General features: G+C 46.9%; 3 protein-coding genes and 2 long non-coding RNA genes across 10 annotated transcripts; 4 read left to right on the top strand and 1 right to left on the bottom strand.

Moving 5' to 3' along the window:
- The first annotated feature begins 9,394 nt into the window (after positions 1-9,394).
- On the top strand, positions 9,395-15,595 carry LOC122459760. The gene is made up of 3 exons (XR_006280644.1): positions 9,395-9,720; positions 11,354-11,521; positions 14,837-15,595. It is a non-coding gene; the product is annotated as an uncharacterized LOC122459760 (long non-coding RNA).
- Positions 15,596-106,994: 91,399 nt separating this feature from the next.
- On the top strand, positions 106,995-237,209 carry LZTS3 (leucine zipper tumor suppressor family member 3). 5 transcript variants are annotated; one of them, XM_038400614.2, is made up of 5 exons: positions 106,996-107,244; positions 217,839-217,943; positions 221,287-221,775; positions 224,844-225,674; positions 227,299-237,209. In XM_038400614.2, exons 3-5 carry the CDS (start codon positions 221,326-221,328, stop codon positions 228,007-228,009), a joined length of 1,992 nt encoding a protein of 663 aa, XP_038256542.1. In that variant the 5' UTR covers positions 106,996-107,244; positions 217,839-217,943; positions 221,287-221,325; the 3' UTR covers positions 228,010-237,209. The 5 variants fall into 5 exon arrangements, with proteins under 5 accessions (XP_038256546.1, XP_038256542.1, XP_038256543.1 ...); XM_038400615.2 differs by lacking the exon at positions 106,996-107,244 and adding an exon at positions 187,429-187,825; XM_038400617.2 differs by lacking the exon at positions 106,996-107,244 and adding an exon at positions 203,309-203,441.
- On the bottom strand, positions 189,734-200,433 carry LOC122459759. The gene is made up of 3 exons (XR_006280643.1): positions 200,422-200,433; positions 197,870-197,873; positions 189,734-189,839 (listed from the first exon to the last, which is right to left on the bottom strand). It is a non-coding gene; the product is annotated as an uncharacterized LOC122459759 (long non-coding RNA).
- Positions 237,210-243,704: 6,495 nt separating the features above from the next.
- On the top strand, positions 243,705-270,431 carry UBOX5 (U-box domain containing 5). 2 transcript variants are annotated; one of them, XM_038400292.2, is made up of 5 exons: positions 243,705-243,821; positions 262,323-262,419; positions 264,049-265,243; positions 268,252-268,413; positions 269,512-270,431. In XM_038400292.2, exons 2-5 carry the CDS (start codon positions 262,366-262,368, stop codon positions 269,715-269,717), a joined length of 1,617 nt encoding a protein of 538 aa, XP_038256220.1. In that variant the 5' UTR covers positions 243,705-243,821; positions 262,323-262,365; the 3' UTR covers positions 269,718-270,431. The 2 variants fall into 2 exon arrangements, with proteins under 2 accessions (XP_038256220.1, XP_043368705.1); XM_043512770.1 differs by lacking the exon at positions 243,705-243,821 and adding an exon at positions 252,584-252,697.
- FASTKD5 (FAST kinase domains 5) lies at positions 249,571-252,051 on the top strand. Its single transcript, XM_043512769.1, has one exon. It carries the CDS (start codon positions 249,571-249,573, stop codon positions 252,049-252,051), a length of 2,481 nt encoding a protein of 826 aa, XP_043368704.1.
- Positions 270,432-272,094: the final 1,663 nt, after the last annotated feature.

Here is a 272,094-nt window from a genome sequence, read left to right as displayed (position 1 = left end):
ACTCCTACGAAAAACCTCACCTATGTCTGAGCTATTGAAGTCCTTAAATCATGGTTTAAAGACTTCAAGGAGCAGAGAAGCCTCCCTCAAGTCAACCATGCCCCATGCTACAGAGGAAGGCGAAAAACCTCCAGGGCCTCTCCAATCTGCCCTGGAGGAAAATTCCTTCCCGACCCCAAATATGGCGATCAGCTAAACCCTGAGCATATGGGCAAGATTCACCAGCCAGATACTACAGAAAATTCTTTCCTGGGTAACTCAGATCCCATCCATCTAATATCCCATCTCGGGGGATTAGTCCTATTTACCCTGAATATTTAAAGATCAATTACTTACCAAAATCCCATTATCCCATCATACCATCTCCTCCATAAACTTATCGAGTAGAATCTTAAAACCAGATAGATCTTTTGCCCCCACTGCTTCCCTTGGAAGGCTATTCCAAAACTTCACTCCTCTGATGGTTAGAAACCTTCGTCTAATTTCAAGTCTAAACTTCCTGGTGGCCAGTTTATACCCATTTGTTCTTGTGTCCACATTGGTGCTGAGCTGAAATAATTCCTCTCCCTCTCCTGTATTTATCCCTCTGATATATTTATAGAGGGCAATCATATCTTTCCCTCAACCTTCTTTTAGTTAGGCTAAACAAGCCAAGCTCCTTAAGTCTCCTTTCATAAGACAAGTTTTCCATTCCTCTGATCATCCTAGTAGCCCTTCTCTGTACCTGCTCCAGTTTGAATTCATCCTTTTTAAACATGGGAGACCAGAACTGCACACAGTATTCTAGGTGAGGTCTCACCAGTGCCTTGTACAATGGTGCTAAAACCTCCTTATCCCTACTGGAAATGCCTCTCCTGATGCATCCCAAAACTGCATTAGCTTTTTTCACAGCCATATCACATTGGCAGCTCATAGTCATCCTATGATCAACCAATACTCCAAGGTCCTTCTCCTCTTCTGTTACTTCTAATGGATGCGTCCCCAAATTATAACTAAAATTCTTGTTATTAATCCCTAAATGCATAACCTTATACTTCTCACTATTAAATTTCATCCTATTACTATTACTCCAGTTTACAAGGTCATCCAGATCCTCCTGTATAATATCCCGATCCTTCTCTGAATTGGCAATACCTCCCAGCTTTGTATCATCTGCAAACTTTATTAGCACACTCCCACTTTTTGTGCCAAGGTCAGTAATAAAAAGATTAAATAAGGTTGGTCCCAAAACCGATCCGAGTCAGTTGACCCAGGCTCTGAGACGTGCTGCCAGGGGTGGTATTTGAAACAATGTAGACATACTCCAGGAGGCCTGGCCGCCTGGCTGTGCACGGAGCTAGCCCATGCTCCTAGCCCTCTTACCCTCCTCCGCCCTCTTGGTTTGTGACGCCCACATGTGGCATCTCAACTCAAACAAGACGGTAAGATCTTGGGGGCCAGGACTGTCTTTTGTCATGTGTCTGTACAGCCCCTAGCACACGGTGGTCTCCAGCCTGGCGGGGGCACTGCTGTGGGATAATTAACAAGGAGCCGGCAGGGGCCAGGCCCGTGGGACTGGCTGGTAACAGTCGCTATAAGGACTGGGACAAGGGGGTAGCCTCTGATTGGTGTTAGCAAGACCAGAGGGCGGGGTTGCGAGGGGCGGTGCTAAAGCCACAGCAGCTTCCGCCATTGGTGGGCAGAAGGGGCGGGACCTGCTGGGGAAGGGAGTGACACAGACGGTTGGGGGCAGAATGTAGCCAGCCTTGCTTTGTAAACTGGCCGGGGACCGGCTCCCCTTGGCAGCAGGTGGCAATGGAGGGGGGTTCGTCGGCGGTCGATGACAACTTGGGACTGTTGGCCATGGGCCACCTGCCAGCCCGCTCCATCCACAAGCAGCTGTGGCAGCTGTCGATGGCCACGCAGCAGAGCCTGGCCGCAGCCACGTGCCAGTGCCTGGGCATGGCAGCCCTGTGCATCGCCATCTCCAACCTGGCCTGGATCACGCTGGAGACCAACATGTCCTTTCATTTGCTGAAAAGATCAGAGTACTGGGCCGTCATCTACGTCTTTGGGGTGCCAGTCCGCCTGCAGTCCCAGCAGTGGCTGAACGAAACTCAGCACACAGGTGAGACGGCCCTACGGAGACGGGATTGGGGTGCACAGGACCCACCCTCGGGTGGGAAGAGGGATAAGGGGTCAGGGGTTTAAAGGGTAAGAGGTAGGCAACCCTGGGGAGAAGGAAAAAAGAAAGGCCTGGTGACTGGGAGGGGGAGGGGTCTGGCACGGAGGATCATACGCCGGGGGGGGGACAGACATCCTCTTTGGTATCCCAGGAGTAGGCTGGATTTCCCAGTTGGGAGGGGGAGGGGCAGTGGGGGAGCTTGGCTGCCTCCAGTGAGTTGTTCGGGGGTGCAGAGGGGTGAACCGTTGTCTTTGAGAGGGGGAAGGGTGGTCTGGGCAGGGCTCTCTTGGGTGAGTTTGTTCAGAGATGGTCTCTGTTCTTTCAGCTGGTCCTTTCCAGAAGGTGCAGGGTACTTTAAACTCTTGTGAGATGGCTGCCCTATTATAGTGGTAGAGTGTTTGCCAGACTGGATCTATCTCATGGGGTGCCCAATGCATCAGGAGAATAAGTAACAGCCAATATGGATTTGCCAAGAACAGACCATGCCACACCAATCTCATTTCCTTCCTTGACAGGGTACCTGGCCTACAGGGGAGAGGGAAAACAATAGAGATGATACGGCTGGACTGTAGTAAGGCTTTTGATACAACCCAATGTTTTCATAAGCAAAGTAGGGAAATATGCTCTAGATGAAATTACTATAAGTTGGGTGCACAACTGGTTAAAAGACCGGGTATTCAGAATATGAATAGTTTACTGTGAAACTGAGAGGGCACATCACGTAGGCGTCTGTGGCGGGGCGACAACTTACCAGTTGCTGGTTTGTCCAGGGAATTAGCTCTTTCCAGCCCTGGAGCGCCCTTTGCCGGCTGATATCTCGCCTGCCGCTGGCCCCCATGTCCCTCCCAGTGCCCTTTACCCAGGGGTTCTGCCCACTGCAGCAACCCCCAATCTGGGTCTCCCCACTCAGGAACCCTCATCCCCACCTCCCCTTGGTGGCTACTGCCAGTCACCATCTAGCCCCTGCTCACTGGGGCAGACTGCAGTCTGTCAAGACCGCTCATCAGCAGCAAGGGGAGTTTGGACCTGCTGCCTCTGCCTATCTTGGGCTGTCCCTCTGTGGCCCCAATATCCTTTGTGAACCCTTAACTCAGCCTGGGGCTTTGTTAGGCTGGAGCTCCCCAGCTCCCTCTGACTTTCCCCAGCACTGCTCCACCCTAGGTACCCTTCTTAGCTTCCCAGGCAGCCAGGTCCTACTCTCTAGAGCCAGAGAGAGACTGTCTTGAGTCCTTCTGGCTCACTGCCCTCTTACAAGGGCCAGCTGGGCCCTGATTGCCCTGGTTACAGCTGTGGTGGCTTTCCCCATCAGCCCAGCTTTTCTCCGCCACAGCCCTTTCCAGGGCTGCTTTAACCACTTCCGGGCAGGAGCGGGGTGACCACCCCGCTACAGGGTCCTATGGGGGTCTGTCCAGTACTCGTCAATATTTTCACAAACAACTTGGATGGCGGAGTGGAGAATATGGTTATAAAAACTGCAGATAACCCCACACTGGCAAGCAGTTTGGAGGACAGGATTAGAATTCAGAATGATCTTGATAAATTTGAGAATTGGTCTGAAATCAGTAAGATGAAATTCCATAAAAACAAATGCAAAATACTACACTTAGGAAGGAAAAAGCAAATGCACAAATACAAAGTGGGGTATAAGTATCTTGGAAACAGCATTGCAGAAAAGTATCTGAGTGCTTACAGTGGATCACAAATTGAATATGAGCCAACAGTGTATTGCTGTTGTGAAGAAGGCAAATGTCATTCTGGGATATATTTAACAGGACCATGTATGTAAGATAAGGGAGGTAATTGTTCTGCTCTATCCTGCACTGGTGAGACCTCATCTGGAGGACTGTGAACAAATTGATGAGATTTCAGAGGAGAGTAACAAAAATAAGAGATTTCAAAGCCTATGAGGAACGACTGAAAGAACGGGGCATGTTTAGTTTAGTGTACAGAAGAGAAGGTGTCGTGGAAGATGAAATCAGTCTTCAAATATGTGAAAGATAGTTTAAAAAAAGGACTGTGATCAACTGTTCTCCATGTCCACTGAGGGTAGGACCATAAGCAATCGACTTAGTTTGCAGAAAGGGATATTTAGGTTAGATATTAGGAAAAACTTTCAACTATTAGGATCAGTAAGCACTGGAACAGGCTGCTGCTGACTGTGGATCTGAAATCCTGCTGATAGGAGGTTTTTAAGAACAGGTTAGACAAACGCTTGCCAGGGATGGTCTAGATATATTTAATCTTCCCTCAGCAGGATTAAATACTCTATTCCGTGCTGAAAAGGCCTCAAATGCCCATTATCTTTGAAAACTCTTGGTGATTGGGGGAGGTCCTAGGCAAGTGGAAAAAGGCAAATATAGAGCCTATCTTTTTAAAAAAGGAAAGAAGGAGAATCCGGGGAACTACAGACCAGTCAGCCTTACCTCTGTCCCTGAAAAAAATCATGGAGCAGGTCCTCAAGGAATCCATTTTGAAGCACTTGGAGGAGAGGAAAGTGATCAGGAACAGTCAACCTGGATTCACCAAGGGCAAGTCATGCCTGACCAACCTGATTGCCTTCTGTGATGAGATAACTGGCTCTGTGGATATGGGGAAAGCAGTGGACGTGATATACCTTGACTTTGGCAAAACTTTTTGTAACACTGACAGACCCCAGTCGTCATTGGGAGGGATCAAACCTGGGACTTCTGGAGCTTAGTGCATGAGCCTCAAGCCATATAGCTATTAGCTAAGACTGTAGAGCAGACTCATTAATCATTCTCTCTCTCTATGTGGTCTTGGTACCACTAGATGGGACAGAGCACCACACCCAGGAGGTGTATGGATTACTTCTTGATACGGTCTCCTAGAGTATTCTTGCCAGCAAGTTAAAGAAATATGGATTGGATGAACAGATTGTAAGGTGGATAGAAAGCTAGCTAGATCATTGGGCTCAACGGATAGTGATCAATGGCTTGATGTCTAGCTGGCAGCCGGTATCAAGCAGAGTGCCCCAGGGGTCAGTCCTGGGGCCGGTTTTGTTCAACATCTTCATTAATGATCTGGGTGATGGGATGGATTGCACCTTCAGCAAGTTTGCAGATAACACTAAGATGGGGGGAGAGGTAGATAAGCTGGAGGTTAGGGATAGGGTCCAGAGTGACCTAGATAAATTGGAGGATTGGGCCAAAAGAAATCTGATGAGGTTCAACAAGGACAAGTGCAGAGTCCTGCACTTAGGACAGAAGAATCCCATGCACCGCTACAGGCTGGGGACCAACTGGCTAAGCAGCAGTTCTGCAGAAAAGGACCTGAGGATTACAGTGGACGAGAAGCTGGATATGAGTCAACAGTGTGCCCTTGTTGCCAAGAAGGCTAACAGCATATTGGGCTGCATTAGTAGGAATGTTGCCAGCAGACTGAGGAAAGTGATTATTCCCATCTATTTGGCACTGGTGAGGCTATATCTGGAGTACTGCATCCAGTTTTGGGCCCCAGAAAGGATGTGGACAAATTGGAGAGAGTCCAGCGGAGGGCAATGAAAATGATTAGGGGGCTGGGATACATGATTTTATGAGGAGAAGGAACTGGGTTTATTTAGTCTGCAGAAAAGAAGCATGAGGAGGGATTTAATATCAGCCTTCAACTACCTGAAAGGGGGTTCCAAAGAGGATGGAGCTCAGCTGTTCTCAGTGGTGGCAGATGACAGAACAAGGAGCAATGGTCTCAAGTTACAGTGGAGGAGGTCTAGGTTGGATATTAGGAAAAACTATTTCACTAGGAGTGTGGTGAAGCACTGGAATGGGTTACCTAGGGAGGTGGTAGAATCTGCATCTTAGAGGTTTTTAAGGCCTTGCTTGACATAGCCCTGGCTGGGATGATTTAGTTGGAGTTGATCCTGCTTTGAGCAGGGGGTTGGACTAGATGACCTCCTGAGGTCTCTTCCAACCCTAATCTTCTGTGATTCTATGAATGGAGTACTGTGACCAGTTCTGCACACCACATTTCAGGAAAGATGTGGAGAAATTGGAGAAAGTCTCGAGGGAAAGCAACAAAAAGGATGAACGGTCTAGAAAACATGACCTATGAGGAAAGATTGAAAAAATTGGGATTATTTAGTCTGGAGAAGAGAAGGCTGAGGAGGGACATACCAGTTTTCCAGAGAGTTTCCTAGTAAGGTCAGGAAGCTGAATGTGCAATTTATTAAAGTTAAAAAAAAAATCTTCTTGGTGCCAAACTAAACAAAATACTCACCCATGTTGTTAATGACTGCACCAGTCGGCTATGAGGCCTCTGCTGAGACACTGAAGGCCTCTGTCCCATTGGCATGCTTTTCTAGACTGATCCTAGACAAGATATACAGATTACAGACAACCAAAGCATAGACTGGTTAAAAATCATTTCTATAGAAAGTCTCCACAGCAACATTATTTGTAGCTGATGTACCTTCTGAAATCCAAAAGTTCCTTCCAACATCTATTGTGTCTAATCCCATGTAGAGAAACATACCTGGAAAGTAGCCGTGAATATTAAACATCTGCTGGCTGCACTAAATGGCTAGCCAATATTCAGGGTTCTGAGGGTTGTTTCTGTAGGAGGAGAAATTGATAATAGATAAGTTATTTGATGCCGACTTGTTCATTTACAAAGAATGTGCAGCAAAGTTGTGTTTCAATGAACGCAGTAGGAATCAAACACAGGAGCCTGTTTCTTTCTTCACAATTCCAAGCTCCTCTCAAGCCAGCACTTAGCCCAAAAGCTATCTCAGCTTTTTGTCAGGGTCATGCTGAAGAAACTGGAGAAATGGTCTGAAGTAATTACGATGAAATTCAATAAGGACAAATGCAAAGTACTCCACATAGGAAGGAACAATCAGTTCCACCATACAAAGTGGAAAATGACTGCCTAGGAAGGGGTACTCTGGAAAGGGATCTGGGGGTCATAGTGGATCACAAGCTAAATATGAGTCAACATTGTAACACTGTTGCAAAAAAAGCAAACATCATTTTTGGATGTATTGGCAGGAGTGTTGTAAGCAAGACACGAGAAGTAATTCTGCTTTACTCCGTGCTGATTAGGTTTCAGCTGGAGTATTGTGCTACATTTCAGGAAAGATGTGGGCAAAGTGGAGAAAGTCCAGCGAAGAGCAACAAAAATGATTAAAGGTCTAGAAAACATGACCTGTGAGGGAAGATTTAAAAAATTGGGTTTGTTTAGTCTGGAGAAGAAAAGATGGAGGAGGGATACGTCAAGGATGAGTGCAGAAGGTGGGGACCTGCAAGGATTTTAAAAATTAATACTGGCCACTCCAGGCTTATATTAAACTCCCAAGGTTACAGCTTTTCTCTGACCTTGAATGGGTAGATGCTGCCACCGCACAAGTGCAAAAAAACCTCTTTTAGAAACCAAGAAGGCGCACTTGGGAATTCCTTCCTGTGGGGTACCCTCAAGCCCTTTCCTCCCCCCTCCAGGGAAGAGCTGAGAGAGAAAAACAAAGGAAATCAGCTGTTGCCACCAGCTAATTAAACAACATTTACACAAACCTCTTAAGACACACAAATCCAATCCTGTTCTTAAAAAACGTTAATTTTATTAAAAACAAAAATAAAGGAAATGCATCTAAAAACTCAGACTATTGCTAGATTTGAAAAAGAACCCCTTACAAGGATTAAGCGTCAAAAAAAACTTTCTTGAGCTCCAGCTTAAAGGTTACAAGCAAAACAAAAGCAGCCGGGGTTAGCACAGAGGAGTCCACAAGCCATAAAGAAATAAAAGAGAGAAACCTAATTGCATCTTTCTAGACATTTTCTGATCTACTTACATAGCTGGGCTTTCAAATGAGTAGTTTCTAGGTATGTGTGGTGGGGCAAGTGCCCCACCCCCCTGTGAGAGTGGGCAAAGACAGGCCAGAGAGGCTGCGCAAAGCAGCAGCCAATCAGGGAGGGCCTGTTAGAGAGCCAATCAGGCCTGAGCTCAGCCCTATATAAAGGCTGCCCTTGAGAGGAGAAGGCAGTCTCTCCCAGAACTCCTGCAGGGAAAGTCAGTCTCCTGAGCAAGGAGACCAGCACCCAGGACAGTGCAGTGTTGAGCAGACTCAGGGGAGTATAGGAAAGCTCCAGCCTGTTACCTGCCAGGCTGTGGGCCCTGACCAGAAGGGCCTAGAGGGTGCAAAGGGATCAGAGGGGAAGTGACCCAGGGAGAGCTGACAGAAGAGGGGAGAGAAGGAAGGCAGGGAAGCTGTCGCTAGAGGTCCCTGGGTCGGGACCCAGAGTAGTGGGCGGGCCTGAGTCCCCTTCCCACTTATCTTGCATGTGGCTGTGGGAAGTGGCCATAATGGACTGCACCAGACCCCTGAGGGAAGGTGTTAGACTTTGGGGTGCGATTGGCCACTGCAGCAGGGGTGAACCAGGAGACTTCTGTTAATCTCCCTCTCGCCCCCGAAGGGGGTGAGCATGGACTAAGGGGCACTGTCGGAGGGCAGTGTCCTGAAGAGGACACTGCCGAGCGGAGAAATGCGGGTCCAGACACCAATGGCGGGCGAGAGACTGATGGGACGCCACCGGTGAAAGGCACTCCACATGGACTGAGCTAATTCCCGGAGTCACCAGCGGGAGGCGCCACGGTGGTGAATCCCATCACAGTTTGATCTGATGATTTTTCAAACCTGGCTCAAAGCTTCTTACAGCATTGCTGCTCTGTCTCTCCGGAGAACAACAACAACAAAAGGGGAGTCTTGTTTCAATTTTTAAAAGTTCTAGCCTTCCCATTGGCTCTCTTGGCCAGGTGCCCACTCACTTCCTTTTACCTATGCATGCAGTCAGACTTTTTAACCTTTTACAGGTAAAGCAAGTAGAGAACAGCTACTAAAAGGGATTTTGTAGCTAATTGGCTGGATGGGTGTCCATAAAAGGTAGATACCCCTAGTCCTTTCATTTATCATAAAACATAACAGTTTTCAAGTACATAAAAGGTTGTTACCAGGAGGAGGGAGAAAAATTTTTGTTCTTAACCTCTGAGGATAGGACAAGAAGCAATGGGCTTAAATCGCAGCAAGGGAGGTTTAGGTTGGACATTAAGAAAAACTTCCTAACTGTCAGAGTGGTTAAGCACTGGCATAAATTGCCTAGGGAAGTTGTGGAATCTCCATCATTGGAGATTTTTAAGAGCAGGTTAGACAAACACCTGTCAGGGATGGTCTAGATAATACTTAGTCCTGCCTTGAGTGCAGGGGACTGGATTAGATGACCTCTCGAGGTCCCTTCCAGTCCTATGGTTCTATGCTACCAGTGCTTGTGTGTGGTGTGTTCCTTGTTGTCTTTTCTGTGCCTCTGTCTCTGTGGTGAATATCTCTCACTCACACAGCTCCACCAATCAATGCCCAAGCCCCTGTGTGTGTTATATCAGCCCCTGTGTGTCTAAAATTACCAAGTACATTTTTCACTTGTGTCTTCATAAAACAGGATCTGAATGCAAGTTTTCAGAGATGAAATCAGGACCCACTGTTTTGTAACAGTGGCTCTGACATTTTACCCCCTCTATGTGGAGCACAGGCCAAGCTCATGTTAATATCTAGCAAGGTGTGTTGGATCACTTAAGAATGAAAACTAGGGCAGTTGTTTCAAATGTGCTAGCAAACCTATAGGTGTGTCCTCTTTGATACGATACTCATCCACTTGTTCTTCTAACAGAACAACTCTTATATCTTTTCTTGAATCCATATTGACTCTCTGAGTGCTGCTCTCAAATTTACAAAATCTGGTGGCCTTTTGGTTGGTCTCTATGGATACAAGTTCCAATGGATCATCTCCTGTTCTCCCCAGAGAGTCCAGGGTTTTGTAACTTTATATTTCTATCCTCTTAAAAAAAAAAAAGGTCTGTTAAGCCCCCTTTGAAGTCTTTCCATTAGCTTTAGATCAATGGAAATCTGTAGTGCGTATCCCAGGCTCTAGGGTCCCCAGCCATAAATCATAAACACAAACACAATTGAACTATTCACAGAGCACCAAATTTGCCTTGCCACCACAAATCTGATTTCCCATTGACTTCTTGGCATTGCCCACCAGCCGACTGGGTGACCTTAGGCAAACAACATTGTTGCTCCCTGCCTCAGTTTCCTCATTTGTAAAATGGGATGATGGTTACCCCCTTTGTAAAGTACTTTAAGGTCTGCTGCTGACAAGCACTATAAAAGAGCTAGGTTTCAGAGTAGCAGCCGTGTTAGTCTGTATTCGCAAAAAAGAAAAGGAGTACTTGTGGCACCTTAGAGACTAACAAATCTATTTGAGCATAAGCTTTCGTGAGCTACAGCTCACTTCATCGGATTTATTTGAAAGCTTATGCTCAAATAAATTTGTTAGTCTCTAAGGTGACACAAGTACTCCTTTTTTTTTTTAATAAAAGAGCTAGGCATTATTTATTATTATTCAATGGGACTTAAGCATGTACTTAAGTGTTTTGCTAAAGAGGGATGGGCTTGAGAACATGCTTTAAGTTCTTTGCTGAATCAGGGCCTTGGTGAGTTGTTAACCATGTAGCCTTAGTGGGCTAGAGAGCTGAAAATGCCGGAGCCAGTTTGAATAACTTGGGTTACCAAGCGTTCCATTCTGGTTTTCTTATTCCCTCTGCTCACCAGGCTGAAAAGGGGTAGCACCCATGCGTATGACATCTGCTTAGATGGGATGCAACAGGAGGACTTTCACCCCCAATCCAGAGAAGGAAGAATGGGAAGGATATTCTTTCTAGCCTGGAGGGATTCTGAAGATAGAAGTGTCAGGACTCAACTCTCTCTTATTCATATTATTATTTGTATCATGATAGTGCAGAGAGGCCAGAACCCCATTGTATTGTACATATATAAAAAGAGAGAGAGCCCCTGCCCTGAAGGGCTTACAATCTAAATACAAGGCAAGAGACGGATACGATGCACCACTACTCAAAGAGATAATGAGTTCATCACTGAATGTTCTAGGTGCATCCTGCCGAAGATCTACAGGCTCAATATATGGTGCCATCAGCCTGAATCTACAGGCTATAGAAGTCCATTAGTTTCAACAATGTTGATGGCCAATGGCAGCACAGCAAGTGGAAAGAGCCCAGGATACAGGGAAAGAGTTAAGAGAACTCTTCAGGCACTGTTGTCTTGTACTTTATTCATTCAATTTAATTTCATGTTGTCCTGTATTCATTCTGCTTTTTTTGTTTTGATTGAAGAAATTGTTCTCCTGTCTACGGATCAATGGGTCTTCATAGGTTTGATGATGGGAACTTGTTTCCTGAGTGTGTTGGCTGGCTTCATGGCTTTCCTCCTTGACTTCATAGAGATAAAGAAGCTAGGAGTGGCACGTCTAATCATTGCAACCGTCCTACATATTTTGTCAGGTAACTTTGTTAGTTGAACAGATTTTTGTAACCTACATTAAAAAGGTACTTTCAACTTAATTTAAACCACCAAATGTTCTGTCTTAAGAAAGTATATTGGGTTTTTGTAAAACTTAATATGAATACAAGAGTTTTCCTGTTTGATTTTTTTAAAAAATGTTCATTCATTTTTGAATACATGTAAGTTTTCCTCAGCAGGCTTGAAATCCTAAACAGCAACAGCATTGGGCTAGTGCAGGAGAACCAGAAGGTGAATGCAACTAGATTCAAAAGTGAAATTTACCAGCCTGGTAACACACACAGGTTGCTCACTTCTGGGCCACTTGAGTTGTGCTGGTTCTGCTATTGGTTTGGGATGCTGCTTCTAATGGATTTCTATAAAAACATTCTTATTAAAAAGTTGTTGTCCCAGGGGAATCAAATGCAATAAGTAAACAGCCAGCATGAAGAGCAACTAGCTGATCACAATGGTCCCTGATGGCCTTAAAATCTATGCATCTATAAATCAGCCATTGTTCATTTTCAGTTTTAATAGCTTATGATGATGTTTTTGTTTTGATCATGCCCTTTTAAGAAAACTGCTCTTAAGCAGAAACTGATCGCAGAATGTAGTCCTGCAACAGAAAGAAAAGAATCTTCTTGTTGCCCATGTAATTGGCACAGTATCATGGCAGGAGCTAACACAGTTGTAGAGAGACGCCTGGTTCTGCGAAAGCTGGAGTGTAAATAGAGGTGTGTTTTTTATAGAAGGCTGAGTGTCATTTCTTAAAACACCCCTAGGCAAGATGGGTTCCAGGTGGTTGCAAACGTATGAGAGAGTTCTATTAAATTAAAGCTTCCATCGATATCATGTTCATTTTTTAGTCGGGGGAATAAGGGATGGTTTTGTGATGAAGGTACTTGTTTGAGACTCAGGTGGTTGAGGTTCAGTTCCCAGGATTATTGTACAAATTTAGGCAAGTCACATAATTGCCCTTTGCTCTTCCCTATCTCACAGTGGTATTATGAGGATAAACTCAAAGTTTGTGACCAGAGCTGATTTAAAGAAAAAATAGAATTTCTGACCTGCAGTATGAAATGTTTTTTGTTTCAGGTCAGGCTGACGTAACTCTCTGTGGCTGCCCCATTGGAGTTCCAGGTTCCTCACGCCCCCATTTTCCATTATTGGCCCTGCTCTCTGGCCTGAGGACATTTCTTATGATGCATCATGATCTCTACCTGTGGATGAGCCATTACCGTTTATCATGGTACTCTTACAATACACTGGGGGTCTCAACGACAGCCAGAAATCTCAGTGCATCATGGGAAATGTAGTCCAGGCTGGGAGCCGGGCCCACAGGGGAGAATGGAGGCATTAGGGACTCAAAACTCCTCCACTCATGAGTCACCATGGTGACTCAGGCAGACCCAGCAATTGGGACCAACACAGCTACAACACCTCATGCAGAAATTAACATTGACTCAACCAGAAGTGAAACATTTCATTTTGACTTTCCCTGACAAACATTTTTGGTGAAATCGATCATTTCCAGTAGAAAATTTCAATTTGGATGAAACCCTATTGTCCAAATTTTTTCCATCAAACCTATATGTGAGGCACTCTGACGCTATATCAATGGGAATCATATAAGTACCTAGACAGGCGGTAACGGACACAGTTTGATTGATGAAATAGCCGCATTTGTGTTTGTTATTATTAATAACAATAATAATAATAATCATAATCATAATAACAATAATAATAATCATAGCAATGTTCTTGGGATGGTTACCTACAGAATATTTTTAAATGGGCCATCTGGAAAGCACATCCTTACAGATGGCCATCAACAACTTGCTATCCTGTGGGCCTCATGTTGATACGTGTGCCATCCACAGCACCCAGAACAAAGAGGAAGTGGGCGGTTTTGTAGACTCCCCTGAAGATGCATTTCTGGGTCACACTCTTGGTGAAGAAATTGATCTAGGATACAGTCTTTTCATAGGAGAGCTACTAGGGAGTGCTCCATGGCAGGGGAAGTGGCAGCCTGACTGACCCCCCGCCCCATTGTCTGGTCAATGACTCACTGAAAGGACCCAGTAACCAGGAGTTGTGGTCACCTTCAGCACAACACACAGGGTCCTAGTTCTGCCTGTTAATAGCTATGAGGGTACAGGTCAGGATTTGTTCTCTTTGTCTGTCTCTCTCCCACCTGTCTGTCAGGGGACTGGGTGGTGCATAACATTCTTTGCATAAAAAAGTATATGTGCCTAACTGATCAAGGTGCCTAACTGCAGTTTTAGGCTCATAAATACCTTTTGAAAATCCCCTCTGCCACCAGGCCTCAAAGACTAGATCTCTTTGTGCTGGTATTGCTTTTACCTTATAGCCCCTTTATGTGAGCCAGGAGCTGCGTTCATCTTGTCCTCTAGCATGTTTGTGCCTAATGGCTTCAGAGTGAAAATCTTGCCAGGCATTATAAAATGTGCTAGCAAAGTGACAAGGCTCATCATGCTCTTATCCTAACCTGAAACTGGGGTAATGGGGAGGCTCATGTCTGCAAACAGAAACAAACTGATCATATGCTTCCAGCTCCCAAATCCTCTCAGTCCTGCAGGTCCCTCACCCTCTCCAGGGTCCAGCCAAATTAAGCCTCTTCCAAAAAAGAGGAAAGCTCTGTCCTCTTCAAATGGAGGATTATCACAATCCTAGCCCAACCCCGCTCTCCGTTGAGTTGGGGATGGAAAGGCTACATAACCAAACAATCCTTAACCACCTGTACACTCCCTGATCTGCACTGTAGCTTGGGCTACTCCATGTGCTGCTTTGGAGGATAGAACTGAATGGGAAGCAGGCAATGTGATGTTGCTTTGGGAGTTGGCACTCGGGGCCTTCAACTACCTGAAGGGAGGGGTTTCAAAGAGGATGGAGCTCGGCTGTTCTCAATGGTGGCAGATGGCAGACCAAGAAATAATGGTCTCAAGTTGTAGTGCGGGAGGTGTAGGTTGGATAGTAGGAAATGCTATTTCACTAGAAGGATGGTGAAGTACTGGAATGGGTTACCTAGGGACATGGTGGAATCTCCATCCTTATGTTTCTAAGGCCCAGCTTGACAGAGCCTTGGCTGGGATGATTTAGTTTGGTGTTGGCCCTGCTTTGAGCAGGGTATTGGACTAGATGACCTCCTGAGGTCTCTTCCAACCCTAATCTTCTATGATTCTAACTCATTAGGAAGGGAGGGAGGCTGGTGAACTATAGCACCGCTATAGGTATTATCGGTTGTGAATCACTGCCATAAAGTCACTGTTTTTCTTTTCTTTACTCTCTTTTCACAGCCATTCTTTGTGCATTAGTTCTGGGGTTTTGTACTTGGATCTTTACAATCATCCAGAAACCTAGTATCAAAAATTTGTTAAATAAGCACCACTATGCAACGTCACTGGGAGAAAGTTTCTACTTAACCATCGCAGCCTTTATTTTAGAAAGCCTCACGTCCATATTTAGCATCTGGTCAACGACGGTCTATGGAAAAGATTTACATCCTTCTGAGATTGTTGGGGAGATCAAAATCAAAGAAAGCAACAGTTTTTGTCCAGGTGCTGTGCAGCCAGTGTAGCTCTCTTGAAGTCATTGAACAACACCAATTTATAGCACCTGAGGAACTTGCCCAGTGTTTCTAGAATTCTGTTGCAATGCTGTTAGCAACATACGTAACTTTGTCATTGGATAAGCTGCATACTTAAATATATATGGTCATTTCCATAAACTCTTTTCAAAATATAGAGAAGAAGCCAGTGACATGGACAAAGTTTTCAATGTGTTACTGTTTAGAAACACCTTGGACATTTTGTACCTTCAGGGATTTGTTGTTTGGAAAGAAAAATTTCCATAGATCTGACCTCTATGGTGCTACTTTTTAATAATGCTGACTCTGTTGTCTCCCTCTAGGTTTATTTGGTACAGTGTTATGGGGCTTAAAAGTGTGTTTGTACAGTAAAATGGTATGTATTCTTTGAGTCAGGGTGATGAATATATGAGATGAATCTTATTATTCAATGTACAAACATGAGATTCCCTTGCATAAACCTATTAAAAGTTAGTCATTTTGTCTATTACTGTTGGTGGTTCTGCATTTCGTAGTCGTTCATTATTCATGTAACTAAAACTCAGCCCACGCAGTTGTACAAGGGGGGCTATACCTGCTCTCATTTTTAATAGAGGTACAATTCTGAGCAGGAGGTGCTCCAGCTTGATTTAAGCAGCCAGGCAACGCTGCATCTGGACCTGTGACCTCTGTAGGCTGCATGTTTACATGACAGGATGCGATCTGTACAGAAGATGTAGTTTTTGGTTGCAGTGCTGAGGAATAATAATCGCTCTCCATTCTCTATAAAACTTCCAACATTTATCTTGGCTTTTACCCCTCACCTGCCCCGATGAACTTGTTTGTGTTGCCCCCGTCCACTATGATCTGCCAATGATACCAGCCTAAATCCTGTTTGATTCGACTCCATTGCATACAGAATCTTGTACTGCCCTCATAACTAGGGTGACCAGACAGCAAATGTGAAAAATCAGGATGGGAGTGGGGGGTAATAGGAGCCTATATAAGAAAAAGAGCCAAAAATCGGGACTGCCCTATAAAATCGGGACATTTGGTCACCCAACTCATAACCCTTACCTCATTCTCTGCCATTAGTTTAGTGCATTAAGTGAGCGATGTGACTAATATCTGTCACATGGTTCATTCATCCTCTTCTTCCACAAACAATTTCCTCCATGTCACTTCCTACAGGACTTTCCTGTGCTGATCTCCAAGGCCCTCACCCACCTTCAAATTCCCTGGTAAGACTCAGTCTGGCACAGAAACTATCCAAAAGGAGCCATTAAACCATTAATTTACTAAAGAGTGAATATCTCCTTCTTTACCACACAGGGCTGGCTGTAGGGAAAATGGCATCTTGGGCGGATGGGGAGCAGCTCCCTGTACAGTGACCCCTCCCCCTGCGGCTGGGGAGTGATGGGGACAGGACATGGAGGGAGAGGTTCCCAGAGGGGGGTCTGACCCAGCCCCAGGTGTGACCCATGCAGAGGAAGAGGAAGTCCCAGCTCTCCCCTACCCAGTCGGGACTAGCAGCTGGAGCCCAGCACACGGTAAGAGCCCCCAGCTGGGGTGCTCCTAGCCCTGCCTCTTCCCAGTGCTGGGCCCAGAGCTTGGAGGCTAATAGGGCCTTGGGCTTGTTGCATGTATGGCGTGGGGGATTGGCACCCTGGCTGGCCCACCTATAAGGCTGGCCCTGTTACTACATTATCCCTTGTACTAACCCTCTCTGACCTGGGCAGCTGCAGAATCTTAGGATGCATCATCATCATCATCTCCCTTCCCTTCCCTTCTCTTCCAGCTGCTTACATCATGTCTAATTAATGGCCCACTCCTGCAGATGCTTACATATTGAGTAACTATTCTCCTCTGAGTAGTTCCACTGAAGTCAACAACGGGTAAAGAATATTTTTCACATACCTAAGTACTTGCAGGATCAGGCTCTTAGATTGTAAGTTCCTCAGGGCAGGGGCTGTCTCTCTTTACTTACTTTAGGAGGTGCCATTAGACATAATCATACATGATAATAGCACTGGAATGTCTCTTAGCTTGGAACACAACATTATTGTTATAGAACATTTATACTGTGGTAGCTAGAGGCCAACAGGATTGGGACCCTATTGTGTTAGGTGCTGTACAAACATATAGTCCCTGCCCCCAAAGAGTTTATAATCTAAATAGATGAGACGTAGCAGGGGGAGGAGACAAAGAAGCAGGCCGGAGTGGGGGAGGCACTTAACAAATGAAGGTGGTTTTTAAGGGTGCGTGTGGGATAATGTCCATTTGAATTAATAATATTCAGGAGTACACGTTGTTCAGTTTGGAATCGGGCTATGGGTGGAGTAAGTGGATAAAATTCTATAGACTTTTTTATTCAGGAGGTCAAAGTAGATGATCTAATGGTCCCTTCAGGCATATCTGAACTGGGCCTGTGATATGTGTTAAACAGCTCCAGGGAGCAGACATTTGGACTTTTCCAAAGTACCAGGCAATCCCCCACTTGCCCAGAAGATGGCAGCGACGTAGCTCCTATTCTTGCCTAGCATCTCTATGGCAACAGAGGACAAGCACCCGGGAGAAATCTTCTAGAGGGTAAATGCAAGGTTACAGAAAGATCCATTGCTTTCCAGCAAACCGCTGATTTCTCAGCACGCTTTTGCTGATGGTAAAACAAACAAACTTCCCTTTCTTTTTTTTTTCTTTTTTTCTTTCTACTTTAAAAAAAAAAAAAAACCCCAAGGCAGTGGACCTATCTCTGTGTATTTTGATGACTCTTTAATCATCCAAAGTTACTGATTCACTATTTTGGGGGGAGCAGGTTGAGGAAAGGATCCTCATGAGGCAGTGACACCGATACACAATCCTAGGTGGATGAAGCAATGAAAATGGGGAGAGTGCATACAACAATTCCAGCCAGTCTAATAACCAGCTGCAGGCAGTGTCTGGGGCTGCTCAGCATCCACTAGCTTAGGCCATTCACACTGCTCACAAAGAGCTGGTCGGAGGCATTTAGGAACTTGGCTTTTTTCTTTCTGCTTTCCAACATGCTACAACCCCAAATAAGCTACTTAAAACATGTTGAATAAGCCTTCCTCAAGCTTATGGAAGGCGCAGTAGAGGAAGCTAATTAGCAGGCACTAATATGCATATTAACTAAATCTAGTTTCTATATGCGAAAAATCATTATGGCTGTTTCCATATATTTGCATGCAGAATTTTTGCAATTAGAAGCCAATGAAACACTGAGTTGTCATTGGGGGTCTACTCCTTTGATACACTTTCATCCAAACTATTAACATCAATGGGGAATTAGGCACACGTGCTTCAGAGGGTAGCCCTCTGGGGACCACATTCCAATCTGGTGTAAGTAGTTGTAACTCCATTGAAGTTAACCTGATGTGAACATGCCATTGTTTCCAACTGTCAGCTCGAGCATAACTCAAACGGTTGTCCAACGAGGGTAGTAGTAATGTTCAGAAATAGAATTTTAGTATTAATATGTTTTCTAACCACTCTGCTATATCCACATTTTACTTTTAGCACCTTTTCATCTGAAGTTGGCACTTTACAAAGCTTGATTCCTCACAACAGTCTGATGAGGTGAGCAAGCGGTGTTAACTCCCTATATAAAACATCATTGGTATTATTAACAGGTGCCAAAAGGTGACCCAGATAGCCATTAAGTGACTTGCCCAAGGTCAGAGAGTGGGAATTAAACCCTGCAGTTCTGCCTTCCTGGCCTGTTCACTAATCACTAGATCACATGTTCTCTTTTGTGATTGTGATTGCTGCAAGACATACACATCATGACAGCAATTGACACACAAACATAGGCGCCCCTCACATTGTTCTAGTTCCAGTGCCAGCTGATGAATTGTTGGGGTTTGAAGTCCCGCCTTGTGAACAGCTCCAGCAAACACGTGTCCACAGAAAATGGACATTACCTCAATGCTTTAGATGAGATATCATTTTGTTGCTGGCACAAAATGCCCGAGGCAAGCAACAGCCGGATTCGTTGCCCAGTGTGCGTAGCCCAATAATCACAACGGGGTGGACAAGTAGAAAAGTTTATTTAAAGCTTCAAGCGGTACAGGGAGACAACAATCTCAAATCCTGCACACCAGTGCAAGCAGTTACACATATTTTATACATTCATTCTTTAGCATACTTTTCCAGTAGCAACCTGCCCTAAGTATTCATATAGCCAATCCGGTATACCAGCCAGTTCCCCTTTTTCCTCTTATCATCTATTCCCCCACATATGGAGTTGTTTGTTCAGCACTATCTAATATTCCTGTCCTGCTTGACCTAATCTTGCTCCAGCCAGTCTGTGCCTGCAATACACTGTTGCAAACTTCTCAGTGTGACCGCTGTGAGTATCTCCAGGCAGAAAAGGGAAGGGGGGGGCATCTGGGCCTAGAGCGAAGGGGCTTCATCAACACTTGTGATCTTCCATCCCCTTGAGTTACCTAGTGCCCATGCCCGGTGTCCCCAACAACTCCCTCCTTTGAGAATACTCAACATCCTTGTCTCTGAGTTTTCTCACTTGGGCTCTTATCTTTTTATAAGAGGACTTTGCATAAGCACTTTGTGGTAGCCCTGAAGGAATGTATTACTATGTTTTTTACAAGGGCTCTGACACATATTGCACAACATAACACCATCAGTACGATTAAGACAGGAAGAAAACTTTTCAACAACAGACTAAATAAACCACCAAGCCAAGATGACTAACCCCAGCCTGAAAACAAGGTTTGCAACCAATCACCCTCGGGGGCAGTGTAAGCAGCCTGTGCTCCGGCTCGGGCATGGGCCTCAGCCTGTAACACCTTATCATAAATCTCATAACTGCTGTCATTTACATATACACAACATCGGGACCCAACAAGGGCACAAACACCCCCTTGGGATGCCAAAAGGTAGCCCAAGGCCAGCCTGTTTTGGAGGGACTATGTTCTGAGCTGCTGTACCCCCTTATTTAATGTTACTACTGCTGACCCTAGATCACGAATCGAGTCCTCTAATTCTAAGGTTACTTTTTCAAGCACCATTTGAAGCCTTACAATATAGCGGCCTATGCATGCTCTGGCTGGCCCGGTAACCAGTGGCACAATTCCCAATATGGAGCACCCTGTAAGCTTTTCAGTTGTGAGGGGATTCTTAGCATTGCCCTCCAAGGCCGCATTGAGTCGCCGCAGGGTCTCTTCTCGTGACTCAACAGAGGGTATCTCAGGTATTCCTAATCTTTCCTTTGGGCAGTATGGTGGTTATTGAAAGATGAGGAACTCCATAAGTTATATAACAGCTACCTGTCGAATTGGCTGGCAATACCTTGTAAGCCTTTTGGCCACATACAAAATAGTGGCCCAGTAGGGCCCAGTAAGGACTGTTTCTTAGAGGGATTCCTGGGATATTTAAGGCTGCTTTTCCAAACAATTCATATGCTTCCAGGGGGGCTTCCCATCCTCCCGAGTGGGTACAAGGAGAGGTATTCCTAATTGTGCCGTTCAAATTGCACTCACCATAAGGACCGCTGCAAACACACCATTGGCCTGCTATAGTGGAAATATTAACTGAACAGCAATTTATATTTCCTGACCCTCTTTTTGTGGAAGGATCATTCGTAAGAGTTTCCCCAAAAGAGGAAGAACCATTACATCCGCACTGTTGACCTCCCCTCTCGGTTTTGATCCAATATCCATCGGCCCACTGTGTAATAACACAGGAGCTCCTTCCCACAGGACGCCTATAGTGATCAGATTGGTTTCGTGTAAAACAAAACACTCCCTCAGTGAGCACCGCAACTGTATACTCCTGATTTTGGTAGGTAGCTTGCTGCAAAGAGATCTTATCCCAGAACGGTGAGTCCGTTCGATTTCTACTTTCCTGTTCTTTGGTGGCGGCTAATTCTGCTAGGGTTAAGGGCAGCATGACAAGGGACAATCCTGTTCTGGGGGAAAGTGGAGTCGGAGCACACACCCAGCAATCAGTTTGGTTTGTTAAAGTAGCAACATGGTGCGCAAGTAAAACAAAGGAATTATGTTCCCAATATGCACAGTTTAGAAATAACAGCATAGAAAATAACAGTGTTACACGATTAATTATTACCGGAGTCCTCCCGGTCCAGGGTTTCCAGTTTTTGAGTGGGCCCATTTTGGCGCTAAGGTGCCCGCTGTTTGTGTCTCTTAAACAGTAACTTTGGCCCGAGATCGTCACTAGCTGAGGAGTCCACGGGGTGGACGGTCCACTGCTCTGCTGATGAAGGGGTGGGTACTGCCTTCGGACGCGAGTGATGGATCCAGTTCTTGTGTCCCTCGACCTTTGCCGCCGTATGGGAGATCAGCAGGACGATGCAGGGTCCTTTCCACTGTTCCTGGAGAGGCTCGTCTTTCCAGGTGCGAACAAGCACAGAGTCGCCAGGCTGTAAGGAGTGGATGGGAGAGTCCAAGGGAAGAGCCTGGGAGTCTTTAGTATACCTGTGAAGAGATAAGAGAACAGCAGACAGGGAACATATATACTGAGACAAAAAACCATTACCCAGCTCCCACTCCCCTGACAGAACCGGTGTGCCATTCATAGGCCATACCCTCCCAAACATAATTTCAAAGGGACTAAGTCCTAATCTACCCTTTGGGAGAGCGCGGATGCGGAGCAGGACGAGGGGTAAGGCATCAGGCCATCGCAGGGAGGCCTCTTGGCACACTTTTGAGAGATGTCGATTAAGGGTCTGATTGGTACGCTCTACTATGCCGCTGGTTTGTGGTCTCCAGGGCGTATGGAGTTTCCAGGGGATCTGCAAGGCATTCGAGATGCTTTGGACGATCTTTGGTGTGAAGTGTGTCCCGTTGTCAGATTCCATCCACTGGGGAAGTCCAAAGCGAGGAATGACCTCCTTAACAAACTTAAGGGCCACTGTCCTGGCAGTGCAATTGTGGCATGGGAAGGCTTCTGGCCATCCGCTAAATCGATCCACTAAGAAAAGAAGATATTTGTACCCTTGGGTCCGAGGAAACTCAGTAAAATCTATTTGCCACACCCGCCTGGGGCCTGGAGTGGGTTCCAGAGCAGCTGGTGGCCCTGGATGTCCTGGTCGGGGGTTATTCTTTTGACAGACTAAGCAGTCCGCCTGTTCCTGGGTAGCCAGGGGTCGGAGTCCAGAAGTTATAAAGTATTTTCCCATCAGTTGGATAAGTGCTTCCCTGCCAGCATGAGTGGATGGATGTAATTTCTGTAACACTGGCTGGATCAGGCCCTTCGGTAGAAGGACCTTCCCTTCCGGGGAATGGAGCCATCCCTCCTTTTCCTGGAAACCGAGTTTGTTGATTAGCTGTCTCTCCTCTCCAGAGTACTGGGGGGTTGGAAGCTCCCCCACAGATGGGATAAGGGCGTGCAAATGGGCATTCTCAGTCTGAGGGGATATCAGGGTGGCAGCATGCTTAACCTCTCTATCTGCCCGGGCATTACCCCTGGCCAATCTTGATCTTCCCTTTGATGGGCTTTACAGTGTACCACCGCCACTTCTGAGGGGAGTTGTACGGCTTCTAGGAGCTGGAGGATTTGCGGCCCGTACTTGACTGGGGAGCCTTGAGCTGTCAGCATTCCCCTTTGCTTTCATAAGCCAGCATGAGCATGTAGCACTCCAAAGGCATATTTTGAATCAGTAAAAACATTGACCTGCTTTTCTTTTGACAGTTCAAGTGCACGGGTGAGAGCGACTAGTTCAGCCAGCTGGTCAGAGGTCCCAGTGGGCAAACCCTTGGCTTCCACAGTGTCATGGAGGGTTACGATAGCATAGCCCGCCCTCCTTTGCCCATCTATCACAGTGCTGCTACCATCAGTATACCACTCACGATCTGCATTTAGGAGGGGTATATCTTTTAAGTCCGGGCGGCTAGAGTATTGGGCATCTATGATCTCTAAACAATCATGTTCCTGTTCCTCAGTCTCCGGTAAGAGGGTGGCGGGGTTAAGGGAGGGGCAAGACTGTGACTTCAGAGTTCTCTAGAAGTTTAGGCTGGTACTTAGCCATCCGAGCCTGGGTGAGCCAAAGGCCTCCCTTTGCATCCAATAAGGCTCGGACCATATGAGGGGTATATATCTGTATTGTCCCTCCCAAAGTTAGTTTCTCAGCTTCAGCCAGCGTCAGGGCTGTGGCTGCAACTGCCTGCAGGCATGCTGGTCATCCCTTTGCCACTTGGTCCAGCTGCTTAGAGAAATAGGCCACGGGACGTTTCCATGCCCCCAACAACTGTGTGAGCACTCCTAGGGCCACCCCCTTTCATTCATGTACATACAGCTGAAATGGCTTACTGAGATCCGGGAGGCCCAGAGCCGGAGCTTCCATCAGCTTCCTTTTCAAGATTTTAAATGCCCTTTCGGCCTCTGGGGTCCAATAGAAAGGGTCATGATCTGCTCCTTTTACACAATCATACAGGGGTCTAGCCCACAGTCCAAATTCCGGGATCCATATCTGACAGAACCCCGCCATGCCCAGGAAGTCTCTGAGGCGTTTACGATTAATGGGAACGGGAACCTGGCAGACAGCCTCCTTCCTTTCATTGGAAAGCTGACGCTTCCCCTGCCTTATGTGGAACCCCAGGAATTGTACCATCGGGAGGGCAATTTGAGCCTTGCTTCTCGATACCCGATATCCTCGGAGGCCAATAAAATTCAGGAGACACACAGTGGCTTTGAGGCACGGGGTTAGGCCCACTGTAGCAATTAACAAATCATCTACATATTGAAGAAGAAGAGCCCCCTCCTCGTTGTTCCAGTCTTCCAGATCCCTGGCCAAAGCCTGGCCAAAAAGGGTGGGGGAATTTTTAAATCCCTGGGCCAATACTGTCAAGCATAGTTGCTTTTTAACCCTTTTTGTGTCCTCCCACTCAAAAGAAAAGATTTCTTGGGACGAGGTATCTACAGGAATAGCGAAGAATGCATCTTTCAAATCGAGGACTGAAAAATGGGTATACTGGCCTCCTACAGAAGCCAGTAAGGTATACGGATTCGGAACCAGGGGGTGCAGAGTTTTAATCAGTTCATTAACCGCCCTCAGATCCTGTACCAAGCGATACGGGGCTTGCATAGCTGAGGGCTCAACTGTAAGGGTCATGATCCCTGCATTCTCGGGGGGTAGGGTAAGAGTTATTACGTCTTGAGTAAACTGCAAGGTGGCGCCTAGGCGACAAAGCAGATCCCGTCGCAGCAGAGGCGTTGGGCACTCAGGGAGATAGACCAGCTTGTGAGATATAGTCCTATTTCCCAAAGTGCATCCGCTGGGGCATACACTGGGCACTTGGTGCCTTTGCCAGTGGCACCCACCAAGGTAAGGGAGTCTGCTTCCGGCAACTGAAGGGGTCGATTCACGGCAGTTCGTGCCGCTCCAGAGTCCACTAAAAAGTCTATTTCCGAACTTCCCACCCGCATCTTTACCCGGGGTTCCGGGGGCAGGGTGGTCCGTTCCCCCTGACACCCCTATTCCTGTTCCTCCATTGCCATCATAGGGGCGCCCCCCTTTCCATTCCTCTCTGGGCACTCATTCTTCCAGTGTCCCTCTTGTCTACACAAGGCACACTGGTTGCGACCCAGTTGTCTCTCCTGTGGGCCCGGACGTCCGCGTCCATGGCCCCTTCCTCCCCGGCCACTTCCCATAGTGCCGGCCTGTACCGCCGCTACCATCATTCTAACTTGCTTTTTCTCCTTTTCTGCCTCCCTTAGACTATAAGCTCGGTTTGCAGTCTCTAAGATTTGTGCCATGGTCATGCCCATTAAATCCTCTTTTTTCTCTAACTTTCTCTTAATAGCAGGGGCTGCTCTGCTCGTGAAAATTCCCTTAATGATTGCCTCAATTTCCTGATCATCGGGGTCTGCATTGGTGTTCTGTCGGTGTTCTGTCGAATAGCGTCCCGAATACGCTGTAGGAAGGCCCCTGGGCTTTCCTTTAGATCCTGTATCACCTCACATGGTTTTGCCCAATTATTATGTCGGACAGCCAAGTGACAGAGTCCATGCAAAAGCAACTGCTTATAGGTGGAAAGCCGGGTCATACCCGCAGGATCATTTGGGTTCCACCTGGGGCCTACTCATCCGGGTCAGGGACATTATTACGAGCCTGGTCGTATTGTCTCTGTGCCTCCTCCCTTCCCTTGGACACGACCTGTTGTTGTTCGACCTCAGACAATAAGGCCCGCAGGAGGACGTTGCAATCATCCCAATCTGGCTTATAGCTGCTAAGGCAGCCCTCAAAAACTGAAATAAACCTAAAAAGAAAAGGAGTACTTGTGGCACCTTAGAGCTGTAGCTCACGAAAGCTTATGCTCAAATAAATTTGTTAGTCTCTAAGGTGCCACAAGTACTCCTTTTCTTTTTGCGAATACAGACTAACACGGCTGCTACTCTGAAACCTGAAATAAACCTACTCGGGTTGGTGGAAAACTCCCCTGCTTGTACTTTGAAAGCAGCCAAATCCATAGGGTTAAAGGGCACATGGGTATAGACCTGCATAGTCGTGGCCGGATGCTCACCCGTGCCACTACGGGAGATCTTAGTTTCAGTAAGTAAAGGATATAAGCCCACTGTAGGGCCCCTATCAGGTGGGGGCATGGGGGCTGAAGGGGACACCGGACCTGCTATCACAGTTGGGGTGGGGGTCTGGGGACTAACATTAGCCACTACCGAACCAGTTGGAGTCAAATTACATCGCTGTAAGACATCTGATCGATTACACAAAGCCAAAAACAAATGTGCATACAGATGTTCATTCCATTTCCCCGTTCGCTGACAGAACAAAAGTAACTGGAGGATCGTATTTTAATTAATTGACCCTCCTGGTGGCCACCGCTCCTGGTCCTCTAGTTGATATTGAGGCCAGTCAACTGTACAATATCATTTTAATTTATTCTTAGTCATCGGATCCGATCCAAATACCTTCCAATTTGCTAGGATACACTCTAGTGGCGTACACTGTGCCCTCCCTCCCGAGCTCTGTCCCTGTTCCAGGCCTACCGGGTAACTCTGGGCGTCCCCAGGTTCAAAACAGAGCAGACAATCCGGATTTCAAAAGGTTCCTACCTTATCCGAAGGACCGGTTCCCCACCGTCACCCTCAGCACTTCTCCACTTATCAGGCACGTTGCACCGTTGTGTCCTACAGGGCCGGTTGGGCTATGCCCCTCCGAGGCCCCCGGGAATCACACCGGTGTGCACTGGGCGTCGGTCGGAGTCCTCACCCGCCGGTCCCCGCATGACTGGAGTACAGTCATGGATGGTTATAAACTGTTCAGGAAGGACAGGCAGGGCAGAAAAGGTGGGGGAGTAGCACTGTATGTAAGGGAGCAGTATGACTGCTCAGAGCTCCGGTACGAAACTGTGGAAAAACCTGAGTGTCTCTGGATTAAGTTTAGAAGTGTGTGCAACAAGAGTGATGTCATGGTGGGAGTCTGCTATAGACCACCGGACCAGGGGGATGAGGTGGATGAGGCTTTCTTCCGGCAACTCACGGAAGCTACTAGATCGCATGCCCTGATTCTCATGGGTGACTTTAATTTTCCTGATATCTGCTGGGAGAGCAATACAGCGGTGCATAGACAATCCAGGAAGTTTTTGGAAAGCGTAGGGGACAATTTCCTGGTGCAAGTGCTAGGGGAGCCAACTAGGGGGAGCGCTTTTCTTGACCTGCTGCTCACAAACCGGGTAGAATTAGTGGGGGAAGCAAAAGTGGATGGGAATCTGGGAGGCAGTGACCATGAGTTGGTTGAGTTCAGGATCCTGACGCAGGGAAGAAAGGTAAGCAGCAGGATACGGACCCTGGACTTCAGGAAAGCAGACTTTGACTCCCTCAGGGAACAGATGGCCAGGATCCCCTGGGGGACTAACATGAAAGGGAAGGGAGTCCAGGAGAGCTGGCTGTATTTCAAGGAATCCCTGTTGAGGTTACAGGGACAAACCATCCCGATGAGTCGAAAGAATAGTAAATATGGCAGGCGACCAGCTTGGCTTAATGGTGAAATCCTAGCGGATCTTAAACATAAAAAAGAAGCTTACAAGAAGTGGAAGGTTGGACATATGACCAGGGAAGAGTATAAAAATATTGCTCGGGCATGTAGGAAAGATATCAGGAGGGCCAAATCGCACCTGGAGCTGCAGCTAGCAAGAGATGTCAAGAGTAACAAGAAGGGTTTCTTCAGGTATGTTGGCAACAAGAAGAAAGCCAAGGAAAGTGTGGGCCCCTTACTGAATGAGGGAGGCAAGCTAGTGGCAGAGGATGTGGAAAAAGCTAATGTACTCAATGCTTTTTTTGCCTCTGTTTTCACTAACAAGGTCAGCTCCCAGACTGCTGTGCTGGGCATCACAAAATGGGGAAGAGATGGCCAGCCCTCTGTAGAGATAGAGGTGGTTAGGGACTATTTAGAAAAGCTGGACGTGCACAAGTCCATGGGGCCGGACGAATTGCATCCGAGAGTGCTGAGGGAATTGGCGGCTGTGATTGCAGAGCCCTTGGCCATTATCTTTGAAAACTCGTGGCGAACGGGGGAAGTCCCGGATGACTGGAAAAAGGCTAATGTAGTGCCCATCTTTAAAAAAGGGAAGAAGGAGGATCCTGGGAACTACAGGCCGGTCAGCCTCACCTCAGTCCCTGGAAAAATCATGGAGCAGGTCCTCAAAGAATCAATCCTGAAGCACTTAGAGGAGAGGAAAGTGATCAGGAACAGTCAGCATGGATTCACCAAGGGAAGGTCATGCCTGACTAATCTAATCGCCTTTTATGATGAGATTACTGGTTCTGTGGATGAAGGGAAAGCAGTGGATGTATTGTTTCTTGACTTTAGCAAAGCTTTTGACACAGTCTCCCACAGCATTCTTGTCAGCAAGTTAAGGAAGTATGGGCTGGATGAATGCACTATAAGGTGGGTAGAAAGCTGGCTAGATTGTCGGGCTCAACGGGTAGTGATCAATGGCTCCATGTCTAGTTGGCAGCCGGTGTCAAGTGGAGTGCCCCAGGGGTCGGTCCTGGGGCCCGTTTTGTTCAATATCTTCATAAATGATCTGGAGGATGGTGTGGATTGCACTCTCAGCAAATTTGCGGATGATACTAAACTGGGAGGAGTGGTAGATACGCTGGAGGGGAGGGATAGGATACAGAAGGACCTAGACAAATTGGAAGATTGGGCCAAAAGAAATCTAATGAGGTTCAATAAGGATAAGTGCAGGGTCCTGCACTTAGGATGGAAGAATCCAATGCACCGCTACAGACTAGGGACCGAATGGCTCAGCAGCAGTTCTGCGGAAAAGGACCTAGGGGTGACAGTGGACGAGAAGCTGGATATGAGTCAGCAGTGTGCCCTTGTTGCCAAGAAGGCCAATGGCATTTTGGGATGTATAAGTAGGGGCATAGCGAGCAGATCGAGGGACGTGATCGTTCCCCTCTATTCGACACTGGTGAGGCCTCATCTGGAGTACTGTGTCCAGTTTTGGGCCCCACACTACAAGAAGGATGTGGATAAATTGGAAAGAGTACAGCGAAGGGCAACAAAAATGATTAGGGGTCTAGAGCACATGACTTATGAGGAGAGGCTGAGGGAGCTGGGATTGTTTAGTCTGCAGAAGAGAAGAATGAGGGGGGATTTGATAGCTGCTTTCAACTACCTGAAAGGGGGTTTCAAAGAGGATGGCTCTAGACTGTTCTCAATGGTAGCAGATGACAGAACGAGGAGTAATGGTCTCAAGTTGCAATGGGGGAGGTTTAGATTGGATATTAGGAAAAACTTTTTCACTAAGAGGGTGGTGAAACACTGGAATGCGTTACCTAGGGAGGTGGTAGAATCTCCTTCCTTAGAGGTTTTTAAGGTCAGGCTTGACAAAGCCCTGGCTAGGATGATTTAACTGGGACTTGGTCCTGCTTTGAGCAGGGGGTTGGACTAGATGACCTTCTGGGGTCCCTTCCAACCCTGATATTCTATGATTCTATGATTCTAAGGGATCCGGGCAAGGCTTGTGTTGTAGCCTCTGGCCCGCCCAGGGACGCCAAAAACTGTTCCTGGCACAAAATGCCCGAGGCAGGCAACAGCTGGATTCGTTGCCCAGTGTGCGTAGCCCAATAATCACAACGGGGTGGACAAGTAGAAGAGTTTATTTAAAGCTTCAAGCGCTCCAGGGAGACAACAATCTCAAATCCTGCAAACCTGTGCAAGCAGTTACACGTATTTTATACATTCATTCTTTAACATACTTATCCAGTAGCAACCTGCCCTAAGTATCCATATAGCCAATCCGGTATACCAGCCAGTTCCCTTATCATCTATTCCCCCATATATGGAGTTGTTTGTTCAGCACTATCTAACATTCCTGTCCTGCTTGACCTAATCTTGCTCCAGCCAGTCTGTGCCTGCAATACACTGTTGCAAACTTCTCAGTGTGACCGCTGTGAGTATCTCCAGGCAGAAAAGGGAAGGGGGGGCATCTGGGCCTAGAGCGAAGGGGCTTCATCGACACTCGTGGTCTTCCATCCCCTTGAGTTACCTAGTGCCCATGCCCGGTGTCCCCAACAATTTCTGTTCTTTTACTGTCTCCGATTACAATCTCCTCATTGACTGGCAGCAAGCTGGATTTTCTTTAGAAGTCTCCCGCTAAACTATAGAGGGGGGTTTCCCCCCATTTAGCTTGACTTTAACAGCTCTGATCTTGATCCTCAGATTTCACAAGCTAAGCAGGGTGTGACTGGTGACTTTAGATGGCATCCTCCTTTTGCATGGCCCTTGGGCATTGTGCTACTGGAGATGCTGTCTTTTGGATCCAATGTAAAGGCAAGGTCCTGACCGGATGTGCTCATTAAAGGATCCTATAGCAAGGCAATGTCCTGGCCAGCTTGGGTAGTGGCAGAGCAGGGAACAGAACCAAGTCTCCTGCTTCCCAGCCCCATGCGCTGATCTCCTAAGAGCATTTCCTCCTTGCGTAGGCCTCATTTTGCTGAGGGCCCTTGTCTGTAGAACTACAACCTTCAAGCAGGTCTGCCGGAGCTCATCTGATAACTTTGCAGAGATGCCTCAAGGCATTTTTAGTTTTCACAGGCCCTTAATTAATATTTACTTGATTGGTCGCCACCAGGCCACAGAGTTTCCAGGCACATCAGGGACAAGGAGTTAGCAGAGGCTCATTTATAATTCAGTTGTCTTATAAAACCCTTAGCCTGCATATCAAGGTCTTGAGGCCTAACATAAACCTACAGTAAAAAATAAATAGCTCACATGGGCAGGGTGAGGATTAAGTAATATCTGCACATTGAGATCGTTGGAGGGGAAGGTGCTGTAGGAGTGAAAAGTAGTGGGCCTTTTCTACATGGGGTGAGCGGTTGGAGGCAGGGTTCTGCACTGATGTAGCTGCCTCAGTGCAAACCCCGAGGGTGAAATCCTGGTCCCATTGAAGTCAATGGCAAAACTTCTATTGTCTTCAATTGGGCCAAGATTTCATCCCTAGGGTAGACATGCTGCACTGGTGTAACAAAGGACTTGCACTGGTACAGCTACCCCAGTTTCTAACATTGTGGTGGGGTTATGTGAGTGACCCCCACCCCCCGGGCACACTGTTCCCAGAGCATCAGGGTTCCATCCTTGGGCACCCGTTCACACCATGAGAGATCCAGAAGCAGGCCCTGCCGCAGGATGGGAGCCAATAAACCCAGCCTCTGCAGGAGCAGAGAGACTCCTAGTCACCAGCAATGCTTTTAGAGCAATCCCTGAGCCTGATTTCGCACTTCCTGCTGGAGCAGGAGCAAAGGGCCAAACACTCAAAGGGGGAGACATACCTAAAAGACCTCAGACTGCAGCATGAGGAGCGTGGTCAACAGCTCCACTCCTCAGGCACAGTGGGACGGTCTGTGGCGAGGGTGACGCTCCTCTGTGCAGGAGACCGAGCTTTCTCAGGGGTCTGTCAGAGACTTTGGAACACCACTTCCCAGAAACTAATGCCCAGCGCAAACCTCCCTGCCTTCCACTCCAAGTGCAAGACCCGCTTCTTTGACCTGCCTTCAGCACCATAGCCATGACATCGGGCAAGTCTCTGCCAACCCAACTCTAGTACCAGGCAAGTTTGCTGGGAGCAGGGCACTGCATAACTGGTGGACCAAGAACAAGGGGCCTTTTGCAGTCGACTTTATTCACACAAAGTCCTCCTGGCTTCAGGCCCGACATCTGCAGCTATACAAAGTAAAAATGAAAGTCATCAAATCGCAGGCTCCAAGGCATCAATACTGAGGTCTGGAGGGAATTTCCCCCATAATGCTCAAAGGGCATTGTGGGAGTACAAAGGGTGTGTCTTCCTCTGCGGCATCTAGTCTTGTCCAGTGCCGGAGGCAGGATACTGGATTTGCGGTTGTGACATTATGCCCCCTATTCTTCCTAGAAATATGCCAATATGAATATGGCATAACTAAGATGTATTTTATGCAAGAGGGGTCAGGTGAAGTATCATTGGAAAGGTTATGATTATGATTATCCAATTTGTATGCCTGTATCATTTCTGTATCTGAAGTTAGAAATATTGACTATGTAACCATTACAACTGTGTATTCACCTGGGGAACGCCCACCAGACAGTATGTAAACAGCCTGGATGGGCCATTAGGAAGGATAATAGGACTTTCAAGATACTAATCTTCCTCCTTCCTGAGAAGTTTCCTGGGATGCTGCTTTAATATTGCAGGGTCAGGTGATCCTGTCTCCCGGTACTGGACAGCATTTTTGTGGTATTTTTCCACTGGAAGGGAGTGGGGGTCAAACTGGGAAACAAAGGATTCCTGCCATATGCAAATCCTATTTAAAGCTGGGGGGTGAGTTAATCTAGGCTCTTCTCCACTGCCTCCTCGCCCAAGAAGGAAGACTGCTGAAAACACCTGAAGAAACAAAGGAACTAAGTTGGGGAGAGGGGCAGGGGCTGAGCCCAGGCGAGAAAGGTCAGCCTGTGAAGGGTATACCTGGAGATTTAAGCTGCAAGCAGTGCAGTTTACCTTCAAGAAACTCTGCAACCTACATAAAACAACATTTAGGGTGAGAAATTACTATCTGTAGCCAATTTCTTTAATGTAATAAGCTTAGTTTGCGTGTTTTGTTTTATTTGCTCAGTGATCTGCTGTGTTTTGTTTGCTATCTCTTATCATCACTGAAAGCTCATGTTTTGTAGTTAATAAACTTGTTTTTTGTTTATTCTAAAACCCAATTTGTGCAATTCATAACTGGGTGGGGGACAAAAAGCTGTTGCATATCTTCCTCCACATTGAGGGAGGGGAGCGAATTTCATGAGTTTATGCTGTATAGATCTCTATACCGCTCAAGACAATATAATTTTGGGTTTACACTCCACAGGGCATGTGCACCAGAGCTCTGGGCAATTCCCCAAGCTGAGTCTCCCCACACAGAGCTGATTGCAGACTCTGTGTGATTCTACAGCTGAGTGTGTCCCTACCTGTGTGTGTGCGTTCAGCAGGACAGGGTGAGGGAGCCCAGGCTGGTGGAGCAGGTACGCTTAGTGGGACCCTAATACATCAGGTGGCATCCTGGAAGGGGGGGGTCCAACCCTTCACAGCAGTATCTATGGTTTGCTCTGGTGTGGTAAATCCAGCACTCCGTGTTCCACTTTGAGAGGCATGTACACACTAAATGGGGAAACAAAAGGCATGTTACATAGGATGGCCCCACCTGGGCTCCTGGGCCTTTTCTCCCAGGCAATAGTTCTCCTCTTTAAATAGAACCCCTATGCCTTTGGTGAGTAAACAAGGGTTAGGATGCATGGCTTAGCAGTTACCACTCAGGACTAGGAGCCTGGAGACCTGCATTCTCCTCCTGGTAATGTCCCTGAGTCACTGGTTTGTGATTAAATCGCTTGGGCCAAAATTTTCTAAAAGTGGCCTCACGTTTTGGTGGCTGGTTGCCCATCTTTCAAAGCCCAGGGCTTAATTTTCAGAGGTACTGGGTGTCACAGATCAGGCAGTTGCACCTGCATTCACCCTCTGTGTTCCTTAAAATGCATCCACCCTAGGCTTCCAGCCATCACCTCTCGTGGGAGGAGACCTGCATCTGTCTCCATCCTGAAGAGGGGTTTTCCAGGCTGCACAGCTCCCTGCCTATGCCATGATATTCCCAACAAACCAGCCTGCCTAAACAGGCCAGTGTCTGTGCACCAAAGGCTCTGAACAGCTGTAATTGCCAGCGTTTACCAGTTACCACAGACCTCCTTCTAAGCAAGCACATTTATTCTTAAGGTGAAAGTATTACACAGAAAATAAAAATCAATAAAAGAACCTACATGCATGCTAGTAAGCTTAGCAGAGCTCACCCCCTCACCCCCAAACTGCACCCCCCCCCAATGCCAATAACGGCTCCAGTGGGTCTCAGTCCTTCAAACCCTTCCCTAAGGATTGGGGTCCCCCTTTGGGGCAGAAGGTCCTGTTTTCTGGCTCAGAAATAAGGCCCTGAGTCAGTTTAAACTCAGCCTATTTATACCAAAGTTCCATCTTTGTCTGTTGGTCTCTGGAGAGCCCAGTTTGAACTAATATATGTAAGCCTTCCAGGAGGTGGTAGCTCCCAAAGGGGGTAAGAGGGGGAGCAGGGTTTACAACCTGAATGATTTGCCGTAATCACCACCCTCTGGTTTTAGTTCCTGGAGGAGCTGCGGTAGGTTCCCCCACTCCCATGGAGTAGAACACAATCATACATAGACTGTTAATTTTAAAAAAATGGACCCCAAAGATGCTACAAGGGATTGCAATATCTGTCATAGCTCCCCCATAAAAAGTTATATACAGTCTTGGCCCACAATAAAACATGAATTTACTAGCCTAAGGTCTTTCAAGGCTAGTGCAGGAAATGGCCATCTCTGTCACACTGAGCACAAGTCAGTGGGAGCTGAGGGTGTGCAGTCCCTATGAAAATCAAGGCCTACATAGCTAAAGCTGGGCTGTGAAAAATGGAAGCATCCAAAATCAGGCCACATTGGAAAAATGTGCCCTTAGAGGCCTTTTTCTCACTTGCCCCCTCTGTGAAATGGGTCTAGCTCCTCCCGCTCTGGAGCATGAGGCTGCAGGGTTAACGCTGGATAAAGCCTTTGAGCTGGTGGGCTGGACTGGAAGCTGCTATAGAGAGGCAACATGTTACCGTATGATCACAGGGAGCAGTGGGATTTTCCCAGTAAGGCTCAGCCCAGATACTGTTTGTTCTTCTCTCCAGTAACCGAACAGGGACTGTGTTGGGTGGAGGAAGAGGAGGGTGCTTGCATTGCACCGTCTGCCCAGCTGCACTGGCTCCTGTCACATCAGCTCTTTAGGCTTCCAGGTGACGTGAGCTCACTTGCTTAGATTAGCCAAACAAAACAAGCTGTTTAAGACTATTCCTGGCTTAGCTTTGAAATTTGCCAGAGGAGATTTCAGGCTCTCTGGCTGCCTTCTTCCCAGCGTGGCGGGAGAAGCAAATAAGCCGAAGCCATGGCAGCCCTGTTCCTTCCCATCTCCTGCCCAAGCAATTTTGGTTTTGGGAAGAAGTCGCACTCTGTTCTCCCCCACCACTCGCCCCTGTGTGACACCTGAACCGCCTGTTGGTTGTCATAGTAACATTTTTGCCTGCCTGTCTGCCAGGCTCATGGACTCGGGAATGCCATTACTGCTGATGCTCCTGCAGCTCCTGGCAACTTTGCTACCTGCAGTTCTAAGCATTGGATGCTGCCGTGTTTTTCCAGCGAATCCTGATCATAAGCATAGGCACAGCCTGTGGTTTGGTCCCAGCTGGCGATGATTATGATTAACAGAGGGGCAAGTCAGAACAGAGTGAGTAAAAAAACCATCTCAACTATGGGCGCTATACCCGGGCTATTCCAGTCAAGAGTAAGCCCTGGCGTTTCTGAACCCAAACCAACTGCAGAGCTGGAAGGGGCGGAATAAATACAGTCAAACTGCCCTGATTCACGTTAAGCCCAGGGGGACCCTGTGCACATCTGGGTGTGTGAAGAGGCAGTAGGAAAGTACCTAAACCAGAGCAGTTCCAAACAGTTTCAACACAAAGCTTTTACATTGGCACAAACAAAAAGTTTCAATTGAAAACGTGGGTTTTCATAAAACAGAAAACGTGAACATTTTATAGCTTTTAATTTTATTTTATTTTATTTTGAGAAACCCCCCCAATTTTCCGTGAAAAACTTTTGATAAAAATCCATTTTTTTTTGGTCTAAGTGTTTCACCAGGTGGGAGAAACATTTCCTGACCAAACCTAGAATAGATATAATTTCAAAAGCCAGGATAAACAAGAATACCAATAAAAATGCTGCAATCACGCACCACTCTACCACTCACCCTTCCTCCCCATCATTGGCTGTTATACTCACATCTCAATCTCTGTTGTAAATTCTTCAGGGCAAGGCACTCAAGCCAGACCCTGGCCGGTTGCTGAGGAATATTTGACACAGCGCGGGGTTGAGTGCGCAAAGGTGGTTTTATGTCATTTTGTCCTCTCCTGATGCTGCAGCTGACCAGATTTGCATTCGAGCCACCAGCCTGAAGGCTGCTCTAAGTTACATCCAAGGCTAGATTTTTAAAGGGAGTCAGGCACCTAAATCCACCACATAGGCCCTGCTGATATCTTCCAAGACGCAGCTCAGGCACTGCATAAGCTTGTAGGTGCCTGATTAACCTGGGCACCTAAGTTTCCGCCAGTTGGCATTTTCAAAGCAGGCTGAGTTCTGCAGCCACCCCACAGCTAATGAACTGCTCTGAGCCCTGGCTCAAGCTGAAGCCCCCCCAGGGAAACGTCTATCTCATCAGTGGAGAAACCTGATATCTGTCAGAGCCTGCAGCAGGAGGGCCAATACAGGCCACTGATAGGGTGGAAAGAAAAAATGGCTCCTGTTAAAAGACAACCGGGGGGTCCAGGGAAATATAGAGTGAGTGTGACAGAAGTACTGCATGGGAGAGCAGCAGATAGAGAGTTTCAGCCAGACCTGGCTTAGGGGCCTATCTCCAGGAGTGGGTTTGTGGCTGAGGATCCTGAGCAGGGGGAGATGCTAGATGCTAAACACCTAGTCAGTTCCTTCTCCCCACCCCTCTCCTTGCATTGCAACCCATCTCCCTGCTCAGCTGTCTGGCTTCTGAAAATCCCTTTCATAGGTGCTTAACTGGCCCCACACTCAATAGGGAATCAAGGCATCACGGAGTTCCCTGACTCAGGTCTGAACAGGACACTTGCGCCAGGCCACCTAGCACATAGGTGTTGCTCCACTCAGCTCAGCAATGCCTAAATCCATGGAAAAATCTGGGCCCCATTGCCTGGGATTTTCTGCAGGGCATAGAAGAATTAGGTGACCAAAGACAATTGCATTTCCATGGGATTTGGGAGCCTTTGAAAAACCCAGCCACTGACAGTGGCTCCAAGGGGCTGTTCTGGTAGCTGGGCATGAGGGAGCCCTGGTCATGCTCCCTACCCCCATCCACAGAGCTGCTGCAGCAGCTCTATGCTACCCATGGATTCCCCCGACACAGAGGGAACCATTCAAGGGCTGCCTAAGAAGGTTTAGGACAGCTTGATTTCAAGGCCAGAAGGGACCATCGTGATCATCTAAACAAGCCTCCTTTAGACCACCTTAGTGGAGCAAAGATACCTCAAGGCCTGTGATGGGGCTTAACCCTACTTCCTGTAAGGCCAGAGAAGGAACCTAATTAGTAATACTCTGCATCTGGGAGGTGATTAATTGCCTCCTGACCAGAGGAGGCAGAGCTAGGCTGTATAAGGAGCCGAGGGAGCTCAGGTGGGAGGAGAGACCCAGAATGGAAGAGTTAGGGGGAGTTCTCTCTTCCTGGGATGGGTCTGGAGGGAGGGCTGGTGGTGGTTTTGAATTGGCTGTGGCCAGGCAGCAAAGCTAACTTCTGTGGCAGGGCCTCAGGGCAGAGAGGACCCCTGAACCAGGGCCTGTGAGGACCTGGGAATGAGACAGACACTCATGAGGGAGTGGAAAAGTAGTGCTTGGGCTCCCATCAAAGAAAAGCCTCTAGGGTTAGTACCCTGAGGATGGGGAGCAATTGAAGTCAAGCCCAGGAGGGGTGAAGGCCCTTTTGTGTGTGAAGTCAAGCCCAGGATGGGGTGATAGACCTTTGGTTTAGAGTTGAAAGTATGTGACTTTGCGAGAGGGCTCAACTACAGAAATCCCAGTGAGAGTGTCCAGGGAAGAAACCAGCAGGGACTGGCCAGCATGGCTGAGAAAGTGGCCACTGGGGGGTTGTAAGAGGCTGCAGTACTGTGCCCAGGCAGAAGGGGATGCCCTAGAGTTAAAGATGTATCTTCAGGGGGCCCTTTGTCTTTTCACTTGTACTATAAAGGCCCAGATTCTCAAAAGTATTAAGCTTCCACTGGCTTCAGTGAAAGTTAGGAGGCTAACTATCTGTGAGCCTCTGGGCATAGAGCCTCGCAGATGGCTGGGTGCCGTGAAAAAATAATCACAATGGAAACAAATATTTGAGAACCAAGGACACAACCAATCCCTGTGCAGTGCAACTATTTATTACTAAGGCGACCAATCCGGGCCCCATTGTGCTAGGGGCTCCACATGTATCTAGTGGAAAAACAGTCTCTGACTAAGTGTGAAAGGAGGGACAACCTGTGGGCACAACAAACCAGGTGTACAAAGGAAGACTGAGTTCTGTCTAGTGTAACAGCGCTCACCGTATTTATGCTGACACTCGAGAGCACAGTAGTAAATATGCTAGCGGTGGTGGGTTAATGATTTCATTAATCCCTGGCTGGCCCATCTGAAGGGAGAAGTGCCCGGTCTCCGGTCTCGTGTGGAGGGGTTTTAAAGCCTCCAGCGAGTGGGTGGAACCACACAGAGTTCAGGGCAACTCCGCATTGTGCATTTGTGGCGTATCAAACATTCTAGTGTTTTTAGCCCAATAAACAGACTAATCATCAGCATATTGGGTCTTATTATGACTTGTGACAAAATGAATCAGCTTCCTTCCCCCTTCCCCCACCAACCCTCTTGGAATGATGATTTCATCCCAGGCCAGGTGCTAGTGGATAGATGCCAAGAACGCACGGGCAAAAACAATCCACTGCAATTAGCATTCGTTAATCCCCTTGTTGATGGGCTCAGCTGAGAGGCAAAGAAGTGAGTGGGTCCTGGAAACTGAACGCCAGGTCAGTTCTGGCACCAGTTGGCAGGGTGATGTGTCAAAGCTGGCATGATTGGTGCCCTGGCTATACCCACCCTGTGGGTAAACAGATGGCTGCTGTCTCCTGGCTTTGTGCCCTGGCACTTTTCAGGAACCCTACACTGGAAACACAAGCAATCACCAGGTCCCTTTCCTCCATCCCTCCTGCTAATGCGTGTGAGGTGGCCCCATTGGAGAAATGGGGTAAGATCATGTAACAGCACGGTCCATGAGGCCAGCTAGTAATAGGTCATCCCAAGACAGAAGAATCTGTGAGGGGAGTGGGCCAGTCTTCTTGAGCCCACAGGCCTGGTCATCCCATCAAGAGCTCTTGTGAGCTTTTAGGGCAAGAGATCCTAAAGCAGCTAGCAATCTGGGTGCTCACTCTGACACACCTTAAAAGGGCCTGGTTTTCAGAAGGTGTGTTTTCACTGCTCAATGAAAATCAGGCCTGTCCACGGGTCTCAAGTTGGGCACACCAGAATCACTAGTGACATTTCACAATCTTGCACGTGTTGCTTCTAGCAGATCACGAGTGATTGGGAGGGAGGTTTTGTTGCTCTGTGTGGGGGAAGGGGGAGGCTGAGAAGGTTTTGTTTGTGTGAGTTTTATACACTTTTACAAAAAAAATGATTCTTAAAGACCAACACCCGCCCCCAGCCCAAAACAGGTAGAGGTGCAATTATGAAAACTGACTTAAAAATAGAAATTCGTCAAGGGAAGAAGGGAGGTGATGTCAAAATACAAAGCCAACACAACAGGCAAGTGGTGGGGAGGAAGGGGGCAGCTATCAGCTGAAAAGGAACCAATCACCAAGGGAGAATTACCTTTGGCCCAGGTCCTCCAAGGAGCCAGGCACCTAACTCACATTGATTTCAAAGGGAGCTGGCTGTATTGCTTTGAGGAGCTGGCCGTCATAAGCTCACATGCCTACCATCTCCATATCTGCAGTGGGGTTGTAGGCATGTTGGTTCCAGGATATTGGAGAGACAAGGTGGGTGAGGTAACATCTTCTACTAGACCAGCTTCTCTGGGTGAGAGACACAAGCTTCCCCACACTTGAGCAAGAGCTCTGTGTGGCTCAAAAACTTGTCCCTCTAGTCTCACCCACAGAATTTGGTCCAGTAAAAGATGTTACCTCACCCACTCTGTCTCTCTACCGTCTCTATGGTCACCCACCCCATATGCTGTATCCGTTCCCCCTACCCTGTGTCTGCCTCTGCATTTTGATCCCTGTGTGTGGACTGCTGCACCGCTGCCCCCCTTCCCACCCCCTCGAGGCCTGTTGTATCCTATCATCATGCAGGATCAATGTCTTAAATTGTAAGCCCTTGGGGGCATAGACAGTGCCATGGGACCCTGATTTGGCTTAGACTAATACAAATAACACCAGCACTGTTCCCATCCAATTCTAGCATTTTCTCACAGCTTCCCTCTTCCTCCTTTTTATAGCTGACAATTGGGGCCTGTACCTTAAAGGATCCCCAGCTGCAGCAGCTCCCTGGCTGTTGAATTCCTAATGGTTTAGTTGCCTGCCCTAGCAGAACTGGTGAGAAAATGGCATTGTGTACTGCTCCGTTTCCTATGAGTCAGAAAAGTAGAACGTTCTGTCGCAGCTGGTGCACCTCAGGGGGCTGGATCTGCCGGTTTTCCTGTATCAACTCTCGTGATGGTAGCTGAGCTCAGCGTTTCTGGATGTCCTGTCTACCTCTCCTAGAAACAGTGAGTAATAACCCTTAATATTTAAAGGTCCCCTTTCTTTGAGACGCTCAGAGCTTCCCACGCACTAACAGGTGACATGTCACAACGCACCCAGGAGGCATGGCTTACTAGAACTGGTGGGGAAAGAGGTTTCCCGCTATGGACAACTTCAAGGAGCATGAGAAAATTATTTAATTTCTATCAACATTTCTCTTAGAAAATTTAAACTTTGGGTTGGAAAATCTGAACATTTTCTGGTTTTGTCCAGAAACCTGCGCTCAACTTTTTACCCGCCTTATTTAGTCTATTCTTATTATACTATACAGTTGGGGAAACTGAGCACAGAGTGGTGACATGCCTTACCTCAATGTCACACAGATCAAGGTCAGAGCCAGGATTAGACTCCACATGTACTAATTCCCAGTGTCATACTCTAACCACTAGACCATGTTACCGCCTTGTAGTTGACACTGAACATCTAAATTTATATTGACTCTTCCTGAAAGACCTGCAGGCGTTTTACAGCTCAGGGAGCAATTTTTCTGCAACCCATTCTATTGATGGTAATGTCTGCTGATTCCCTTCTTGTGATCCTTAAAAATCCCAGGGCACTTACTTCAAGACTAGGAACGTTGGCCCCTCCCTATCATGGACTCTGTGGGATTATGCAAGTATAAATGAGGGTGAAACAGGAGCTTATGCGCAAATAAATTTGTTAGTCTCTAAGGTGCCACAAGTCCTCCTTTTCTTTTTGCGGATACAGACTAACACAGCTGCTACTCTGAAACCTACACTTAGGAAGGAAAATCAAATGCACAACTACAAAAGGAGGAATAACTGGCTAGGGAGTTGCACTGCTGAAAAGGATCTTGGGGTTATACTGGTCAAAAATGGAATGAATCAACAATGTGATGCAGCTGCAAAAAAAAAAAAAAAAAAAAGAAAAGAAAAAGAAAGTTAATATCATCCAGAGGTGTAGAAACAGGAATGGTGCATGTAAGACACAAGAGGTAATTGTCCCACTCTATGTGGCACTGGTAGGGCCTCAGCTGGAGAACTGTGTCCAATTCTGGGCACTGCACTTTAAGGAAGATGTGACCAAACTGGAGCAAATCCAGAGGAAAGCAACAAGTATGACAAGAGGTCTGGAAAACAGAACCCATGAGGAATGGTTGAAAGAGTTGGGAATGTTCCTTCTAGAGAAGAGAAGGCTGAGTAGGGACATAACCATCTTCAAATATATATAAAAGGCTGTTATAAAGAGGATGGTGGTCAATTGTTCTCCATTCCATTGAGGGTAGGACCAGATGTAATTGTCTTACTTTGCAGCAAGGGAGATTTAGATTAGATATTAGGAAAACTTTGGAAGAATCAGGCTAGCTACCTAGTGGGGTTGCAGAATCCCTGTCATTGGAGGTGTTTAAGAACAGGTTGGATAAATACCTGGCAGGGATGGTTTAGGGTTATTTGGTCCTGCCTCAACTCAGGGGGCTGGACTAGATGACCTCTTGAGGTCCCTTCCAGCCCTACATATCTATGATTCCTTGGCTTCTGGAGGCACATCCAGTGGTTCTTTGCACTGGAGTAAGCTGAGCTGCTCTATGATTCTTCCCCAGTGAATTGTGAAAGAACTTGTTTGGCCTTCTGGGCACAGGAGAGTAGTGCTTAATTTGCCAGGACTGAGCCCTCTTTCATTACAAGCTAAGCACAGCCTGGGCAGGAAGGTGGGAAGGCATCAAAGTGGTTTTAGCCTGTATCTTCATCGCAAAGTTGACGGGTTACCAGCCTGAGTGAAAGCAGCAACCAAGCTTTAGCCTATACTCCCAACCCACTAGTTAGCCCTACTTTAAAGCCAAACTCACTAAACTCGGGTGAGAGGGTTTCACGTGTGGACAGGATGGCGGTTAGGGGCAACACCAGACTAAGAGGCTGAGGGTACGTCTACACTTAAAAATAAAAAATTAACACACACTCTGGAGCAGCAAGTCTCAGAACCTGAGTCAACAGGTTTGGGCCCATGCTATGGGGCTAAAAATAGCAGTGTAGATGTTCCAGGAATCTGAAACCAAGCGGAGGGTGCCTCGGAGCGTAGCCTCCATCCTAAGCAGAAATGTCTACACTGCTATATTTTGCCCTGTAGTATGAGCCAGAGTCAATTAACCTGGGCTCTGAGACGCGTGGCAGTAGATGTGTTTGGGTTTTTTTAGTGTAGACGTACCCTGAGTGATCTCTGTAGGACAATCCTCAACTGATGTAAATCCACATGGTTCCCAGAGTTCTAATCTGCTTTTCTATCTCTCCATACACCTGGTGTGATGCAGTCGGAGTCACTAGAGTTGCTCTGGGCTGACCCTGCTGGAACTGAGATCAGAAATTGCCCCAGTGGGCATAACAAACAGAGGGGATCATATCTATTTAAGGCTAGATTTGCTGCTAGGTTCATGAGTCCGACTTGGTTGTGTGTGTGTCTCTCTTGTTAAAGTGGGCTGGCAGAAGGGTGGGGTGTGGTCCACCCATCTTCCCCATTGGTACAGACGATTCTGGGCTGCGTATGAGCAAGGGAGGGTTACCATGGCAACACTGCCAGGTGTTTGCTGTCAGGTGCACTGAATGGGAACAGGTAGCCGCTGAGGCCGGCAACGATGAACAGAACTAGAAGTCATTTGTCTTTCACTCACATGCTGTCTCCCACACACAGTTGCTGGTCTCCTGTTGCCATTAAATCCTCAGGGCTTTAAATCCTCACAACGCCACTTCCTCTGAGATGAAGCTGGGCCAGGATTCCCCTTCTGCTTCCAGCTCCCACTCCGCCTGCTGCCGAGACACAGAGCTTCTTTCTGCTGGGCAGTGGCTCTGTCACCTTCTCTGCTCCTCATCCAACACCTGTTCCAGGCCTCGTTCTCCTTTATAGCTGGGACACCCAGGGCTAGATTCTTGACCCCTGTATGGCCTATTTGCACTGCTCTGGCTTAAGGAGTCTGTGCCAGCTCTCCACCAACCTCCTTCCAGCCCCCAGGAGAGAATTCGCATCCTTGTGCCCCAGGTATCCTCCTTCAGAGTCGTGTGCAGCCAGCACAACTTAGAGCAGCCTTTAGGCTATTCCAAGTGGCATATTGGGGGCAGATTGGTACCCCAAGATCAGGAGCTGTGCCGTGCCCTCTCCCACGCCCCACCCCCCAGCTATGCCAAGTACTGCAAGCCAATACCAGATCAGAGTACAGTCAATGGCTCGGCAACCCCATGCTTTGAAGAGTGCCCTGCAACACTTTGTTTTCCAGCCACATCTCTTCCTGATATGATGCCCCTGACTGGGTCGTCCATGGGGACCGACGGCTCTAAAAGCAGCTGGGCTGCTGCACCACAGACACTCACTACAGCAATGGAAGGGGTTTTCCATCATTGTAATAAATCCACCTCTCTGAGATGCAGCAGTTAGGTCAAGGGAAGAATTCTTCTGTCGCCCTTGCAGCGTCTACACTGGGGCTTATGTCCGCCTAGCTGCGTGGCACCGGATGTGAAATTGTTCCCAGCCTGAGCAATGCAGTTTAAACCAGCCTCCCCTTGTAGTGTAGACCAGCCCCAAAGAACTGGGAAGACTGTGTAACAGCGCCACCTGGTGACACCTACCATAACAACAACGCTGCTAGGGCTGAATGTGATCCGAGCTCTGAGATGAGCTCGAGGCAGTTCCATGGAGGGCCATAGGGAACCGGGTCCTCAACTGCAGTAGAAGAGGCCAGTGAGGATGGCATTGATGTGATATTAGGACCCCAGTCATGGCCCAGGACCCCCGTTGTGCTTGGTGCTGTACAAACACAGACCAAAAAGATGATCCCTACCCCAAAGAACTTACTGTCTATAACCTTTGTCCATAAACCTGTTGTTACAAATCACTGAAACGGGAGCTAGCTGGGAAAATCAGTTTGGTATCAAAGTTATAACTAACCCCAGTAATACGGGCTCACTGCTCGAGCCTGTCTGAAAGAGCCACATCTGGTCACGTAGTGGTAGCTACGAGTGGTCGGTGTTAGCTCGTCGTCGTTCCTCTTGTTATGCTAAATGTCTAGGACGGGATAATTGAATTATGTCAGCATGACTGCATGAATTATTACATAAAGACATCCTGTGGCAACCCTGTAATTCACGGCTTTGCCCCCTTCCTGTGTTGCTTTCGTACTTTATTTACCCTTCAGATCTCCATCGCTGTGTAAATTAAAGGGTTGCTAGAACTTCAGGCTCTCTAAATGTCTAATCGAATGGGGGAACAGGCGATTTATTTAAACCGGGTTTCTGTCCTGATGCCATTAGCATCCACTGCAGAAGATGAAAGCAAGCCAATAGTTTATTTATCTTGGATTATTACGATGGAATACATATTGCTCAGGGGTATGCTTAGTTATTGTCGGTCCTAGCAAGAGCAATAGAGAGACTGTAGTGGTGGTTAGAGGTGCCAAAATGACCAGTTGATGGCCTCTGTATGAGTCTGATCAAAGACTCTCATTGATTTCAGTGAGATTCATACTGGGTCATTTGTCCATGATACATGTGTAGCTGTGTCCAGCAGCTGACCAAGTCTTCTGACACAGCTGCTTCTGGTGCTTCTCTACTGTCAGGGGGAAGCCTCTTCTAGGGGCACTCAGTCACCATGGTTCAGTCCATCCTGGGCCCTTCTGCTGACTCTACCAATGAGGGAGCCTGTTTGGAAGGTGGTTTTTCAGATATCAATTCCCATCCCCGAGGTGGTTGTCAGCCCATTTCCTACAGCACTTTGCACAGGATAGCACACAGCACCAACCTCCAGCAGCGGGGCTACTCAAGAGCACCCGTCCCAAACCCCCTCACACTTGGAAGAGTACAGATCACAATCCAAACGTCTCCACTTAGGTCCATCTCTAATTAGTGGTAGGCTTAGAGTCCCTGTCCTATAGGTAAAAAGAACGAGGAATACTTGTGGCACATTAGAGACTAACAAATTTATTTTGGCATAAGCTTTCTTGGGCTAAAACCCACTTCATCAGATGCATGGAGTAGAAAATACAGTAGGAAGATGTATATATACACAGAGAACATGAAAAGATGGGGGTTGCCTTACCAGCTCTAAGGTGACAAATCAATTACAGTGGGCGGTTATCAGCAGGAGAAAAAATCACTTTTATAGTGTTAATCAGGATGGCCCATTTCAAACAATTGACAAGCAGGTGTGAGTATCAGAAGGGGGAAAAATTAGCCTGGGGAAATAGTTTTTAGTTTGTGTAATGGCCCATCCACTCCCAGTCTTTATTCAGGCCTAATTTGATGGTGTCCAGTTTGCAAATTAATTCCAGTTATGCAGTTCCTCATTGGAGTCTGTTTGTTTTTGAAGTTTTTTTGTTGAAGAATTGCCACTTTTAGGCCTGTAATCGAATGTCCAGGGAGGTTGAACTGTTCTCCAACTGGTTTTTGAATGTTATAATTCTTGACATATGATTTGTGTCCATTTATTCTTTTGCATAAAGACTGTCCGGTTTGGCCAATGTACATGGCAGAGGGGCATTGCTGGCACATGATGGCATACATCACATTGGTAGATGAAAGACTCCGCTGAGCTACAAGAGAGCTGCAGCATTTGACTGCAGCATCTGCATTAGGCACCCTTATTTCCCTTGATGGTTTATTTGAGTCTAGCATAAATCCGGTGAAAAATTCTGTTTGAAACATTCTGATGAAGTGAGCTGTAGCTCACGAAAGCTTGTGCTCAAATAAATTTGTTAATCTCTAAGGTGCCACAAGTCCTCCTTTTCTTTTTGCGGATACAGACTAACACTAGACTAAATCTGTTTAAGTGAACTCAGATGAGGTCTATACTACATGCTTAGTTCGGTACAACTACAGCGCTTAGGGATGTGAAACCCCCTCCACGTAGCCAGCGCTGTGCCAGCAGGAGAGCATCTCCCGTCAGCTGCATTATTGCTACTGTGCCAATGCAGCATTTGTCGTGTAGACTTGCCCCTCGTGAAGCTGCTCTGGTGTGTATTTGTTTGTTTTATGGGTCCTCCTGTGTGCCAGTCCACAGAGCACAGGAGTTATTACAGATTCTGCCCCCACCCTTCAAGGCTTGGGGCTTTAGTTCAAGTTGGAGCAGCTCATAGCTTGAGCTCCTTGGTTCAATTCCTGCTGTAGCAGCCCACAGGCAGCCATCTCCTGTACCCAGGGTTTTTCCACTGGTTTAACTAAAACAGTTTAAAATCACTCCTTCAGTTTACACCAGTGCACGTTTGTGTAGAGCAGGCCTCAGTACCTTACTCCAGATATCCTGAGCCAGCTAATCCCCATAAAGAGCAGGTTTATTGTCCTAGCCAGACTCTCAATTAGGCTATATGCCCCTCCCCCATCTAATTTTGCACCTGTGACTAATTGTGGCTGTGACTCCATAAGCAGGGGCCAGGCCTCCCCTTGTTCTCTGTGCAGCGTTAAGATGCACCGGTGCCTAGCATAGTGTACCAGAGCTATAGAATTATATTGCTCTTGCAAGTTCTTACTATAGAATTATATTGCTCTTGCAAGTATATTTTTACTCAGTATAGGATTTCACTCCCTTTCAAGTCATTTCAGGCTGTCTTCTTTCTAACAACAGCGACTTCCCTTAATCTGTAAACTATTCATTTACGATGAGTCTAGCATCGAGGTTTTGGGACTGCACTTTTATTCCAGGGTGGTTGTTCTTGGAGTGCCTAAAACCTGTTCAAAAATTGCATTGCTGAAAAGCAGCAGATTGTAAAATCCTGCTTCTGGACTTCTCCAAAGTTTGGCTGTGAGATTTTGTATGATCCGCTTGTATCCTAAAGGGAACAGAGTTTGTTAGTTACAATAATTCTTCATAGGAACACAGGAATTGTCAGAGTGGGGCTGACCCAAAGTCCAGCTAGTCTAGTAACTTATCTCCCATAGTGGCCAGCTGCAGAACTCCAGATGCCTTAGAAGCGTGTGCAAGGAAACTCTGCAGTGGGCAGTTCTGGGATAACTTGCCCCCATGGGAAGCTTCGTCCTAGCCCCCATTAGTTAGAGACTGTCAGGTTCCCAGCCGTGGGTTGTGAGTTGAGGCCAGAAGCCACGGTCTGCGCTGGTGTCACGCTGAAGGGACAAGTTGGAGCTGTAGCCAATGAGCCATGCTGAGTCAGAAACTAAACGCGTCAGCAGAGGTTGGGGTAGTGGAGCAAAGGCAGGGTGAAGGGCCAGGAGCGGGGCAAGGGGACTTGGATCCCAGGCAATATCTCAGGAATGCAACAGGGTCTGTTTACAGCACTGAGTCAGGGATCCACCTAGCTGCACAGACGGCCTCTCGGTGTTCACCCCCAGGCCTTAAATAGCATGCCTGAGCCAATTGGGAACTCAGTAGGAACTGCCAATCGGGGCATCCAGGGAATCCTGAGTCCATCGGACTCCTAAGGCTGTTGTTCCCTGTGCCAATGGAACTGTCCCGTGGCAGCATGCACACAGTAGCTGTCACAGAACCAGCAGGCTCCAGACCAGTGGATCCTCATACTGTGGATCTTGTGCACTGAAGTATAGAAGTTTAGATCCCTTCCAAAACACTTGGCTTCGTGTCTTAATCCTCACTACTGTAACTGTGCAAGTTCTTATTATCCATATAAATGTCCAGCCCTGTTTAGAATCCTGCATAGTTCAATGATATCTTGTGGCAATGAGTTCCCCAGGCTATTTGCGCATTATGTGGAAAAATATTTCTTCCTCCTTCTATTTTTAAATTTACTCCCTTTCAGCTCCATCAAATGTCCTCTTGTCCTTGTGTAATGAGAGGGTAAATGGAAGTGCCTGCTCTACCCTTGCTATTGGTCACTTTATCCTATAGCCTGTGTATAGGTACAACATACTGAAGCACATCCAAGAACGGTATTCTTTCCCAGACTTCTTAAAAAAAGATCAGCTGTTCCTTTAATTCAGCCCTGTCAGTCTGCAGCTATTGGCATGCCAGGGATGGTGGCCATTTGCTCTGGAAATGCTTTGCTGTCCTTTGGGCTTTCCTTTAGCTTTTCCTCTTGTTCACCTGTTGAAGTGGCGTGATGCTTTACCTCCCAGGTTAGTTCCCTGCCTGTGCTGTGTCCTCTGGCAAAGGCAGGGTTGAAAGGTTCAGATGGCAAGTGCAGCAATAAGCAGGAAACATACGCTTCCCATGCAACTCCCGCTGGATAACTGAGCTAAAAATACTAGCGTGTGTGTGTGTATGTTGTTTAATGGGGATATGCAATTGAAATTCACAGATGGATTGGGGACACCTCTGGGAAGCTGGGGAGTATCAGAATAATGTTTTTCCCTACCCCCGTGCCGACAATGTCATAAATAAAATAAACCTATGTCTGTGGGGAATCCTGTCATACATTCCAGCCTCGGGAAATTTAGACTTCAAATTAGACGAAGGTTTCTAACCGTCAGAGGAGTGAAGTTCTGGAACAGCCTTCCAAAGGAAGCACTGGGGGCAAAAGACATATCTGGCTTCAAGACTAAGCTTGATAAGTTTATGGAGGGGATGATATGATGGGATAGCCTAATTTTGGCAATTAATTGATCTTCAACTATTAGCAGTAGATATGCCCAATGGCCTGTGATGGGATGTTAGATGGGGTGGGATCTTAGTTACTGCAGAGAATTCTTTCCTGGATGTCTTGCTGGTGAATCTTGCCCACATGCTCAGGGTTCAGCTGACCGCCATATTTGGGGTTGGGATGGAATTTTCCTCCAGGGCAGATTGGCAGAGGCCCTGGGAGGGTTTTGCCTTCCTCTGCAGCATGTACAATCACATAGTGAGAGCCAGTCCCTGACCTGAAGCTTTCACAGCCTTTACAGGTAAAGGGCAGGAAGAGTCACAGGAGAAATGATGTTCCAACCTGGAAAATCCCCAGGCTAGCAGATTCTAGCCCTTCCTCCACATGCCCAGGGTCTAATCTGCTGATATGGGTGGATCTGCCTATTTCTCTTTGGCAGCTGTGCCAGCACAAAGAGCTCTCTGCCTTCCTGGTCCCAGCCTCGGCTGAGCTACATAAGCGTGAAGATTAGGGGCTGTATTCTCTGAAACCAGACCGTTGTCACTCCGCATAACAGTCCACCCTAACTCTGAATGGATCAGCAACAAGGAGACTGGGTGGGAGGCAGCGATCCGTCTGTACCCCTATCAGCTGTCAAAAGGGACGCTCAGAAGCGCTGTCACTTTAGGTCCCAAACTCAATCAAAAAGAAAGAAAAGCTAGCACGAGTACAAAAAGGGTTCTCCTAATTGGAAACCCAAACCAGGGCTTTATAGGGGGAGGCTTAAACACCTCCCAATAGTGGCAACCCCAAGCATTACAAAATCCTGAGTCAGTAGTCAGAAATCATGAGATTGGCTTTTAAAATCATGAGGTTTTAAACAATAATAAACTTGGGGCTTGTGTTTTCAAGCTGTTTCTCCACGACCACAGAGGCTAGCTACACTTATATTTAGCCCGTAGTGTGAGCAGGAGTCAATTAATCTGGATTAGTGTAGCTATGTCATAATACATGCTCTAGGAACCAAACCACTGCAGCCTCCTGGGTTCATCTCAAAGGGATCCCATCGCTGGGACGTAGGAGCCAACAAACCGGTGCCCCTTGCCTTTACCCAGCATTATCCAATACCACACAGCAGCCCTTCTGAGACCTGACGACTGGAACAATCCTGGAAGAGGAGGAGACTGTGTCAGAGATGTACAAGCAACACCGCCACCTTCTGTCTTATGTACCTCTGGTCTTATGTTATTAATCAAACTATACGTAGTGCTAATGCACCGCGTGGTGCCTAGACACCATGCAGAGCCGATCCATGCCTGCCAATAGTCGGGGGACAGAGTGAAGGCAGCTGGCTTCAGCAGTTGTAGTGAGCATACTCAGTACAAGCCAAGCAGCAAATCTGGAGGGGGGCACATGACCCCGCATGCTCCTACTTCCCCCTCTCCCCCTCCCCCAATGCATCACCTCTGGCATCATAGACAAAATTAAGGTCGCAGGAACAGTTATATATGTCTGTAAGTAGTCTCTTCTTTTTCTGAAACTTCCTTCTTTATGGGATTGCTCTTTGGAGATGTTTTTCCATGAAGCCATTGTGTTACTGGGAAAAGGCCAAGCTGAAGCGATGGGCCAGACAGTGGCAAGACTTGGCTTGTTCTGTCTTTCCATAACTGTGGTCGCCAAGACCTTCATCCATGGGACCGTCAGCTGGTGTCCCTTCAGCAGCAGCTGTTGTGGTGGGTCAAGGAGAAAGAGGTGACCTCTGAGATCTGCAAAACCCACAAAGGGACTTCCGACCAAGAATCAGAGAAGTGGAGAGCGTGGAGCAGTGCTGAGAAGTGGCCTTGACTGCCAATAAGCAATGTGCTTGGTACTTAAACAAGATGACGTAGACCTCCCCCACTACTGTTTAGTTCAGACCCAAGCAGTCCATGGAGCTGTATAAAAGGGAAACATGCTCTGTCATCAGCTCTTGGGGTGCCAGGGGCCTGACACCCCCCTCACCCTCTCCCCACAAGCTCAGCATCTAAGGGAGAATTTATGTTTCTCCTGAGATAAAATATCATCCCTGGAATTTAAGTCCACCCCACCCCGCCCCATCTGGCTGAGCTGTTTCCAAACTGTCTTCAGAGGATAAGCAAATCTGACCATGTGAAAATATCAGTTAGCAAATTGTTGATATTGGATTGAAAAGGAGCCCATTAGCCAGCCACCCCTTCCATCTGCTGGGACCTGATGATTCCCATATCCTGGGGGCCAATTTAAACTCCTTGAAACCACTCTTCCTACCCCACCCTCCCTCAAGGGAATCAGCTGGGGCTGAGGGGTTTTGCACCGAATGTAGGGAAGAGCAGGATGTGGCCCGTTCTACGCTCCAGGTTCAATCTGAGTTTGGGGAAATGGGGGTGGGTCTTTTTCTGATCTGAACCAGGTGCCCATCTCTGCCTGCTCAGAACATCTAACACCTTCCCTCTGAGGCTATCAAAGCCCTTCACAGTGGAGCTGTGCAGAGATGGACGTTCTGTTTCATGGAGGATTTGGAGATTTTTAAATTCTGGCTTCATTCAGAATCCGTGTAAGAACAGGAAATTTCAGAATTCTCCGCGAAGGAGAATTCAGAGAGAATCAGACTGATCAGAACGTTGTTTTTTTGTTTGCTTGTTTTTCACCTTTTCAAATGAAATCCCAGCAAAATCCACCTGATTTTGTGAAACATTGGTGTCGATGGAGCCACATATTCCAATGACATATGGTTCCATGTAGATATCCCTCATCAGCTCCACTTCAGACACCCACGGCTGAACCCTATTGCCTTGCAGATTCTGCAGAGCCAAGATCCATGAATGCAGGGTGCTAGTTACCTGTGCCCTATTAACAGGTTTCAGAGTAGCAGCCGTATTAGTCTGTATTTGCAAAAAGAAAAGGAGTACTTGTGGCACCTTAGAGACTAACAAATTTCTTTGAGCATAAGCTTTCGTGATGAAGTGAGCTGTAGCTCACGAAAGCTTATGCTCAAATAAATTTGTTAGTCTCTAAGGTGCCACAAGTACTCCTTTTCTTTGTGCCCTATTACACTCTTCAGAGCACCTTCCTAGGACCATTTCACCCTGGCTACTTTTGTGCTTGCATGGAGGAATGGATCTAACATGCAGGCTCTTAATTGGAGAACTGGGTATGAGACCAGCATGAAACCTGTAACATTCAGCAGCGTGCTGCCAGCTGGCAGGGATTCTATACACTCATCGCTCTCCTAGCATGATCCACTATTCTAGGGACTAGGAACTCCTGAACAGATCCTGCCCCAAGTCTCACATTCCTGCCCATGTCTTACCAAGCACGCTGCTCCAGCCTCATTAAGCCCCGCAAGCTGCGTCATTACTATTTTGGAGGACAAAACTGGACTGAAACAGCTGAACGTCTGCTTTGGGAATGAAAGCATATGGCATCCAGCCCTTTGGCTAAGAGCCATGAGAGCATCTAATGTATCTTATTCTGCACTGGTTACAGTCATTAGCCATTTCTCATGGGCGATGTTTTAAAGGGCTTGACAGAGCAGTGGGTTAGAGCTAGGGATGGGGAACCTCAGAGTTTAGTGCTTCAATGTGGAGAAGTCCCCAAAGCCTGGATGAGTCATTCCCAAACTAGAGAGACAGGCCAAATTCAGCCCCCACTTTCAGTATCAAAGGTGGAGGGAAATGATCCAAACAGTCCCCGTTGTTTCGGTTCCAGGTCACATCTGGGCTGCAGCTTAGGAATGCTGTTCTGAAGCGTATGGACTCACAGGACCACCAAAGATCTCTGAGGGATGTAGAACCCATCACCTGTTCCACCCCTCCTATGATGCATCTCCCACCATGTGACTTCCCAGTGCACCATGCCACCCAGTTAGAGGAAAGAAGTACTCTAGCCAGGGAGCCTGACCTATAGGAGAGAATGGGGGCCTGAACTAAAACTCCCAAGAGACGATGTGCCTCAATAGGAAAATGCAGTTTAATGTTGAACTGAACCAAAATATTTTGATTCAGGTCAAACCAACCAGAAGCAAAATATTTTGTTTGTTTTTTCCAATGAAAAAAATCAGAAACTTCAGCAAAATCAAAATTTTCCTGGTGAAAATTTCAGTTCTGTGGAAATTGCGTTTTCTGTTGGGAAAATCAACGAGACAGAAAATTCCTGCCCAGCTCATGTGGCAATGAGTTCCAGAGGTTAATTAAGTACTGAGGGGAGAAAGTGTTTGCTTTTATCAGTTTTAAATTTTGTTGCCATTTGGTTTCACTGATTATCCCTGTGCTCTTGCATTGTGAGAAAGGGATGTAGACACTATGATCTCAGCATTGTTCCATGCACTCTGATAGAACAACCTCTTCCAGGGACACACAGTGCCAAATACTACATTAATTTACCCACAGCAACACAAGTGAAGGACTGTCTGAATCCTAGATATGTGCAGAACAGTCTCGCTGAAGTTTGGAAAGCTGGCGGTTGGAGCATTGCCACATTTTATTGCCAATTCAATTTTGGCCCTAGTGCATATTTAGCTATAGGACTATTTTGCTATTTCGTTGTCTGCACATCACACGTTCAAATTCCTAAGGACTGTGCTGGATGCAGAGATAGATGTGTGCTTTGTGCTGAATTCAGGGGAGATGCCCAGATACTGTGTTTTCATGGAGACTCGACTTTCTTCCTTGTTTCGGTCTTCTTTTGAGGGTTGTTCCAGCTGCAAGCATCAGTGTGTGCTTTGTTGTATTGAAACCTATCTGGCCTCCTTGGTACAACCCATGCTAACCCAGAATGACTTCCTGTCTCCCTTTGGTAACAAGCCCACATATGGACACTAATGAGTCTGCTACTGCCTGTGGTAAGGCCATGTCTACACTAGCGAACCGATGCAGCTGTGCCACTGTGAGATCACTTGTGTGGCCTCTCTATGCCGACAGGTTGGGGGAGAAGCTCTCCCGCACACAAGCGCTTATGCCAGTGAAACGAATGTCGCTCAGGGAGATGGATTTTTTCACACCCCTGAGCGACATAAGTTTTGCCGACATAAGTCGCACTGTAGACGTGGCCTCGAGGAGCTGATCCTTTAGCTCAGACAGTTGCGGCTGCTCCTTCTAGTAAGTCACAGGTCCAGACCCTGCAGGTGACCCATTGGGGTGACATTTTGCCTTTTCAGTGCAAAAATGCAGTGGAAAATCTCTGCCATTCAGTTTAAAATATGTTGCCTTTCTGGCACGTTTTTGAGCACAATGGTCACACAGTAAGAAAACGTACGAAAAGACACAGGGTTTTTTGCTCCTGCATTTAACAAATACAATGATAATTTTTGGCTGGGGGAAAATAATTGCACTGGGAGATTTTGCAGAGCCTGCATACAGTCAGTGCTGCTGCTCATTGCAGCGGTGCAGGGAAGCTTTTGGCCCAGACTCAATGGGCTCTGCCTGTTTTCTGTTCTATTTTCTCCTCCTTCATACGGCAGCAGCCGAGCTCTTGACGACTATCTCTGGGCATCTTGAAAAGCTGCAGATCTTGACATTTAATGAAGCTTCTCCCAGTAGCTCATTTGGAATGCAGAGCCGGCTCTTGATTCCACAGGGCCACCGGAGCTGTTTGTCAGGTGCCCTTGACAGCACCTGAAAGAGTTAGCACACGCTGGGGGGGAGGAGAGAAGGGAAACACATTTCAATTACGAAATCAATGCACGATAAGTATTTACCAGCCAGAACCTTGTTGCTCTTTGTACTAATAAAGCTGTCCCCTCGCCGAGTGGTTTCAGTGCCGGTTACCCAGAGAAGCTGCCGCCTCAAGGAGTGTGAAGAGCATCTTTGTAAGTTCAGGAGGATGGCAGGTGGTAACAGCTGAGCGATGCTGGAACAAATCAGAGCCGCAGGGGTCAGCCATGTTCTGTCATTTCCCAGTCAGGTGCATTAATTCTCTTTTCATCAAGTTCCTTTGGAAGAGGAAGGAAGCAGCAGGCTCTAGTGGGTACAGCAGGAGGCTGGGCAGCTCTGGAGACAGGTTTCAGAGTAGCAGCCATGTTAGTCTATATCTGCAAAAAGAAAAGGAGTACTTGTAGTACCTTAGAGACTAACAAATTTATTTGAGCATAAGCTTTTGTGAGCTACAGCTCACTTCATCGGATGCATGCAGTGGAAAATACAGTGGGGAGATTTTATATACACAGAGAACATGAAACAATGGGTGTTACCATACACACTGTAATGAGAGTGATCAGGTAAGGTGAGCTATTACCAGCAGGAGAGAGAAAAAAAACCTTTTGTAGTGATAATCAAGGTGGGCCATTTCCAGCAGTTGACAAGAACGTCTGAGGTACAGTGGCGGGGGGGAGGAATAACCATGGGGAAATAGTTTTACTTTGTGTAATGACACATCCACTCTCAGTTTTTATTCAAGCCTAAGTTAATGGTATCCAGTTTGCAAATTAATTCCAATTCAGCAGTCTCTCATTGGAGTCTGTTTTTGAAGTTTTTTGTTGAAGAATTGCAACTTTTAGGTCCGTAATCGAGTGACCAGAGAGATTGAAGTGTTCTCCGACTGGTTTTTGAATGTTATAATTCTTGACGTCTGATTTGTGTCCATTTATTCTTTTACGTAGAGACTGTCCAGTTTGACCAATGTACATGGCAGAGGGGTATTGCTGGCACATGATGGCATATATCGCATTGGTAGATGTGCAGGTGAATGAGCCTCTGATAGTGTGGCTGATGTGATTAGGCCCTATGATGGTGTCCCCTGAATAGATATATGGACACAGTTAGCAACGGGCTTTGTTGCAAGGTTAGGTTCCTGGGTTAGTGGTTCTGTTGTGCGGTGTGTGGTTGCTGGTGAGTATTTGCTTCAGGTTGGGGGGCTGTCTGTAAGCAAGGGCTGGCCTGTCTCCCAAGTTCTGTGAGAGTGATGGGTCGTCCTTCAGGATAGGTTGTAGATCCTTGATGATGCGTTGGAGAGGTTTTAGTTGGGGGCTGAAGGTGATGGCTAGTGGCATTCTGTTATTTTCTTTGTTGGGCCTGTCCTGTAGTAGGTGACTTCTGGGTACTCTTCTGGCTCTGTCAATCTGTTTCTTCACTTCAGCAGCTGGGTATTGTAGTTGTAAGAATGCTTGATAGAGATCTTGTAGGTGTTTGTCTCTGTCTGAGGGGTTGGGGCAAATGCGGTTGTATCGTAGAGCTTGGCTGTAGACAATGGATCATGTGGTATGGTCTGGATGAAAGCTGGAGGCATGTAGGTAGGCATAGCGGTCAGTAGGTTTCCAGTATAGGGTGGTGTTTATGTGACCATCGCTTATTAGCACCGTAGTGTCCAGGAAGTGGATCTCTTGTGTGGACTGGTCCAGGCTGAGGTTGATGGTGGGATGGAAATTGTTGAAATCATGGTGGAATTCCTCAAGGGCTTCTTTTCCATGGGTCCAGATGATGAAGATGTCATCAATGTAGCGCAAGTAGAGTAAGGGCGTTAGGGGACGAGAGCTGAGGAAGCGTTGTTCTAAGTCGGCCATAAAAATGTTGGCATGCTGTGGAGCCATGTGGGTACCCATAGCAGTGCCACTGATTTGAAGGTATACATTGTCCCCAAACGTGAAATAGTTATGGGTGAGGACAAAGTCACAAAGTTCAGCCACCAGGTTAGCCTGACATTATCCCCTGACATTATCGGGGATACTGTTCCTGACGGCTTGGAGTCCATCTTTGGTGGAAGGTTGGTGTAGAGGCTTCTACATCCATAGTGGCTAGGATGGCATTTTCAGGAAGATCACCGATGGATTGTAGTTTCCTCAAGAAGTCAGTGGTGTCTCAAAGATAGCTGGGAGTGCTGGTAGCATAGGGCCTGAGGAGGGAGTCTACATAGCCAGACAATCCTGCTGTCAGGGTACCAATGCCTGAGATGATGGGGCGTCCAGGATTTCCAGCCACACTATCAGAGGCTCGTTCACCTGCACACCTACCAATATGATATATGTCATCAAGTGCCAGCAATGCCCCTCTGCCATGTACATTGGCCAAACTGAACAGTCTCTACGTAATAGAATAAATGGACACAAATCAGACGTCAAGAGTAATAACATTCAAAAACCAGTCGGAGAATGCTTCAATCTCTCTGGTCACTCGATTACAGACCTAAAAGTTGCAATTCTTCAACAAAAAAACTTCAAAAACAGACTCCAATGAGAGACTGCTGAATTGGAATTAATTTGCAAACTGGATACCATTAACTTAGGCTTAAATAAAGACTGGGAGTGGATGTGTCATTACACAAAGTAAAACTATTTCCCCATGGTTATTCCTTCCCCCCCACTGTTCCTCAGACGTTCTTGTCAACTGTTGGAAATGGCCCACCTTGATTATCACTACAAAAGGTTTTTTTTCTCTCTCCTGCTGGTAATAGCTCACCTTACTTGATCACACTCATTACAGTGTGTATGGTAACACCCATTGTTTCATGTTCTCTGTGTATATAAAATCTCCCCACTGTATTTTCCACTGCATGCATCCAATGAAGTGAGCTGTAGCTCACGAAAGCTTATGCTCAAATAAATTTAGTCTCTAAGGTGCCACAAGTACTCCTTTTCTTTCTGCTCATGGAGTTTCTTGCTTGGGTAAACATCATTGCCCCTTTGGCCTGAGTGGTTGTCCAATATTCAGCGCTCTGCAGGTTGCATCTGTTAGGAAGGGAAATCGATCATACAAATCAGGGACATTGTTGTTCACTTTTACTAAGTTCTGTTTCCTTAGACACTGTAGAAACTGCCAGCGGTTGTTTGTGTCCTTGCACCAAAATCCTCAAGTCTGCCACTCCAGCAAACTGTGCAAAGAAACTCTGTCTCTCTGCTCCTATCAAGGGGACCCAACTCCTGATGGCTCTCTGCCTCCAACACACAGCCTGCAAACCAATATCCTAGCCCCTGAGTTTGCAATCGGGGAAATCCCTCAGCCCGTACAATTAGATGCCATGTAGCCTATTGCTTCTCTGTTTGCAGCTGTCTTCACTAAGTAAATGGGCTTAATTGCTTCTTCCATTGAGCCTGAGGAGAGTGTTTGGCATACGCATTGGCTTTAATGAAATCCATGATTGTCTCTGGAGCAAAGAGCCTGCATTGATTGCACCTGTTAGCACCACTCAGAATAAACAGGGCCCATGATGCAGGACAGTGGTGGCTAGCAGGGGAATTTGATGGGGGATTGGGAAGGTGGATGTGGGTGGGTTTTAGCAGCTTTGCCCCCTACTTCCATTTCTTTGGGAGTATAGTGAGGCCAGCAGGGAAATCTGAATCAGGTTTAAAACTAGGCTTGGAAAGATTTGATTTTTATTGGTAAATGTCCATTTCATCTCTCTCTCTCACACACGCACACGTGATGAAAAAATATTTACATTGATAATAATGGAAATTTACTGGTAGGCAAAGTAAGAAGCATGCTGCTTGTGAACTTATGAGTGTCAAAATCCAGTGATTTAGTCTCTTGAACGAGGCTTGTTACAAATGGGCTAGTGAATGAACAGTACAAACAGGGCTGATTTGTGGATTTAAGGACATTTACTTGGTATATTTTTGACACGTGATATTGACAAGCTGTGGTTTAACAGTTTAGAAAGCTTTCATTTTTTCCGTCTCAATGCCTACTGCTGTTAAATAGTGACCTGCCCCTCTCATGATTTCCTGTGACTATGAACATTTGACTAGAGAGAGAAAAATATCTAAAACTCGTAACTTCCCACAACTGTGAACATTTAATTTTTTTAAAGATTTTTTATCAATGATTTTAAAAAATCTATATTATCTGACAAAATTATAAATAATACAACCCAGATTCTGCCAAGCCTATTAATAAACAACCAGGCTGGGGAAGAATGACTTCTGTGAACCTGGCTGGGAGTTTGGGATGATTGCCAGCTTTCTGGCAGAACATGCTTGTTCCAGCTGGTATCCAATGGGGCTTTCTCTCGTTCCCTTAAAACTTGTCACTTCCCAGCTGGCATGATTCAAAGATGGGGCAGAGTACGTCATCCTCATGACTGACTGCTGCTTTATGTAAATAGCACACAGATACCCGGAGATGGGCCTGTTAGAGACAGCATTTGAAGAAAGCATGAAACAAATCTAAATTAGCATCCAACATCTTTTCAACCCAAGTTAAACATGGACCCTTTGGTGGTACCTCTTTTCTCCCGCAGGTGGGTTCCTAGCACAACAAAGGCCCTGCTCAGTGTCTTTCACTCTGAAGGATCCCAAAACACCTCAACAGTTTAAAAACCAAAAATGCTGGTATATGAAGTGGACACTGAGATCATTCCATTGGCTGCAGAAGTAAAGACAATGATGGGGTGGGGGTTGGCAGGGGAAGCACAGCAACTGTTTAACACAGCAGAGTACCCGCCTGTACCAGTTTAAGACCGGAAGTGAGGACTGAAATGTGCCACATATAAGTGAAATGAATTTAAGGAGCAGAGCTGGACCAGGGTCATAGCGATTGCTGTGATCACTGCTCATTATGCCAATCATAATTGTCTCACGCTACCTCGTGCACCCCATCTGCCTGTATCCACCTATTGTCACTTGTAGGCTTTATACAGTATTTACCTTGTAAGCTCTTTGGGCCAGGGCCTGTCTTTTTTGTTTGGTGTGTGTCCAGTGCCTAGCACCATGGAGCCCTGATCCCTGAAAGAGGCCTCCAGACACGACGACAAATATTTATGATAATCCTTATGCTCTGCTAGGAAAGTATCATGGAATCTTTAACAACCACAGGTGCACAAGACTTGGTTTCACATCTCTCCTAAAAGGTTGCCCCTCCACAGCAGGTTGATAATCTCCTGCAACCACAATGAGTTACCAAAGATCACTACCCAAATGTCTGGAATTATGAATTCTGCATATTGCCAAGGCCTGACGGCAATAAACAGAACTGGTCACTGGCTGCTTGGTGGCTTAGCAGCAGAGCAATTGCTGCACTTGGCAGAAGAAACCCAGCTCTGGATTTTCCTACGTGTAAGAGGTAATATATTTTTCTTTTTCCAGAGTGCACACTGAGCTCACTAATAAAATCTTCTGCACATTTAGCTCTTATGGTGATCCAAGCAAAAGAAGACCCTCTTGCAAGAGTCTGTTCTCTCTAACCCAGTGGGTTGGGACAGGGTGGGGAACAATGACCAAATAAAACGTGACTATCTTGAAGAGCTACTGTAAGCTGGTGGCAAGCTAGTGTCTGAAGCCTCAAGTGGTTTGTGAGCAATGGGCAATCACAGAGGGAAATGATCTATTGCATGGGTGTTCAGTCTTGGGGGTGGGAGGTGATCTGGGGTTGTGAACAGCTTTCAGGGGTCTGTGACTAGCTTCCATTTCTTTCATGACTAGATTGGGAAGAAGGGGGTGGGATCTTGAAACGTATGGGTGGGTCCTGAAACTCTTTTCTGTTGTAACATGGAGTGGAGGGTGTGGAAAGATTGGGAGCCCACTGATCTAGTGGACTCTCCAGTCTCTCTCTTGGGCAATTTTGTGCTGTGCCCTAGTGGATTGTTCTCTAAGGATCTCTCCAGGCTAGTAGTAATCATAGAAATGTAGGACTGGAAGGGACGTTGATAGATCATATTCCCCTGCATTGAAGCAGGACTAAATATTATCTAGGTCATCCATATCAGATGTTTGTCTAACCTGCTCTTACAAACCTCCAATGATGGAGATTCCACAACCTCCCTAGGCAATTTATTCCAGTGCTTAACCACCCTGACAGTTAGGAAGTTTTTTCTAATGTCCAACCTAAACCTCCTTTGCTGCAATTTAAGTCTGTTGCTTCTTGTCCTGTCCTCAGTGGCTAAGGAGAACAATTTATCACTCTCCTGTTTATAACATTTTACATACTTGAAGTCTGTTGTTATGTCCCCCCTCAGACCTCTCTTCTCCAATCTAAACAAACCCAAGTTTTTTTCATTCTTCCTTGTAGACCAGGTTTGCTAGACCTTTCATCCTTTTTATTGCTCTTTTCTGGACTTTCTTCAATTTGTCCACATCTTTCCTCAAGTGTGGTGCCCAAAACTGGACACAACATTCCAGCAGAGGCCTTACTGGTGCTGTGTAGAGTAGAAGAATTACTTCTCATGCTGGCTTATAACACTCTTTCTAAGACATCCCCAAAAGACATTTGCTTTTTTTGCAACAGCATTGCTTTGTTGACTCATATTTAGTTTGTGATCCACTGTAAGCCCCAGATCCTTTTTTGCGGTACTCCTTCCTAGGCAGTCATTTGTCATTTTGTGTTTGTGCAATTGATTGTTTCTTCCTAAGTGGAGTACTTTGCATTTATCCTTCTTGAATATCATCCTATTTACTTCAGACCATTTCTCCAGTTTGTACAGATCATTTTGAATTCTAACCCTATCCTCCAAAGAATTTGCAACCCCTCCCAGCTTGGTATCGTCCACAAACTTTATAAATGTATTCTCTGTGCCACTATCCAAATCATATATGAAGATATTGAATAGAACCAGACCCAGGTCAGATTCCTGTGGGACGCCATTCAATATGTCCTTCCCGCTAGATTGTGAGCCACTGATAACTACTTTCTGAGTATGCTTTTCCAACCAGTTGTGCATCCACCTTATAGTAGGTTCATCTAGGCTATATTTCTCTAGTTTGTTTGAGGTCATGTGAAACAGTATCAAAAGCCTTATTAAAATCAAGATATACCACGTCTACCACTTCCCCGCCATCCACAAGGCTTGTTACCTTGTCAAAGAAAGCTATTAGGTTGGTTTGCCATGATTTGTTCTTGACAAATCCACATTGACTGTTACTTGTCACCTTATATTCTTCTAGGTACTTACAGACGATTGTTTGACTATTTGCTCCAATATCTTTCTGCATACCGATATTAAGCTGACTGGTCTATAATTCCCTGGGTTGTCCTTGTTCTCCTTTTTATAGATAGGTATTCTATTTGCCCTTTTCCAATCCTCTGGGTCTTTCCAGTCCTCCATGAGTTCTCAGAGATAATCACTAATGGCTCAGGCCTGAACTACACTAGAAAATTAGGTTGGTTTCACTATGTGAGTCAGGGGTGTGAAAAATCCACAGCCATGAGCAGCATAGTTAAGCTGACCCAAGTCCCCATGTAGACAACACTAGGTCGATGAAAGAATTCTTCACTCAACCTAGCTAGTACCTTCATTGTAGACAGCAACTCCCCTCAGCATAATTGCTTTCTACACTGAAGCATTTTAAGTGTAGACAGGCCCTCAGAGATCTCTTCAGACAGCTCCTTGAGTATTCTAGTATATATTTCATCAGGCCCTGGTGACTTGAGGACATTTAACTTGTGTAAGTAATTTTTAACTTGTTCTTTTCCTATTTTAGCCTCAGATACTATCCTATTTATACTGCCGTTCATTATGTTAGTCATCCAATCATGACTAACTTTTCTAGTGAAAACTGAAACAAAAGGTGTTTAATACTTTGGCCATTGCTGCATTTTCTGCTACTGTCTTTCCCTCCTGACTGAGTATTGGGCCTACCTTGTCCTTCGTCTTCCTCTTGCTTTTAATGTATTTGTAGAATGTTTTCTTTTTATCCTTTATGTCCCTCGCTAGTTTAATCTTGTTTTGTGCCTTGACCTTTCTAATTTTGTCCCAACATGCTTGTGGGTTTTTTTTACATATATATTTGTCCTTTGTAATTTCTCCTAGTTTCCACTTTTTGTCTGACTTTTTTGAGTTTTAGGTCATTGAAGATCTTCTGGGTAAGCCAGGGTTGTCTCTTACCCTTCACATTGGGATACTTGCTCTTATGCTCTTAATTAAAACTGCAAACTCTCTTTAAAAAACCTGCAAAATCTCCTGAACTTTTTTCCTGTAGACTTGCTTCCCTGCCAATTCCCGCAGTTTGCTAAAGATGGCCTTCTTGAAGTCCATTGTCTTTATTCTGCTGTTTTGCCTCCTATTATTCCTTAGACTCATGAACTCTGTCATTTCATGATCACAGTTTCACACAAGCTGCCTTCCACCTTCAAATTCTGAACCAGTTCCTCCCAATCTGTCAGCATCAAATCTAGAACAGCCTGTCCTCCAGTTGCTTTCTCCGCCTTGTGCAATAAAAATTTGTCTCCAGTTTATTCAAAAAACTTGTTGGATAATCTGTGCCCCGCTATATTATTTTCCCAGCAGCTGTCTGGGTAGCTGTAGTCCTCCACCACCACCACCACGAAGTCCTGTGTTTTGGATTATTTTATTAGTTGTTTGAAAAAAGCCTCGTCCACCTCTCCATCCTGGTTAGGTGGTCTGCAGTAGATCCCTACCATGACAGCACCCTTGGTTTTTTATCCTTTTTATCCTTACCCAGAGACATTCAATAGGTCTGCCTCCCACTTCTCTCTCAACCTCAGTGCAAGTGTAAACATCTTTGATATACAAGGAACACCTCCTCCCTTTTTTTCCCTGCCTGTCCTCCTTGAACAAGCTGTATCCTTCCATACCAATATTCCAGTCATGTTCCACCAAGTTTCTGTGATGCCTATTATGTCATAATTGTGATTATTCACTAGTATTTCTCGTTCTTCCTGTCTATTCCCCATACTTCTTGCCTTAGTATACAGACATTAGATTTACCCTCTATATTCCCTCTTGTCTCACCTTTGTCCCTGCTGTGATTGCCCAGGACCTCCTCCATCCCTCCACCCCCCCGATCCCAACCCTTCACCCAGGTCTCCAGATTTTAGACTTACCCAAGTGATGGTGTTTCCCCCATTTTGCTCACAAGACGCTGCCCCAGTCTAGCAGAGCTCCCTCCTATCAGGAAGGTCTTCCTGATGCAGCCCACATTTACCTTCCCTTGACTCTGTTCTCCTGCCCCATGCCTTCACCTTGGTTCAAGTACCTTCTCCTTCAATGTTCACTGAACAGCACAGAACATTGATAAAGGGCCAGATTCTGCTATGCAGGCCCTCACACACTTTTCAGAATACCATCCTTCATTGAAAACCAATGAGACTACTTGAGAGGTAAGGTCCTATTCAGTGTGTGTGTGTAACGGGATTGGACCTAGGTCCAAAGGAAACACAAGCTGGAGATGAACCGGAGCTGCCAAGTATGGACTTCCCAAAGCTCTGGGGGTGAGGTTTGGATCTGAGGGACCCAGGAGGGGAATCTGCATGTCTAGTGCAGGCAATAGAGACATAGATGAAGAAGGCCATAAGGACTGGAGTGTGTCCTAGATTAAGGCCAGAAGGGACCACTATGCCCATTTAGTTGGACTCCCTGCACAACACAGGCCAAAAACCCCATCCACTAACTTCTGCATAAGCCCTATAACTTCTGGTTGAGCTACACTGTCTCTTGTTGAAAAGATATCCAGTCCTGATTTAAAGACTACAGGTGATGGAGGATCCATCACATCCCTTGGTACATTGTTCCAATGGATAATTACACTCACTGTTAAGTGTGCACCTTATTTATGGTTGGAGTTTGTCTATCAGGTCACCATGTCAATGTGCAAATCCAGTTCTCTGATTAGTGAAAAGGGCCAAGATCCACAAAGGCTCCTAATTCCCATTCAGATCAATGGGAGTTGGGAGGCTCCTTGGTGGATCTGGGGCAAGGTGCGATTGTGCTTTTGGCTGAGTGGCTAACATTTGGGAAGTGGGGTTATAGATTGTAACAAACTCATGGCAGTCTAGGAACCTGGTGATTATCATCAGGTCCACTTCATGGTGACAGCAGGGACAGAACTCATTCCATCCTGCTTCCCAACCTGAAGTAAAGAAAAATCTCCTTTAGTTAGCAGTACAGGGCCAAGCAAGACACAGTTCTTATTCCATCCAGTAGAGGGCAGCGGTTTGCACACACGCTAACCAACTCATTGACAATGTATTTGGAAATCAACAAGCCACAAGCCAGCGCAATACAATGGCGATTTAAGGGAATATTTTCACTTCTAATGAAAGAAAGGGGAACTTGTAACCAAGGAGGTGTGGTAATAAAAGATTATTATCATAATAACCCGTAGACTGCAGCGAATTAAAACTATTGTCCAGAATTAGAAGCTGTCAGTAATTATAGCTTAGCACAGCAATGATGCTATTTAAATGTAATGTGTTTAAAGTGCAGTTGATAGAAATAACTCGATTGTGCAATTACAGGGCCCAGAGGGGCTGTTCTGTCTATCTAGGTATCTAGACCACGCTCAGCACGGTGGTATCTGTGGGTCTTTCTTAGGGAATTGGCATAGCATAATTATTAATCATGTTCATTTGTTTAGCATTGACAGTATGCTTGGACATTGTATACAACACCAGAACAAAGGACTAGAGACAGTCCATGCCCCAAAATGATTTTGCTCTAGAAGACACAGAGAAGAGGATGTATCTTTTTTACCATGCTTCATATAACTATTACTGTACGTTTCCGTCTCATGAACATTGCAGTGGCTCTGGATGGAGAGCCTGGGTTATGAGAGAACTGGGTTCAATTCTGTGCTGTTATGGATTCTCTTGGGTGTCAATGGGAGTTAGGCACCTAAATACCTTTTTAAAATCTGTGCCTCAGTTCTCCACCTGTAAAATGGGGGTAATGGAACTGCCCAGGGTGTTGGGGGGGATATAGACATTAAAGTTTGTGTTTGGATCAGGTGCTATGATAATGGGGGCTGCCATAGGGTGACTGGCCCCTTTAAGGGGAGATGGGGCCAGCCACAACTAGGCCATAATTAATTTGCAGCTTCCCAGCCCAAAAGCATGGGGCTAAGGCAGGTCAGGTGACAGGTTAATGGGCACCAGGATCTTATAAAAGGAGTGAGAATGAGTGGGCTGGCTTCTGAGCCAGGGTCTGTAGGAGGCTGGGTACCTCAGGGGCCCAGTGCTCTATACCGAATGAAGGACTGGAGCCCAGAAGGGGCTGAGAATGGGGTACTCCTGTAGGACCAGCCTGGGGGCCAAGAGCTTTACCCCAGAGCCTGAAAGACTCACGGGTAGTCCCGAAAGGAGCTGGGAACAGGGCCTAGAGAGCGGACTGAAGAAAAGCTGCTGAAGGGTAGAAGGATCTTTTTGTTTGTAGGGACTTTTTGAGTTGGACTCTTGCTACCCCAGAAGGTGTTCTGTTTGTTTGCACAGACTGGGGTGTGGAGAGCAGAGGAGACCCACCTCGGGGAAGGAAACTGAGGCAGGCAGTTCTGGCAGCACCTTGCCTGGCCAGCAGGGGGTGTGGCTGTGTTGGAGGGCTATGTAAATACCTCCGATAACTATGGTACTGTGACTTGAAGGGGTGTTGGGTACACTTGGCATTGAAGCACACTCGCAGCTGGTCGGGGGACCTTTGCAAAGAAACAGAAGCCTTCAGTTTCCAGGGCTGCTTGCGGCGCCTTCCACACGTGCTGAATTATTCTTTTCCCAGTCTGACATCATTCAAATCTGTGTGGTTCATCCCCTTTAGCTGGAGAGGAGCCTGAATGTAACCCACAACTCAGAACACCCCTGGGAACAGCAGGATCTCGCCTGCCCTGGGAGAGCCTGGATCCTCTTGGGGCTCCCCTAAAGGCAGGTGCAGTGTGAATGTAACCCATCCTAATACAGTATGCTGCATCCCACGCAAGTGGCTCATCCACTTGAGGATAACAGCCAAGCTCTCTTGTATAAGGTCGCCTAGCAGTATGGCATCCGGGGGGCTGCTGGTTGTTCCTTTAATTCAGTAGTAAAGGTCTGGGCTACGGGGCCAAAGGTCCCAGGCTGAAATCTTTTAACCGTGCAGAGGAGCCAGATGGGGATTCATTACACAAAGCAGTGGGAAGGCCCTCTACAAGATAGTGCAGTCCCAGGCTCTGTTCAATTACATACACTTCCCTGCTGAGCATGAGGGAAAACTATCCAGAGGAGCCCAGCCGGCCGTCCTGCTCCATCCCCTTGCAGTCTACCCCTCCAGGTGCCATGATCTCGAGAGAGGTGCTCTGCATGGGCAGAGAGAAGAGGGAGCAGGTCATAGAGCTGGGGCTCCTTCCACAGGGGCAGGATCCCCCATCCCTCCCTTCTAATCTGTCCCCTAACCATCTCCCACTGAGGCTGGTAGAAAGACTCCCATTGACTTCTGTTTCTACGGGAGCTGGATTGGGCCCAGATGGAGGAAAGCTAGGAGTGTGGTCAAGGCCAGGGCTGGGGGCCAGGAAATATGGCTTCTGTTCCTGGCTCTGACTGATTGTGTGACCTTGGGCAAGTCATCTCTCTCTTTCCGCTTCTGTTTCTCCAGCTAGAAGAAGTGAGATAAGAACCCAGCCCTCGCTCCTGAGGGGGCTGCGCATTTTCACTTCTTCCTGGCCGGAGGGTGCTCTTTGGATGGAAGACACTAACATAATTCAGCTTGTAACCTTCCTGTGCACTTTCCATTTTTAAACTGACACCGAGACAAATGCAGTCAGAACAACAGTCTGCCCTTTTCTTCTGCCCAGGTTAGAGCATGTCCCCTCCTTCTTTGGATTTTCCTGTTTTTTTTACTTTGCTCTATTGCACGGTGGGGGACTAAAACCATTTCACTCTCTGCACATTAGCTATGCCTTTCCACAGAAAATGTCATCAGCTGGCAGACCCCTCTGTTATGATCCAGAGAGCTGCTGCCGTCACAATGAACTACTCCAGTGAGAGATCCCAGCAGCTGGAGTCCTTCTAAAAGAAGCTCTTCAAGGCTCTGGCAGGTGTATTCAGACAGGGCCTCTGGAGCAAACTTTTGGGTGGGAAGGAGGAGGATTAAAGTCTCCTATTTCTACACGTGTATTTCTTTGATCACTGGCAGCTCTACCTGTACTGCAAGCCCTGGATCCTTGGGTAGCCGCGAATGCTTCATCGGTTTGGGTTTTGTCACAGGCGCTGTATGGCAGAACCAAAACTCCGCGAGCTGATTCTTCCTCCTGGCAGGAGCTCTGCGGGAGGCACAGTTCAGCTTCCTACCTCCTAGTGTCTGACATGACTTGTAGGGCTGAATTGAGCCCGTGAGGTGGACGTGCCCGTCACAGGGAACGAGGGAGCAGAAAGTTTCACGTCTCCAAGATTCAGCATTAGTACTACAGGTGCCTCCGTTATTCCATTCGGCTGCCAGTACCAACTTTAATTTAGGGCAGGAACTGAGCTCCAATCTTCAGGACTCAGAGTAGCAGCCGTGTTAGTCTGTATTCGCAAAAAGAAAAGGAGTACTGGTGGCACCTTAGAGACTAACAAATTTATTAGAGCATAAGCTTTCGTGAGCTACAGCTCACTTCATTGGATGCATTTGGTGGAAAAAACAGAGGAGAGATTTATATACACACACACAGAGAACATGAAACAATGGGTTTATCATACACACCGTAAGGAGAGTGATCACTTAAGATAAGCCATCACCAGCAGCAGGGGGGGAAAGGAGGAAAACCTTTCATGGTGACAAGCAAGGTAGGCTAATTCCAGCAGTTAACAAAAATATCAGAGGAACAGTGGGGGGTGGGGTGGGAGGGAGAAATACCATGGGGAAATAGTTTTACTTTGTGTAATGACTCATCCATTCCCAGTCTCTATTTAAGCCTAAGTTAATTGTATCCAGTTTGCAAATTAATTCCAATTCAGCAGTCTCTCGTTGGAGTCTGTTTTTGAAGCTTTTTTGTTGAAGTGTAGCCACTCTAAGATCTGTGATCGAGTGACCAGAGAGATTGAAGTGTTCTCCAACTGGTTTTTGAATGTTATAATTCTTGACGTCTGATTTATGTCCATTCATTCTTTTACGTAGAGACTGTCCAGTTTGGCCAATGTACATGGCAGAGGGGCATTGCTGGCACATGATGGCATATATCACATTGGTAGATGCGCAGGTGAACGAGCCTCTGATAGCGTGGCTGATGTGATTAGGCCCTATGATGGTATCCCCTGAATAGATATGTGGACAGAGTTGGCAATGGGCTTTGTTGCAAGGATAGGTTCCTGGGTTAGTGGTTCTGTTGTGTGGTGTGTGGTTGCTGGTGAGTATTTGCTTCAGATTGGGGGGCTGTCTGTAAGCAAGGACTGGTCTGTCTCCCAAGATCTGTGAGAGTGATGGCTCGTCCTTCAGGATAGGTTGTAGATCCTTGATGATGCGTTGGAGAGGTTTTAGTTAGGGGCTGAAGGTGATGGCTAGTGGCGTTCTGTTGTTTTCTTTGTTGGGCCTGTCCTGTAGTAGGTGACTTCTGGGTACTCTTCTGGCTCTGTCAATCTGTTTCTTCACTTCAGCAGGTGGGTATTGTAGTTGTAGGAATGCATGATAGAGATCTTGTAGGTGTCTGTCTCTGTCTGAGGGGTTGGAGCAAATGCGGTTATATCGTAGCGCTTGGCTGTAGACAATGGATCGAGTGGTATGATCTGGATGAAAGCTAGAGGCATGTAGGTAGGAATAGTGGTCAGTAGGTTTCCGATATAGGGTGGTGGTTATGTGACCATCGCTTATTAGCACCGTAGTGTCCAGGAAGTGGATCTCTTGTGTGGACTGGTCCAGGCTGAGGTTGATGGTGGGATGGAAATTGTTGAAATCATGGTGGAATTCCTCAAGAGCTTCTTTTCCATGGGTCCAGATGATGAAGATGTCATCAATGTAGCGCAAGTAGAGTAGGGGCATTAGGGGACGAGAGCTGAGGAAGCGTTGTTCTAAGTCAGCCATAAAAATGTTGGCATACTGTGGGGCCATGCGGGTACCCATCGCAGTGCCGCTGATTTGAAGGTATACATTGTCACCAAATGTGAAATAGTTATGGGTCAGGACAAAGTCACAAAGTTCAGCCACCAGGTTAGCCGTGACAGTATCGGGGATACTGTTCCTGACGGCTTGTAGTCCATCTTTGTGTGGAATGTTGGTGTAGAGGCTTCTACATCCATAGTGGCTAGGATGGTGTTTTTAGGAAGATCACCAATGGACTGTAGTTTCCTCAGGAAGTCAGTGGTGTCTCGAAGATAGCTGGGAGTGCTGGTAACGAAGGGCCTGAGGAGGGAGTCTACATAGCCAGACAATCCTGCTGTCAGGGTGCCAATGCCTGAGATGATGGGGCGTCCAGGATTTCCAGGTTTATGGATCTTGGGTAGCAGATAGAATACCCCAGGTCGGGGCTCCAGGGGTGTGTCTGTGCGGATTTGTTCTTGTGCTTTTTCAGGGAGTTTCTTGAGCAAATGCTGTAGTTTCTTTTGGTAACTCTCAGTGGGATCAGAGGGTAATGGCTTGTAGAAAGTGGTGACGGCGCCGAGTTCGGATAAGAACTCTTCTGACGCTCAAGGATTCTAGGGCCTGGGGGAGCAGCTGGTTCACTGAACCCTGTTTCCCTTCATAATAATGGGGGGGCCATGGAAGGAATTCAGCTGAAAGCAGCTTGACTTAATGCCAATAATACAGGTTTCACACCCTATGTGAAGTATTGACAGGTTTCAGAGTAGCAGCCGTGTTAGTCTGTATTCACAAAAAGAAAAGGAGGACTTGTGGCACCTTAGAGACTAACAAGTAAAAACTCTTTTGCTCCTCCAGTGGGAGTACTAACTAGGGTATATCCCCACTGATGTCAAGGGGACCAGGATTAGGTGCTTGGAATTTTCAAAAGAATTTAAGGTGCTAGAGCAGGGGTGGGCAAACTTTTTGGCCCGAGGGCCATATCAGGGTTGCAAAACTGTATGGAGGGCCAGGTAGGGAAGGCTGTGTCTCCCCAAACAGCTTGGCCCCCACCCCCTCTCCCCCCTCCCACTTCCCGCCCCCAGACTGCCCCCCTCAGAACTCCTGACCCATCAACCCCCCCCGCTCCTTGTCCCCTGACCGCCCCCCACCCTGGGACCCTCACCCCCTATCCAACCCACCTTGTTCCCAGTCCCCTGACCACCCTCCTCCAGAACCTCCACCCCATCCAACCGCCCCCTACTCCCTGTCCCCTGACTTCCCCCCAGGATCTCCTGCCCCTTATGCAACCCTTCCCCCCCCCCCCCCCCCTTACTATGCCGCTCAGAGCAGCAGGAGCTCGCAGCCCCACCGCCCAGCTGGAGCAGCGGGCCAGAGCGCTGGCAGTGTGGCGAGCTGAGGCTGTGGGGGAGGGCGGTCAGCAAGGGAGGGGGCAGGGGCTAGCATCCCCGGCCGGGAGCTCAAGGGCCATGCAGGATGGTTCCGCAGGCCAGATGTGGCCGGGGGGGGGGGCCGTAGTTTGCCCACCTCTGTGCTAGAGGCCCAAATGGCCTTGCAGTTCTCACACTCTTCCACTGCTACTAAAGTTTCTCCAGGCCTGGGCCCTAAGTGCCACCGCAGTGTCTTCACTGGACTGGTAAGGGTGTAAAGGATTGCAGCGTAGTAGGTCTGCCAATGCTGTGCAAGGCAGACTAAAATCCAATAGCTGTGTTAGCTCGGCAGGAGTCTAAAGCTGTACGGTCTTGCTTTGACCCTCGCATAAACACATCTGACTCCTGGATAGGCACAGGGAGTAGATCTGCTGAGTAAGAAAGGACTATTTTAATACCGTCACTCTTCCAAGTACAACCACACTTCAAGCATTGCTTTTTTTCACACACCACACGGTTGCCCTGTGGAACTCATTGCCACATGATGGCATTCAGCCAATAATGTATTAACACATCACTGGGCTTTTTATATGTATAATTAATAGCTGAAAGCCCAGGCTGTCACAGAGGTGTAATTTGTAAAACTGTGTGTTTAAAAAAAAAAAGTTGAAAATGGTCGAGACCTTAAAAATTGGACAATAGCAGGCTGTGAATCCCATTGATGGCTGAACCTGGTGATATTCTGAACAAAAATTGCTGTCGGCCATGCTTGTATCTGTTTCCCTCGCTTCACACTGACACAGGCTGCAGAGTGGGGCTTGGGGTTATTGCAGGTGCTGGTTGTGTTGTCGAATGCAGGGTGGGTTGTGCTGGGAGGGTTGTGTGGATTGCTGTGGGTGGCAAATGAAGGGTGTGTGCTGCGATACAGGGCTATGCTTGTCTCAGGTTATTGTGTGTCCTGGTTGTGTTTGTTGGGTGCAGTTGGGCCAAATAATCCATCATTTGTGCAGTCTAAAACTATAACAGGGTTCAAAAAAGAACTAGGTCCATCAATGGCTATTAGCCAGGATGAGCAGGGTCGCAACCCCATGCTCCGGGAATCCCTAGCCTCTGACTACCAGAAGCTGGGACACAAGGACAGGGGATGGATCACTTGATGACTGCGTGTTCTGTTTACTCCCTCTGCAGCACCTGGCATTGGCCACTGTTGGAAGACTGGATACTGGGCTAGATAGACCATTGGGCTGACCCAGTATGGCAGTTCTTTTGTCTCCTTCATACAATGAATAAATTGTTGCATGCAAATTGGTTGAGTTACCTCTGCTATCAAAATGATCTTAGGCTCTTGGTATGGCACAGATACATGCCTAAGTAGCTGTACATTGTACGGGTATAATTCACAAACTCAAAATAGCTGAAAATTTAAAAACTGGCCAGTGAAACCCAGTGATTGTTCACAACAGCACCAGGGTGATGAACAGAACTCCTTTATCACGCCTGTAGCTGCTTCCGTGGATTCACGTTGTCTCTACAGACAATCTAGGCTTAAGAGCAGAACACAGACCGTGACAATTCTGGAATCGTCTCCTCGAGATGAGAACCACCAGAGTTATGATAGCAAAGATCTAAGAAACACACAAACAAAATCCCACGTTTTGGGAAGGCTACGCTTGTGCTGTAATTAATGAGTCAGGAAGAGACTTTCTCAGGTGGCAGTTGGTTTGATTGTAGGGTTTCTTGCACCTTCCTCTGACACATCTGGTACTGGCCACAGCCAGGAGACAGGATTCTGGATGAGACAGACCTCTGATCTGATCTAGTGAGTTGCCACACTGCTAATGTGCTTCTCACTCTGCAAGGAACAAATACAGACAGTCCTTGTCTCAAAAAGCTCACCATCTAGAAGACACTGTCAGCAGGCAGGACACAGCAAGAGAGGTAGAGGGTGGCATCAATCTTAGAGTATTTGAGATCAGATTCCTCTAGTCTTTGGGCAATTGGACTGACATGGGTTAGTGCTTGTGGGCTCCCAAGAGAGAGTTTTTAAGGGAGAGAATGAATGAGAAGAGACCCAAGCAACTATGATGTTCCAAAGGAAGATTGAGAGGAGAAATCCGCATGCACTCAGAGAATTCTTACCTGGGTGGTAAGTCCTCAAAGGCATCATATGCAATGATTTGCTGACATAGCCTCTAGGGCAGCTTAATATTCAACCTCTTTGAAAATTTCCCAAATTCAATTTTTCAGCTACATTTTTCATCAACATTTTGAATTTTGCCCAAATCTAACAATTATTTTTGGGGGATGGGGGAGCGGGAAATTGGAATTTTTTTAGAAAGGGGTTGAAATTTGTTTTACACTTTGACAAATTTCATCCAAATTTTGATTCAAAAGAAAAGTTTATGGAACTTTCAGAATCTTTCCCACCCACCCACCCCCCCCCCGCCCAACCAGCTCCCTTTTTATACCTTTTGTCTCCGGGCTGGCAATTCTGGATGATGGCTGAAGAGAATCCATTCACAGCAGAAGGCTGGGTGCCTCCCGTGGGGAATAAAGATTGCACAGCAGATGAAAATCAGAGGCATCAATATGATGGATCCGAAATCCCTTCTAACAGCGGGGCATTTTGGCTCCGAACATCATAGCTCCAGCTCAGGTTCATCCCTCAACTAAGCTGTCCAGCATCTGTCAGCACAGCCAGACGTCTACCAGACACGTTACAGTTCATCATCAGGCTCCCAGTTTGATACGTCTATACAGGACCTTGGACTCAAATACTAGCACGAGATGAATCCAGGTCATATGGAATCAGACTTCTGTTTAAGGAATGCAAGAACAGAGCATGCAGTAGTCTAGAAAGCGATTTGGGTTTTCAGTGGGTGTGTGCTGAGTGATAGTGTCAGGACAGCACAAAACTCAATGGCTTTGCCTGCTTTTGATTGAATACCAGGCCCAACTCGGTGATTTGGGGGGGGAGATTTGAAAGCAGTATTATCCCTATTATCCAGAACTTTGCCCAGCCTTTTTGGACGCTCCTCTGAACTAGACCTTTTTATCAAGCCTACACCTGACCCCAAACCTGACAGATCCAAACATCCCTGATGAATCTTGGCCGCAAGGGTCGCAATCTGAACCCCAATCTGGATCTGGCCACCACCTCCACGATGGGTTGAATCATAGAATCATAGAATCATAGAATATCAGGGTTGGAAGGGACCCCAGAAGGTCATCTAGTCCAACCCCCTGCTCAAAGCAGGACCAAGTCCCAGTTAAATCATCCCAGCCAGGGCTTTGTCAAGCCTGACCTTAAAAACCTCTAAGGAAGGAGATTCTACCACCTCCCTAGGTAACGCATTCCAGTGTTTCACCACCCTCTTAGTGAAAAAGTTTTTCCTAATATCCAATCTAAACCTCCCCCATTGCAACTTGAGACCATTACTCCTCGTTCTGTCATCTGCTACCATTGAGAACAGTCTAGAGCCATCCTCTTTGAAACCCCCTTTCAGGTAGTTGAAAGCAGCTATCAAATCCCCCCTCATTCTTCTCTTCTGCAGACTAAACAATCCCAGCTCCCTCAGCCTCTCCTCATAAGTCATGTGCTCTAGACCCCTAATCATTTTCGTTGCCCTTCGTTGTACTCTTTCCAATTTATCCACATCCTTCCTGTAGTGTGGGGCCCAAAACTGGACACAGTACTCCAGATGAGGCCTCACCAGTGTCGAATAGAGGGGAACGATCACGTCCCTCGATCTGCTCGCTATGCCCCTACTTATACATCCCAAAATGCCATTGGCCTTCTTGGCAACAAGGGCACACTGCTGACTCATATCCAGCTTCTCGTCCACTGTCACCCCTAGGTCCTTTTCCGCAGAACTGCTGCTGAGCCATTCGGTCCCTAGTCTGTAGCGGTGCATTGGATTCTTCCATCCTAAGTGCAGGACCCTGCACTTATCCTTATTGAACCTCATTAGATTTCTTTTGGCCCAATCCTCCAATTTGTCTAGGTCCTTCTGTATCCTATCCCTCCCCTCCAGCGTATCTACCACTCCTCCCAGTTTAGTATCATCCGCAAATTTGCTGAGAGTGCAATCCACACCATCCTCCAGATCATTTATGAAGATATTGAACAAAACGGGCCCCAGGACCGACCCCTGGGGCACTCTACTTGACACCGGCTGCCAACTAGACATGGAGCCATTGATCACTACCCGTTGAGCCCGACAATCTAGCCAGCTTTCTACCCACCTTATAGTGCATTCATCCAGCCCATACTTCCTTAACTTGCTGACAAGAATGCTGTGGGAGACCGTGTCAAAAGCTTTGCTAAAGTCAAGAAACAATACATCCACTGCTTTCCCTTCATCCACAGAACCAGTAATCTCATCATAAAAGGCGATTAGATTAGTCAGGCATGACCTTCCCTTGGTGAATCCATGCTGACTGTTCCTGATCACTTTCCTCTCATCTAAGTGCTTCAGGATTGATTCTTTGAGGACCTGCTCCATGATTTTTCCAGGGACTGAGGTGAGGCTGACTGGCCTGTAGTTCCCAGGATCCTCCTTCTTCCCTTTTTTAAAGATGGGCACTACATTAGCCTTTTTCCAGTCATCCGGGACTTCCCCCGTTCGCCACGAGTTTTCAAAGATAATGGCCAAGGGCTCTGCAATCACAGCCGCCAATTCCTTCAGCACTCTCGGATGCAATTCGTCCGGCCCCATGGACTTGTGCACGTCCAGCTTTTCTAAATAGTCCCTAACCACCTCTATCTCTACAGAGGGCTGGCCATCTCTTCCCCATTTTGTGTTGCCCAGCACAGCAGTCTGGGAGCTGACCTTGTTAGTGAAAACAGAGGCAAAAAAAGCATTGAGTACATTAGCTTTTTCCACATCCTCTGTCACTAGCTTGCCTCCCTCATTCAGTAAGGGGCCCACACTTTCCTTGGCTTTCTTCTTGTTGCCAACATACCTGAAGAAACCCTTCTTGTTACTCTTGACATCTCTTGCTAGCTGCAGCTCCAGGTGCGATTTGGCCCTCCTGATAACTTTCCTACATGCCCGAGCAATATTTTTATACTCTTCCCTGGTCATATGTCCAACCTTCCACTTCTTGTAAGCTTCTTTTTTATGTTTAAGATCCGCTAGGATTTCACCATTAAGCCAAGCTGGTCGCCTGCCATATTTACTATTCTTTCGACTCATCGGGATGGTTTGTCCCTGTAACCTCAACAGGGATTCCTTGAAATACAGCCAGCTCTCCTGGACTCCCTTCCCTTTCATGTTAGTCCCCCAGGGGATCCTGGCCATCTGTTCCCTGAGGGAGTCAAAGTCTGCTTTCCTGAAGTCCAGGGTCCGTATCCTGCTGCTTACCTTTCTTCCCTGCGTCAGGATCCTGAACTCATCCAACTCATGGTCACTGCCTCCCAGATTCCCATCCACTTTTGCTTCCCCCACTAATTCTACCCGGTTTGTGAGCAGCAGGTCAAGAAAAGCGCTCCCCCTAGTTGGCTCCCCTAGCACTTGCACCAGGAAATTGTCCCCTACGCTTTCCAAAAACTTCCTGGATTGTCTATGCACCGCTGTATTGCTCTCCCAGCAGATATCAGGAAAATTAAAGTCACCCATGAGAATCAGGGCATGCGATCTAGTAGCTTCCGTGAGTTGCCGGAAGAAAGCCTCATCCACCTCATCCCCCTGGTCCGGTGGTCTATAGCAGACTCCCACCATGACATCACTGAATTACATGACATTGAATTAGAGCCTAGCCTAGAGGTGTCTCGGAAGTGTGGGGTGTTGAAAACCCAGGTGCCAGTTCCACAGTGTGAATTCATTTCTATTGGTGAGGTTCAGGAGTTAATACCTGAAAAATCTAGATCTTTACAGGGAGCGACTGACTCTGAAAAATAAGCACTTTCTGCATGATACTGACTCACACAAGCTGTCGGCAGCTTATCTCTGTCTTTGGCTGCTGAATGCAAGTGCCTGGCACATCATAGCAGGTTGCTGCCTTTCACTGAAACCCCAGAAGAGTATCTGACACAATTTCAGATGAACACTCCTCGCCATGGAGGCAGCAACGTATTTCAAACTACTCTGAGCTCCACTAACCGGGGTCACGCTCCCTCCTAGGCACTAACAAGTCAGGCAGTGTGCTGGGCTACTAAAATATGCCTATGCAAATGAGGAGGTTAATTACCTTGCATGGATTCTTCACCTCTGCCCCCATCCCACCACCCTTCCCCCAGCTGGGGATTCTCGAGTGATGCAGAAAAGTTTTGGGGGAAGAGGACACATCAGGAATTCAGGCAATAAGTGAAATTCATTGTTTCCAACTGGGATGGGAAGAGGCTAATGATCACACCAATAAAATAGATGCAGAGTTAGGAATCAGATCTAGGTTTTATTCCCTGCCTTGGTGCTACAGAGACATGGGATGGGTGAACCTGCTTCTTTATATGATTGAAAACTGAGTTAACATTTTAAAATGATGGTCCCTTGCAGTGCCTGTCTGTCCAGGTACCAGTCCGGTCACTTGGAATTGGCTGTCCACGCCAGGGAGCTTGAGCCTTGGAGCTCCCAGGATTCACCCTTGAAGTGGAGATGGCAAAATGCCATGAGCACATCTGTTCCCACAGGGTCTGAACTGACCAGGTGTCAACAGCCCATAGATCCCCATCCAGCCAACTGCTTAAGCACCCGCTTAACTCTAAGAATGAGTCATGCCCTGGAAGTCAAACGTGTGTAAGTGCCTTGCTGGATCGGGGCCTTTACTCCCACTGAAGTCAATGCAGGAGGTGCTCACAACCGCATAATATTAGCCCCCGTCTCCTCCCCAGCATGGCATTTACAGCCTGTCTGCAAATTTCTAGCCTACTCTGTTATCCAGTGGGCCAACTTACAGCCAGGTCATCTTCTCAAGCTCCCTCCAGGGGAGGAATTTTAGTCCCTTTCTGAAGGGATGGGCTTATGTCCCCAAACAGGTAAACCTGGCTCCTTTCCCCCCACCCACAGAGCTCCTGGGTGTCTCTCTGTCCCCATTGAGCTTCAGGGGACCTGCACCTATGCACTGATTCCTGGCCTCACACACATCACTTGAGGCAATTGATTAGTCACAAGTGGGGCTACACAAGCCCGCTGGGGACCCTGGGTATGTACTCGAGTGGCTAGCCATGCTGCTGTGGCTTCACTGCTTGATCAAAGCTAGCCTACAGGTCTCCAGTCACACCTCTGACTGCAGCACAGACACGGTCCCTGTCCCAAAGTGTTGATAGTGTGAGGGATACGCCCCATGCACCTGACCCTGATCCAACAAGCACTTAAGTATGGACTTCTCTGGATGCATGTAAGTGGCCTCATTGACATTGGTGGGACTAGTCATGCTAAGTGCTTTGCTGGTCCTGTGGAGGCTTTGGACTGCAGTGGTAGAGACGGATGCTCAGCGTCTATCAGGCTAAAGCCTCATTTAAACTAGGCGTGAACACATGATCAGACATGCAACTATAGCTCAGGAGGGCTGTGGAGAGATTCACTGGGGAGGAGGAGAAGGTAGGAAATGTTCCCTGAAAAACTAAGTATTCAAGAGGGGTCTGTCAACGCAGAGAGCATATGCTTGGGAGACAAGAAGTGGGAGGCTGTTCTAGGCAGGATGGAAGATCAGAAGCCAGGAGTTCATAAGAGAGAGGTAAAGCTTCAAACATCCCTGGTTTCCAGGACCTTTACAGAGAACTCGTCTGTTCCTGCTACAGACAGGGCCAGGCTTCAGTACTGGGGTCTGAGTGTGAACTTTCCCAAAGTTTGGATGTGGAGTCTAGGATGGTGTTGCAGGGTGTGTGAGAGCCAAAGCCTCGGAGCATTGGGATCTCCAAGTCAGCAATGTTAAAGTAATTTACCGCCTGCTGCTGCATGAAAATGAAATCTGTCACGCTTGGCTTGACCTGTTAGCCGAATCATCATTATGTAGGAAACATTTGTTTGCACTGTGTAAAAACAAGTGTGTGGGGGGGGAGGGGTGGCGTGCAAAGATATTGCATGTGAAGCATGTTACAGAATCCAGTGGCTGAAAGTTGAAGCTAGACACATTCAGGCTGGAAATAAGGGCTACATTTTTAACACTAAGAGTAATTAACTACTGGCACAAATTTACCAAGGGCCATGCTGGATTCTCCATCACAGACAATTTTCAGATCAAGTTTGTGTGTTTCTAAATGCTCTGCTCTAGGAATTACAGTGAGGCAGGTCTCTGGGCTGTGCTATACAGGTGGCCAGACTGGATGATCACAATAGTCCCTTCTGGCCTTGGACTCTATAAATCTGTCTGTCTGAGACAGCTGCAGTGGCACAGGAGCCAGCAAACAGAGCTGTAAACAGGGGAGTTTGAGTGGGAGTTTGCAAGGGGAGTTTGTATTGAGTTTGTTTTGCTATGGGGGGTGGTGGTTTGGTTTGTGTTTCCCAGATGAACAGGATTTAGGTGGGAAGGCTATGACAGACCAGAGGCAGCAGCGGGAGTGACCCAAATAATGGAAGACACAATGAAGATGACTGGTTGTGGAAGCTAAGGTATGTACATGCTCCTGGAGGTGGGACCTGGAAAGAGTTTCGTCGGCGTGAAGTGCCGCCTGATAGAGCTGCTGGAAGAGAAGATCCGAGGATTGGAGATGGAAAGTGGAAAGTCTGGTTGAGTTTAGAAGGGGGTTTGAGCAGATTATGGAGCAAGGACATGAGGCGGCTGAAGGGAAAAGCTCAGACTTGCAGATGGAAGCAGGACTGAAGAACTCTGAGGGAACACTGCTGGGTGAAGAAAATGGACAGTGGAAGCATGTGACTAAGAGAACCAGGCAGAGGAAAAGATGGGCTAGTGAAGGAGATATACAGCTCAGGAACAGGTTTTCAGAGTTGGAAAATGAAAAAGGGGCTCAGCAGGTGGTCACTGAAGGTGAAGGGCAAGGAAGAAAAGAAGAGCGGCTAATACTATAGGAAAATGGGGAAGAGTCAATGGAGACTACATCAAATATGAACCCCAGGAGGATACAGGATGGGTTGACGAGGATTACAAGGGAGAATAGGAATGGAAAGAACTTGCAGCCAGAGGGAACAGGGGATAGACCGGAGAATCGCACCGTCACCAGGAAAAGGCAGGTCTACGTGATCGAGGACTCCTTAGTGAGAAGAATGGACAGGCCTGTAACCAGAGCTGATCCAGAGAATAGAAGGGTGTGTTGTCTTACAGGTGCTAAGATATGGGATATGGACCTGAGGTTGAAGAGGATCCTAAAGAGAGCGGGAAAGAATCCACTGATCGTCCTTCATGTGGGAACGAATGATACCGGTAGATTCTCACTGGAAAGTATCAAGGGAGACTATGCCAGGCTGGGGAAGATGCTTAAGGAAATCAAGGCTCAGGTGATATTCAGTTGGATTCTGCCTGTTCCTAGAGAAGGGCAACAAAGGAGTGACGAGACCATGACTATCAACAGATGGCTCAGACAGTGGTGCTATAAGGAGGGCTTTGGGAGACATTCATGGACAGAGGACAGTTCTCTCGGGATGGACTTCATCTGAGTAGGGAAGGAAATAGACTTCTAGGATGGAGGCTGGCACAACTGATTAAGAGAGCTTTAAACTAGGAATTTGGGGGAGATGGTTGGGAGATGTTCTGGTAATTGTCACGCCGGATTTTAACATTGAGAGGGAAGAAAACAAAGTAAGAAAGGATACAGCCGTGGGTAGGAGAATGGACATAAGGAGGAAGGGCAGTGTGGATACCAGTCTAATAGGTCATACTGGCTGTAGAATGTCCGTGCCTAATTGGGTAAAAAATGTGAGCGAGGCCAAACAGCAAAAATTAAGATGTTTGTACACCAATGTGAGGAGCATAGGTAACAAAATGGAGGAACTAGAGCTACTGGTGCAGGAAGTAAAACCAGATATTATAGGGATAACAGAAACATGGTGGAATAGTAGTCATGACTGGACTAAAGGTATTGAAGGGTATGTGCTGTTTAGGAAAGACAGAAATAAAGGCAAAGGTGGAGGAGTAGCATTGTATATCAAGGATGAGGTAGAATGTAAAGAAAAAAGAAGCAATGGAATGGATAAGACAGAGTCTGTCTGGGCAAAAATCACTTTGGGGAAGAAAACTACTAGAGCCTCCCCTGGGATAGTGCTTGGGGTGTGCTATAGACCTCCGGGATCTAATTTGGATATGGATAGAGCCCTCTTGATGTTTTTAATGAAGTAAATGGAAACTGCATGATCATGGGAGACTTTAACTTCCCCAGATATAGACTGGAGGACCAGTGCTAGTAATAATAATAGGGCTCAGATTTTCCTAGATGCGATAGCTGATGGATTCCTTCATCAAGTAGTTGCTGAACCAACAAGAGGGGATGCCATTTTAGATTCGGTTTTGGTGAGTAGTGAGGACCTCAAAGAAGAAATGGTTGTAGGGGACAACGACAACCTTGGTTCAAGTGATCATGAGCTAATTCAGTTCAAACTGAATGGAAGGATAAACAAAAATAAATCTGCGACTAGGGTTTTTTATTTCAAAAGGGCTGATTTTCAAAAATTAAGGAAATTAGTTAGGGAAGTGGATTGGACTGAAGAATTTATGGATCTAAAGGGAGAGGAGGCCTGGGATTACTTCAGGTCAAAGCTGCAGAAGCTATCGGAAGCCTGCATCCCAAGAAAAGGGAAAAATTCATAGCCAGGAGTTGTAGACCAAGTTGGATGAGCAAGCATCTCAGAGAGGTGATTAAGAAAAAACAGAAAGCATACAGGGAGTGGAAGATGGGAGGGATCAACAAGGAAAGCTACCTTATTGAGGTCAGAACATGTAGGGATAAAGTGAGACAGGCTAAAAGTCAAGTAGGGTTGGACCTTGCAAAGATTCATAGATTCATAGATACTAAGGTCAGAAGGGACCATTCTGATCATCTAGTCCGACCTCCTGCACAGCGCAGGCCACAGAATCTCACCCACCCACTCCTACGAAAAACCTCACCTACATCTGAGCTATTGAAGTCCTCAAACCGTGGTTTAAAGACTTCAAGGAGCAGAGAAGCCTCCCTCAAGTGACCCGTGCCCCATGCTACAGAGGAAGGCGAAAAACCTCCAGGGCCTCTCCAATCTGCCCTGGAGGAAAATTCCTTCCCAACCCCAAATATGGCGATCAGCTAAACCCTGAGCATATGGGCAAGATTCACCAGCCAGATACTACAGAAAATTCTTTCCTGGGTAACTCAGATACCATCCATCTAATATCCCATCTCAGGGGATTAGTCCTATTTACCCTGAATATTTAAAGATCAATTACTTACCAAAATCCCATTATCCCATCATACCATCTCCTCCATAAACTTATCGAGTTTAATCTTGAAGCCAGATAGATCTCTTGCCCCCACTGCTTCCCTTGGAAGGCTATTCCAAAACTTCACTCCTCTGATGGTTAGAAACCTTTGTCTAATTTCAAGTCTAAACTTCCTGATGGCCAGTTTATACCCATTTGTTCTTGTGTCCACATTGGTGCTGAGCTGAAATAATTCCTCTCCCTCTCCTGTATTTATCCCTCTGATATATTTATAGAGAGCAATCATATCTCTCCTCCTTCTTTTAGTTAGGCTAACCAAGCCAAGCTCCTTAAGTCTCCTTTCATAAGACAAGTTTTCCATTCCTCGGATCATCCTAGTAGCCCTTCTGTGAACCTGCTTTTAAAAGGGAATTAAACCCAATAGTAAAAGGTTCTATAGCCATATAAATAAGAAGAAAACAAAGAAAGAAGAAGTGGGACCGCTAAACACTGAGGATGGAGTGGAGGTTAAGGATAATCTAGGCATGGTCCAATATCTAAACAAATACTTTGCCTCAGTCTTTAATGAGGCTAATGAGGATCTTAGGGATAATGGTAGCATGACAAATTGGAATGAGGATATGGAGATAGATATTATCATATCCGAGGTAGAAGCGAAACTCAAACAGTTTAATGGGACTAAATTGGGGGGGGCCCAGATAATCTTCATCCAAGAATATTAAAGGAATTGGCACCTGAAATTGCAAACCCATTAGCAAGAATTTTTAATGAATCTGTAAACTCAGGGGTTGTACAGTATGACTGGAGAATTGCTACATAGTTGTTATTTTTAAGAAAGGGAAAAAAAGGTCATCTGGGTAACTACAGGCCTGTTAGTTTGAAATCTGTAGTATGCAAGGTCTTGGAAAAAATTTTGAAGGAGAAAGTAGTTAAGGACATTGAGGACAATGGTAAATGGGACAAAATACAACATGGTTTTACAAAAGGTAGATCGTGCCAAACCAACCTGATCTCCTTCTTTGAGAAAGTAACAGATTTTTTTAGACAAAGGAAACACAGTGGATCTAAATTACCTAGATTTCAGTAAGGCGTTTGATACCGTGCCACATGGGGAATTATTAGTTAAATTGGAAAAGATGGGGATCAATATGAAAATTGAAAGGTGGAAAAGGAATTGGTTAAAGAGGAGACTACAGCGGGTCATATTGAAAGGTGAACTGTCAGGCTGGAGGGAGGTTACCAGTGGAGTTCCTCAGAGATCGGTTTTGGGACCAATCTTATTTAATCTTTTTATTACTGACCTCGGCCCAAAACATGGGAGTGTGCTAATAAAGTTTGCAGATGACACAAAGCTGGGAGGTATTGCCAATTTAGAGAAGGACCAGGATATCATACAGGATGACCTGGATGACCTTGTAAACTGGAGTAATAGTAATAGGACGAAATTTAATAGTAAGAAGTGTAAGGTTATGCATTTAGGGATTAATAACAAGAATTTTAGTTATAAACTGGGGACATATCAATTAGAAGTAACGGAGGAGGAGAAGGACCTTGGAGTATTGGTTGACCACAGGATGACAATGAGCCGCCAATGTGATATGGCCGTGCGGTCTTGGGATGCAACAGGCGAGGTATTTCCAGTAGAGATAAGGAGGTGTTAGTACCATTATACAAGGAACTGGTGAGACCTCATCTGGAATACTGTGTGCAGTTCTGGTCTCCCATTTTTAAGAAGGATGAATTCTAACTGGAACAACTACAGAGAAGGGCTACTAGGATAATCTGAGGAATGGAAAACCTGTTTTATGAAAGGAAACTCAAGGAACTTGGCTTGTTTAGCCTAACCAAAAGAAGGTTGAGGGGAGATATGATTGCTCTCTATAAATATATCAGAGGGATAAATACCAGAGAGGGAGAGGAATTATTTAAGCTCAGTACCAATGTGGACACAACAACAAATGGATATAAACTGGCCATCAGGAAGTTTAGACTTGAAATTAGATGAAGGTTTCTAACCATCAGAGGAGTGAAGTGCTGGAACAGCCTTCCAAGGGAAGCAGTGGGGGCAAAAGACCTATCTGGTTTTAAGATTCTACTCGATAAGTTTATGAAGGAGATGGTATGATGGGATAACATGATTTTGGCAATTCATTGATCTTTAACTATTCATGGTAAATAGGCCCAATGGCCTGTGATGGAATGTTAGGTGGGGTGGGATCTGAGTTAGTACAGAGAATTTTGTCCTGGGTATCTGAATGGTGAATCTTGCCCATATGCTCAGGGTTCAGCTGATCACCATATTTGGGGTCGGGAAGGAATTTTCCTCCAGGGCAGATTGGAAGAGGCCCTGGGGGGTTTTCGCCTTCCTCTGCAGCATGGGGCACGGGTCACTTGATGGAGGATTCTCAGCACCTTGAAGTCTTTAAACCATGATTTGAGGACTTCAGTAGCTCAGACATAGGGGAGAAGTTTATTGCAGGAGTGGGTGGGTGAGATTCTGTGGCCTGTATTGTGCAGAAGGTCAGACTAGATGATCATAATGGTCCCTTCTGACCTTAATATCTATGAGTCTATCAGTCTATGTGGCTGCCTGGATGTCTCCTTTCTCAAACTCCGCTCAGCGAGGTTAAACCAAACTGAACAGGTTCCCAAAGGCAACAGGGCAGGGGGAAAGAAATACACTGTGTTGTTTGAAGAAAAGGAGTACTTGTGGCAACCTGCAAGCATCTCCTGGCACGGAGTCCTGGGAAATCTATTCTAGCCAGCACGCAGGTCCGTGCTGCTGGAAAGGGAGCATTTCTCTACAAGTCAGCACTAATGGGAAGCTGGGTCATCTCGTTGAAAGTGGCTCCAGAAGTGTGTGTCACACAGTGGGCTTGGCGATGGGGGTGGGAATGGGGCTGGAGTGAAGACAGCTCAGATGATTGGGATCTTGTCTGTCCCTAGGTTATTAATTCAAAGATGGTCCAAATTAGACTCATTAGCTTTTCTGCCTTACACTACTGCTGGCTCTCTGTCTACCTTTTGACACTTACATAGAGCATTGGTCACCGCAGTACACAGGGCCTGGAAAGCCTTTGAATTAGTTGACCATGGTAGGTAGTTCCAGCAACTGAATAGGTTGTTTCAGGCATAGGCGCTGACTCCATTGGTGCTCCAGGACTCAAGCACCCCCAGAAAAAAAAATAGAAGGTGCTCATCAGCCACAGCTGTTGGGCAAAGCCACTGATCAGCTGTTGAGCAGCTGGCGGGAGGCACTCGAGGGAGGACAGAGAGCAGTGAGCAACACATGGGAGGGGATGTCAGGGGAGGGGGTAGAGCAGGGGCGGGAAGAGGCAGAGCGAGGGCGGGGCCTTGGGGGAGGGGGCGGGGTGGGGGTGGGGCCTTGGGACGAAGCAGGGGTGGAGCACCCACCTGGGAAAAATACCTGTGGCTTCAGGTACCCTCCAAAGTATTTGTTTTTGTTTCTGCATTTCTCGTATCACCTGGGCTCTTTATTTTATCGTGTAGTACAGTGTCCATAGAAGCATATTCCATTGTTCACCAGGATATTCTAACTTGGAGTCTGACTCCTTCAGTACATCTTTCCAATTCCTTCGTCCATTAGACAGTCGCACTGCTTAGGATCGAGGGGTGGGATTCACGCAGGTATTCAGGCACCTGACTCCTGGGAATGAGGTGCCTAAATACCTGTGTGACTCACACCTTTGGAGTATTTCTTTTGGGCACCTGCTCTAGCAATGGTCATTGGCTTCAAATTGCACCAGTCTTCCAGGAAAGGGGGGGGCTTTGCTCTCCTGTTTTTCCATATCTGTTTCTGAGTTCTCAGCTGTGGCATGAGCTAATCCACGGTGACTTTATTAAAGAATTAGTTGCAAGTGGCCATCTTGTTTTAGACACCCAAGGAGTGGATGTCAATGGAATTACTCCACATTGACTTGGTCTAAGAGAGCAGAATTTTGGCTCCTCCTTTGCACCTGCTCCTAAGTAATCATGAAGGTATTTCCAGATTGGTCTTGTGGGCTTGTATTTCTTTATAGCCAAATAGGGACCCTGATTATCCTCCTTTGCTTTGCTGATTGTGTTTCTGACAGTTCATTCTGTTGGCTCTTTCCACGCTGGGAATGTGGAGTCAGCAGGCCCCCTGCAATACTTGGCCATGAAATGCTCAGCACAGGAGAGGGGTAGGGGCATCAAGGAGTTGTTTCTGCCTCCCTGAATCATTGGTTTCCCCCCTTCCAGCCCAGGTGTAAGTTACAGCAGGCTAGGGAATGAAGCCAGTTAAAGGACCAGTGCTACAGCTAGGTGGGTTCTGTTCCAGGGTGTATTTGAATAAGGAAGGGGAGGTGGCTTGGGCTCATATGAAAACATTTTCTCCAAAAATCCATGTGTAGTTTCAATCATCTAAACTAACTGGAGGGTGTTGGCATCTGCTCGCTAAAGGGGGAGAAAATGCAATGCAACAACTAAAGGATTTGCTCATGAGTTATTTGCTCGTTTAGCATTTCTGGCACTGCTGGGGATGTCATGATTTTTAGCCCATTGTGATCAAAACACATGACACCCTGCACAATTCAGTACCAGATCAGCAAACTGAGTGTTTACACCAGGCCAGTAAAGATTTTCTTCTCTGCATAATTCTACACTCCTAGATTTCCTTCAAGAATGAGACAGACATTAATTTTCTCCAGGCTGGATGGAATCACTGATTTTTTTTTCTAGGTTAAGAATGATATTATCAACAACCACTAACTAATCACAAATAGACCAGCAACAGTAAGCTAGCTCGATTTCTCTCTTAACCTCTGGCCCCAGAATGTGCAATTCTGCAGTTACACATGCTTTTAGTTCCAGTTCCTGTATTATACTCATATAAATGTAAAGAAGAGTTACAAATGCCAATGTAAAAAGCTCTTGGCCCCTAACAGGTAACTAGACTTACAAACACACTGAGGATTACCCAGCTTCTAAAAACCAGTTACAAATCATGAATTAACTCAGCTAGCCAGTACATCAAAGCAGCAAAAAATCCCTTCAACCATCTCAGGAACATACCTGTCTGTTTATCCACAGAGATGTGTACGTTTGCAGTAAGCATAGGCACTCCTGTTTTTAACCTCACCTTCCATGTTACACTGAACTCCTGGTAAATGTGCCTTAGCTCTTGTATCTGACCCAGCTAAGGTGACACATGGCCTAATTAAGCAGCTACCTTCTGAATCTCCATAGCAGTCTTTCCATTCTAGGTAATGCTGTAGTCCAGAGGTTCTAACCTAAGGGTCCCAGTTAACCTGCAATAGGAGGGGGTATCCTGGTGAGAAGGCAGGGGGGCCTGGAGTGTGAAAGAGGGTCCTGGCATGGGAAAGGTTGAGAACCCCTCTCTAATCCAAAGGCTTTTTAACAATGGAGTCAGAGGATTTTCTGGTTCGCTTCTGTCACGAATATTTTACCATAATGGTGTTGGTTTAAGTCTCTGCCAGACAACCAGGACAGTGTGTGTCTCTTCTTGTCTTTGGGAGCAGTTTCAGTCACTCTCCTAGAAGCAGAAGCAATCATGGCCCTAAACTGCCATAACGCAGCCCACGTTTGCTTTGCAAGTTATCCGCCGGCAGCTCGGCCTATTTGTTTAGATCAAAATAATACAATGCAGCAGACTGTGTTGCCATCCCATTTCATTCCTCAGCTGCTCGTCAAGCTTCTGAGGATTCCCTAACCAATGTCTCCCAGATGTTCCGTTATTTCAGGGCGCACGCTATTATTATTTGCATTACTGTTGCACTTAGACCACACAACCAAGATCAGGGCTCCCTGGTGCTGGGTGCTGGGAAAACACATAGAAATAGAGAGGACAGACACGAGGTAGGGTGAAGGAAGTATTACAATCACCAGCTGAAAGAAAAGGAGTACTTGTGGCACCTTAGAGACTAACAAATTTATTAGAGCATAAGCTTTCGTGAGCTACAGCTCACTTCATTGGATGCATTTGATTAAATGCATCCGATGAAGTGAGCTGTAGCTCACGAAAGCTTATGCTCTAATAAATTTGTTAGTCTCTAAGGTGCCACAAGTACTCCTTTTCTTTTTGCGAATACAGACTAACACGGCTGCTACTCTGAAACCAATCACCAGCTGGTAGGTGGGAAACTTAGGCACAGAGATTCCATAGCATCCACTAGCAACCTCACTTCTGCTATTGGTGCTCAGATACTATGGTGATGGGAGTCAGCATAAAACCCTCAGATTGATAGCTACTAAGGCCAGGTTCATGCTATGGACTTTACCAGCATAGTTATGTTGGTCAGGGTGGGAAGAGGTGTGATTCCTCACCAACATGACTGTGCTGGCAGAAGCCCCTTGTGTAGGTCCAGTTATACTGGTAAAAGCGTAGCTTGTTTTGCTTGGGGTGAGGGGAAGGGAGGTTACTAGACCAGTACAAAGCACAGCTTTGCCAGTACAGCTGCATCCCCACGAGCACTTGGTCAATATCGTATCCTGGGATTCCTAGACCGGCAGTGTGCTCCTAGTGTAGGCGTCGTCTAAAGGTCAGACCTAGCTAGGAATTGAACGTAGATCTTCTGAAGTGATGTTGCCACAAGACCACTTCCTACCTTCTCTCAAAGGAGAGTGAATTATTAACCTCCAGTGGTACTCCTTCCACCACATGTAGGGGCCATGGGCCTCTTTATCTTCAGTGTGGTTTTCCTCTGACATTCTAGCTAGTCAATAAGTGAACCACCACTGTCTGCAATTCCTGCTTTGTTCTGCAACATTTCCCATGTGGTTTAGTTTCAAGAGACACTCAGTTTCTCCAGTTAGCTTGTGTGTTCAGCCTAGGCTAACACCATGTTGCATTCAGGAGGTAGCCCGGTTGTGTCTGCCCTTTATTGAGCTTTGTTTGAGTTACACAGTAAGCAAAATAATGTTGTCACCACTAGAGGGTGCCCAGAAAAACCTAGTAGAACATCGTTTTATGCTGATTAGATTTACAAGGCACTCCATTCTTGTTTACATATAGGAGTAAAACTAGTTCCCCACGTGGCATACCCAAGGGCGTTTAGCTCTGTATACAGGCACTGTCAGATAAGCATCTTATTAGTTAGAGAGTGCTAGCGCTTAGAAGCCCCAGTTACTGACCAGAACGCCATTGCGCTAGGCACTGCACAAATACATATTTTAAAATGCCCTGCCGCACGTTGCTAATAAATTTGTAGATTCATAGATTTTAAGGTCAGAAGGGACCATTATAAGCATTTAGTCTGACCTCCTGTACAATACAGGCCATAGACCCTTACATAGTAATTTCTGCATCAAACCCGTAACATCTGGTTGAGCAAGAGCAGCGGTTCTCAACCAGGGGTCTGCAACCCCTTGCGGGGCCATGAGCAGGTTTCAGGGAATCCACCAAAATAAACAGAGCTTCAGCCCTGGACAACGGGGCTTGGGGCGGGAGTGCCACCCCCACCGTGTGACTCACCCAGCCTGTGGGTCAGCACCAGCAACAAGTGTCACACTGGGTAAGTAAAACAAAAATAATATTCAGTTTTTTATTTTTATACCTATATTCTCCTTTTTATATATATATATATATATATATATATATATATATATATATATGATGTGTGTGTGTCACTGTATAACCAGCAATTTCATGCAGCTTTTAATCTCCTGGATATGCAGAAAAACAGTAGTTGTGGCACAGATGGGCTGTGGAGCTTTTATAGTATGTTGGGGGGCCTCAGAAAGAAAAAGGCTGAGAACCCCTGAGCTAGAGCATATCATTTAACAAATAACCAGTCTTGATTTAAAGAATTCAAGTGATGGAGAATCCACCACACCTCTAGGTATTTGGTTCCAATGGTTAATTACCCTCACTGTTAAAAATTTTTTCCACCAAATGCATCCGATGAAGTGAGCTGTAGCTCACGAAAGCTTATGCTCTAATAAATTTGTTAGTCTCTAAGGTGCCACAAGTACTCCTTTTCTTTTTGCGAATACAGACTAACACGGCTGCTACTCTGAAACCTGTGTTAAAAATTTGAAATGTATTTCTACTGTGAATTTGTCTAGCTTAACTTCTAGCCACTGGGTCTGCTGATGCCTTTCTCTACTAGGTTACAGAACCACCTGCTGTCAGAAATCTCTTCCCCACATAGATATGGATAGACTGTGATTAGACTCTTACCCTTTGCTTGAGCTTTTTAAGTTTCTTGCTCTAAGGCGGGTTTTCCAGACCTCAGAGCACTCTTGGAGCTCTTCTGAACCCTTTTCAATGTTTCAGCATTCTCTTTGAAATGTGGACAACAGAACTAGATGCACTATTCCAGTCATGGTCTCCTTAATTCTGCATACAGAGGTGATAAAACCTTCCTACTCCTACTTGATCGTCCCTTGCTTTTACATCTAAGAATTGCATTCACCCTCTTAGCTACAGCATCACCTGGGAGCTCATGTTCAGTTGGTTATCCACCAGGACCTTGCAGTTCTTTTTAGTGTTGATGCATTCCAGGATATTTCTCCCAGCTTGGAAGTGTGACCTGCCTTCTTTGTTCCTACATATATGACCTTGCATGTGGCTGTATTTAAAATGAGCCCTTCTCACCAAGGAAGCCAGATCACTTAGAGCAAAACTAATGAGTGTCAAACAGTGCCACTACTCACCCAAGGTGAGAAGCTGGCCCGGGCCCATTTGGAGGTATATGATGGGTGACTGGGTGCTTAGTGCTTTCCAACTGGGTTTGACTCAGAGTTCTGGTGTCTCCTTCACCCAGCCATCAAGTGGAATTTATGTGCTCAGCCCTTAGAGGAAGAGAGCATGTGACACCGCTCTGCAGTGAATATGAACTGCGTGAATGGCTATGAAGGGGACTCTCATCCAGCTCTCCTCAGGGGTAGGAAGATAGTGAGAAGCCCAAGCTGGGGTGGGATGTGAGGAAGAATTGACACAGGGTAAGCCGAGTCTCTAAGAAGGGTTCAAGTCCCAGTTTGGACCTGTGCCTTTTTCCCACCCAGCTCCAGGGACTTCTGGGACTTGTAGTTCAGGCACCATTAGAGTTGTAGACCTGAGAGCAAGGCCTGCTGGGAGAGGAAGTGGTATAAAGGCAAACCACTTTGCTCATTATGGGCCACTCCAATGAGGACATCAGCTGAGAGAGACCCAGGAAAGAAACCTGCCAAAAGGCCAGGTAAGACAGTGCCTCACACTGCCCCTTGCTAACCTGTTGCATCCAACTCTCCCAGCCCCTTCAGTAAAGGATGGGCATTGGTACATGGCTGAGCAGGGGTGGACTTGCATGTGTGCTTGAAGAGCCTTTTGGAAATGGGACCCCTGCGTGTAAACGTCTATAACCACTAGCTGGCGCTTGCCTGCAGCTGCATGTATATGCTTATTTGTCCTTTGCTGGTGGCCTGGGATAGAAAGAGACACTCACGCTGGCTGCACTACCTTGCACACCTTCTTCCCACCCCATCCCTTCCTGCCGGACAAGAAACTGCAGAACAGTAACATCCTTCAGGCGGGCTGGGGAGAAGAGGCCTCTTCTGGAGCCAGACCATCCTGTCACTAGGCGTAACCAGGGGAAGCTGAGCAAAGGATAATCTAGGAGGAAAAGCCTCCGACAAGTGTGGTGTATTTGACTGTGGAGGTGTCTCGCCAGAAAGTGGTGCAAACCCCTGTGGTTTGGGATATAGAAAGCTAAAGCACTGGAAGGAGCAGCCTTGCACAGGCCCCCTGTGATAGATCCCATAATCTTCCCTTCTGTAGTAGCTAGAGGCTCTTCTACCCACTATTGTCAGTTAGAGCTTTGCCATTGACTTCCATGGGGCAGGGCATCAGGGCACCTAGACCCAATAGGCCTCTCTCAGTAATTACAGTAGGGCTAAGTCTGCAAGGGGCTCCTACCAGTTTCAATGGGGAGTTGCCTACCCAAGGCAGAGGCTGGCCCCTGGTGTTCTGGCCAGTACTCCTCACATTACATAAAAGGCTCCAGTTCACTCTGGCTCAATGTGACACAAAAGGCCATAAAAAGCTGTGGATATGAGACTCTGACTTGAGGCTGGTGCTGGTGGGGGAGGCAAGCTCAGCTGAAAGCCGTGTGATTTGGGTGAAAGACACTGTGTGGGAAGCATCTCTCCTTTAGATGCTAGGTGTGTAGGAGACCGTTTCACTGCATGTGATTCTGACAGATTCATGCAGCCTTGGGAGTGAGAAAACAAAATGCCTGGAGCAGCCAAATGGGATGGAAATAAATGACAAAACTTCAGTGCATGCAGAATTAAGGCAAAGATTTCAGTGGAAGCCTTAAAACTTCTGCCTGCCTGTTCTCCTGAAATACTTTGGCCACCATCCCCTAATCTAGCAGCTGCTCAATCCCAAATTCTAGGGATGAGACTTCTGAAAGCATTCAGCATTACATGCTGTTCTCTTTAACATCCATTGACTCCAGTGAGAATATTTGGGCTCTGTGCTTTGAATATACCGCCCAAGATCTCTGGTCTCTACTGTTTCTCCCCAGTGCCTCACAAGTCACTGATAAACAATCTACATCACCCAAAATGATTGGAGGTCACCCCAAGTCTGCTGTTGCACCAATCTCCATGGCTGGAGCATGTTTAGCAGGATGATCATCCCTCCATGTTCCATGGGGGAGTCCCTTATGGTTAGCAAGAGATGAGGCAGCCCCTGGCATAAATCTCTGAGCACCCTCGACCCATCTGCTTGTAATGCATCCGATGAAGTGAGCTGTAGCTCACGAAAGCTTATGCTCTAATAAATTTTAGTCTCTAAGGTGCCACAAGTACTCCTTTTCTTTTTGCGAATACAGACTAACACGGCTGCTACTCTGAAACCATCTGCTTGTGTTTCTTTCTTTGGTTGAGTCCCTATGAGGAGGAGGTTCCTGCTGAGAAAGTGTGAGATCGCCCACTTGTGCTGGATACCCATTGCCAAATTGGATTCCAGCACACACAGCCAGCAAGAGAGATTTTCACTGAGGTTGCTATGAACTACAGTCTCTTACTTGTTTGCTACCTTAAACAAATGTGCATTTGGGAACCTACCAAGGAAAGCATAGGATCAAGTGCCAACGCTCCAACTGATGAGCTTATTATTGTATTTTATTACAAATCAAAAACTCTGCATGACCCCATACACTCACATGACACTTCACAAAGGCACAGCAAGACATGGTCCCTGCCCCAAAGAGTCTGCAATTTAAGGCAGGCAACATAGACACCAAGGCCACCGGAGAGCAGTTTCCTAATGAAAGCTGTTGAGCTATCAGCTCCCGCCGCTGCTTTGCCAGGGAGACCTGCCTTCATCGCCCACTTGCTAAAGTTTCCAACAATCGCTTTTGTACTTTCTCCAAGGCTGCCCCTCACAATTGGGAGGAGCTCCCCCTAAACCTCCACAAAGTCACATCATTATCCTCCAAATGTCTCCTTAAAACTCCCTTTTGCTGTGATGTCTACAAAAAAAACTGGAGAATGGATAGGCAGTGGTGGTAGCACACCAACTACCTATCCGGCTACTCTGCATGGTCTCATTTTTTCCCTTGTAGTCCCCCATATGTCTGGCTCCAGCTGTTGTCTTTTGTTAGACTGTAAGCTCTTTGGGGCAGGGACAGTCTTTTTGTTCTGTTTGTACCGCACCTAGCACAATGAGATTCTGATCCATGACTTGGGCTCCTATCTGGTTCCACAATCCAAATGATGAATAATTGTCCTCACCCTTTATGGTTATTATCTACATATTCTGGTGCTGTCAAGGGACCCAAACCAGGGATCGGGGCCCCATTGTATCTGTGTAACAAAACAGTCCCTGAACATATAGCTGGACTATAAAATAAGACTCCAAGCAGGCAGGGTGAGCACAATGCGACAGTCGTGATTAGTGGAAGTCCCAGCTCACCGCTGCATCATGACGAACATTTTCAAGTGTCCCAGTGACTTCAGCTCTGGTCTCCCGTTTTCAAAAGCAAGTTTGGAGTAAGGTGCCTGAGTCCCGCTGAACGTTCAGCCTCCTGTGGGCTCTTGCAAACGTTACCCCGGGGCAAAAGTGGGCATGAAGGAGAGATTTGGAGGAGGCAAGCGGAGCATCTTGGCCAATGTGCAGTGGAAGATGTGGCCAAGTGTCGAAAGGAGCGTAATGAAAGGTGCCAGGCAGAGAGCATGAAATGGAGACCAGTGAGGCAGGAGGGATGCAGCGGGGGACCACGAAGAGATGCAGCTGGGAACTGGTTGTAGCGTGACTGTCAGGAATGGCGTGATGAACGCATGAGATGAATGCTTTCTGCTCTTCCTAGGCCGGGGTGAAGGGAATACAGGACCTGGGCTATGAAAGTCTGGGGACTCCTAAACATCCGGGGATGCCTGATGGTGCACTGCTCTGTCTGGGCCAGCTTTAGATCTAATAACGCCCAGAGAGAGCAGAACTGATGTGTTTACTTGCATACTGTACAGAGTCCCTGCTTCCAGCAGGGCTAGAGCCCAGGACAACTGCCCTAAGATCAACAGCTCACAGATGGAAATGCCGGGGTGTGTGTATCGGTGTGATGGGCTTTAACTGGGGGCTGGAGTCCTCATCACCCCTCCTCCAGCCCCACAGCATCTCTCATGTCTCTCACAGCACTGAAGAGACCAGACTGTTGAACTGAACACAAGGCTGATTCTTAACTGAGGCTGATGGATGCAGGCAAACCGTGCGGGGGTTTTTTAACTCCCACTATGACTAATAGGGAACACACAGGCACTCCTGAAATCCAGGAGGAAGAGATGCCAGGAGAAGAAAAGTTTGTATGTTGTGGATCCCAAGTGAAGGTGAGAGTAGAGATGGGCAAACCAGGTGGCATATACCCCCCCCCCCAATGTGCTTAAATGCTTTGCTACGCAAGTCCTGTGGAGCTCAGTGGAACTTATCCATCCACTTAAATGTTTTGCTGAACTGGGGCCCAAACCTCTCAAGAGTCACCTAGACACTCAACAGCAATCAGGAGTCTTCTCTAACCTATCTAGAAAGGAGCACAGCTGCTGCCCGTTTCCTGGGGGTGGGATTAGCAAGACCTGGCCTTTCACTTGAGTTCTCATCTTTTATTGTGGAGCTCATGGGAGAAGGCCCAACAATGACCGTGAGTGAAGGAGATACAAGGAGAAGTGAGGAGGCGGAACCAACCAGCGAGTGAGAGAGTGCTGAGAAATGAGAGCGGAGATGGAGGTGACGGCAGAATTGGGCAGAGCCATGAAGGTGTAGCTTGAAATTGGAAGGTGAGAGAATTTGTCCCGTGGTTGATGTGGCAGGTACTGGAGAGAACTGCTTTTCTTGTGGTTTTCTTCTGTCCTGGTTCCAGCGCTGGGCACAGCCACCAAGCACAGAGAGGCATGGGGGGGGGGGGTTAAAAAAAAAAAAAAAAAAAAGGATCTGGATGTTTTAGGATGCTGAAAGTGATTTGGTTTGAGCTCTGTTCTAAATGTGGATGAAGCATCCCTTATATTTTCAGTGCTGGCTCCTCAGTGCCCAGGGAGGCCCATCACAGCCTGTCGAACCCTGGATTCTGCCCCATCTACAAATAGCTGGTGCTTGCTGAAGAGAGCAGATTTGGTAAACCCCATCAACAAGCATATTCTCAGCCAGGCATTGTTCCAGTTTGTATATGTTTGAAAAGAACTGTTGGGGCATATGTTAAAGCTGGCATCTTCCCTGGGACTTGTTAAGATCTGACGCTGGAACACGAAAAGCATATCCTGATGCACAAAACATTAAACAAATAAAAGCAAACAAAGTCCACTAGAGATTCTAGTAGAGCTGGTAAGAAGAGCCTTTACTTGCATATTGTGCAGAACTGAACAACATACCAGACAGTGCTGCAGTTCCCGGGTGCTTCATCTTTCTGAATCAAAATGGCTAGAGACTGTTTGTTTATCATAGGATAGCTAACTATGCAAGCACCTGGCTCCAGTTTCTGATCCCAGCTACACCAGAGCAAATCCAGAATTACTCCATTGGGAATGATGCTAACGTTCACGAGGACCTGATTCCCATTTACACTTGAACAGCGAAGGGGCCTCAGAGTGGCTGCAAACATTTACACCCACTACCTGGTCCCTTCCCACAGGCAGAGCAGTGAAATGGGGCCATAAGTGTATGAGAATCCAGCCCATGAAACTTCCAGCACTTGTGAACGTTTCCACAAATTCAGCCCATCGTCTGTATACTCATCGTGATGGGCTGTATAAACTCCACGCTGGTTAACAGGAGCCTGAGGCCAATTAAGCCACTCTTAAGTGGTACTCTTGGAGTGTGTGAGGCATAACTGAGGCCCAAACCCAGCTGGGGAAGAGATTGGTTTTCAGAAAAAAAAGGAGCCTGGTTGGAATGCTCTGGGGCTGGGAGCACCCCCGGGCAAGAGGCACTGATGGGGGAGAGGGAGGAGTGGGGCAGGAAGAGGCAGAGCGGGGCATGCCCAGGGGAAGGGGAAGAACAGGGCAGGAAGAGGTGGCGTGTGGGTGGGGCCTTGGGGGAAGGGGTGGCGTGTGGGTGGGGCCTGGGGCAAAGCAGGGGATCGAGCACCCCTGGGGAAATCAGAAAGTTGGCACCTATGAGGGAGGGGACCTAGGTGAGAGGTAGCCGGGAGTTTCCCTCTCTGGGCTAAAGGCTGAGAGAAGTATGGGAGGCCTAGAGCCAAACTAGAGGGTCCTGAGGCAGGAGGAAGCCAGCGAGGCTCAGGGTGGTGAAGACTGAGATGAGTTGTCCTAAGCTGGAGGCAGTGAACCTAAGAGGTGTCTGGATGGACGTTTAAGGGGCTACAGGGATGAATTCTGCAGTTACTCTCCATATGCGTTATAAAAAATGTGTATAAGTGTGAATATGATGGAGCTGGAACATGCTTCATGCAAAAGGTCTCTTGTAAGGTTTCATTACAAAGCTTATGATCTACTGAGTGTGTTCATCCTGTTCGTATGGGTGGATAAAGCAAACATGCTCAATGAAAGCATCTCCAGATGGTGTGTGAGTAGCACTCATCACCCCCTGGACTATTCCCAGGGCATCAGGCACCCCAGTGTATCATTGTTCCCTAGTTTCAATACACGGACATACTAACTGTTTTTGGCCGGCTGCCGTGACTTCCTGGTGACTTTCCCTAGATGGCTTTTTTTGGAGGTGGTAACTAGTGGGTGCTTAGAATGTAAGAACATATGAGCTGCCAACGGGTCAGACCAAGGGTCCATCCCGTCTTCTGATGATGGCCAGTACCAGAGCTTCAGGGGGAGTGCACAGAACCAGGCAGTTATCTAGTAACCCACCCCATCTTCTGTTCCTGGCTTCTGGCAGTCAGAGGTTTGAGGTTGCCCAGAGCATGGGGTTGCATCCCTGACCACCTTGGCTAATAGCCATTGATGGACCTATCCTCCATGAACTTGCCTAATTCTATTTTGATCACAGTTGCAGTTTTGGCCATCACAGCATTCCATGGTGATGAGTTCCTCGGGTTAACTGCACATTGGGTGAAGAAATACTTCCTCTTGTTTGTATTAAACCTGCTGCCTATGAATTTCATCAGGTGACCGCTGGCTTCTGTATTGTATGAAAGGGTAGTAACATTCGGTTTTCCACACGATTTATGATTTTGTAGACCTCTATCATATCCCTCCTTAGTCATCTCTTTTTTCTAAGCTGAATAGCCCTAATCTTTGTAGTCTCTCCTCATATGGAAGCTGTTCCAAATCCTTGATCATCATCTTCTTTGCCCTTATTCTGACTCTTTTTTTCTAGTTCCACTGTACCCTCTTTGAGATGGGGCAGTCAGAATTGGAATCAGTATTCAAGGTGTGGGCACACCATGGATTTATATAGTTGCATTATGATATTCTCATCTTATTTTCTATCCCTTTCCTAATAGTTCCTAACATTATTAGTCTTTTTGACTGCTAGTATGCACTGAGCTGAAGTTTTCAAGTAATTGTCTATGGTGACACCAAGATCTTTGCTAATTTAGATCCCATCTTTTATATGTATAGTTGGGACTATATTTTTTTTTAAATGTGCATTACTTTGTGCTTATCAGCATTTAAGTTTGTTTGCCATTGTATTGCCCAGTCATCCAGTTTTGTGAGATCCCTTTGTAACTCTTCGCAGTTGGCTTTGGATTTAACTATCTCGAAAATTTCCTATCATCTACAAACTTTGCTACTTCACTGTTTACTCCTTTTTCTAGATCATTAATGATTATGTTGAACAGCACAAGTCCCAGTAAAGATCCTTGGGGGACCCTGCTATTTACCTCTTTCCACTGTGAAAATTGACCAGTTATTCCTTCCCTTTGCTTTCTGACTTTTAACTAGTTACTCATCCATGAAATGGCCTTCCCTCTTATCCTGTGGCTGTTTAGTTTCCTTAAGAACTTTTGGTGAGGGACTTTGTCAAACGCTTTCTGAAAATCCACTATGTTCACTGGGTCACCCTTGTCCACATGTTTGTTTAACCCCCCCTCAAAGAATTCTAATAGATTGGTGAGGCATGATTTCCCTTTACATAAGCTGTGTTTTTAATATGCTTGGCCTGTAAAATCCCTCAACATATTGTGTTCATCTATGTGTCTGATGATTCTGTTCTTTACTATAGTTTCAACCAATTTGCCTGGTACTGAAGTCAGACTTACCAGCCTGTAATTGCTGGGATCACCTCTGGAGCCTCTTTTAAAAATTGGTGTTACATTAGCTACCCTCTAGTCATCTGGTACAGAGGATGACCTAAGCAATAAGTTACATATCACAGTTGTTAATTCTGAAATTTCATATTTGAGTTCCTTCAGAACTCTTGGGTGAATCCCATCTGGTCCTGGTAAATTTAACAGTAATAAGTCATCAGTTTGTTCCAAAACTTGCTTTACTAAAACATCAACCTGGGACAGTTCCTCAGAACTGTCCCCTAAAAAGAATGGCTCAGGTATGGGAACCTTCCTCACATCCTCTGCAGTGAAGTCTGATGCAAAGAATTAATTTAGCTTCTGTGCAATGGCCTTCCCTGAGTGCTCCTTTAACTCCTTGATTGTCCAGTGGCCCCACTGATTGTTTGGCAGGCTTCCTGCTTCTGATGAACTTAAAAAAATATTTGCTGTTACTTTTTGTGGGTTTTGCTAGTTGCTCTTCAAATTATTTATTTCGCCTGCCCAATTATACTTTTACACTTGACTTGCCAGAGTTGTTGCTCCTTTCTGTTTTCCTCAGTAGGATTTAACTGCCAACTTTTAACAACTTTTGCTATCCTCTTTACTAGGATCTAGAGTTCCCCCTTTAATTCATTGATCCCTAAGGGATGTCTCAGTCCGAACCTTGTGCTGCTCTGTACCTGTTGTCTTTCCCCCAACACTTAGTTTAAAAACTCCTCTACATCCTTTTTAATTTTACATGCCAGTGATCTGGTTCTGTTTTGGTTTAGCTGGAGACCGTTCCTCCTGTATAGGCTGCTCCTTTTCCCCTAAAGTTCCCCAGTTCTGAATAAATCAAAATCCCTCCTCTCTACCCTATCATCTCATCCATGTGTTGAGACCTGCAGTTCTGGCTGTCCAACAGGCCCCGCGTGTGAAACTGGAAGCATTTCAGAGAATAAGAAATCTCTTACCTAGCAGCCTCAATTTGGCCTCTAGGATCTCTCTCCCTATGTCACTGGCACCCACGTGAACCACAACCACCAGCTCCTCCCCACCCCTACGTATACGGCTATCTAGATGTCTTGTGTCTTCGAACCCAGCAAGCAATTTACCATGTGGTTCTCCTAGTCATCACAAACCCAACTACTTATAAATCTAATAATTGAATCCCCCGCTACTATTGTCTGTTTCTTCCTAACAACTGGGGTCTCCACCCCCAAAAGAATATCTTCAGGGTGAGAGGATACCATGACATCATCTGGAAGGAGAGTCACAACTATGGGATCATTTTCGCTCTGCTCCAGCTTGCTGCTCTCCTGCCCCAAGACCCTTGTGCTCTTTAACAGCACAGGAGCTGTCAGGCAGGAGGTGGGACTGCTCCATGTCCCTGAAAGTCTCCTCTATGTACCTCCGTCTTCCTTTCCTCCTCCAGTTCGGCCACTCTGGTCTCAAGAGCACGCACTCGGTCTCTGAGGGCCATGAGTTGCTTGCACTGTATACCCATTTATGCCACCTGTCCATGAGGCAGGGAATCAGATGTGTTGCCCTAAGCACAATAAACTCCTTCCCGGGCAGCTGTGCTCGAAGGGGCTTTTGTAGGAGGGCTCTAGATTTATACCTGTGTCTAGGCCACACCTCTTTCCCACCTCCTATGGATTACTTGGGTCCTGGTCTCTAAAAGCTGTCCCTTTGATCAAGGAGTATCACTAACAAGTGATTTACTCAGGCCTTGTCTACACTTAAAATAGATTCATAGATATTAAAGTCAGAAGGGACCATTATCATCTAGTCTGGTACAGTGGCACACGGCAGCACTGCTGCTTCAGTGTAGACCCTACTTATGCCGATGGGAGTTCTCCTGTCAGTGTAACTTATTTGCCTCCCTGACAAGCAGTGGCTAGGGCGACAGAAGAATTTTCCTATTGACCTAGCACTGCCTACACCCAGACTTCGGTCAGCTTAACTGTGTCATTCTCAGGTATGGATTTTTCATGCCCCTGAGTGACATCATTGGGTTGACCTAATTTTCTAGTGTAGACCAGCCCTCAGCTGCTATCGTGCCTAGCACCTCTGAGGCGCTATGAGCCCCCAGTGCAGCCTCTCTGACCAAGCTTGGAAGTTAAGGTTTAGAGTGGGGTAAGCCTTTAGATTTTAAACCAAGGGCAAGTCTACACTACACAATCAAGTTGACTTAAATTACTTCGATGTAGAGCCACCGCAGGAATTGAATCAGTTTTACATGTCCACGCTGCGCTCCTGGTGTCGGTGCATGTCCTCACCAGGAGCGCTTGCACCAATTTAACTGTGTGGGGCATTGTGGGAATGCTTCTGAAAGACAGCAGCAGTCGATGTAAGCAACACCGTGTCTGCACTGACACTGCTTCGACCTAACTACATCACCTTAAGTACTACACCTCTTGCAGAGGTGGAGTTAAATCGATGTAGCGGGTGAGTTACATCAGAAGGAGCTACATTTTAGTGTAGACGCTTATGTAGTCAGGTTGGCATAAGCTGCCTTATGTTGACCTGACTCTGTAGTGTAGACCACACCCTAGATTTTAAAATGCTTGGCCTGTAAAATGCCAAGTCTCTACCAACTGGAGTTTTACAGAATTTACATGGCTAGGCCTTCCATCTTCAGTTTTAGGAAGTTCAAAATTTAGGCAGCTAATCTCAGGTTAGGAAACTGATTAAAATAATGGAAATGAAAAATAAGGGCACTTAGCTGTCCTCATTGCTGCCAAACTCTCCTTATGTTGGCAGCTCGCTCACTCTGTTGCGGGCACTTGCTGCTTGTGATGGGGTTTCTACCCCACACTGGCCTGTAAGGTGTTAATGGAGCCCTTGGAGGCTGTGCAGAAAGCAGCCAATAGGAGAGAGGCCGCAAGGAGCAGCCAATCGGGGCTGGGCAGGCCAAAATAAGAGTTGCAGGACAGAAGAGGTTCAGTTGCTCTTTGGAGATCAAGGAGGAAGGACTGGCTGCATTGCAGGCAGAAGAAAGCCAACACCCTGACAGAGAGGTGCTGCTAGCAGGGACCTGAGGAGCTAGGGAAGAGTTCCTGGCTGGTGGTTGGGAGGTGCAGGCTGAGGCCCTGAGGCAAGGGTGAAGAAGGTGCTTAGGCTGTAGGGAAGTGGCCCAGGAAAATAGACTGCAAGGTTGGAGGGGATGCAGCATGTGGCTGTAATCTACAGGGTCCCTAGGCCGGGACCCAGAGTAGTGGGCAGGTCTGGGTCCCCCCACCCCCTTGTGCCACTAAGGAAGTGGTTAGACTGTGGTACTGTCCCCTGAAAGTTCCCACTGTGGCACAGCCAGAGGGAAGAGGATGCAGCAGTCCTTGGAATGACATGGGTCCAGGAGCAGGGGTGATGGCAGGTTCGACACCTCTGAAAGTCAGCGTACCGACCTCTGGAGCTGATTCACAAGGTGACCAGCAGCAAGTGCTAGCAGGGTGAGTCCTACCCTGTTACACTGCTCAAGAAGCGTAACACCCAGTGCATTATATTGTTTGTTCCCCACTGGACAAAACCATTATGAAAATTAAAGGCAGAAGCTGGGCTTTAAGGCTCATAGGTTTGAGGCCTGTTCCTCTGATTCTGTGACGTGCTGAATGGCCCTAGAGGCGCACTCACCGGTTCGAGTCCGTTGCTGCTCCCACCTTCGCCTCAATATGATCGTCTTAGAGCATCACTTCCATGGAAAACCTGCAGTGCATTATAGGAGTCCTAGCCTGCCATGCTGGCTGGGGATGCCTTTGCCCACAGGTAATGAGCTATAACAGCACCCCCACAAAAAACCTCTTGCAATGTGCTGCACGCAATTTCCATGAGTAAACTGTGTTTTACAAAGTATCTGTTTGTGCTACCTCTGCCTGCCTTTTAATAATGCCCTTGTCAAATGGAGAACACGCAGTATAATTTATGGGATGTTTTTAACTCCCTCACATGGAGTGCCATAAATACGGACAGTACTGCAGGGGGTAAATTGCATACATAATCAGCGTTCCTTGCCTGAAAGGTTCTGCCTGACACAATGCCTTATGAAACCTGAGACCCGCTTCGGGAGTGCTGTGCACAGAGCGAGACTCGAGGGGGAGGAGGAGAACTGAAGGTGGAGTAATCACTCTATTCCCTTCTAGGCTACAAAGCAGGAAACACTCACTTGCCTCACTATCTTTTTGCGTGCATCCACTCCACCGAGTGCAGAGATACGACTAACCTGAGCATCTTGCTATGCTTTAAATGGGGGTAGGAGTAGCTCATAAGCTTTAAGGCCAGAAGGGCGAATCATGATCATCTGGTCTGAGCTCCTGCACATCGCAGGCCCACCCACTCCTGTAGACAGAGGCGGATGGCAGTTTTATGGAGCCCTGGGCCAGAGCAAATTGGGAGCCCTTCCACACCCCTTCCACCTGCTGTCCTTCCTTTTCTATTCCCCCCCTCCCCCCCTAGTGCTCCTGTCAGGGAAATGGGATTGGGGCACGGGGGCTTGCCCCGCTCCGCCCGCCCGGCACTTTGGCTGGAGAGCCCTTGCGCCCCGACCCTGGTCAGGGTGCAAGGGCACCCATTTTTCCAGGGGCCCCCAACTGGCCAGAGCCCCTGGGCATGGGCCCTGTTGGCCCAGCGGCTAATCCGCTACTGCCTGTAGTAGGCTCATAACCTCTGGCGTGTTATTGAAGTCCTCAAATCATGATTTAAAGACTTCAAATTACAGAGAATCTACCATTCACTCTAGTTCAAACCACCAAGTGGCCTGTGCCCTATATTGCAGAAGAAGGCAAGGAAAAAAAACCTAGCCTCTCTGCTAATCTGACCTTCACAACTCCAAATATGGTGATCGGTTAGACCCTGAACATATGGGCAAGACCCACCAGCCAGACACCTGGGAAAGACTTCTCTGTAGTAACTCAGAACCCTCCCCACCTAGTGACCCATCTTTGGCCACTGGTGATACTTGACATACAATTTCTCAAATATCTGGGCAGGAAGTTTCCTAATCGTATCCTTGTCCCTCTCATCACCTTGCCACTATGCCCTCTTCTCCCCTTTATAGGATCACAGAAATGTAGGACTGGGAAGGATCTCAAGCGGTCATCTAGTCCAGTCCCCTGGGCTTCCTAATATCTTCTAGAGCAATGTTACCCTGGTTAAAATATCCTGGGGGAGCCTTAACTCTCTCACTGTGGCATTAACTCCTTGTGATGTGGGTAGGAGACACGCCTGTTGTGGGAGAACCAATGGCAGTGTGGTCCTGCAACTTATTTGGCTATGATGGGGGTGGAAAGGAAGGGGCCTAGGAAGGGAGCACAAAGAGACTTGGGCTGCATGTCCTAAGTCAGAGACAGGGTGAGATTAGCGTTACCTGTACCCATGCCCTGCAGACCCAACTCCTGCTGCTTCCGTGAATCTGCCATTCCCTACCTTAAGCAAGGGGATAATATGGAAAAAGCAACCTGTTGGCTTCTGGAGATAAGCCTCCCTTTCTACTATCTTTCCACAAAACAGGTTGATTTAGCCCTCGGGCTCCCATGGCCTTTCTCATAAAACCCTGACCAAATTCCTGTAGAGAGAAAACAGTTCCTCTGTTGGCTTAATTGGCTTTCTTCGCTTCCAGTCCTAAATTGTCAGGCAGTCTTATTGTGTTAATTGATGCTAAGGCCAGAACGGACCTTTAGATCAACTAGTCTCACCTCCTGTATATCATGGCCCATAGAATGTCCTGTGTGTGCCCTCAGGGAGAGTCCTGTGACTTCTCCCACCGAGGTGCCTGTCAGTTGGTGGTGAGGTGGAAGTAGGCCAGTCTATTGGGTTAGGGACCTGGGTTCCATTCCTGCTCCTGCTGTGCGACCTTTGCCGATAACTGTCTTAGTTACCCAATCTGTAAAATGAAGATAACATTGTAGAGCCCTTCAGAATCAAAGGAGGAAAGGTACCACACAAGACCTGAGTAATATACTGATGTATACTGTACAATCTAACAAATTTATTTGGGCAAAAGCCTTCATGGGCTAAAACCCACTTCATCTGCTGCATCTGATGAAGTGGGTTTTAGCCCACGAAAGCTTATGCCTAAATACATTGGTTAGTCTCTAAGGTGCCCCAAGGACTCCTTGTTGTTTTTGCTGATACAGACTAACACGGTGACCCCTCTGAAACTGTACAATCTGTAATTCTGCGAAGGAGTTTAAAGCCTCTGGAAGGAGCTCTATAAATCTACTTAGTATTATTATTAATAAATGAGAGGTTTTATCAGCACAGAAGGTTGTGCTCACTGAAAGAGGTGGTGGCAGCAGCACGTGGAGAAAATGACTGAATTGTTACACTGAAAACCAGCTATTTGTGAACCTACCAAGCTATAGCGATCGGTATGTGCACAAATGTTTGTTGCACGGTGGACAATGGCGCTGCACTGAGTTTATGTGTTCTTACCTAGGCTAGAGGTCGAGCATGGTGCCACACCTATTGGTAAGGTTGCCCTAGAGTTTCCATTTTAAAGCCCCTTTAATTAGCTGGCTATATCTCTTTTCAAATAGGTTAGGCCAGGGGTTCTCAAACTTCATTGCACCACGACCCTCTTTTGACAATAAAAATTACTACATGGCCCTGGTAGCGCCTTTTTTAGAGTGCTAGCACCATTTCAGATGGAAGAAACCTGAAATCTGTCAGGGAGTTGGTTCTTCATCCATGGACCTTGCAGGGGCTTGCGGGAAAATCCATTTTGACTTAGCTGAGTTGGGGCATCCACTGTGGTCTCAACTGCCAGCAGCAATGAGTAGTTGGCTAAAGCCATTTGGAATGGTTTCCTCACTGCTGATCGGACTGTTCGACCACCAGGATTTGACTTTCCACGACAGCTTTGGACTTTGCTGAACAGGTTCCAAACTAGCCAAGGAATATGCTCCGGTATCCTCTACACGTGGTGACCCACTTAGTCAGTGGTGCTTCCATCGGCCAATGGCGCATGTTGACGACAGTGTCAACTAACTAGATTTCATGGTGACCTGAAGGTCCTTCATTCTGTTGATGCAGCTGCTCTTGGGTGACCCAGCAAGCACTGCAAACACGAGAAGAACTTAGCTGAGTTTCATCGTTTAAAAAACAGACTGTGCGGGGGAGTGAAATTCACCTCCATGCAGAGGGCTAGCATGTACTTCTGCACCATTTACATCCCTGTGAGCACCTCTGGAACCCCGGCCATGGTGCATAAGCATCATCGTATATCACCTGGATGAGATTCTATATTCAGCAGGGTCCAAACCCCACTCTGCTTATACACATGTATGAGTGGTGCCCTAGAAACCTAAGATTAACCTAAGCCAACAGTTAGCGTTGGGGATAGAATCCCAGTCCTCTGCTCTAATCAAGAGCCAAGCCTGCCTCTAAGGTGGTGGTGGCATCCCTATAAAGCTGTTTTTTTAAAAAAAAAAAAATAGCTTAGTGTGGGCCTTATCCTCTCCGATCAACTTTCAGTGCATGTCAAATGTGATTTCCCATAAGAGCCCCAATGCTTTAGGATCTGAGTGCACTTAATTCATGCCTGTCAGGCATGGAAGAGCTATTATCCCCATTCTACAGCTGCAGAACTGAGGCCGAGAGAGGCTACGGCCGAATCAATTGGAGCGAGGCGCGGTTGAAGATCCCGCTGGGTGCCTATCCGCATTTGTAGCCTCCTAAATAAAAACTGGGTGCTAAGGTTTCAGAGTAGCAGCCGTGTTAGTCTGTATTCGCAAAAAGAAAAGGAGGACTTGTGGCACCTTAGAGACTAACAAATTTATTAGAGCATAAGCTTTCGTGAGCTACAGCTCACTTCATCGGATGAGCTGTAGCTCACGAAAGCTTATGCTCTAATAAATTTGTTAGTCTCTAAGGTTGCCACAAGTACTCCTTTTCTTTTTGGGTGCTAAGGGTATGTCTAGACAGCATTGTAAACCTGGACTCAGACTTGCGCCCAACCCACCCCCAATCATCCACCTGCAAATCTGTCCACCTTGGGGCAGCAAGCACACAGGGCTTACCGGGGAGGCCAGCGCCCTGCCGCTGAGACTCTGGGCCCAGCCTTGTCATTTCGCAGGGTGGACAGGGCCCAAGCGGCAGCCTGGGGGCCGAAGCTCTGGGTAGCTACCCCCCCCAGGTGTGAGACCCAGATCCAGCACCGGGAGAGCCCAGGGTTTCCATGCAGCCGTGGAAACGAACTCCACCAGCCTGGGGCCCGCAGCGCCGGGTTTACAGGGCCGCCTAGACCCCCCTCCCCCCCCCGAATAAGTGACGTGCCCGGGGCCATCGCGGCGCTGGCAGGATTCGAATCCAGGGCGCCCCCCCCCTCCCCGGTCACGTGTCCTAAACCGCATTGGGCCCCTGTGGGACTAACCGGGGCGCCTTCGGTTCGCGGCGGGAGGGGTTAATCCGCGGCTGGGGGGGGGCCCGTGGCTGATGCGGGGGGGGGGGCTCGCCGGAGCGGGAAGAGTTACAGGGAGGAAGCCAGGGCGCGTCCCGGGCTCTGTTCGGCCGGGCCGGGGGCTGGCGGCTCTTTGCCGCAGGAAGGGGGGGGGGGGGGGACGTGGCCGCGCGCGGGGAGAGGCGCCGAGACGCGGCCCCCCCCCCCCGTCGGGCTGCGAGGGGGGGGGGGCCGCCGGCAGGGCTCGGCCAAGCGGCTGCCGCCCCGCACGCAGCGCGGCCCCCTTGGTTTGCGGCGCCTCGGAGGCGGCCGGTTGCTGCACCCGTGCGGCGCGGCGCGTCGGTCCGGCCGTGGCTCCGCCAGGGAGGGACCAGCCCGTCCGGAGCCTGGATCCAGGCAGCCTCCCTGCCAAGAGTAAGGCGGGGGGAGTCCTCCCTTTCCCCCGCGCGCGTGCATTTTGGGGGTGCCGTGGGGAAAAGCGGGTGCTGGCTGTGGCCAGGCTCCTCAGTACAGTCGCGGGTGCACCCAGGCAAACGGGGAGGGGGTGCAAATGGGGTGCATCTCGGAAACCCTGTCGGGGTCGGGGGGGGGGGATTTCTGGGGCAGCCCCCTGGTTGTAGCCGTCAAAGGGGAAGGGGCTGTGGAGGGGGGGGCGGCTTGGAGGATTTGGGGGCCAGCGGCGATTTCTGCTTTGGCGAAACGTTTGTGTGTGTGGCTCAGGTAACCCATCCTGGCTGAGTTGGTTTTTTTTTTTTTTTTTTTTTATACACTCTGCTGGGCCCATTTGGAAACAACCACCACCCAAAATATAAAATGTGTGGGGGGGGGGACGCCGCTTGTCGGGGGTGGGGTGGGTGTCAGTGTTTGCGATGATGTCACGAGTGGGGTTCAGTCCCGCAAGTGAGGTGCTGGCATGCGGGTGATTAGCGTGCGCCAGCTGTGAATTATGTCACCTGCCTCTGGTCCCCTGTGTGAGACTTTAGCAGCAGCAGGGGGTACGGGGTGGGGGAGCTCAGGGCCTGCTCCTTTTGCAATACGGTATTTTAATCCAGCAGACCAGGGATGCTTTAGCAAGGCTCTAGAATATAGATTTGGGGAGGACCCCAGGCCCCTCTGATATCTCTGCCTTACTATTCCAGTTAATAGTCTGGGTGCCGGATCTGCTAGTTTTTTAAGCCCTTGCCTGCTGGGAACCCCAATAGACCATGGGAGCACCTGCACCCTCGTAGTCCTGTATGAAACCAGCTAGCTCCTCAGCTGGGGTCAATCCATGGGGTTCTGGATCTGGCCCTATACGGGGGCATTGGAACAATGTGTAGAGTGGGGTTGCTGAAAGCCATTCAACAAAACTGTAAACCTTGTATATGATGGGAGCCATGCATTCGATTGCTATTATAGTTTCAAGCCAGGGGGTGCTGCTGCAGCTGCACCCCCTAGTTCCAGCTCCCCTGCCCTATGCCCCTTACGTGTCAAGGAGAAGCAAATAGAAGTTGCTGCCCTGAGTGGATGCTTGCCTTCCATGTCTCCGCTGCTCTGCTTGGTATGGGCAGGTGGCTGAGGTTGGCATGAGTTCCCAGCTTGGTTTCAGAGCTGATCTCCCCAGGAGAGAGCAGGGCAGCAGCCTGACTGCAAGGTAGCAGGCAGAGAGAGAAGCGAGCGCTGCTGTGGCTTGCTCCTGCTTGCTTTCACACCACCCCTGGCTCCTTGCATGATGTCAGCACTGGCTGGGGCACCCGGGTCAGCTGCAGATGAGCAGAGGGGAGCCCCCGCTTCTGGCGTTCGCTTTACTGGGAGCACGTGCGCGTGTGGGGGGGGGGGATTTGGGGGGAGGACGGACGGACGGACGGACGACGACTTAATGCCAGACTGCAGGTCCTTGAGCCCTGCGATCTCTGTGGCTATGAGAGAGGGATCACCCCTGTCAATATGCAGGCTTGCTGCAGCCAGCTCATCTCCCCAGATCTAGCACCGCTGGCTTGTGTAAGCACCCGCAGCAGGATTTGGTACCACTTTGCTGCCACTCATAGTCAGCATCAGTGCCTTGGTAGGGGAGGGGGAAACCTGACTGATTTTTAAACCATCCTGAGTGGCTCACGTTCTCCTGCCACGGGGCAGAAGATACATTCAGAAAGGGAGCTAGACTCTTTGGTAAACTACCCATCTAGCCTGAATAAAGGCAGGCGTAGATCAAGGAAAGGCCTCCTACAGTTATAGATCATGGTCTGTCCGGCCAGTTGGCTTGTAAACTCCTTCAGGCAGGGACTGAGCCTTGCTCTGTGACCTGGGCACGCTGTCACTGACTAGTAAATGATCAAAAGCCCATGACTGGGGCGCACGCTGTTGATAGGAGCAAATCATGAGCTGTTAAGGTGAAAGAATCCTTGACACTTACGAATATCTTGCCTTTAGGATCCTGCATTTAGGGCTGTTGACAATCTCAAGGAAAGAGGGCTGTGAGAATAGTGTACGAGTGCCATTTTGGGGTATATGCTAGGTGTGTCTTCCACCATCGTGGGCCACTTACAGGCTAGGGTGGGGGGTTTTACCCTATGTTATAAGTAGATAAATGAGAACAGGCAGGTTGTTTTCCAGATCCTGATCTCAGCAAATGGGGCTATTCTGTATTTACACAGAATCTGATGGCCCCTTTAATTGAGGGCGGGAGGGATTATGCTAGCAACGTATTTTATTTAACATTGGGAGTAACTGAGCTAAATTTGAGCAAGGGCCTGGGCATCAGAGCTCCTGAGCTCTATTCCTAGCTCCGCCATTGACTCACTGTGTGACCTTAAGTAAGTCACTTAGCCTTTCTGTGCCTCAGTTTCACCATCCATAAAATACTTGCCTACCTCTTCTGGGTGTAATGTTACTATTTATTTGTATTACAGAAATCTCTAGAGGCCTCACTCAAGGATCAGGGACCCATTGCACTAGGCGTTGTAATTAATACTTGCTTTTGAGATCTTCAGATGGAAGATGGTATAAAATATTTGTTAATAAAAGGATGATCGACTCCCCACCAAGCAGTGGAATGGTGTCGATATTTCAGCTAATCTGTTCTATGTAGGTTCTCCTTCTGTGCTCATCACTATGGTATCTGAGGACCTTCCAGGAGCGCATTAAGTGATGTGACTAACATCTGTCACATGTGGTTCATTCTTTTTCTTGTCCTCTCCCCAGGGGGAGAATTGTGTATGCAGCGTAGTGTTGTTGCTTGTTTATATATGCGCACAGTGCTAGTGGCTATATGATTTCACATGCCCCTATATAGAATGCGACAATATCATCTGAGTTCAGCTTACTTGTGGAATTATTTTCTTGAAACGTTTGAAGACGGTTCTTTGGAAAACAGAGGGCACAGTTATAGGCCCTGGTCCTGCAACCCTCTTACACATGAGTAATTCTTCATCAGTTACACCAGGGCTCCTATTTGGGTGAGGAAAGGTTTACTCATGTCAACGAAGCACGCTGGATAGGGCTCATATGTTTTCTTTCTCTGTAGGCCCTGTAAATTCACAAATACATTATTCAGGTGCAGAAACCTGGTTCAATGGTCCAGAGGTTAGGAAACTTGCTAAGGGGTTCAATTCCCTGCTCTGCCACGGACTTCCTGTGTGACCTTCGGCAAGTCACTTAGCCTTCCTTTGCCTCAGTTTTCCCATCTGTAAAAGGGGGTGATAGCAGTGCCCTACCTCACAAGGGTGTTATGAAGATAAATACATTAAGATTATGAAGCACTTTGAGACTTACTGATAAAAGGTGCTATATTAAAAATAGGCATTATTCAGAGTAATTGGAGGGGAGTTACTATAACTTTGATAGTTGAAAGTGGATGTTTTAATTTAAAGACTGGCCAGATAAAAATCATCGTGCAACAAACAAGCTAGTGGGTACCTGCCCCCTAATGGATGAACTTGGAATTGCTCACTTTAACCAAGCCCTATCTTGCTGATTGTTAGCAGCAATTCCCCTTTAGCTCAAGTGGATCTGAGTTCTGTCCCTGTGAATACCGTGAAGCCCAAGGGTGTGGAACAGCATATGGAGGGGACCATATGTGAGGGGAGGCCTTACCACTACCCTTCACTTCCTGGGACTCCACAAAGGGATCTCTTTGTACGGTCTGGGTGTGGGCAGGGTAGAGGAGCAGAGACAAGGTGAGCCCAGGGTGGAGAATGGGCAGTTCTGAGGGTGAGGCTGGATACATTGTACACTCTTCATCCCACCCTCACGTGGCCTTGTGGCAATGATCCTGAGAAGGCTTTTTACGGAGTCTCCATGCTAAGGAAGCCCCCTGTGAGGACAGTCCCATGGGCCCCCATAACCAAGAGAACCCTGGAAGTGAGGCTTGGAGCGGAGCTGGCTCTAAGGGCCACAGAAGCTAGTACAAAATCACAGGCTCTTATTTACTGCAGAATCCTGGGATCTGCTGGGGACGGAGTCCTCATGGCTTGTTCTGTTGTGGGTGGGGATATCCCTGAATGGCGATGAGGGGGAAACGGAGTGACCTCCTGAGGGGAGTTCTGCTGGGTTGGGGGATCTGGCCTTGATAGAACTGCTAGAGAGACCTGGTTCTCTAGGGGGATGTCACCATCCCAGGATCCAATCCTGCAGCCCTCTTGCCGTGAGTTGGGACTGCAGGAGTGGGTCCACAAACTCCAAGGAGGAGGGGGTGCGAAATGCAGGTGGCTTGTTTGAACGTCCCAGGGAAAGGGGCTGAGAACTTCTAAACCGAGCAACTTCACAACAGGGAAAGGTCAGGGTTGAAACTACACCACTGGAGCTGTTAGAAGGAGTGACATTTTACCGGTTTTATTAGGAGGAGAAAGGGGCACGGACTCTTCAGGGGAAGCACAGACACTGACGGTATGCAAAGAGCTGTCAAATGCATCCAGGAAAAAAATGGGTGGGGGGGGAAAAAAAGAGAGGGATATTTTTTCCCCTCTCATCATTCTCCATTACAGTCATCCTGTGTGTTACTTGGCACAATAGCAGGTAAATTTTAATAACAGATGTGTCCAAAATATGAAAAGGGGCACATCTCTGAGGCTATGGGTGCCCCTGCCCCAAATGATTAAACTAAAATGAGATCTCCCACAAACCCCCGAGCTCTCCCCACCCCACATACATATTGGATTTCTCTGAAGGAAGTGTAAATTCTGGGTTGGGGACCCTCAATTCTCACACATCTCTGAGGGTAAACTGAGGCCTGGAGAAGTGAAATGACTTGTTCCCCAGGTCACAAAGCAGACAGGTAAGGATATGTGATGCTATACTTGCTCTGGGACCCATAGGGCCAAACCCAGCCAGTTTGGCTCCGCTCCAGGCAAATTCAGATGGGAAATTTAGGTGCAATTTTTTTAACACTGAAGGTAATTGTTCCAATGGTTAGTTTTGCCAAGGATTGTGGTGACTTTCCCATCACTGGCAATGTTTAAATCAAAACTGGATGGTTTTCCTAAGAGATCTGCTCTAGGTATTGTTTTGGGGAGTTCTCTGACCTGTGTTATACAGGAGATCAGATGAGATGAGCACACTGGTCCCTTCTGGATCTGTGAATCAAAGCCATTTGGGTCTCATAGCTGGGACTAGAGCCCTGGAGTCCCTGCTCTTGCTCCTTGAATGCAGGGCTGCATTACAAGCTGTTTGCCCTCAAGTCAGCAAGTGTTCAGGGTCCAGAGTTCGGCCCCACTCCGCTCCATCTTCTTAGCACTTCTGCTGGTTTAACCAGCTCCCTGGCAATCCCCCTGGGGGCAGGAGAATCCCTGGGTAACCTAGAGCTGGCCAAAGCAGCCCCACAACACCATGGTTGCTGGCACTCTAGTACAGTGGACGTGGCTAGGGCTTTCCCTTGCACTCTGGCTAGTCCCAGCTGATGAAATGGCCTTGTGGGGCCGCAGGCAGCTGGGCACAAGTTAAAGTGGCCCCGAGTCTGGAAGCAATTCAGCACCTTGTAGGATGAGGCCTGTCTGTTGTGTGTAGCTGACAGACTGCTGGTAGCAAAGAGCCGTCAGATCCCCTGTGGTGCTCAAAGGAGCTTTCGGTGGGGAATTTTAAATGCAGATTAACAGATTATTGCCCTAGCTGTGGCGGTAGTCGCTCCGTGCTCCAGGAGAAGGAAAGCAAAGGTATCCCAGCGATACTGAACTGATCAAGTGATCAGTGGGCTTCTCATGTGAGGCCATTTAGGAAAGAGTTTTTCTCCATTTAGCTCCATCCATGTTGACCCCAGTGCTCCCTGGAAAGTGAACATGACAAGCCTTAAAGGGAGGATTACGGCAATGGATCTTCAGTGCCCCTCTGAAATTAGGAGAAAGTTCATTTGACCAGATGGTTTAGTATCATGCTTGTTGTGTCAGGTCACAACAAGGTGGTAGGTCGGGGGTCTTCTAAGGGAAAACCCATGTGCAGCCGGAAGTGGTGTGGGCGGTTCGCTAGGTGGTGCTCTTCCCCCTGTCGGGGAAGTAGCACCGCAGCTGGCATTGTGCTAGAGGTGCTGTGCCCCTCGAGGTGACTTCTTGCTGTTGGCTGGGTGAGCTGAGGAATGGAAGCCTAATGGGCATCCAGACTCCCCAGGGATACTTTGCAAGGGTAGGCTATCGGCATGGCCACTCTGGGTTTTTACATTCTGCCTCCTGGAATCCCTTCCCACAGTTTCAGTGGGATACGGCATTCTTCTCCTCTTGGCCTATATATGACATAGAGCTGCTGTGTGCAGTTACACAGCTGCCGTGTTCCACCCCAGAAATGGCTGCATTTTGGTGATAGGTGAAATGCTTGTGTGTGTGTGTGTGTTATACACACCAGTTTGTGGTGCAGCAGTAAAGGTTGAGACACACACACACCATACGTGAGACAAAAGCAAAGAAATGAAAAATTAGCCCACATAAGAGTCCATACCACTGCAGCAACAGCACCCCAAAGGCCACACACCATAACCTTAACTCTGCCCCTTAGGGATGCCAGCCTTCCTTCATTCCCCTCCCCAGATCTCTCTTCCAAACGCACCAGACCTTCCAAAAAGCAATCCCGGATGGTTCTTAGGCCTTCTGAATACAAAGGATGGTAGAACACCCTCGTAACTTGTTGGACTGAATTCTGCCATCTAAATCTAACACCAGGAAGAACACAACTCAACTCCCAGATCCTACTTTGAGTTTTCAATGTCTGCAATTCGATCATGCTCCCCCGCAGAAACTTTTACTGAGAATCCGAGCACATGTACTGTGGAAGGTGTTGCAAGATGACGAAAGATTTCAGTACAGCTGAATGGTCACCGAGAGAAGATAGCAGGACTCCCAACAACTTATGGAGGAGAGTGGCTGGTGTCCATTAGTGTTTCTATCTCAGTGGAATAGGACAGAGAGATCCACAAACTCTTTTCTAGCATGGAGCCCATCTTACTAGAGAGAATGCTTAGTAGACCAACTCCCCCCTCTTGTGATCAAATAACGTCCCTGACACAATCCCAATAATTTCTCACATGGAAGCAGGTTTAATAATCGTGAATCTGTATCCCCACACTCATGAGATCGTCTTTAGTCAGAAAGGTCGGCCTTTTCTTTTCTTTGCCCATTTTTCCACCTTTCTTTCCCCCAGCCTTTAGGATGTGCTTGCTTCATGTTTTCAAGCTTTTTTTCTGCAGTTACTCACCCTTGTGGCTCTCTCTTTCTTAAATGAAAGCTGACGTGGAATCCTGCTAGTGCATGCAAACAGCTGGGGCTTCAAGAAAAACACTAAAAATCATGAGGCTCCTGATCAAGTTGCAAGAGTTGGCAACGCCGTGTAGGAAAAGGAGATATTTTTAGTTGTCTTTTAATGTGATGAAGCAGCATATAAAAAGGACATTAGCACCTTGTGGCCAGCCAGCATTTCCTGGTCTATGGACCACAGCTTGAGACCCTCTGGAATAGCTGATGGGGGGGGAAAGGCATGGCTCCAGTCTTATTCTCCACCCGTAGTCCCGAATTTTCTTACAAAGGCTGATCACAAGTTTCATGTTCCCCAGGGCTCTCCATTGGATGGAAGGTCAAATCTAATCTGCATTGCCCTCCAGTGTGTGGAGGCCTACAAGGAATCTATTACCCTGGTATTGCTCCTAGCTACTCAAGGACTTCTCTTAGCTCAAGTAGCAGGGTCCTGAATCACTGGAGCAGAATGCTTTGGGTTGTACATCCCATGAAGCATGTGTGCAGTAGCGCTTAAAACCAGGATGGCTGTATAGATGCAGCCACAGGTTCATTATACTATCTTCGATAGCTAAACTGAGCTTCACCGCCAAAGAGCCGACCTCTATTTCACTTCAACAGGGCAACTCCCCAAGGCTGCTTCTAGCAGATGCTGGCAGGTAGTCTGAACTGCACTGTGCATTTGAGATTCACTGGGGCAAAGATAAAGCTCTCATTACTCTTGCTGACAGTACAGGACAGCAGTGTATGAACAGATAAGTAGCCCCGCCTTCTTTTAGATTTTCAGGGCCAAATCCTGATCTTGATTACACTGGTGCAGATCTGAAGTAATTCTGTCACTGATAGAACAGAGCCCCTTTGTCTTACTTTGTACCCAACTGGGAAGAAATGTGATCTTATTATTAACACACTCTGCTCTTCCCACAAACAATCTCACAAATATTTATTAGCTGGCGAAATTATTTGACAGTGCCAAAGCCAGTTTAGGTAATGCTAGAAGCTTTTAACTAGATGTGTCATGAATTACCCAGTTCCATTGGTACGTGGCCCAGTGACATGTTTTCCTGTGGAATCAAAACAGCTGAAATAATGATCCGAGCCAGGAAAAACAAGGATCAGCAATTTCTTCTCTTTTGTGTCCGTCACCTAGTGAATGCCGGTGGAAATTGGTTCCATGCAGCAGGTGATGCAAACAGAGCAACCTCTACAAGATCCTTGTCTGCTGAGGTATAAACCACGAGGAATGGCTTTAGTTTTGTAAGAGAGGTAATAGAAGAAGCCCTGATGCAATAGACTCAATTTCATATTGTAGTGAACTGGCTAGCATGTATGTGTATGCTGCTGCTGTACTCTGTTGGATAGACTCAGAAGTGCTGGACTCTGTGTGTCACAGGCCCTGTACTGCTAGGAGATTCTCCTATAGCTCAAGTAGTAGAGATTTCTTGTTGCAGAGTTCTCCAGATTAGTGTCACTATTGCCTTGTCCCCCTACCCTACCCCACTGCTGTTGTTGGAACCCCGTGTCTCTTGCCACGTGATAGGGTTGCAAGCTCTTTGGGACAGGAACGGTCTTTTATTGCACATTTTGTTCGGTGCCTAGCACAATGGGACCCTGATGCCTGATTGGGAATATAATACAAATGGTAAATGAATTTCCAGGCAATGGGAGATCCCTCCTCCTCCAGTTGGGGCCTTCCATTCTGCAGTCCATTGGTGTGTTCCACCATGCTCCACTCCACATCTGATAGCATCCAAGTAGGATGGAACACTGCAGGAAGTATTCATGACATTTGGATCTATCTTGTCTAGTGGTTAGAGCAGGCAGCTAGTAATTTTGACTCATGCCCCTGGTTCTGCCACTGTCTCTCATCTAAACCACTCTGTATTTCAGCTGCCTACTCTGTAACACAACTAGAACTCAGAGGGATGTTTTATCAAATGTATTGTATTAGCACCTAGGGGCCCCAACTGAGAGCAGGACTCCATTGTGCCAGGCACTGTACAGAAAGACATACAGTAAGAGATTACTGCCCTGGAGACCATGTAATCAAAATCAAATAGTAGAAAGGAAGCACCATTAGCCACACTTTATAGATGGTGAAGTGAGGCACAGAGGGACTTGCCCAGGGACATCCAGGAAGTCTGTTGCAGAGCTGGGAATTGAACTCGCATCTCCTGAATCCCCGGTCAGTACCTTATCCAAAGAGCATCCTTCTCCTCAGGGATGATTAATACTTCCACAGGACTTAACATCAGGGGATTTCAATATAAACTGCAACTCCGATTGGATGCTACAGAGCAGCTCCATTGCCTGTCTGAAAATACTGGCATGCTCATGGGCAACAAGGGGACAGGTGATGCATCCGCAAGCAAGTCGGTGTGCTTGTAAACACAGTGTGGAGGAGGCAGCTGTGGAGAGCACGCTGGCCTGTGGATGCCCAGATGGTGGATTCTTGGCTGTCTAATACTAATCTCTGGCTGCTGGAGCAAGGCGTTTTGTCTTCCAGAAGGTGGTTCGCTGCAGGTTTTGGATTTTTGCACCAGGCAAGTTGCTTTCATCACCATCCAGCTGCTCCACCATAGTCCACTCCACTCCACCATTCAGGCATGGTTCCTTGAGCTGTGACATTTCCTTTGACCCACTTCCCTTCAAATGCAGGGCATGTGGGGAGCTCTGCAAGGAGATGTGACTGTTGCCTTTGAGAAGCCGCATTCGCAAAGAGCATGTCTGTGCGGGAGGAGGGGAAGCCGGCTCCCCAGGAGCTAATGGGTGTCAATGGGTCCCTCTCCGGGGCTTAGATTCTACAGTCACTGCTGGCAGTCAGCCCATCCCACGTGGCTTTAGACCTGTTGGACCTGAATCTGGTCTCTCGCTGGTGCAAATCAGAAGTTGCTCCATCCCAGGGAATCTGGATCAGGCCCACTATAGCGTTTCTGAGAGGGGTGCGTAATCTTTGGTTATTTTCACTATTGGTTGCCCCTGGTGGACTGGAATGAGCCAGCCACTTCTTTCTGAGTTACTGGGCCAAACTCGTACCTGGTGGATCTCCACTGGATTTGGTGCAGTTGCACCAGCTATGGGCTGGACACAAACTCCCCCAGTCAGTATCTATCTTCCTGTTAGGGACAGACAAGGGGCCAAAGACAGGCGCTCTTGAACCCGCTACCGCACAGAAACCTTCTCTTCAGCTCCTTCAAGCTTCCCACAGCATCTGTCCTTCCACAGGAGAATGCAACTGACTCTCGTGGGAGCATTGTGCAAATATTCCCGGTGTGGGTGAGGTTACAGGAACCAAACTCTTTCCCAGCCCTGCCTGCCTTGCTGCATCACAGCTGTAGCAGGTTTCAGAGTAGCTAGCAGCTGTGTTAGTCTGTATCCGCGAAAAGAAAAGGAGGACTTGTGGCACCTTAGAGACTAACAAATTTATCAGAGCATAAGCTTTCGTGAGCTACAGCTCACTTCATTGGATGCATTCAGTGGAAAATACAGTGGGGAGATTCAGAATACATGAAACAATGGGTGTTACCATATAGACTGTAACAAGAGTGAATGCATCTGATGAAGTGATCCGTAGCTCACAAAAGCTGATGCTCAAATAAATTTGTTCGTCTCTAAGATGCCACAAATACTCCTTTTCTTTTTGAAGAGTGATCAGGTAAGGTGAGCTGTTACCAGCAGGAGAGCCGGGGGGGGGGGGGGGTGGACACACCTTTTGTAGTGATAATCAAGGTGGGCCATTTCTAGCAGTTGACAAGAATGTGTGAGGGGTGGGGGGAATAAACATGGAGAAATAGTTTTACTTTGTGTAATGACACATCCACTCGCAGTCTTTATTCAAGCCTAAGTTAATTGTATCCAGTTTGCAAATTAATTCCAATTCAGCAGTCTCCCGCTGGAGTCTGTTTTTGAAGTTGTTGTGGTTTTTTGGGTTTTTTGGTGGGGTTTTTTTTTTGAAAAATTGTCACTTTTAGGTCTGTAATCGAGTGACCGAAGAGCTGTAGCAGGGGAATTCCAGGACAGATTGCCCCCTGAGCTTGACCTCTCCAGCGCCCCTATCGTGTAGTGTTCAAGCAGTACAGTGCTGCTCTTCAGCAGATTGGATGCCTGCCCTCCTGGTTAATTTCTAAGCATTGCTCGTGGGAAAGCCCCACTGTGTATGGGCAGTGTCACGGCATGGCTGGCCTTTTAAAGGGAAAAGCAACATTGTGAATTCAGCTCCCTGGGTAGGCAAGATGAAATGGGTCCTGGGTTCAGACCGCTGGGATCAGTGAGAGGGGGGAGAGAAACTTCAGCGCAGGCCTGGAAAAGGCAGCTCAGGGCTGCAGAGTGAAGGAGGGGCCTGCAGGAGATCCTGAGCTGTCAAGAGAGCATCAGAGGGGATTTGCCTGCTGCCCTCTCTGAGCCGGAGAGAGGACAACCCAGGGAAAGTGCTGGATCCTCTCCTGGGAGGAAGGAAGGACTCCAGGTAGAAAGGCCTGAGGGTGGCTGCTTGACTGATGAAAAGCCCCAGGACTGGCAGAAAGTGAGTATTGTGGTGCTGGACTTTACTTTGGGATTTTTAGGTTTGTTCTGAAGTGTTTGTTGTTAAACCAGCCCCAGGCAGGGATCTTCTGAGCTCCAAGAAAGCCTTTCTGGATTAATTCCGGGGATCTGAGAGGGAAATTGAGGCAGGGCCCCCCGGCCATAAGGGAACACTGGAGGACAGGCAGCCACTGACAGCTGCAAACAGCATCCAGCAAAGGGGTCCTGTTTCTCTGCTGCCAAGGTTCGCTGGAAGGGGAGCAATTGCCACACGAGGCGGTGCAAGAGAGCAGCACAAAGATCTCTGGACTGAACACCAGCCAGCCTGGTTCACCTCCTCTCTGTTTTAGGATTTCCAGTGCTGCAGTGATCTGTTTTGTGACAATAGCTCCAAGCGGCCATAACTGAGAGCAGGACCTCTGGTTGCTAAGCACTGTATAGCCACGGTGCAAGAGATGCTCCTTACTCCATAGAGCTTACAGTCTGAACAGACGAGACATCCACTGGCTAGGAGAAGGATGTGCTGTTATCCCCATTGTACAGATGGGGAACTGAGGCACATGGAGACTAAGTGATTTGTCCATGGTCTCACAGGGAGTCAGTGGCGGAGCAGGGAAAGGAACTCAGATCTCCTGAGACCTTTAACCAGAAGCCCCTTTATCTGTAGTATTCGTGCTCTCCTTTACAGGTCTGTGGGTTTGGCAGACCCAGGCGGCCTTACAGAAGCTGGCTAGTCACTGTGCTGTGGGATTGGAGAACCCAGAGGGGAGCAAAGGCGCTGGTGAATAGCTGGAGGCATGTGTGTGTCAGATTGATGAGCCTTTAGAGCATGCCTCGCCTCCTGCTTCTGTAACCGGAGTGCTGCACTTTGCTCTCCTTCTCCTCCGGCCCTGTTTACCACAGGAGATGCTCGCACGGAGACTAAGAGGCTGGGAATTCTACATGCCGAGGCGGTCATTGTTCACTGGTCTGCAGCCATGCACGTTCTGCCAGGCCAGCCGTGGTGCAGTGCTGGGGCCCCGACGGGAGAATCGCTCCAGAGCAGGAGGTGGCAATCCTGAGCGAGCCGCCTGCGCTGCACCCCGAGTGTTAGAGCAGGGCAGGGAGTAACCCAGGGCAGAGAAGCCAGGCAGGCTTGGTCACGCAGGCAGCTCCCAACCTCCCCGGAAGCCCTCTTGGAGCCATGCAGCCGTGGCCCCTTCCAGGATGAGCAGATTTTCAAAGCAGGAGCTGGGTTGCCGAGAGGTGGGGAATCAGGGGGGTGCACATAGGTGGCTTTTAGCAGCTCTGGGGGAGGGAAGAGGGTCCTTGCCTTTCCTTCAATAGTGCAGGGGCCAGGAGTGGCTCTGAAGCAGGTTTGCACCCTCCAGGGCAGGAGGGGAGAGCAGAATGGCTTTTGGGAGGCTGGGACAGCACGAGAGATTCCCTGTTGTCTGGGGCATCTGGTTACCCTGCTCTCTGGAGAGGGGCTGGGCATGCCTGTAACGTGGCAGGCTTGGTGGGGGATGGAGCCAGAAAAGCGCATGCTGACAGTTTCACCAGCTTGGCTGGCCAGCAGCTGGCAGTTGCAGGGATGACCTAAAACCCAAGCCGTCACATCTGATTCTGTAAAACCAACCAGGACGCTGGGCTGGCCCCAGTGCAGTTCCACTGGCATGACTAAATCTAAGGTTGGTAAGTGAAACTCACCCATGTGCAAGGGCCACTTAGGGTATGTCTACACAGCAACTGAACACCCATGGCTGGCCCAGGTCAGCTGAGTCAGGCTTGTGGGGCTCGGGCTGCAAAATTGATGTTCAGGCTTGGGCTGGAAGCTGAGCTCTGGGACTTTCCTCCCTCCCAGGGTCTCAGATCTTGGGCTAGAGCCCAAGCCTGAAGCAATTTTTATCCCCACAACCGGAGCCCCTCAAGCCCCTCAGTTGACATGGGCCAGCCACGGCCATGCTGCAGGTCTTTTGTTTCACTGTAGATGTACCCTTAGCTCCCACGTCAGGACTATTTTGAGGGCTTAAGTGAGACTTAAGTTATAGACAGACCTGGTGTTGGGTCCCCTGCACAGGTTTTAATTACATGTGGAACTGGCAAATGTTGCCTTGAAATCTCTCTCTACAGAAAGGGGGGGAGGGAGTTCTGTTGTTAATTAACATCCCAGGTTTCATGGTGATGGGCGCCATAGTGATGCTGTTCAATACTTGTATCACAGTAGCCCCAGGATGCCCCCATTAGGGATCAGGCCCCCATTGTGCTCGGAGCTGTACAAACACATCATGAAACACAGTCGCTGCCACAAAAACCTAACATGGAGAGAGAGTTCTGGGTCCACTTTTAGGTCCTGATTCAGGAAAAGCACTTGAGAACATGCTTGATCTCAAGGGGACATAAGCTAGTGCTTAACTTTAAATATGTGCTTGAGTGCTCTCCTGAATGGGGGCCCTAACGAGCATCTAGAGGCCTACTAAGCATTTTCATGTGTGTGCTAACGTGTCTCATAAGGAATTTTGCAATACATTTGTTGATGTTTGAAAACAAAATATTAGGAGATGAATGTTTATTAAATAGTGCAGTGATCAAATATGTCATTTCTGCATCTGTTACTGATCTGGATTATTTTGGTTTTGTTTTGGCTGTCATTAAATTTCGAACTCCTGTGAGCATGTGAGGCACTTCTTCTTGCTGCTGCCAAACACCTTCTAACAGGATTAGGAGCCACTCCTGCAAACACTGTTGATCCTACATAGCTTTACGCAGGGGGAGTGGTTCCATGGGGTTACTTGTGTGAATGAAGTTCCTCAGTGTGAATCACTGTTTGCAGGATGGCATTATAAGTCAACAGTGTGTCCTTGTTGCCAAGAAGGCCAATGGCATTTTGGGCTGTATAAGTAGGGGCATTGCCAGCAGATTGAGAGACATGATCGTTCCCCTCTATTCGACATTTGGTGAGGCCTCATCTGGAGTACTGTGTCCCATCTGGAGTACTGTGTCCACACTACAAGAAGGATGTGGAAAAATTGGAAAACGTCCAGCGGAGGACAACAAAAATGATTGGGGGCTGGAGCGCATGACTTATGAGGAGAGGCTGAGGGAACTGGGATTGTTTAGTCTGCAGAAGAGAAGAATGAGGGGGGATTTGATAGCTGCTTTCAACTACCTGAAGGGGGGGGTTCCAAAGATGATGGATCTAGACTGTTCTCAGTGGTAGCAGATGACAGAACAAGGAATATTGGTCTCAAATTGCAGTGGGGGAGATTTAGGTTGGATATTAGGAAAACCTTTTTCACTAGGAGGGTGGTGAAGCACTGGAATGCATTACCTAGGGAAGTGGTAGAATCTCCTTCCTTTGAGATTTTTAAGGTCAGGCTTGACAAAGCTCTGGCAGGGATGATTTAGTTGGGGATTGGTCCTGCTTTGAGCAGGGGGTTGGACTAGATGACCTCCTGAGGTCCCTTCCAACCCTGATATTCTATGATTCTAACCCTGGTTACCCCTAAGCCTGCTAACTCTCTCACACATCCTTATCTGAGCAGCCACATTGGAGCCAATAGGACTATTCACATAAGTCACATTAAATGTGTGTATGTCTGTGCAAGATCAGGACCATAAAGTAAAGTTATCAAGGCAGGGGCAGCCTCTTACAATATATTTGAACAGTGAGACCTGGAGCCTGCTAGCTGTTACAATGCAAATAACAAATCGTCAGCCTCAGGAGATGGCAAAGGGCCAGTCTCGCTTATAGCCTACCTCACACTTACATACCCTCAGGCCTGGTGGGGATGTGCATTCCTCTCTTCCTCCCTGGGTAGTTCTGTTGAGACTGGCCTTGCTTCTGCACTCCTGGAGGTTTGCTGTGTTGAAGGGAGGCTGTTCCTGTGAAATCTGGTCAGTTGTAACAACAAAGATCCTTTCAGGTCCTGCCCCTAAGTCTCCCTGACAGTCTGGGGTTTCCCAGTGTAGCCTGAACCTATAATGAATGCCAATTGGTACTCGACGAATGAGAGGAGTGTGCCAAGGTTCTTGCCCCAGAATCCGACACAACAGAGTCAAAACTGACAAGTTCACTATCTTGAATGGAACCCCGGGATGTAGAGCAAGGGAGAGCAAAATACCCCCTTAACCGTCTTTATTAATACAATTAATAGATCCAAGAAAGCTCCAAACTACATCAGCAAATAGCAATAACAGAGTATTAGAGAAATCTTAAAGGTTATTATCCCTTGCATAGCATATGCTTGTACGCTCATCTATTCACCCCTTCTTTCTTGGAGATCTGGTGGAAAGAGACAAAGGACCTGCCCCATCTCTGGCATGCCAAATGGGTCTGATGGTCCAGATCCCCAGTGCTTGAAGATAGGTGATAGATTATAGAACTAAAATATTGAATAATGGAGGGCTAGCTAGTTAGCTTCTTCATCTGGGTTCTTGCTTATATAGGGCCTGTGAATCACCCTGAATATTCATACAAACACCCAACCTCCTCTGTCCATATCCAACTTCCTCACTCTCATAATACTGGGGTGCCTTTACCTGATAGGCATTAATATGTTAGCGTATTTACTCATTACCATATTGCTAAAGCAAGATGGTGGTGAGACATCTGCCAACAATCCTATCCTAAAATATCCAAGTTTAGTATTGGTTCAATATTCCAGCGGTTGCTTAGTTTGATTTTTATGCCAACTTGCCTCTTAAGCAAGTTATTCCCAGTTCCCCAAAATCTAGGGTGGGTGCTGGGCCACTTTCTGTGCTCAGGGTCAGAGGCCTATGCTTCGCTTATGGTAACTTGCTTAAGCCAGTGTCTTACAGGACACAGGCCTGTTCCTTGCTGCTAAGTAAAATAAGGCTAAGCTGGTTCTAAGGGATACCTCAGTCACATTTTTCTGCTATTCTTAACCATGGTTTCCTCTCCCTGGCATTGCGGGAAGGACCCAAGGGTGAGCATTCCTTGGCTGCACTAGGAATTTCTTCCCCTTGCTCAGGTCTGAATTCTGAAGGAGAGCCCATGGACTCTGGGTTTACTCAGTATTTTCCACTGAATTCATCCGATGAAGTGGGCTGTAGCTCACGAAAGCTTATGCTCAAATAAATGTGTTAGTCTCTAAGGTGCCACAAGTCCTCCTATTCTTTTTGCGGATACAGACGAACACGTCTGCTACTCTGAAACTCCTCTAAAAATGAGAGTAGAATCTGGCCCTGGTGTGTTATAGGGAGGCCACTTGGTTTTCTCTTGCATTAGGTGAGTCTCCAAGGTGATTTCAAGAGTCATTGGAGTAGCTGGCCGCAAAGCTGAGCACAATGGGCTAGATCTTCAGTTGGCGTAAATTGATGTTGCTTTGTTGATTTAAATGGCATTACCCACACTTTACTCCAGCTGAAGATCTCCCTTTTGGGGGGATTGATCTTCTGATCAGAAAAGGGGATTGGGCTTTGGGGCCCCTGCTTCCTGTTGCAGGCCCTACAACAGACTTGCTATGTGATCTGGGGCCAGTAAACTAAGCACCTTGTGCCTCAGTTTCTCCTACTTGCAAAATGAAACTAAGGCTATGTCTACACTGGCAACTGAATGACAAAACCTTTGTCTTTCGGAGATGTTACTGAAATATGTCTTCAGGGCATTGTAAGGCGGAACTCAATGTTTATAAGCACTTTGGGGGCTGTGGATTAATGGGCAAAGTTCTATACTGTATTGACCAATAACAAATCATTTCTTTTCCCCCTTTGTTTGCATACTTCAGATATTTGCCACGTGTATTTTATTGTATGTGGTTTTGGTCTATAGCACTTAAAGAACCTGAATTGGGGAGTTACAGTTAGTTAGTTGTTAAAGCTGCACATATGTTTGAAAGTCACCGAATTAAAAAAGAAGTTGCCCTCCCGTTCTGTTGGTATTCCTTTCTTCCTATCCTCAGGAATGTGCAAGAGGGAGGTGTTGCTATTTCTTATCTATCAGAGAATGCTTGTGAAATACTTTACACAACAAGCTTGGGGGAACAGCAATCGGATACGGTGTCTTTTTCTTTTGGGTCGTCTCTCTGAATCCAGCCCAGGCTTGCAAGGCATGAAATGAGTCCTTCCCACCCCATGGTGGTTCAGTGGCCCCTATGAGCTAATGTTCTCCATCAGATTTCTAGTCAAATGCATCCATGTCACCAAAGCCACCCTTGCTGAGGATGCTCCTTGGCTCCTTTGTTGGCAGTCTCAGCAAAAGGCAGTGTTACCAATCGCTGTGATTTTTACCATGAGTCTCAGGATAGCGGGTGTTTTTTTTTTCCTTAAAGCCCTAGCTCGTGTAGTCATGTGAACAGAGGAGAATCTCAGCTGTCATTTTTTTAATCCAGTTTCTAGCCCTCGTGGTTGCAGACAAAAGATTGAAAGCCATGACCCAGGTGCACTCTACTGGCTCTGAAGCCAGAAGACAGAAAACCCAAAGTGCATTGAAATTGGCTGGGGGTTTTTTTGGGTTTTTTTTTTTTTTTCAATCTCATGATTTTTTGCAGTTTGACTCATGGTTTTTAAACACGTAAGGCTGGCAGTACTGATAGAGGCCAACAACTGAATGGAGCTTGTGGATTGAACTGCTTTCTCATCCCTACTGGTGACCCCTCTGAGTCAGAGGCAAGAGCTGTTGTGGTGTCAAAATGGCAGAAACATGTCTGACAGCCGCCATTTTGGCCAACACACCGGGGATTGAACTGGCAACCTCCAGAGCATGACTATGCAGCTCGAGCTAAGGAGCCAGGCTGTAACAGATGCAATCTGTCATCTCTCAAGAGCCTTCAGTTAGCTTTAAAATTCATACAAACATAAAACCAAGCAACCAGGCAGCATTTTATGCACAAATAAAGGGGCTGAGGTCTGGTCCATTGCAGACACTGAGGAAAAGAGGAGAACAGTTGGTGAGGAGGGAAAATCAGACCTCTCCCTCTGTGGGGTAGATCTGTAACCTGCTCCTGGGTAGAATACTTTGTGGCCCCGTGATTTCTGCTGTCATGAGTCGTGCACACTAATGAGTTGATTGGTAAGGAGGAGTCTCAGAGGGGTACATATGAAGAAAACTAGAGAATTTACTCCTTGAGCCTGCTATAAATCTGCTGCTTTATGTTGCAATGTGGGACACAGGGAGACAGCAAAATGCTAAGAATAGGGCCCTTTGCCGGCACGATAATTTGATTAACAGGCATTGCTCCCTGCTGGCATTACATAACAGAGGAGCTGCTTTTTGAATGTTTAGAAGGTTTTTGTCATTTTAAAGACACTATGGCTGAGCTCTCAAAGCTGCCAGAGGGATTTAGATGCCTGATTCCCTTTCGGATGAACAAGAATTCACGCATTCCACGTGGAATCATAAAAATATTTTTTTATTGGCCTCTTACCGAAGCTCCTTAATTCAGCCAGCGGCTCAGGAAAACCTAATGGTAAAAAGCCACCATACATGTGCACATGATCTCTTGAGGTGAGGAGAACGTCGTTCGCCTGCACTCTGATTTGTGTAGCTGAACCTATAGGCTGCACAGCAGGTGGGATGCAAAAAAGTTGTTCCTCCTTCAGAGAATGCGTTCAGGTGGCGAACATGCAGCGGTGTTCTTTTTTTACCACAGTAAATATTAATAAAAACGTGTAAATGACCTAACAAGTGTAACGCTGCCCTGTGGCATGTGTAAAATCAAGAGCAACCGCGTTGAGCTGTACATGAGTGCCAGGAAGTGAAACTGACTCGCTCTCGAAGTGCCATGCCTGACTTTTCCCTGGAAGAATAGTAAAAAAAAAAAAAAAAATAGCTATATTGGATCATCTAGCCCATCCTAGTGGGGACCAGTGAAAAATCCTAATATGTTCCCCACTGCTCTTTTGCATGTCCCCAGGAAGGAAAATACCCTTCCTTCTTTTGGAAATTTGTCCTCCAGGATCTTAGTCTCACTGGTGAAAGTCCTGGGCACCATTTAAATCATCAAAACAGGACTTAGATGGGGATTAACTGGTGCCTATATAAGCTTTGTGCTAGTCTCTGTCTCAGATGCGAATTTCATCCAGGAATCTGCTGCTCAGCCAAAATTTCCAGCTCACAACTTCATCCCACTTTTTCCTGTTTAACCTTTAGCATTGCCTCTTTTCCTGATTTACGTGCACAGAGGATGGTTAATGCCCCCTGCCCCCCACAGATCCCTCTCTTCGGATGCCTCCGGCCTGCCACTGGAAGCCCAGATCTGTGAGGACTGGAACACTCAGGCGGCTGTGAAGGGAGATTCAGTTAAAGAGAGCTCACATCTTGGTGGGAAGCCTTGAAACCCTCTTTGAAAGAGAAAGCAGAGGCTCTTGGCCGACCTATGCCCCAGAGAACAGGCCCTACGGCGGTATTGAAGAGGCAACCTCTCCAGCTGAAACGAGGCTTTTGTGCAGAGGAAAGCGAGCAGAATAGAGACGTCAGGCAGATTGCCAGCTTGGCTGCCAGTAGCCAAGGGAATTTCGCTGGTTGTGATTACGTTTCAATTACACTTGGTTAGAGAGGGCGAGAGTTTGTGTTTGTCTCTGTCCCGGCCCTGTGACGAGCACCTGTGAAAGGAATGTATGTGATGAGGAGAGTTACCCCTTCATCCTTGGCTTCCGGAAATGTGAGCATACAGCACATCACTGTGCACGCAGACTGGGCTGCATGCAGCATGGTCACTGCTCCCCAAGAGACTGGGCTGCATGAGGGCCCCCGTCCCCATCATGAGCTGGATCACCTGTGGGGTACGTGACTGCTGCCACAAGCCTATGCTTTGAGCTTGCATTTCCCAAAGGAATTTCTTTGTCCATAAAAATTAAAGCACCTCTCACTTAATCCCAAAGAGGCTTCCTGTGGATTTCATTACATGGCTGAATTCAGTTCTATTGTCTGACACCAAGTAATGAAAAAGAACTCCAGGTCTGAGCAGTCTATCTACATCACCTCCTGAGGGGCCTGGCTTTCCTTCTATATGCCTGATCTGCCATAAGCCGTCCCTGCCCTGGCCCTGCTCAGATCAAGTTACCTGGTTTCTAAACTGGCTGTGCCTGTTTGAAAGCCAGCCCCATCCTGCTAGTACCTGGAAACATCTGTGATCAGAGAGCCCCTCCATTTCAGTGTATAACTGATCTGGTCCATTTCTCGTGTCCCAAGAATCCAGCACTTAGATATAAAGGGGCCAAGTGCCTCAGACGCGCCCTAAGTAGGTAGCTACTGGTAGGTTAGAAGAATCTACGCAGAACCTGTGTATTCATTTGCTGGATTGGCACAGTGCACGCAGTTTAATGAATCATCTGTGCCCTCCGTCCCTGACCTCAGCTACTGCAACTTCTTCCTCTTTGACCATGCCAAATCCCGTCCTACCTCCCTTATATCTTTGCTGCTGCAAAGATCACTTTCCTGGCTTGTCAGTCTGACCGCATCGCCCCTCTCTGTGCATCACTCTTTGGTCCCCACATTCCCTGTCTCATCAAACCCAAACGCTTGTCCCTTTCCGGGCTCCTCACTGCCCTTCCGCACCTGACGTATAGCCTCCCTCATACGCTATCGAGATGGCAGCTCTGCTCCACCAGTGATGCCTGCCGTCCTCACTAGAGCCCTGCAACAGACCATGTTTGCAGATCACGGATTAGATGTGGATACAAATTTTGTAACAACACAGGCTTCTACTCACCACCCATTTGTTACCCTTTTGAACAGAAACCTCTGTTTTCTACCATGCCACCCCCAGCGCATGGAAAGAGCTCCCAGTAAATATCCACAGAGCCACGTCCCTGTCCGCCTTCCAATCCCTCCTTCAAACTCTCCTCTGCTGTGATGGCTAGAAAAAACATTGCCCAGGGTTAGGCAGCTGGTACTCTCTGACCACTACTGTTCATGCTGGCTAGTACCATCTCCTTGTCACTTTGTGCTGTCTGCTGTTCCACCTGTCTGCTACATCCTCCTGTTGTCTCACTTTATACTTGGATTGTGAGTTCTTTGGGGCCTATTTAAACAAACTTGCATGGTTTTATTTCCGAATTTTCATAGGAATAAAACCTTAGTCTCCATTAACAACTGGCTGTAACTTTTTTTCCCCCCAACCAGGTGTTCCAATGTACAGTATCACTGTCACTCTGCCATAACCTTCCTGTCCCTTCTCCTGTAAGGACCTGATCCAAACCCTTTCTTCCAATGGAAAGTCCCCCCTCCCCCCATTGCCATAGTACCAGAAGGGTTGTGAGGATCCATATGGAATCCCTCTGTTAAATAGGGAAGTGCTAGTATCTCCATTGTACAGATGCGGAAACGGAGAGCTAATGCAACTTCCCCAAGGCCACACAGGCTGACTATGTGGATAAGAGTTTTGAACCTGGGTCTCCCAAGTCATAGGCTAGTACTCTAACCACTGGGTAATTCTGCCTCACTGCTAGATTGAAGGGGGCCATATAAGAACGTGGCTAGACAGACAGAGCCCTGGTATTTCCGGTGGCTCTGGTGGGGGTGAGAGCAGAGGGGAGGTTTAGCTGAATAGTCAACATTCTCTCTCCCTCAGGAATTTAGGGTGGATTTCTCTTCCTCCTTTCCCCCCCCCCCAACTCTCAGTCAACTCCCTTAGCTACTTTCTCCAGCTCCTTCGTTAGCCACTCCTGGGGCGGCTGGGGGGGGGGGGTGAAGCAAAAGCTCAAGCTCTTTAGTTATAACCCCAATGAGACAAAGAGTAAAACCTCTCACTTGCTCTTTGCCTTGGGCTCAGCATGTATGTTTTTATTTCAGTTGAATTTGATTTTAAAATCATTTTACCAGGAGCCTTTGGAGATTTGCATCTCGTTTCCAAGGGAGGGGAATGGGGATTGGCGACGGCAGGACCAGCAAATCTCTGTTGCTCTGAGAGGGATAAGGATCACCCATAAAGTCATCCTGTGTGGCCTTGGGGGAGTCACTTTAGCTCTCTGTGCCTCAGTTTCTCCATCTGTACAATGGGGATAATAGCACTTCCCTATTTAACAGAGGGATTGCGTATTGATCCTTACAATGCCTCTGATACTGTGGCAATGGTCGTGGCGAGGGAGGGGGGACAGATAAGTACCATCTCTGTGCTGCAGGTATTGGCACCAGTCCTGGGTGGTAGAGATCAGAGGCCGGGGGTGTGCAGTTTCCCTTCCCCCTCAGGAGAAGGAAATGGCTTGTCATCAGTCTGTCACATCTCCCCCGCCCCCGCTGAGCAGAAAGAGGGATAATAGGGGACAGATTGCCCTGTCTCCTGATCTGATGACCTACAAGAGCCTTTCACCTTTAGCTCCGTGGTTTGACTTCCATGCCACATTGACAGTGACTGGGAGTTGTTACTGTCCGACGGCTAGTGTGTAATGAGTTCTTGGTGCAGTTCCTTGTGGAAAAGGACCCAGGCCATCAAAGCCACTGTTACAAATGAGAGGGTTGTTAATTTCTGATGGGATGCTCAGTCCCCCTTCTGTTGTGCTGACCCTTCCAGTGCTCCTAATGTCACATGCTGGATGTAACAGCATGGTGAGGGTTAAGGCAATGGACGAGTGAGCAATACTCCTCAGAAGCTTGGTGCCAGCTGGTCAGTGGAAATCCCTGATCTTGACCCATACACCATCCACATCCTTGCTTTCAATCCCATCTGGCTCTGAACCACTTGTCTGGTCCTTTGGGCCAGATTCTGCTCTCTGTGTAAATCCAGAGTTACTGCTGACTTGCACCGGTGTAACCAATAGCAGCGCCAAGCCCATAACGCTATTTCCTTGCAAAGTTCTTTTATTCTGGGGGCGACCAATGCTCTAATTATAGAACTTCTCCTGGCCATCAGAATGGACCATGAGATCAGAGGGGTGGGAAGAAAAGTCTAGAGAGCCATCCAGGCCATTCCACGTTGCGGCAGGATCAATTGCCTAATCCATAACAGAGGGGGTGTCTTATCCACTCATGAACACCTCCTGTGCTGGTGAGTCCAAACTGTGCCTTCTGTTCCATTTAGCTTCTTATACTGGGCCCATCACCTGGGATCTGGGCACATTGTCAATGAATTCTGTTCCCTCCAAAACTACCCGTACAGTTGTGAGGGGGCGTCTCTTGGAACGAGATCCAAGTTTGCCCTGCGGCAGTTCTGACTTGTTGATGCTTGTTCCGTCCCCATGGACTCCTGAGAATACTTGATCCTTGACGGCTTTTGCATATTTGTAGGCAGTTATCCCGTCTCTTCTTTTGTCATCTGCTTTCCAGACTACACACCTCCTGATCCTCACAAGCTTTTTATGCTCATACTTGGAATTGCATCTGTTGCTCTCTCTTGAACCCTTTCCAGTTTGCTTATCCCTCTATTAAACCTCGGGGAGCTTTTCCTACCAGACATCTCCTTCGCGGCATACTGATATTGCTTGCTCTCTGCAACTTCTCCCAATGTCTGTTGCTGCTGTAACTTTGTGTGAACTGATCTTGTTCGCTCATTTAGCTGACTGCAGCAATTGGAATTAATTACCTTGGTTATTATAATACCAGCAGGTCTCCAGTGGCCCCTGGCTCCATGATAACGATGATGGGGAGGCAGAAATGTCCCATTCTGTGTGAGATTATTACAGCTTCTAAACATTTATACAGGGGGGTGGCCAAACTGCGGCTCATGAGTCGCATACGGCTCTTTTACAGTTAAAATAGGGCCCACCCTCTCTCTATTCTCTGTCTACCAGACGGGGGGGAGTAGCTCGGGGCTTCTGCCCTGCGGCAGGGTGGTGGGGTTAGGGGCTTCTGCTAAAGACGACTGGTGCCTGCTGAGAACGGGGGGGCACAGATCCCCCTCACACATCGGCTCTAGCTTCTGCCCAGCAGGGAGAGGTCTCGGGGCTTCAGCCCCGCGGGAGGTGACTGCCAGGGCTCGCGGCTTCAGCTGTAGCAGGGCTGAAGCCCCAAACCTGGGCAGGTGCCTCCCACGGGGCTGATGCTCTGACTCCAGCCGGCGTGCCCCGCTTATCGAACTTCTGAAGATTGTCGTATACGGCTCAGAGGGCCACCCCTGATTTATACAGTGCTGTTCAGACACATCTACCTAGGTTCTTATATGGCCCTCCATTGTTCACGCATCTAACGGCAGCAGATCGCTCAGAGTAGAGGAGGGTAGGGATGGGAGATCATCCCCCTTTTGCATGCAAAGAGAGAGGCCAAGATTTTAAAAAATACTCAGGCATTGCTCTGCTCAGTATTGCTAGGCCCAGCTGGCTTTGATGCCAAGGTCTCCTCTTCAAAATGGTTTGGGAGCATAAGGCCCGTTAACTTTCAGTGAGGTTTAGACTCCTAAGGTCTTGATCCTCCAAGGTAGCTGGGCTCCTAACTTCCATTGATTTCAGTGATTACCTCTAAATACATATGAAGATCTAGGTCTTAAGTGTCTAAGTCACTTCTGAAAATGACTTAGGCTCCTGAGTCAGTTAGGCCTTGAAACGCTGAGTGGAGCAATGCCTGACTACCTTTAAAAACCTGGGACAAAATGGCTTGCCCATGGTCATTTGGGAGACCAGGAGTTCTCCACCATCCATGTACACTTGCGTTGCTCCTTGGTAAACAGGACCCTATGGTTCCTGAGACCGCCTGATGCCTAAACTGCAGGAGCAGCCTTATTTCTTGCCCTAGATAGCTGAGAAAGGCTAGACAAAGTGAGACAAGACATGGGGCAACAGCTCGCAGAAGGGCAGGTGTGGAGCTTACTGGTCGAAGGTACAAAGTGAAGCGGATTTAGGAGGAGGGAGAAGGGGCTTGCCAGGCAAGCAAGGGGCAGCAGGGTCTAGTTCGGTGTTTCTCCACCAGTGAGTCGCAACTCTCGGGACACACATGGCAATTTGGGGATGAGAGGGGTTGTAAGGAGTTAAACTGCATTACAATCTAAAGCAAAGAGAATCTCACTCGCCAACATTCCCTTCCTCTTCAGGGTCTGGTATTATAGAACGTAGGGCTGGAAGGGACCTCGAGAGGTCATCTAGTCCAGACCCCCTGCACTAAGGCAGGACCAAGTAAGCCTAGATCATCCAAGACAGGTGTTTGTCCAACATGTTCTTAAAACCTTCCTTGGAAGCCTGTTCCAGAGCTTAACTACCCATAGAGTTAGAAAGTTTTCCCTTATATCAAACCTAAATCTCCCTTGCTGCTGATTAAGCCCATTACTTCTTGTCCTACCCTCCATAGACATGGAGAACCATTGGTCACAGTCCTCCCTATAACAGTTCTTAACTTATTTGGAAAACAGCAACGAGTCCAGTGGCAACTTAAAGGCTAACAGATTTATTTGGGCATAAGCTTGCATGGGTAAAAAACGCTGCATGCAGCTGAAGAACTGGGTTTTTACCCACAAAAGCTGATGCCCAAATAAATCTGTTAGTCTTTAAGGTGCCACCGGACTCCTCGTTGTTTTCGTGGATACAGACCAATGCGGCTACCCCCCGATACGTGACAACATATCTGAAGACTGATATCAGGTTCTCCCTCAGTCTTTTTTTCTCAAGACTAAACATGCCCAGTTTTATTTACCTTTCCGCAGAGGTCAGGTTTTCTAAACTTTTTATCTCCCCCCCCCCCCCCCCGGACACTCCAACTTGTTCATCTCTTTCTTGAAGTGTGGCACCCAGAACTGGACACAGTATTCATAGATGCATAGATACTAAGGTCAAAAGGGACCATTCTGATCATCTAGTCCGACCTCCTGCACAACGCAGGCCACAGAATCTCACCCACCCACTCCAGCTGAAGCCTCACCAGTGCTGAGCAGAGTGCGACAGTTACCTTCCATGTCTTTCTTACAACACTCCTGTTAACACACCCCAGAATAATATTAGCCTTTTTTGCAACTACATCACGTTGTTGGTTCGTGTTCAATTTATGATCCACTATAACCCACAGATCCTTCTCTGCAGTATGACCACCTCGCCTGTTATTCCCCACTGGGTAGTTCTGCATTGGATTTTCTTCCTAAGAGTAATACCATCAGTGACCAAGTCGTGGGTGGTCTTTCCTACTGGTTGGAGCAACAGTCTAGCCTACCAATAAAAGCTGAATCCAGTTGGGGCAGGGTTCTGGAGCAAAGCCAAAGGTAAGAAGCCAGGATGGAGCGTGGTATGGAGGCAGGAACAGGTATAGTCTGGGACGGAAACAGGTGCAGGTGGGGTACGGGTGGAGAAAGGATAGGGCCAAGCACAGCTAGAGGCAAGGAGCACATTGAGCAGCCTCTGGACTGATGCTGCTACTGAGCTTAAGTATCAGCCTGCTGAGTCCTGCAGCCAAGCAAGTGGCTCAGTCAATCAGACAGGCCAGCTGTGCCCATTAGGTTACCAGGAGACTGGCTCTGCTGCAGGCTGTTCCCTGACAAGTACTTTTTCACTTGTCTTTATTGAATTTCATCTTGTTCCGTCAGGCCAATTCTCCAGTTTTATCAAGGTCACTTTGAATTCTAAGCTTGTCCTCAAAGTGCTTGCAACCCCTCCCAGTTTGGTGTCATCCGCAGATTTTATAAGCATACTCTCCACTCCATTATCCAAATCATTAATGAAAATGTTGACTAGAACCGGACATGGGACTGACCCCTGTGGGACCCCACTAAGTACATGTCAAGGTTCCTTACCCACTCTGAACTCTAGGATACAGATGTGGGGATCTGCATGAAAAACCCCCTAAGCTTATTTTTACCAGCTTAGGTAAAACTTCCCCAAGGTACAAACTATTTTACCTTTTGCCCTTGGACTTTATTGCTGCCACCACCAAGCGTCTAACAAATATATAACAGGGAAAAAGAAAAGGAGGACTTGTGGCACCTTAGAGACTAACAAATTTATTTGAGCATAAGCTTTCGTGAGCTACAGCTCACTTCATCGGATGCATCCAGTGAAGTGAGCTGTAGCTCACGAAAGCTTATGCTCAAATAAATTTGTTAGTCTCTAAGGTGCCCCAAGTACTCCTTTTCTTTTTGTGAATACAGACTAACACGGCTGCTACTCTGAAACATAACAGGGAAAGAGTCCGCTTGGAAATGTCTTTCCCCCCAAAATCCTACCCAAACCCTACACCCCCTTTCCTGGGGAAGGCTTGATAAAAATCCTTACCAATCTGCATCGGTGAACACAGACCCAAACCCTTGGATCTTAAGAACAATGAAAAAGCAATCCGGTTCTTAAAAGAATAATTTTGATTGAAGAAAAAGTAAAAAAATCACCTCGGTAAAATCAAGATGGTAAATACCTTACAGGGTAATCAGATTCAAAACGTAGAGAATCCTTCTAGGCCTATTGTTTCTTTGAGAAACAGCCAGCTCTCCTGAACAGCTTTTCCCCTCAGATTTTCTTCCCATGGGACGATACCTTCCGGTTGTCTGAGTTTGAAAAGTTTGTCTTTTTAAGGTCAATTGTCCTTATTCTGCTGCTTTTACTCTGTCTTTTCCTTTTCCTCATCACTTCTAATCAAGTTGCCCTCAACCTTCCGACTTCCAACTATTTCCTGCCTGTTGGTTGGAATCAAGTTTCAAATGGCTGTCTCCCTGGTTGCTTCCTCCACCTTCTAAAACAGAAAGTTGTCCCCAATACATTCCAAGAACTTATCGGAGATTTTGTGTTTTGCTGTATTATTTTTCAGCAGATATCTGAGTAAGTAAAGTCCCCCGTTACTACCAGTTCTTGTGTTTTGGTTACTTCTATTTTTTTTGTTGTTGTAGGAATGCTTCATCCACCTCCTCTTTCTGATTTAGTGTTCTATAGTAAACCCACACCATGATATCCTTCCTGTTTTTTCTGCCCCCTTTTTTTCTCTCCACTCAGAAACATTCAACTGGTCTGCCTCTCATATCTTTCTGAACCCCAGAACAAATATATACATTGTTGATGGATAATGCAACTCCTCTTCCCTTTTTTCCTTGCCTGGTTTTCCTTAACAAACTATATTCTTCTGTAGCAATATTCCAGTCATGAGATTTAGCTCACCAGGTCTCTGATGCCAATTGCATAATAATGTTGCTTGTGTACTAAGACTTCCAGTTCTTGCTGTTTGTTCCCCAACTCTTTGCTTTTATGTATGAACAGCTAAGCTGTTGAGCAGATCCCCTCCACTATTTACCCTCTTGTTGGTCCCATGACCCTATTGTAATTGTCCACTTTCCACACATGCACGCACGCACGCACGCGCGCACCTTCCAGCCCAAGGTCACATTTATTCCCTGTCAACCTCTTGAACCACACATGGAGATCAAATCTACAGGCTTCTGATTGTTGTTATGGAAACTTTATTTATTTTTACTCTTGTGTTCATAGTAAACATAAGATCGTGAAAATTTTTTACTTTGAATAAGAAGTCATTAATCTGGAAAGGTTGAGAAACACTGATCTAGTGGCTAGGGCCCTGGCCTTGGAGTGTGGAGATCCGGTCTGTTCCTAGCTCCACCACTCACCTGCTGAGTGCTCTCTGATAAGTCACTTCCCCTCTCTATGTCTCCCTTCCCCTCCCAGTTTTACCAGTCTGGTCTATTTGAAGGGTAAGCTCTTAAGGGCATGGACTGTGTGTTTGCACAGTGCCTGGAAAGACGAGACCTCAAGGTGTTAATGTAATACCACTAATAATTTAAGGTGGAGGCCTAGCCAATACCAAAGTGGAGTAATTGTGTTGTAACCTGTAAAGAACAGGAAGGACACTGAAAGCTATTGGGGCTTGAGGGACTGACTTATGATACTACCTAACTGTTAGTGCTTTGCAGCAGGTGATCTTTACAAAGGAGGTCAGTACCATTATCCCCATTTTGCAGATGGGAAAGCTGAGGCACAGAGAGGCGGCAGGACTTCTCCAAGGTCACCCAGCAGACTAGTGGCAGAGACAGAAATAGACCCCTGTTCTCCTGAATTCCAGTCCAGTGCTCTAACCACTACGCCCCATGTTTATGAGAAGCTACTTAGCCTGTCTAAGTACCAACTGATGGAGTGAGGCAAGGGGGACTTGATAAGTTTCCATACATATGAAGGGCATAAACATCAAGGAAGAAGAGGAATTGCTTAGTGCAACAGCTAGAAGTAATGGAATAAAATCAAGACTGGGGAAACAGAGGCTGAAATCCCCTGGCTGCGAGCTGTATAAGGATTAGGAACAGAATCCAGGACAAGTGGTGGAAATCTGTGTAACTTTTATGTATAGCTTTCAATCTAGATAGGACAGATCCCTAGATAATCTCCTGGAGGGAGCCATCCTGCATTGTCTTCAGGGTAGACTGATGGGGTGATCCAATGGGTCTTCGTCATCTTTGGCAAAGCTGAATGTTGGGTTACTTGCACTCTGAAGCGTGCCATTAGTGCTCAGCACCGTACTGATGGTTAATCAGCAAGATTTTGATTTTATATAATATTATTTACCAGCTGGCAGAAAATAGCTGTCTCTTCCATTCCCTGATAGGTCCTGCCTGAAGCATTCCGAGCTCAAGTGATGCTCCAGTTCGTGACTGGCTTGGAAGCAGGGCTCTTACTTCAGTTGCTCCGGCTGGTCCATCTGTCTAAACTCCCAGATTCCCCGTTCTTCCCGGGTGGGTAGGAGCGAAGCTGCCCACTCCCAGCCCGCATGCAAAGATGAGTGACTGAAGGTCGGCCAATAAATTACCCTCCTCAATTGTCAGTTGTGTTGTCATCACCCAGCCCTGCTCTCTGGAGCAGACATAGATAATGCTATGGAGCTCTCAGGCATAATTCTCATCTGCTTCCTTGCTTCTGTCCCTGGCCCTGCTTACATCAGCCGTAGCTCCAGCTCTCACAGCGGCTGGGGCTGGGGGAAGGGAAGGAGGGGGATGCCTGCCTCTTAATTGACTTCCGTGAGTGGTTGCCCTTGGGGCCAAAGGAAAACCTGTCCTTGTCACAACAGATGGGAGCATGTTGGACAAGCACTTGGGGGAGCAGTGTGGCGAGGGACTCAGATTAAAGGCTGGATTGTTTGTATTAGGAAGGCTGCCAAAAAGTCTCTAAGAGGTTTTCTGTAACAGCACATCCCTTGGCTGGATTATCTCCCAGGACTCCCACAAAAGAGACTACCTGTGATTGGGGTCTGAAGGCTGTACTCTGGGGGAGGCAGAATATCAGTGTCCACCACAAAAAAGAAACCCTCTCTTCCCAATCTCTTAGTGGAAGAAGTCAGAGCTTAGTTCCATGTGAACAGTGTAATGATCTTCGGGTTCATTAAATAACAAACCAGTGAATGAGACAGGAATAAAACTTTAATAAAACAAATGGGAGAACAGCTGCACATAGGCTAGGGTAACCAGGTGTCTGGTTTTTGGGGCTGGCAGGCTCCCAGGAAGCAGCTGACGTACACCTAGAGGCAACCGGGGCTCCGCACACTAACCCCCACCCCAAGCACCACCACTGCCACTCCCATTAGCTGGGAACCGTGGCCAATGGGAGCTGGGGGGGCAGTCCCTGCAGACGGGGCAGTGCGCAGAGCCACCTGACTGCATCTCCATGTAGGAGCCGGAAGGTGGACATGTCACTGCTTCTGGGAGCTGCTTGAGGTAAGCACCTCCTGGAGCCTGGACCCCGACACCATCCTGGGCCCCCAACCCCCAGTCCCAGCCCAGAGCCCCCTCCCACACTCCGAACCCCTCAGCCCGGAGCCCCCTCTTACACCTCAAATCCCTTCTCTCTGGCCCCACAATTATCCCTATTCTACAGCTGAGACACAGAGAGAGGGAGCGTGGCAGGGCTGGGAATTGCTCTCAGATCTCAGGCATCCTAATTCAGTGCCAAGATCACCCTTCCTCTATAAAATATGATCTCTTAGGGCTTGGACAACCTCAACTTCCACTGAATTCAAAGGGAGACGAGGGAGTGCCACTGTGTGGGGGGGTGTCAAGCTGTAAATGATTATTTAAAAGTTCCCCAATATGGACAGAGGAGCTCAACTGGAGGCAGCCAGCTTTGGACATTGCGGCCTCACTCTGTCAGAGTGGATTTCCCCTATCTGTAAAAAGGGGCTGTAACCCCTTATCTTCCATGTGGGGGTTGCCTGAGGGACTAATGCTAATACAGTGCTTTGAGATTCTTGATGGAAGGTGCAGTACCACCAGTGCTTGGAGCTGAAAGGGACAGGAGATGGTTCCTCCAGCTTTGAAGTGAGAGGGTGGAGCATTTCAGGAGCTTTCCAGCTCTTTTCCAGGGAAAGAGGTATGGGAAGCCAGCTGCATGTGCCTGAAGAAAGGAGGCTCCCCTGAGCAAAGACAGCTCTGATTGGCTGCCTTCTGAATTGTCTCACCTCCCAGGGAAGGGCAGCCAATCAGAAGTGGATTTCCCTTTAGAATGAAAACTTCACCATAGCCTTAAAACCCGCAGATCACAGGGAGTTAACAGCACTATAAACAGCTGCTGTGTCCCCTACCCAGAAGGGGGCTGCATTTTGGCAACACCCGTGTCTAATTTCTAAAGCACGTTGGGATCATCTACTAAGGAATGTTATTTAGCTGGGCCTTAGCACCATAGAGCCACTTTGCACCAAGAGGCTTGCCCTTGACCCTCCTTTATCAGGGTGGCTGGCCTCTTTAAGAGGTGATGGGTCCCAGCCCTGCCTGTGATGCACTTTCCTTACCTCCCCAGGTGGAGAGAATGAGTAATGCCACAGGTGGCTACATCAGACCTGGGCGGGCAGGGCAGATAAGAGAGCCTGTGGAGACCAAGAGAGAGGGCAGAGGAGCCCTTGAGTCCTCTCCAGAGGGAGAGGAGAGACTCCAGGTAGAAACGTATTGCTTGAGAGGGAGCAGAAAGGTGATGCAAGCATCCCTACACAAAGACTCTTAGCTCCCAAGGACAGGCCTGTGGAGTGCGGAAAGGCTGGAGCGTAGGGAGCAAGCAGGCTGAAGGAAAAAGGGTTGGGGGGGGGCTCTGTTTTCCTTAGTAAACTAGCCTCCAAAGAAGCATGGGTGAGCTGTTACTGGACATGTGAACACCTTGTGTGAGTTACTAAGGAGTCTGAGAGGGGAAATTGAGGCAGCAGGGAACATGAGCCCACAGCAGGTAGGTGGCACTGTGAGACCTCCCAACGGACCAGCTCTAGCTCAGGAGCTTCTCAGCTTGCTTAGAGCGCTGGGTGGGGGGCAGTGTTTGCCCCTTAATGTAGCTGTAGTGCTGGGGGAAAGCTACTCAGTGGACAGCTATATAGACTTTATCCACAGGCCAGATGAAGCAGCACTGGCTTCCCCCAGAGTGCCCCAGCTCTGACCTAGACAGATCCTGTCGCGGAGTGGAATTTAGGGACAGCCGTGGTCTGTCTAGTCCAGGGTGCTGTCTCTGGCACTGGCCAGCCCCCGATGCTTCTGAAGAAGGTGTAAGAAACCAGCAATCGGTAGATGTGGGATAATCTGCCTGCTATGAAGATCTCGTCCTCATCCCCAATGGTTAGAGATTGGCTTAATCTCTGAAACATGAGCAATACTATTGTTAGCATTACTGATGATAACTCTGGATAGTCTTGTTATCCCTCTAAACATCCATTCCTCTTTCAAGCTTGCTAAATTCTAGGTCTCAATGATATGCTGTGGCAGTTAGTTCCACAGTCTCATTCCGTGTTGTGTGAAAAAGCAATTGCACATTGAGAGAAAGGATAGAGTGTAGTCCCTATGGGCTATTCACTCCTTGGTCCCTCTGTCAAAATTGCCAACCATATTGCTAATTATCAGGTGGCCACACTGGACAGAGAACACTAACCATATTTCACACAGGCCACCACCCAATGCTAGCCACTTTAGGTCACTAACAGTTGGGCAGGATTTGACCCAGTGACCTGTAAGTGAGAAGCCCTGTGTCCCATTACCACTCTCTTCTGAGATAGCTACATCCCTAGGCAAGTGTGTTACTTTTCCCTCTTCGAACACACAACAAAATTCCCTCCCCTTGTTACTGGCCTGTTCTGGCACTGATGGAAACAAAGGGTGTGTTTAGGTGTCTCTAAATGGTGAGAAAAACACGCAGGCATCAGTAGCAAATCTTGAGTCTTGAAGCTTCATGTGTGGGAACCAGTTTAAACTGAAAATAGCTCTGAGTGAGTGCAGCGGTGGTAGATAGCATGAGTCACTAATGCCTTCTCAAATCCTCTGCATTTGATTTTCCCTGGTGCAACTTTGTCTCAGCAGTGCCTGGAAATATCCTGTCACACTGTTTCCATATAGGTTCAGCTTCTTGCAGGGCTGCTTTTCAGAGATTTAACCCACCTCTCCAGAGAGCCATGGCAAGTAGGAGTAGTTTTTAGGGCTAGTGTTTACACCCCATGCAATTGCTGTGTAGTACATAGCAGGAGTGGCTTTCATCTGAGTCACCTTGGCAGATATCACCTAGTTCACCTGTGGCAGCCAGTTGTTTGCAGGTAAGTGCTAGTCTGATGTTTCCAGAACCCTTTGGACCCTGCTGCTGCTATCTGAGAGTAGCCAGTGAAGGTGAAAACTTGGCAGCAGTTGGATGCTGCATTCTTTGCACACTCAAAAATCCCATTAGAATGTGAGTTTGGATTCAGAAGAAACGCAGGATCAGGCCATAAGCAGATGAGATTTCATCTGGGGAATAGCCAGGTTGTGATTTACTGAGAGCCATGTGTGTGCTGGGTGCTGTACAACAGTCTCTGCCCCAAGATGTTTCTAATCTGCACTGGATCGAGCGTCCAGTTCAGGCACAGATGCCATCTGGCCAGTTTCACAGCAGCACAGACACCATTTGCTTTCCTTGAAGTCTACTGCTGAACAATTTTGCAGAGGATGATGTATGTGTGAAGGGAGGAGAGGAGGAAGATTTGGGCAAGGACATGGTGCTCATCAAAGGGGGACTAACCTGGGGGGGAGACATACATGCAGAGATTCCCATTTGTGCGAGTTTCCAGTTCATTTCGTGAGCGTCACCCCATGCTCCTTCATTGGGTTTCTTGGGCCCTGTGTGCAGCTGCTTCCCAATAACTTCCTGGGGCTCTTTAACTGTCCCAGAGGTTGTAGGATGAATCTGGGCACATCCATCCAGCTCCTTGGACTGCTGCCATCCCCACCTCACTGCTGACCTGAGGCCCTATGGGCCAGGAGATTGGTGTGATAAATTAGTGCCAGGAGGGCAGGCCCAGTGGAAGGAAGTGCAAAGGAGTGGGGCAGAAGTGAACAAATGGCAGGGGATAGGGCTGGCGGCAGTTCAGGACTGGAGGGGTCTCCATTAATGTGCTTTGCATGTGTAAGGAAGGGAGGAAAGGTGGTTAACCGAGCAGCTGGGACTTTGCATTCAGATCTTCCATTCTTAGCTTTGCCACAGGCTTCCTATCTGAGCTTGGGCATGCTGATTGCAATGGCAGTTAGGAGTCTAAATATCTTTGAGGAGCTGGGCTTTAGTCCACATCCACACTCAGAAAAAGCAGGCATTGTTAACATGTTCCCTCAGCCAGCTAATATGTGTTGTCTCCACAAGGATTTTCACGTGTGTTTTGTTAAGACATTAAACACTCTTTTTTCGTAGTGGGGGCCTAGTCTTAATCTCTCTCTGCCAGTTACCCCTCTGGGAAATGGGGATCATAACTGCAGCTGGTCAGAAAACGTATTTTCCATCCCACAATACGTGTTGGGACAAAAAGCTGAAATTTTGAAAAAATTTTGCAAAACAAAATTCTGGGGGAAAAATTTGCTTTGGGTCAGTCAAAACATTCCATTTTGAGTTTGATCTTTATTGTATATGTATATAATTTTGAAATGAAAAATCAAAACTTCTTTCATCCCAAAATGTCAGTTTTCTCTGATGCGGGGTTTCTCCCCCTCCTCCCAACACAAAATGTTGAAATTGATAAGATTTCCTGAATAGTTTTGGTTTTGTTGAAATGGTATTTTTGGATGGAAAACTCCTTGGACGAAAACTTTCCGATCAGTTCTGATCATCTTTCCTTTGTCTGTCTTGCCCATTGAGACTGCAAGTTCCATAGGGAAGGCGCTGTCCTTTACTATGTGTGTGCACAGCACCTGGCGCACTGAGGGCTTGTCTATACTATGGCTTACGTCAATGTAATTTACATTGTGCAGGAGTGTGAAAAGACCACCCCACTGAGCGATGTAAGTTACATCTACTTAAAAAGTTGTCTACACCATGTTATGTAGGTGGGAGACGCTCTTCCATTGACAGAGCTTCTACCTCTTGTTGAGGTGGAGTAATTACGTCAACGGGAAAGCGCTCTCCTGTTGACTTAGCGCATCTTCGCCAAACGCGCTACTTCGGCACTGCTGCACCAGTGTGGTAGTGAAGACAAGCCCTGAGGCTCTGATTGTGGCTGGGGCTGTGAGGGATAACCTGACACTCTCTTCCCTAGGAATAGGTTAGTCAGTACCTATCAGAGTTGGGAGAAGATCCTAGTCTGATTCCGTAGAACTTTTCTGGCACATCCTCTCTGAGCCTTTATTGTGGCTGGTGGAGGAAGGCAGAGTAGGGATGTGGGTCTGGGTGCTGCATGGGGCAGGGGCAGAATTCTGCATCTATGAGCACAAGGTGAAAGGTGAGGAGTAGGACAGGGAGTGCAGGTGACCAGAGGCGGCCCTGTGCCTTCATTAGTGAGAGAGGCGCCTAATGGCGGGAATGAGGGTGAAGAGAAGCCCATGGTACCTTATCAGCACAGTGAGAATCACACTTATGCCAGGCGTGCCCGCTCCTCTCCATGCCTGCCCCTTTTCTACCTAGTAAGGGAGCAGGCATGCAGCCTTGAAACTGCTGAGTACAGAGGACTTACCCCTACTGGCGCAAAACACCACTCCCACCATTTCTTCCAATGCAACAGAGCAAACTTGCCCACCCCCCCACCCTCCCCAGCAAGGACTGGCAGGATGGAGACCTAGGCATAGCCCCAGAGCCTGGATTCAAACCACACCATGCAGCTCAGCTGGAGCTGTCAAGCGCAGCTGTCAGCTTGGAAGGGTCAGGGTGTTGGCCACTGGCATCCAAGCAAGGAGCGTGTGTCACATTTGGATTGACTGGAATAAACACCATTGATTTTTGCCCCCTCGCCCACCAATTTCAGGCTAGACCTTTTGAGCTCCTCCCATTGCCCAGCTCTGATGTGCATTTTGAAGGTCATTAAACTGTTTGTCAGACTAGCAGTGGCTTTTAGAGGAGACTGTCTAGGCAAGAGCGAGTTCTGGAGGGCAGCCAAGTGGAATTCTTCCACCACACAAGCGAGGATGTCAGCGACTGTTTAGGTTTTGTCTTTCGTGTATTCCCCCCTCTGGGTCCATTAGTACTCCTCCCTCGCCCAGAGAACGGGCTGCAGTTTCGTCCCCATCGGGCTCCATTTCTAATGGGGTTCGAAGTACTGAGGTTTGAAAGCAAGAGGAGACTTCCCAGGTTCTTAGGTAGTTCACACATTGGGATGGAAGGACTCGATGGAGCACAGAAGTGTGAGCTGCCCCGAGCGGGTCCGGTTGTCTTCCCACTCAACTCAGACTTAGCAATTGCAGTCAGGTTCGGGTCACCTGGCGCAATAGGGCTCTGACCCTATAGTAGGGTTTTGGGCATTGCCACAATAATAGGAGTAATGGGATGGTAATGAGCAAAGGAGCATGGCCTTCTCAACAATGGCCTTGTCTTCATTGAGTGCTCTTTTAGTACTTTGATTATCTAGTGGCCCCGCTGATGGTTTGTTTGGCAAGCTTCCTGCTTCTGATGCACTTAGAAAAACACTTGCTGTTAGTTTTGTGTCTTTTGCTAGTTTCTCTTCAAATTCTTTTTTGGCCTACTAATTATACTTTTACACTTCACTTGCCAGAGTTTATGGTCCTTTCTGTTTTCCTCCAAAGAATTTGACTTCCAATTTCCAAAGGATGCCTTTTTGCCTCTTACGTCCTCTTTTATTCTGTTCAGCCATGGTAGCATTTTTTTGGTCCTTTTGCTGTTTTTTGTTGGGGGGAAACGGGGATATACATTTAGGTTTAGTCTCTGTTAGGGTATTTTTAAATAGTTTCCATGCAGCTTCCAGGCGTTTCACTCTTGTGACTGTTCCTGTTAATTTCTGTTTAATTAGCATCATCATTTTAGATTAGTTCCCTTTCCTGAAGCTAAATGCTGCTCTGGTGGGTTTCTTTTGATATTTCCCCTCTACACATATGTTAAATTTAATTACACTATGGTTGCTATTCCTGAGTGGTTCAGCTATATTCACCTTTTGGACCAGATCCTGTGTTCCACTTAGGACTAAATTGAGAATTGCCTCTCCCCTTGTGGGTTGCAGGATTAGCTGCTCCAAGAAGCTGTCATTAATGGTGTCCAGAAACTTTATCTCTGCAGACAGTCCTGAGGTGACACATACTCAGTCAATCTGAGAATAGTTGAAATTCCCCTTTATTATTGAGTTTTCTATTTTTGTAGTCTCTCTAATCCCCCTGAGCATTTCACAATCACCATCACTGTCCTGATCAGGTGGTTGATAGTATATATTCCTACTGCTATACTCATATTATTCAATATGGAATTTCTATCCCTAGATATTGTTTGACTTATTTAAAATTTTTACTGTATTTTAATCTATGCTTTCTTTCACACATAGTGCCCCTCCTCCCCCTGTGTGACCTACTCTGTCATTCCAATATATTTTCACCCCTGGTATTACCATCCCATTGATTATCATCATTCCACCAAGTTTGTATGTTTCCTATTATCATCAATATCTTCATTTAATACCAGGCACGAAAGTTCCCCCATTTATACTCCCATAGAAATTCTTTGCCACTGTTCAAACGCAGAATTCATGTCTCCAGCAGATTTTTTTTCTCTGCAGAAAATAGATTCTGCTGGAGAGGCGCTGCAGTTGCACCTTTTGCCCACCAGGGGTTGCTGGGGCACCAGAAGAGAGGGCAGCTGGCTCAGTGCTTGAGCAGCCAGCTGCAGACAGGGGAGAGGGCGGGGTCAGAGTCTTCATTCCTCACAGCGCCCTGCCTAATGGGCCGGGTAAGGAAACATGGGATATGGGGAAGACAGACAGAGCAGGGCCCACTGGGGTACTGGGGGGTCACATAGCCTGGGGTACAGAAGGGCTAGTGGAGGGACAGACTGGAGTGGGGGCACAGGAGCTAGTGGGGTGATAGCATTGTGGTATGGGTTGAATGGCAGGGGGCACAGGGACACATGAGGACAGTGGGAGGGGTTGAAGGAACACATGAGGACGGGACAAATGTGCCTGGCTGAATGGGGATTGGGAGTGCAGGGGCACTCAGGGATGGGGAAGATATCCCTGATTGAATGGGAGAGGCTAGGGGTCAGCCAGGATATGCATTGGGGAATTTCCCCAAATCCCTAACAATCCCTCCCTGCCCACAAATAATACAGTTGTTCCATACTTCTCCCACCCACACCCAACAGCCCTCCATGTTCACTCCCAGGCTTCTTCCTAGCAATTACTTCCCTCTCTCTCAGCTCTTCTGTTACCCTTGACTCCCCACAAGCCTTTCTAAAGGGTGCTGGAAATACGTTTCTATACTGTAATTTAAATGAATTATTACTCAAAGTTCTGAATTAATATGCTGAGTAATAAATCTATGTGTTAGAAAACATTTCCTGGGTCTTTTTTGTTGTCTGCATTGTTGTAGACATACTTGCTGACTGGTATTTTGAAATAAAGTACCAAAATAATTGAAACTGGTGATTATATTGTGTTCTTCTAACAAAATTTGCAGAATTTTAAAATAATCTGTGCAGAATTTTTAATTTTTTTGGTGCAGAATTCCCCCAGGACTAATCCTAGTATTTAGACTTCTACCATTTGTATACAAGGACTTATAAAATTTGTCAATATTTAGTTGTCTGCTTTCATGTGATGTAATTGAATGGGACTCTTTTTCATTTGATTGTTTCCCTTCAGTTCCTACCTGTACTTTATCAACTTCTATCCTCTCCCCTTTGCTAGGATATAGAGAATCCCCATTAATAGAGCCTCTTCTAAGGAATGTCTCTGTCAGGGCTACATGCTCCTCCGCACCTGCCGGCTTTCCCCAACCCCTTAGTTTAAAAAACAGATGTAATCTCGTCTATCTGTGGCACGTGCACCACTCCTGGTATAGTATCTGAACACCTCACCATTTGGAATTCATTTCTCCTCACCCCACCCCTGGGTATTATCCTCATTTTACAGATGGGGAACTGAGGCCCGGAGAGATTAAGTGCCTTGCCCGCAGTCCCAAAGGAACTCTGGGGCAGAGTAGGGAATTGAACCCAGGGCTGCCTGGGCTAGCACCCCAACTACCCAACCGTCCTTCCTCTTTTTTCACGGCTCTGAGGGAGCAGAAAGGAGCTGAGAATGGTTAATCGCTTACTCCTTCCATGCTGTCCACAAGAAGCAAGCAGTGAACTTTTTTACATGTATTACTGTTATTTAGTTGTATTCTAGCAGTGCCCACAATAAGCCAGGCACTGTCCCCGAGAGCAGACTGTCTGAAGCTCTGTTCCAAAGCCCGTTGAAGTCAATGGAGAGACTCCCCTGGATTTCCAAGTGTTTTGCCCTAAGAAGGCAGGCAGCCTGCAAAGGGTTGGGGACACAGTTAAAAAATTGACTAACAATGTTTTTTTTGTTTGTCCAGCATGATGGTAACTTGCCAGCCCATACTGGTGGATCTGGATCAAACATCAAGTATAATTACTGCTGTCTGGCTTAGGCTCTGGTATATTATGGGAATACCCAGCACAGATAAATACAAAACATCCAGGAGCCAAATTTTTCCCTGGTGAACTCCATGGACTTCAGTGAAGTTCTGCCATGGCTGTAGAAGACCTGGAATGTGAATAATAGCTAGCTTTTGCATCGCCCTTTCCATCCAGAGATCACAAAGAAAGTAAATATCATGATTCCCCTTTTACAGTTGGGCTAATGAGACAGAGAGCTGTAAAGTGGTGTGCCCAACATGTCCGTGGCAGAGTTGGGAATAGAACGCAGCTCTCCTGAGCCCTAATACGGTGCCCTCTCTGCTAGGCCACCATGCCTCTCAAAGTTAATCTGCCCCGTCCTAATTTAAAATCAAAAAAGGCCCAATCCAATACCTTCCCATTGACTTCAGTAGCCATTGAGTGCGGGAACAACTGTTCAGGCAGAGTCATCTAGAGGAACGGTCTTAGGCTGGAGTGTTCGAAAGCCCTAAATTCTAATCCCACTGCTCTCGCTAAATTGATTTGTGGCTTTGTACAAGTCATTTATCTTCTCTGTAAAATGAGGGATAATCATTCCAACCTGTAGCCCTTCACGCGGCAATGGGGACAAACGACAGTGGTGCGGTGGTTGGAAGATACAAAGTGCTAGCGAAGGACTTGCTATTGATAGTTGTAATCTGCTTGTTCTTGACAGTTAGACGTAAGACTTAAAACATTAACATGGCCAGCAAGCGTCTGAGTCACCAAAACCTCCCTTTCTGTCGGGGAAATAACCCTTTTAGTTTTGGAGCTTGTTGTTGAGAATTAATTCATTATAGATTAACTCAGGATTTTTCTGGGAATTTAGGCACGAACTGTGCCAAGAGGTGTTAAAACAACATGAGAAAATTAGGCCATCAAACTATTCAGGCCACGAGTTTAATTTTGGCTGAGTCAAATATGCGTTCTTACTTCAGAGATCTTATAAATGCTTTGGCTGTTACTGAGCATTATGGCTTCTTCATTTCCCCCACCTCTATCCCCCCTCATTCTATGTATTGGGTGCCTATTACAATAACATCTGAACCTCTCACAATCTTTAATGTGTTTGTCATCACCACACCCCTGTGCAGTAGGAAAGTGCTGTTATCCTCATTGTAAAGGTGTGGAAACTGAGGCACAGAGCAACTAAAAGTGACTTAGAATCATAGAATATCAGGGTTGGAAGGGACCTCAGGAGGTCATCTAGTCCAACCCCCTGTTCAAAGCAAGACCAATCCCCAACTAAATCATCCCAGCCAGGGCTTTGTCGAGCCTGACCTTAAAAACCTCAAAGGAAGAAGATTCCACCACTTCCCTAGGTAACACATTCCAGTGCTTCACCACCCTCCTAATGAAAAAGTTTTTCCTAATATCCAACCTAAACCTCCCCTTCTGCAACCTGGACTATTGCTCCTTGTTCTGTCATCTGCTACCACTGAGAACAGTCTAGATCCATCCTCTTTGGAACCCCCCTTCAGGTAGTTGAAGGCTGCTATCAAATCCCCCCTCACTCTTCTCTTCTGCAGACTAAACAATCCCAGTTCCCTCAGCCTCTCCTCATAAGTCATGTGTTCCAGTCCCCTGATCATTTTTGTTGCCAAGGTCTTGGTGTGTGGCAAAGCAGGGAATTGATCCCAGGTCTCCAGCTAGCCCTCTAACCCCTGGCTCATACGCCTTTCATTCAGTTCTAAGCTTTGGAGGTCAGGCGCAAACATGCAGAGCAATATAAATTGTTCCATGGTGGAACTAGCTATTCAGCCTAACAGCTCACTGCTATGGGGGCTGCTGCCAAGTTAGTCCCTCCCCTGCCCCTTAGCAAGGCGGGACTTGCTATAAAGGGGGCAGGAAGAGGGTTGAGGAAAGGAGAGTAATCAGAATTGTGGCTCCACCCCATCTGTGCATCAGGAGAGCTGGCTGGCTGGGAAGGGGGGAGGTATGCTACATCCTTTTTGCAATGTCTCCAGGGCAGCACTGTCCCCTCCAGTAGTCATGATGGTAAAAACTTAGTCCACTCTGCACCGCAGGGAGGTCAAACCTGTTCTCTGCACAGGGCCAAATTGCGTTTTCAGTCCGAGTCCAGGGGCCAGCCCTAAAGAGCTCACTAGCAAGAGGCTAATTTCGAGGTCATGTGGGACAACAGAAGGTGCTCTCTTTAGCTAAAGAAGTTAAAGACCCATGCAGAGCTAATTCAAGGCCTCTTATTGCTTTATTAAACACTTCTCCCTCCTTAGCTCTTCCCACTAGGCCTTCTGCTCCCTCAGGCTCCTTCAAATGCAGTGCAGGCAGCTATAGGCAGGTCATTTTGAAATAAGTAGCATGAGGTCATGGCCAAGAAAAGGATCTTGGTGCTGGATTGACACCCCTGCCGTTTACGTGAGCACTGATTATTATTAATTTGTTGTATTGTGGTAGCACCCAGGAGCCCCAGTCATGGACCAGGACCCCACTGTGCTAGGTGCTGTACAGTCACAGAACAAAAAGTCGGTTCCTGCCCGAAAGAGCTCACAATGTGACTGTTCTTTGAGCATTAAAGAATGAAGCTGGTGTAACCCACACACCGCCTTGGGGGTGGTGTTCTGACCCATCCAGTGGCACCGAGACCACTGAGAGTGATTGAGGCTGCTCTACAGCCGTAGCTAAGAGCCAGTTGGCTTTTACCTCATGCAGTAGAGGCGCATGCACTAACCTCCAGAAGCCCCAGGTTCGATCCCACCTGCTGACAACTGGGGTCTGTCAGTATTACACTGGCATATGACATCATTTAAAATCGACCCCTAAAACAACATGGGAAGTTCTAAAAACTCCTTTCGTCTGGCAACCTGGGAGAGCTGGTCCAGACAAATGAAATGTCTAATCCAAAGGAGACAACCCACAGCCTGCACCAAAAACTCTGCACTTAGTGTGGCTGTATTGACCTTGTAGTATATCCGACCCCAGGTTGAAATGAGAAATTGGCCTCCCAACTCAGGCCCCCGTAGACGTCACCATGCAGCTGTCAGACCCAAGAAAGAAAGGTCTAATCCTATGGAGAGCAAGCATAGCTGGAGTTGTAATGGCAAATACTAAAGAATAACTTTAGTTATAGTTACTATAGAATAACTAAAGAAACTCTTGGGAAGGGATATGACCCTTCCTGGTTCAGGGCCTAACCAACTGCTAAATACTCTGGTTTCTCTTCAGAGCAATGTGAGCAGGAGGAATACAGCACTGGACTGGGACGTGGGAAACTGGGGTTTTGTTCCTGGCTCTGCAAGTGGCCTTGGGCACCTTGTCACCTCTCTGTTCCTCAGTTTCCCCATTTGTAAAATGGTCATAATGATACAGACTTCTTTCATAAAGCACTTTGAAGTCTACTGCTGAAAAATGCTAAGACCTACGTGTTATGACTAAAGAGAGTCACGAGGAAGCATTGCCTGGGGACTCCATTATCCCACGTCTGCCTGCTGCGTGGGTTCTTGCCCTGTTTCTGAAGCAGGTGATACTGGACGCCGTCAGGGAAAGGACAGTGGACTAGGTGGACCAGTTTCAGTTCCCAGGATCCTGCGTCTCACTCACCCCATGCTGTCCTGGGGCTAGCGTGTATGTTTCCAAATCAACAGAGCAATATTTCTCACTGTATTTTTGCCTCTTTGTGTGAGTGATTTTTGATTCTGTGACAATCCTAAGCCTTCTTTTGCACCTCATAAAAGCCACCTCTAGCACCAAGTAGCTTGTCCAGGTGCTATGGCAGCCATCTTCAGCAACCGCAGCCACTGGGGGCTGCGGGCGGCCGTGCCTGCAGACAGTCAATGTAAGCAATCTGTCTCGCGGCCCGCTAGTGGATTACCCTGATGGGCCGCAGGTTTCCCACCACGGGTCTAAGAGCATGTCTACGCAGTAATGCTACAGCAGCACAGCTGCAGCTCTCAGCTACACCACTGTAGCCTCCTCCTACAGCGCAGAAAGGGGGTTTTCCATTGCTGTAATAAATACACCCCCTTGAGAGACTAGCAGTGTCTGTACCAGGACTTAGGTCGACTTAACGACATCTCTCAGGGGTGTGAATTTTTCACATGCCTGAGAACATGGCTATGTCGACCTAAGTATTCGGTGCAAACCAAGTAAGTGTTCTGGGGTCATAATACATGGTCTCCAACCATGCTCTCCCTATGGGAGGACAAATCTGACCAAAGAGGGAGGGATAGCTCAGTGGTTTGAGCATTGGCCTGCTAAACCCAGGGTTGTGAGTTCAATCCTTGAGGGGGCCATTTAGGGATCTGGGGCAAAAATTGGGGATTGATCCTGCTTTGAGCAGGGGGTTGGACTAGATGACCTCCTGAGGTCCCTTCCAACCCTGATATTCTGTGAGTAAGGCCAGGTGTTTATTGCTGGGATATGCAAACAGAAAGTGATTTCTACTCTGCTATCAAGGGAGATCCAGGCACCAGCTGATATGATGGGTGACTTAATTATGGGTTTCAGAGTAGCAGCCGTGTTAGTCTGTATTCGCAAAAAAGAAAAGGAGGACTTGTGGCACCTTAGAGACTAACAAATTTATTTGAGCATAAGCTTTCGTGAGCTAATTCGTGCCTTTTATTATGCAAGGCACTGAATTTAGCCGTATGGAGTGGAAATCTATCAACTTCACCGATGAAGTGAGCTTTAGCTCACGAAAGCTTATGCTCAAATAAATTTGTTAGTCTCTAAGGTGCCATAAGTCCTCCTTTTCTTTTTTGACTTAATTATGTGCAGTTTTAGAACACTTCGGATCAGTGCTGAGGATGCTGGCAAGTTGCCAACATGGCACTCGTGGGGATGCAAAATTTGCATGTCCCCTGCACTAGAGGGGAAAGGTGCCTTATCTCTGCCTATATAGGGCAGAGTGCAGTGAGGGTGTGGTGTTAACCATGGCAGTTCCTCGGCCAATGATGTATATGGGAAAGGTAGTGATCAGGTTAATCTTCACCCAGCAACTTGAAAATCTGTCCTCCACTACCTGTCTTTCCAAAGGTCGTCTTGGTGCATAATGGAATTATTAGAGGTGCTGCATTCATACAGTTACTGGAGGTAGCTAGGTGAAGACAGCTAGTTTCAACCACGTCTAGGCTTCCCCCTCTCTCTGCCCCCCTGCAAGAGGACTACAGTCAGGAGGGATGATGCTGCTGGCAGCTCAGGGCACAATTCTCCTTGGGTCAAGGCATTCTTGATACAGGGTCCTTGGCGCCCTACCACTGGAGATGAGATGAGGCTGAGTTTGAGCCTTGCCACCTTCAGAGTACTCAGTGGAAGACTCCTCTCTTTGTACAGACCTCTCCTTAATAAAGGGGGCCAAAAGCAACCCCAGCATCCTTTCTCATGTACACAACCTACCAGAATTATCTTTCGGAAACACAATAAGAAGGGTAGAGAATATGGTCCTAGTGTGCTAATCCCTGTCAGTGGCACCTGGATACTATGATGATGGGTGCATTAGAAACCAGTGGAGAGGCGAGGGTGTTTTCTGTACCCTGTGTGGCAAGAAGACAACAGGGGAAGAGCTTGGACTAGGCAGGAATGTTACCTAGAGGTCAAGGAGAGGTAAATGATGACTGATAGCTAGTGCTTGGTGCCATAACATTCTGTTCCAAAGGAAGAAAATCCTAGCTTGTAAGTGACTGAAAGCAGACGTGGGATGAGTCAGGAAGTTACTGAACTCTGGGACAATGTTAAGCAAGTAAGGACATGTGCAAACCTGTACTTCCTGATTCGCTTATCAGGGGTGAATACCATTTTTCTGGACCTTTAGAGGTCCCTTTGAAACAGCCCCTTTCAAATGTTCCCAGCAAATAAACAAGCCACTGATACACTTGAGAAATGCATGGCTGGGATAAAGCAGTAGCCATATGTTTCTCATGAAGATAATGACAGCCTGATTTTTGAAGTGCTGATCATCTGCAGCTTCCGCTGACTTCAACAGGAGTCTTGGGTTCTCTGAAAAGCAGGCCTGGAGCCTATTGCAATGACCTGGCGAGTGTATGTGTGGTTCCTCTGCTAAATGGAATCAGTAGTGCTCAACAGTGTGTCACATAGGCCCTATACTGCTATCAACTGATGGAGATTCTTAGGTGGCAGAGTGCCTTTGCTTTTTGGAGCAGGAAACACTATCCCAGCTGTCACTTGACGTTCCGAATGGCCATGACACGCAGCATAGCACTCCCATGAAGGTGACCACAGATTTGTTATGATATATTAATCTAGCTCAGTAAGCCTTGCTGTTTACCTCAGCAGAAATGAGCACCCTGGTTATTTTTCACTAGGTTGCAACCACCGATGATGTCGCTGTAAATTAATCTGCAAGGCCCAGATCCCTGAACAGTCTGTCATCTGGCAGCACCCAGACATATGGTGTTTTTGCATATTTGTTGAATCAAATTCTGAAAAAGCAAGGTGAAGTAAAATCAAAGGCTTCTTAAAACAAACAGTGGCTCTTCTCGAGCAGACAGATCTATTTCAAGGACAGATGCAGGGCAGCATTAATCATTGCAAATTTATCGATTGGCTCCTTGGACAAAACATAGCAGAATGTCGAAAACTAGCTTTAGGTCACCAGCAGTTTACAAGGGGGAACAATAAACCTTGCCGCCCTGAACCTGAATTGCAATTTGCTCCAGAGATGCTAGGCATGCTGTAAGAAGAAATCTGATGGGGGGGGGGGGTTGGGGGAGGGAGGTTATATTTTGCAACTTCTTAGTCCATACTGATTTCAAATTTCTTTATAAGAGAAGGGAAAAAATAGAAATAAAAAACAAAGCATCTATAGCCAACCTGGGAAAACTGCCTTTAATGAGTACCTAAACACAAAATAGACATATGATATGCAGTTCTGAGGCTCAAATATAGACTAATTTAGATATCTAGTAGCTTACATTTCATATGACTCACATCATCCATTTGTATCACAAAGCACTTTGTAAGGTTTACGTGCAGCTTTACATATAAGCTTGAGATCACTTTAACAGCTGTTGAAATGCAGCCACTTCTGTGGTGCAAAGTGGTGACAGTTTAACAGTACACAACAGGAAATGGCACATGTCGTATCTAATTGAAACTGAAGGGAATATTTTAGCTGCAGGAAGTCAAATGTAATTATTTGAGTTGAAATTTGGCTGGAACACCAGGACTCATACCCTTACTCTTATTTGTAAGGCAGTGTGACGGATATCCTGGACAAACCTTATTGAATTAAACTTTTTTGAATTACATTTAAGTATTTTAGGAATTCATTGTATTAAAAATTCAAATGTATATGTATTATTGTGGGATTGCATGTAACTTCTTTACAGAGGAAACAAGGCTAATGTAAACCCTGGGAAGTGTTATGAGCTTCAAAGGACCCTTTGGAACAATGTGAGCTTTTTAAAGCTAAGTGGGTTTCCCAGGAAGTTTCGAGGGGGAAGTACACTCAAACGTCAACTCCTCTGGATATGCACAAATTCAGCTTTCATAGCTTCTCAAGGCGGAGGGGACTTTTTGTCTGCTGATCACCTGTTACATGAGGACAGATCCAGAAGGCCAAAACTGGATTAAAGAGTGACTCTCAGTTTCATGGGGATGCTTTACTCTGATCCAAAGCAGTTATGAACTCGTAAGCAATGCAAAACCCCTGAGTCGGGTTTGAAGAGCTGTTTACTGGCCAGCACCCTTGTTGGAGACGAGGTGATCTCTGGTACACTAATTAGCATGTGTATAGGTTCTTTTATTGCTTTTAATGTTTCCTCTGTAATGCTTTCACCTTGAGAATAAATATGCTTGCTTAGAAAGGGCTATATGGTACTTTGTAACAGCTGGTAAGTACACACTGTGTACCAACAGGCCTGCTGAGGCAGTCTTCATTTTGGGGGATTTCACAATGTAGGCGGAGAACTGTGCAGCCTGGAAAAACCCTGGGCAGGAAGGAGAGAGATGCACGTCTCTGCCCAAGAGAGATGACGGCTGGAGAGCCAGAAACCTAAGAGTTGCTGTCCTTGATGGACCACAAGGGGGAAATACAGGTGCAGTTGCCCTGGACTGTGACAGGCAGCACCTTCCATATCTTCACACCCCCTAACATCACACTGGGAGCGTTGGTTCAGTACTGTCTCCTACCTAATCACCAGCACCACTCCTGCAGCAGGTAAGTGTTTCTTGGAGATGGCAGCCCTGGAGAAGGAAGTTCTCCAGTCACAGAATAGATACAGCACCGGTAGCCTCAGCAACGTCCGCTTTCCCTACCATGTTCTGCCCTTGTGACTCAACCCTGACTTCGATGGACCAGTTGTGTGGGGCAGAGGGTAGGTGCCCACTCAGTCTTTGACCTCTTGGTTGAGACTGGGCACGAGGGCATCAGTGAGCACCAGTGGTAATGGTGTTTGTGACTTGGGAATTGGACTGAGCCCCGCCCCAAACTCAGTTCACATGGGCCTCCGGACAGTCATCGCTTGGTAACAACTCTTGCTCATTACTGACTGGGTTTGAAAGGTCTCGTGTCCCATTACCAAACCCCTGAGCCAAGGTGTCACTCTCTAAGTCTACTGTTAAAAATAAATGCCCGAAGCCCATAATGTTTGCCTGTGCTTGTATTTAGAAGACTAGCAGTTACCTGTTTGAATTTGCATGCAGTAAAACCTGCAGTTGAGCAGCTTTGTCCCCAGCCTGTGATTTCTTGGAGAAGGTGGAAGTACTGTAGTGTATTGAAAACTGTGTTACACTTAAAGTAATAGTTCATAGTTTTAAGGGGGTTCCTGGGCCTGCCTGCAGGCCAGAGGGCTCTGTAGGGAAGCATGAAATCTGATCCTTCAGCAGGCAGTTTGCAAAGAGCCAGCCTAGAGCAAGGTGGCTTGAGTTGTGCCTCTTTGCTTCAGGGAGCAGCCTGTTTTGTCTGTCCCTGTTTTCTTGTGTGTTAAAGTAGTGGTAAGTTGCAGCCTTTCAGAAAGAGTACTGGTTTTTATCTAACTTCTGCTTGTATGCCATGAATATAACAGGTATGTTTCAGAAAACATTTGCCCCAGCCCAGCCACTCCCTGCCCTCTCCAGAGACTTGCGTAGCACCCCTGTCCCAGAGTATTGGAATCCGAGAGAAAGAGACGTCTGGTGAGGGAAGTTCAGTGATCTGTAGTCCTCCTTTCTAACCTGTTTCTTTCAGCACATTCGCTGCTCTGTGTGGTTGTCAGTGTCTTCTGCTGTGCTGGCTTCACCACCCACACACGTCTGAAATGCCAGCTAGCGAGAGGTTAAAAGTCTCTCACAAAATAGTTCTGGAGCTTTGGGAATAGGAGAGATAGGAGACTCTGAGTGTAAAGAGACAGACTCATGAAAATTTACTTACAGCAGCTCTGAGAGATGCAGGCAGGGCTGACCTGTCTTCCCGAATGCTTGTGTCTGCCTGCAGTTCCTGAACGTGTTTATTTATGATTTTGCTGGCATTGGTTTAAATGCAGTGGCAGCAGCCCAACACTCATGAACAACCCTTCAGTCGCTAGTTCAGTGGTCCCCAAACTTTTACTCTTACGAGTGATAGAACGTGTCTTCCCCCCCAGTCGCCTCCTCCCGGCCCAGGAGTGGAGGTACAGCCAGGCTGGGGCCAGGAGTGGAACTGGGGCTGCAGCTGTGGCCAGGGATCGGGGGGTGGGCTGGAACAGAGCTGGGGACAGAGCAGGGCTGGGTGGCACTCCCTCTCCGCCCCCTCGTGGGGCCTGGCCTGGACACTAATGCCCCCACCCCTCCAGACGTTCCTCCATGCTCCCCTAGGGGGATGCACGGCACAGTTTGGAGACCACTGCGCTAATTAGGGTACATAGGTGATATAGGATACCACACTGAGGCTGGGAAAAATGTTTTGGGGACAGCAGAGTGGGAATAGCAATGAGGCATGGATGTTTTCCCCTCTAGGCTGTCAGTTCAAATCCAGCCGCAAGTAGCAGTTGTGCAGTGTTGCAGCGTGTTGCCTTGTGAAATATGTTGGCAAACTCATTCCGGTTCCTAATGGACAAGTATCTTCAGCGCATAGAAGTGGGGCTGATTGGCACCTTTGCTGGCAATCTCAGAGGAGTGGTGGTCAAAAGACTGCATGTGCCACAGAGACTGGACTCCCCTCTCCTCCCTAGAGATGGGCCCCACCAGTTCTGGCTTGAAGCTCTTGGGCAGGGAAGCTTGCATGGCTATTCCTTGTGTTGCATCTGCTCTTTGGGTACACCGAGGACTTCAGTCTCAGGGTTGATGTTCCAGCACTAAATGTTGGGCAATCCAGAGCCATGCGAAATCCAGTTGTTTTCTCAAAAGTCTGCCTAGACTCCCTGTCTAACAAAGGGCATGAGGAGGGCATCTTGGAGATGGGTGGTGCTGATGGTTTTGGTTCCCCTGGTAAGGGGGGGGCAGCAGGGCACAGGGTACAAACTGAAACATCCGGAGGCGGAATTTGGGAGGGGAAAAGAGCTGGGGGGAAGTTTTTATGGCTGGTTCTGAGCCATGTAAACCCTAGCTGAGGCCCTGAGTGCAGATTTGATCTTTGTGTAACACTTGTCACCTCAGCTCTGTATTGCTGTGCATTTGGATTGCACACGCAGGTTGACCTAGACTCCGGCTCTTGGCCAAAAGACACCCCAGCATTTCTCTCCTCACTCTGGCTCTCCTGCCTTCTCCAGGCTTTCTGGCTACCTGCCAGGCAGGAGACACAGTCGGGGACCAGCCGAGAGAGTCCTCCAGGGGCCTCCCAGCTCCTCCCTCCCTGGGGCAGAGCCGGGCCAGCCTGGCAGCAGAGTTCCCCACCCTGGGGCAGCAGGCCAGGCCACGGTGAGGGGGTTCTGGCTGCGGGGAAGTGGAGCCTGAACCCTAAGAGGCAATTGAGGGGGAAGGTGGGTTTGTGTGTTGGAGAGGGAGAGGATTAATTGCGGGGAGAGTGCAGCCAATGGCCCACTGAGCTCGGGGAGGTCAGAACCTACAGGGGGCAGAGGGGAAGGCGGGAGGCAGACATGAGGGAGATAGCAATGAGCATGCAAATTTTATGCAAATTAGTTCTTGGGGGCAGGACTGTCTTAGGAAAGTCTGGTTGTGCAGGAAGGTCCAGTGGGTGAAGCACTGGACCAGGGCTCAGAGACCTGGGTTCTATTCCCACCTCTGCCTGTGTCCATGGGAAAATCCCTGCCCCCTCTCCCGCCATGCCTCTAAAACAGGCGTGCTCAGTAGAACTGCTTGAAAAATAGGAATAGATTTTCATGGGAAACTTCAGCACACTTTTTTTTAATCTTCCACAAAAATGTTTGATTTTTTTTTTCATCCCCCACCCCCATTCTGTTCCTTTCCTCTCCTCTCCTCCAATGGCAAAATGGACAAATCAAAAAGGGAGAGAAAGGGGGAAACAAAACAACAAAGGATTTGGGGAGGACGGGGATTAAGCCCGAAAATCTGAAAATGTTGAACAAAATGAGAATTTGTAGAAAGTTTTTGTTTGGGGGTGGATGGGAAGGGCCATTTTTCATTGAAAAACATTCTGGAATGAAAAATTCTAACCAGCGCTAGTGCTGAGCACGGTGAAGTGTGCAGATAAAGTTCAATATCTCTGTTTGAGCAAATGGAAGTATCTCGGTGTTTGTTTTTCACAGGCTTTACCTCCCCATTCCCCTAGGGAGCCATTTATGGAGACAAAATATCATGAGACCATCAAGGCACTGCACTGCGCTGCAGTGAAAAACAGCCAGTCTCACTCATTTCAACCTCATAAAGCATCTTTAACAAGTCTGTGGCAAACAAACACAGCTACAGGACTTTGGAAAAAATTCAAATGCTGGATCCTGCATGTGCCCCTGAAAGATCAGGCCTGAGCGCTAGATCTTTTTTTCCCCCTTGGGGCAGGAACTGTTGTTTGTAGAGTGCCTAGCACAATGAGTCCTTAATCCAGATGGCCTCTATCCAGGTACTCCTGCAATATACATTTCAGATAATAATAATAATGAACTTCCACAGATCCTGCCTGCAAGGTGCTGATCATCCTCAGCTCCCATGGAAGTCAATGGGAGCTCTGAGCACTTGTTGGGCCTATAGTTACCAACGCACCGATCACCCATCTATTGCGTGCGATTGCTGTGGAATTAATTATTTGGAGAAGGAGTGGGTCTGGTGAGATATTACCTGTCAGGAAGCTTGGTGACTGACTAAGGCTACCTAGCCTGGGTATTTCCTTTCAGTAGCAATAAGTGATGAGGGCAGCCTTGTCCAGGAATAGCTCAGGGAGCTGTCTGCATAGTGGGATATCTGCACAGTTAATTTTGTCCGTGCTCTCATAAATGTGATTGAAGGCTTTTTGCACTGTTGTAACTGAATAGTCCTTTGGCACCAAGTGAAATGAAAACAAACATAAGCAAAACTGGATAACACGTGTAACACAAGTAGCTTTCTCAGTCCTCAGACACACCAAAGACAGTACAATGCAATTTGATTTGGCCCAGCATCTTTCACACAAATGCAGCCTCTCAGCTGATTTACAGAGTTGAATGTAGTTCCAGAGAGTGGGCAATCAAGGGCACAAGTTACAGGAAACAGCTGCATAAGCCATTGTATGGAGAATAAATTAAAGCATTCAGAGTTAAAACTATTAATAGGTTAGGAGGGAATTTGAGATGTTTTCAACAGAGATGAGTCAAGTTGGGGATTGCTCAGATCCTGCATTTTGAGTAGGGCCCATGCTGTATCTACATGGGATTTTTAAAGAAGTGGAAAATCGGTGAAAGGAATAGTTACAGGAAGTCTGTTCCAGATGGCCAGAGTTACAGAGGAGAAGGCCCTTGCAGCAACCATGATGAGTTGTAGGAAGGAAAAGAGAGGAGCCAGGAAAGGGAGTAGAAAGAAGGCAGGTGTATGAACACTAGAGATGCTTTTTAGTAGAAATAGATGAATAATGCAAAAAAATAATTTCCACAGATATTAATTGGGATTTTTTCAGTGGATTTGTTTCGGTCCCGTGTGTGTCCCTGCTGTGTTCCTTTTCTGTGTGAGCGTTTGATTTTGTTGATGAATGTGTTCATCTAAAGCAAATTTTGATTGCTGGTGATGACGAGCTCATCTCACTGAAAGAAAAAGCCATCACTGATGATATCAGTGGTGATAGGGATGGCCGGCAGTGTCTGTCCTGCTGGAAAGCTGGTCTTGCAGCACAGAGCAGGGTTTTAATATGTTGAATGTTTACAAACACTGTGGTGGAACTTTCCAGAACAGGCATCAAAATCCACCTGTAAGACACGTCCTTCAGAAAACGGGTCATTGCACTTTCAGCTTCCTGTTGGTCACACTGCAGGTGCATGTATTCGTTTTAAGCACAGATCTCAGGTGACTGTTTCTGAGAACCTAGCCCTTGTGACTAGATTGGTAAAGGGACAGAGACCCTTAAGTCTATAGGCTGAAGGTTCAACTTCAGAAGCTTTCCAGAAGCTGAGATTGGGTGACGGGATGGATCACTTGATGATTACCTGTTCTGTTCCTTCCCTCTGAAGCACCTGGCTTTGGCCAGTGTCAGAAGACGGGATTCTGGGCTGGATGAACCATTGGTCTGACCCAATATGGCCATTCTTATGTTCTTAACTCTACCAAGAATGTAGTGAATGACCAAAAGTTATCACTGTCTGATGACCATTCAGTGGCCTAATGGAAGTTAGTTTGGTGGTTGTAGTGCAATTCCCAGTGTGCAATGTCCACATTACAGTTGGCAGCCCTAGCAGAGAGGTCAAGGAAGTGGGCCATGGAGACTGAAGAATCCTCTCCCTTCCCCAGTCCTCAGAGGCGGTCTCAGCAGCTCAGGGTTGAGAAGTGCTGGCAGGGAATGTGACAAAGCTTTTCATAGACTCTAAGGTCAGAGGGAATCATTGAGATCATCGAATCTGACCTACCTGCTCTGCGGCTGCCTTGTTGTACCTGCTCATTGGAGAAACAGATGGCTCCAGCCCATAGGACTCTCCACAGCATCTTTCACGTAGAGTGGGCGCGCGCACAGAAAATTGGCCCTTAATGTTTACAGTAAGGTTTGTTTTCTGGCTGCTGAATCAGCATAACATCAGGATGGCAAGTGGAGTGGGTTATCCCTTCTGCCACTGGGTTCCTTGCTAAAGTGCAAATGTCATAAAGATGCCAGCAAAGCCTTTTATTCCCGGTCACAGTCTGATGAGATTAGAAAACTGTTCAGATTATACGTACCTGTGAAACTGGAGTCAGTATTTGGGATGGGAGACTTCCAAGGCTAATGCAGACCTAGTGCATCAGGTGAGGTATTTCCAGTGGAGACAGGGTAGTGTTAGTATCATTATACAAGGCACTAGTGAGACCGCATCTGGAATACTGTGTGCAGTTCTGATCTCCCATGCTTAAGAAAGATTAATTGAAATTGGAATAGATGCAGAGAAGGGCTACTAGGATGATCTGAAGAATGGAAAACCTACCTTATGAGAGGAGAGCTAAGGAGCTTAGCTTGTTTATCATAACCAAAGGAAGGTTGATGGGAGAATTTGATTGGGCTCTATAAATACGTGAGCGGGACAAATACCAGGGAGGGGGAGGAGTTGTTAAAGTTAAGTGCCAATATGGACACAAGAACAAATGGGTATAAACTGGCCATCAACAAGTTTAGACTGGAAATCAGAGAAAGGTTTCACTCATCAGAGGAGTGAAGTTCTAGAACAGCCTCACAAGGGGAGTAATGGGGGCAAAAAACCTCACTGGCTTCAAGACAGAGCTTGATAAGTTTATGGAGGGGATGGTATAAGGAGACTGCCTGCAATAGCATGTAGCCAATCTGCAACTGCTAGTAGCAAAATATCTCTAACAGCCCATGATGGGAGACCAGTTCGGGAGGGCTCTGAGCAGGGCTGACTCTAGGTTTTTTGCCACCTCAAGTAAAAAATTTGCCACCCCAAACTCCGAGAGCACAACTGCCCCCCCTCCAAAAAAAAGGGTGGGCAGAATGCCGCCCCTGGAATTGTGCCGCCCCAAGCACGTGCTTGCTTTGCTGATGCCTAGAGCCGGTCCTGGCTCTGAGTTACTACAGAGAATTCTTTCCCAGATGTCTGATTGGTAGGTCTTCCCCACATGCTCAGGGTCCAACTGATCACCATATTTGGGGCCAGGAAGGAATTTCCCCCAAGGTCAGATTGCCAGAGACCCTAGGGGTTTTTTTGCCTTCCTCTGCAGCATGGGGCCCAGGTCACTTGCAGGTTTAAAGTAGTGTAAATGGTGGATTTTCTGTAACTTGAAGTCTTTAAATCATGATTTGAGGACTTCAGTAACTCAGCCAGAGGTTATGGATCTATTACAGGAGTGGGTGGGTGAGGTTCTGTGGCCTGCAATGTGCAGGAAGTCAGACTAGATGACCACGATGGTCCCTTCCGGTCTGAAAGTGTGTCTTCAGGAACAGTGAGGTACTGCAGAACGTGTTGTTGGGGGGTCTCTGAGCAATGCTCTTTCATCTGATTCATTATTGAACCAATGCCAGAGCCAGCATTCCGTCAGGGGACGCTTGACACTGCCAGGGAGTCACCTCTTGGGTGAACTGCAGAACGGACATCCTGACCACTTCTGCTCATTCTCCTGGCTCTTCCTGATGCAGTGTCAGGGCGTAGGGCTAGCCATAGTCTAGTTGAGATAGTTCCAGTCTGTTCACCCCCATCGCCTTCCCTGGAGATTACAATTGAGCACAGTACTTTTCTTCACTTCCTGTCCTAAACCATACCACTGTGTTACTCTGCCCTGACAGACCAGCTGTCATGTCCCGCATTAAAAGTGGCTGCACTTAAAAAACAGGTGACATGATTCTAATGACTCTATTTCAGGCATTTTTTAATGTATCCATCACTGTACTATCTAGGTGTCATATTAAAAAGCATCAGTCAAGTTCAATCAATTGCACCATGTATGTCAACTTAAAAAGCATAAGTACCATTTGCAAAGGCTCTTACGGCAAAATATTCAGACGTTGGGTACCGAAAATTAGGTTCCTAAATCCATATTTAGGCAAGTGATTTGATGTTCCAGAAGGGCTGAGCAGACCACAGATCTCTTTTCTGTCAATGGGAGAACCATGAAACCAGCACCTCTGAAAATCTGATCACTTATGAAGCAGCTTAAATAGGGATTCGGGAGTCTCACTTTAGGCACCGAGCCGCAGAATGGGAGGCTGTGGGTGCTCTGAAAATCAGGTCCCATGTTTGCAAATGTTGACCTTAGTCTGATCATTTCCAACCCTGCAAGGCATGTAAATGTATAATAAAAATGTTTAACATGGTGTTCTCTTTCCTCCCGCTCCTTCTCACTCCCTACGGCTGTGTCCATTTAGGAGTGATGATTTTTTTTTTTAGCTTTGGTAACAGGCCCCCATCTCCTTCTGTTTTCCTAGAGTTGTCTGTCACACTAAAAATTTCAAAATATTTTCCTTGTGGGCAAAAAAAGTATAATAAGGACCTTGGCATATGCTTGGGAGAGAGCTAATTATAGGATTTTCAAGCTAATGTGATAATATTTTGCTTAAAGGTGCAGCGTAGATGTAATTACTCCTCCGGAGATGCCAGCCACAGAAGAGGATGAGGCAATATGCTATTATGTCATCTACTCTTATTGTGCTGCTGTGGAAATTTTCGCTCTCATCACCATCCCTCCCACACGGCCCCAATCTTTTCATCCGAAACTCAGCACCGTTGCTTCTTTTAATGGGATCTCGTTGAGTCTGGGGGGTCAGCGACAGACCCAGCCTTAAGCTCAGGCAGCTGTTTGAGAAGCTTGTGGCAATTCCAGGGCCTCCGTCGATTCCCAGTAACTGGGAGTAGTGTCTGGTTTCTCACTGTTCTCTGGGCCTGATCTGTTGATTTCAATGTGATTGGGGTCTGGTCCCAACTGCCTTTCCACTAGCAATACTGGAAAGCGGTAGCTCCTAGGCAGACTCCCCCAGCCAAGCCTCCATCTGATAGCTTGGAATCCTGCAACCTTAGCCAAAAGTCCATCCCACCTAAGGTATGATTGCAGGTGTACCTGTTCACAGGTTGCTTTTTCCCCTTTATTCCTTGTAGTGCAGTACATGTCAGGCTGTGATCTGTCATGGCCACTAGAGGTCCCTAGAGCTGCTTCTGTTAATAAGAGGTTTCAGAGTAGCAGCCATGTTAGTCTGTATTCGCAAAAAAGAAAAGGAGGACTTGTGGCACCTTAGAGACTAACAAATTTATTTGAGCATAAGCTTTGGTGAGCTACAGCTCACTTCATCTGATGCATTCGGTATTTTCCACCGAATGCATCCAGTGAAGTGAGCTTTAGTTTTCTTTTTTCTGTTAATAAGATGATGGTCTGTCCATCAGCCTCCAAACAAAGATGCTTTCAACCAGACTAGTTCTAGCCCAGTCTATGGCCCTTTTAAGGCTTTGTTTGGCCAGCTAAAACTGTCTCTCTCTGCAGCTTCATTTCCTTTATGTGAGTGTAAATACAACTCTGAGCAGATTAGTGGATGATAATGATAAAGTTGGAGGGGTTGAAAATACACAGGAGAATGGAATCAAACGGCAAAGCGACCTAGAGGAATCAGAGCAACAGGGGCTGCAGGAGGAGATCTGGTGCAGAAGACCATAAAGTCCCACACCTGGGGAGAAGACACGCACAGCCCAGGTATGAAATAGGGGAGTGGAACCAAGTAGCCAGATCCATTGCTTCAAAGCAGATTAATTTTTCTGTCACATCATCTTCATCCTTACACCTTTTTTCTGTAATCAAGCACTACGGTTGCTAGTGGCGAGATGTAGAGCTGCGATGAAACGTCTAGGCGAGGATGTGTTCACAAGGCCATGCCTGCAGCTATCTTAAGAACAGATCCATAATATGAAGTGGTTTGAGAACCACTGGTTTATTGCACTGAGCACTGGACTGTGGTCCAACCACACATAAATTCTTATCCTCATCTTGTAAATGGACTGCCTCTCTGGCCTTCAGCAAGTCATACAGAGCCTCATCAAAAGCCTGCTGAAGTCCGTGGAAAAAACACCCTTTGGTTTTGTCGAGATTTGAATCAAGCCCCTGATCTCTTTGCCTCAGCTTCCCTACCTGTAAAATAGGGTTAATGCTTACCCACTTCATTGGGGTACTGGGAGGATTCATTCATTAATGCTGGTAAAGTGCATTGGAGATGCATAGCTATCGTCCAGTAGAGGTAGTAGCCATTAGCCATTCTGTGGGCTGGGTCATAGGATCAGAACAGATGTGCCTAGAGGTGAGTTCTCTCTCTGAGAACTGACCTGCAGGAGATGGTGTTTGTTTAATTCACTCACATTTTATGTCCTGGTTTTCATTTCATTGACCTTATTCCCATCCTCCATCCAGACTTTCAGTTGGCCCAGTAAATATAGGATAGCCCTGCATCTTAGATCCTAATCTGTCTGTGTCAACAGACTTAACATGTATAATTTATAAGTGATTGAATTAGGTAGCCAGGGTTTCGGGAAACCTGCAGCACTTGAAATCTTGCTTTGTCATCAGGGTTTCATGCTCTGAAGTTTCATGGCAAGGATCCATTAAGTCCAGAAGGAACCATTTTGATCAGCTTGTCTGACCTCCTGTATAACACTGGCCATAGAACTTCCCCAAATAATTGTCTCTTTTAGAAAAACATTCATTGTTGGTTTAAATATTGTCAGTGATGGAGAATCCACCACAATCCTTGGTAAATTGTTCCAGTGGTTAATTACCCTCACTGTCAAAAATGTGTGCCTTATTTCCAGTCTGAGTTTGTCTAGCTTTAACTTTTAGCCACTTGGTCCTGTCAAATCTTTCTCTGCTAAATTGAAGAGCCCATTATTAAATATTAGTTTCCCACATAGGTACTTATAGACAGTAACCAAGTCACTCCTTAATCCTTTTCTTTGTTAAGCTAAATAGATTGAGCTTCCTGAGTCTATCACTAAAAGACATATTTTCCAATACTTTAATCATTGTGATGGCTCTTCTCTGAACCCCCTCCAACTTATCAACATCTTTCTTGAATTGTGGGCACCAGAACTGGACACAGGATTCCAGCAGAAGTCACACCAGTGCCAAATACAGAGGTAAAATCTCTGTACTCCTCTTCGTGATTCCTCTCTTTATGCATCCCAGGATCGCATTAGCTCGTTTGACCACAGCGTCACACTGGGAGCTCGTGTTCAGCTGATTATCCACCACGACTCCCAAATCTCTTTCGTCATCCCCACTTCCCAGGATAGAACCCCTCATCCTGTAAGTATGGCCTGCATTCGTTGTCCCTAGAGGGATACAGTTACATCTGGAGTTGGAATTTGCCAGGAGACTGGGATTCAACAAGCCTAAGATGAGCTACAGCTCTGGTGGCCCCCTCTCAAGTGGGTCCAGGGAGCTGCAGCCAAACACTATCTCGGGACGTATGGACCTGGATTCGAGACCTCCAGTCCCTCACAGTTTGTACCATTTCTCCCTCAGAGAGAGAGCGAGAGAGAGGGAGTTCTATGGTAGCGAACAAACCTTTGAGAACACAGCTACAGGTGAAACAACTTCCTTAAACACTGCACTGGAATAGGATTATCTGCTTCTTGGGCATTGGCTAGCTGCCAGGGAAATTGTTGGCAATGACCATTCAAGCACTTGGATAATCTGGAAAGTGGCAGTTGGTAGTTTAAGGTGTGTGCACACAAACCCGTACTCACTGGATGCATATTGCTTGGAGCTTTGGGTTAGTGCCAAGTGGCTTTTGGACCAGGCTGGCTTGTTTTCCAGCTGTACATCGATGTATAAATAAACCCTGGAGTTCGGGTGGAATCTCAGAACAGGCAAGTCTGACTCTTGTTAGAGTCCTACTGCACCAAAGCCAAGTTTAGCTCTAGGGCTAATCTATAGGCAGCCTCAGCAGCTAGGCCGAAGGGAGAATGGGCCAAAGTGACGCTGGTCTTTACTATCAGAACTGAGGCACATTGGAGGGGAGGGGAGGTGAAGCTTGCATGGACTGTGCTGTATCTGGGGATAAACATGGGACTTCAGTCTCCAGGGCTGTTCATCTGCCACCTTTTCACTTATACTAAATTCACTTGACTAAAGTAGGCGTGTTGAGAGTTAAGGCACTGGGCACTCACCTCGTTTCCTGGCATGTACCGAAAAACAAGAAGAAGCCTGGAATTTGTGAAATAAATTACAGCCCTCTTTCCTGCATGAAGCATTTGGCAGAAACATGTCCCTAATTGCAGGTGAGTCCATATCGCCAAGCGGGAAAGAACAGAAGCTGCAAAAATCAGACGTGCGCATTTTATCCTGAGAAGGATCGAAGGCAGGAACTGCTCCCATTACACATCTGTTGCAGCAGCTCAGCTCAGGAAAGATCCCTCCCGCTCCCCATGGGGAAGACTTCACTCTCGGCACCAAGCCTGGCCATGTTCACCCTGCTCTGACCCAGCAGGGTGGGCTTGGCCATTCAGTTTCATATCACACCCTTTGTGGCCTGGCCACTCCCTGCTTCTCCCACACATTACTGTGGCAGTGCTGCAGAGAGATCACTGCAGACCAGAGCTCTCTGGGGCACAGAGCCCCGACACAGTCTCTCAGCCTGTCACCACTTCTCCCCAAGTGTCAGAACCACCTTGGTTATGGCCTTATGCACCCACAGAGGGTGCACCCATCTGCTCCTTGCTTAGCCATTCACTCCCATTCAGCACGATTTGTGCCCAGGCATAACTGACCACACAGGGCCGTGGAGAATCATCCTCCGCATTTTACAGTTTCCATTTCATTTCTGTATACAGTCAGGGTAAACAGTCGAAGGCATTGGCACCAAGGCAATTTGTTTTGTTGGGTTTTTTCTTTTTTGGTGCGTGGGAGAGGGGTGCATGATTGAAATGTCAAATCTGCATTAAAGATTTCAAGTGTTTTGGACTTAACTAGCAGGAAATGGACCTGAATTTTAAAAATACTTAGTAGATGTATTGCTGGGACAATTGGCCATGTGTTACCAGTTGCTCCTCAAAGCATGTTGGGCCATGCTGCTCTGACAAAGATGGAAGAAGGAAACTTCTACATCTGTATATTCCTGGAGAAGGGAAGAAGCTCCATAGCTGCTTGGGCCATGGAGAGGCCATGGCTTATTTTCCAAAGAGTCAGTGTAGGATATGGGATGCAGGCGGACATCAGATTTAATCCTAGGAGATTTGCCCTGGAGTTGGAGGGTTTCATCTTTAAAATCGAGGCTTAAATTTTCTCTGAGTCATACTGGAATAAATCAGGATTAACTCCGTTGAAGCCAATGTGTAAAGCCACTGTGAGGTCAGAATCAGAACCTTTGTCCTTAGAATCAGATACGGCTGTTCTTGCCAGTGCTAAAACATCACTATGACCACAGACAGAGATTTTGAGAGTCAGCGATTTCATTTCAGTCCGACTGAATGCTGAATTCATTATAAATCTCTAGGTGAGGGCCAGATTCTAATCTCTCAGTGGTGTGAAAATCAGCCCTCCTATGGAGGTGTCTACAATTAAGTGCCAAGTTGGGAAATGTTAGGCTAAACCTCTCTGTAGCCTGGGATTAACTTCTCTTGCAGGGGTGGAGATGGGGTGATTATGGAGATGGGGGCAGTAGTTAATCACGAGTCAGATCAAAGTCTCACTTGTTACTCAGGCAAAACTTGAATTGATTTCTTCCCCTGGGCCCAGCAACCTCCCTGTCCCCTTCCATATCATTCATCAAAGCCCCCTTCAGTTCTGCCCCCATCCCATGGTGGTCTGACTATTACAAAAGACAACGGCCGTGTTGTTATTGTTACTAGATTATAATATAGATTTCTGTTTATATTAATAATTGAGTATATAAAATGGTTATTATAATTTTTAATATATATGCATTATTGTATCATAATTTATTATCTGAGTCCTTGAAGGCATGTTCCCTTGAGCAAGTTCTCCCACCCCCATTATTTTCTGGTAGCTCCCCTTCTTTTTTCACCCCAAACCCTAATAATTTATTATGTCTTATTATATTTTATTAATATTGAATACCATAGCAGCTAGAGGCCCTACTGAAGTTCAGGGCCCCCAAGTACTACTCAGTGTATAGACAGTAAGAGATGGTCTTTGCACTAAAGACACAAAGGTTAGGGGGGAAACCGAGGCAAAGAGAAAGTGATTTGGCCAATGGGGGCAGGGTCAATGGTAGAGCAGGGAATAGAATCTTAGAGTTCTGGGTTGCCGTGCCGTGCATTAACCACTGGACGACACTGCCTCCCTGTAACAGGGCTGTCTGCCCCTCTAAGGGCCGGGTGGGCTAGGGAGCAGCCAGCTCTGTTCTGAAGACGAGCTGAGCAAGCAGGTAGGTGCTGGGAAATCCAACCCAGCTGGGCAGCATGAGGTGATTGGGGCTGGAGGATGTAAAGGAGGAAGCCTGGGCCCAAGAGGGCTGGGAGGACACGTTCCTGTACCTGTAGCAGAGAACTATGAGGAGGTGAGACCCTATGGACCTAGGGTTGTCAACTTTCTAGTCACAGAAAACCAAAAATCGAGCTTTGGTATAAGGGCTAGGAACTGACCTGACCACTTTTCCCGGGTTGGTGACTGAGGGCCCCAGCCTACACTGCAGTTCTGCTTATTGAAGGAGACCGGGGCTATCAGACTTTCTTCAGTGGTCGAGGAAAGGAGCTGAGCATGAGCAGGACAGAGTGTCTTATACGTAAAGAGGTTTGTGGACCATAAGCTCTTGGGGCGGGGACTGTATCTTCCTACATGACTGAACAGCACTGGGCTTGCTTTGGGCCTGAATTCAGTGGTGCCAGGGAGCCCTTGTAATCAGGGAATGGTATGAAGGAGTAAAGGACATTGGGTCGGGTGGATGGGAGGCTGAAGGAAAATGAATGAACTATTTGAAAGTCTTTTACCACAGCTGGTCACATGGGAATATGTTCCTTTTCATTGATGCATTTGTATGAGCAATTCTGTCTGTGTTCAGCCGTGTTAGTCTGTATTCGCAAAAAGAAAAGGAGTACTTGTGGCACCTTAGAGACTAACAAATTTATTAGAGCATAAGCTTTCGTGAGCTACGATGAAGTGAGCTGTAGCTCACGAAAGCTTATGCTCTAATAAATTTGTTAGTCTCTAAGGTGCCACAAGTCCTCCTTTTCTGTCTGTGTTCTGTCACCAGTGTAACCTCTTGGACTTTTGTTTCAGGGGAGACCCACACAATGGACTCTGTGGGCATGTAGCTTTTGTCACAGACAGACAAAACATGACAGCCGGAGTGTTTTGTTAATGTGCACATTCTTTAATTCACAGATTATATGGATGGCGCTAACTTGAGTGCACTTAGTTCCTGATCTTGCAAACACTTATGCACATGAGCAGTTGCATTGAGTTCAGTGCGGCTGCTCGTGTGAGTTGAGCCTATGCGGGTGAATGGGACTACTCACGTGTGTAAGTGTTTGCAGAATGGGGGCCTTAGTGTGTGGGCGTCTGGAGGCAAAGGCTCTCCACATTTCTTTTTAAAATGTCCATGTGCTCACCCCTGCTTCAGGGCCCTTCCAGACATTCTTGGCATTTGTACTGTTGGTGCAAAAGCCTTTAGCTCTGTGGGCACTTTTGTCTGGAACAGCCTTTCTGGCCTTTCCATCCGCTCTCTATCTCTTTTCAGGTTGCATCTGAAAACATCCTCTCCTTCCCCCAGCCCCAGGTCCAAGCCACTCAGGTTCTCTCTCCGGCTGCTGTTATGCATAACTTAAGGATCCAATTCTACAAATCCTCTAAGCTCAGCACTCCGGTTAAAGTCCAATGGCAGCTCCAGGTATGGAAGTTTGGCAGGAATGAGACCTTATTCTGAAAGGTGGTCTGGGGTATAGTTTCTATGAAAGAGGGTAAAAATTGCAGTAAAGTTTTTATTTTGCTGCTACATAGCAAAAGTCTAGGAAGTCCCCGGAGCTGGACAGTGCTGGTGCTTGGCTGTATGCTAGCCTATCACTTCTCAGACAAACGGTAGCTTGAAGTAAGGTGCCTCCAAAGAAGCAAAGGGGTTGTTATGGCTGAAGAACAGTGAGGGCAATTTAAAGTTTACCATCAACTGTTTTGCTGCTGATCTTTTTTTAGTGGAAACATCCAGGTCCTTTGGGATTGTGGGTAGTGCTGGATTAGAGAACCATCCCTCTGTTTCCCTCCAGTCTGACTCGGGGAGGTTGGCTCCATTTGTTCCGGATAGATATCCCAAAGCTGGAGGCTTGTCCAAGTCTCTCTGGACTGGGAATTGGACAGGAAGTCTGGTGAGATCAGGTTTTCTCAAGAGATGCAGTTCTGAGGCCTAGTCTGGAACGTCACCAGAACAGCCCCTCTTGTGGGATTTTGGTACTTCCAGTCCCAGCCAACATCAGGGAGCAGGGAAATATGGCAGGGAAAATAGAACAAAAAGATGCTACTCCAACTTCTTCAGATCTTATGTACATTTTGCATGAAAATATTGGTCAATTTTAATTTAATCCAGACTGGTTCTCTCCTTCCTAATGGAGTCTGCATGGAGGCATTTCCCATGGTTGATAAATAAGAAGTGGAAACCCTGATCTCATAGTGGGGATGGATTTTTTTGCTAATATGTTGAAGGGGAAAATGAGTGATTTAATGTTTCTTCCCCCTGTTGCTGAAGAAAAGTTATGATTAGCAGAACTCTAGAAACAGACCGATGGTGCCAGAAGTTTCACAGCACACCCACCACAAGTTATCTTTCTGTAACTAAAACCTGACCTAGATTGCCTGCCAAAAAATAAATTCTGCGCATTACAGTGGATATACACTGCTTTTATTACCCTACCGCTGGACACTCAGGGGCCTAGTTATCATTTACACTAAGGCCTGGTCTACACACACAACTTGTACTGGTATAAGTGCGTCAGCTAGGAGTGTGTTTTACCCAAACAGTTGTACTGAATACCCCTTGTGTGAAAGCAGTTACATCACTGTAAAGATGCCTTAGACGTGACTAGCTTATTCCCCTTCTTGTATAGGAGTAAACTATCCCATTATAAACACTTTTATAGCAGGATAATTATGTCCACACGGGGACTGAACCCACTAGTATAACTAGAGCAGGATGACTTGTGGGTCGACAAAGCCGAGGGCCCCTTTCTACAACTTGAGCAGTGTAAACTGGCTTTAGTGTAAATGACCATCAGGTCTTTTCTTTTGTGCTGGGAGTAGAATCTAAAGACTTGTCTGAACACAAAGTTGTACTGCTGTATACTACTGATATACCAAAAGCAGAATAAGCCCTTAGCATGAATGTGGTTATACCAGTATAAAAGTGTTATTCCTGTATGGGAAGAGGAATAAGCTATACTGATGTAAGGCACCTTTATACTGGTATATATGGGTCCACGATAAGGGGTTTATAGCTATTCCAGTTAAAAATCACATCTCTAGCCAAAAAAGTTACAGCAGTACAAAAACTGAGTGTAGGCCAAGCCTAAGGACAAATAACGTAATGCTTTATCTCTCTGGAAGCATGAGTGTCCTGAGGCCAGATCTACACCACAGACTTCTGCCGGTAGCTGTGTTGGGCAGGGCTGTGAAGCGGTGCAATTCCAGACAGACCTCTCTCTTGTCTATTTAGAAAGTAAGTTCTTCAGGCCAGGGGCCGTCACTTTCAATGAATCTGTGTTTGAGGGGGTCTTCCTGGTTCTAATGGTTTTGAAAACCTTTCAACAAAGGATCTTTGATAGAGGTGGGGGGAAGGGGCGCTTGCTGCTTCCAAGAATTTTTCTGTTGAACATTTACTACCCAAAGCTTTTAAGGAAGGAATGCTGGTGAGTAGTTAGACTTCAAGCCTGGGAATTGGGACACTTGGGGTCTCATCTGTACTATAGATTTGCTGTGTGTTCTTGAGCAAGCACTTAACCTCTGTCTGACTTTCCTACATGGAGAAAAAGCTCAGAATAGCAAGTGCTGTACACGCAAAAAGAAAAGAAGTACTTGTGGCACCTTATAGACTAACACATTTATTTGAGCATAAGCTTTCGTGAGCTACAGCTCACTTCATCGGATGCATTCAGTGGAAAATACAGTGGGGAGATTTATATACATAGAGAACATGAAACAATGGGTGCTACCATACATACTGTAACGAGAGTGACCACTTAAGTGGAGCTATTACCAGCAGGAGAGCGGGGAGGAAAAAACCTTTTGTAGTGATAATCAAGGTGGGCCATTTCCAGCAGTTGACAAGACCGTCTGAGGAACAGTGCGGGGGGGAGGGAATAAACATGGGGAAATAGTTTTACTTTGTATAATGACACATCCACTCCCAGTCTTTATTCAAGCCTAAGTTAATTGTATTCAGTCTGCAAATTAATTCCAGTTCAGCAGTCTCTCATTGGAGTCTGTTTTTGAAGTTTTTTTGTTGAAGAATTGCAACTTTTAGGTCTGTAATTGAGTGACCAAAGAGATTGAAGTGTTCTCCGACTGGTTTTTGAATTTTATAATTCTTGATGTCTGATTTGTGTCCATTTATTCTTTTATGTAGAGACTGTCCAGTTTGCCAATGTACGTGGCAGAGGGGCATTGCTGGCACATGATGGCATATACCACATTGGTAGATGTGCAGGTGAACAAGCCTCTTATAGTGTGACTGATGTGATTAGGCCCTATGATGGTGTCCCCTGAATAGATATGTGGACAGAGTTGGCAACAGGCTTTGTTGCAAGGATAGGTTCCTGGGTTAGTGGTTCTGTTGTGTGGTGTATGGTTGCTGGTGAGTATTTGCTTCAGGTTGGGGGGCTGTCTGTAAGCAAGGACTGGCCTGTCTCCCAAGATCTGTGAGAGTGATGGTCGTCCTTCAGGATAGATTGTAGATCCTTGATGATGTGTTGGAGAGGTTTTAGTTGGGGACTGAAGGTGATGGCTAGTGGCGTTCTATTATTTTCTTTGTTGGGCCTGTCCTGTAGTAGGTGACTTCTGGGTACTCTTCTGGCTCTGTCAATCTGTTTCTTCACTTCAGCAGCTGGGTACTGTAGTTGTAAGAATGCTTGATAGAGATCTTGTAGGTGTTTGTCTCTGTCTGAGGGGTTGGAGCAAATGTGGTTGTATCATAGAGCTTGGCTGTAGACACTGGATCGTGTGGTGTGGTTTGGATGAAAGCTGGAGGCATGTAGGTAGGAATAGCGGTAAGCAGGTTTCCGGTATAGGGTGGTGTTTATGTGACCATTGCTTATTACACCATAGTGTCCAGGAAGTGGATCTTTTGTGTGGACTGGTCCAGGCTGAGATTGATGGTGGGATGGAAATTGTTGAAATCATGGTGGAATTCCTCAAGGGCTGCTTTTCCGTGGGTCCAGATGATGACGATGTCATCAATGTAGCGCAAGTAGAGTAGGGGCATTAGGGGACGAGAGCTGAGGAAGCGTTGTTCTAAGTCAGCCATAAAAATGTTGGCATTCTGTGGGGCCATGCGGGTACCCATCGCAGTGCCGCTGATTTGAAGGTATACATTGTCCCCAAATGTGAAATAGTTATGGGTGAGAACAAAGTCACAAAGTTCGGCCACCAGGTTAGCCGTGACATTATCGGGGATACTGTTCCTGACGGCTTCTAGTCCATCTTTTTGTGGAAGGTTGGTGTAGAGGCTTCTACATCCATAGTGGCTAGGATGGTGTTTTTAGGAAGATCACCAATGAATTGTAGTTTCCTCAGGAAGTCAGTGGTGTCTCGAAGATAGCTGGGAGTGCTGGTAGTATAGGGCCTGAGGAGGGAGTCTACATAGCCGGACAATACTGCTGTCAGAGTGCCAATACCTGAGATGATGGGGCGTCCAGGATTTCCAGGTTTATGGATCTTGGGTAGCATATAGAATACCCCAGGTCGGGGTTCCAGGGGTGTGTCTGTGCAGATTTGTTCTTGTGCTTTTTCAGGGAGTTTCTTGAGCAAATGGTGTAGTTTCTTTTGGTAACCTTCAGTGGGATCAGAGGGTAATGTCTTGTAGAAAGTGGTGTTGGAGAGCTGCCTAGCAGTCTCTTGTTCATATTCCAACCTATTCATGATGACGACAGCACCTACTTTGTCAGCCTTTTTGATTATGATGTCAGAATTGTTTCTGAGGCTGTGGATAGCATTGTGTTCTGCACGGCTGAGGTTATGGGGCAAGTGATGCTGCTTTTCCACAAAAGCATTAGCTCCCCGTGTGAACACTCTTATTCTGCTCTGAGTGCCTTTGGAAGTGCATTAACCTAAACCCACATTCATTGTGAAGTAAGTGTCCGCACAGAGAGTTAGTGCAGACTAGCCATTGCACTGTAAATGCACACACTAGCTACTCTGCAATAGCTTTCCCATGACTTCCCTGTGTAGACAAGCCCTTAGGTTCTCTGGGTAAAATACTGGCCCCTTGAAATCAGGACAGAACTTGTAGTGGCTTGGCTTCAGTGGGGCCAGGAGCCAGGCTGTACAGAAAATAATGCTTTCCCAGTTGTGCAGCTGTAATCCTTATTGTCATCATGTGCTTTGAGATCCTTAGAGGAAGGGGTCCGTTGTATGTGTAAAGTACTGTTATTAGAGCTTCTCACAAAATGGTAAGTATTTTCTGGAAAAAAAATGGAAAAAAAAAGTTGGGGTATTCTCTACGTTTTTAATGGTTTTATTAAAAAAAAAATTTTTGCTTTCCAAAAACTTAACTTAACTTTTTGTTTGTTTTCAGGGTTTTTTTAAGTCTGAAAACTTTTTTCCAGTTTGTCATTGAAAAGTTTCTTTTGAAAAAATTTCTGCTGAAACATTTCATCTAGCTCTAGTTACTCTGACCCAAAGCAGTTGTATCTCCCTCCTGTAGCATCCAGTTCCGGGTTTTCCTTGAACAGAGAAAGGAGCTTTTCTGTTTTTAAGATGCAGGTACTATTTTTCCTTCTGTCCAAAGCTGCAAACTACTGCACTTAAAACCTGTTCTGCACTATTAAATAATTCACAGCCTAGCTATTTGTATTGAAATTCATCCCGTTTCTTGCATATGCATGTAGTGGTCATGCTCTTATGAATGGCTTCTACTACCCACTCGTATGTGGTTCAGAAAGAGTTGTTGCCTTAGTTTGAACGGACAGAGAATGGGCATAGAAGGAGGCAAACTCTGTCTTACTCTCTGTAGTATCAGGATGACTTCACCTTATAGAGTGTGATCAGCGTGAGTCGCAGTTCATGATGGTGCTTTTAGTCTTAAGGGTCAGAATTTCTTTAATGATTTCCCAGGTAGGAAAGGTTTAGAGTAGCAGCCGTGCTAGTCTGTATCCGTAAAAAGAACAGGAGGACTTGTGGCACCTTAGAGACTTAACAAATTTATCTGAGCATAAGCTTTTGTGGATTACAGCCCACTTCATCGGATGCGTAGAATGGAACATATAGTAAGAAGATAGATAGATAGATACATAGAGAGAAGGTGGAAGTTGCCATGCAAACTATAAGAAGTAGGAAAGAATGTCTCTCCTTTCTGAAAACCAGGAGGCTGCAGATAAAGAATGTAACAGCTTGTACGAATGCCCATTAGAGCAACTTAAAACCTGGCTCACCTGCCTGGGCATGGAATGCCCTGAGAGAACTTGCTGTGACTTTGCTAGAGAGAGATCTTACTCCTGTAAATATGTCTGATTTGGGAATGTCCCTCTGGATGTAGTGAGCAGTCAGGGGTTATGATCAAACCAGGAGGATGCACAAATCAATCTGATATACAAGGGTTAAACTGGCTATCCCAGAAAGTTTTCTAGAACTCTAGAACAATAGAGTTGCATTGTGCTACTCTGATACCGATAACAATTGAAATGCATCATGCTGCAGGATGATACCAGAAAAGCGTCAAGGCTAAAGTCTGGTTGGAAAACATGTGGAGGCCAAAGCTATACTATAAGTCGGAACCACACGTATAACCAGATTCCCTGACACAGCTTGTCTTTGTAGCGTAGCTCAAATCAGATGAGCACCCAAAAGGTTGGACACTTGTCAAAGGCTTTGCCAAACCTCTTGAGTTTGCAAAATTGGGCAGAATGTTGTGTGATGCTTCTGGCTGGGCTGGAAGCAGAGTGAGGTAAGTTTGTATCCTGGTGTTTTGACACCTCTGCTTCTCCCAGGAAGGGCAGCGGGCATGAGAATGAGAAATGCTTCTTTTTTGGAGGGAGCGAGGGGGATTAGAAATTGTAAGCTCTTCGGGGCAAGGACTGTCTTTGTTCTACATATGTACAGCACCCAGCACAATGGGGTCCTGGTGTATGACTGGGGTTGATAGGCACTACTTCAATACAAATAGTAATGCTAACCGTAATTCTCAGCCTCTTCGCCAAAGAGGCTCGGCTGACTTGTTGGGTAAAGGTGCTCCGGTGACATGGTGGGGGTTTAACTGTCTCAGTCAAAAAGAAAGTGGGGAATCGGTTCTTATTTAATCCAGACTGAGGACCTGATCCAAACCCCCACTGAAGTCAATGGCATGAGTCAAATGCTTATAGTTGAGCATGAGCTTGAGTGTGTTGCTGGGTAAGGGGCAGAGCACACAGCACCTTGCAGGATCGAGCCTGTCGAGACAGCAGAAATGCAGAGACTACTTCGCCTCGTTCTTGGATTGGCTGCAGGCCCGTTCTCCTGTAGCATGGAGACAATTTCCCATTAGCGCTGAAGAGCAACATGCACAGTTACGTTCATTCAAGCAGCATATCAGTGTGTGGTTTTTTTCCTCCTTGCTGCCCGTGCTGAGGCTGTATCTATACTGTGACCAGCAGCAGCAGCACTGCAGCTACACTGCTGCGGTGCCATAGCGTGGACACTTCCTGCGCCCATGCAAGGGTTTGCCTTCGATGCAATTAGTCCACCTCCCCGAGCGGGGGTTCTCTCCCATCGACCTAGCCGCACCCACACCAAGGGCTAGGTTGGCCTAACTACAGTGCTCGGATGTGTAAACTTTTTTCACAGCCCTGAGTAACATGGCTAGTTCGGTCTCAGTTAAGTGTAGACCAGGCCTTAGGTGGATGATCTAATGGGCTCGGGATGAAGCAAAAGCCTCTCTCATTAAAGGGCTTCTAGGAACTGATATGGCAGGGATTCCAGCTTATGCTCTTCCCAACTAATCATCATGTATACAAGGCCCCGGGGAGGGGAGGGACCTGACGGCATCTCAGGAGGATCAGTACTGGCAAGTTGTGTTTAAAAACAATGCTCTTGTACAATGTAAACCTCTTCGCAGCAGAGAGCTTTTATTTCTATTTCATAGCAATGTGAAGGCAGCTTTATGAATCCCTAAGAGGTGTCACAGCTTTGCCCTTTGCCTTTTCTTGCTAGCTAGCATTTCAGCTCCACAAGTTCAAGTCCTTTATCATGTCATTGCTTAGATGAAAGAATCCTCTTCCGAAACCTAGCTTCAGGTCTGGGTTTGCCTTTGCTGAAACTGGGAATATGTTGCCAGTAGTGCAAATTGGCCTTTCAGGAAAAGAACGAGATGGGGAGTTTTTTAATCTTAACTCGCTGAGTCTGGAACTGTTTGACCTAAAAAATCCCACCCGCTCCATGAGATTTCTCATGAATGGGAAGCAGGGTCTGAATGAGCGCAGTCAGTGCAACTGTGGGAAAGAGTATATCAATCAAGCGATCAAAGACTTGCTGAGAAACTTGGTGCTGGGAACGCTCAGAATCCTTCCATTCAGAGTTCAAAAGTTTGTGTCTTTCAACCACATGGGCATGGAGCCTGGAGAAAAGGGTTTTCCCATGCTGTCTCTTGTGTTCTCTGAAGCATCTTCCTCTATGACTTATTTATAGATGGAGAGCACTAAGACACGATGGAAATCTTGAGGAGAGAAATGAGTGTGTTCCTAAAGCCGCTACACCTATATATTATCTGCTGTCACAATTAAGCCTGGAAAGCTTTGAAATCATGTTTATTAAAGGAATGGATACTTTGCACTTCTATAATGCCTTTTATCTGAGGATCTCAGAGAGCTTCAAAAAGCCACACAATACCCCATGGGTTTGAATAGGTAAGGAACCTATAGGAGAATTACTTCACCTTTCACTGAAATGCAACTGCCTCTGAGGTGGAATGCCAGCTATTTGACAGCGCACAGCAACAGCATGCACTCAGGCTAAGCGTTCTGCTCATGTTATCAAGATTTTAGAGTTTCCACATATTCCAGCAATATATGGAATAATTGTTTCCTTTAAAATTTTGTACTTCTAAAGTGTAAGGACTAAATTCATAAATTCCAAGGTCAGAAGGGACCATTTTGATGATCTAGTCTGACCTCCTCTGTAAAACAGGCCATAGAACGTCCCCAAAATAATTCCTAGAGCAGATCTTCTAGAAAAACATCCAGTCTTGATTTTAAAATTGTTGGTGACGGAGAATCCACCACAACCCTTTGTAAATTGTTCCAAAGGTTAACTACGCTCACTGTCAAAAATGTACGCCTTATTTCCAGTCTGAATTTATCTAGCTCCAGCTCACAGCCATTGGATTGGGTTGTACCTTTCTCTGCTGGCCTGAAGAGCCCATTTTTAAATATTTGTTCCCCATGGAGGTACTTATAGACTGTAATCAATCACCCCTTAACCTTCTCTTTAAGGTAAATAGATTGAACTCCTTGAGTCTATCACTATAAGGCATGTTTTCTAATCCTTTAATAATCCTTGTGGCTCTTCTCTGAACCCTCTTCAGTGTATCAACATACTTTAGGTGAACCTAATTTAATGTAGTTTACACCTTTCTTCTGCCCCCTTGGGTATATATTGCATCACCTTAAATTCATTTAGACTCCCTTAGATTTCCTTAAACTTACCCCTACTTACCAATGTGCAACTTACACCCCATTACTTGCTATTATTACAATAGCGCTAATGTTACTAATGTTGCCTTACCTGGTGATTTCCTTGATTTGTAATGTTCATGCCAATAGGAAATGCATTTGAGAGCACAATGCTGCATGAGCTGTGTTCCTGTGTGGGATTGGTTCTCTAGGTTTCTTCCTCTTCAAAATCAGAAATGGACTAGTTAATATATTCCTAGGAGGCAGGGAGCCCCCAGAGGGTAGTCAGATAATACAGCCACCATAGCACTTTCAGCAGGAGGTACTTGGCCTCCGCAAAGGAGATTGCAGTGAGCCCAAACCTGACTCTCTTGTGATGAAATTGCATGATCTCATTTTGCTAAGCCTTCCTCCAGTACCAAAATCCTTCCAGGGGCTAGTGCATGATGGGGGACCCTGAGGGACAGACAGGAGAGCAAGAAGAGAGAGAAGGGCGGAGGGGAGAATAACATTCTGGAACTGAGGAGAGGCCGAGAGATAAGAGCACTTGGGGATGTGCTTAGTGTTAATTAGTTGGTTTCAGAGTAGCAGCCGTGTTAGTCTGTATTCACAAAAAAGAAAAGGAGTACTTGTGGCACCTTAGAGACTAACAAATTTATTTGAGCGTAAGTTTCGTGAGCTACAGCTCACTTCATCGGATGCATTGGATGAAGTGAGCTGTACCTCACGAAAGCTTATGCTCAGATAAATTTGTTAGTCTCTAAGGTGCCACAAGTACTCCTTTTCTTTTTTGTTAATTTGCTGTGTTTAGTGCTTAGATACAATAGTAATAGGTGCCTTAGAGATACCTGAGAGGGAGAGAGAGAGAGCAGTTTTTCCAACTAATCTGCATAAATCAAGACCTCCTGGCTTTATTTGATCCATCACAGGAATCCCTTCATTCACCACTGAAAAGTAGCCATACCAGAGGGCACAGTACAGCAGGGCAAATTGACTAGTCTTCTCCAGCCCTCTTGTGTTGCTCAAAACTGTAGGAAATCCTCAAATGGTGTAGAGGCAACATAGCCTGCTCCAGTGCCAACCCCTGAGCCCAGCATGTGAGGTCTGCTAAGGGCTGGAGAAATACAGTACTTCAGTAGTTCTCAGCTGGTGGGTGGACCTTGGGTAGTTTAGAGCAGCCCTCAGGCTGCTTTAAACTACACTGAGAATGAGCCAGCCAGGGAACCAGGAAGCCATAGCTGACTCCCTTGCAGCTCCTCGCCACCTACCACAGCAGAGAAGAAGCTAGGGCAGTATCTAGTTAACAGTATAACACCAACATTACCCAAGAGGTTAGGAAAGGGAGCGAGGAAAGAAGAGTGCTATGCCCAGGTGAGGTTGCAGAGGGATTTGGCAGAACGTTGTTCCTATCACTGGGATTTGGCTTGGGCACTGGAGTTCACGCCCCTCTTCGATACAAGTGCCATCACCGCAGATGTTCTGAACTTGAATCATAAAACCCATCTTGAACAAATAACAAATGTGCCTTATACTTGCTGTAAGAACAGAAGGCCTGGCTGGGATGATTTAGTTGGGGTTGGTCCCACTTTGAGCAGGGGGTTGGACTAGATGACCTCCTGAGGTCTCTTCCAACCCTAATCTTCCATGATTCTAAGCAAAAACTGTGAGTTTTATTACTCCCAGGAGTACCATAGATCCAGGGCAAGTTTCCACCTTTGTGTACTAACGTTTGGATGGCAGTTGTATCCGACGAGACATTGATGGTGTGACTCTGAAAACAGTGGGGCTGTAATGGAAAGTAGGTGGTGGGGAAATAACCTAATGAAGGGGTTTACTAGTTAGTCAAAAAAAAATTAAGAAAACTGCCACGAGATGCATGGAAGTGCATAGATGCAACGTAGAAGACACTCACTGTATTCAGGTTATCATGTACGAAGTAGCTTTCAGTTCATACAGAGTTGCCACATGTCTATCCTGCTAGACGAAGCCAGCACATCACTAGTCTTTGGTTCAGGTTAGAAAAGAGGCAGGACTCAGTTGAAATGAATATAAAAGATTCTTTATTGAAGTGACCGGACGTAAACCCTTTGGTCCTTTCTGGCTCACTTGCTCCCAGACCGTCACTGGGATACTTGCTGCTGTCTAGTTTCTCCTTGAAATCTAGCCTGGCTTTAGCTTTGAGGAAAGGGTCTGATGACTCCACTTCAGCCACTTTTGCATTGTGACTTCTTGGTGTTGTCAATATGCCATGACATAGCCTTTGTGATATCTCCGGCATCCATGAGTGAGGCTAGAACTTGCCATTACGCTAGGTGCTGCTCTTTGGCACATCTCTTGCAGAGAGTGACTATTTTATCAGGTCGTGTTTTATTCAGGAAGATAAATTGGGCCCAAACTTGACCCTGGATTCACCTCTACAAATAAATATAGAGAAGTTAAAGTGGCCCATTTGCTGTCTCCCAGGAGAGTTGCTGCTGTTGCTATCAGCCTTAGCAGGGTAGTTGGTAAATAGCTTCACTCCAGCACTTGCAGGTTATAGGTCAGTAACACATGGCAATAAATAATGGGCCTTCCATCAGCCCTTTGGGTCACAATTTCTGTATGAATTCGTTGTAGGGCTTTATAGGTCCTGCGAGGGCATGTGCAGCAGAATGAGGAGAGGTATTCATACCTACGCACACACTACACACAGCAGGAATGTGGGGATGCCTGTGTGTTGTTGAGCTATCAGAGCCATTGAAAAGAAGGTGACTAGGACATTACTAGACCAAAGAACAGGAATAGCCCAAACACAAGACCGGGTAGTAATGGGGGACTTCAACGCCCTGGATACCTGTTGGAAAAGCAACATGGCAAAACACACAATGTCCAATAAGTTCTTGGAATGCCTTGGGGACAACTTTTTGTTTCAGAGCGTGGCACATGTAACCAGGGGGCAGCCATGTTAGACTTGATTCTGACCAACAGGGAGGAATTGGGTGTGAATCTAAAGGTTGAAGGCAAAAGTGATCATGAAATACAGATTTCATGATTCCAAGGAAAGGGGGTAAGAGCAGCAGAATAAGGATAATGGACTTCAGAAAAGCAGCCTTTATCAAACTCCGAGGAGTGGTAGGTAAGGTCCCATAGGAAGAAAATCTAAGGAAAAAGAGAGCTGGCAGCTTCTCAGAGATAATATTAAAGGTGCAACAGCAAACTAGCCTGATGTGAAGGAAAGATAGGAAGAATAGGAAGAGGCCACTATGGCTCCATTAGGAGCTTGTTAATGACCTGAAAATCAAAAAGGAATCCTACAGAAAGTGGAAGAATGGAGAAATTGTGAAGGATGAGTACAAAAGAACAGTACAAGCATGTAGGAATAGCATCAGAAAAGCTAGGGCACAAAATAAGTTACACTTAGCATGGGACATAAAAGGTAATAAAAAGAGGTTTTATAAATACATGAGGAGCAAGAGAAAGACAAAGGAAAGTGTAGGTCCATTACTTAGCAGGGAAGGACCACTAATAATGGACGACATCAAGAAGGCTGAGGTGCTTCATGCCGGTTTTGCCTCTGTGTTCACTAAAAAGGTAAATTGTGACCAGATACTTAACACAATTAATATTAATAATGAGAGGAAGGAACTCAAGCTGAAATTGGGAAAGAACAGGTGAGAGAATATTTAGATAAGTTAGATGTATTCAAAATGGCAGGACTTGATGAAATGCACCCTGAGGTACTTAAATAAGTAGCAGAAACAATCTCAGAACCATTAGCTATTATCTTCGAGAGCTGATTCATAGATTCATAGATACTAAGGTCAGAAGGGACCATTCTGATCATCTAATCCGACCTCCTGCACAGCGCAGGCCACAGAATCTCACCCACCCACTCTTATGGGTGAGGTTTTTCATAGGAGTGGGTGGGTGAGATTCTGTGGCCTGCGCTGTGCAGGAGGTCGGACTAGATGATCAGAATGGTCCCTTCTGACCTTAGTATCTATGAATCTATGAATCAGCTCTCGAAGATAATAGCTAATGGTTCTGAGATTGTTTCTGCTACTTATTTAAGTACCTCAGGGTGGAGGAGGTCCCAGATGACTGGAGAAAGGTACTATGTTTGCCCATCTTTAAAAAGCAGAAAAAAAGAGGACCTGAGGAATTATAGCACAATCATATGCAGGATGCTGGAACAATTTATATAGTGGGGGTGCTGAGAGCCATTGAACCAAACTGTAAACCCTGTATATAATGGAAACCATTTCAAGCCAGGGGGCACGGCAGCACCCTTAATTCTAGCACCTATGGTCAGATGGCCTTTTGTACCTGAAAAGATACTGGAACAAATTAATCAATCTATTTGTAAGCACCTAGATGATACTAGGGTTATAAATAATAGTAAAGATGGGTTTGTCAAGAACAAATCATGCTACACTAACCTAGTTGCTGACCTAGTGGATGAGGAAGCTATAGATGTGCTATATTTTGATTTTAATAAAGCTTTTGACACAGTCCCATATGACTTGCTCATAAGCAAGCTAGGGAAATGTGGTCTTGATGAAATTACTGTAAGGTGGTGCTCAACTGGTTGAAAAATCAAAAAAAAACTTTGTGAGGGATTGCTAGCACTTTGGAGGACAGAATTAGAGTTCAAAATGACCTTGACAAATTGGAGACGTTTTGGTCTGAAATCAACAAGATTTAATTCATTAATGACAAATGCAATGCACTACACTTAAAAAAAATGCAAATGCACAACTACACAATGGGAATAACGAGGTAGGCAGTAGCGCTGCCGAAAAGGACCTGGGGGTTATTGTGGACCACAAATTGAATACGAGTCAACAATGTGATGCATATTAACAGGAATGTCATGTGTCAAACATAGGGGGTAATTGTCCTGCTCTCCTTGGAACTGGTGAGGCCTCAAATGGAGTACTGTGTCCAGTTCTCGGCCCCAGGCTTTAGGAAAGATTTGGAGAGAGTCCAGAGGAGAGCAACAAAAATGATAAAAGGTTTAGAAAACGTCACCTATGAGGAAAGGTTAAAAAAAAACAAGCTGGGCATATTTAGTCTTGAGAAAAGAAGATGGGGGGGACTTGATAAGCTTGTTATAAAGAGGACTGTGATCAATTGTTGTCTGTGTTCACTGAAGGTAGGGTAAAAAGTAATCATCTTAACCTGCAGAAGAGATTTAGGTTAGATATTAGGAAACAATCTAACTTTAAGGGATGTTAAGCTCTGGAATAGACTTCCAAAGGAGGTTGTGGAATCCCCGTCACTGGAGGTTTTTAAGAACAGGTTAGACAAACGCCGATCAGGGACGATCTAGGTTTACTTGGTCCTGCCTCAGCACAGGGGGCTGGACGTGATGACTTCATGGGGTCCCTTCCAGCCCTACATTTCCATGATTCTATGATCAGTGTTTCTGTCATTGCAAATGCTCCTTCAGTGAAGCTGCTGTTTTTCATCTATTCTATGTTCTTTCAGAGATGGTCTCTCTCTTCTCCAAGTAGCAGCCGTGTTAGTCTGTATTCACAAAAATGCATCCGATGAAGTGAGCTGTAGCTCACGAAAGCTTATGCTCAAATAAATGTGTTAGTCTCTAAGGTGCCACAAGTACTCCTTTTCTGTTTGCAAATACACACTAACATGGCTGTTACTCTGAAATCTCTCTTCTCCCTCCATCTTTGACCATCTTGAGGGGTTCCAGAAGAGAACCCTGTGTTTTAAACATTCTTAGCCAGTTGCAATCAAAGATGGCCAGTTTGAAGGAGGGAATTTGTTTGTTTGGGGGTAGTGTGTCTGTGTGTGTGTTGGTTTTGTTTTTTTGCTTAAAGGGTTGCCCAGTCACTTCCAGCTAAAACAAATCTCCTTGTGATTGGTGAAGGAAATTCCAGCACTTTGAAAGTTACCACCCATTTGCACATTCTCTATGCCTGCCTAAAGAAAGAGCTATCACTAGCCCTACATTTGCCCATAAACTGAGCAAATGGTCAATATAGCTAGTGGTCAATATAAATGAGGATAAGTTCCCATTTTTATTTGAACTCTTTTTCCCCCTCTCCCAGTTGTTCATAACTTTCTCAAAATTCCTTTTTGGGTTGAATTGTTCTATATTTGGTCAATGCCCAAGGGATGGGATTTTTTCTAGGTAATAAGTTTGAGCTAAATCGATGGAGCTGTTTTCAGTTATTTGAGTATGAGGAAAATATATTATTCCTCAAATGTCAGACTGGGTTTAATTTGTAGATTGTAATGAGACTTTTTTTAAAAAAATGAAATCACATAGAAAATAAAAGTAGGCAGTTTTAAAGTTATGAATGTTTAATCTGCCTCAAAATCAGAACTTACAGTAGGTGCCTGCAAACTTTAGTTGGTGCTCAAATTTCAAAATTGGGGCCCATTAAGATTAGAAAGCTCATCTAATGATTTTAAGTACCTTAATTAATTATCTTTTTAGCATAAATGAAAATTTTCTGCCAAATTAAGTAATGGTACTTTTACACTGTCCGGGTTAAGGATGAGTGACCAAAATTATTTCAGCCATCTTTCATCCTTTCTGGTGGGTCTGCCACTGGAGTATATATGCAGTGTTGTAGCCATGTTGGTCCCAGGATGTTAGAGAGACATCTTTTATTGAACCAGCTGGAGTATATTGTAACATTGAGAGGTGGAGGGGGAGAAGAGGAGTGGCTTATATGTGGGCGATAGATTATGTGGGTTGGGGCCGGTTTTCCGAATGTGAGTAGTGAGTTTAGGTGCCTGATTTTCAGAGGGGGTGTGTGAGCACGTAAAATCAAGCCCCTGTAAGTGATCTCAGGTTGAGTCCCCCCAAAAATAGGCACTCGGAATCACTCTGTAAAATCTTGGCATTAACTCCTGAGTGGGGCCTGGCGTAATTCCACACTGATTTTTTTTTTTTCCCAAAGCTTGCATCCTGCAAGGAAAGAGTTAAGGAAATTTAAGTGCTTGGCGGGAGCCGTTCCCTGGTATTAGCCAATCAGAGGGGACAAAGGTTCAGCTCTGTGCCTGTGCTAAGGTAACAGGTGATTTGTTGTTTACAACATGGAGTTTTGTCAAGTCCCCTCAGGCACCAAGGGCAGGGGTTGGGAGAGCATGGGAGGAAAAACCTCTTGATCGTGGAGGTACTTGTGCAGCTAGCTTACTTCTGCTGAAAACATTTTCTGCTTTAGTCCCCTAAAGGAAGCTCTGGGTAAGGTGTCACTATTGCACTCCTTTGTTAGAGAGCACGCTTCCCAGGAAGAGTGGAAACAGCAGAGAGCAGCCAGCCTGGACAAGGAGTACAATGCCTTGCCATCCTGTGTGCACAAGGGAAGAGCATCTATCAGCAACTCAGTGGATTGTGTTAACCAGGAGCAGCCTTGCAACACTGTGATGGACAGAGAGGAAATACATACCCCAGGTTTACGGCTGTTCTGATCATTTGTGTGGTGAAGGAGTTGGAAAGATTGGGTATGGTATTGTTTTCATTTCCTGCCTAATGCTTAAAGGTCTAGAAAACATGACCTGTAAGGGAAGATTGAAAAATCTGGGTTTGTTTAGTCTGGAAAAGAGAAGAATGAGAGGGGACATGGTAACAGTTTTCAAGTACATAAAAGGTTCTTACAAGGAGGAGGGAGAAAAATTGTTCTTAACCGTTGAGGATAGGATAGGAAGCAATAGGCTTAAATTACAGCAAGGGAGGTTTAGGCTGGACATTACGAAAAACTTCCTGTCAGAGTGGTTAAGCACTGGAATAACTTGCCTAGGGAGGTTGTGAAATCTCATCATTGGAGATTTTTAAGAGCAGGTGGGACAAACAGGGATGGTCTAGATCAGCGCTTCTCAAGCTATCTGATGTGGGGGACCAGCAATTTTTTTTTCCAATGTGTGCGCAGACCGGCAGCCGATGGCTCGCGGTCCGGCACCCGTCCGCGGACCACCACTTTGAGTAGCACTGGTCTAGATAATACTTAGTCCTGCCATGAGTGCAGGAGACTGGACTAGATGACCTCTTGAGGTCCCTTCCAGTCCTATGATTCTAAACAGCAGCCACTTTTCACTCCAGGTGTGGCTGCTTTTTGAGATGGGAGCGTAGGGTTGTGTGTATGTATTTATACCTCCCTGAACTGGGTGGTGTGGGGGTGCACCACTGCCCTCTGCTGGAGAGAATCAAAACTGCTCTACTGTGTACCATAGGGCCTATGCAGCTTATGGCGCTTTAGCATAAGTGGTAAGGGACTGGGGCGGTGGAATAGTAGGATCTGACTTTGGAGCTGTTGCAGTGAAGTTTTGAGTATGTGGAGCGTACAGCTGTCTGATATGATACTGCCGCATGTAGGGAGCAAAGGAGTTGCAAGTTTGTAACTGAGAATGTACCCTATGCTTTGTAAAGTCCTTTGGGAGCCTTCAGCTTGAAAGCTGTTGTATGAGGCTTAGATAATAGTTCTGTTCCTGTGTCATGCCTTTTATTTGCAGTGTTTGTGCCATTCTTACTGACAGTAGAAATGCAAATGATTCAGGCAACCCCAATACAAACCATAAGGTCTAATATTTATGGCAGCAGGATTTTTAAGCAACGTATGAACTGTCTTATTCTCCAGCCAGGCCACTCCCATCCAGGGAGGGGTAGGAGGGAAATGAATAACGAGAATATTTCCATTGGTAGTGGTGAGTTGCAGGGCTGTAGGTGGAAGCTGAATCACTGCCCTTGAAATTCCTCATGCCCAGTTAATTATAAGCCCAGGCTGGATTCACAATACTGAGTTGTTAAAACCTTGGCGCGGGAGGCGGAGATGGCGGCGGCTTGACCTGAAAATGGGCATGGTTTGTAAACACACCTTGAATTTTTTTCTCTCTCTACCCGTGAGACTGTTGGGGAGGCTGGAATGAGAGGTGGTCACCTTAGCTTGCTGGTGCCAGAGACATCAGCCAGCTGGCTCTGTGTGCGCGTCCCACTGTGGAACAGGAGATGAGACCAGTGGCTCTGATCCTTAGTGGAGCTACACCAATTCACATCAACTGAGCATCTGGCCCATGTACTCCCAATGCTTTTCACAACTCACTCGTCTAATAGTCTCCTCATTGCATTCTAAAGGGATAATTTATAACAGGGTTCTCAACTAGGGGTACGCAGAGGTCTTCCAAGTGGTACAATAGCTCATCTAGATATTTGCCTACTTTTACAACAGACTACATAAAAGCACTAGAGAGTCAGTACAAACTAAAATGTCATATAATGACTTGTTTATACTGCTCTATGTACTATACACTGAAATGAGCATACAATATTAATATTCCAATTGTTTTATTTTATAATTATATGGTAAAAGTCAGAAATTTTTCAGTACTAGTGTGCTGTGACACTTTTGTATTTTTATGTCTGATTTTGTGAGCAAGTTGTTTTTCAGTGAGGTGAAATTTGCGGGTACGCAAGACAAGTCAGACTCCTGAAAGGGGTACAGTAGTCTGGAAATGTTGAGAGCCACTGATTTAGAATGTAAGAACAGCTATACTGGGTCAATGGTCTGTCTGGCCCAGTGCCAGATGCTTCAGGGAAAACGAAGAGAGTGGGACATTTATCAAGTGATCCATCCCCTGCCGTCCAGTCCCAGCTTCTGGCAGTCAGAGGTTTAGGGACACTCAGAGCCTGGGGCAATGCAGAACCCATGTGTGATTGTAGAACATAGCCCTTCCAGGCCACTCGGTGCCTTAATAAAACAACACTAAGGTGCTGGGCAGCCCGTAGCTCCTGGGTGTGACTTGCGTGGACAACCAGTGAGTCACTCTTCTCTAACTGAGGGCAGAATCGGGTCTGTTAATTAACCATAACTGGGCAACATGCCTGAGTAAATCCCTAAAAGGGTGGAAATCCCCATGCAAACATAGGGCCCAATCTTGGAAGGTACTGACCCCTTCATTTCTCGTTGTGGAGTGGAAGGTGCTCAGCACCTTGCAGGATCAGATCATTTGAAAGCAGGGAAGTGCCATAGAATCATAGAATATCAGGGTTGGAAGGGACCTCAGGAGGTCATCTAGTCCAACCCCCTGCTCAAAGCAGGTCCAATTCCCAACTAAATCATCCCAGCCAGGGCTTTGTCAAGCTTGACCTTAAAAACCTCTAAGGAAGGAGATTGCACCACCTCCCTAGGTAACACATTCCAGTGCTTCACCACCCTCCTAGTGAAAAAGTTTTTCCTAATATCCAACCTAAACCTCCCCCACTGCAACTTGAGACCATTACTCCTTGTTCTGTCATCTGCTACCACTGAGAACAGTCTAGATCCATCCTCTTTGGAACCCCCTTTCAGGTAGTTGAAAGCAGCTATCAGATCCCCCCTTCTTCTTCTTGTCTACAGACTAAAGCATAGAGGGATCTAGGGTGGTACATGGCTCGCTGGTAATATGGCCAGCTGGATTGCCCCCTCTCACTCCCTATGTGTTGGAGACTTTGAGCTAGAATCTCCCCTGCGTCTCTGTATGGCCCCGAGGAGCAGGGGTAGTTGTTACAGCTACCTGCTCACGGCATTGCCAGTTTACACCAGCCACCGCTTGGGTGTAAGTTAGAGCAACTAGGAGCTGTCCTACTTACACCACTGGGCAAGGGGCCTTATGGATGCTATTCCAGTGGAGGAGCTGCATGTCCTATGCTGGGGGGTGAGGGAGTCAGCTCTGCCAGCTTCATACCAGCAGAGAGCAGGAGTGATGGAAGCTCCTTAAAAGTGTGGGGGGGGTCCACTGGTGCCTGAACTATGGCCCCGCCCCTCTTCCCTTGAGACCCCGCCCCATACCACCTCTTCCCCAAGAACTTGTCCCCTTCTTGCTTCTCTCTGCCTGCTTCCCTCCCCCGATCGCTCGCCCTTATGACTGGTAAAAAGTGATGGGGCCTTGGCCCCCGGACTCCCCCCTGTTCCGATGCCCTTGGCAGAGAGTCTCCCTTTGCCAGGGGAAATCTCCACTGGCTGTTTGCAGCCACAGCCCAGCTCCCTTGTGGTACCTGCAGGGTACAAAGGAGCTGGATCATAACAGAGAATCTGACCTTTAGTCTTCTCTAACCTGTCCTTCAGCACTGGAACTTTTATTCTATTTACATGGGTCTGACTTGTGCCAAGAACATTTCATGGTAACTCTATGAGCCCCCAAGGATTCAGTACTGCTTAGTACTTACGTGGTGCTTTTCCTCTGGAACTCTCAAAGGGCTGTACCAAGGTGAGCACTGAGCAGTATCCCTGTTTCTCAAATGGGGGAAACTGAGGCACAAGTAGGTCAAAGGACTTGCCTATGGTCACACAGGGATTTTGTGGCAGAGCTCAGAAGGGCTCTCAAGTCTCTTAACTCTGTCTTCCCATTGGTCCACCCTGCCCCTCCCTTCCCACCATTCCAGTGATTTCATCTGGCTTTAAAATATAGTTTTGACTGGACTTTGTCTGCCCTATGGTGATTGGCTGTCCAGCCCTCCCCCTCCTTCATGGTATCTTCACCTCAGCTTCACTCCATCCCTGCCCCTGTGGCTCTTTTCTTCCTTGCCCTGTCCCCTTCTGTGCTGCGTCCCGGGGTACCCAGAATTGTGAGGCACCTAGCTACCACCTGCCCTGTGCCTTCAGGGGGGGCAGGTGCCAACTTCACTGGCAATGCAAGCGCTCCCCTCTAGGCTTACGCAGACCCCACTGTCACTACAGGTTAGCGATAGGTGCACTCCAACTCCAACCGTTTCCCTGGAGCGTCCAGCCTCTGGTCCACCGGACACTCGCAATATTCACAGATCCGCTGCTTCCAAAGAAGCAGAACACCCAGTTTCCGACCTTCCCTTCAGATCACCGCTCTACTTCCCACACCGCACGTAGGTTTGAAATCCAGTCAAAGTGTATTTAACAAATGAGAGAGATTCAAGCAATAGCAAGTAGAATTATTGGAAACAAACGGCTACCTATGAAATAAAATCATAACACACATTCCAGAAGCTAGACTTAATTAACAAGATACTCACATCCAATACAGCATCACTCACCCAAAATCCCTTTTGGGACTGTTCACTGATCTGTGTTCGTGCAGCTTCTAGCACAATGTGGCCACATTCTTGGCTGGTCCTTAAGTATGGCCGTAATAAACACAATAATAATACGCGGCTTGACCTGTTGTTAATCGTGTTTATTACGGCCCTGCCTAAGGATCAGCCAAGAATGGTGCCCCATTGTACAAACACAGAATAGCAGACGGGTACACTGAGATTCTGGCCCCTCCCCCTCCATTGCCATATAGTTCACAAAACCAGCTTGAAGAGTGATGATCTTCTTGAAAAGAAAGGCCAAGACCCCACCCTCTTTGCCAACAGAACCAGGAGATGTTGGCATCCCTCGTGAAGGAGAAAGGAAGGGCTCCAGACTGGGTTAACTAAGGGAAATTTAATGTCTAGTGATCTACAGGAGGTCAGACTAGAAAGATGATCTAATGGTCCCTTCTGATCTTAAACTCTAGGTGCTCCCTGTAAACATCCACAAGGTCACTTCACTGTTTTCCTTTGGTTCCCTCCTTAAAACTTCCTTTCCTGTGGTGCCTACAAGAAACTTGACAACGGTCAGGCTGCTGGTGTGCAGAGAGCACTGCCCGTCACAGTGACCGGAATTGTCTCATTGTTTCCTTGTAATTGTCCCCATCTGTCTGTTTGTACCCATCTCTTGTCTTCTACTTAGATCAGAAGCTCTTTTGGGCAGGGGCCATGCGTTTTTTTGTTCTGTGTTTGTACAGCACCTCACACAGTGGGGCCCTGGGCCATGATTAGAGCTCCCAGCCACTACGATAACACTAATAATAATAAATAGTAATGCATCTGTGAAGATTAGCCTCTCCAGAAACTAAACCCTGGAGGAATCAGACTGTACCTGGAATCTTCTGCAAGATTTATCTTACTTTTTTTATTATGGGCTGTGGGCCAGGTTTACAAAGCGCCAGATTCTGACAGTCCTAAGAGCATTTTGCAGCATTTTACTCCACAACTAATCCCATGGCATCGTAAAGCAGGGTGTTATTTAAGAGAAGATGTAGGACTAGATAATCTCCTTGATCCACAGCAGAGCTCCTGCTGATAGCAAGAAGGGGCTTACACAGAGATCAAGGATAGCATGTGTTCCTTGTGTAGTCACGGTGGGCTTTCCAAAAGCTCGCCCCATTGACTTAACTGTGCTCTGACTGACTTCACTTTTGCAAACCACACCCGATACTTTTAGGGCTTGCTAGTCTTTGTCCCTCACAGTAAGCATGTGTCTCCTATCTCTATTACCCTCCTTCATTCCCTCTGATTGTCTTACACCCCACTTTATCTTCAGTTGGATTGTAAGTTCTTCAAGGCAGCAGGAACTGGCTTCCAGTGTGTGCATGCCTTCAGTGCCTCGCACATTGGGTCCTAATCTTTGTTGGGGCCTCTTGGTGCTCCTACCCCAAAAATCACCTTGCAATTACTGGGGTAAAAGTGATGCTGAGGACTTTTAGAACCCCTTGCAACTGGCTATTTGCACATGTTATTAGCCGGTATCTGCAGTAACTGTACGAGTTAGGTGCATGATTTTACCTCTAAATTATTTGAAAATCTGGCTAACTTTAAAAGGTGTGGATCAGCTCCAATGGGCTGCAGAGAGGGAAGCATGTGATCAGTGTCTCTGAAAATCAAGCCATTGCTGCTGAGAAATGATACCTCCCCACCCCTGTTCCATGCGTCTCTGGCTCCTTCTGCCACGATAGAGCCTTTAACCTTCTAACCTACCTGGCTGACCACTGTTCTCCGGTAATGGACAGGACACACGGGCAGTAGCGTAGTATAGAATCACCTTTTATATTGTATTAATGACAGTTATTTTTTGCCCATGTACATGGCCGTGTTTTTTCCCCATGCTGAGTAAATTGAAGGTTGTTTCATTACTACTTTGTCATTTGCCAGCCAGCAAATGCCTTGTCAACACTAGGGACAATAAACAACCTAGAAGGCTTGTAAAATGCTTTGTGCCTATGCACTAAAATGCCCCAAGAGGTCTAACAGCTGGGTAGCACAGCCAGCCTTCCAACGGGTTTAATACCTGGTTAAAGCTTCACCATTCATTCTGAACCAGTTTGGTCCCAGTGTAGATGCTAACAAGCTGAAACAGTACAGCTAGTCCTCCTGCTATTGGCCTGGCACCATCTCCCAGAATACACTGCTGCTGGGAGCCAAGGCAGGTGTTGTGGGATAGGTACCCAGAGGGCACTGCAGTTAAAATGGTTTGGGGGCGGTTCAGCATGGCTAATGGGGCTCACTGAGCCGTTTGTTTTTAAATGGGTTCGGTTACAGCTCGTTCACTTCTCTAGGGTGGATCTGGCCAAAATGGAGGCTTAGCATGTCCAGAGTCTCCTGGACAAAGGCTCTAGGTGTATGTCTATGCTGCAGTGAAATACCCGCAGCTGACCCATGTCAGCTGACTAAGGCTCGGGCTAGGGGCTGTTTAATTGTGGTGTACATATTCAGGTTCGGTCTGGAGCACAGGCTCTAGGACCCTCCCCTTTCATGTGTACACCACAGCCCTGTAACCCGAGTCCCGTGAACCCAAGTGTGCAGTGTAGACACACCTAGTTGTTATTTAGGAATCATCCAGGAGGGAACCGTGCAGCTTAAAGACTATTTTCTTCGCAAAATGATCCCTTGGCATCTCCAAGTGGAAAGCAGCAGCACCAGTCTTTTAGAGAGAGATTCCAAACCTGAAAAGCACGGGGAGGGGGGTGTATTTTTCTCCCCGCAGGTAGGAGAGAACTGACTGGGCCCTGTAACGCCATTTGTTAGCGCGGTTTCGTTCCTCGGCCAGTTTTGGGTCGCTTGGGTGAAGTTGTTTCAATTTGTGACGGAGGAGGAGGATGTTTGGGAGATGGGGGGCTCAGACTCAAAGTGAGCTGTGCTGACTCTGCCTTGTGTTGCTGGTTTCTAGTGAGCTGTGGCCAGTGCTTCGGGGGCAGCAGAGGTCACAAGGGGCTGCAAACCCAGCCAAAAGAAACATTTTTGAATTGATTCAGGTTGCTGGGAGGTGTGCTTTCAGCACTATCCTGCCAAAGCTGTTGCTCCCAGATTACAGAGTAGCAGCCGTGTTAGTCTGTATTCGCAAAAAGAACGGGAGTACTTGTGGCACCTTAGAGACTAACAAATTTATTTGAGCATAAGCTTATTTGTTAGTCTCTAAGGTGCCACAAGTACTCCTTTTCTTTTTGCTCCCAGATTAGAATCAAAGCCTCACCCCCAGTGGACATGGTGGCTCTGAAGGGCAAACCGGAATGTTTGTTTGAAAACAAATGCAACTGGACTAGATCCTGCCAGATGCTCAGTCACAATCATTAGCAGCATTTCAGGCCCACACCTACCCCCTTTCCCATCTTCTCGTTCTCCAACACCACTTCTCTGCAGTCCCTTTATTGCTCTGCTCACGCATGCTGGTGACCCGTGAGGGAAGTCCTATCTCTCTGGCTAAGGAAAAAAGCAAGTCTGTCCTCACTGGAGATCACTTGCTGTGTGTTTTTATTTTTTGCTTCACTTTCTCATTTCTACCACACAAGGAAATAATGTCTCCATTAGTCACACTTTAGATGAAAGTGCCAAGGATTGCAGGGTTGCCATCTCATGGTTTGACAGCGAATCTCTTATCATTCTTCTGGGCTGAAGGATCACGTAAATTGGAAAGAATCTCAGTTTGCAGTTAAAAAAAAAAATAGATTTCCAGGTCCTGTGGTTGTGGGGAAAAGTCAGAAAACATGAAACTTAAAAGCTCAGACACCAGCAAGCAAATACAAACACCACCAAGGTGTTAGTTCGAAGCCAATCTTACAATTTGGAAGGGGTCCAATGCATGATTTTTAAGTTTTGAAAAGCATGACAGGTGTGGAGAAAGTCAATAAGGATGTGTTATTTACTCCTTCTCATAACACAAGAACAAAGGGTCACCAAATGAAATTAAAAGGAAGACTTGTGGCATCTTAGAGACTAACAAATTTATTTGAGCATAAGCTTTCGTGAGTGAGCTGTAGCTCACGAAAACTTTTGCTTAAATAAATTTGTTAGTCTTTAAGGTGCTACAAGTCCTCCTTTTCTTTTTGCAGATACAGACTAACACAGCTGCTACTCCGAAACCTATCAAATGAAATTAATAAACAGCAGGTTTTAAAACAAACAAAGGAAGTATGTCTTCACACAACCACACAGTCAACCTGTGGAACTCTTTGCCAGAGGATGTTGTGAAGGCCCAAGGGTTCAAAAAAGAACTAGATAAATTCAAGGAGGATAGGTCCAGCAATGGTTATTAGCCAGGATGAGCAGGGATGGTGTCCCTAGCCTCCGTTTGCGAGAAGCTGGGAATGGGTGACAGAAGATGGATCACTTGTTTATTACCTGTTCTGTTCATTCCCTCTGGGGCACCTGGCATTGGCCACTGTCAGAAGACAGGATACTGGGCTAGATGGACCTTTGATCAGACCCAGTATGGCTTTTCTTATGTTCTTATTATTTGGGGTTGGCGATCCTGGGAGCGAGGCACGAGAAACTCAGCTTCCCGATGGCTGCAGCTTCCTGCTTTCTGAGTGGGTGGAAATGATCCCACTTTTTCCACAGAGTCCACCGCGCATCCCGACAGATTGGGCATGGAGGGAACAGAGCAGGGATCTGATCCACTCTGTGTCACCAGATAACACTTAGGGCTAAGTATCTGAATGGGGGAGGGGTCAGCTGCCATTTTTGGCCCTTTCCTTCCCTTGATTTCAGGGACAGCAGAAGCCACTAAGCAATCTATCCTAACCCTAAACTCTAAAAGTCAAGGGGGATAATGGCTGTTGACTGGATCTTCCTCTCCTTCCCTCACTGCCGGGTAGGCATCTGTGGCTGGGCAGGCCTTTGTGTGTTATATTAAATTTTTTAAAAGGGTGAATTGATTCCCCATGTGTAAGTCCACAGACTTCATGGCGTTGCTTTGGATTTACACTGGTGTAAATGAGATGGGAATCAGGCCCATCGACAGCACTCAATACATAACCAACCCCCGGGGCTCAATTCTAATCTCACTTGGGTGGCTTCATTGGGGCTGCTCCTTATTGACCAGTGCACCAAACTCAGATCAGAATAGGGCTGGATGCGTGCTGGTGATTGGTTTACCGCTCTTTAGCAACATTGAGACCATGGGACAGTGCCCCAGCCCCATTGTAGTTACCGTGAAGCACAGCTTTGAGCACATTGCAAGATCCCTTGTGATACAGGCTGATTTAAACCATTGCCAGTTTCTGCTTGTTTCTTTAAGTGCTTTAAAATAAAACCCTGGCACAAAATCAAGTTACTGGGTAAGATTATTTCTTTAGACTCTCCACAGGGCAGATCTTCCACTGCTGCAAACTGGTGCAGCTCCACTGTCTTCAGGGAGAGCAAAGGATGTGTCCCAAGGACTGTGTAGATGCTGCACCCTTCCAGTTGCTGTTGACACAGAGCAGGATCTCCCTGACGTGACATAGGCTATCACCGCTCTTCACCTGGCTCAATGTAGACTGTAGATGGGCTTTGCTATAACGCCTGTCTCAGTTCCAATCGTTCCTGCAATGCTCCCATGAAGAGTTTCCCTCTCCTTAAACATTCAGGAGACTTTTGTAATTAAATGCCCAGCGGGCATAGGCCACGTGACCAGAAGGGCTATTCTTACTGCAAGGTCAAACACGTTTACCCCTGTAAGATTTTGGTAGCCTGCTTTCACGACTCAGTCTTCTGGTGCTGCTATCCTTTTTCTTTTATTAAAGCAGTTGAAGGCCGGTGTGGCAAAGCAATGAGCTGTTTGCTGGATTACTTGACCTTCCTTAAGAATGTGTAACATAAGCAGCTGGTTCTAAAACTGTCTGCGTGAGTCTTGGCTTCAGTGTTTAAAAATGAGTCTAGCACATTGGGGCTGACGGGATATTTTCTCGGTGCTGTAATGGCTTGAGCCAAAGCCCACAGAAGTTGTTGAGAACCTTTCCATTGTCTTCAGTGGGTGTTGGAATGGGCCCTGGTCTAGAAATGTTGGTGAACAGCCCAGGAAAGTCTCCACAATTCAGTTGGCTAGTGTGATACTTTTTTTTTTTTTTTAAATGTGTCCAGCTCTGTTAACGAAAAGCCAGAACTTGCAGCCCTTGTGGGAGGAAGGGCTGTATCATTAGTTATAACTTGGCTGACAGGCATGCCTAGAGGCCTCACTGTGTTAGGTGCTGAACGTATATCCTAGTGAGAAAAAGTCTCTGCCCTGATGAGCTCACAATTTAAATAGACAAGGCACAAAGGGGTGGGAGGACACACTGAGTCACACAGAGTGGAAGTGACTTGCTCAAGATCATACAACAGGTCAGCAGAACTGGGAACAGTACACGTCTCCTGGTCGCCTGGACCACGCTATTGTAGAATTAGGTCCTCAATACAAACTAGGAATGTTCTGTGCGAGTGGGCGCAGTTCATACAGTACTGGCCCATGCGTTAAGGCAGTGCCACATTTGTATTCAGCAGGCATAACTAACGTTAGTTATCATCGTGAGATTGTGACCGTGCTCTGTGATATTATTTTTCTACTTGTTCCCTGGGGTGAGCGTTCTCACTGGCAGGACCTCAGCTGGGAAACTCCTTCCTAGAGCCTTACCCTAGTTGCGTTCAGAACAAAGTGTGAGACCTGATGAGAGCTTAGCTATTCAGTAGAGTCTGATTAAGGACCTTACTATTGATTGGTTAGTTGTTCATCAAGTGCTTGGAACACACAAAGACCCCAGAAGTGCTGAGTCATGTTTGAGTCTTACATTTGTATAGGGGCTGTCATCCAGACAAATCCCAGAGCATCTTAGGATATGTCTATGTTGCAGCTTGAAACATGCCTCCCAGCCTGGACAGAAAGACTCACGCTAGCTTTGCTCAGGTTAGCGCGCTAAAAATAGCAGTGTGAATGCAGTGGCTCGGGCTAACCGCCTGAATACAAGCTCGGGTGGCTAGTCTGAGCCATCCACTCGTGCTGCAGTGTTCCCGCTACTATATTTTAACGTGATAGCTTGAGCAAAACTGGTGAGAGTCTTGTCTACCTAGGTTGCGAGGCACCCTCCCAGCTGCAGGGTAGCCATACTTTACAATTGCCAGTAGCGATTTGGATCTCCCAGTGTGGCCACCTCTAGGGTGAAACATGGCAGCTGTTGAACAGTGCACTACAACACTAAACAACAGTTAAGGACAGGAAAGAAAGAAGTAAGTAAAATCAATAGAAATTGTATAGGGACTGTAGAGAGACAGAATGTAAATAGCAAAGCTGGTGTTTAGCAAGGAGAATGAAGTTAATACCCCTACTTTTGCCAAACATGCTGTGGATCTTTGATGAGTACAGAGTGGCCTGGACCTTGGTTTTATGTTTCCACGTCCTCCTGAGGCACTGGTCTGAGTATCTCTTCCAAGGGAAGAGCTCCACCTGCTGAATAAGTAACACCATCAATAAGTACTTTAGGACTTATGCTGTTAGGTTCAGTTTGATTGTTAAACTGTTGCTCTTGTGTCATAATAATAATACCTAGCTCTTGTCTAGCACTTTTCATCAGTAGATCTCAAAGCTCCTCACAAAGGAGGTCAGTGTTATTATCCCATTTTGTAGATGGGGAAACTGAGGCATAATGAGGAAACGTGATTTACCCAAGACTACCGAGCAGGTCAGTGGTAGAGCCAGGAATTGAATGACTGGGTTTTCTAAGTCCCAATCCAGTGCTCTATCTGCTAGGCTGCACTGCCTCCCCCAAGACAGGATAAGAAATGGGAATATCTGAAGATGTGGGCTATCTGGAGTAGCTGTAGTGTGGGCTTTGAGCAACTGAGCTAGCACACAGATAGTTACTTGCCCAGGAGAACACCATCCCCAGCCTCTCCAATTTTACCCTCAGTCTCAGCCTTCCACTGGATGTTGTCCTGTACAAGCAATGAACCTACCAGCCAAGTACAAGCCCTTGCAGTACTCCACACCTTCCCCTGATCAGGAAATCCCCAGCAATCAACAGTTAGGACAGAACAGGCTGTGTGATTGTAAAGCATCTTCAACCCAAGGGATGCATAGCAGGATGATCAAAGGGCACGTGAGGAAAAACTGAGTGCATGTCCTTGAAACAAGTTGATCTGCTCTCTCATTTCTAGCACAGAAGAGAAAATTGAACTGACTTTCGTCTTACCTGTTTTCTTAAGTGAAGGTGACGCTTTCCCCATTTCTAGGCAGGAGCAGCTGGGAAAGAGTCATGGGAGGCTTCCATTTAAAAAACAACAGCAACAACAAAACCTAGCTCTCATGGTTGCAAAGTTGGCCCTCTGTATGTGAGTGCAACATAAATTTATGCCGTGCTGCCTGCCTGAGTCTGCAGGCTGACAGCGCCCATGCTGCCACTGCTGCCAATCAGAATCGTGTGGTTAGCTATGAAACTGGCAAGAATCAGATCAAGTGTTGCTGGTTGGGAATGCTTGGAGCAGCAGGAGGGGTAGAATCTGGATAATACACTTGTGACTTCTCTGCTTGGGAGGAATGCAGCCATCCAGAATCAAGCTGATAAAAACCCCAGCCTGCCATCACGTAGTCCCTACAGGATTTTGTGTGTGTGTGTGTGTGTGTGTGTGTGTGTGTTTTGCATGGCACGATGGACTCTTGTATGATTACATAATTGTCAGGAACACTTTCCAATCCAGGCAAAAGTGCACTAGTGCCCCTTTACCCTTCCTCCTTCCTCTACTCCCTCTGTTCTTCTCTCCTGTTTCCTGGGTGGTCTGGGAAAGAAGCATGGATGTGGGGCTGCTCTTCCTGTGGGCGGCTTGTGGGAGCAGGAGGGGAAACCAGTTGAGTGGGAGGATTTATTTTATTCACCAGGAGAGTACATGTGAGCAAGATTGTCTCCTAAGGGAGCTGTGACCTGTCCACAGAGTGTTTGTTATGATGGTATGGAAAGCATTGTTATGATGGCCCTCTCCAGCTGCTTCCTTCTGAAAAGAGGCTGAAAAAACTAGCACTGTTTACCTGAGAGAGAGTGATGAAGGCATTAAAAAATAACGATTGGTCTCGAGAAGATGGATCGACCTCTGCTATTTGTCCTTCCTCTCAATACAAGAACAAAGGCACAGTCAATGAAACTTAAAGGGGGCAAGTTTGCAAATTGAGTAAACGGAATATTTTATATACAATGAACGGCTAGCCTGTGGAACTCATTGCCACAAGACATTGGTGAGGCAAAGAGCTTAGCAAGAGTGAGAAGCTTGTTGTCTGCCTAGAGCAGCAGATTTCTGTATCCACGGGGTTGCTGAGCCATCAGAGGTTGGGAGTAACCTTGTATCTTCAGGTCTTGTTTTATTTCTTTTAAATAACTTTAAAATAATGGAAGCATTGTGAGAAATCCATTTTCTGTGAAAAAAGAGGGTAAACTGGCTAGCACATGTGGTTTGTATCACTGCCCCCCTCTGGAGAGAATCAGAATTTCTCAGCTGTGTGACTTAGTCCGTATACCGTTAATGCTGAGTCTCCTTTAGCTTAGATGGTAGAGGCCTGTGCTCTCAAAATAAGAGGAGCTGAGTTCTATCCCTGCTGTCACCATGATGTTCAGCATTGACCATCACATGTCACATGGGCAACCGTGAAGTCCAAGGGAACCAAGTTGCAAACCCAAATGAGTACAAAATACTTGTGGAAGGACTCTGAATGCAGGGTCCAAGGTGATGTCATGATATGAAAGGTTGAGTAATGGACTATTTTTTGCGAGAGGATACCAGACTGGATGGATCATTATCCAGCTCCAGTATGGCATTCCTTAGGGCTGAGGTCATGTATTGCATTTGTGTGTAGCAGCTTTCATCCCGAAGGATTACAATACACCCTACAGCTACACAGGAGTCAGTTCTGCCACTTCAGCTATGGGAGGTGCTGAACACTACCCAGCTGTGTAGGACAGAAAGTGGAAAATAACTTGCCCAGCTGAGACTTCAGGGGGAGCTTAGATGGGCAGAATGTGCCGAAATAAGAATCTGGGGCTAACATCCTTAGTCTAGCGAAAAGCTCCATGGGAACTATTTCCATGAGTGCTCAAGGCTTGCTCCTGTCTCCTGTAGAAAATAGTGGCTCTTCTACAAAGTATTAAGTGGGTTCTGATGTATCAGGGAGAAATTCTCTTGTTTGAATGCAATTATCTAAACATGATACAAGAGGGGAAAAACCTTATGACACAAGAAAGTTACCCCTAAGATGACAGTGGAGATTTTTCAGATTCACAGCTCACTTGTTACTAAAGTAAATGGCAAAGAGTCTTTTGGGGTCACTAAAAACTCGCTCTAAATCACCCCTTTCCAAAGAGAGATTCACCCAGTCACTGTCCATCCAGTTAGTCAGTCAAGATGAGCCTGATTCAAGTCCGACTGGAGTCAGTATGGTTTGTTTCATTTGGAGTTGGATTGAACTCTTGGTCTGTTGAATATTTGTCTCTTGCTCCTGATTCCCCTTTTCCCTAGTTTTAATAATGGATCAGATCTGTAGCGTGGTTGGCCATCAGAGGTCAGATTCAAAGGCCACTGAAGTCAACAAAAAGGCTCCTAGAGACATCAGTGGGCTTTGCATCAGACCCCAGGTGAGCACATTACTTACTTAGGTTGTAAGCTCTTTGGGGCAGGGACTACCTTTGTGGTATGTGTTCCTACAGTGCCTAGCACAATGGGGCATTGTTCCCTTGTTGATGACCTCCAGGCACAATCACAATACACATAATAAGCCTGATTGATACACCCGGTTAGGAGTAGGATGCTCCCTGGAAATTACTGCCCTTTTACTACTAGGCAGTAACTGGGATATCTGCCCCAGGAAGGCCCAGTGGATTAGATGCACTTCATTTGCCTAGTTGCAATAGCCAGTTTTGTGGTTCACAAAGCACTTTATATCTTTCAGAGTCTGTTTCAAGTGCACCGATGGGATTTTTACACATGTAACTCCTAATGCATCCAAATCTGTGAAGAGAGAGAAAGAGACAGCTCAGTCTGAGCATAGTTCTAACCAAGACTTGGCAAAAGGACTGATGCTTCAACCTCTCTAAAGGTTTGGAGGTCAGTTTAGATGAGCACCCATAAGTCTGGTTGTTTGGCAGGACTTTGTCTGAGCTGTCAGAACTATATATCCTGTTTGAGTCCATCCTCCTGCAGAGAGCTGAGTTTCCACCCTTTTCCCAGAAGCTTTCAATTTCTGTTTTGTTGTTTGGGGTTCATTGGTGCTATCTTAATACAACCAGGAATCCAGGCTAGATGTTGTATGGATAAGTAGCAAAGACAACTCATAGTCTCAGCCCAAAAGACTCTGCAGTCAAAGTGTCAGGATGCAACAGATGGACAAAACAGACAAGTAGGATACGGGCAGAAGAATTGGGAGGAAGAAGTAACCATAAAACAGAGTCAATTAGAAGTCTCAGCTTTAAACGTGAAAGCTTGCCTCCCTCACCAGCAGAAGTGGGTCCAATAAAAGCTATTACCTCACCCACCTTATCTCTCTCACCAGTGCCAGACAGGAGTGACTTGTCGGTATAATGGCAGAATGGTTCTGATATATAGGAACCCTACCTGAAAACCTAAATCTGCAAAACTGGTCTGTGCCTATTTCCCTATCTGTAAAATGTGAGTAGAAATACTACAGTACTGCACAGGGGTGTTGTGAAGGTCTTTTCATCCATGTAGAGTCCTCTGAGTTCCTCAGATGAAAAGATCACAGAACGGCAAAATGTTAGCCAATGAATTCAGATGTACCTGCTTACAGTTTGCTACCAATTGACATTAAACGGTTTCTTGTTGAACACTAACTGCAAGTATGTTCCAAACAGCACATTAATGTCAGTAAGCCTTTTACATGGGCAGGTTTTTCAGTTAGCTGCTGTTTTTTTCAGTTAGCTGCTATCAGTTAACTCCCTCTTGCCTGCCTTTGCCCTGTGAAAGCCAAAGACCAAACAGCCATGACCTTTCTTGTTAGTTTGGAGAGCCTGCTAAATACACCTGGGCTGTGGGCTTACAAAGGGCTTTTGCTCTGTTTTCCTTGGGATTCGCTTTTGAAAATGGACATTGATGAAAAGGGTGCTGTTTTTTATTTGTCTCTCAGGCAAAGTATTGTAGCTGGATGGGTAGATTTGATTGTCAGCTCTGTGTATTGGAAAACCTTACTTGGGCTTCCATCATGAGTTCCTTGCACATCCAGAGCTCCTTCAGTGGGAGTTTTGGGTGTGCAGGAAATGAAGGCTCGATGCCCATGGAAGCTACTGGGAGCGATGGATGTACCAGGAATGCCATCTAGCTCTTGATGGGGGAGAGCAGGAGACTGAGGCTGACTGCAGTTTTGAATATAGTTGCAGGCAGGCTGAAAATACAGCAGGGACAGCGTTTTGCCACTGGCTTCAATGGAGTCAGACTATCACCCAGAATTTGTTTGCATTAGACACAACAAATCCTGCATCATGGCAGAGGGTTAGACTCGATGACCCTTGTGGGTACCTTCTAACCTTGCGGTTCTATGATGGCTTACATAGGTTCTGTTGCCTTTCAGAACTTTCTTCCAACCTCAAAAACAGTTCAGTTAGACTTGAGGGCAAAGAATTGTAAAAAGGTCATAATTTGTGTTCTAAGATTAATTACTCTGTACTCATATGCAGTTCTCTTATTTGGTTGGGCTTGCCCTTTAACATACAATTGTGCTCTGAAAAGTGGCTCTGTAAAAATGCTTTTGTGGGATTCCATGGTTGTGCCTCAGTGGTTCCCGATCAAACATGCTCACTCCACAAGCAAAACCATGAGTTTCCCAGCTGCTGGCCCTGCAGCCTCAGCCTGGGATCTGAAAGCCGTGCCAGGTTCAGGAGAGCAGGAGGGAGGGGATGTTTACCTCCTGTGGACTGTATTGGTGAGACTGAGACTGGAATACTGTGTCCCGTTTTGATGCCCACATCGCTTAAAAGGGATGTTGAAAAAATTGGAGAGGGTGTAGAGAGAAGCCACAAAAATATTTGAGGGCTGGAGAAAATCTTTACAGTGAGAGACTTAGAAAGCTCAATCTGTTGCGCTTGAAGATTGAGAGCTGACTTGATTACAGTGTATAAGTACCTTCAAGGGGAGAAATTACAGGTATTTTAGGGCTCTTTAATCTAGTCGAGAAAGGCACAACAAGAACTAGTGGCTGGAAGCTGAAGCCAGACACATTCAAATAAAAAGTAAGGCACAGTTTTGTAACAGTGAGGGTGATTAGTCATTATCAAGGGAAGTCACCATTTCTTGATGTCTTCAAATCAAGACTTTCTGGAAGAGGCTTTAGTCAAACACAAGTTTATTGAGCTCAATGCAGAGGCAACAGTGAGATTCAAGGGCTGTGGTACACAGGTCAGACTAGATGATTTTATGGTCCTTTCTGGCCTTAAACTCTATGAAACTTTACTTCTCATGCAGCATTACTAGTGGTAAAGGTTCTATAGGTCACGGGATGCTTTCAGAGTATGCTTTTAGTGACACCTGTGCAACCCATTGCCTTCCCGTGGGGGTTGGCATGGATGTAACTGATTGGAATTTAGTAAAGAATTCTGTTGATGAAAGAACAGGATCCAGTTTCCTCTCCCTCAAACCACACTTCAATCCAGAGACGAGGCCCAAACCACCACGTTCAGGTTCTGATCCAAACGCTCCCAAAGTTCAGGGGAGGCATGTTGTATCTGGGGTTTTGCCTTAGTCAGCTATTCCCCACCCCCAGTTTAGAACCAGGTCCAATGCTTATTGAGGTCTGTGTGAGTCTTTCTGTTGACTTCACTGGGCATTGGATCAGGCCTATAGTAACTAAGCTTAAGTGATGATCGTTTGGGATTTGCTCTCATTCAGCTCTAACCATAATAATGACTGATGAGCACAGCTGGAATGGCATGCAGTGAGTGCAAGATTCTCTGTCATCCCTGCATACAGTAGGCTAGTAAAGTAGCAGTCACTTCATTACCTGCGGTGTTATTAACGTTGGGTGGATACAGTGGAGATTTGTCAAGATGTCACATTCTGTAAAAAACCTGAGAGCATCAAAGAAATGAGGCCTGAATGTCCCAGTTCTGCAGCCAGCAAGGAAGGAGCTACCACGAAATACAGGGGATAGCAGAGTGGCTTAACTCTTTTGGCTTAACTCTTCAGCTAAACTCCAGTGCACCCTGTCCCGGAGCATGGATGTGTGTGTGCTCCCTCTACTCGATGGCACACCGTAGTGCTGCTCCTCTATGCATCAGGGCCCATTCCGTTGAAATAGTAGCAAGATTCTTTCTTTAACTGAGATCTGGGAACATGCATCGTTGGAGCGAGAGGTTGTAGTTTCTCTTCCCCATGTCCCTGGTGTATGGTTACCGGATGCCTCATGTCTGTGTCCTGTCTGCTAGGAAGTTTATACACACACACACACACACACACAGAAGCAAGTCCAACAGTATTCTACTGGCCGATGTCTGGTCCCACTAACTGATACCGCTAACAGTGTTGGAGGAAGAGGGATCTCAGATTTACATGGTGGCTTTTGAGGACATTTTGGCAGGGACAGAGTAAATTACTTTTCATGATTTTTAACTGTGTTTCCTCTCCAGCATTTGTTAATACTGCCCTAGACTCTTTGTTCTCTACTAAATCTGTCCTCTTCCATATAGTAATCTATCTTCCCCTCATCCCTCCACTTCTGTTTCAAATGGAGCTGAAATTTTCATGGCCCTTTTCATTTAACATCTCTTACCTTTATTTCTATAGTACATCATCATGCCAGAATGAGACATTGTTCCTCCAAGCAGAACAACTCTCTAGGAATAATGTCATCTATTTAATTACGCTGTAGAACCAACAGAGGAAGCACTAAATATTATGTTTATGTAGGTCCTACAAAAATGTGGCCAGCATGTTTATTGGTAATAGAATGTTTGATTTTTAAAAAAAATCTAGCTAATGAGGGCCCAGAGAACTCTCTCCATTGATTATAACTATTATGAAAATGGGGCAGATATTTGACCTTCAAATACCCTTGACAATAACTCTATTCTTTAAAAATCAAACAGGGACCCCATGCTTTAGTTTTGATGCAAATTCACTGAATTTTTCAGGCTAGTTATTAGAATTTTGTATTCCTCAGATAACGGATTGATTCCTTTCAGCAGCTGGAATGGCACAAAGGCTATATATGTCTTCCAAATTTGTTTGTAGTTACAGTGTTAACAATTAACCTATTAGATGAAAAATAGTGAGGTCTTTATAATCTGGCCTAGTTCGCTGTTCAACTGCTTATCTGAAAGCTTTTTTTAAAAAATTCAAATAATTTTAGACTTTGCAAACGAATTTAGCTAAAGCAGATCTGATTATACAAGAGTAATCAAATCAACATAATTGTTTTTATTATTGTAGCACCTAGAAGCTGCAACTGAGATTGGAGCTCCATTGTGCCATGCACTGCACAAATACATAGTGAGAGACCATTGCTGCCCTAAAGAGTTTATGTGCTAAATAAACCAGAGGTTGGCAATAAGAAGTCTGATCATCCTTAGTTCACAGATAGAAAACTGAGACACAGAGAGATTAAGTGACTTGCCCACAGCCCCCCAGTGAGTCTGTGGCAGAGCCAGAAATTGAACCCTGATCTCCTGAGTCCCAATCTAGCATCTTAATCACAAGATGATATTTCCTTGCCACTTTTAGAATTTAAGGCACTCCTACTGCAGTGATGGGCATGCAGTATATTCCTAGGCAGATAGAAGGGTGATTGTATTAATTAGATATTGGGCCGGTAGGATGATGTTAGAGCCATCTTTTCTGTCACAACATTAGAGAGTTAATTTGGGGTCTGTGCACTTTTGCAAAAGGATTTGCTGGGGAGCCTGCTCCAGTATAATCCATCCAGACAAAGGAATTCCTCTCCAGCTTTTATTAAACAAAAAGAGTTCAGATTGAAATACTCGGAAATGGAAAGTTAAATCAACATTCATTCTGGAAAGGTTCCCTTGTCCTCCTTTTGTGTTTGCATAAAGCCTCTTAATCCAGGTTTTCATTTAAAGCCCCTTGGTAACCAAATGCCCTTTCTGGGGAAGTGGGGGAAGAGCTGGTTCAATATTGATTTTTGTCTTAGTCATTTTTGTAGGATGCATCCTGCTGTTAAGATAAACATAACATAGAAGGGAGGATTGCAATGAATGGAAAACCTCTCTCTCTCTCTCTCCCCCTCTCCCTCTCCCTGATGCTTGGTCCAGTTGTGTGCTGCGGATGGGATACAACAGAGAGACAGGTCGGTCGCTAACAAGTTGCTTTGCCCTTCAGGCCTGGTCTTGATTCCCAGTCTGAGATGACTTCTGGCTGGTATGTTCCGATGCCCTCTCACTTAGGTCTCCCCTGCATCACCATAGGGTAACTCAGACTATTTCAGGCTGCCAAGTGGGTTGCCATCATGATATAATGGAAGGTAGTCTGTTCCAAAGCTGGTCAAGCTTAAAACCTATTAGACAGAAGGGACAATCTAAACAGACAAGCAAAATGTTGTGGGTTATAGATTCGTAGATTCCAAGGCCAGAAGGGATCATTGTGATCATCTAGTCTGACCTCCTGCATAACACAGGCCAGAGAATTTCCCCACAGTAATTCCAAGAGCAGATCTTTTAGAATAGCATCTATCTGTCTACTCTTGTTTAAAATCTGTAGGGTTCAGCACAACGTAGTTCAGAGCAGCATTGGTGGAGAGAAGGGGTCTCACTTGGGCACCTAAAATCATCGCCAACATTTCCAAAAGTGGCTTCTAATAGCCATCTAGCGTTTTGAAGATGGGATAAAAAAAGATAATAAAAGTGCTAAGAGAAGGATGGATGGTCTTGTGGTTAAGGCTCTGATATAGAAGTAGTAAATATGTAGCTAACAGCTATATGCCAGTAGCTTTTGAGAGGAGACTAGAGTAAGGTAGAAAGGCAGTGGACTGAGACTCTGGAGGCTTGGGATCAGTTCCTGGCACTACCACAGACTTCCAGGGTGACTTTGGGATCTCTGTGCCTCAATTCCCCATCTGTTAAAGGGGATGAGCATGTTTCCCTTCTCCCTTCTCCCACCCTGGGCCCATGTTCTCTATTTAAATTGTCAGTCCCTGTACCAAAGACCTATCTCATAACCTGTGAATGTACAGTGCCTAGCACAATGCAACTCTGATCTCAGTCATCGCCTCTAGACTCTGCTGTAATATCAGTCATGGACCTTGTGGTTACAACGGCTGTCCCTATGTATCTGGGGGTTTGTGCAGCCCCCATGGCATATCATTGGGTGTACATGAAATGTGACCAAGAAAAAGTGCGCTAGGGACCTTCATCTTTCCTCCTTCCGCTCAACCAAGAGAGAAGTTTTGTGACCACTTTCTCTCTGGGGAGCTGCCCTGCGGAGGGAAGGTGCCAGCTGGACAGTGCTCAGGCTCCCTGAGAACTGGCTACAGCCAAATAAATTCTGTTTTGCCAGACGACAAGAGCCTGGCATAGCCCCAAAGCATTAGTGAGGGATGTGTATGATATGCAGATGACAAACACCTGTCCTCAAGCTGGTAGGTTCATTCCAGATGTTTTTTAAACCCTTTTCAAATTTTGCTATGCAAAAGATTACCGGCAAAGATTGCAAAATGTTGCATTTGCCAAAACTTGACTTTTCAGTAAACAAATATATCAATAGCCCTTTTGATACCAGTCTTCATGTTTTCCATTAAAATTCCAGAGGAAAAATTCACATTTAAAAAAAAAAGTGTGGTGGGTGGGGGGAGGCAAACCCTTCAGAGCAAAAACATCTTGGCTATTTTGCAATGTTTCAGGAAGTAGGCATTTGTGTTTTCCAACCAGAGGGCTCGATTCGGTGAATAGCGCTTTACTCCAGGAGCAGTCAGTGAATTGCTGAAGGAAGGGCACAGAATCTGGCTCCGAACGATGGCTGGCTGTCAGTCACTATGTGTGAGGGGCTTGGGTGTTGGCTTCTTTCTGGGTGCCCGCAGAGCGGAGAGTGGTGGTGAGAGTAACTTTGAATGGATGTCGTTCAGCCGCATGTTATGGGCCGGGGTCTGCTATCTGCCCAGGTGTTGACAAGGCCTATGGCTTTTCCTCTACCGCAAGGATGGTCAGCTTTAAGGTGGGAGAAGGCCACAAAATCCACTAAAATGCTTTGATGGGTTGTGTCCTGTCCAGGAGTTGGGATGAGTTGGAGAGCAAGCCCACCCCGTATTCACCCCATGGCTCCTGTCCCACAGAGTTGGGCCCAGCGCCCTACTCTGTCCCATTTTTGTCTCTCACCACAGCGCTACATGACAAGTGCAAGGTCCTCCCCCGCCGGCCGGCAACCCTCCCTGCTCCCTTCCTGGCCCTGGCCTACCAAATCTCATCCCCAAGCTGGGTTGTGGCAGGCCAGACAAAATGATCTGGCGGGGCCGGATGCAGCTCCCAGACCACCAGTTGCCCATCCATGATCTATGGTATGAAGCAAATGTAAAAGCTGCTTCTAACAAGATGTCAAGCTCCTACCTGAATCCCAGCAGGCAAGGAGTTAACTCTTGGTTTAGCCCTCATCCAGGTAGACAGGGCAGAGATGCAAAGTAGGGATGGAAGCCGAAGGCCTAATCAGGCCCTTGGAGTCAAGCACTCTGCCCATTGGACTCAGTGGAAAGAGAGACTCAACCCCCTCCCCCTCCGGCGCAGTTTTATAGGAGCAGAGAGGCCAGGTGTCTCTAGGGAGACAGGGTTCCCCAGTTGTTTGATTCCTGGGTTTTAGCCTGAGCCGGGTCTGGTTGCTTTTGTTGATGGCCGTGGTGGACTGGCTCAGGGGGTTGCTTCGAGGACCCACCACCTTTTGGGTTAGCTCCTCAGCTGGTGTAAGCTGCCATAGCTCCTTCAACTTAATGCTTGGTCAGTTTTTACACCAGCTGAAGATCTGTCCCTTGTCTCTGATGCCCGTTGGAAGCCAGCCCAGGACGGTGGTAATTGAAAACGGTGGCCATCAGACTGGTAGCTTATAGGGGGTCAGGTGGTGGATTTCAGGACAGTTCTCAGTGGGCAAGTGTCCACATCACAAAAACCATCACATACTGTTAGCAGTCTTGGTAAAGAGGGCAGGGCAGGGCAGGTCAGATACTACAGGGAAGAGGGCTTTATAAGAACCCAAACTCATAAGTCCAGAATGGGCCTTGGGGCTGTGAAGATGGTCCCTGCAGGACAGTGTGGGACAAGCTTTCAGTGTCTCTGTGTTAGACATTGCCTGGCACGAGAGAGCTGCCTTGGGGAGTGTTAACAGTCTGTCCCTTTCACCAGCACTAAATCGACACGCCATTTTTTTAAAAAGGATAAAAGCGTCTCTCCGGTTACTTCATCTTGCCCTCAAAAAGTCAGTGTAAATGTCACCATGAAATTTACAAAGCTGATAACACTAAACTGGATTTCTTCCCCGAAACCCTGCTCATTTGATAGAGAACTTTGCATGCAAGTCTGTAACATTCTCTCCTCTTTCCTAGCACTGGGACCTTACAGTCACTCTGTGATATCAGCCACCGGCAGCTGGGATACATAAAGGACAAGCGGCCTATAAAGACCAAAAATCCTCCAAAGTCATTGAAATAAAGATTACTCTTAAACACACACGTAATTAACTGAATGAAAAGTCTTCCCTGATTAGCATAATCCTCAGGCACAGAATGGGATGAGTTTTATTTGAGCCAGTTGATTTTTTTATACATCACTTTCCTTGGTAAGAGAGAGACAAACCCAGTCTCTGCAGTGCCTGGATTTATTGTCAGGCTGAGCTCTGTCATGGAGTTCCTCTCATGTTCTTCCTTGAGACCTTATGTGATGCACAGTGAGGTGGATGCAACTGTTGCACAACTGTGTAACCTACACTAACACTTTGTGGTTGTTTGTCCCCTTCTAGTGTCTACACCATAGAATGTCAGGGTTGGAAGGGACCTCAGAAGATCATCTAGTCCAACCCCCTGCTCAAAGCAGGACCAATCCCCAACCCCCTGCTCAAAGCAGGACCAATCCCCAGTTTGTGCCCCGATCCCTAAATGGCCCCCTCAAGGATTGAACTCACAACCCTGGGTTTAGCAGGCCAATGCTCAAACCACTGAGCTATCCCTCCCCCCCATCTGCAAAAAGAAAAGAACTAATTGTGGTACTTTAGAAAGTAACAAATTTATTAGAGCATAAGCTTTCGTGAGCTACAGCTCACTTCATCAGGTGCATAGAATGGAACATAGAGTAAGAAGATATATATATACATACACAGAAGGTGGAATTTGCCATGCAAACTGTAAGAGGCTAATTAATTAAGATGAGCTATTTTCAGCAGGAGAAAAAAACTTTTGTAGTGATAATCAAGATGGCCCATTTAGATAGTTGACAAGAAAGTGTGAGTATACTTAACACGGGGAAATAGATTACATATGTGTAATGACCCAGCCACTCCCAGTTTCTGTTCAAACCTAAGTTAATGGTATCTAGTTTGCATATTAAGTCAGCTACTGCCTCAACTCACCCTTCGCTCCAGTAGTAGATGGTCATGCTTTTAAATCCAGAGGTTTTGGGTTCAAGTTCTACAGCAAGTCAGCCTGGGCAATGATTGCACCAGAACGTTTGAGTGAAGGCTAATTTGCACTGAGCAGCAGCAGGTCTCTAGCCCCACTGCAAAGGAGTCAGAAGCACACAGGATGAAAAGGGGGCATAGAATGGAAGTGTCTGAGGTGTGATTCTCATCATGATCATGTGGCATCCCTCTTAAGCCTAGCTTCTGGGCTGGAACAAGTTGATGTCTGCACCGCAGTGCTCTCATTAATGCAGGGTGAGCGTCCCCAGCACTCCCCATCTTCTTCACTGCTGACACATTGCATTAATCACTGACCCTGGGCATGGCTGGGTCCAGAGGGGGCGAGAAGGCAAACTTGAATACACTTGCGCTCTCTTTCATTTCATGTATACAATGTTTTGTGCCTTAACCATGAAATGTCCCCACCCTTTATTAGCAGGGCCACCTCAAGTGTGTCTACACTGCAATTGAAAACCCGTGGCTGGCCTATCCCAGCTGGCTCGGGCTCAGGCTCTGGCTAAGGGGCAGTTTATTTGCAGTAGATGTTCAGGCTCAGGCTGGAGCCTGGGCTCTAGGACCCTGTATGGTGGGAGGGTCCCAGACCTTGGGCGCAACCTGAGCCCGCATGGCTATACTGCAATTGAACAACCTCTTAGCCCAAGTCAGCTGGCACGGGCCAGCTGCAGGTTTTTAATTGCACCCTCAGTCCCTCAGCTTTCGGGACAGCCAAAGGGACCAGTATTATGACCAGTCTGGAGGTCTTTTGTGATGTGGGCAGCTGTGCACTGGACTGAGGCTACTAACTTATTTGACACTGGTCACCAACCTGTCATCCCACAGTCACCACTTAAAATCCCTAGCAATGCCGGGGTGAAAGGGCTCCTGTCCCTGGACCAACCCACTGAGCTCTTTCTTACTCAGTCAGCTGAGCACTCAAGCTGGGAAGAAACGAGGCAGTGGTTTGTCAATGTCTCGCTTTGCGATGATCTCATCTGTCGGAGTTTGTTGCAGCAGCAGCAGCTAACCCCTATTCCCCAGCAGGGCTTGGCAAGCACTTCGCTGCTGCTGGGCTCATCAAGCAAAAGAACAAGCCGCGAGTGGAGGAGCTTTGGAGTGTCGTCGGCCAGGTGTATGTCCTCTTACATGCCTCTTGCTGTCATTTTGGCGTGGAGTTGCAGGTCTGTTCAGGGCGCATGTGGTGCTGGCCTTAGCACGGACGGAGCAACACAGAGCTGACTGCATGCCATGAGGGCGACTGCTCACTTACAGACACCTCTGACTTCTACTCCCCCCTGCACTCCCTTCCCTGTTTGCTGAGCGTGTGCTCCAGGGAGCTCTGGGGAGAACCCTGACTCCAGTGCTGTTCAGACAGTTTCTCCTGTGATGCCATTTCAGCCAAGGTCAAAAGCAGAGTGACTAGCTGGGAAAAAAAAGGGCCTAATCCTTAGTGCTATCGGTGTGAAAGTGAATGGACAAAAGGCAATGAACTGCTACATATACTCCCTGCACCAATATCTAGCTCAGGCGGGGGAAACTCCCATTGACTTCAGTGGAAGCAGGGTTAGGCCAGTGCTGAGAAGCTTGCATGTAAAAATCCCACCCTGGAATGGAGAAGCCCTGTGACAGTAGATCACAGGGTCTCTCTCCCTGCTGGTGCAGGTCTGTTCCCTAGTGTATGTTGCATCGCGCTATCCTGTCTCAAAAGAGCGGAGGTTCCATGTGCCTTCAGAAGCTGATCCACAGTCAAGTACACCTCGCTGCTTGGATGCTTTTTTGATTCGTTTGTTTTTGTTGCTCTTCAGTCTAAATTTTCCATAGCTCAGTTTCATCCCATTACACCAAATACCAACTTCTGTTTCCCTAAATAACTGCTTGCTCATTGGAGTTTACACCCTTCAAACATATGTGCGCATTGCAGCTGTTATACTGCCCCCAACCCTTGTACCAGTGTTTTCCTGTGGGGTTTCTGCTGACTCCTTGAAGCCAGCGACTTCTTACCTTGTCCAGATATTAAAGAAATAGAATTGGCTGCCTAAAGAGAGAGGACTTAGGGTGTGGGCTGAGCAGTCCTGAGGGAGGAACCATAGGAACAGCCAAGCCTGGGTAGAAGGTTTGAGCAGAAGTTTGTTTTATCATTGTTAATTTTTTGTTGTTAAATACAAACCCAAGGAAGGGGGTGAGCTTTGAGTCTTCCCAAAGTGCGGACACTGAGCAGGTTGGAAATTACATCTGCTCACACCCCTCCTTAGTGCTGTTATGGAAAAAATTCCATTGGATTTAGTGGCGATTAAACCAATAGGGTTCTGGAAACATAACTCTGAAATCCCTAGTGTTCTATCCCTACTATAGACTCATATAGGCTTTTTTAAACACTAATAATGAGGGTATCCTTCTCTATTCACTTCTGTAGGGTTTGTCCATAAGAAATGGTCTCTTAGCCAGGCAGCCCACAATAAACTTAATCTTTCCTGCTCGACCAGACCCTCCAGCCCAGTACTCATTTTGATGGCTGTTATTTTCTGCATATCACCTTCTCGTCATTGCCTTTCTGTTACAAAAGTGCCAGGGACTGGACTGGTTGATCCGAGTGCTAATTTATTTTACTCCATTAAAAAGTGACTCTGTATAATTTGATTTGTAACAGTGATGGGCTGGAAGGCTCAGTGGTGGCATAGTCCTAGCAAGGGGCACCCCCACAGATTGAGGTTTGGGGTGAACTCCCTGCTTCTGCTAGAGTCATGCCTTCTCTGAATACCTCTATGCCTTCCCTGCCAGAAATGACTTGTCCCTGGGGGCTCAGAGCAAGTGTTTTGCCTTTCCAGTGAACTAGATCAGCGGTTCTCAACCAGGGGTCCGCAGCCCCCTGGGGGTCTGCAAGCCCTTTCAGGGCGCTGCGGAGCCCCACAGCTGGCCCTGAGCCCCGGCGCTGAAGCCGGGAGCGGTGCAGGGCTAAAGCCGGCAGCCCCACCCCCACGCCCCAGCCAGGAGCTGTGTGGGGCTAAAGCCGGTGGCCCCCCCCACCCTAGCCAGGAGTGGTGCGGGGCTAAAGCCGGCAGCCCCCCCACACCCCAGCCGGGAGCGGCACAAGGCTGATACCAGCACCCCTTCAAGCCCCCAAAGCCAGGAGTGGTGTGGGGCTGAAGTTGGCAAACCTCCCCCCAAAGCCAGAGCAGCACTGGTAGCCCCCCACCCATACACAGCTCCTAGCTACCCCCTGCCTGCACCCTGAGCTACTCCTCTGCCTGCACACAACCCCTCGCTACTCTCTGCCTGCACCCTGAGCGGTTTTCAGACTTTTTGAACTGAGTCCCCCCTTTGAGTTATATTTTTTTTGGTTGCGACCCCCACAACCCAGACATGCTCAGTGGCCTCCTGAGTGAGTCAGGGGTGGAGGTGGCATTCCCTCCCTGCATCCCGCTGGGCGGATCTGGCTTGAGCCCTGCCAGCTCTTGCCCCTCCCCACCCCCCATAGAAGTAAAACTATACCTATGCCAAGGGTCCCCCGGCCCCGAGTTCCCAGCTCCCGCTCCCACTGGGCCCTGGCATTTTTATAGCATGTTGAAGGGGGTCTCAGCAAGAAAAAGGTTGAGAACCCCTAGACTAGCTTGTATCATTATCTGATATGTTAAAATAATGATTTCCCTGGGAGGGTTCCCTGGGGATCCTCAGTCTTGGGTGCATTTCAAGTGGCACAAGATGAACCCCTGGCCTAAACTGTTGATAGAGCTGGGATATTCTTCTAGAATGAAGCACTAACATTTCCGGCAAGTGGCACTTCATAGAAGCATCTCTGACAAGTCTTGCTTTCTTGATTAATGAACATTTTCTTCAGTCCTTCGCCCTTCTTCTCTGCAGCACAAGTGCTCCTGGCAGACCAGGAGTACTAGGGGCTACATTTTAGTCGTAGCCTTTGGTAACATGAAAACAGCCATACTGGGGTCAGACCAAAGGTCCATCTAGCCCAATATCCTGTCTTCTGACAGTGCCCGGTGCCTCAGAGGGAATTAACAGAACAGGTAATCGTCAAGTGATCCATGCCCTGTGGCCCATTCCCAGCTTCTGGCAAACAGAGGCTAGGGATACCATCCCTGCCCATCCTGGTTGATAGCCGTTGATGGACCCAACCTCCATGACTTATCTAGTTCTTTTTTGAACCCTGTTATAGTCTTGGCCTTCACAACATCCTCTGGCAAGAAGTTCTACAGGTTGACTGTGCATTGGGTGAAAAGTGACAGCACCTCACTGCCTTGCAGTCGCATTGAGCGGTGGGAGTTCTACCGCTAACCTGTGTCACCTCCCCGTCCAGGGTTTTTTGTTTGAAATATATTCTGCCTGTTGTAATGTCAGACTGGATTTATGTATAGGAGCTGGGGATCTTTTATTTGCTCAAAGCTATCAGGGTGAGATTATTTACAGGAAAGACCTGAAACTTTTCCTAACAGGACACAATGAGAGACAGGCCTGAACCAGAACCCCAGTTTGGAATCCCTGCATGCCTTCGTACCCTTACTCGCAAGAGCACAGGGTTAAAATATGGGCAGGGTGTGGGTGAAGACAGGGATTTGAGCATCAAGCTTTTCACTAAGCCCTTGCCTCATGACTTGACAGCCACCTGGCACTAATCTCATTAATATGTGATATGGGTCCCCTGCCCAGCTCATCAGTTTTTCTCCTGTGCTTAGGTGCACAATTCTGCTCACCTGCCCTAGGCAGGATCAAGCCCAAGGTGGTTTAACTTGCAGGGCTGCAGTTTGATCAGGTCACCTTTTCAGAGCAAAGCCCAGGGAGGGTGGTGGCGACGCAAAGGGCAAAGTCTCTAGAAATGCAGTTGCATAAAAGAAAAGTCAAAAGTCATGGACCTTATTGTAACCTTTTATTTTTTCATTCCATTTTTAGTGCAAATATCCAGAGCCATGAGTATGCTGTGATAACAGGGGACACTTGGGAGCATAGGAGTTGCTGTATCGGAGCCGACCTTTAGACCTAAGCTGGCTCACCAAAGTAAATAAAACCGATTGTCGTATTTTGCTTGGGGGAGAGCTAACCTCGCAATGACACCCTGGGCGAATGAAACCTCCCACTGAGACCCCCAGCATGGTCTGACCCTTTGTGTCACCGAGCTGCTATGAACAGATCAGACGCACATGTCACTTTCCATTAAGGATCTCCAGGGAGGGTCGGCATCATTATCTCCACTGTACAGGGTGGGAACCTCTCCAGGATGTCCTGAGGTTTGATTGCTGCACTCCCTACAGCCGGTCCACATCCACCCATGGTCAATCCGAGGTTTTAGCCTGGGAAACCTATAATTGAAGACCCATGCAACAAAAGATCAGCCTTGCCTCTCTCTCAGGTGTTGCAAGGTTTAATTGCAGGCTGGGCCAGATTCTCAGCTGGTGTAAATCAGCTTAACTCTATTGAAGTCAGGTGCGACTGATTTGCATTAGATGAAGATCTGACCCAATATTGTTAATTGAGATCCTTGAATAAAAGATACTACGGCAGCGTGAAGTATAATTAAGCTCTTCAGGACTGGGACCTTGTCGTCTTACTGTCTGTAAAGGACCTAATACACCTCTCGTGGAACAGACATTGAAGTGCTTGCTCAGTGCATACTCATGCAAAAGTCTCCTTGAGGTCAGTGGGAATTTACCTGAGTGAAGAAACGAGGCAGGTCCTTGAGATTTGACCCATTTCTATTTTGATTAGTGTCTCCTTCTTATTTCTACCACCTCCATTTCCCATAATTTTGATTGGAAGAAGCATCTTCTCTTGTTTGCCAATGACCAGTCGGGTGCGCATTGTAGCTTTCAAAACTCTTGGCCGTGCTTTTGACAGGCCCCGCCATGCTCAGACTGAAATCAGGAGCCTGATTCTCCACTGCCTTGCCACTCCATGTCACCATTTACACCTGCGGAAGTGAAACATGACTTCTAAAGTGCACAGAATGAAGAAATCAGGCTTGGTAGCACATTACACCCCCTTCGTACAACCATGAATGACTACAGTGAGTGTAAGATAGTGGAGAATTGGTGGCTTTTCAGTGGAAATGGGATCAGTGTCTATGTCTGAATAACAGCATATAGAATCATAGAATATCAGGGTTGAAGAGACCTCAAGAGGTCATCTAGTCCAACCCCCTGCTCAAAGCAGGACCAACACCAACTAAATCATCCCAGCCAGGGCTTTATCAAGTTGGACCTTAAAAACCTCTAAGGATGGAGCTTTTAGAACTCTATACTTATAGAACTAAGGATACCTGTAAGGATATAGTTCTATAAGGTCTGGCCCACTATTCATTGAAGCCAATGAGACTCTTTCCATTGACTTTAATGACTAATTGGATCAGGCCCAGATTATTGTCACACGGCTCTTCCTTGTGATTTTTCTTCTTCCCTTGCATTCAGAATATTGGCCTTCACTTCTAATAAACAACTGCCCATAGCTAGTATTGTATCAGATTCTCCAGTAATAACCAGTAGGGTGATCAAAATAAAGGAATTTCAGTTTTTTTAATAGAAATGATTTCATACTGATGAGGTGCTGGATTAAATTAAACATTATTGAATTAACTAGTGATTGAAATGAATAGAAAACCTGGTGTTGTCATCAAGTATAACATTGTCATCCTCCCAGAAACCCTATTCAGACAAAATCTAGAGTGACCTGTTCTAGGGCTTTGTATTTTATGGGTTGGCCATGTCTTCAGGATCTGGTTGAGTATGGGTTGTGATGTCCTGGGGGTGCACATCTAGATGCCTGACGAGGACCATAACCAGAGATTGAGGATAAAAAGTACATCCTAATCTTTACACCGAAACGCGCGCGCACACACACACACCGTGCATGGTGTGGCAGAACTTTAGGAGCTTAGTTAGCATAGTTTGGGTGCTCGTGTAGTGCAGACATGATCAATAAAGGTCATAAGCCTAAAGTTTCAAATGACTAGTGATTTTGGGTACTCAATTTGAGACGCTTTTAAAGAGGGCCTGATTTCCATAAAGTGCTGACCAACTGCCCTCTGAAAACCCAGCCCATTAATATCCCTCATGATGAGGACCCAAAAAATGAGGGATCCAAAATCATTAGTTGTTTTTGAAAACACAGGCCATAGTTTATCACTCCAGAGGCTCAAAGTCTTGATTTAAAGAACTCTCCCCGGCGACCTGGGATGCAGCCATGAGGTCACCTCTTTGGCCAATCACTCAGTATGAAGATGTTCCAAGTCAGATGCCTGCATTGAAGAGAGGATGGAGATGGACTCCTGGGGTTGGAGGTTCAGGACTGGTGCATCCACACCTAAAACACTCTGGCTACATTTGATGCTGGTACATATGAGGGAATTCAGAGGAAAGCCACACAAATGTTTACCAGGCTGGAGAAACCGACATAGGAGGAAAGAGAAAAAGAATTAAATACCCATAGTTTGGCTTCAGCAATAACAAGGAGGAACAAGATAAGCATCTGCAAGCGAATGAAGGGTAAACAGCCAAAGGGAAAAGGGCTTGTTTAGGGTGATCAAAGGGAGAACGTTTAGGGATAAAGAGAGTAAAAATTTGTAAAGGAAAATTTTAGTATGACTGTCGTGGGGGGAAAGCTTTTTATTCCACAGCCTTCTACAGCTCACGTTTAGTCTCTCCAGGGAGGTGGTGGAAGTTCCATTGCTTAGGACATTTCAAACCGTACTGGAAAATGTACTGGAGGGAACAATTCCACCCAAGCCCTGTGATGGACTAGGTGGGACCTCCATGGAGGAATGTTCCATCTCCAGTGACTGTTATTTTGACCTGAGAGATATTGCAACAGTGACTCAGTAGCTGGGTCACCTTAAACCTATCAGCCCCCAGTAGACTGCTGTTGGGCAGCGCTGCAACACATACCTGCTACAGCACACGTCCTGCTCCTCCAGCTCCGGTGAGCACAGCCTCAAGATCCCCAGATGGAGAGGAACCAGAGCAGTTCTGCTGCATGGGGACAGACAGGATTTGGGGAGCCTATGCAGCAGGGCTTCCTGCATGCTCTTGCCCATAGAGGCACACAGAACTGGGCAAGGGCAGATTAGGGGAGGAGCAGAGTCAGTGGATCTGCTGCTAGCAGAATCCACCAGCCATTGCTTCCCACAGGAGAAGCAGGGTCTCAACCACCATGGGAGTTAACACAGTCACAGGAGCAGGTGCAGACCAGCAGCTGTCCTGCTCCGCAGGCTGGGAGGGGAGTATTCCTGCCCCAGCGCATACAGCCCAAGTGCTCAGAGACACATTTGCTCCTCTGTGTTCAATGCTCAGCAAAGGGGAGATAGTAAATAAAGGCGATCCAGTAACTCTCTCCTTTTCCTCTCTTTCAGTGCCACTGACTCATGCCTCAACTTCACCTCTGAGTTGCCATGGCCAAGTTAGAGACCGTGTCTGCTTTTAGTGACTCAAGCTACCAGAGCCAGGACACCTTCCACTCGTTTGCCTCCAGGTCCTCTGAATCTTCCTCCCAAAACACTATGGGAAGCGTGGGCAGCGGAGTCGCCAATGAGCAAGAGTTTGCGATGAAGAGCGTGGGAACCAGGACTCAGAGCAGCAGCAGGCAGGCTGATGGCTCACGGAATGGCTATTCCACGCGGGAGATCTCTAACCGTTATTCTGGGGAGGAGAAGACCTACAAGTCAGAGAAGATCTCCAACTCCCTCTACATCAATGGGGACCTGCGCAAGAGTGAGAAGATGAAGACAGACATTTGTGGGAACGTTACCACCAACAACGAGAAAAACCTGCCACCTCCTCCCCAATATAGAGAACCCAGTAACCCACCAAAGATATTGCCGGTCTCTGGCAAATTGGACCAGGTAAGATTCCGTTACACCTTGGTGCCCTGTGACGCTTGCAGGGCGTAAGTCCAGTGATGCAAATCCAGACAGTGAAGCAGAGAGAACAGGACAGGTCTTGGTCTGTAATTCTCAGTGGTCTCAGGAGGCTGAGCAGAGTAAAACTCTACCTTCTGGGAACTCGTGGGATTGGTAATGAGTCTTTCACTGCTAGGCTACCCAAGTCAGAGTTAGGTTCAGATTTTTAAAGGTATTTAGGCGTTCTTAGCATTGCAATGTCTCTGTGAGTTAGGAGCTGAAATATTTTCAAAAGGGATTTAGGCACTTAGGAGCCTGTGCAGGTGTCACAGATGTATACCTCCATGTAAAAAGAGTTGGCTAGTGGCAACAGAGAAGCTAGACTCTTATGGGTCAGGCCTGACTGTGAAACCCCACACAAGTCCCTTCACCTTGCTGTGCTGAACTGATACTTGAAGTATTTTGAGATGCTCCAGTGAAAGGCTCTGTGTGGGTCCAATCCAAAGCTTATTGAGGACAGTTGAAAGACTCCCATTAATTTCAGGTTTCAGAGTAGCAGCCGTGTTAGTCTGTATTCGCAAAAAGAAAAGGAGGACTTGTGGCACCTTAGAGACTAACAAATTTATTTGAGCATAAGCTTTCGTGAGCTACAGCTCACTTCATCGGATGCATTCAGTGGAAAATACATTGGGGAGATTTATATACATAAAGAACATGAAACAATGGGTGTTACCATACACACTGTACCGAGAGTGATCACTTAAGGTGAACTATTACCAGCAGGAGAGCAGGGGGGGAAAAACTTTTTGTAGTGATAATCAAGGTGGGCCATTTTCAGCAGTTGACAAGAACGTCTGAGGAATGGTGGGGGGTGGGCAATAAACAAGGGGAAATAGTTTTACTTTGTGTAATGACCCATCCACTCCCAGTCTCACTGCTATGGGTACCCGCATGGTCACACAGTATGCCAACATTTTTATGGCTGACTTAGAACAGCGTTTCCTCAGCTCTTGTCCCCTAATGCCCCTACTCTACTTGCGCTACACTGATGACATCTTCATCATCTGGACCCATGGAAAAGAAGCCCTTGAGGAATTTCACCATGATTTCAACAATTTCCATCCCACCATCAACCTCACCTGGAGCAGTCCACACAAGAGATCCACTTCTTGGACACTATGGTGCTAATAAGTGATGGTCACATAAACACCACCCTATACTGGAAACCTGACCGCTATTCCTACCTACATTCCTCCAGCTTTCATCCAGACCACACCACACGATCCATTGTCTACAATGAAGCTCTACGATACAATCGCATTTGCTCCAACCCCTCAGACAGAGACAAACACCTACAAAATCTCTATCAAGCATTCTTACAACTACAATACCCAGCTGCTGAAGTGAAGAAACAGATTGACAGAGCCAGAAGAGTACCCAGAAGTCACCTACTACAGGACAGGCCCAACAAAGAAAATAACAGAACGCCACTAGCCATCACCTTCAGTCCCCAACTAAAACCTCTCCAACGCATCATCAAGGATCTACAACCTATCCTGAAGGACGACCCATCACTCTCACAGATCTTGGGAGACAGGCCAGTCCTTGCTTACAGACAGTCCCCCAACCTGAAGCAAATACTCACCAGCAACCACACACCACACAACAGAACCACTAACCCAGGAACCTATCCTTGCAACAAAGCCCGTTGCCAACTGTGTCCACATATCTGTTCAGGGGACACCATCATAGGGCCTAATCACATCAGCCACGCTATCAGAGGCTCGTTCACCTGCACATCTACCAATGTGATATATGCCATCATGTGCCAGCAATGCCCCTCTGCCAGGCACATTGGTCAAACTGGACAGTCTCTACATAATAGAATAAATGGACACGAATCAGACGTCAAGAATTATAACATTCAAAAACCAGTTGGAGAACACTTCAATCTTTTTGGTCACTCGATTAAAAGTTGCAATTCTTCAACAAAAAACTTCAAAAACAGACTCCAACAAGAGACTGCTGAATTGGAATTAATTTGCAAACTGGATACAATTAACTTAGGTTTGAATAGAGACTGTGAGTAGATTGGTCATTACACAAAGTAAAACTATTCCCCCCCACTGTTCCTCAGACATTCTTCTCAACTGCTGGAAATGGCCCACCTTGATTATCACTACAAAAGGTTTTTTCCCTCCTGCTTTCCTGCTGGTAATAGCTCACCTTAAGTGATCACTCTCGTTACAGTTTGTATGGTAACACCCATTGTTTCATGTTCTCTATGTATATAAATCTCCCCAATGTATTTTCCACTGAATGCATCCGATGAGGTGAGCTGTAGCTCACGAAAGCTTATGCTCAAATAAATTTGTTAGTCTCTAAGGTGCCACAAGTACTCCTTTTCCATTAATTTCACTTAGCTTTGGATTGGACTTTATCAGAGCAAATAATTGCCATCACTAACGTTTTTTCCATACTAGTCCAAGGGTTTACTTTAGTTTTCAATAAAAGGGGGTATATTCCTTTTAAAAACACACCCTTATTGACTAGAGAAAAGTCTTTTAAAACATAGTCTGATGCAACAAATAACACCATGGAATTTGAAGATAATGCTCAACAAAGAGCTATTTCTATCTGGGCTGTTAAACAACTCCAACCCATGGGAGGATGACACCTTTTTCTCTTACAGAGAAGAAAATGGTGATCACCTGAATAGAGTGTAAAAGGATGAAGATAGGATCTTGGAATAAATCCTGATTCAGTTCAGTCACAGAACGAGAGAGATTGAGAGGGGAGTGGAATGCTTTGAGCTCAGCACTGGCAGGAGTTATTCATGATGTCCATCAAATATGAAATCAAAAAATCTACAGTGTCTTTCAAAGTTGAGCAGTAGAAAACCATGAGGCCTGATTCTTAGCTGGGGTAAGTCAGTGTTGCTCCATTGAGTCTAACGAAGCCTATAGAGTTACACTGATTTACCCCAGTTCTGGATCAGGCCCGTGATCTTTTGTGTATTGTTACAAAGCCTCCTGGCTACGTTTGATATGTGATTCTTTTTTCCTTTGCAGAGCAATGAGCCCTTAGTTAGACCTTCTGCCTTTAAACCAGTAGTTCCTAAAAACTTCCATTCCATGCAGAATCTCTGCCCGCCGCAGAACAATGGAATAACCGAGAACAGAAAGAGCTTGAATCACACCAACAGCAATAGCCCATCTGCAGGCAAAAGCGGACTGGAGAAGACCAGCCTTAATAGGACTACAAACCAAGTGGGAGGTCTTTCTGATTCTGGCCGTAACTCTTTGACGAGCTTGCCCACTTACGGGACAGGCTATAGTCAGCACGTTGGCCCAATGAGTGCTTCAACTAGTCACATAAACCGCATTGGCACAACGTATGTAGATAAGAACACAGTGGGATACAATGGAATATCTACCTCAGATAGTGGACGGTCTTCAAGCAAGAGCACTTCTTCTTTCAATAGACTCAACCATCTGAACGAAACAATGCCTTTCCACTCACCCTCGACAGATGACGTTATCCAGGACCTGGAGGACAGGCTGTGGGAGAAGGAGCAGGAGGTCCTGCAGATGAGAAGAAACCTGGACAAAAGTGAGGCTGCCATCTTCCAAGTGTTTGAGGAGAAGCAAAAAATCTGGGAGCGTGAAATGGAGGACCTCAGGCAAAATTATGCAAACAAACTGCAGCAGGTCTCCAAGAAGGCCCAGAGGGCTCAACAGGCCTTGCAGCTCCAGATCTTCAAACTCCAGCAAGAGAAAAAAAAGCTCCAGGATGATGTGGGGCAACTTCTCCAACAGCGAGAAGAGCTGGAGAAAAAATTTGTAGCTTTCAAGAAAGAACAGGCAGAGTTTCTTCCCAAGATTGAAGAAACCAAGTGGGAGGTAAGGGCCCAGAAAAATAATAGCATTACACTAGTTACACCAGTGTCTGGAGAGTGAAAGCATCAGTCCGTCTTAACACAGATCCCAATCCAGCAAAGCACCGGAACACTAATTTCAGGGGGGCTTCTTACACGCCTAAAGCTAAATACATGATCAAGCGCTTTGCTGGATCAAGGCCCTAGCAGCAAAACATTTAGTTAATTGAGTACAACAAAGAGGACAAACTCAGATAAAATCCTCCGTGTAGAATGGACTGAAGGAAACCTTGCCCAAAGACGTTAGCAATCTGGGCATGAATAAATAATTGCTAAATACCAAAGATTAGTAGACGTATTGTGCTTGTGGCCACAGCAGAACAGTGGGACTCTAGCCTACTGGGTTCTCTTCCCAGCCTGCCTACTCTTAAGTCATAGAACCTCTCTATGCACCTTATTTTCCCCAGTGGGATGATAATACCATGGAGATGTTTTGAGCTAGGGTTCATGAAGCATTTTGGGGTCCTCTGATTTTAGAAGCGCATGAACTGGTGGGAAAAGAAATGAGGGTTCCCATTGTGCCCATATGCCTTTTATCTCTGTCAACGTCTTTTACTTTACTCCCATTGGTGGCGGAGAAGTTGTGAGAATGGCACAACCACCCTCAATAACTGGTGCAAATTATTTTTATCCTTGTTACATTGGGATTTGGAGGCGTCTTCTGATCTGTTCTATGGCATGTAGTAATACAGCCAAGACTTCGTCCACACACCGAGTTGCTCTGGATTAACTAAACTGGATTAACTGTGACTTCTTCTTAAACTGATTTTAGTTAAACCGACGCAACTTTGTACGTGCACTCTCTTTAGTTGGGTTAAATCTGGTTTTTATTGGTTCAGCTGGTAGGTGGCAGCTAAGCTGATGTATGTCAGGTTTAAACTGATGTGTGTCCAGATAGGGTTTGCACCACTGTAAGTAAATCAGTTTTTAAACCGATTTCAACTAAACTGGCGGAACTTCTGTGTTTAAACAAACCCTTGAATTCACAGCTCGTATACTTTGTTTTTTAATTTATGAGAGAGAGAACTGGCAGTGATGCCTGTAGTTAAGGCTTCCTAACCCTTTCCATTATCAGACCCAGTTTTCAGTTGCTGACACGTTTACCAAATTTTAACAGTTCAGGCTGAAATTTTCCATTCCTGGTCTCTGCCTCAGGCTGACTTCATTTTCATAAGTGAGTTTCAGCCATTTCCAAGAACGTTTGCCGAAAGGAAGTAGTTTTCCCAATGTTAACATATTTCCCCTAATTAGGGTTGCCAGCCCTCCAGGATTCTCCTGGCGCCTCCAGGAATTAAAGTTTAATCTTTAATTAAATATTATGTCATGTGATGAAACCTCCAGGAATATGCCTAACCCAAATTAGCAACCCGAGCCCTAATGTTGCTTTGGGTTTTTTTTGAAGAGCTCTATCACCTCCATGCACTGGAGTGGGAACAAAAAGATTTAGAAGGGGGATAATTCTGGGGTCAAGGAGTTCCCCCCTGCTCACCCCAAGAAAAGCCACTCTGATTTGGCCAAGTTATAAGCCACTGAAAATTGCCATTTGCACATGTTGTGCTCGTGTGAATAGCTCTTGCTTGCTCTGCCAGGTGTGCCAGAAGGCTGGTGAGATCTCACTACTCAAGCAACAACTGAAGGATTCCCAAGCTGACGTCTCTCAGAAACTGAACGAGATAGTGGGGCTGCGGGCGCAGCTCAAAGAAGGTAAGAGCTTCCTGAGAGAGAAGGAGGAGCAGATCACCACCCTGAAAGACTCCTACAGCTCCAAGACTGTCAACCTGGAGATCTGCGAGAATGAGCTGCAGAGAAAGATGAATGAGGTGCAGATGCTAAGGGAAAAACTCAACCACTGTGAACTGGAGGTCTCTGGCCTGAAGCAGACGCTGGCCAGCATGGGGCACCATGGCCATTTCAATGCGGAGCTCACCGAGAAACTAAGGGACCCCTTGGCCTGTGAGAGCGATGAGGCCAAGATGAAGCGCCAGAACGAGGACAGTGTCATTGCCCTGAAGAAGGAGATGGAGCGGCTCCAGACGGAGCTGAAGCTGGAGCGCCAGCAGCGGGAGCAGCAGGTGATGGACTTTGAGGAGGAGCGGCGCACGTGGCAGGAGGAGAAGGAGAAGGTGATCAAATACCAGAAGCAGCTACAGCTGAACTATGTGGAGATGTACCAGAAGAACCAGCTCCTGGAGCACAAGGTGAATGAGTTGACCACCAAGGCCACCAGCCCGCCTTACACCGAGGAGAAAAAAACATGGACTCCATCCAGGCTAGAGCGCATAGAGTCCACTGAGATCTAACAAGAGACCAAGTCAATAAAAGTAATTTTTATTACTGTGCATGTACTACCTACTCCAGCCAGTGATCTTCCTAAGGATAATGTGCTTTTTCACCAGAGGTGTGAATGCACCGAACCCCTCATCTTACTCTCTTCCTCAGTGCTCTGTAAGTAAACTAACCGTGGGTGTACATTGTTATACTATTGATGATGCTACATCAGTTTCTCCTGGTACAGCTAGGAAGGGCCCAGTGGCCCTTTTGGAATCTATCGTGACTGTTATTTCTCTATATGCTGCCATCCCTTCCACCATCATCAACTCCCCTGCCCTGTGCATTTGTTCCCTCCCCCCATTAGTTCATGCAGCAAAACAGTGCAAAGTGACAGGGTTTTTCAGGGCTTTTTAGCCACATTGGCTAACAGAGCAAAGCTCTTGGGATCAGAAGAACCATGCAGTTCAGCATGTCATGGTATCCTATCTCGATGATACTTATCCGACAACCTAATCCGATGAAGTCAGTAGAAGGCTTGCCATTGACTTCAGTGAAACCAGGCTTTGACCCTATTCTGATAAGTCTCTATAGCAAATGCATTGCTAACAATTGCCAAGGTCCATGATGTCACTAGGGGTTAGAATAAGCCAGTTGAGGTACAATGAGCCGACATCAACCGCTGCCCAAAATGAACCAAGAGTTGCGTTTGAGGTTCCGAATACATGCTGTGCTTTCGCTTTGCTATTTACATTCCCGTCCCCTTCCACTTCTTGGCAATGACCAGGACTAGAAGCAGAAATGGCAAATTGTAGCAAACCCCACTATTTTTCCTGTATTTCTGGCCTGGCCAAGTTAAGGAATCCCCAGTGATTCAGGCAGCAATTCCCAGTCCTCAGGAGAGAGCCCAGAGGAAAGAACTTTGACTAAGCTTCAGAGGAGCATTCAAACTCCTTCCATGTTTGTCCAAACCAGAAATTAACGCGTGGGGGATGCCAGGTGGCGACGCTATCCCATTCCCAAAGAAAGGTACCAGGGTTGCATTTCCTCTTGCCATTGTTCCCTGTCGAGGTGGCATAGTTATAAAAGGGCCTCAGGAAACCACCCACACATTTGCAGACTCTGCTCTGCTAGTGAACAAGCATCAACTCCTGCCACATCTATACATGGTGCTAAGACCCTCGCATAGAAAGTAAGTTAGGCCCCAGTTCAACAAAGGCCTCAGCTAGGCATGTGCTTAAGAACCATACTGAGTTGGGGCTGTAGGAAAATCCTAGGGGCCAAGTTCTGCCTGCAGATGCAGGTGCACAATCGCCAAATCTCACACCTGGACCCAAGGGCAGCATTCAGCCATAAATGGGCCTGATTCTCTCTCCTACTAAGGATGTGTCACACCCTTCCGGAAGTGTAAAGGGGTCTTCAAGTGGGACTCAGTCGGAAGCAGTGGTGTGCGGGAGACTCAGTGTAACTCGGGAGGAGGCCCGGTGTCCTTTCCAGAGGTAGAGCTAGAAGGAACAAAGGGTGTAGAATGAGCAGTGACACAAAGCCCTACACGGTGATTTCAATGAAAGTTCAGGCCCAAGCGTGTACTGAGCGAGAAAGGCAGGATGAGAGGCTCAGCACTGTGAAAAGAGCAGCCGAGAAAAGCATGGAAGCTGCTTATTTTCCATATATACCCTTAGCTGAGCTCTCACTACGAGCTGGTGGCTCACAATTCCTCGAGGGGGGGCGGGGGGGTTGAACTTTGGTTGGGATTTAGAACATCTTGGGGAAAGCCCAGCATTCAGCAAGCAGGGCTCACTGGAGAATGGGGAAACTGACCAGTTCTCAGGGAGTTTGTCTGTTGTTTTCCCAGCTGACTTTGTCCTTTGAGCACGCGCCAGCAGGGACCAGCATGGGCTACGGGTGGTGCTGGTGGATGACAATGGTCGCTGTTGCTGTACAAGTGAAGGCATCTAGCGGGATGACCTGTCACAGCCTGTCCTGGGAAACAGCAATTGATCTTGAGGGCTCCTCAGTTTTCCCCCTGCTGCTCTTGTGCTAAGGGAGGCAAAGAAAATATATTGCATCAGTCTGGCAAAAACTAAAGCAAATACCTGGGAAACTAGCTGTCCCAGAGACGAACCCAAGTCAGCTGCCTCAGAAACGGCCTTTGATTGATGGCCAAATGGCACTGTCCTGGTCTTGGGGTGGGCTATGTAGGACAAGGAGTGGGCCTGGCTCTTGGAGATGGGGTGCACATACTGAATGTACAGGGTGGGCCTGATGTAAAGCCCAGTGGAAAGAATCTCATTGATTTAACTGGCTTTGGATGAGGTCCTAAATCAGTTTCTGCTCCATTGAAGTCAATGGAATGACTCCAGTATAACATCTTTGTGAGAGAGGAGTCAGGCTCTGACCGTGTTCCTTGTAGCCCAGTTATGGGAGCAGAAGCACTTACAGTAGGAGGGAGATTGACGTCAGTGGGAGCAAGATCAGTGGCAAAGCTCACAGTCACATGAAGAGGAGCAACCTTAGCCACCGTCATCTCTGTCTGCAGAGCCAGGACGGAGCAGGAGGGGGCATTGCTTCCCAGCCACCGTCCATCGACAAGGGCTTCAGCAGGGCACATTATTGCATTCCAGTCTTAGCAATGGACGAGACCTGGCATTAGCATTGCAAGCTTGATTTCCCACTGTGCTGCCCATTTTTAGTGGTGCAATTGTGTCCCTGCTCAGGTGTCCAGGTGCCAGTCGTTAATCTGCCCCCAGCCAGGCAGCAAAGTTGGCCATAACAAGTGCTGCTTGAGGGTGCACAGGGCTGAGGCTGTGTGCACAGAGCAGTATGCAGACACCAGCGAATAGGACTCAGCTAGAACATTGGACCTGGTGCCGTTTCCAGGGCCAGGGCGTTTTCCCTCCCCGGTGCCTGCAGTTACAGTTCCTGGAGAGCTGCAGCCTGGCTTTCAGCAGCAGGTAGTGCAATTCCACAGACAAACGTTCTGTGCACCCGGGGTGGGGGTTGTCTAATATGCATGTTGGCCTGTTGGAGCCATACCTGGGCCACATGGATCTGCAAATGTCTCGTTTGTGTGCAAAGGCTGAATTAAGCGTGTACAAAATTAGGCCCTTTTTCTGTCCTTTTAAATTAGCTGGGCCAGTTCCTCAGCTGGCGTAAAGCAGAGTAACTCCCTTGACTTGAATGGAGCTGGCCACCCACCTACCCTGTGAGGGCTGGATCCTGCAAAGTGCTGAGCACCCTGAGTCCCCGTCAGTCAGTGTGAGGGGCTGAATGCCCTAAACCCTCAGAGTTAGGCTTTTTCATGAGTTAAGCAATGGTGGGGGGCGTCTGATTTCTGTTTGTGTGAGCTGGGGCAAGCAACCTTGCTGTTCCTCAGATTCCCCATGAATTGAACCAGGATAACCATCCTTCCCTACCTTATAGGGATGAATTTATTCCTGTTCCCAAAGGGCTCTGAGCTCCTTGGATGGAAGGGAAAAGGGCTGAGCAACTACAAATATTTTTAATAGATTTCAGACCAACCTTACATGTCATTTTTCGGGCCATCATTTAACGAGACAATGTTTAGGGGAACGGGATCCGCACTTCGAATGGGATGAGCCCCAGGACCTGTTACATCTCCTCCATTACTAGGGGTGAAATTCTGGTTCAAATGAAGTTGATGGCAAAACTCCCACTGAATTCAGTGGGGCCAGGAGTTCCCCCTATCATTCTAAAGGGCCCCAATTAGTCTTTGAGAATGTTCACACCCCTAATGTTAACCTGTGTTAGCATCAGCTAGCAGTTCACATTGTTGCCGTCTACCCATTCAATACATACCTGAGATTCCTACTGATTCCTAACAAGTGCAAAACAGACCCTGATAGCAGATTTACGTGTTTTGCAGGCTTGAAACATTCCCTAAATAAAGAATGATCTAATCAGATCAATAGTACACTTCCTGAATGCTCCTTCAGGGTATGTCTACACAGCAAAGAAAAACCCGCTGCTAGCCCGTGCCAGCTGACTCAGGCTTCAGGGTGGGAGCTCGGGCTGTGGGGCTGTTTCATTGCTGTGTAGAATTCCGGGCTTGGGGTGCAACCTGGGCTCTAGGACCCTGTGCGGGTCCCAGAAGTCTACACAGCAATGAAACAGCCCCATGGGTCCCATGAGCCAGAGTTGGCTGGCACACCCACAGGTGTCTAATTGCTGCGTAGATATACTCTAGGAGTGTCCCAGAGTAGGGAGGCCAACAATCCATGCATTAAAAAGCCCCTAAATACATATGTATCCCATGCACTGCAGCATCCCAGATCTTTGCAGTAAACAGGCAGGTGGTGTGTTTTAAGACCACCCTTAATGTCCATTGTCCACCATTGATGTGGGGGGAGGATGAAGATTCTGGGCCAAAACCTCAGCTATTGTAAATCAGTGTCACTCCACTGAAGTCGGAGCTAGACCAGCTGAGGATCTGGCGATGTTTAAGAGACATTAAGGCTGTGATAGGAATCAGTCAGTGCAAAGGGAAATCCAAGGAAAAGCTGAACCTTGAACACTCCACCGCCCCTTCCTTAACTGGCTTCTGTTTTCTATGCAAATTTGCCAGACGCTTTAACAAGCCAGACTCAGCAAAGTCACCGTTTCTGCAGGGTGATTGTGTTGCAAATTGTTCTTTGGTCTTTGTTCACCATGTGTTGCCATTACAAGAAGGTAGCTGAGGGCCCCCTTTTGAGGTTACTTACCCCCGTGAATCCTGTAGGCAGATGTTTTGCCAAAATGCCAGCAAATGCACAGTCCTGTTCCCTTCCTTTCCCTGAGTCCCCACCAAAACTGTTGGGTGGAAAACCGACTCATTCTGCTGGACACACTGCCGATTTTAGGGACCACAGAGCCACTTAAGGACAGGGGAGGGTGTTGTGCAGAGAGTTTCCACCTTACAGGCGGAAGGTGCCTGTTCCCACCCCTCTGGTTGTGTGTCATTACCTTTCTTCCTGCAGAGATGTCACCTTGGATTGGGATCTACTCGGATCTCTTGAACTACGCACCTGTGAGCCCTCCATTCCTTCGGTGGGAGAGCCACACCAAATACCCGAGGTACGCTCAGAAGTTAGGCTGGTGATTCAAGTAAGGGCGTTCTTCCCTTCCAGGTCAGCACGGAGCTAATGCCCCAATGAGCTGCCTGAGGTGCCTCTTGCTGGTGGGTTGCCAAGCAGAAGGTCCTGATCCTTAACGACTCCATTGAAGTCAGTAGGGCAGATCTTTGGCTGATGTGCATCAGCATAACTTCCTTGCCCCAGAGCCCCGGACTTACATTATCTGAAGATTTGGCTCAAATGAGTTACACTCGTCTAAGGGAGGAAGAATGGGATCCTTTATTTCTTTATGTGTTTTTTTTTTCCATGATTTTGCTTCTATTGCTTTAAGACGTCACACCTGCGTTGCTTTGGCTCGTCTCCAGAGCAGCAGGTGTGTAATGACTTCACAGCCGTACGGGAAAGGATTAGAGATTAAAACTGCGCACCTAGCTGTGCCCAGTTCTGCTTAGTCTCCACCAATCTACTGACTGGCGATCAACTGCATCGCTGCAAACAGACAAGCAACCAATATCGTTGCTAGCATAAAACTGTAGGAAAATCACTAACGGTTTTCTGTTTGTGAAGTGCTTATTAACGGAAATAGGAACTGAATCATATACTATATGCTGCTAAATTATACAGAGACAAATGTACTTGGATGTAAATAATGGCCTACTTCTGTATATATGATTATTAAACAAAACAAAAAAAGAAATTTCTGTGACTTCTATGTGGGTGACTGTAAGAGCAGAAGTCATTTTCAAGAGCTAAGTTCTGGACTACAGGCCTCATCCTACAAGGTGCTCAGCATCCTCAAACCCCCATTGACTCCAATAGGAATGGAGGGTGTTCTCCATCTCCCTGGATTTGGCCCTTGCTCTCCTGTTTATCTGCATGTTCCTTCTACCCACTGATAGTCCTGTGGGGAACCTGAGATGTTGACGTCCTGTTGTTGCTTTGGTGCATGCCTTCCACAAAGCCCACCTAGACAAGGCCATTAAGCTCCCTCCATTCTTCTTCAGAGACTTGGGTGCTCAGAAGAAATGCCCTAAGAGGGACAGCCTTTGTAAGATGCTCTGAGATCTCCATCTGAAAGGGGTTAGAAAAATATAAAGTGCTGCCTGAGATAGACCTATTTTGAAAGTGCTATAGGAGAACAAAGAGAACAGCCTTTCCCCCCTGTCCCCTTGTGCCCCTCGCCTCAAAGGAGAGAACTTATTAAATGTCCCTCACAAAGAATAAACTTCCTGGAGGTAGCGACGTCTCACCGATTGATGCGGGGCTCAAGGCCACGGTTTGGCACAAGGGGCATGCTAGTGTGCTCTATAGCAATCAGGCTCATGTGTGTGAACTACTGCCCACTGCTGGATGGAATTGGAACTGCATTATAGGACCTATGCTGTTCGCACCCAGTGGCGATAGGCCATTAGCTCAAGTAGTGAGGAACCGAGCTGCTGGGGCAGGTTTCAGCAGCCAGGATGTGCAGCACAGTGACAACAGTGAAGGCCTGGTTGGCCCCACATTTGATACAGTGCGAAGAATTCTTCTGTTTTTACCCCTGTAGCCTAAGACACAAAATCCACGCATATGACCACTTCTGCCCCACCAGGACATTTGCCCCCAAGGCCCTTCTCCAAACACCATGGAAGTTGCCCCAGCACATTGCCTGGGACCACCGTGCAAGCACCCCTGAGAGATGTCACACCTACGAGCCATCACTCCATTTTCCCTTCCCTTTGGAACTCCTAGCAACTGGCTTGGCAAGCCAGCTGGAGTCAGCCCCTGGCAGGGTGAGTCTCAGTGCCTGCTGTACAGGGGTCACAGAAAGGCCTGGATCTTCCACTATTAAGGAACTATTGCCCTTCTTTTCTTAGGAACCACCTTCTGTTAGTAATCAGCTGCCTTTGGCAGCTCCTTTGCCATGAAATTATTAGCAGGATCTGCCCTTGTCATCCCCATCTGTGTTTAGAGCTTGACCTATGCTAGCTATGGCCAATTCAGGATTGCCTCTCTGGGAGCTATGCTTGTCACCTGTTTTCCAGCACAACTATTGATCCCCATGATTTCCCTGTCCAGTGTGCGCAGATATTTCTTGGAACAACTTGTGCTAGCCAATAACATGCTCCGAACTAGCTCCCAAGTAACGTAGTTCTCATGCTCTGCCTATATTTGCCTAGCATGCGCCATTGTCACATGGCTTGTCACTGCATTAGCTGGGGGCTCAAACAGTGTTACAACTGCAGCCAGCTGGCTGCAACCGTGCTGGAAAACAGTTCCAAACCTAGCAGCAAGCCGCAGTGCAACACCTCATACACACCACAGAGCAGCAAGTGCGGGAGGGATCCCTTAGAACTTCATTTGCCAGATGTTACATATATACACAGCCCCACACCCCCACAGGTTCCACAGATCACTCTTGATCTGAGTGGAAGAGGGAAACAATGACAATCATGACTACTGCAGTGTGGGAACTATTAGCAAATGCCCGCTTGTTAATGGAGACCTCTCTTAGCAAATCAAATGGAATACAGGGCTCTGGAGCTAAGTTAGACACAGGGTGGCCTATTGGAGACATTGGGGATATGGCTCAAATTGGTAGGTGAGTGTGTTCGTTTAGATCATAAATCCTTGAATATATAATAAAATCTGTAGCTTGGCCCAGTGTCAGGCAAGGCACCTGAAGAGCAAGGATCATACTTTTCTGGATTTGAATGGTTATTTTCTCAGAAGAAATCAATCTTGGCTTTCCCTTACAAAGATATTTAATTGTCGAGCAAGATTTAACTGTAGCTGTTTCCTGCTCCAAATGCTGTCAGGCAGAGCCATCCATTCTGATGGGGCCTTTCTTTAGATGCTCCTAATGTCAGACAGTGTGTATAAGAAGCCCACATCTTTCTTCCGTTGGAGTCAGGACTATGACATTTGGATGAGGGATGGGCCCAAGCTACACAGTTTGACTCGAGATTGGAGTTTCCCCGGAGTTTGTGTAATACATTGGCCCAAGCCCTGGTTCAGACTCCCTTCTTAGTAAGTGGGAGTCTTTCCATTGCCTTCCCTGGGCTGTGAATCAGATTTCTGTGAATCAGAATCCCCTAGTATGCACGATCATGTCTCGCTCTAGGGGCTGGCCCCTGCAACTATATCAGCTTTCTGCTTCTTGACAGGAGTCCTTTAACTCAGGCGGTAGGGCTTGTGTTTAGAGCATTGAAGGTACCAGTTTGATCCCCACTGGCAACCATTGTGTCCATACTTTTACAGCCATAGTTTGCCATATTCAGATCCAAACAGAGACCGGGGCAGCTCTGAATTTTGGACTGGGATCCAAACTTGGTCAGAATCCAAGTATGGGCAGGTTGGATCCAGAGTATCATTTTGGGCCCACTCTTAGGAAGACACTGTATTTCTCTAGTCTGTCGGCCTGGCACCTTGGTTCCTTTTGGATGACTGGAGGAACAAAATCACATGGGCAAATCTACCCCACTGATGCAAAATGCCACACCCTAGTAGTGTGCTGAGCAAACCAAATGCCTATGCAGTTTCTTACCATGTGATGACAGAGTCAGGTTCTGAGTTGGAACCTCTGAAGGGTGTTTTCATTTGCACTTCCTCAGATCTTCTCTAAGTCTGACATTTGTTCTTCTAAAAGCTGTGAACTGGGAGCACCCAAGCATGTGGGACCCTGACAGGTGACCTGCCAGGAGTGTGTCCAACCTGCCTTTACATTTACATTGGATTTTTTAAATCAAAACTAAATTCTCCTGTCTTATTTGCTTGTCTCTGTCTTGTGTCTGTTCCTTTACAGGAACAAAAAGAAAAGGAGTACTTGTGGCACCTTAGAGACTAATTTGAAGTTGACAGATTTCCTTTTCTTTTTGTGAATACAGACTAACACGGCTGCTACTCTGAAACCTTTACAGGAACAGTGAGCCAGATCCTCAGCTGCTGGCAGTCCACATTGCTCTGTTGACTTCGGTGGAGAGATGCCAATTTAGGCCAGCTGAGGATCTGGCCTAACATGTTGTCTGGGATCACCAGCAATAAAAACCCGACAGCTGAACAGGTTGGAGCCTGACCCTGCCAGTGGTAGGGGTTGGGTTAGCCGCAGACGGCTTCTTTGGAATCCACATAGACTTGCAGGCAGCACTTGGGACGGCCCTACTGTAAATGTAAGTCCTTATCTTCTGCACAAGTCCTGACCTTGTGTGTTTTGTTTCTTACTCACTATCTGCTCTTACTGTGAATTCAAATCAGAAGTTAAACTGTTTGTTCCCCTGTGTTCCACGTTGACTGTTGATGGGTCTCTCTGAACTCTGTCTAGCGAGACTTGGAAAAATATCCACGAAAACAAATACTTTCAAAAGAATAAGTATTAATTAAAACAAACCTAGATGTGGCTCATGTCCATATTCAGACACCGTCGCATTAACTCTGCCTCTGGTAAATGTGTTTAAAGAAAAGAAATTTCAAAAAACAAAACAAAAAACAAAAAAACCCTGGACTTTTTGTACAGCAAAGATGTATCCATTTAGAAACCTATTGTTAAACCTCCAGCACACTTCACAATCAACAATTAGTCTATTGTATATCTCCATTGGGTTATAATGTTGTGAAGAGTCACTGCCTTTTGCATTTTCTAGTGTACATATATATATATATATATATATATATATATATATATATGTCCATATAGAGATAGGTGTGTATATATATATATATGTAAAGATCTATATGTATACGTATCTCTAGCTATCTCTCTATATCAATATCTGACTGTGAAGGATTTTTATTCCAGCAAAATAAAATGGAGAAAGGCTCCTTTTAAGAATCTGCATTTCTGGCTGGTCTGTATTTTCGTAGATGGAAAGGGGCATTGGGAGCGAATGGACAGTCGTACTCGGCGTTCAGACCTCGGCAGCTGTGTCTGGGGTGGGAGAAGGTCACAGAGGTTTTAAAAACAAACCACAAAAGAAAGAAACTCTCGCCTCAGCTCGCTCTGAGCTTGTGGCAGTCTGGGTATTGCTGGCTTTCATTCAATGAATGGAATTGTCACAGTAATAGAAGGGGGCCTTCATGCACTGGGTGGGAGAGTATATTATTAACCATTTGGTTACTGGAGAGTCCTTAAGGCACCCAATTCCCATTGAAAGCGGAGCCCCTATCTCCCATTTGTGTCTGTGCATCCCGCCATCCCATCCTTCCCTGATTGACAGATAGGGGCACTGTAGCAAGGAGAAGGCTCATCCAGGCCAAGTTAAACTAATCCTAATCAGCCTTAGCTCCACCTTCTGCCCCAGTTGGCATGTCTGATGAGCGCCACCATCCTTGTTCCTCAGGCTGACCACCCCTCCGGGAGGGAAGGCTGCTGGTAATGTCTCAGCAGGGTGGTTAAGGCAAAAAGGGGACAGGTAGTGAGGGGCCAAAATCACTGGATTTGACACCAAGGGATTAACAAAGTGATCATTGTTTCTCTGTTCCGCCTGAGAGCCTGAGAATGGAGCTGCGAGCACTGGGAGGGTCCTGGAATGTTTGTTCTGGAGAGGTTCCCGCCTGCTATTTACTTCAATAGGGTTATTTATTAGCTTCTTCATTCCTTTCCCACCTTTGCTACACTCCAGCCAGGCTTGAAGAGAGGCCCTACGCCTTCAGTGCATGTTTCTGTCTGACAGCTGTAACAAACAACCTCCTGCGATCGCTGCCCTTGGGGAGAAAGGACCCCCCCACCCCCTTTTATGGCTGCAGGTGGGCACAAGGCCAGGCCTGCATGGATCCAACTGAAGGATCGAGACCTTAATGAGATTCCCTGCTGTCTGTGTAAGGGAGGGAGGGAGAACAACTGTACAGGTAAATGCAATGGTAAAACCCCCAAATTTGCCCAGCAGACCAAAAGGCAGAAGTTGGACCTAAACTTGCTTGTAACTCCTTGAGTGAAATTGACTAGGTCTTAAACTGATGGGATTCCGTCAATAGAACAGCAGGAGGGGAGAAGTGGGGAGGGAAGGGTGAGGGGGTCAGATGAATGGGCTGCTCAACTTGCCGCCATCAGTTTTCTGCCTCTTTGCCTGATGCCCCACCTGTTCTGTTCAGGTTTTGAGGAGGTGATTTTCAATCCCCTGAATGCCTTTGAAAATTCCCCCCACAGCTGCCAGAAGTCCTGTTTTGCTCAAATTGGGCTGGAGGGAGCCCAGTGCTTGAACACAGAATGAACGCTGGTTGTTCCAGAGGCTGAATAGAAACTCCAGGGTGCAGCTTGTCATGTCGGTGTCCCGGCCGCTGCCTTACACTGTCCTAGCTGTGCCAGCTCTGGAAACGTGGGCTTGTGAGCATACGACGAATAATGACTCGCCGGGAGAGGCTGGGGTATGGTAAGGGATAAGTCACTGAAGCCAACCGGTTCTTGCACCCCGGTTACTGCTGTGGTTCAGCCATGACACTCAGGCAAGAACTTCCAAATCCCAATACACAGAGATGAGCAAGGGGGACGAAGGGTTTCCCAAAGTCACCTGGAGGGGCCATCAAATAATCTTGCTCTACCCATGGCGCTAGAAGAGGGTTCTCTTGCCTCAGCCCACTTGCCACCATCACTGTCTGGGTAATCAACATGGCAACATGAAGAGGTATCAGTATTGCAACCATCTTGCTCTTCCGCTACTGCTAAATGGAAGGTGGATCCTGACTAGATCCCAAGTAGGTGGGAGAGGGATCCCTGTACAGAAGAGGTTGAGTACCACTGAGCTTCTGTTGGTTATAAGAACTGCTCGATTGTGTGTCATAAGCCCGATACTGCTGATGGGGATTCTTCATTAGCTCAAGCGATAGGGGCCTGTGCTCACTGAGCTGGAGGAGCTGAGGTCTGTCCCCAGTGTTGCCTTGGAGTTCTGCATGGCTGGGGTTTGCAGCATCATGAAAATGCAGAGTCCCAGGTGGGCACAGTGTTTACAGCATGAAGCAACACTCACGTAAATGAATGGGCTGCATCAAACAAAGCAATTAGAAAAAATGGGGGGGCAGAGCACAAGACTGGGAGCCAGGAATCCTTGAATTCTAACACTGACTCGAACATACAGGGACGGGGAGCACAGGTTTGGGGGCTGGAACAGAGAGAATCAGAGGCACGGGGAGCACAGGCTGGGGAGGTTGGATCTCTGAGGATCGGGGGAGGTGCACAGGATGGGGGGTGGACCAGTGAGGGTCGAGGGGAGGAGCACAGGATGGGGGGGGTCAGATCTGTGAGGGTTGGGGAAGAGCACAGGATGGGGGGTGGATTGGTGAAGGTCAGGGGAGGTTGGGGAGCACAGGCGGCGGGGTCAGATCAGTGAGGGATGGGAGGATGGGGGGTGGATTGGTGAAGGTCAGGGGAAGTTGGGGAGCACAGGCCTGGGGGCTGGATTGGAGAGGGTCAGCAGGACAGGGAGCACAGTCGATGGGGGGGCCTGATCGGAGAGGGTCACAGTTCTCCCTGAAATGAATTTGAAATGTTGGTCATTTTCCCCGCCCCGTGTTGTGGAACACGACTGGGGAAATCTCACACACACAGGAAGCTGGGATTCACACCCCCTGCACAGGCACATCTCCAGCCTGCGCTATAGGAGAACTCCCCTATAACAGCAATAGCAGATCCCTTATCTTGCCTGTGGGCTGGCACGCTCATTCAGTGACACAAAGCTGGTTCATTACAACACACACACAAGAGCAGGTCTGATCCCCCGATACCCACGCCTGGCTCACGTACACCTGCTGGGACGTCACACTGTACGTGAACGGGTGACACGTAGCACTGAATTCCCAGCGACCCGAGCACCTCCGCCATCTTCCAGCCGGTCACGTTACAGCTGCTCCCTACCATAGTTATTTCACGTGGCAGCAGGTGAATGGCTCTGCTCAATATCCCCTTCTGCCCCACTGCCCAGGGGGCTGCTGCCGAGCTCACTATACACTGGGAACGGTCAGGCCTGAAGTTGCCATTTCCATTTAAAGCCCCGAGGTCCCTGGCGTGGTCTGACTGCCTCAGACCCAGCAATGAGCCGCAGCTAGACTTTTACTCCTGACCTTGCCGCTGGCCGACGCAACAGTTGCACCAGTCTAATGCGGCCTATCCTAGCCCCAGAAAAGGCAACACATCTGTCTGGAGCGGCTGGTTTCCCCTGGGGCAGTAGTTGGTGCGTGTTAGGACTGTCAGATGGATGTCCAGGTCTCCCCCATATGCTGCACATTAATATACCCTGTGATCAGTGACTTATACTAGCCACACATCAATGAAGCAACATTACATGGGAGTTTTAATAACATTTTTGACCTCATACGGTGGTGGAATGACATGACACACTGTGTGGTAGTGCCATGATGCTGGCATGACCCCAGGTAGCAGGGGTGTGACACCATGTGGCACCGGCGTGATGCTGGCATGACCCCGGGTAGCAGGGGTGTGACACCATGTGGCACCGACGTGATGCTGGCATGACCCCAGGTAGCAGGGGTGTGACACCATGTGGCACCAGCGTGATGCTGGCATGACCCCGGGTAGCAGGGGTGTGACAACATGTGGCACCAGCATGATGCTGGCATGACCCCAGGTAGCAGGGGTGTGACACCATGTGGCACTGGCATGACCCCGGGCAGCAGGGGTGTGACACCATGTGGCACCGGCGTGATGCTGGCATGACCCCAGGTAGCAGGGGTGTGACACCATGTGGCACTGGCATGACCCCAGGTAGCAGGGGTGTGACACCACGTGGCACCGGCGTGATGCTGGCATGACCCCAGGTAGCAGGGGTGTGACACCATGTGGCACCGGCGTGATGCTGGCATGACCCCGGGTAGCAGGGGTGTGACACCATGTGGCACTGGCATGATGCTGGCATGACCCCAGGTAGCAGGGGTGTGACACCATGTGGCACTGGCATGACCCCAGGTAGCAGGGGTGTGACACCATGTGGCACTGGCGTGATGCTGCCATGACCCCGGGTAGCAGGGGTGTGACACCATGTGGCACTGGCGTAATGCTGGCATGACCCCGGGTAGCAGGGGTGTGACACCATGTGGCATTGGCATGACCCCAGGTAGCAGGGGTGTGACACCATGTGGCACTGGTGTGATGCTGGCATGACCCCAGGTAGTAGGGGTGTGACACCATGTGGCACCGGCGTGATGCTGCCATGACCCCGGGTAGCAGGGGTGTGACACCATGTGGTACCGGCGTGATGCTGGCATGACCCCAGGTAGCAGGGGTGTGACACCACGTGGCACCGGCGTGATGCTGGCATGACCCCAGGTAGCAGGCGTGTGACACCATGTGGCACTGGCATGACCCCAGGTAGCAAGGGTGTGACACCACGTGGCACCGGCGTGATGCTGGCATGACCCCAGGTAGCAGGCGTGTGACACCATGTGGCACTGGCATGACCCCAGGTAGCAAGGGTGTGACACCACGTGGCACCGGCGTGATGCTGGCATGACCCCAGGTAGCAGGGGTGTGACACCACGTGGCACTGGCATGATCCCAGGTAGCAGGGGTGTGACACCACGTGGCACTGGCATGACCCCGGGTAGCAGGGGTGTGACACCACGTGGCACCGGCGTGATGCTGGCATGACCCCAGGTAGCAGGCGTGTAACACCATGTGGCACCGGCGTGATGCTGGCATGACCCCAGGTAGCAGGCGTGTGACACCACGTGGCACTGGCATGACCCCAGGTAGCAAGGGTGTGACACCATGTGGCACCGGCGTGATGCTGGCATGACCCCGGGTAGCAGGGGTGTGACACCACGTGGCACCGGCGTGATGCTGGCATGACCCCAGGTAGCAGGGGTGTGACACCACGTGGCACTGGCATGATCCCAGGTAGCAGGGGTGTGACACCACGTGGCACTGGCATGACCCCGGGTAGCAGGGGTGTGACACCACGTGGCACCGGCGTGATGCTGGCATGACCCCAGGTAGCAGGCGTGTGACACCATGTGGCACCGGCGTGATGCTGGCATGACCCCAGGTAGCAGGCGTGTGACACCACGTGGCACCGGCGTGATGCCAGTGTTAGTCCAGGTGGAGGGGGGATGACACTGCATGGTTTTGGCCTGACGCTGGTGTAACCCAGGGGTCAGCAACGTGTCCGTACAGGGACGCAGGTGTCCACGGTAAAAATGTTGAGTTCCGTGGTAATTTTTCGAAAAACGGAATGACTGAATGACACCCCCCCACCCCCACCCGCACCCCCAATGCCCGTCACTCAATGTACAGTCATTTTGTCAAGTGTCCACCGCGCAACATGGTGCCGATCCCTGGTGTTACCCGGTCCCCACATGGCTGAGGCGTGACAAAGCGTGGCAAGGGCATGACAACGGGTGGCAGGGGGCGTGACCCCCGTTGGCGTTGGCATGACAACAGGTGGCAGGGGGCGTGACCCCGTTGGCGTTGGCATGACAACAGGTGGCAGGGGGCGTGACCCCGTTGGCGTTGGCATGACAACGGGTGGCAGGGGGCGTGACCCCCGTTGGCGCTGATGCCCCCAGCCAGGCGCGCGGCGCGGCCTTCGCCCAGGAGCCGGGAACAAGCGCAGGCGGGGCGGGGCCGAGCCGGCCGGGGAGCGAGCGCCCTCTGCCGGGCCCACGCCGACGCCGCAGGCACCGCGCTCCCCGTTACAGGCGCGGCCTGGCCCCGCTCGCCTCCCGTCGCGGCGGAAGTGCGTAGGGGGTCAGGTGACCGGAAGCGTTCGGCGGCGGCGACGAAGCAGGGCGATTCCGGGCAGGCGGGCGGGCGAGACCCGGCAACGGAGACAGCGAGCGGCGCGGCCCCGGTGAGTGCGGGCAGCGAACCCGGCCCCGGGGACAGGCCCCGATGCCCACCGCCCGCGCGGCCTTGTCACCGCCGGGCCCTTCTCGGGCCTCCAGCCAGCGCGTGCACGGTGCGGGCGTGCCCCGCACACACGTTACACGCGTGTCGCGCCCTGCCTCCTGCACGGGCGCCCGGCGCGGGGGCGCTGCCGCCGCCGCCGCCGCCGCCGCTCCCCGTGTGCTGCGGGTGCACTGGGCCCGGGCGCGCGCGCGCGCACTTCGCGCAGGCGCCGCCGCCGCCGCCGCCTCCCGCGTGTTTGCCTGTGCACGTGCACGCCCAGCTGTCCTTGCCGGGCGGTGCCCCTGCCCCCAGCCCGGCCGGGAGCTGGTGCTTCCCCCGCCCGCGATCCCTGGTTCTGACCCCATGTGGTAAGGCAGGGGCAGGGGCGCATCGCGTCCCGCGTGTGTCGTTCCCGCCGGCTCGCGCTGCCTTCCGCAGGGTGCGGCCTGGGGCGACCCCGGGCGCTTCTGCCCAAACGGTTGCCTGCAAGTTCCCTCCTGGGTCCGCCTCGTTCAGCACCAGGGGGGCAGCAGGCGCCTGCATCTAACCCTCCACGGTTCCTGGCTCTGAAATGCACCGCGGAGCCGTCGCCGCTCCAGAGACTCTGGACACGCAATTGGCGCAGCTCTGCTGAGCGAAGGTGGCCTTTTTAGTCATTCCTTTCTCCTTGGCGCGCTGTACGGGCGTCCGCTCGACTCCTAACTAGAAGAGCAGGACTTGGGGCACCTTACAGACTAACCCACTTATTTGAGCATAAGCTTTCGTGAGCTACAGCCCACTTCATCGGAGGAATTCAGTGGAAAATGTTTCAGTGGCCTTTTCCACCGAATGCCTCCGACCAAGCGCGCTGTAGCTCGCGCGAGCGTATGCTCAAATAAATGGGTTAGTCTCTAAGGTGCCCCAAGTCCTCCTTTTCTTTTTGTGGATACGGACTAAGACGGCTGCTACTCTGAACTCTTAACTCGGGTGACCAGATAGCAACTGTGAAAAAACAGGATGGGGGTGGGGGGTAATAGGCACCTATGTAAGAAAAAGCCCCTAAAAACAGGACACCTGGTCGCCCTACTCTTAACCAAACCTGAATCCCATATAAAATGTGCAATTTCACACCTAACTTTGACATACGGGTCCAAATTTCCTACTATTTGTTGGGAGATAGTATCTTCCCTTCTATTTTTAATTTATGGGGTTAGCATAGTGTATAATACAGGGGTGGGCAAACTGAGGGCCACATTGGGGTGCCAAACTGTATGGAGGGCCGGGTAAGGAAGGCCGTGTCCCCCAAACAGCCTGGCCCCTGCTCCCTATCCACCCCTTCCCCCTGACTGCCCCCCTCAGAATCCCCGACCCATCCAACCCTGCCCTGCTCCTTGTCCCCTGACTGCCCCCTCCCAGGATCCCCCTGTCCCAAACCGCCCTGCCCTGGGATCCCACCCCCATCCAACCCCCCCGACTGCCCCCGACCCCCAACAGGCCCGCTGGGACTCCCACATCCTGTCCAACCACCCCAGAACCTCTGCCCCATCCAACTGCTCCCTGTCTCCCTCCCAGGACCTCCTACCCAACCCCTATCACTGCTGCCCCCTTACCATGCCACTCAGAGCAGCAGGAGCTCACAGCCCCACTGCCCGTGCGGTAGCGTGGCTGCAGGGGAGGGAGGACAGGGGGAGGGGCTAGGGGCTAACCTCTGGCCAGGAGCTCAAGGGCTGGGCAGGATGGTCCCATGGATCCTGATATAATACATAACTTATTTGATACATAGCGGTGAGACTGTGATGGGAAATGTACTCCAAGCGGGAATGCCATAAAAATTTCTTAATGTTAGTTATCAAGCGTACATTTGTAATTTTTGAGTGTCCAAAAGTGCATTAGGTGCTTCAGACTTCGGGAAAGGTACAGTTCCTGTCCCGTGGAACATATAGTCTGAGGCTCCTGTTCTGCAACTTAATCAGCACAATTGGAACCATTGTCATCCTTGGTGCTCCACAAGGGTCCACCCATCCAGATCCACTTGCAGGATTGGAGCCTGTATTAGGCATGACCCACAGAATGAGGGTCAGAAGGAAGGGGCTGAAGAAGGATAAGATAGACAATGTCGTCTCTTGGGACTTCCATAAGACATGCATGCATGCAGCTTGAGGGGTCCAGTTATGTTTGTTCTTTAACTTGCTTCTCATACGTGACACAGCAGAAGTGAGTTTCCAGGAGGGATTTGAATGGAGAGAAGAGGGGATGTTGGCTGGCTGTTTACACATGGAGAGGAGCATAGGAAAGAGTACAAAGTTGTGAGCAGCACAAAGGAACAAAGGGGGCATTGAGGCTGGCATGTATCCTTGGTGGTGGGCTGAGGGACCTATAAAAGAAAATACTTTTGGAGGAGGAGGAAATGAGGGACACCTCTAGCTTGAAAGTTCATCTGGCACATAGTTGGTATTTGAAGATGGGAGTAACATAGATTAAGTAATGAGCAAGAAAGGCTCTAAAGTGTCTTTCTCTCAAGACTTGGCATTTCTTTTCCTCTCCCTCCTCTTTCCTTCTCTTCTCCATGTTCTTCTGTTGGCTCTCTGGAGGGCTAGTTCCATGGATTTGAAATCAAGGGACTGATGAATAAACTCTTAGCTCTACATAGTATCTCCCAAAGCACTTCTGATTTGTTTTACAAAGCTTCATACCCAAACCATTCTAACAGGATTCTTAGCATGATTCTGGTGCGCTCTGTGACCCTGGGCACATACTGACTGGTTCTGTGACTCACTTTCCTCTGGGTAAAATGGGGATAACTATCTCATAGGAGAGTTTCGAAGGTCAGTTCACTACTGGTAGCAAAGTGCTTTGAGATCCTTGGATAGAAGAGCAAAGCAGATTAATTTATTTTTAAAAGATGGCACCCCTTGCATCAGTGAATGTGTGCGTTCTATTAGTGGAATCATTACTATAGAGCACACAGAATAGACCAAAAAATAGACTGCAAAGAAACCTGCGTATCCTGCACTTAAAGTGGTCTGACAGTCAATGACTAGCTTATTTTGGGCCACAAAGCTCACCTAATTCAAGCTCCAGCAGAGTGCTGGAAGAGGAGGTGGTTTCAGAGGTGGGTGGGCCTCCACTGAGAAGGTGCTTCCCAGTATATATGCTAACTACTCAGGCTATGCCCTGGGGCCAGATTTTGGGCCTTATACAGATCATACTTCTACCGTTCCAGGCTATCTATCTGAGACCTGGGAGGATGGCTCTGTGTCAGTTACGCTCAACTCAATGTTGCCCTGACAACCCTAAGAGCTAAAAATGTTTTTGTTTTTAAACAAAATCTTGGGTTCTGCAGGCATTGATAGGGAAAGTTAGAGAAAAGAGTCCTACTCACTGTTGACAGTGGATTTGCTGGGACCTGCATTGTGCCAATATGTAATGGCTATTTCTTTATTTTTATTGTACGTGTACTGGGAGGTGGGGGGTTTTTGTTTGGTTTGTTTTATCAGAGCATCTGATAGATTACAGGGATTGAGTGGCGTTCTCACACATAGGATGAGATGTTGCTTTCTGCAGCATTAGCCAAAGGCCCAAGCACAGTGCCTTGCCATGATTCATAGCTGTCAAGGCTGAAGGAACCATTGTGCTCTCGTCTGATCTCCTGCATAGCACCGATCTGCTCTTGGGCTACCAAAGGCATGAATTGCTACGAGGAGGCTGGTGTTGGGTTCAGCACTGACATCTAACTTTGTGCTGTGCTGACATGGACAAAGACACCATTATTGCCCTAACCAATGCAGTTTAGACACAGATAAGACATCGGACAGGAGTAGCTGCAAATGAGTTTTATCTTCTCTTTTTTTAATATATTTTTTTAAAAATAAATTGTCCTCTTTTCTAGCAATCTTTTCCTTAATTCTTTCTCTAGAATCTTTTTTTTTCCCTCTGCTTTGATTTCTTGTATGATAACCATTTCCCTTCTTCTTTTGCTTTCTCCTGTGGTCTCGATCTCTTCACCCAAGTTGTTTTTTCACCTTTTCACACTCTCCTATTCTAGACCTCCTCCTGCCACCTCCAAGTTGCCATTCTTCCTGGGACAGAAAACGTGAGTGAGGCACCCTGTGCAACATGGCTAAGAAAAGTAGGATAAATGATAAAAGTAGGATAAATGAAGTATTGTGAGAGGGCACTGCTGTTCTGTTCTTTATTGCTGCTACGCTGGGGAATTCTGCATAAAACTCAGCTAAGCATTTACTAGCTTTTTTTCTTCTTCTTCTTCTTGTCATGAGTGTGACATGCTTGTCCTCAATCAGGAAGCTCTATTTGTATGCAGAGTCATAAAGGCATCCATGACAGCTTGCTGTCCCCGTGGTCAGAGGCCTTTGTGCAGAGGAGCACAGAAGTTACTACATATTGCTGTTGTGTCTTCACTGAGCTTTGGCTTCCCTAATTCTTTGGCATCCTGAAGTTCCAACACATCTTTCTTCTAAGTAATGAAAGAGAGTGAGCTTTTAAGGAATTTGAAAATGCTAGAAGATGGCTGTCTAATACCCCTCAGGGTGAGCCACACAAGGCGGGGGAAGTATATATTACACATAGCAGTGACCTGGTGCTGTAACTAATCACCATCTGACTCATCCTAAAGAGGCTAAATTGGCTGCTTACCCAGGATGGCTACACTAGATTTTTGTTTTGGCAGTTTTCCCATTGTTGCCTTCCATCTGCAGTAGCAGTGGTGAGAGCACTCATATAGCCAAGGCCCGAGGTGGTGACTAGCATTTTAAGCACTACGTCATCTAAACCGGCAGAAAACTTCCCCAGGCCTAAAGAATGGAACTCTCTTTGGTATCTTTACAGTTCTTCTAAGTACTAATTTTCAGTGTGTGATAGTGTAACAGCAGCTTGTGACTTTGGAGGGTTTCTCTCATGCTTTTCATTGCCCTCCCTTAATTCTAGGGCTGCTTTTCTTCCCTCCCAGTGTTAACAGCCATTTACTTTTGTTTTAGCGGTAGGGTGCCAATCCTTCTGGCAGGGTAGTTCCACTCCAGCTTTCATTCTGTGTACCACTTCGTAAGAGAGAGACCCTCTCCTGTATCCACCTCCCATCCCAATACCCCAACCTTACATTACATAGTCTCAGAATACTTTCCATCTGTGGAGCAATGCTTATCTTGGGCCTCATTTTGAGAACTACTGGGGTTCTGGTTGGTGCTTATTAAAAGAATTGAGTCATTTTGAAACACAATCTAATGGAATTATTAGAGCTTTGACGATAGAGTTATAAAAATGTCAAAGGGACGCTGTCAGCTTGAAATCTAATCAGTTTTAAAAATGAGTTAAAAGTACCTTAGGTCCTTTCACAAACTGAAGAATCAGAAATGTTTCCCCTAACCTGAGAGCCATTTTATAAGTTATTTGTAACAGTTGCATTGCCAATCCTATCAATTCTATAATGCGTCAGGTCTTCCATTGTGCAAAATAACTTGGGTCGTTGATCTTGGGTAGATTTTGCATGTGGTAGTTTTGGACAGTACTCTCAACTGCTGACTTGCAGGAAAACACGTGATACTCAGTAATTCTTTCTGAACCATGTAGGAAACCAAGTCTCTCTCACCATCTAACTTACTATAGTGTTAAAGGTTATGTTTTTTAAAAATGCATCATGATAGATGGAAGCCACTCATTCTTCATCTGCCCTTTTTTCAGTACCTGGAGACAATTCTGAGCCCAGTAAGTTGTGATCCATGGCTACAATGATAACATGCCGAAGATTTCCAGGAGGAGTTCGCAGCATGGTTGCATTTTCAACTACAACCAAGTGCGGGACCAAGAAGAGAATTCCTAGTAGAAAACAAAAGGAGGATGAGAGCCCTGAAGTGAGCAACACCGATGCTAAAGCTGCATCTTCTATCAGATTGCTGAACCCTCTGGAGTACAGAGTACTTTATAATCCATCAGCCTACACAGGAACCAAAAGCGCATCCCATCAGAATGCTGCTAGAAACTGTGAAGATAGTGAAGGGCCACTTGGAAATGAATTCTCCAGCATCAGTGCTAAGCAGTTTCAGAATAAGTACAGCGTCACCTGTTCTCGAAGTCTGTCAAGCGCAAAACACACCTTGCTGGATCTGGAGTTCCATAAAACTCTTTCCACACAGGCCAGCTCAGTGCCTCCAGCCACACTGGAGCCCAAGGAAGACAAATTGCTAGATGCTGATGTGGAGGCTTATGACACTAAGGAAGACCCCAGAATGTTTCAGAAGCACAGACGCGAATACCGATCTCTAAGTTATGACAAGTCTGAGACCTTGCAGGTCCTTCCTCTAGAAGAAGGTGACTTGATATTACATAAAGTAACTGTACATAAGAGTGGCCTGATCCCAGGAACCATTGTGGAATACTTTTGCAAGCTGAGCTGTGTGCCAGTGCAGCAGCATGTGATGGTGAGATCCAATACTAAATTTATGATGCTGTGTCGTTACGGAATTGAAAACATCCAGCTGTTTAGCATCTCAGAACTCACTGACATTTTAAAGGCCTTTATCCGTTTAGCCATTCCACCAACCCACTCCATGCTGAATGTGTATGAGACTGAATTGTGCCATAGGGTCTGGGACATGAGCCTGGACCAGCTACTGCTGGTGGCTGACCTGTGGCGCTGCTTGGGACGCAGTGTGCCTCGCTATTTACAGATCTCCTTCAGTTATGTTAACTTGCACTGGAAAGACCTCACCTTGCCTCAGCTGGTTCAGTTGATTTATATCATAGGCGAAGGCCGGAGAGTGCCCCAAGATTTAATGCAGAAGTTGGAGACTTTAGTGTTGAAGTATTTGGATTCCTTCAACTTGGAGGAAGTGGGCACCATTTCCTTAGGGTTCTTCAAGTCCAACAGTGCCTTTTCTGAGCATGTCATGAGAAAAATTGGAGACAAGGTGTCGGGCCAGATGGCAGACATGAGCAATTATGCTTTAGTGAATGTACTTAAGATGTTCCGCTATACTCATGTCGATCATTTAGAATTCTTGAAGCAACTTGGGAAAGTCGTTCCTCCTCGGATTGGTACTATAGGCATCCAGGGTGTCATGCACATAACTCTTGCCTGTTCAGCCTTGCATTACCTTGATGAAGGGATTATGAATGCAGTAGCCTCTTTGTTGCCTTCCAGGGTGATGTATTGCCGTAGCAAAGATATCGCTAAATTCTTGTGGTCATTCGGATGCCTGAATTATGAGCCGCCTAATGCAGAGAGGTTTTACTCCAGCCTCATAGACCAGATGCACAGAAAGATGCATGAATTTGAGAAGTTCCCAGAACATCTCCTCACCTGTTTGTTGGCTCTGGCATTTGCTGGGCACTTCCCAGATGACCTGATAGATTACGCGCTGAGTGCTGAATTTATTCAGTTAACCAGGGAGAGTAAATTTGAGCTTAGAAAGGACCTGTTCACTCTTGATGGCAGTGTAGAGATCGAGTGCCCAGATTACAAGGGTAATCGCCTTATGCCACAGTTTCAGCAAGAGGTTACTGAGATGCTGTGGAAGTTTGCGAAGAAGGAAATCTGCGTAAAGCCGGAAGTGACAGAAGCTGTCTCTCTACTTGAGGTAATGTTAGGTGGACCCCAGTATGTCAAAAACCACATGATTTTGCCTCACACTAGATCAGATGATGTGGAGGTCCACTTGGGCACAGACCGAAAGCCATTACCTTTTAACTTAGAAGCTGCCACAGCAGCTAAAGGAGAACTGCAAGACATTGGAGTCAGTCTCACAAATAACTTAATGAATCAGCTGCTGAAGGGGAAGCCCAGTGGCAAGTCACTTGTGGGTAATAAAACTCAGACAGAGACTTGTAACCAGAAGGAGGCAGTAGAACAGAAGCAGGCTCCACCCATTCGGAATCATTCTTCATTTTCATATGAGGTTCCTCTGACTGACACCATTTTGAATGCTTTGACCAAATCAAAGTCCTCTCCTAAAAATTGTCCCTCCCAGCTAAGGCCACATCCTGGAGGCGTGAAGCTAGCCATTCAGGTCTCAAACAGGAACCACTATTGCTATGGTTCTAAACAGTTGTTGGGACTGCACAGCTTGAAAAGGAGGCAGCTACAGAAACTGGGATATGTGGTAGTCGAGCTGCCCTTTTGGGAATGGTTTCCTTTGCTCAGACGGACCCATTCAGAGAAGCTGAGCTACCTGCACCACAAAGTGTTTGACTCGGTTCTTTAAGAATCACAGTGTCAGCAAAAAACTGTTTGACAAATTAATGCCTGAATCACGTTCTGTAGGGGAATCTGCCTGGCTATAGAGAGTGAAATAGCCATACAAATGCTCCTGTCTGTTGTTTCTCATCACTGTTTAAAATGGCCCCTCTCTTAGATTAACTTACTTTAAGCTTTGGTTGCTGCTTTGCAGGCAGAGACTTGACAACCATATTAGCAGGTTCATCCTGCTGCCTCCTCTACAGCTGTAAATCCCAAGCTTGTTCAGCTTTGTAAGGAGATCCCAGAATGATCCCATTACAAATAAAATCTCTGGTAACATACTCTTTTATCCACAACACCTTTTCCCTTCAAGCGAGAGCTGGTGGGTTTGGTTGCTCAGTGTGTGAAAACCAGCCCCTCCTTCAGGATGATGAATCAATGCAGTCAGGACACCTGGAGAAGAATCAGTGAATTCTAAATTGTGCACATGCCCCCTGCTACGGACACCTCTTGCCCATAGGTACCTACCACACCTAGAGCCTCTGGTCTGGGTGTCAGGGAAATAGGCTTCCCTGTGCCCTGGCTCCTTCCAGTGCTTCTAGTTTGCGGGTGTATGGGAAGGATTCCAGGGCTTCCCCTTTCTTGGGCTTACAGCGAAAGTGAGGGAGCTGGTGAGTAGTATGGGGTTGGGTTGACCACATGCGTGCTGGAGAGGAGGGGGATGGGTGTGGGGAGGGACTGCGCTCTTTTGGACATTGGTTTCTCATGCATGTGTGCACACAAAAAGCCGTAGAGGGAACATAGGTCTTGGGTCACTCTCAGTGTAGAGGCATTCATCTTACACAACCCCCAATTACGTTGGTACTAATTAGCCCTGTTGATGGCAGTCTGACTCGCACAGGTAAAGGCTGAACGGCCTAGAAATCCAACTATCCATCTTAAGTGGTTCCTGCAAGTCAGGATTGAATCACAAAGACCAGCAGTGTGGCAGAAGCTTGTACTGCTGCTGTCTAGCATGTCTATTCTGTAGATTAAAAGATGGTTTTAGTCGTCATCCCCTTAGTTGATATACTTATTTTTGTCACATCTAAAATTAGATGGTAAAATCTTTGGGGGCAGGGAATAGGTCTTTCCTCTGTAAAGGTCCTAGCACATTTTGGAGCAGTGTGTAAATGATCATCTTCCTCTTATTTTATACCAGGTTATATTTCGGATCCCATACTAATAAACCATGCGAGCAGCAGAAACCCTGTGCTGTTGTTTGGGTGTGATTGGTAAAGTTATGTGAGTAAATATGGGGGCTCTTATTTCCACGTGTAGGATGCAGTGTTGCCATTTGTACACGTGCCCCAAATTTTGTGCCCAGAATTGCCCCCTGGCTGGAAGCACAACCACTTCGTTAGTCCCACTTCCTGTCATCAGCTGTCGAGGTCCAACCACCACCGAACCTTTGGTCTCCAGCATTCCGTCTGGTTCTCACGGGGCCGAGGTATGATTGAACCTTGCAACATGCTACTCAAAATGAGCTTTCAGCCGTCCTTATCGCTGTTTCCATGTCTTCCCGCTGACTCAGCAGACGCTCTAGGCCTCTGAGTGACCGTCCTGGAAGATGTATGAATTTGTGCGGGTGGCAAATGAGGGTTGTGTGCTGAGGCGAGTGTCTGTGTGTGTTTGGGGTTTCTGTGCATGCCAGTTGAATTGAGTGGGTGGTTGTGATGACTGGGGCATTGTGCTGGGAGATTTGCGTGGGTGGCAGTTTGGGTGTTCAGCTGTGGTAGTTGGACCAAGCAATCCACCATCTCTTCAGTCCGTCTCCTACCACCAATGAAAAGCAAAGTAGCTGTCCTGTAAAGGTGGTAATTAACTAAAGTACCTTTCATATCCCAATGGTCTAGGACTCTTGATATAGAATAGATACGTGCCTTACTGTAGGTGTACACCAAACGGGTGTAATTCATAAAGTCAAAAAGGCTGAGAACTTAAAAATTGGATGGCAGCAGACCATAAATCCCAGTGATAAGAACATACGGCCATACTGGGTCAGACCAAGATTCATCTAGCTCAGTATCCTGTCTTCTGACAGTGGCCAATGCCAGGTTCCCCAGAAGAATGAATAGAACAGGTAATCAAGTGATCCATCCCCTGTCACACATTCCCAGCTTCTGGCAAACAGGCTATGGACACCATCCCCGTCCATCCTGGCTAATAGCCATTGATGGACCTGTCCTCCATGAACTTATCTAGTTCTTTTTTGAACCCTGTTAAAGTCTTGGCCTTCACAATATCCTCTGGCAAGGAGTTCCACAGGTTGACTGTGTGTTGCGTGAAAAAATACTTACTTTTTTTGTTTTAAATCTGCTGTCTATTAACTTCATTTGGTGACCCTTAGCTCCTGTGTTATGAGAAGGAGTAAATAACACTTCCTTTTTTACTTTCTCCACACCAGTCATGATTTTATAGACATCTAGCATATCCCCACTTAGTCTTTTTTCCTAGCTGAAAAGTCCCAGTCTTATTAATCTCTCCTTATATGGCAGCTGTTCCATACCCCTAATCATTAGTTTTGGCCTTTTCTGAACCTTTTCCAATTCCAGTGTATCTTTTTTGAGATGGGGTGACCACATCTGCCCGCAGTATTCAAATGTGGGCGTACCATGGATTTATATAGAGGAAATATATTTTCTATCTTATTATCTATCCCTTTCTTAATGATTTCCAAGATTCTGTTCGCTTTTTTACTTTTTTTTTTTTTTATGGGTCAGAGAACTATCCACAATGATTCCAAGATCTCTTTCTTGATTGGTAGCAGCCAGTTTAGACTCCATCATTTTATGTGTGTAATTGGGATTATGTTTTCCAATGTGCATTACTTTGCATTTATCAACACTTAATTTCATCTGCCATTTTGTTGCCCAGTCACCCAGTTTTGAGAGATCCTTTTGTAGCTCTTCTCAGTCTGCCTGAGACTTAACTATCTTGAGTAGTTTTGTATCATGCAAATTTTGCCACCTCACGGTTTACCCCTCTTTCCAGATCATTTATGAATATGTTAAATAGGACTGGGCCCAGTACAGGCCCCTGGGGGACACCACAATTTACCTCTCTCCATTCTGAAAACTGACCATTTATTCCTACCCTTTGTTTCCTCTCTTTTAACCAGTTACCAATCCATAAGAGGGCCTTCCCTCTTATCCTTTGACTGCTTACTTTGCTTAAGAGCCTTTGGTGAGGGACCTTATCAAAGACTTTCTGAAAATCTAAGTACTCTATATCCATTGGATTTCCTCTTGTTCACATGCTTGTTGACCTCCTCAAAGAATTCTAGTAGATTGGTGAGGCATGATTTCCCTTTACTAAAACCATGTTGACTCTTCCCCAACAAATTATGTTCATCTATGTGTCTGACAATTTTGTTCTTTACTATAGTTTCAATCAGTTTGCCCGGTACTGAAGTCAGACTTACCTACCTGAAATTGCCAGGATCACCTGTGGAGCCCTTTTTAAAAAATTGGCGTCACATTAGCTACCCTCCACTCATTTGATACGGAAGCTGATTTAAAAGATAGGTTACAGACCGTTAGTAGGTCTGCAATTTCACATTTGAGTTCCTTCGGAACTCTTGGGTGAATACCATCTGGTCCTGGTGACTTATTACTGTTTAGTTGACCAATTTGTTCCAAAACCTCCTCTAATGACACCTCAATCTGGGACAGTTCCTCAGATTTGTCACCTAAAAAGAATGGCTCAGGTTTGGAAATCTCTCTTACATCCTGAGCTGTGAAGACTGATGCAAAGAATTCATTTAGCTTCTCTGCAATGGCCTTATCGTCCTTGAGTGCTCCTTTAGCATCTTGATTGTCCATTGGCCCCACTAGTTGTTTAGCAGGCTTCTTGTTTCTGATGTACTTAAAACATTTTTTTGCTATTACTTTTTGAGTCTCTGACTAGCTGTTCTTCAAATTCTTTTTTGTTCTTCAAATTCTTCCTAATTATATTTTTACACTACATTTGCCGGAGTTTATGCTCTTTTCTATTTTCCTCATTAGGATTTATCTTTCACTTTTTAAAGGATGCTTTTTTGCCTCTCACTTCTTTTACTTTCTTGTTTAGCCATGGTGGCACTTTTTTGTTCTCTTACTATGTTTTTTAATTTGGGGTATACATTTAAGTTGAGCCTCTATTATGGTGTCTTTAAAAAGTTTCCATGCAGCTTGCAGGGATTTCACTTCTGGTGTTGTACCTTTTAATTTTTGTTTAACTAACTTCCTCATTTTTGTGTAGTCTCCTTTTCTGAAATTAAATGCTACAGTGTGGGGCTTCTGTGGTGTTTTCCCACCACAGGGATGTGAAATTGAATTATCTTATGGTCATTATTACCAAGCGGTCCAGCTATATTCGCCTCGTGGACCAGATCCTGTGCTCCACTTAGGACTAAATCAAGAATTGCCTCTCCTCTTGTGGGTTCCAGGACTAGTTGCTTCAAGAAGCAGTCATTTAAGGTGTCAAGAAACTTTATCTTTGAATCCCATCCTGAGGTGACATGTACACAGTCAATATGGGGATAGTTGATATCCCCTTTTATTATTGAGTTTTTTTTATTTTGATAGCCTCTCTAAACTCCCTGAGCATTTCACAGTCTCTGTCACCATCCTGGTCAGATGATCAGTAATATATCCCTACTGCTATGTTCTTCTTGTTAGAGCGTGGAATTACTATTCATAGAGATTCTGTGGTATACTTTGGTTCATTTAAGGTTTTTTCTTCATTTGATTCTACTCTTTCTTTCACATGATGATTGAATGATTGAAACTGGTGATATTCTGAACAAAAAGAGCTCTCTGCTATGGTTGTAGGGGATTCCGTCACTTCACACCGAGTCATCAGACACCCTAGGCTTCAACATGACAATCCTGCAATATTATATAATCTTAGATATATTTCAGTGGAGTAGAGGCAGTAGATCCTACTGTGATACTACACACACAAACCTATATCAAATGTCAGAATTATGGTTGCCTGTGCAACCCATTTCCTCTCCCCAAAGTGCAATCCTTTCTGCACCATCCCCTCCAACCTCACCATGTCCCAGTGTCTTCACACAACTAGTCCCAGTCTCCACTCCTCAGGCCCAGCGAGTCCCTAGTATCATATTCTTCTCAGTCTCCTTGCTTAGCCATTCCCAGTTCTCCCCCCGCACCAGGCTCCTCATCTGATTATTTTCTGTCCTTCATGCTGCCCATGTTCCCTGTCCCCACTGGATCCCTGTACCAATTTCCCTCCGTGGCCTCATTCCAGTCTCAGTGTTCACTTGTCTCTTTGTCCTAGATTTTTTGTGCAGCCAAACCCAGTTCTTATCTGACTTCTCATCAGATCCGTCTCCCCTCCCCTCAACCTCGCTGGTTCTCAGCCTCTCTCTTGTCCAGCTAGTCCCTGTCTCCTCCCACCTCCTCATCTGATCCCAGTCTCCCCTCACCTACTAGCTCCTTATCGTCCCCCTCCCACCACCACACATACACACATTCAGTTTCTCTCCCAATTTCTTTGCCCAGCTAATTCCAGTCTTCCCTCCCCCCACCCCATTGCCAGTCTCCAGTCCAAGCCTTCTCTTCCCACCACATCCCAACATGCTCCTTGCTCCAATCTACTCGCTCTTCTCCCACCACCCCAGGTCCAGCTCTTGTCCCCTCTGCATTTGAATCAAGTAACCTCCTTCGTCAGGTTCCCTGGGCCCAACAGAGAGAGCACTGAGAGCACAGGAGAGACAATCTTCCTGCTCTCAGTTCAGGTGCCTGGACCCAGCATAGTCAACAGCAGCCCAGAGTTGCAATAGCAGGGAAAGTCCTGTCCATCTCTGTGCTGAAGCACGCCCAGTGTGGATGGAATCTTTGTGGAATTTAGCTGCTAAAATCGAGCATGTGTGAACTTAAGTTTTTTTTGAAAGGCTTTAATTTGGCTACATTTTAGCCGATTTTCACAAGAACAGCAAAAAGCACATCCCTGGCCCAAAGGCCACTCCCCTGTCAAACTTTGAGTCCCTGCTCCAAAGCATGGGGGCACTGGAGCTTTTCAAAGAAAACATAGCCATTAACATGTGCAAATCGTAGTTTTTCCAGTCTTGCTCTCAGAAACAACTGAACTGTTCCAGCTGAAATTTAAAACACAATATTCAAGCCTGAAGCAGACACCCAGTATGGAAAACCAAATGATTGAAGTTGGACAAAGTTGTAAGCAACTGAGAAAAAGATCTTATGACACAAAATGATGGGCAACCTTAACAGCAGGTGATATTACCAGCCCCACCTATCACTACTTTGCGGTTTGAAAGGATTGATGGGGGTGTGGTTCCCCCCCCATCCTACTTTTGTTGTAATTTTTCCCACTCCTCAGTGGAGGTATAGTTCACCTTTGCATACAGAAGATACAGTGCCTGCTAACAGGCCTGAGAAGCTTATTGATACCCTATTGAGCTGAATAACATTTATCTCAAATAGTAGCACCATTTATTTTAAATCTCTAGCGTTTCAGCTCAAAGAAAATCAGTCCTTAAACTGAGCAGAATATGAGCTGCCCGTTGACCAAAACGCACACAATTCTATCCAATCACTTACCTCACAGTGGATTGCCCCTCAACCAGAATATTCCTTACACCTCTCAATAAGGGAAGAGAAGACTAAGCGACATCTCACATGTGTCTGTTGCTGTGAGCTGTGCACTTTTTGGTGCCACGCTCCCTTTTCAAAATTACTATGAAGTGCACTTTGTTCCTCAGTCAGAAATCACTCCAGTGGAAACAGTTATTCTGTGGTCACCTACGTGAGTTGTACGACATTCTGTCCATGTGATAAATGAAAAAGTGGGTAGGATCTCTCTTTTCTGAATGCCCAGCCAGTCAGTTAGCTATAAAGTCCCTCTTGGTGGCTGTTCTCTGCTTGCTTTACCTGTAAAGGGCTAAAAAGTCCCCCAGGTAAAGGAAAGGGAGTGGACACCTAACCAAAAGAGCCAGTGGGAAGGCTAGAACTTTTTTAATGGGGGAGGGGGGACTTCCCCTTTGTCTCTGTTGTGGTTCTCCGGAAAAGAGGGGAACGGGGAGCAGATAAGCTATGAGAAGCTCTAAGACAGGTATGATCATAGATCATACCTAGCACTACTTATTTGGGACCCCCAGATGTGTAAGTAGATCAGGAATGTTTAGAAAGACGCAATGAGGTTTATTTCTTATGGCTAGTGGATTCTTCTGTGCTAACCCCAGATGCTTTTGTTTGCTTGTAACCTTTAAGCTGAACCCCCAAAAAAGCTATTTTGGGTGCTTAATTTTTGGAATTGCTCTTTTAAAATCGAGCAAAAGCCTAAGTTCCAGATGTATTTTCTTTCTTTCTGTTTTTAATGAAATTTACCTTTTTTAAGAACAGGATTGGACTTTTGGTGTCCTAAGAGCTTTGTGCATATATTGTTTAATTAGCTGGTGGCAACAGCTTATTTCCTTCATTTTTTTTCCTCGGCACTTCCCCAGAGGGGGCGTGAAAGGGCTTGAGGGTACCCCACAGTAAGGAATTCCCAAGTGTGCCTTCCTGGGTTCCAAAAAAGTGGTTTTGCATTTAGGTGGTGACAGTGTTTACCAAGCCACGGTCAGAGAAAAGCTGTACCTTGGGAGTTTAATACAAGCCTGGAGTGGCAAGTATTAATTTTTAAAATCCTTGTGGGCCCCCACCTTCTGCACTCGAAGTGCCAGAGGTGGGGAATCAGCCTTGACACCATACATCCCAAAAGCAGAAGAGACCACTTTGATCATCTAACCTGTCCTCCTGCATAACATAGTCCAAAGAATTTCCCCAAAATAATTACTAGAGCAGAACTTTTAGAAAAACATCCAGTCTTGATTTAAAAATTGCCAGTGATGGAGAGTCCACCATGACCTTGTCAACGTGGTAAGTTGTTCCAGTAGTTAATTACTCTGTGTTTAAAAATTTACACCTTATTTGCAGTCTGGATTTGTCTATCTTCAATTTCCAGCCATTGGCTCGTGTAATACCTTTGTCTGCTAGATAGAGGAGCTTGTTATTAAATACTTGTTCCCCATGTAGGTACTTACAGACAGTAATCAAGTCGTCCTTTAACCCTCGCTGTGTTAAGCTACATAGTTTGAACTCCTTGCGTCTATCACTATAAGGCATATTTTCTAATCCTTTAATCTTTCTCATGGCTCTTCTCTGAACCCTCTCCAAATTACCACTGTTGGTAATGCACAGTCAACTCTCTTTAAAAGCTGCTATGATCGTATCACCCCAAAGCTGATACTTCAGTGCTGGGCATCAGCATAAGAACCTGGCTAGATAAATAGATTGATCTTGTTTTTTATATATCTGTGTTTCTCCCTGATGAGATCCCAAAGTGATTCTTATAGATGAGAAGCAGCAGAAACAGAGGCAGATGAGATGTTTGTATTACCATTGGGTCTAGGAGCCCCAGATGTGGAGCAGGACGCTGCTGTATTAGGTGCTGTTCAAACACAGCACAAAGAGATGGTCCTTACCCTAAATAGCATATAATCTGAGTATAAGACGAGCCAACGTGTTGATGCCAACAGACCGATGGGGGAGTACAAGGAACCAGAGAGACATTATTGGTCAGCATGATAAATAGTGGTCTTATCGCACCAGTGCCATTCCCAAAGGCACGGAGAGAACAATTTGTGAGGAGAGCTACACACTAACAAATGGGACAGATAAGATAAATTGGGCACTCATACATATGCTTCCTCAGAGTACAAGAACAATGGGACGCTGAAAGTGAAAGGCAGAAAATTGAATAAGAAAACAGCTATGCGATATATAATTAACCTGTGGAACTCATTGTTGCAAGATACGGTTGAGGCTAAGAGCTTAGAATTCAAAAAAGGCCTACGCACTTACACTGTACTGGGGTGTTGTCAATGGACAGGCTAAAACAGCGTTTTTCAAAGTTCGGATCGCCACCCCGTACTGGGTCATGGCAAGACAGGCACTAGGTCGCTCTGGGCAGCACCACCGACCAGGGCATTAAAAATCCCAGCGGTGGTGCTGCCCAGATAAGACAGGCTAGTGCCTACCTGCTCCGACGCCGCGCTCCGCCCCGGAAGCAGCCAGCAGCGGGCACGGCTTTTCGGCGGGGGGGGCCATGGGGCTCCCCAACCACGGGCTCTGCACTCGGCCAACAGGAGCTGGGAGGCGGGATGGGACGTTGCCCGCAGCCGTGGTGTAAAGGCAGGCTTCCCGCCTGTCCTGGCGCTGTGGACCGCGCTGCATCCCAGAAGCAGCCAGCTACAGCTCGATGCATCCGATGAAGTGAGCTGTAGCTCACGAAAGCTTATGCTCAAATAAATTTGTTACTGTCTAAGGTGCCACAAGTACTCCTTTCCTAAAGCACCAAGTGATCTGTTGGCTAACAGAGAGCAGCTATTAAATAATGGTTATTAATTTTGCATTCAAGAGTAACTTTCATCTGAGGGTTTCAGAGCATTTATCCTTGCAACCATTGTGCATTGTTACTTATTTACATTACAGTGACAGCTAGATTCCTTGGTTGAGATCTCACATCCTATTGTGCTAGACCTTTTACTACCACACAATTTCTGCCCCCCGGCTTGCTTACTTCCATCCTGTGCCTGTCTTGTCTATTTAGGTTGTAAGAGGAAACAAGGACAGAGATGTAACATGGTTTGCTCAAGGTCACGCAGCAAGTTGATGGCAGAGATGAGAATAGGCCTTCTGACTCCTAGATCAGTGCCCTATGTCATGCTGTCTAGGAGCATAGTGTAAGCTATGGCACAGAGTGGTTAAGTGATTTGACTAAGGTCTTAGCGGAGAAGATTTGCAAAGACACAAAGGGGAATTAGGCTGCTGAGAGTTAGGCACCTTTGAAAAACTCCTTCAGGTTGAATGGATGGCAGGGCAGGGACTAAGTCTCTACCAAATGCTTCCTCTCTAGAGCACACTTTGATAAGGCTTGCATCTAATCACTGGTTTATTTACAAATGAGAATTTTCATAAAAAACACTCATTCCCTAGGCTTCCTTCTCAGACATTTTTCTCCTTTGAATCATGAATGATTTTAATTTGATCTTGGATCTTAACCCAGAATCACCTATGACACGCTCACTTGGGTTTTTCTTGAGTTGCTAAAAGCCTCACCCATTTGAATTTGAACTGCATTTTTGTGAGCAGTCAGACTTGCGATTCACCTGTGACTCAGGAACCGTTTACACAAGAGTCTCCTATTTTCCACTGTTCACTAACATTTATGTTTTGCTTTTGCCTTTAGTTCTGACTCTGATGCTTGGAAATTGAGCCCTCAAACTGCAAAGATGGTAATAAACATCTGCCTCCCACAGTTCAAGCCAAGAATTCACTGCAACAAGGTAAAAATAAAAAAGCATTGTGTTTTCTGCAGTTTAAGGCATAGAGGGTCTCCTCTGGTATCCCTTGGTTAGGTGGAAAGAATAAGCAGTCCTTGTCTCTGCTGGACAGAGTAGACGAAGGAGTGCTCACTCATTACATCATTTGTGTCTGAGATAATGTTTGCTTAAGAGCATTTTCAGATGCTCATGCAAATCTTTCTAAGAAAACGCAACCAGTTTTACTCACCAGGTTCTGTGGTGAAATCCCCCAGGAAACACCTGAGCAGTGTCTGTTGGAATTATCTCAGTGTAATGTGCAGAGAGATGCTCTTGTGGCATCACACTTAAAGGGCCATGGTCAGGTAGGTTACCTCGAAAACATAACAGGATTTTTTAATTTTGCAAAACTGGATGGAATTGCTTGGGGGTGGGTGTTGACAATTTATTTTTAATTTATAACTCTTTTTTTTTTTTTTTTTTTTTTTTTTTTGTGAAAGCCCCTCAAGTCTTCAAGACTCATCTTCAAAGCTAACCAGTGTTATTGCAAAGAATTGGGGCAGTGTGGTATAATGGTGAGTTAGGACTCATGGGTTCTTTTTCTGCATCTGGTAATTTGGGGTAATGGGTACCTGCAACTCCTGTTGACTTCGTTTGGAGTTGTGGGTGCTCATCACTGCTAAAAATCAGTGCCAAGGTATTTCAGGTTGGGCCCCCAGTTAGGAGGTCACTCTGAAAAATGTGGCCCTTATCCTTTCTCTGCTTCAGTTAGCCTCTCTGTAAAATTGGTGTTATAACACTGTTACACCTCATAGGGGAGTTCTGAGGGTTAATTAGTTCTGAGATCTTCAGATGAAAGATGGTAATGTTTGCATTATTCAAGTGCTTACATAGTCAACATTTTAATATAGACATATACCTTTTTCTCTCTGCCACCCGAAAATTCCCTGTGGCTCAGTAAAATGTAAAACACTTTCCCATTTTGCTTTCTAAGGCGTCAAACTATGTATAATAATGAGTTGAGCTTTCATATTTGGTTCTTGGAGTCATAGAAATCCTTAGAGATTACCTAGTTCTTAATTCAAAGCCTATTTTGAATGGCAAGGCCCTCCAAACTGCATCTCAGAAACAATAGAGAACCTGGGTTTTGACTTGTGAAAAATGCAGCATTTATTTACACAGTATTTAAAAACCCTTCCTAGATGGGGTTGATTACATTGCTGGTCTGTACAGGCCAGATGACTCCAATTAAGTCAGTAGAGTTGCCTGCTCTTACATCAGTGCTGAATTTAGCCTCTCCTCCATATTTTAGTCCAGAAGGAATTTGTGGCAAAATCCTTTACAATAAATGTTTTTTCAATTAAATTCTCATTTCCTTAAAGCGGCACTGTCATAATTGGTGAATGCTTCTAATGTCTTGAGCAACACTTCTGTACCAAGTGTGTTTGCAGAACCCAGCACCCCTAGACTAACAACTCAGGAACACACGTGCCCTGGGGAAGACAATCAAGAGTGCACAGTTCATCCTTTAAGTTTTGTTGTTCACAGTTGATCATTTAGTGCCTCAAAAATACTGTAAAAGTGGTTGCAAACTCACTTTCCTCTTTTGGGTCAAATCAAGCCCAGTATCCTCTCATTTTTCTTTAAACACAGATTTCTGCTGATGGTTATGAAGTTGAAAACCTCATCTCTGAAGATCTTGCAAAGAGAAACCGGGGCTTTCGCAGTGAATATTTCATCAAGCCCCCAGTCCATGTTACTCTCTCCTTTCCCTTCAACGTAGAAATCTGCAGGATTAACATAGACATCTCATCGGGCGGGTATCAGAATTTCACGGGGCTGGACATTTACACGTCTACCTCATTGAACAAAAGCTCTTGGAACAGCCCCGAGTCTCAGTTCTCAGGTCTGGCTGGTCAGCCTGTGTCGGACAAAGACGTTTTCACACTAGTGGGCAAAGCCATTCTAAAAAATCAAAGCAAAGTGACGTTCAGTCATAGGGGCTTCAAGCCAAGGCCTCCTTTCCATCAGATGGAAGCTGTCTTCTACCCTGGTTCTGCATCTCAAGACCTATGGAATAAAGGCCCTGCCTCACTGAGCAATGTATCGCACTTAAAAGTTTGCATCTCCCACGTAGCGGGAGGTGGCCTCCCTTGCATTAAAAGACTGGAGGTTTGGGGGCAGCCAGCTAAGTCGTGCCCGCAGGAAGTGATGGACAGCGTGTTCCAAGTGGCCTCTGCGTGCCTGGCTCAAGGCTTGGGCATCCAGAGTGCTGGTTTCGTGTTCCCAATGGAAAGCGAGTGCGTGCCCTTAAGCAACTCCGACTGCGAACAGCAGAGTCTCCAAAAGCTGGTTGATGTTGTTCAGGATATCCCTGAAGAGTTCTTGGACCCCATCACTCTGGAGATAATGCCCTTCCCAATGCTGCTGCCATCTGGCAAGGTGATCGACCAGAGCACTCTGGAGAAATGCAACCGGAGTGAGGCTTCCTGGGGTCGGGTGCCCAGCGATCCTTTCACTGGGGTTGCCTTTAGCCAACACTCCCAGCCCCTCCCTCACCCCTCTCTAAAGGCGAGGATAGACCACTTCCTATTACAGCACAGCATCCCGGGCACCAATCTCCTCGGGAGGGCTCAGGTCTTAGGGATGGTCACACCTTCTTCCCTAACCATTTCCTCTCTGAAAAGGAAAATGGACTGTATGGAGCAAAGCCCTGATGACAGCAACCACGTAGAACCCTCTTATTTTTCTACCACAAACTTACTAGCCATGTCTACCTCCGAGAGCGGTGCTAAAAAAATGAAAATGGAGAGTGATTCGCCTTTGGCCCAAATGGACTGCTCGACAGGTATCTCGCCTCCCTAATTCTCACTGTTTCTTCACTTTGCTGATCTCTCAGGACCAGAGTCCCACATGCCATCCCAAATGTGGTTTCACTTAATCCTCACATCTCCTGCAGATTCTCACACCAAAACCTAGGGGCGCTTTTTGAGGCTGTTGTCTTTTGCTCCTGCCAAACATTATGGAAATGGTTTTAGCGTGTCATTCATGTCTGACTTTCCCCTTTCCTCTACCCAGCACATTCTTTCTTTCATAGCCAGATTTTACTTCTGTTTTGTTTTGTTTTTTCAGTCCCTGACCTCATTGTTCTGCCTATGTCAAATCTACACCATTTTATTTGCCCATAATTGGTTCAGATCACTTAATTTTTCCGTTAGTGTTTTATTTCCTTTGTCCCTATCGTTTTCAGTTCATTGACAAATTTTGCTCTGCTGGAAAATCATCTCTTGCAGCCTGTGCAAAAAAATTATCATGGGGATTTTACTAGCCCAGGCACGCAGTCTGCTGGCCCATCGTCCCCATAATGGGGGAAAACCCTCAAATAGCTTCCCTGCGCCGAATGAACTTTGTAGAATCATGTATGGGCTGCTCACACAGGTCACAGCAATCACAAATGTGCTCCTACCGACCCTTCTGCTGCTTACTTTCCTACCCGTTCTCCCACAAGTGGCATTTACTTAACACAGCACAACTTTAGAAGCACTTGTCACATCCCAGTCAGTAACACTAAATGCTTGTGTTGATGGACGTCCCTGCCAAGGAAGCGTAAAGCCTTAAAACCAATGGATAGCAGAAAGGGGGGTGTGTGTGTGTGTGTGTGTGTGTGTGTGTCCAATCAGAGTGAAGTGCTAGAGGCCAAGGGACAGCGCTTGAAAGTCTGGCGGGGAAGGTACTATCCATGTACTGGGGGTGATTAAGCCAGAGAGGACATTTCCAAAGGAGAAACCTTTACAGTTGCTAAAAATGGGCTGTAGCAAGTGTCCAGAGGGGGGGCCGTTTGACACTGGTATCGACCCCCTCAGTATTGGCCACTTTCACACACACTTAGAAAAATGTCTGTGAGCAAAGCCATTGGGCATGAGCTCATCATCATGAATCATTTGCCAACTGTCATGTCACCAACTATGGGCCCGGTCTTGCACCCCTGGGTCGGTGAGCAGTCCCACTGATCATCCAAGGCTTTAACGCACCATTTAGGTCCCTTCTGTGCTACAAGCAGTCATTGTCAACCAAACCAGGAGATAGCCATGTTGTAAGCAGGTTCTCTGGCAGGGTTGTACTTGCTGTAATGTAGGCAGCCTCTCAGGCTCCCTGTCACTGTAAAGTTGGGCCAGGGGTGCTGGATAGCAATCGTGGATTGAAAGCACACTCAAGCTTTTTGACTGCTGAGCCAGTTACAGTGGTTGGAGAGGAAGGATGGCTTTGTTGTTAAAGCACAAGACAAATGCATCTGCCCCTCCAGAATGGGACCTACTGCTCCTGCTTTTTCATTCTCTAACAAGTAGTGCGTTCAGCCTCTGTCCTATAACGATCAGCTTAGCACAAGGGGGGCGATAGGCCTGCTGTCTCCAGGCATGTTCGGTCATGTAAAGCATTTTTCTTGGCATATTTATTTCCTTCCTTGTTTGTGCAGAAATACCTAGAATGTATTGAACTCTGGCTTTGCTCCAGAACACACACAGCCCTTTATATGCATGCATCTCCATTTTGCTCTGCATCTTTCTTACCAGTTGTGTGGCATAATTATAATTACTGCATTATTTAATAACATCGCAGATAAAGAGAGGTAAATGAAATTGAATAATCAAGGGAGAAGAGACTATGTGGGCATGGGTAATTTGAAGAGAAGTGGAGCGTCACAGAAGCAGTGAAGTTTAGGGAATCTGGCCCACATACAACAAGGTTAGCACCCAGTATATGAGTGTGTTGAACACAGAAGAATTGTCTCCCTGAAGAGCTGAGTTGAATTTTCTTGAATACATTCTGCAAAGGCTTAATGTAAACCAAATAGGATTTGGTCTGAAGGTGGCATGGAGAAAGTTCGTCCACAGTAGGTACGTGAAAATGTCAAAGGTGGGCTGAAGCCGCACAGTTAAGATCTGAATTCTCCCAGTCTCCCGAACAGCATTTCCTTTTTGGTTTAAAGAAAAGGAGTACTTGTGGCACCTTAGAGACTAACAAATTTATTTGAGCATAAGCTTTCGTGAGCTACAGCTTTAAACATTCCCCAACAGTGTTAGAAACCAAACCCAGGGTGCTGAGCTAGTGCCTACAGACCGGAAAGTGAAACTGACCAGTCTAGCATCAGCTGGCTAAGCTGAGCTAAATGCAGAAGTAAAGAAAGCGTGATTGGGATTTTCAAAAGGGCCCAAAGGAATTGGGTGCTTGAATGCCATTGAAGTGCAGGCTTTAAGCAGGCACATAAGCATTTGCAAGATCAGGGCCTAAACTTCAATGGCATTCAGGCACCTAACTCCCTTAGTCCTCTTTGTAAGTCCCAAGCAATAAGAGTAAATAAATTGTAGCATGTATATTGGGCTTGTCTTCCATAGATCTCAAAGCACTTTACCCAGCTGGGCCAGGTATCGGTATCCCAACTTCACAGGTGGGGAAGCCGAGGCACGGAGAGTTAGAGTGATGGGGCCAGTCCATCATAGTGAATCGGTGGCAGAGTCAGAACAGAGCTCTCCTGGCTGCATACCCACCCACCACATGACATGGGAAAAAGTAAAATGAGAGTTGAAAAGTCCTTTTGCGTGTCTCAGTCCGGGCCTTTCACTGGGCCATAGCAGTGACCATACGGGATGTTAGTGTGCGGCTGTGCTGTAGATTCACATGCTGGCCTGTCATGCGTTAACTCAGCCCTAAGACACTGTTTTGAAGAGAAATAAAAGGGCTTTTGTCTTATGTTCAGACCATCCCTTCAGAATTAAGAATGTGTTTAGTAGCGAAGCAGCATTTATTTTGTCCCCTGCAAAACCTGGCTATTTCTAGATCTCATGCCTTTCTCTGCAGGTCCAGTCTCTCATGAACAGAAGCTGTCCGAAAGCTTGAACATTGCCTTGACCTCTGCACTCAGCTCTAGGCCATCATTTACAGCTAGGTTGGTAAAAAGCCAGCAGCAGCCGCATAGCGAGGGGGGCTGCAGCAGTTCGTGGAATGCAAATGCCCCAGCTGGTAAGCAGCAAACCGATTGGTTTCACTTTTGGCATTCAGAAGCACAATGGTAGGCTGTAGTTTTTGTATTAATATAATTTAATAAGAACTCTCACAGGTTGGATTGTGCATTTTTTCCTTTCTTTTGACAGAGTAGTTCGTAAATCTACCCAGTGTCTCCTAAGAAGCCTTACTTAGCAATAACCATCTGAATACCTCCCAGTCTTTACTACTTTGTTCTCCCAACCCCCTGGCAAAGCACAGCTGTACTATTATCCCCATTATACAGATGGGGAACCAAGGCACAGAGAGACTGTGATCTGCCCAAGGTCACACAGGAAGTCTATGCCAGAGCAGAGAATTGAACCTGCATCTTCTGAATCTCAGGTCAGCGCTCTGACCACTAGACCATCCTTCCTCATCCACTGAGTGAAGCTGTTGCCCATTTTCTGTGTCAGAAATCAGATGCTAGGCGCTAACTTGTGCCATTGGAGGAGACGGGGGACCACGTGCAGTTCCCATAGTGGATGCAGATACCTGAGCTGCTTTCACTAGCAGTGTGTTCTATTGTTGAGCTATCACCATTGAGATGGAATCTGAATAGTCCATTCTAGGCATTATGGGCAAAAAAAGCAAAGTGGTATTTAAGGAAATGTGTTAAGTTCTTCATAGAGTGGAGTATGATACCTGTGCAGATGTCTGACAGAGACCAAGTTCAGTACTCAAATTCTAGTGTTTGAAAAAGGGGGTGATTTTTACCCTAGACAAAAGCGAGAATTCTTTTGCTAGGTTTCGTCCTCAATAAAATTCTGGTGGTACCAGACTTCACTTTGATCTAGTCTTCCCAAGCAGAAATGCTAGGAAGCAAGAGGAATATCCTTGGAGTTTTGACATGATAGCTTGTTATAAGGAAAACAGGGCCCGTTCCCAAGATAATGTGAGCGCTTGCAGTTCTAGCTGCTTGTAGGTGCACTTCACCTCAGAATCAGGCTTATAGCCTACATCTAACATCTTGTGCCAGAGTTTCAGGTGTGGAATAGGTACCATGTTGCCACGGTTGCTGTAGTATCAACTGACTTGCATTAACATTGACAAAACTTTCTTCTTCCAACTTTCCAGAGCACAATAGCAGCCCAGTTCAAGGATGCGCTTCCTGTAATAGAACATTTTCTTCTTATTTCAAAACGGAGCCTGTTTACCAGCTTCCCTGCGGCCACTTCCTGTGTCGTCCTTGCTTAGCTGAAAAGCAGAAGTCCTTAACGATACTGTGCATGAATTGTAAAAGGTCAGTCTCCACTCATGATGTGCTGAGGGTCCACTTTTAACTTCTTGCGCACTGCTATTGAAATGGCTGGCTGAAAGGCCCCAAGGAGAGCTGGAGCCGCTGCTGTTCTACTTGCCTGTATTGAATAGTACAAGGACGTGGTCCTTTAAAGAGCTTGCCAGATGAGTGCACATAATTCTGAAGAGGACTTTGTCTTCTTATGCTTACAAAGTAGTGGGGAGGGTAGAGCATCACCCCAGAGCAAAGCGTTACAAGGATAATAAAGCCATACGCTTCTTTAACAAGGAAAATGTATTTATATGAAACTGACATCCATCCAATCGTGCACCATCACTTCACCATTCCAACGGCTCAGTGGTTAGCATAGGTGCCTTTTGAACTGTGAGTTTAGCTTCCCTGTCACTTAAAACCATTTCAATATTTGACAAGTAGCCATTCAGTCCTGGGCCACGTGAAGTCCTTGTGATTGAATTCATGCAAGCTACCTGACTTCTCCCCTTTCCTGCCCCCACTCTCTGCAATTTCCCAGTGGTGCTAAGAGCACACAGTTCTCCTGTTCTGAAGACCAGTAAGTAATGGAAAGAGGAGCTGGAGTTAGTGCGTAAGTAACTCTGATGATGATCTCATTCTGCTCATACGAATTGTAGAAAAGCCATTGCATTACACACAATGTCACTCTGTTTGTCATGTGACAGGACCGGCTCCCGTCTGGCTGATAGACATTTACGCCTTAATAAAATTATGGTTAAAGTCAGTTACTTTCTTCTGCCTTGTAATTGGTGTCTTTGTGAGTCTTTCTAATGATCTCCCCTTTTGAGTTTCTTTTTAGAGCTCAGTCTAAAAGTGAAGGAAAAAAACAAGTTGATACAAAGGAACATTTTCCCCAGAGCCTTATATTTTCAAGGGGTGATCACAGTAACCTACTCTGCAGTCTAAACAGACTTTAAAAATTGAAATTCAGATATGTAAATCCATGGGGCTGCAGTTTACAGCTATCTGCTGAGAAAAGGTATTCAGGAAAATTACTCAGATACCCTTTGTCACCTGCATAGCCTGGCTATGTTGGGAACAAGTGGATACTGGAGGGTTTTGCTAATATTACTCCTACGGGAATTCTGCACCAAAAAATTCTGCACACACTATTTTAAAATTCTGCATGTAACACAATATAATCACACCAGTTTCAATTATGGTAATTTTGTTCCAAAATAGCTATCAGCAAATATGTCTGTAACTATACAGCCAAAAAAAAAAAAAAGATTCATGAAATGTGTTTTGACAAATAGATTCCTTACTAGGCATATTAATACAGAACTCTGAGTAATAATTCATTTAAACTACAATACAGAAAAGTCACAATAACTATTCAGCATTTCCTAAACCTAAACACATGAAAATTAACTTACAAATACTTGGTAACCAATACCCTGCATTTCAATTATAATCCTGGATTTTCATTTAAATTACATTACAGAAGACCAAACAGCGAAACGACATTAAAGTAGAAGGTCATTTTAAATTGCTCATTTTAATCACTATCAAACAAAACTGTACTGAAAATTCTCAGCTCTTCCTGCAAAAGATGATGCCCACAAAGCATGCTAGCGCACTTTACATGAAGTGCTGTACACACGTTATCGATCTCATGAAGGCATGAACTCTAGGTGGGTAGTCCCCTGCACACCCATGGATCCTCACTGCAGGATCAAGGTATAAGTTACCCTAAAAAAGGAGAGATGGGAAGGAAGGCAGAGAGCAGATTAGTCAGTTGAGAGAATGCATTAGCTGAGTGGGATCTGTCCCCAGTCTCTTCCCAGGGAGAAGTGAGGGTGCTCCCTGCTTCTCTGCAGGCAAACAGACCCCAAGACCCACTTAGCTGCACTTAGCCCCACACCCTTCTTCAGCTCCACCTCCATCATGATCCTTGCCCTAGTGACTGTTCTCCCTCAGCTGCTCCTTCCATACTGACTGCTTGCTCCCTCCCTCAGGGCACAACCCTATGCCCTCATCTCTCCCTTCTCCTGGAGATTGTCTCTCTCACACACACACACACACACACACACACACACACACACACCCCTACCCCCCCATCCCTGGAGGCTCTATGCTCCCTCTGTTCACAACCGCTGGGCACCCCTGTGCTCCCCCCCCGACTGACCCCTTGCTTGCCTGCCCCACCCCTAGAGGCCTTTGTGCAACAGAGGAAACTGACCACTGCAGCTGGAGAGCCCTGGCTCCTGGAGAAGGGACCTGCCTGTGCAGAGTTGCAGAGCCTGGGCCTTGGGTGTATGCCGCAAGCAGACCCCGGTGCTAAACCCAGGGGGCAGCAGGTGACCCCCACCCTCCCTAAATGACTCTCCTGGCCAAGGCTCCCTGCAGTTTCCCCATAGCTGCTTGTGTCAGCCCCACGCCTCTGC

The sequence above is a fragment of the Dermochelys coriacea genome, chromosome 4 (genome assembly GCF_009764565.3).
Source record: "Dermochelys coriacea isolate rDerCor1 chromosome 4, rDerCor1.pri.v4, whole genome shotgun sequence".
NCBI lineage: Eukaryota > Metazoa > Chordata > Testudines > Dermochelyidae > Dermochelys > Dermochelys coriacea.
This window is presented reverse-complemented; position numbering and strand designations above follow the sequence as displayed.

Excerpts from the sequence above, each read along its gene's own strand:
- FASTKD5 (XM_043512769.1), top strand. The coding sequence starts at position 249,571 with ATGGCTACAATGATAACATGCCGAAGATTTCCAGGAGGAGTTCGCAGC.
- LZTS3 (XM_038400618.2), top strand. The coding sequence starts at position 221,326 with ATGGCCAAGTTAGAGACCGTGTCTGCTTTTAGTGACTCAAGCTACCAG. Across the intron at positions 221,776-224,843 it reads TCTCTGGCAAATTGGACCAG|AGCAATGAGCCCTTAGTTAG; the intron begins GTAAGATTCCGT and ends TTTCCTTTGCAG. Across the intron at positions 225,675-227,298 it reads TTGAAGAAACCAAGTGGGAG|GTGTGCCAGAAGGCTGGTGA; the intron begins GTAAGGGCCCAG and ends TTGCTCTGCCAG.
- UBOX5 (XM_038400292.2), top strand. The coding sequence starts at position 262,366 with ATGGTAATAAACATCTGCCTCCCACAGTTCAAGCCAAGAATTCACTGC. Across the intron at positions 262,420-264,048 it reads CAAGAATTCACTGCAACAAG|ATTTCTGCTGATGGTTATGA; the intron begins GTAAAAATAAAA and ends CTTTAAACACAG. Across the intron at positions 268,414-269,511 it reads GAATGCAAATGCCCCAGCTG|AGCACAATAGCAGCCCAGTT; the intron begins GTAAGCAGCAAA and ends CCAACTTTCCAG.